The 250,211-nt window shown below is 39.9% G+C and overlaps 13 protein-coding genes and 2 long non-coding RNA genes across 30 annotated transcripts; 6 read left to right on the plus strand and 9 right to left on the minus strand.

Moving 5' to 3' along the window:
* Window positions 1-4,455: 4,455 nt before the first annotated feature.
* LOC148088724 (uncharacterized) lies at window positions 4,456-8,000 on the minus strand. The gene is made up of 4 exons (XR_015712841.1): window positions 7,939-8,000; window positions 7,639-7,862; window positions 5,317-5,526; window positions 4,456-4,581 (listed from the first exon to the last, which is right to left on the minus strand). It is a non-coding gene; the product is annotated as an uncharacterized LOC148088724 (long non-coding RNA).
* A 15,365-nt stretch (window positions 8,001-23,365) lies between these two features.
* fdx2 (ferredoxin 2) lies at window positions 23,366-105,123 on the plus strand. 2 transcript variants are annotated; one of them, XM_087799332.1, is made up of 6 exons: window positions 23,366-23,531; window positions 23,791-23,839; window positions 24,575-24,681; window positions 24,754-24,841; window positions 24,899-25,063; window positions 105,107-105,123. In XM_087799332.1, the coding sequence occupies exons 1-5, from the start codon at window positions 23,381-23,383 to the stop codon at window positions 25,053-25,055; spliced, it is 552 nt and encodes a 183-aa protein (XP_087655458.1). In that variant the 5' UTR covers window positions 23,366-23,380; the 3' UTR covers window positions 25,056-25,063; window positions 105,107-105,123. The 2 variants fall into 2 exon arrangements, with proteins under 2 accessions (XP_087655458.1, XP_087655450.1); XM_087799324.1 differs by lacking the exon at window positions 105,107-105,123 and having other exon boundaries at window positions 24,899-25,592.
* zglp1 (zinc finger GATA like protein 1) lies at window positions 25,939-31,458 on the plus strand. The gene is made up of 7 exons (XM_087802147.1): window positions 25,939-26,012; window positions 26,500-26,824; window positions 26,919-26,974; window positions 27,199-27,470; window positions 27,532-27,641; window positions 30,383-30,476; window positions 31,218-31,458. Exons 2-7 carry the CDS (start codon window positions 26,506-26,508, stop codon window positions 31,336-31,338), a joined length of 972 nt encoding a protein of 323 aa, XP_087658273.1. The 5' UTR covers window positions 25,939-26,012; window positions 26,500-26,505; the 3' UTR covers window positions 31,339-31,458.
* LOC148088727 (forkhead box protein D2-like) lies at window positions 32,359-33,068 on the plus strand. Its single transcript, XM_087803348.1, has one exon. It carries the CDS (start codon window positions 32,385-32,387, stop codon window positions 33,066-33,068), a length of 684 nt encoding a protein of 227 aa, XP_087659474.1. The 5' UTR covers window positions 32,359-32,384.
* lyl1 (LYL1 basic helix-loop-helix family member) lies at window positions 48,267-53,415 on the plus strand. Of its 2 annotated transcripts, none has more exons than XM_087799149.1 (4): window positions 48,267-48,683; window positions 49,811-50,711; window positions 51,598-51,713; window positions 52,196-53,415. In XM_087799149.1, exons 2-4 carry the CDS (start codon window positions 49,945-49,947, stop codon window positions 52,666-52,668), a joined length of 1,356 nt encoding a protein of 451 aa, XP_087655275.1. In that variant the 5' UTR covers window positions 48,267-48,683; window positions 49,811-49,944; the 3' UTR covers window positions 52,669-53,415. The 2 variants fall into 2 exon arrangements, with proteins under 2 accessions (XP_087655275.1, XP_087655283.1); XM_087799157.1 differs by having other exon boundaries at window positions 51,616-51,713.
* Window positions 56,636-62,668, minus strand: LOC148088729 (uncharacterized). 2 transcript variants are annotated; one of them, XM_087799167.1, is made up of 8 exons: window positions 62,508-62,668; window positions 61,433-61,767; window positions 61,098-61,208; window positions 60,278-60,400; window positions 59,602-59,929; window positions 58,860-58,919; window positions 58,475-58,791; window positions 56,636-58,372 (listed from the first exon to the last, which is right to left on the minus strand). In XM_087799167.1, exons 2-8 carry the CDS (start codon window positions 61,763-61,765, stop codon window positions 56,825-56,827), a joined length of 2,820 nt encoding a protein of 939 aa, XP_087655293.1. In that variant the 5' UTR covers window positions 61,766-61,767; window positions 62,508-62,668; the 3' UTR covers window positions 56,636-56,824. The 2 variants fall into 2 exon arrangements, with proteins under 2 accessions (XP_087655293.1, XP_087655300.1); XM_087799174.1 differs by lacking the exon at window positions 58,860-58,919.
* On the plus strand, window positions 67,651-70,420 carry hmox1b (heme oxygenase 1b). Of its 2 annotated transcripts, none has more exons than XM_087799194.1 (6): window positions 67,651-67,709; window positions 67,784-67,836; window positions 68,182-68,293; window positions 68,387-68,569; window positions 69,385-69,657; window positions 69,724-70,420. In XM_087799194.1, exons 2-6 carry the CDS (start codon window positions 67,790-67,792, stop codon window positions 69,901-69,903), a joined length of 795 nt encoding a protein of 264 aa, XP_087655320.1. In that variant the 5' UTR covers window positions 67,651-67,709; window positions 67,784-67,789; the 3' UTR covers window positions 69,904-70,420. The 2 variants fall into 2 exon arrangements, with proteins under 2 accessions (XP_087655320.1, XP_087655312.1); XM_087799186.1 differs by having other exon boundaries at window positions 67,653-67,709; window positions 68,354-68,569.
* rnf11a (ring finger protein 11a) lies at window positions 70,487-74,142 on the minus strand. Its single transcript, XM_087799206.1, has 3 exons — window positions 73,808-74,142; window positions 71,763-71,935; window positions 70,487-71,696 (listed from the first exon to the last, which is right to left on the minus strand). The coding sequence occupies exons 1-3, from the start codon at window positions 73,904-73,906 to the stop codon at window positions 71,504-71,506; spliced, it is 465 nt and encodes a 154-aa protein (XP_087655332.1). The 5' UTR covers window positions 73,907-74,142; the 3' UTR covers window positions 70,487-71,503.
* LOC148088732 (nuclear factor 1 X-type-like) lies at window positions 86,319-164,212 on the minus strand. 12 transcript variants are annotated; one of them, XM_087799232.1, is made up of 14 exons: window positions 163,998-164,149; window positions 157,263-157,346; window positions 136,318-136,849; window positions 106,335-106,394; window positions 106,021-106,095; window positions 105,533-105,656; window positions 105,176-105,211; window positions 104,841-104,968; window positions 104,500-104,574; window positions 98,216-98,344; window positions 95,395-95,564; window positions 93,817-93,964; window positions 92,236-92,324; window positions 86,319-88,255 (listed from the first exon to the last, which is right to left on the minus strand). In XM_087799232.1, the coding sequence occupies exons 1-14, from the start codon at window positions 163,998-164,000 to the stop codon at window positions 88,241-88,243; spliced, it is 1,668 nt and encodes a 555-aa protein (XP_087655358.1). In that variant the 5' UTR covers window positions 164,001-164,149; the 3' UTR covers window positions 86,319-88,240. The 12 variants fall into 12 exon arrangements, with proteins under 12 accessions (XP_087655358.1, XP_087655404.1, XP_087655384.1 ...); XM_087799278.1 differs by lacking the exon at window positions 98,216-98,344 and having other exon boundaries at window positions 163,998-164,212; XM_087799258.1 differs by lacking the exon at window positions 104,500-104,574 and having other exon boundaries at window positions 163,998-164,210.
* Window positions 164,213-190,876: 26,664 nt separating this feature from the next.
* Window positions 190,877-191,689, minus strand: dand5 (DAN domain family, member 5). The gene is made up of 2 exons (XM_087804468.1): window positions 191,225-191,689; window positions 190,877-191,146 (listed from the first exon to the last, which is right to left on the minus strand). Exons 1-2 carry the CDS (start codon window positions 191,687-191,689, stop codon window positions 190,877-190,879), a joined length of 735 nt encoding a protein of 244 aa, XP_087660594.1.
* A 17,523-nt stretch (window positions 191,690-209,212) lies between these two features.
* Window positions 209,213-213,117, minus strand: tspan34a (tetraspanin 34a). Its single transcript, XM_087778811.1, has 8 exons — window positions 213,051-213,117; window positions 211,837-211,919; window positions 211,011-211,226; window positions 210,627-210,701; window positions 210,434-210,547; window positions 210,229-210,363; window positions 210,053-210,145; window positions 209,213-209,535 (listed from the first exon to the last, which is right to left on the minus strand). The coding sequence occupies exons 2-8, from the start codon at window positions 211,891-211,893 to the stop codon at window positions 209,470-209,472; spliced, it is 756 nt and encodes a 251-aa protein (XP_087634937.1). The 5' UTR covers window positions 211,894-211,919; window positions 213,051-213,117; the 3' UTR covers window positions 209,213-209,469.
* A 4,413-nt stretch (window positions 213,118-217,530) lies between these two features.
* Window positions 217,531-223,793, minus strand: LOC148088735 (ras-related protein Rab-3D-like). Its single transcript, XM_087799346.1, has 5 exons — window positions 223,711-223,793; window positions 222,167-222,400; window positions 219,951-220,069; window positions 219,252-219,376; window positions 217,531-218,147 (listed from the first exon to the last, which is right to left on the minus strand). Exons 2-5 carry the CDS (start codon window positions 222,398-222,400, stop codon window positions 217,963-217,965), a joined length of 663 nt encoding a protein of 220 aa, XP_087655472.1. The 5' UTR covers window positions 223,711-223,793; the 3' UTR covers window positions 217,531-217,962.
* A 2,128-nt stretch (window positions 223,794-225,921) lies between these two features.
* pld6 (phospholipase D family, member 6) lies at window positions 225,922-228,556 on the minus strand. The gene is made up of 3 exons (XM_087778931.1): window positions 228,381-228,556; window positions 226,972-227,201; window positions 225,922-226,390 (listed from the first exon to the last, which is right to left on the minus strand). The coding sequence occupies exons 1-3, from the start codon at window positions 228,554-228,556 to the stop codon at window positions 226,122-226,124; spliced, it is 675 nt and encodes a 224-aa protein (XP_087635057.1). The 3' UTR covers window positions 225,922-226,121.
* Window positions 228,557-229,292: 736 nt separating this feature from the next.
* LOC148088737 (transcription elongation factor 1 homolog) lies at window positions 229,293-231,471 on the plus strand. The gene is made up of 4 exons (XM_087779045.1): window positions 229,293-229,358; window positions 229,622-229,739; window positions 229,807-229,877; window positions 230,440-231,471. The coding sequence occupies exons 2-4, from the start codon at window positions 229,624-229,626 to the stop codon at window positions 230,502-230,504; spliced, it is 252 nt and encodes an 83-aa protein (XP_087635171.1). The 5' UTR covers window positions 229,293-229,358; window positions 229,622-229,623; the 3' UTR covers window positions 230,505-231,471.
* Window positions 231,472-234,495: 3,024 nt separating this feature from the next.
* On the minus strand, window positions 234,496-237,127 carry LOC148088738 (uncharacterized). The gene is made up of 2 exons (XR_015709217.1): window positions 237,031-237,127; window positions 234,496-234,993 (listed from the first exon to the last, which is right to left on the minus strand). It is a non-coding gene; the product is annotated as an uncharacterized LOC148088738 (long non-coding RNA).
* Between the last annotated feature and the right edge of the window lie 13,084 nt (window positions 237,128-250,211).

A 250,211-nucleotide genomic window follows, 5' to 3' on the forward strand; every position in this document is an offset into this window, starting at 1 on the left:
TAGGTTGAAACTTTTAGAGTCAATATTGTTTATGTACATAAGTACTTCAATGTCAGTGTCATTCATCACTCTGGTACTGGAGAGGTCAGCAGGTCAAAGTTCGGCTCTTAGTTTTATACTTTGTTTTGGGACTTTTTAGGTTGGAAATGTATTTTTGTTTTTCCTGCCGTTGAGTGGTCTCACTCTTTCTGGTAGTTCAGTCAAAGAACATTCATGGCAGAAACACATCTCATGTCATCAGGAGTGAGAGCCCTGACTGAGGTATTTTAACATGTGTTATAGGAGCAGGGAAACGAGCCACTGGCAATGGATTTCACAAGCTTCCTGATGTGCCTCTGACATTCCCTCTGGGAATTGTCACAGACCGCCTTCCCCCTGCCCCCATTCCAAAGCCGCCGGCTGCAATGGTGACGATATATGTTTAAAAAGCATGGTAGATACACGTGTGGAGGAGAGAAACACACAGCACACAACAACAAAGCCATTAATGTTATCTGGTTGCGACACATAAAACAAGTTGATGAACACAAAAACATGGAGACCAGAGTGCACCTCCGAGTTCAGAGCCAAAAAAATACCGGCCCCTGAAGAGAAATGGTCCTCCTCTTTGAAGTTTGTTTGGAATAGATGGCAGACGACACCCCATAAGTCAACGTGTGATCCTTTAATGTCCTTTTAAACATACACACTCTCTGCATCCTTTCTTCTGACTCAGATTTGTGTACCATGTAGCACTTTATGCCTCTGCACTTGAAAAGGACATTTACAATGTTATGAAACATTCGTTTGAGAATCATAAACTTGGAGACCACTCATGCACAGACAACAGATCATCAAGATGATACATTCATCCAGGAAGCTTGTCATCCTTTGAGACTCTGAGTAGAGAGGCATTTGTTGGACATCAAAGGCAGCCCACCGAGCTGCCTCGGACCTCAGCAGCATTGTAATGTTTAGAAGAACATATTGAGATCCATCCGTACCCATGTTGAGTGTGAATTGTTAGACGAGTACCAAGGTTCTCTATTAGTCTTGTTCACCACTACAGCGAAATGTTATACCCAACTAATCACTGCAGTGTGTCTTTTTGTACAAATCTATATATCATTTGAAAATAATTTAGTGAGATATTATGTATATAAGTCACACCCATCTAAAAATGCATGGACTGGCTGGACTGACTTACAACCAGTTAATTAAATTATATCTGCTATCCTACTTAATTGGCAGTCCTTGCAGAGAACTGATCCAATCCATGCTAGACATACAGACAAGATCTAAGAACATGTCAAAAAGTTGTAAATATATTTGTATTTAGTAGAATAAAATTCAATAGAGCTGCAACAACCCAACACTCTACATTTACTTTAATGTGATAAAAACGGCATCAGTCAGACTTGGTACATTTTGTAGAATTATAGATCAACATTAAACACATGAGTATATAAGTAAGAAAAAAAACAAGATAGGGACCTTCAAGAATATTTCATTCACAACAAAGAGATCCCAATAAAACAAAAAACCTTCTCATAACCCCAGCATTTCAGAGTCCGATCTTAATACTTGGATGTAACTCCTTGGAATTTGAAACTCCTTTTACCCCTTAAGCCATACTCTTCCTCTCCAACACAGCTGACAATTTCACACTCATCTTAAGGCATGTCACATTGGAAAACTCTGTTAGTTCCCAGAAGCTGCTCATTTGCTGCTACATTTTCCAGATAGACAAATACAGAAATGAGGATGAAGTGCTTTATGAACCTGTTAATAGTCCAGGTTTTAAATCCACACAACTAATGAGATTAAAGGATCATAAATACTTGTAAAAGGTGATATTTCTTTCTTAAGATGATTCGTAATTTATTGGATTTAAATTCAATATCATTAAAAACCGAGAACAAGGAAAGTGTAAAAACTAATTTACCTTTAGAAGTTGCCATATTTAAGATTTAACAACTTTTTTTTTTCTACTTGCATAGATGTACAAAAATGGTATATAACATAATTTATTTATTCTTCTTCTGTATTATTAGTGTTTATTGTTTCGTGTGAGGACACGTTTGACAGTGAGTTAAATGGTTTCATAACTTCTTAAAAAATCAAATATACTTATGAAAATAACACTTTTTATATTTAAAATTCCTGTGTTTGAAAACTCAGTGAAAAAAAACAACAACATTTCAATGACTTTTTTGACAGTTGATCAGATTTGCTAAAAGTGGTTTATGAACTTTATATTTTACGGTTAGAGAAGCTGGAATGTCGCCCTGGGTCATGTAGACATTTACTTATTTTTAACTTCCAAAAGGCTTTTAAAAGTGAGCGACACTCTTAACTTATCTTCTTCTGTTTATCTCCATCACATGTATCCCAGATAATTTTTTAAACATGTGACCTTTTTACCATTGTTTTCCTCTGTGACAACCCCCCAGACTCTCGACCGCCTCTCAACATCACTTTTCCCGATTCAATTAGGAAGTGTGAAACGTTAGCACGTTGCACCTCGTGAGCCAAACACGTAAGTGAGCTACGAGCAGCTGTTCAGGGCAACATCATAACACATTACACATGATCTGTTAAGAGCCACAGCTCAGTGACTCCATCCAGATGTTATCTACTTCCTGGACATTAAGGAAGTTGTGATTCAATTGTTATATTTTATATCTGTATATCTTGTTATTTGCATGTTTGTACATCCAGTGTTGTAAACAAGGCTAATTACCACAAACTCCATTGTGGCGTTGGTACATTATTCCAGCTCTTCATCTAAACATTGGATCGACAAACATCACTCACTCTGACGTCAAGAAGATTTGTCCAAACTTGACAGCTGTGTCCTCCAGGGAAACGTGTTAGGATCGCTGATATTTGAGCGTGTGGGATCAAGCTTTTTTCCAAATTTCATTGGCAATCGTACTTCCGAACTGGAAAGAAACTGAAGAACTTTTGTGATATATTTATTTATTTATATTTTAATAAAAAATACTGTTGGTTAAACATTTTAAGTCTCAGTGGAAAAACGATATAATAATATAAAACAAAAACTTTTGTTACACTGCTCTCAAAAAATAGTAGACGATGTGTGACTAATTATATCTATGAATCTTGAGTCTTCTTAAAAAGTCTAGAGCACACTGTGATCTTCAACGTGCCGGCGGATCCCAGGATCATCAAACTGTCGTCTGAACGCTGACTCGTCAAAGTGACAGACAAGTGGTGGGAGTTCAGAAGTTCAACTTCAACAAGTCAGCAGAATCTTTGACGGACTGTTTCTAACAGGTACAGGATTTTTAAAAGCGGTTGTTCTAATTGAAATTGCAAAAATATTGCAAACAAGCATCATAAAAATAAACCAAAATGACCACCTGTATTTATTCCAACATCTGATCTTTGATCCTCATCAAGTTACCAAAACATGAGGTTATTCTTTATCTGAAGTTTTCAACATCACAGACTCAGCGATCATTAATTAGAAGAACTGGCATCTGAAGTCTTTTTTATTTTACTGTCGCAGTCGTCTCGGGGGCTGAGTTTAATGAAGGGGGTTCACACATCTGCTGCTCCCGAAACCTACTTCAATTTGATGTTGATCTGCACACAGCATGTTCCTTATAAACAAGTTAGGGTTGTTAGTTTCCACATGTAATCATCTATGAGAATCGCTTTTATCTTGTTGGCAACCAGATGACACTGTACAACTTTAAACAAAACTTTGAATATCTGCCGAAACGTTCAACTGATGCCCTGTAATGTTAACTGAAGCCAACTGAACAAATACAAAATATAAGCCTCATTCCAAGCGTTAAATCCCCCACTGCTCCCTCCGCCCAGTGTCACCGCGTCCTGACTGCGATAATGGCGGGTTTAAGATTAAACCTAAAAAAGTGCATTAGAGCTCAAGGCAAGCAGCTGATGTCACATCCATATTGTGAGTCATTTTGTCTTCATTACCATATGTTTGTGTCCTTGATTAAGAAAAAAAAAATGGTTCTATTTCCTTTTGGCATTTGAAATATTTGTCACACTACATGAAAGATATATTAACTTTAATAAATTAATAAATGTATTGAATGTAAATAATCAGCTTGAAATCTTGATCAGAATTGTAGGGTAGAATTTAAATAATAACTTCTCATGATGACTCGTTTCAAATGTATCCATTTGTTTTTTGTCATGCTGAGTTGTCTCAAATCTTTATTGGCACCATTTAATGGTAATAAGTCATAATTTCCTGGAAAAAAAACATTTGAGAAGAATAATTAAATCTTTTGTCTTATCTTAAAGTGTCAATGATTTATCTCGGCAGTCACTCATCACTAAATATCAAATATTTGATCCAATTTACTGCCCCATCTACATTGCTAATTCCGACCATGGTCTTCAGGAAGACATGGAAAGAAAGATCATTTGTCTTTGGAATCTTTCCAAGAAAGAAAGAGTGAGAGGCTCAGAATATTCGTTGTGAATACATCTAATTCATGACATCACCCTGATGCAATGTTCTGGTTGTGCCGAGGAGGTTCCGGAGCAAGTTGAAAAGGGTTACCTCTCAGAGCTCGTCTGGTAACACCTCGGCGTTCCCTGAGAGTTGGAAAAAATGAAAGGATGAATGGTTCACCAGCATGAAGTTAAAGCCTAGACTCAAATTTAAACACATTTTTAAGGGCTCCCTCCTATGTTAGAACTGTTTATTTTTTCAGCCCCACTGCCACGTTCACTGCCATGAAAACATGAATAAATAAACATCTCAAAATGTTAAATAGTGCTGCTTTATGGGGTTGGCAGATTAAAAACCTTCAACATGTTCACGTTTCCACCTTAGATTAAGATGATTTCCAAAGATTTTAACCATTATCTGACCTCTTCTATTAAGTGTTTTTTAAACATGTTCACTGACTCTACAACTTCAGTTTAGAACAAACCAACAATCCAAACTATTGTCTGCTGTAACAACAGATGCACAGTCTCCAGAGAGCTCTGACCCACATAGGGAATCTATGAGCAGATACACAAGTTCTATGTGGTTAATGGACGTCTGCCAAGTATGGTCAGAAGAGCCAATTCTCCATCTTCAGCGTGGAAGTTGATGATGCAAGCTACATAGCGGGCGAATGAGTGTAAACAAGCTCTGTTGTTCAGACAACTGGAGCTATTACCAGCCACATCAGAAACCCAAAGCTCTCTCCTTATTTAACATCCCCTTGATCTCCACTCATTTTCAAAAGCCCCTCTCCTCCATCCCTCCCACTAGCCCTCCCTCCCCTCCTCCATTCTCTAAGGGTTCGGCGCTTTTCCCTCTATAAACAAGGAACATACCTTTCTTCAAAAGTCCATGTCAAGCGTTGAACATCTTTCAGAACAGCAAAGTTTATTTTCAGCAAGAACACAGGAAGCCAAAACGTATGGACTCCAATGGAGCGGCACCTCAGCCAGAGTGTGAGCCAGCTTCAGCGGTTTGTGGGTGAGGCCCACTGGAGCTTCTAGCCAGGAAGAGCAATTTACCTCACACAGTCAGAACCTGCTGAACTGAGTAGAAAAACATTCCGTCAGACACTTTCCAGAACACACATTTCTGTCCATATTTACATTAGAAAATCTCTTCTCCATATTGATTTCAGACAGCCTGCTCATGTTCAAGTGTATGCATGTGTGTGTGTGAGGGACAGACTCACTAAAGGATGTCTACACGGACAACATTGAAGAGATTCTTCATCGGAGGCGACAGAAAGATTCTACATAGAGGCCTGCTACTCACTCAGGGCTTCCCAAGCAAATTCCTTTCAAGCGTGTATTACATCTGCACGGTTGAGGAGGGACTTTGATGATGATTATTTTTTCATTTTTAATTAGCATAACTTCACCAGTTACAAACAGTTAAGAAAGAAAAATAACAATCAAAGGGTATATTAGTCTTGTGTTCATCCTGTGGTGAGGTATCATTGTCCAACAACAGTATTTCATAAATAGCTAATTTAAGCTTAGTTCTTTTTGGGGTTCATTAAATATTGGACCTGGTAGAACCAGAGCTGCACAGCTATGTATTGATGTGCAGATGAAGCTTCATGAAGCATTGAAGCCTTTCATCCAATTGATTCACTCAAGGACAAAGCTTCTTGAAGCTTAATTTGCTCTAGCAGGACATCTACTGGACACACAAATATCAGTTGGCCTGAATTGGAAGTGTGTGGCACTTTGCAGAAAGCCTGTGAATAAAACTATCAGCAAAATAAAGAAGTATGCAAAACATGTAGTGATGGCAGTATTCTGTGTGTGTGTGTGTGTGTGTGTGTGTTTGTGTGTGTATATATATATGTATATAGAGATTGGTCTGGGGTATTGACGATGATTGTGCTTTTGGAACATTGAGGTTTGGCCAGTGCTTACGGTTTAGGGGACACATCATTGTTTTTTATTTAAAAACAACAATTTCTCCACTGTGGCAGGTCTTAGGCCATTTCTTTTTTCGGACAAAATTTCTCCTGCTTTCGAAAACACCCGCTCACAGGTGAGGCAGGCGTACACAAGAATGTCACTGCCAACTTATATAAATGGGGGTACACATGTTTCTGTCTTTGCCAGTATTGAAGGGGGTCCTCCAGCCTTCCAATATTTGGCTCCATTTATAGCGTTGGACCTCAATATTTGATTCTGCGATATCATTTTGTGTTTGTGTCTGCTTGATGCTGCCATCCTCAGCTCCTCCCCTGTATAAAGCAAGCATCGATAAGAAAGAAAATGAAATAGTTACTGAGGTGTTTATGATCCGAACTACAGACAGGTAGAATGAGTTATAGAAAGGGGAATATTCTAACATTTTTGTTATTTGAAAAGCAAATTATTTCGTAACTCGAATTTTTTTATTGCATTGTACTGTTGTTTGTTATTATTAGTAAAACAGCTTCAGTCAATCAGCGGCTTCGTCACATGTAGTGCGGACACTTCCGTTGGTCTCAAAGTCACATGTGACATGTTGACGAAGATCGTCTTTTTGTCAATATAAATGTTTTATGTGTGGTAAAAAGTATCATGTAAACATTCTGTTGACGTTTCTTTAACCCATAAAAAATATTTTTAAGAGACGTTTGCATATGCAGCGTGTGATGTCATCACGTAGGAAGTGGGGGGCCCGATATTGTAGGGGGGACCGAAATTGTACCTACACCGGTTTGGTTGTCTAAATAATCTACATCAAATTCTTTTAGTTTTCTCTCCAATCTTTTTCTCGTTGGTCCTCAGTCTTCTTATGCGAAGAGAAGGAGATTATTTTTTCACAAAGTACTGCTTTAGATGTTTCCCAGAGAAGGGAAGCAGAGATGTTTGGTGTGTCATTAGTTTCTAGAAAGAAGGACCATTGTTTCTTAAAATTATTATCAAATCTTTATCTTTTAGTAGAGATGTCTTTCTTATCCACCACCACGTATCGAGACTGGGGAGGAGACGGTTCCTCGAAACGAAAACCCTATAAACCTCCATGAAGTGGAAGACTTCAGTAGAGGTTAAATATTTAGACCAAGTGTGACTGGTGCGTGGTTGCTTACTAAATTATTATGGGCTGGATTTTTGTTTCTGATATGATTGATTGTATAGGCTTACTTGTAAAGAAGTCATCTATTCTAGATGAAGTGTGATGTACTGTACCTGTGAGAAGTATGTAAATCCTCTCTCATCCTGATGTTTCAGTCTCCAGCTATCAGCCAGTCCAAATTCCTCCATGTACTGTTTTAGAACTGCCGATGAAGGTCTAGTATTTGTGATTGAACTGGATCTGTCCTGGACTGGATCAAGCACAGTATTAAAGTCACCTCCTATAATGAACGAACTCTGTCCAGTAGGGAGCGCTGTCCTGGGGAAGCCTCGCCTCTCTGGTCGTGGGGGAGACACAGACACAGGAATTCACTTCTTTTGAGTCTCAGATGATCTTGGTTGGTTCTACAATACCTTTCTATTGTGTGTCAATCTACCGCCCGCCTGGTCCTGTGGCAGTGTTCTTGAAAGACTTCAGTGACTTCTTATCTTCCATTATTCAAATGGATTCTGTTGTTATTCTTGGAGACTTTAATCTTCATGTTGATGACGTCACATCTTGCTCTGCTAAAGAACTTTTAACTTTAACAGAAGCCTTTAATTTTGAGCAACATGTTTCTGAACCCACTCATCAAAAAGGCCACATTTTAGACTTAGTTTTTACTCCTGGCCAGGACATTTCTAATGTATCTGTACATGATGTCCATCTGAGTGATCATTCTCTTGTCTTGTTTAACCTGGACTTCATCCCTGAACACAAGCCTTTGAAAGTTAGGTCTCAGAGGCGTGTCATCTCAACTGATACTGCAGACAGTTTTTCTGCTATGTTTGACTTTCTTTCCTTTGATGACTGCCCAGACGTGGACAGTTTGATTCACTGTTTCACTACTCATTGTGTTGAAATACTGGATCAAGTGGCACCTGTTAAATCGAACTTGAAAATTCAGAAAAACTGTGCCCTTGGACAAATGAAGATCTCCTGAGTCTGAAGAGACTTTGTCGAAAGACTGAGCGTCTCTGGAAGTCCACTAAACTTGAGGTGCACAGACTTCACCTCAGGGATCTAATGTCTTCTTACAATGAGATGGTAGAAACTGCTAGATCTGATTACATCAGAAAACTGGTAGCAGCAAATAAGAAAAACCCCAAAGTGTTGTTTGACACGATTCATTCTCTCGTATCTGATTTGTACATGTACATGTACAGGATTTGTACTTTGTGGACTGGAGTAAGAGGAACCACTTGCAGCTGAACACCTCAAAGACCAAGGAGCTGGTCTTGGACTTCGGGAGGTCCAGGACAAAGCCACGTCCAGTGTCCATCAGAGGCGACGAGGTGGAGATAGTGGACAACTATAAGTACCTCGGTGTGTGGATGGACAGTAAACTGGACTGGTCCTGCAATACAGACCATGTATATAAGAAGGTTCAGAGTAGACTGTACTTTCTGAGGAGGCTTCGATCATTTAACATCTGCAAGAAGCTCCTCTGCATGTTCTACCAGTCTGTGGTGGCCAGTGTCATGTTCTTTGCTGTGGTGTGTTGGGGTGGAAATGTGTCCAAGGGGAGTGTCAACAGGTTGGACAGGTTGATCAGGAGGGCTGGCTCTGTGGTTGGAATGAAGCTGGACTCACTGGTGACAGTTGCTGAGAGGAGATCATTGAACAAACTACTGTCCATCATGGATGATGACAGTCATCCTCTGAACACTGTCATCAGTGAGCGGAGAAGCAGAATGAGTGCACGAATGCTCCTACCCAGGTGCAAAACAAATAGACTCAGGGACTCATTCATCCCTCGGGCTATTAAATTGTACAATTCTGAGTTCGGGGGCAGGAGTGGAGTGAGAGTATCTGGATGTTCTGTTCTATGTTAGTCTTTGTATCCTTTGTCTTTGTTGTTTTTCTTTGACCTATGTTCTTTGTCTTTATCTTTAGACTTAGATTGTGTCATCTTGTTCTTCCTCTTTATGTTCTTCTTCTTATTTAATTTTTTATGTATTATGTTTTTTATTGTTTATGAAAAATTGCTGGCTATTGGTAAAAAACAAAATCAATAAAGTTTTACCTTACCTTACCTTACCTTACCTTATCTCCTGCTCCTCAAATCACACCTGTCTTCTCTGAAGCTGACAGCAATGCATTGTTGAGATTTTTCATTGACAAAATTAAATTGATCAAAGAGAAAATCTCTCCCCCTTTGTTTGGAAGCCCTACTGTCTCTGAGCCCCTCTCCTCCTCTTGGTCCTCCTTCACTGCTGTATCTTTGGGTGATATTTCAGCACTAGTGAACAAGAAGAAACCCTCCTCTTATTCAGATGACGTCCTTCCTTGTAGGCTTTTTATCAAAGTATTTGATGTAATTGGCCCCTGGGTTACCAATATGATGAACCTCTCCCTTTCCACAAGGGGTTTTCCCCAATGCATTTAAACATGCCATTGTGGAGCCTCTGCTCAAAAAAACAGGCTTAGACTCAACTGACCTCAGTAATTTCAGGCCCATTTCTAAGCTCCCTTTCTTGTCCAAGATCTTAGAGATAGTGGTGTCTGAAATGAAGTCTTTGTTGCTGGATCAGAGCGACATCCATGAGAAGTTTCAGTCTGGCTTCCGTAAACATCACTCTACGGATACAGCTTTATTGAAAGTGTCCAGTGACATCATGATGTCGACTGACTCGGGTCAATACACTGTTCTGGTTCTCTTGGATCTGTCCTCAGCCTTTGACACAGATGATCACCAGATCCTGCTAAGAAGACTGAGAGATGAAGTGGGACTGTCTGGGTCTGTGTTAGAATGGTTCTCATCTTACCTTTCTGGGCGCAGTTTTAGTGTATCTGCCAATCAAATGAGGTCTGAATCGGCAGATCTGTTGTGTGGAGTCCCTCAAGGTTCTGTTCTGGGTCCTTTATTGTTATGTACTTGATTCCTCTCGGTAAAATCATTCAGAGATTTCCTGATGTTTCTTATCACTTTTTTGCTGATGACATCCAGCTCTACTGCTCTTTTGATCCAACTGAGCCTCAGAGGCTGAACAGCTTAGTCAATTGTTTGCTAGAAATCAAACAATGGCTGAGTGAAAACACTTTGCAGCTAAATGTGGACAAAACTGAAACTCTGGTGATTGCTCCTGATGATAAGGTTCCAGGGTTGAGTCAGTACTTGGGTGACTTAAGTCAGTCTGTCAAACTGAGCCTGAGAAACCTGGGTGTTGTATTTGATAAAGACATGTCTCTTGTTCAACACTGCAGGAAACTGACCAGAAACTGTTTCCTTCAACTGAGAAAAATCTCTAAACTAAGGAAAATGTTGTCACAACATGATCTGGAGCTTGTAATCCATGCGTTTGTGTCTTCTCGCCTGGACTATTGCAACAGTTTATTTTCATGTCTTAACAAGAAGGAGCTGTCTCCCCTCAGTTGATTAAGAACTCTGCAGCGGGAATTCTGACTGCTCCACTAGAACAACTCACATTTCTCCGATCCTTAAAACTCTTCACTGGCTTCCAGTTTCTTTCAGGATCAACTTTAAAATTCTGGTTCTTACTTTCAGAGCTATTCATGGTCAGGCTCCTCCTTACATCAGTGATCTGATCCAGCCTTACACCCCATCTCGGGCTCTGAGGTCTGTGGATCAAAATCTACTGATGGTTCCATGCACACGATTCAGGACCAGAGGAGAGAAATCCTTCCAGGCTGTTGATCCTAAGCTTTGGAACGATCTTCCTCTCTCTTTGGGCTTGATGGAGTCTACTGACTCTTTCAAGAAACAACTTAAGATGTTCTTATTTGTTCAGGCTTTACCTTGTTTTTTTGGAACTCCTGTTGTGTTATCAGTTTTATCTTGCCCTTTAAAGTATATACTTTATTGAGTATTGTTTTGATTGTTTAAGCGCTTTGTGACCCTGGTCTGGAAAAGCGCTGTAAATATAAAAATGACTTACTTACTTACTTACTATAATCAGATCAGAACTGAGTAAATCAATTAGATTTGAGAATAATGTGTGGAAGAAATCTGGGTCGTCCTTGTCTGGCCCATACACACTAACTATGGTCATATTTTCTTTGTTATCTAGGGAGATATTAATTATGACATATCAACCTTCTGGATCTGAGATGGAAGTTTTGAGTGTGAATTTAATTTTATTATTCATTGAGAATGCAGTCCTTCTTTGTCTAGAGTTGAAATTTGCTACAAAGATGTGCAGGAAGTTAGGAGATTTCTTGAATCAACCAGGTGAGTTTCCTGTAAAAGACATATGTCTGAGTGTGTTTTGTTAGTTGAATATTACATGTAATGACTTTTGCCTGATTACAAAATCCACAAACATTCCAGCTAGTAAACCTAAGCATGTCTATCAATCAGTAGGTCTAGGTGCTAAACGCGTTATGGTTTAACATAAGCGGTTGCATTAATTCAGAATAACCACGGGGTCAGATTTGTATTGCGGAACAGCTGACCTTCAATATAGAGTTGATCCTTCGCGATAACTGCCCTTATCTGTTTCTCCAGGTGAGTCAGTGATGTTGACTTAAATGATGCCTCCAAACTGCAGGGGTACTTCTCTCTGGTGAGTTTATGATTGATTGACATGCCACACAAACCTCTCTGTGCCGCTGATATTACACATTCCCAACGGACAGGAGATCAGCGGGAAATGTTCCAGGGGCAGCAGCATCAGGCGAAGCAGATGAATGATTTATGACGCCTCACAAGTTGGAGAAATCTGCTCCCACGGTATGTAAATATGGGGGCGAAAGGAAGTGTGGGAGATAGAAATAGAAGAACATCCACACTAACAGGTATTTGGCCCAAAGCTACACGCCTTCTGTTGGTGAGGTAAGGAAAGAAAAAAAATTACATGTGATGGATTCTTTCCATTGAGGGAATTTCCAGACTGCGGCAGGTTACAATTATACCTGTCTACTAGTTAAACTTTTTTAAACAGCAAAAATGTAATCAAAGTACAGCTGCTAACAACTTCCCGTCTTTCTGTACATCTTTTTTCCCCAGAACTTGAAAGGTTTTTGAAATAAAGTTTTGAAATAATGGCCATTCACATGTATCGCTGATAGCTTGAGGTTATTTATATATGTGTCATACGTCTGGATTACAACTCTGGGTTCTTCATGACCAATGTGTGTCGTCATGTTGTTTAAACTGATGACTCACCATCAGTGTGAGCTATTTATAAATTATTCGTTTTTTTTTTACATGTGGCTGCATGTGTATAGTTTTTTTTATTTGGGCTTCATGAGTAACACTGGGAGAGGTGGATGAAGCAAGAAAACCCCACAGGTAACCTTCATGAGGTCTACGTGTGGTATGAACTGCTGAAATGTAAATATTTGATATCAAATGTGTCCCTTCACAAAATTGCAGGTTTAAATGAAATATCAAACCCATTCAAACTTCCTCACAAACTCTTTCTCTGTGTTTCGCTGTTTAGACACATGAGTGTGTGTTCATGTCTTGGAATGTGTCCGAGTCACAAGACTGACTCACAAAGTGTCTTCTAACCCACCTGTTCTCCTCACTGTCTGGTTCTGGTGAGTCTGTTGATTTCAAGATGTCATATAGCTAATTCTTTTTTTTTTTTTAAAGTCTATGCAGGGAATATATGACTGACAGCAAACAGGCCACAGTGTGCTTGTGGCCGCATGAGCAGGAAACCCCAGAGTTGTAATTCAGTTCAGTGTCAGCAGTGGTGAAAATATGTCACAGATCTGGCCGAGCTGAACCTCTTAAGACATACCAAGACCGTTCAACTGCCACGTCTTTATCATCTTGATCCTGGTGTCTTGAGTGCACACATCTGTGTGGACCATATGGAAGAGGATGTCAGATAAGTGATGGAATGTGCTTTAAAAGGTACAAAGGTTACGAGAGTAGAGTCCAAAGTCTTTTTTTCTGCCATCAGCCTGTCAGTGGGTGGAATGAATACAACTTTTTATTTTTATTTTGTTTTATTTCTGCACATTGCTTCATTAAAAAGTTGAATTAAAGTTTTTTATTAGGCTCATATTAAATAGAAAATGATGTTAACCTGCTCAATATCGACTTATAATACTTCATTGAGTAAACAAAAAATTCAAGATCAGATTGTATAACTTTGTAGTTAATAGTTTCATGACAAATTAAAGTTCTTCCTGTCTTCATGGAATAATAATAATGTACCCTTGACTAAGCAAAGAGCTTTACAAGTCAGGGTTTCCCTACTAGTTGGATTCTTTGTCCATTCTCACACTCTTCTAAATCTGTCAAGTAATATCAGCTGTAAAAACATCACAAGTGAAAAGAAAGTACTCTTTGAGGCTCACTCTACTACCCCAACGAACACACACTAAGTGAGCTAAAGGAAGAAGATGAAGTGTGGTAGCTCATTTTCTGAATGTAAAAACAAAATAACAACTATTTTGTGTAAGAGCTGTATCAGCGATTGCATTAGCATTGACTAAAACAGCACATCTCAATATGACACATCCTGATTTTGTCCACACAACACTTTACATCATAAAAATGTATATTGGACTCATCTGCATTCAAACTATCTTCACTAGGAACTAAAACAAACTAACTAAACAACTAAGACACATTTAGCATCTGCACAAAAAGGTTGAAAACTTTGAAAAGCATGTGTTTTTACAACATGAAACAGTTGAAGCGTTGATCACTGCATGTTCTAACCTAGCAGAACATTGTCAATATGAGCTGTTGCAGGATGAAATGAGACATCATGGCTTTTCTGGAAAGCTACAAATGAAGAAAAAGCTGTCTGCAATAAGACAACTCAAAGAAATAAAGAAACAGCAACCAATTAGGACCAAATTCTCAACAACCATATTGGGCAAGTGTGGTCACATGGAAAACACCAGACAGGGAAGACACATGGAAAATGACAACAGGATTTTCACAAGGGACAGGAAAGCTGTGGTCAATGTGGAAAAGGACCAGCACACTCCCGCATACTGCGCTGCACTGGAAGCAGAATGCAGGTATTGTGGACGAAAGGGACACTTTGCAGAAGTTTGCAGGTTAAAAGAAGGAGGTGCAGTATTCAAGGAGTAAGACAATCTTTTCCGGGGAGTCGTTTCAACAGAACCAAACCTAAAACATGAATTAAGACATTGAAAGTTAATGTCAAATTTCAAAGGACTGGGTTTCCTGAAAGGGGAATACAGGATCAAGCTGATCAATGCATTGTCTCCAATGCGACGTGTAGGGCTCCCATTAATTAACAAAGTCAAAGCAGAGCCCCAGAGAATAAGGAGACAATTGAGGTAATATTGTCCATCGAAGAAGCTACAGATGGGTGTGCAGGCATGATGGTCGCTCCAAACCCTGCAGGAAAGATCAGAATCTGATTGACCGAGGGAATGCGGGAGAAGCCAAAAGTGTATCTAGTCCCGCCCCTATTGCTCATAGAATGAAATATTTTCTTTTGCTTATTACATTTTGACATAAACATTTTTTTTTCTTTTATTTATTTACATCAACATTTTGGGAGATACTGCTATAAAAGACTGCCGTTCATGCAAGAACTGGAACATTGTCAAAAAAGGTTGGAAGGGACATTGTGTCATGCCATCGACATCCTTGTCTCTGGGTTAACACGTGAACAGCATGACTAAAGGCTGCACAGAGTTTTGAAGCAGCTTCAGGAGGAGGGCCTCACATTCAACAAATAAAGTGCCATTTTGCAGTCTTGGGGTTATGTTCCTTGGAGATACTAACTCCCAAAAATGACTCTGTCAAAAGGTTTGTGGGCATCGTTGACTACGTAGGAAAATTCTTCTAGGAGATAGCTGAACTCACCCAACCTCACCCTAGGTGAGCTGTTGACAGGTGGCATAGTATGCAGACAATGTTTGAAAAAAGACTGAAAACAGCATAGCCTCTGAGCAGGAAAAGCTTTTCCAACTCTACTGCAGCTGTATTGGCAGTACCACCTGGACCTGCTTGTTGATGGACCTCGGACCGTCCGGCAGGAGACTGAAATTGATGCGGACAAAAGAATAATGGTTCGAGAACTCTTTCTATCCCTCTGCTGTCCGGATAATGAATATTATATAATTAAATGTTATTACATTTATTTTACCTTATTTTTCTTAATAATTAATTATTTATATGGTAAATATTTTGTGGTAATATCTATTGTTTAATTCTAATTTATTTTATTCATTAATAACTTTTTATTTCATTCATATTATTTGCTTCTTTCATTCTTTAATCTTTTTTGATCTCTCATTAACTCACTCAACTTTTCCTGAGCATAAAGCTTTTAACAGCCAACTTTGTGAAAAAACAAAACAACCCCATATGACTCGACATGTTGACCCCTGAAACAAATGTGAGTTAAAAAAGACATGTTTTGATAATGCAGTACTTATGGATGCTGATAAGTCAATCTAAAAAAAACAAAAAAAACAAACACAAACAAAGTGACTTTGAATGGGCTGCTAAAAATAATTATGAAATGTATTTTTGTGTTTAAATAATAAGAAGGATTTAAGTTGTAAAAAGGATTTTTAATATAAAGTTAGTGAACTTTGATCTGATGCACTTGAACAGTATTGATGTCACTAGGTGTTTCAGGTCTTACAACAGCCACCCTTTTCCAGGCGTACCAGTCCCTAGCCTGTGTCCAGGTAACATTCTACTGCCCCAACCCATTTCTCCAACTTACCCATACTCATCTGTTTTCTTTCTCAGCAGCCTCCGCATTTTTATTCATGGCTCTCTTTCTATTGGCCCCCGTTAAGCCTAGTGTGCCAAAGGTCGTTTTCAGAGACTGACTGAAAATGCCCTAGCTGCCCACCTCCACTGGCATGCATCTAGTCCTCTCACCGTTTTACCGACATCTCTCATCCAGCTCCTGGTACTTCTCCCTCTTTCTATCCTCTAACTCCAGGAAGACCAGCTACCATGTAGCCTAAGAGCCCAGGATGGTATCTGGTCTTAACTTTGACTGGGTAATGTATGGTGGTCTTTTCAGATGCCTCTCTAGATCAACTGTCATCACCCAGTCTCGGGCCGTGGAGAGCAAACCAACAGAGCAGATATGCCCTTGGCTCTAACTTGGAGGTTGCGACTGGCTTTTATCCCATCACTAATTGCCTCAGAAATTGATTTAGGGCCTTTGTCTTGTCTGTATTCACATTGTAGACCCCTTGGACCAAGAACCTGATCCTCCACTGCCATATGTTCCTACAGGTGATTTCCTGCTCCTTCACCTGCTCCTACTCAATCCATGCACTTTGCAGCTTCATGACCATTGCCCTGCTGGTGTGTTCTTCTCCAACTGAGGCACACACTTCCTCCTGTACCAGCCTCTTCCTCTCCCTCCCACTGGCAGAATCCTTGTTACATCTGTATCTCTAGGTAATATTAGTAAAAATTACAATTTTACAGACATCGCTTATCCCGTGTGAATGCATTTAAAATAACGCAGGGGAGGTCACTTACAAAACACCGAGGTCCCCAGGTAATACTTTGTTGAATAGGGCTTAAGAAGAGGCAGATCAACCACACCAGAACAGAGCGACTAACACACATAAAAACTAATATTTTATATAAATATCTATATTTTTTTATCTGCCATTCAACATTTATTTTAAATCTGACAGGAATGGGATTGCATAAATATCCTGGTGAATGCAAATCTTGTAGCGTTGATAGTGTAACTTAGAATCATTGCCTTCGAAGGGGGGCATTAGAAAGATTTTAACTTGTTTTTTTGTCTACCCACATTTGCACACAAGTGCTTTTCACAAAACGGAAGAAAAAAACAAATGAAACTTTTTGTACTAGGAAAAATCTATTCATCACAATTTAGCGCCTCTCTACAACGAAATGCCCTCTTAATGACTTTGAGGAAAATAAATAATAGAAGACTGTTGAAGGTCGGGACCAAATGTCGCCTCGTCGATTTTTTTGTAACCCTGCAGTCAGGTAAATGTGTCTGCGCAGCTGGGTGCCTGATTATTGGGACAGAGAGGGGTGACCTCACCCCCCAGCAAACACCCACTCTTTGTTCCACTAGCACGTGTGACATTTAAATAAACCCTATCTGGATACAATACATAAGTAGGTAAAGTAAAGTAAAGCTCATTTATTACTGCACGTTAGAAGACATCTGGATCATGTAGCCTGTAACTGACTCCAGTTAGTCACGGAGTTAACACCTCCTTGTCCCCCGAGAGACATTTATAACTAAATGTTTCACTGAGGCCGTGGCTGTATAAGAAAGAGTAAATAATAGTCATTGCTACAATCATTTTTCAAACTACTGCATGATAAACATGAAAATTACAGCAGAGGAAAAAATAAATGTCAGGGACGTTCGCTCCCTACATCTGTCCAACAAGAACAGAGATGAAAGTCAAATAAATCATGTAATAAGAACAACCAGTTGAACCATAATCTCATGAGATGCAGGAAGGTGTGCACATTACTGTTCGCTGTGTCACAAAGTTAGCTCAGAGTTTTCTTGTACCAGTTACATTTATTCTGATGAGCCAGAGTATAAATACGCTGTGGTGGTAAAGGACACAGACTCATTTAGTAAAATATGCAAAGTCATGGAAACAAAGATGCATGATCATGGGCCCATTGCAAGAGCAGAGATCTTTCGCAGCAACATCCTGAAGACAAAGTTCCAATGAAACGCCTCTGGTCCTTCCTGCATGTATCATTAGACAGCAACTCTAAACAATTGGCTTCCACGATGGCCGTGTAACATGGTCATTGTGGGAAGTTTAAAAAAAAAATCACTCTCAGAGAGAAGCTGTGTTGCTCAGCTTATGTGTCTTACGCAGATCCAAAACACCAACTGCAACCAAGTGCAACATGACCAATTGTGTCACATCTCCCTTCCGGGGAAGTTTACTTTGTATTGGTGTATCTGGTCCCTGCCCTTCTCTCTCTCTCTCTTGACAGTTCCCAGGGCTGCACTCCGCGAGGTCCATAGCTGCTGATAATCAGGCAATCAGCCACCAGGGATAAACTTCAGACATTCCTGATAGTCAGCGTCAACAGGTTACTCTAATACTCCAGTAAATCTTGCTCCTGACTGACCTTCTGGGTTTACTCTGTACCTGTTCCTTGATTGTTGTCTTGACCGCCTTTTGAGTCAGCGTTTTTTTTTTCTCCTTCGGTGAGTTGCTTATAATTTTTTTTCTCCTCTCCCCTAGAGGATCGCGCGCCCCCGCCCTGAACTGTCCTTCCTTTTCCTTTGGACATTTTGCTGGACTTCACGGACTTGTGTATGAACTGAGAAAACGGACTCTTGAGCACTATTGTTATTTTTGTGGACTTTAGTTGTTTGTTGCCTCCTATGGTTCCCTGTTGTAGGTGGGGTGGTTGCCTGGTGGCCGGGGGGTCTTCTGGGGCGGGGCACGGGCTTGCCATGATGCCCTGTCCTCTGACTGGATCGCTGGCTGTCCCTCGTCGATTGACCCTAAGGCCCCTCTGTCCCAGCGCCTGCTCCTGGTGCCTCTCCTCTTTACTTCCTTCGCCATCTCCTCACTGGTCATTACCTCTGTGCGCCTCCAGGGGCCTCTTGGGTGTGGTCCGCTTTTTCGTGTTTGGGGTCATGGCTGGCTCAAGTGGTTATCTTGCCTGCTGGGTCCGATACTCCCGCGGACTCCGGCCACTGTTGGGGCACTGCCGGGCTAGGAATGGGCCCATTGGCTTGGTTGGGGTCGGCGTGGCTTCTCTGTTTCACTGGGTCCCTCTTGCCCCTCCTGCAGATGTGTACAGCTGGCGCTTCTGGGTCTCTGCGCACACTCTTACACACACTCACACAGACACACATGCACACACACTCACACACACACCTCACCTTCTCTTTCCCCTCACTCTCCCCTGTATCTTCTTCCCTCACTTGAGTCTGTTAACCTGTGTATTATATACATTTGCAATCGGCCTGATCAGTTGTCCCTGCCGGCAGCCTAGTCCTTTCAAGGTTTTTCCTTGCCACAGTGATGTTATCATAAGCTCTTGGCAGGGAACTAGAGATGCACTGGTAGCATAGAGCAAGTTTAAACTAACAATGTAATTAATAAACCATGAATCCACAGACTAAATCTTTGTAAATAATACAAAGATTACTCACCTATACACATATAAATGTAGGCTGTGCAGCTCTGGTCCTATCAGGTCCAATATTTAATGAACCACAACAATAACTAAGCTTAAATTTGCTATCTTTGTAAAACTGTTGTTGCTCAATGGATAGTTCACCACAGGATGAACACAATACTATTATACCCTATGATTGTTATTTTTCTTTCTTGTCTTTTTGTAACTGGTGAAGGTATGCTAATAAAAGAAAAAGGAATGAACCTGCTCTTAAATCCGTGTTCATCTCCAGCCTTAGTGACAAAATTCGACTCAACTCTCGACCCGGGACAAGCCCAATTCCCTAGATGATCTTATTTCTCTCGGGGTGCTTATCAACAATCGGCTTAGGGAGCATAGACGTGACGACCAAGATTTACCCTTTGAGGTTCTACTTCCCTCCGAGTCCCCCTCTGTAAACAGAGGTTCTGCTGACCCGGAGCCCATGCAGGTTAACCACATCTGTCTTACTCCAGAGGAAAGAAGTCGCCACTTCAGTCAGGGTCTCTGTCTATATTGTGGTCACACTATCTCTCAGTGTGAGAAACCTGGGTGTTGTATTTGACAAAGATATGTCTCTAGTACAACACTCCAGAAAACTGACCAGAAACTGTTTCCTTCAACTGAGAAAAATCTCAAAATTCAGGAAAGTGATGTCACAACACAATCTGGAGTTTATAATCCATGCGTTTGTGTCTTCTCGCTTAGACTATTGTAACAGTTTATTTTCGCGTCTAAACAAGAAGGAACTGTCTCGCCTGCAGATAATACAATAACTCTGCAACAAGAATTCTGACCAGCTCTAGTAGAAGAACTCACATTTCTCCGATCCTTAAAACTCTTCACTGGCTGCCTGTTTCTTCAAGGATCAACTTTAAAATTCTGCTTCATGGTCAGGCTCCTCCTTACATCACTGATCTGATCCAGCCTTACACCCCAGCTCGGGCTCTGAGGTCTGTGGATCAGAATCTAATGATGGTTCCTCGCACACGGTTGCTCCTAAGCTTTGGAACGATCTTCCTCTCCCCCTGCGTTTGATGGAGTCTACTGACTCCTTCAAGAAACATATTAAGACATTTTTATTTGTGTAGGCTTCCCTGGCTTTCTGGGACTCCTGTGTCTGTTTTATGTGCCTTCTCTTTTATGGATATATTTTAAATGTGTATTGTCAACGACCGGCTTCTTAGTCACTGACGATGCGTCATTGGAGCAGATACCGTCGTAAAAGTCTTGAAAACAATAATTTTACCACAAAACAACAACAATAACACAATGAAAGTGTTTAGCAACAGTGTTTGATTTGAGACAGTACTATCTGTTGAAAATTTGTGCACTGGCCAACTATATGCATCTTAATGTGTACTATCAACCAGTTCAATCAGAGAAGTCCACAATTTGGGACACAGCCATGGCGTCATCTTTGTCACTGATATGGCGGCAGTTAAGGCTGAGAAGTGTCAATTGATCCACACTCAATTTTCTGGCTGTTTGAGTGCCCCACATTTGAGTGCACTACATTTTCACCAACTGCTCAGTGTGAACGCACTTGTGTACTCAAAATATTGAGTGTAAGTGCACAAGTGTGTGACACGCCACAGGTGTGACTGGAAACAGGCTGACACTATTGTGTAGAGTAGACGAAGCAGCGTTGACACAGGGCTAGGCAGATTGTCTGTTCGCTGACAGCCATCAAAACACATCAGTCCAACCCCGTCATTGGTCGACAACAGCCGAAGCAAAGGGCAAGCAGGAAGTCGGGGCAAAACAACACACAAAAAAGGATACTTAACAGAACTCTTTTTAAGCTACATGTTTAGTTAATGCAAAGTTGATCCTAAACACATTCCCACGTTGAGGAAGCAGGAAAGGTCAACTGGTACCTGTTTTTAATTAGCGTCTCTCAGAAGTTCATGCGAGGCAGCTGGAGAGAGAAACTCATGAATGGACTTGAACAACATCACACATGAATTAATGCATGACGGTACACACCCAGTTCTACACAGTCAGCTAAAACATCTGGGAACTGCTTAGTACTTCAGATATTTTTCTTCTTTTGGTAATTTGAAACTGCTTTCATCGGAATGATGCTCCTGGAAATGTTACACTCTCATAAAAGCCTCGATCTGACACCCATCGTGCTTTGAGCACACTTCCCAAAGGAGCTAGTTAAATCAACTATATGAAACAGCTGGTGTCACTTTATGTTTTAACACACACTGTGACCTGTTATAGTATTAGAGAGCCTCTGCAGGACAATGGCAACAAAAAGACTGGGTGACCACGGTCACATCACAGCTAAAAAATGTAGCTTTTTAATATGCATGTAAACACCTTTTTCTCATTATTGAGAGGTAAATTCATTGTACTTGCTTAGATAAGACTACCTACATGATGATACAGTCAGTACTTCAATTTAGCTGGTATCTAGCTGATTGTTTAAGAGTGCGGAGGATGATCTGCACCTGTGTTCTTGTGAGCTCTTTTTACGGTGCTTCAGAAGTAATGACAAATGCCACAACTCAACATGGTTTGCTCAAGAGGAACGAGGCACTCTGGTTTCCTTCCACAGACTAAATACCATCAGAGTATTCAGCAAAAGTGTTATGAATGTGAAGGAGTCCATTTTACGTCAGTCTTCATCAACACACGCTGCACTCACTCATGCAAGTCCTAAGAACACATTTCTACACACACCAGCACACAAGCGAACAAAACACACAGCAGCATATAAGCACATACAAGCAAACAACACACACATGGATGGTTATGAACATACACAGAAACTACTGAGCAATATTCAGTCAGTTCACTCCAAATATACCTGAACTCTCAGACACGCTCAGATTTATGTGTACAATCTTACATTAGCCGAGACAAATTATGAGCAAGTAAATGTCTAAAAATGTTTTTAGATTTTAGATGTGTATCAGCGAATGGGATCATTGGAAACTAGGATCTTTTAAGATTTCAGCAGCACTTGGAGTAACATTGTGGGGTTGAATTATTATTCTATTTTATATACCAGAAAGTTTCTGACAGAAACTTGCTGCCTTCACTCAGTCCATGTCTCGTTTACATTCAACGCTCTATGCAACCCGGTATCAGATTTCTTATCTATACATGTCTGCCTTGTCACACAGTACACCTTCATGGTCGTTACAAAAAACAGCTTTTGTTTTCATTCCTGTAACTTCCCAGTAAACTTCAGAGATTCAGGAAGCAAATAAGGACAAAATGGATTTGGAAACACATTTATTTTCAAAGTTTCAAAGTTTGACGTATAAAACAAAAAAATACACTGTTGAAACTGCCTTTAAATGAAAAATATGAATGTTAAGAATACGTGAAGTGTTTAAGGGTTAGTGTTGACTTGATGAATGTTTAACACCTGGTCTTTGACATGACCTCCAAGTCAGTCTAATTGTGTACATCTAAAATATCCTCCATGGTAAGGACAGAGGTATCTTGAAATAAGGCCAAAACAAGTTACATCGAGTCCTAATAAAGGAAGTCAAAGAACAGATAATTGAGGTACCAGAGCTCCTTTCTATTTCATGGGTGTCCAAGCTTCTTTTTAATGGGGACCAAATATGAGACATTTTGGATGCAGTAACATCTCCCCCTGCTGTCGAGTCTGTCGACCAACACTTCAACGCACAAGCCAAGTACGAGCCAACGCCATTGGCTCGACTCGATCACGTGATCAAAACATCATGGCGGCTGCAGTGGTCCGGTCGAGCATGAGCATGCCTTTGAAACTTACTCGAGCTCTGCCGTATTGTCACTTCTGTATCATTTCCAGATTGCGAACTCTGACCAATAGTCTAACAAATCCACACACCGTAGGCTCAACTGACAGGACGATCAACAGACATTTACGGACAGGCATAGGTGAGCTAACACTTTAGCATCACTTCTGAACATGTAGCCGGTGTCAGTGGATGCAGGTCAACGTTTCGATGAATGTGTTTGAATTAAAGTCGAGAAGTAACTCGTCAATATTATAACGTATTTATTTAAAAAACAAGGAAATGAGAAGTTATTTGTGTGTCCAGACGTGGTTATGAAAACTCGCCCTTGTCGCCACGAACTTGATCATTTCTGTGCTTTAAACTTGAATAACGTACTTAAACATGCTGTGTGTCCACAGGTCTTCACCACAATGAAGGAGCTGGTGACTCAGAAACACCTGGAGAAGTGTTAGTTAACTATTGATTTTATTGTGAAAGCGTGACTCTTGAATGTCATAACTTAATATTTACCCCATTTTTTTAAAGGGATGGTAAACTTGGTAGGCTTGCTAAACAAAAAAACTGGAGAAAAAAATAACTTATTTTTTAACAATTAATTATCATTAAATTGTAACATTTAGTTCTGAAAATATGCATATTAAAAGCAAACTGATAGCCCAGATTGAACAAACATGCCATAGGTTCATTACATAAACATAATTCCAAGTTAGATGTGTTTTATTGATTAAATTAGTGAAATTCCAGTAAACAAAGCTGGTCTGACTTTACTTGTGTGTCAGATTACAAGTATAATTATACAAGTATTATAATGTTTGAATTGATCAATTTAAAAAATATTTGACAGACTTGCAGATAAATGTATAATGTTTTTTATGATATGGATTCCAACAAATATTTTACTTGCCTTAGATGTTTTGTGAGGGAGTTTTGTACAGTGAAAACCTGAAAAATGTTGTCAGAGATTTGTGCCATGTGTACTTGATCAATCGTAAATCTTTAATATTCGGACAAACAAGAACATGACCGACTTTCTGACCACTGTTGATATCCAGCAAGTGGCAAATACACACATACCTACATTTTGACATTTGACTCAATGGAGTGTTTTAAAAATATATTTTTGTAAAAGGCTACCTCAGTAAATGAATGCATTACTAAAATCCCCTTTTTGTTGTTATTCAGGGTGAATGTGTTTTTTATAAACCGTTCTGGAGAACGGGTTCCTGTTAAAGCCAAAGTAGGAGACAATGTTCTGTACTTGGCCCACAAGCATGGAATTGAACTCGAAGGTTGGATCAAATCTGGTTCTGTTCTTGGACATTTAGAGCCTATTTTGAAAAACAATTCTCTTGTTTGTTTAGGAGCATGTGAGGCCTCACTTGCCTGCTCGACATGTCAAGTCTATGTCAGCGCTGCTCACTTCGACAAGCTGCCAGAACCCGACGAGAGGTATGTTCTTGTCTAGTCGCCTCCTTTTATTTTCTAATGTATGTTTTTGATTTTCAGGGAAGATGACATGCTGGACATGGCTCCCATGCTTCAGGAGAACTCCCGACTGGGATGTCAGATTATTCTCACCCCGGAGCTCGATGGCATGGAGCTGACTTTGCCCAAAGTTACGCGGAACTTTTATGTCGACGGACACGTGCCCAAACCTCACTGACGCTACACGTTAAGTTGAACGGGGAATAGAAGTGCCGCTTCACTCGGCTCATGTGCTGCTGGTGAAGTAAGGAGGCCGCCGTGATGCTGGCGGAGCCTCAACCATCACCTGGTTTATGTAGAAGATTTCCAGTTAAACACAGAGACAGCAGAGAAGAAGTGAGGTTGATCAAACCATCTAGTGACACGCTGGGTCTACGGGTATCAATGCATAGACATCAAGACATTCACATCAGGATTTCACGTTGGTAGATGACAAGAGTGAATAATTCCAAGTTCTGCTCAGTATATGCCTGCCAAATATATTATTCTTTTAAACTTCGTATCACTGAAAATATATGATCTGTTTTAGTTCTTGTATGAGGATGTCAAGCGGTGCAATTTTTGCAATAAATCCAGAACGGGACAGAAAATGATGGTAAAATGGAGGCTGACTGTTGCTTACTTTTACACTGTACTTTTTAAACAGTCCAGTGTCTCATCCATACACCTGGCATTTATTCCCTTTTTAAATGTGCAATAAAATGATTTTAAAAACGTTTTTGGTAAGTGTTTCTAATTCCACAAAACGATGTTCGTTATGGCGGAGGAATCAAATTATCAAACCACAAACACCTGTGTGGCTTTACCTGGATCACAACACGCGTCGGAACCATTTCTTGGATCAAGTTAACAAACATCCATCTGAGGGAAGGTAAGCAGTCGAATAACCGACCGATTACATGCGTCTCACGTTATGATTCGACCGTCTTTATGGGACTTTTCAAGCAAATATATGGTACTTTAGTACCGTACAGCTAACATCAATCACTAGTTTGTCGGGTGTCGGCGTCTTTGTAATCGAGGCGCTCGCGCCAGCTAGCATCAGGCTCGCGGCTGAGGTGGAGTCCATGTAGAGAGAATCGTTTTAAAACTATGTTGTTTTGGACCCAACAAGGCGTCTTCAAATCCACTCGTGGTAAGTTTATTTTTTTGTTGAAACTGATGATTTATTTTGAAAGTCCAGTATAATTGTGTGATAAACGATATTGTTATTTAACGTAACGATATCAACATTTGTATTATAATGATGCGTTTCGTTTATAATCGCTTTTTTTCTTCACGTCCTGACAGTTACAACTTTTCAACTACAGCAAAATTAATTTGTTTCCTCCATAAAAGAGACACTTTCCCATTAAATCAAACTTTGATTGAAATGATGTCACGGGTGGTTGGATCGTCACCTCCAATGATCAATGTTTCCTCACTCAGGACAAACATCAGAATCAGAAATCCTTTATTTGTCCCGCTACGCTAGGGGAAATTCGGTTTAAACATGGAGAATATTGTGATTTTTTTCTATGTACGCCTGATTCTCTGTTACTCTTATGTCTCTGAAATGTCTAAAAACAATCTACCTTTCTCGGGCATTAGCAATTGATACAACAACCTTTGTTTTCTTCCAGAGACAAATGGAACAAGAGCCCTCCAAATCCTCACTCCATTACCTTTTTCAGGAGGTTTCTAACCTGAGGCTTCAGTGCCATGAAAACCTTGACACTATTGACTCAAGCTTGATTTCCACTTGGCTCAACAACTCCAAAACAGGTAGTTTAACTGTCCCAAATCTCAGCGAGGGTCACAGTCAACAGTCTGGATTTATGATGCCTTGTCAAACTGCAAGTGAGGACATGGATTTGGATGAGCCCGGCCCAGAACGGAGCAGTCCCTGGCGAGTTCTGAGTCTTATCAACCTGCAGTGTGAGAGACTCATGCAGGACGGAGGAGAAGGTAGTGGCAGGTTTCACGATTCAAAGGTGAAATCCAAGAAAAATGACCGGATGGTGGAATCATCGTTTGAAACTTGTCACATTTCTGATCACAGTCAGAGGAGCTGTTGCGTTCCACCTCACACACAAGCTCCACAAGACCTACCAGAAGGTCATGTAGCATCTTCGAAAGACGCGTATTACATGTTGGACGACAGTCAAATGTTGTGTGATGCTATTATTGACAGCACAGCAGAAGAAAGTCAGTTGACTTCGCTCGAAAAGGTGCTGGACACTGCATGTACACTGGACTATAACGGCAACTTTGTTAGTGTGACTGAGGTGCCTTTTGTGTTTCATCTGCCACTGAATACATCATCCTCACCACTTGCACAGGAAGACATGCTCACAGCTCAGTCAAGATGTTCTCTACTCCAAACTCAGGAGAACAAGCAGAGTGCCTCAGATAAATCAACAATTGTTCCTTCTACTTCAAACAACTGTTCCTCTGAGGCAACGCACAGAACCAAGACTCTTAGAAAACAGTCCAACCCAACCCGCAGTGTTAACATCCATGACCAGAATGTCCAGGGAGTTTTCTTCAGGATGGACACAGAATTGGACGACAACAAGGATCAATACCGTCTCCTCATCACGTCAAAGTACAGGTGAGAATCCTGGCTCTCGTGAGCCTTTTTTGAAGTGTTTAAAAATGTGTCTTCTCGACAGTAAGAAGCTCTTGAGGAGTGCTCGGAGGACCCGGAGAAGGACTCGGACGTCCCTGACTCTGAAAACGAGTAGCTTTGATGAAGGGACAGACGTCACAAACAATGGAACTCGTAAGTAATCCAGCAAAACCATGGAACTGATAGCTCCAAAGTGTTCCGCATGTAGCAGGGAACGATTGAAGGCAGAGTAAATCTGTAACAATATCATTTTCTACTCACCCTTATGTTGACTAATGGTTGGATCATTTAAAGAGTAATCTTTCTTTTTAAAATGAAAGACAATCTTAATTTTATTGTAGCGACTAAATGGTCTTCATCCGTATCTTCGTCCAAAATGACACTCCTAAAAACATCCAAATACCTTTGTGGTGTTCATCTCTAATGTCCACCTTGTTTTGAACATGAGGAATTCTGAAAAACAAGTGAACAAATCTATTGATGTTTTTTAGCAGAAGCTGCTAGGCTATCAGCCTAAATCTTGCACGCCTGACCCTTGCAATGGGAGAGATTGATAACTTCAGCTTCAAACCAACTTAGACTATTTAGACGCATTTAAGTTTCTTCAAAACAATTCCTCATGTTCAGGCTTCAATACAAGATGGGCGTTAGAGACAAGCAAACCAGAGTTATTTGGATGTTTTCAGGTGTGTCTTTTTGAAGACTACCACCACTGAGTGATAGTCACTACAATAAACTTTTCTAGCGCCTTTTACACCATCTGTACACTCTTCTTTTACACTCTTTTACATCTTTTACACTCTGCTGCAGGACAAACTGACACACTGGTTTTGCAGTACAGGATCACCTCAGGGGACAGTACTGGTCCCTCTCCTCTTCACCATATACACTTCAGACCTCTACTAAAGTCAAAAAGCCAGGCTTAGAGCCGACTGAACTCATTAATTTCAGGCCTATAATTAAGCTCCCATCTTGTCCAAGATCTTGGAGAAGGTGGTGTCTGAGCAGCTGTCATTGTTCCTGGATCAGAGCAGCATCCATGAGAAGTTTCAGTCTGGCTTCCTAAAACATCACTCTACAGAGACAGCCTTACTGAAAGTGTCCAGTGACATCATGATGTCGGCTGATCCATGTAAATAAAATGTTCTGGTTCTCTTGGATCTGTCCTCAGCCTTTGACACAGTTGATCACCAGATCCTGCTGAGAAGACTGGGGGATGAAGTGGGACTCTCTGGGTCTGTGTTACAGTGGTTCTCGTCATACCTTTCTGGGCGCAGTTTTAGTGTATCTGCAAATCAAATAAGGTCTGAATCAGCGGATAAGTTGTGTAGAGTCCCTCAAGGTTCTGTTCTGGGTCCTTTATTTTTTTTGTTGTACTTGATTCCCCTTGGTAAAATCTTTCAGAGATTTCCTGATTCTTACCACATTTTTGCTGATGACATCTAGCTTTACTGCTCTTTTGATCCAACTGAGCCCCAGAGGCTGAACTGCTTAGTCAATTGTTTGCTAGAAATCAAACAGTGGCTGAGTGAAAACACTTTGCAGCTAAACGTGGACAAAACTGAAGCTCTGGTTATTGCTCCTGATGATAAGGTTCCAGGGTTGAGTCAATACTTGGGTGACTTGGGTCAGTCTGTCAAACTGAGCCTGAGAAACCTGGGTGTTGTATTTTACAAATTTATATCTCTAGTACAACAATGCAAAAAACTGACCAGAAACTGTTTTCTTTAACTGAGAAAAATCTCAAAATTGGGCTCTGAGGTCTGTGGATCAGAATCTACTGATGGTTCCACGCACATGGTTCAGGACCAGAGGAGAGAAATCCTGCTGTTGCTCCTAAGCTTTGGAATGATCTTCCTCTCTCTTTGCGCTTGATGGAGTCTACTGACTCCTTCAAGAAACATCTTAAGACACTTTTATTCGTGCAGGCTTTTCCTTGATTTTCTGGAATGTTCTCTGTGTTATCTTGACCCGTTTAGTATATATTTTATTGAGTATTGTTTCGATTGTTTAAGCGCTTTGTGACCCTGGTCTGGAAAAGCGCTCTATAAATATTAATTACTTACTTACTTACAACTCCGAGCTGAGTCTCATCCAGAAGTATGCTGACAAAACTTCCATTGTTGGATGCATCAATGACAACAAGGAGGACGAGTACAGGAGTCTTATACGTGACTTTGTGGACTGGAGTGAGAGGAACCACTTGCAGCTGAACACCTCAAAGACCAAGGAGGCTGGTCTTGGACTTTGGTAGGTCCAGGACAAAGCCTCGTCCAGAGTCCATCAGAGGCGACGAGGTGGAGATAGTTGACAACTATAAGTACCTCGGTGTGTGGCTGGACAGTAAACTGGACTGGTCCTGCAACACAGACCATGTGTATAAGAAAGTTCAGAGTAGACTGTACTTTCTGAGGAGGCTCCGATCATTTAACATCTGCAGGAAACTCCTTTGCATGTTCTACCAGTCTGTGGTGGCCAGTGTCCTGTTCTATGCTGTGGTGTGTTGTGGTGGGAATGTGTCCAAGAGGAGTGTCTCACAAGTTGAGAGTTACTGTATTTATGAAGGTGAATGAAACTGAAGTGCTTTCTTGCTCCAGTAGAGGGTGACAGATCACCATAATTAGTCTTAACGTTTGCAATAATTTGAATAGTTTATCTAATCAGAGCTTCTATTTTACAAAATATTTAAAGACATTTCAACACAAGTCTAGCAAAAAACACTATCCTGGTCATCATTTAGTGAAGGTATCTAAGTATAAAAGGCTGTTGATCCAAACTATTGCATGGCATGAGTGAAGTATTTGAATTGACTTGAAAAAAGAATGGGGCTTTGTAACCTCATCACTCATCACAAATTTTTTTTTTTGGCTATTCATTTTTCTGGTCTCTCGTAGGGCATAAAGTCTGTGCATCATGCTGCACCAAAAAGACCCCGATGTGGAGAGATGCTGATGATGGAACTCCACTCTGCAATGCATGTGGGATAAGGTAGCTGTGATAAGCAGAACACTTCATTTAATTTTAATATATTTGTTTGTGTCAAAGTCAGTCACTGAACTAAGAGCCATGTTAAACTTTCTTATACCTGTTAAATCATAAAAAAAGTAAAATGTACACATACAAATGCTTGAGTTTTAATTTAAATGTAAATGTTATAACGCCGACTCAATGCAAATTTAATTTAATTTTTTTTTTTTATGAACATTTATTAAGTACATGTGGTTGTCAACACATCTTAACTTTCTCAAATTAATGCATACTTATTTATTAACTTTAACAAGATTATACTTACAGTCATCTTTAGAAGTTAGTGTTGTTTAACATTTTATAAACATTCTCATTAACAAGCTTATCTTTTTCACTGTTTTTCTTCTTCATGAAACTTTGGTAAAAAGATTTGCATTTAGCAATTGGTAGTAAAACTTCATGCATTCTGAATCAAATCACATTGTGTTCTTTGATTCAAGTTTCAATTAATTTAAATATTTCTATGTAAGTAAGTAATAGTTATTTGTAAAGCACTTAAACAATCAAAAGCAATATACATTTAAAAATACCTACACATTAAAAAACTCTAAAAGGCCAAAACATAATACAATAGACAGGAGTCCCAGAAGATTAGGAAGATGAGGATATACTCATTGTATGTGCATAATGAATACACAATGTTAATTGTGTAAGATCATTACTGGACATATACCTGATTGGGTCTTTTACTTAATGTCTTAGGTACAAGAAGTACAGAGTGCGCTGTGGGAACTGCTGGCACATTCCTCGTAAAGAAAGCAACTCTAACGTGTGCTGCCTGAAGTGTGGAACGTCTGTGAGGTCCACGTCTCAGAGGAGATAAACACACGTATCTGAAGAGGTTTTTATCTCCACATGTGGAGGTGTCTAATTTGTCTGGTCCTCCTTGCTCAAGTGAACTTAAGACAACAAACAATTGTCCATTTTTGAGCAAAGTCTGTAATTTTCACTGCTTCTATGTCGATAAACAAGCGACAAACCTATATCCATGTTGTATTTATATAGCGATCTTTAAATTTCTGCTTTGGGTGTTTGCATGATCATTTTTGTTTGTTTGAAGGTGCACAATTTTGTTTGAAAGGGTGATCATTAAAAGAGTTTTTCCTACACGAGGATTCAGTTTGTGTGAATAAGGCGGTAAACAACATGTGGTGATTTAGACAAGTGTATAATGGCAGTCGAGTGATTCTCCCTGACACATAGTTTGTTCAGCCCAGCGTGCAGTCCAGAGTGTGTGGCCTCACACGGCAGAAATTGTTTGAAAACTGTTAATGGGGAAAAACTAGTACCAACCCATTAAGTGTCTATTTTACTTTGAGCTGGAACTAGAAATGGAGTAGTTTTCCATCAATTGTAGAATGTCAAGTTCTTCTCAACAGAAACCTCATCAAATGAATGTTAATATTAAACTAAAACGACTATATATCCAGAGGGATGAATAAAGCTAGTTTTATCGAACAATCAATGTTTAAATAATAAACGATATTCAAATCAATTACAATTTTTGAATCATGGTCATGCATCAGGTCTTAAGTCCTTTCAACCCTCCTCTACCCACCTTTAAAATTTGCATTCATCTTTTTGTTGACAAAAAAAAAGAAGTTTTTGGGTCATTCAGCAGAAGAAGCACAGAAGAAGGAAGATGTAGAGCTACATGATTCATGAGACATTAACAGACTCCACACATGTCACACTGGTGGAGTCAGTGGTGCTGGGCATCATCTGTCAGCTAAAGTGTTTCTACTGAGGAGGTGGGAGGGACAGAGGCGGAGGACTCCTAAAAAGTCCAAGAGGTTCAGTCACACTCGCAGTGAATCAAAGCGGAGAGGAGGGTCTGCGACCCTTCTGGAGCGAACTCTTGCTCCAAGCATGACCCTGGACGACAGAGCAGCGCAGAGCAGGGAAGGCTTGAAGGATGAAGGTCCACAGGAGACTGTTGACCACAGATCACAGCGGCAGGAGACCTCAGGCCAGACGGGGGTCTTGCTCAAGCCCCCCTTCTCCTACATCGCCCTCATCACGATGGCAATCCTTCAGAGCCCCAAGAAGAGACTGACCCTAAGCGAGATCTGCGACTTCATCAGCAGGCGCTTCAGGTACTACCGGGAGAAGTTCCCCGTCTGGCAGAACTCCATCCGACACAACCTCTCTCTCAACGACTGCTTCATCAAAACACCACGAGAGCCCGGGGATCCCGGGAAGGGGAACTTCTGGACTCTAGACCCCATGTCTGCAGGCATGTTTGAAAACGGGAGTTTTCTCCGCAGGAGGAAGCGCTTCAAGCGTCAGCAGGACCACCTAAGGATGGGGAGGGGGATGATGTCGGTCTTTCCTTTCTACGGATCTCATGGATACTCAGCTGGACCAGACTCGTGCCACGACTTGGACTTCATGCGAGCGCACAGCGGTTTTCCGACCCTTTCGTACGTCATCAAGAGTTTCCCGTCACCTTTCGGTGCTGCGGGCCACTGCCCGGGTACTAGGGTCTCACCCGTGGCCCCTCAGCCCCCCTTCTTCTCTCCGCTGGTCGTCCCTGCTGTCATTCGCAGATAACCTTTCAGTGGAGTTGATACATTTTAATCTAAATTAAAAGTTTTACTTCACTTCAACTCTTTGTTGATGATCATCTATTTTTTAAATAGAAATTAACCTCAGTATTTATTATACTTCAATCATTTCGACTGAGAAGTTTTGCGTGAAGAAAAAGTAGAGCTAAATTTAGTACTTTTTTTTTTTTTTTCTGTTAACACGTTTTTTTAATTAGTTATCTTTTATATACCATCTATCCATCCTTTTTTACCGCTTAACCCCTCATGGAGGTTGCGGGGGCTGTAGCTCATCCCAGTTAATCCGGGCGAGAGGCGTGGAACCATCCACACACACACTCATGCCTACGGAAAATTTCCAAAAGTTCCTAAACAACCTCTCTATGGCAACGAGCATTAAAAAGGTACTATCGACTTGTTTTCTGCTTTTATTTCCGCACGCACGCATGCACGCACGTACAATAATTTAAACACAATTTTTTTTTTTTAAATAGAGGCACAGGCTCACGGATGACATTTTGAATTGATTGTTTAACTATAGATTGAGTAAAAGGAATCTGACAATTTAAAGGCATGTATTTATTATGACGAGATATAAAACACAAAACTGAAGCAGGAGCGTTTGCTATTGTGTAAAAGTTGACCAGCATAAGAAAAAAAAAAAAAAAAGGGAATACAATCAGTAGTTATAGATGTTTGTAATATCAAAACTTCATCACTCAATTGGTTGTTTTTATGAATAAAATTGCCTTTTTTTCTATTTGATAGTTATTTTTAATATAAAATATGTATGCAGTGTTTTTAATAAGTTTAAAAAAATGAAGGTATAATAATTTAACCTGAAGCCATCAAGAAGCTATTTTGACAATATAATGCCCGGTTTTAATCTGAAGTATAGTATGAAACATTGTTCATGTAAGTAAACAATGTTTCCATTTAATTTCGTTTATTTTGTGTTGAGTTTTTAACAATAATTGTTCTATTCATGATCCAAGTGTATTTTTACTTAATAAAATAAAGTGATATAAATATGTAGAGAAAATAGTTTAAGAACAATATCAGTAAGAATCAGATATTTCAATCTAACCTTAGACAAAAACATCATTAATCTTGCACAAGGAATGAAGAAACAAACACAGAAAAATCTCAAGTATTCGAAAACTACAACACAATAAATAAAAGAGTAATACACAGTTTCCCTTTTTGTGAAAGAGAACATACAACAGCAAAATAACACTGACTTTGTCTGTTCATGTCTGAGTTTGTTTATATCACCGGTAATGTTGGTAGGAAATCCCAGCTGAGGTGGGAAATCTGCCGCTTAGCAGCTTCTCTGCTGTCGTCTCCTTCCTCAGTTATCACTCTTTGCTTTCTCTGGCACACTGGAGTGTATTTCATGTTGCAAAGACGTTAAAGAAGGATTTAGAGGAAAAGGACACAGATGATGACATGTGAAATGATGTGAAAAATAATTATTGAACTCATCAATAATGATGATTTAACAAAAAACTATGTATAAAAAGAAGAATAGTTGGAAATATATAAGACATTTTAAAAGTAATAAAATGCAAAAATTATGACTGTAATAACAGATCACAAATATGGCAATATTTGACACCCTAAAATATTGACCATGGATTTATTTCTGCTACATAAGAAAATGTAAAAATATAGTCCACTGCAAAAATATCACCAACATGTTTAAAATCTTAAAATGTTTTTGAATTTAGAAGTCCTTATTCAACATAATTTAATTGAACTACCGCACTGTGCTAGCATGTTTAATTACATCAATCCAACGTAGAAGCTTTATTCTTTATTCACCTACAAAACGAGTGACACATAAACATTTCAACATTGAAGCTCTACAAGCACTTCCTGCAGGTCCTTTTTGTTTGAGGGATTCAGTTCATCTGAGGATTAAAAAACACATATTAATAATTACAATCATTTAAAGCTGTCCCTGAGAGGTTAAGTTCCCAGAACATATTGTCAGTGTGAGAGTATGACTTCACACTGTTTAACAAGAACGATGAATGAATCCGTTATTAAATTCAATCACTGTTTGTTTTGTTCTGCACATGAAGAGATGTGGGTGGAGTGTAAAAGCACTTAAATAGAACGTTTTGCACCTGAAATAAACATTTAAATCTGAAGCCCATAAACATCACAAATATCCCTCTATTTTCTTCACCTCCCATTTCCCTTCTCCTCTTTCCAAATCACTTCTTCTGCACTCGGCATGTCCTCCTGTGCTCAGCGCTCGTAAAGCTCAGACCTGACAGGTGCTGTGGAGTCGAGCCAGAGATCCCTAATGAGCTCCTGATGATTCTTTCATTATTTATGTTTCCTTCACCAGCTGCAGAAACACTCCCTGAATCAGCTGAACAAACATCTGGAAGAGTTTTTTTTTTTTTTTTTCCAAAAGAGCCCATTTTGAGTAATATTATAAAAGAGGACAGGACAGAGTTGAAAGTAGATTTGTCAGCTGTAGATTCCGGCTCAGCTCATGTGGGTCAAATGACTTTGTATTTACTCCTTTTATACCTGTTATAAGCCGCGGCCTTTAAAGTAGAGGTGCTGAATCTCATTGCTTTCGCAAAACCTGGAATCAACATGTTGTTAACAAGTCCTGGGAAGAGTTGTTGGGTATTATACTGGTATGATGAGTCACAGTTATTGGAAGATGGTGGGTTGCAAAACAAAAGAAAACACAAAACATAAACAGAAAAGTGTCAGAGGACCAATCCTCTAGGTCAGTGATTCCCAACCTGTGGGCCACGAAGGTATTGCAAGTGGGCCGCAAAATCGTTTCCAAAATGGTATCAATTTTTTGTGGGTGGATGTAATTATATGAAAATAAAAATACACATAATAATGTTTTAAATGTTAAGTATATTCAAAAGATCCCGCTCTGCGCGCCTGTCAGTGACGGGGCGTCGTCAGTGACGTCATCGGTGCTGAATGTGGGACTTCTTAATGTTCGCTCCATTACTAATAAATCCTTTATTCTTAATGATCTTTTCACAAGAGTTAATTTGGATTTATTATGTCTTTCTGAGACTTGGCAGAGAGAGGAAGAGTTTATTCATCTGAACGAATTCTTTCCAGTAGGGAGCGCTGTTCTGGGGAAGCCTCGCCTCTCTGGTCGTGGGGGAGGTCTTGCTACTGTTTTTAGGGAGAGTTGTTCTTGCAAAGTGATTCAGACACAGGAATTCACTTCTTTTGAATCTCAGATGATCTTGGTTGGTTCTACAAGACCTTTCTATTGTGTGTCAATCTACCGCCCGCCTGGTCCTGCGGCGATGTTCTTGAAAGACTTTAGTGACTTCTTATCTTCCATTATTCAAATGGAATCTGTTCTTATTCTTGGAGACTTTAATCTTCATGTTGATGACGTCACATCTTGTTCTGCTAAAGAACTTTTAACTTTAACTGAAGCCTTTAATTTTGAGCAACATGTTTCTGAACCCACTCATCAAAAAGGCCACATTTTAGACTTAGTTTTTACTCTTGGCCTGGCCATTTCTAATGTATCTGTACATGATGTCCATTTAGTGATCATTCTCTTGTCTTGTTTAACCTGGACTTCATCCCTGAACCTAAGCCTTTGAAAGTTAAGTCTCAGAGGCGTGTCATCTCAGCCGATACTGCAGACAGTTTTTCTGCTATGTTTGACGCTCTTTCCTTTGATGACTGCCCAGACGTGGACAGTTTGATTCACTGTTTCACTGGTCATTGTGTTGAAATACTGGATCAAGTGGCACCTGTTAAATCGAACTTGAAAATTCAGAAAAAACGGTGCCCTTGGACAAATGAAGATCTCCTGAGTCTGAAGAGACTTTGTCGAAAGACTGAGCGTCTCTGGAAGTCCACTAAACTTGAGGTGCACAGACATCACCTCAGGGATCTGTTGACTTCTTACAATGAGATGGTAGAAACTGCTAGATCTGATTACATCAGAAAACTGGTAGCAGCAAATAGGAAAAACCCCAAAGTTTTGTTTGACACGATTAATTCTCTTGTGTCTCCTGCTCCTCAAATCACGCCTGTCTTCTTTGAAGCTGACAGCAATGCATTGTTGAGATTTTTCATTGCCAAAATTAAATTGATCAAAGAGAAAATCTCTCCCCCTTTGTTTGGAACCCCTACTGTCTCTGAGCCCATCTCCTCCTCTTGGTCCTCCTTCACTGCTGTATCTTCGGGTGATATTTCAGCACTAGTGAACAAGATGAAACCATCCTCTTGCTCAGATGACGTCCTTCCTTGTAGGCTTTTTATCAAAGTATTTGATGTAATTGGCCCCTGGGTTACCAATATGGTGAACCTCTCCCTTTCCACAGGGGTTTTTCCCAATGCATTTAAACATGCCATTGTGGAGCCTCTGCTCAAAAAACCAGGCTTAGACCCAACTGACCTCAGTAATTTCAGGCCTATTTCTAAGCTCCCTTTCTTGTCCAAGATCTTGGAGAAGGTGGTGTCTGAGCAGCTGTCTTTGTTCCTGGATCAGAGCGACATTCATGAGAAGTTTCAGTCTGGCTTCCGTAAACATCACTCTACGGAGACAGCTTTATTGAAAGTGTCCAGTGACATCATGATGTCGGCTGACTTGGGTAAATTCACTGTTCTGGTGCTCTTGGATCTGTCCTCAGCCTTTGACACAGTTGATCACCAGATCCTGCTGAGAAGACTAAGGGATGAAGTGGGACTGTCTGGGTCTGTGTTAGAATGGTTCTCATCTTACCTTTCTGGGCGCAGTTTTAGTGTATCTGCCGATCAAATGAGGTCTCAATCGGCAGATCTGTTGTGTGGAGTCCCTCAAGGTTCTGTTCTGGTTCCTTTATTGTTTTTGCTGTACTTGATTCCCCTCGGTAAAATCATTCAGAGATTTCCAGATGTTTCTTATCACATTTTTGCTGATGACATCCAGCTCTACTGCTCTTTTGACCCAACTGAGCCCCAAAGGCTGAACAGCTTAGTCAATTGTTTGCTAGAAATCAAACAATGGCTGAGTGAAAACACTTTACAGCTAAATGTGGACAAAACTGAAACTCTGGTGATTGCTCCTGATGATAAGATTCCAGGGTTGAGTCAGTACTTGGGTGACTTAGGTCAGTCTGTCAAACTGAGCCTGAAAAACCTGGGTGTTGTATTTGATAAAGACATGTCTCTTGTTCGACACTGCAGAAAACTGACCAGAAACTGTTTCCTTCAACTGAGAAAAATCTCTAAACTTAGGAAAATGTTGTCGGAACATGATCTGGAGCTTGTAATCCATGCGTTTGTTTCTTCTCGTCTGGACTATTGTAACAGTTTGTTTTCATGTCTTAACAAGAAGGAGCTGTCTCGCCTGCAGTTGATTCAGAACTCTGCAGCGAGAATTCTGACCTGCTCAAGTAGGAGAACTCACATTTCTCCGATCCTTAAAACTCTTCACTGGCTTCCAGTTTCTTTCAGGATCAACTTTAAAATTCTGGTTCTTACTTTCAGAGCTATTCATGGTCAGGCTCCTCCTTACATCACTGATCTGATCCAGCCTTACACCCCAGCTCGGGCTCTGAGGTCTGTGGATCAGAATCTACTTATGGTTCCACGCACACGGCTCAGGACCAGAGGAGAGAAATCTTTTCAGGCTGTTGCTCCTAAGCTTTGGAACGATCTTCCTCTCTCTTTGCGCTTGATGGAGTCTACTGACTCCTTTAAGAAACACCTTAAGACGTTTCTATTTGTTCAGGCTTTTCCTTGAATTTCTCGAACTCCTGTGTTGTTCTCAGTATTATCTTGATCTTTAAAGTATATACTTTTTTGAGTATTGTTTTGATTGTCTAAGCGCTTTGTGACGAAAAGCGCTATATAAATAAATATTACTTACTTACTTACTATATTAAACATTTTCAAATATTCTTTTCATTATATATTTTTTCCTTCAAGTATTATACATGTGAAGAGGAAATGAGAACGCATTATATTACCTTTGTATTTATGGGGTGGCAGGTGGGACGCAAAGGTTTTTGAGACTTAAAAGTGTGGCCTGAGTTGGAAAAGGTTGGGGACCACTGCTCTAGGTTGATTAACAGTTTTCCTGACTCAAAAATATAGTGTTTTAACTCCAACAAAAAACACATCAACACAAACTGTCACAACAGTCACATGTCATTTGCTAAACTTTAGTGATTGAATCGAATGATGTGTTTTTTTAAACTAATGTTTTCCTCTCTATATGCTAGTCTTCCTACAATTATTAACACATAGCCAGAGGGGATTGAAAACAGACAACATCTAGTGCTGTTATACAGCACATTATAATGACCTGATATAACCTGCAGGACTAAAGTTTTCTTGCATTATTAAGAGTCACACACTGATGAAGCGGCCCACAGCAGAATGGAAACCAGGTTACGGCTATGAAACTTAATAGATGTGATAACAAACAACAAATTGATCTACTAAACTTTTATTGATTTGGCACCAGCCTAGTTCTTAGTTTATATGTCTGTACACAAACTCACTCGTGTTCTTCCTCCCGATTGTTTCTTGCCATCGTACCCATACATGGTAGTTTTTAAATTTAATTTTAAGAAATGTTGTCATCAAGTGGAGGGAGTTAGAGAAAGCTGTGAGGAGCACCTCAGGGAAGTGATAAAGAGGAGACCGAGGAGGACCGATGGAGGCGAGATCGTTCACAGGTTGTTCAGGAGATTTACAAAAGTGATAGCAGTTCTGATAATGAAGAAGTTCAGTCTACTACTAGCTACTATTGTCAAAACCACCAATGTGTTCCTTTAAATTTCCGTCTTATTTATTTTTTCCAAGTTGTCTTTCCAATTAGAAAAATCCTGTTCTCAGCTTTTCTAGATTTTCAAGAGTTTATTTTTATGTACAGATTCAAAACAAATGAAATTCTAAAGTCTGGGGAATCATCATCCTTCTGGAAACACACGAACAGTAACCGGACATGTTTTGACAGGTGGTCTACACTAGTTAATACTGTATCATAGGACACCGCAAGAGTTCCTGGAGGGATGGAAGAAGTGAACAAATGTGCGTGTGAGGAGATTTGTTTGTGTTTTGTCAAAGTGGGAATGACAGACGTCAAGGCCAAACATGCACATCCACACCCACACACACACACACAGACAGACAGACACACACACACTCAGGGAGAAGCAAAGTGCTTCATGAAACATGACAGTTATTTTTGTCACAGATCATCAAGTGGTCTTCAGTCTCTCTCAGTTTTCACAAACTACTGAAGACTTGGTCGAAACATCTGGTGGACAGATGTGTATCCCTCTTGCCATTTCTCTTTCTTTAAGGCGGATTTGGTGTTAATCCCTCTCTCCTCCACCTGGTCTGGACCACCCAGATCCTGAGTGGTGCAGCAGTGGCCCACCAGCAGAGCACATGTCTGCGTATGCAAGTGTGCATTTTCCAACATTTGGTTAACAACACTGGGACTCAGCATCCGTGGGACCAACAGCAGGTATTTAAATATACGTGGGTTCAATGTGTTTAAATATCAACATACTATCTATAAAATAAATACATTAAAACATGTAATGACCATACCTAGGTTTCTATACATAACCATTTAGATTTGCCACATTACAGGATGCATTTCGTTTTTCCTGCACCTATTTTCTTCCCCTTCTTTCAATCTTTTCAACTTTTTTCCTCCCAAAAGTAATTGACAAAACTTACATTTAAAACATCATGTTTTATATTTATTCCGATTTTTCATGTATTCTGTCCATCATTTAATCCCTCATACTAATGATTGGTTGGCTTTTAAATTGTATACATTGAACAGATCTTGATTATCTTTTGTTATTGTTATTGTTTTATATTGTTTTTAATGCATTTCTGATCTGTCAGTAGATGTAAGGCGATGAATAAATGTATTTAAAAAAATGAATCCCACCTTACTTACAATTATGTCTTTAATGTTTAAGACAAGTTCCATCTGACAGTTACAGTAATTGACATTTTTAACTTACCTGACAATCGTTTTTTTTGTTATAGCTAAACAGTTTTAGTTTTATGAGTAGATTTGCCATTTTTGTGAAGGATAAATCTTCCAAACCCAGTTTTCTGAACTCGGTGGAAATGATGACGTACTTCAGGACCCAGACATGATGCAGGACTGGGTGATGTTTTGTCGCCATCTAGTGAGAAAAGACGAACAATATAAACGATACAATTTCTCCATTAATGTCAGTGACCAGAGCTACAATATGAATTAAGGTGTAGGAAGGTGTTGCATTTAGGCAACACCGCTTTCTATTTGCCTCTATTTGCAATGACACTTCATGATTTAACTTTGTAAAAAAGCATTACCACTTAATAAACCATTAATGTATCGCTGTAACTAATCAACTATCAACCAGGGCTGGAAGTACAAAGATAGTTAAGCATCTTTCATGTAATGTTTTGTCCTCAGTTGCTAGTGATCAAATGATACTCACACATAAATAGTTTTCCAAAGTCAGGTCAATACATACACTGTGTGCACAATCATTAGGCAAGTGAGTATTTACATCATATCATCATTTCATATATATATTTTCACCTTCAAACTGTGTAATCTCGAGTGCTTATGGGATTAAATATGAGATGATGTGTATTTGTGGCCTAAGGATATCAGGTCGTGAATAATCGTTAGGCGCCTTATATTCCTCAAGTAAATTAGGCCAAAAATATTAAACAGGTCAAAAATTGTGGAAAAGTATTTCAGATAAGAAAAGTATTTCAGCTATTGGGTGTTACCACAGAACCATCAAACCTTTATTATACATAGCAATCAAGGCCACAAGAACCGCATTGAGGACAATAGACGCATAATAACAGCCAAAGATTTGAGAAACCAACATGAAGCTCATAGGAACCGTTTATCCTCCAGTGCTGTCATATTTCAGAACTTCAACCTACCCAGAGTGCTCAGGAACACAAGATGTGCTTACAGACATGGCCAAGGTAAAGAAGGCTAAAACCAGACCACAACTGAACTAAACACACAAGTTGAAAGTTTAAAAATTGGGCCACAGAACTTCCTAGGATAGATGTTTCAAAGGTTTCATGAACTGATGAGATAAGAGTGACTCTTGATGGACCAGACAGATGATACAGGTCAGTAACGGACACATAGCTCCACCACCACTCCGACCAAGAGCAGTGTAGTTGTTTAATAATAAAATGAATGACTTGTCTAACTTGTCTAATGATTGTGACTGAGCAACATGTTATTCACTGCGTCCTTGTGTTCCAAACCAGCGAGCAGGTTCAGAGGAAGTGTGTATTTTGAATAAACTCTGAAAAGTGAAGACTGTGGAGATTTAGTGGAAAAGTGATACACATTTTCCTATTATTGCACGACGGGGGTCAGGCAGGTGATCGGGTCCCCCACAACGATGCAATATCACAGTGGAAATTGGCTCTGACGGCAGAGCTGAAATTTCAGATGAATTGTTGCCTACCATGACCCTGTGTCGAAAAAAACTGTATTTGTACTATAAATCACATATATTTATATCAACATTTTTTAATTGAATTCTTATCTGGATACTTGTGATACTTTTTTGTACACGTCTGAACACAGCAGCTTTCAACGATGTGGCTGATCTATGGATTTATGGACCAGAAGTTCAATAGCAGGAAGCACAAGAAGTAACAGAGGAGCAAAAGAGATAGTTTGTGGAAGAAAAGGTAATGGTAAAAAAAAAAAAAAAATCAGCTTGCTAATAGCCGTGACAAGAAGAAGATAATGCCAATTTGTCTTTGTCAGGTGATGGAAAACACATAATCTACACTCTATATATATTTTTGTGTACCATCTGTTTGTTTTATTCATGTGTGCACTATAGTCTGGAAATTATATGAAATTACTTCAATTTTCCATGTGCTCACCACCTGTTAGAGCAGCTGAAGTGGCCATGGTGTGACGTGACCCGGGTGATGGCCAAAGGCAAGAACGTTGGTGTCCTGATTGTCCACTGAAAAAGCTAGAACTAGGGACATGGAACGGAGTGTTCAAGTGAACAATGTGTAGAAGTATTTTTCAAATGTGGTCTTAGGATCTGATTCTCATCTGTTATTCTGGGTAACACTCTGTCTCCAGCTGAGAAAGTCAAACCTGAGACACGACACAATAAAGGAAATCTCTTCCTGGATCTCTTTGATCCGTGCTTTTTCTTCTGGACCGTCCATGTGGGAGCGTGGCGCTGCTGCCTTTACACCTGCGACCGTGGCAGATACATCCTGAGGAAAACCTCACCACCAGAAACCATACAAACCCCCCCCCCCCCCCCCCCCCCCGCACTAGACTGCCCTGCTCAACCAGGAAGTGTGCACAGGAAACAGCTGTCCCTCACGTCCGCTGGTTTGGTCTGAGCCAGGTGCATCCTGGGAATGGAGTGATGTGTGACCGTCCACATGGAGCTGATGCGCTTCGAGAGTAACTCTGGGTAACATGATGCTCTTCAGAAAAATCAAGCAATTATATCAAGAATTATAAAAATAATTGGAAAGTATTTTCAATCATGTCATTCTCTATATGGATTTACTTTTAAGGACTCTAACCGACATTTTAATTAATATCTTTTTTCTAACAATTCAATTCAATTCAATTCAATTTTATTTAAAGTGTCTTATCATAACAAAGTAATCTCAGGACACTATACAGTTGAAATAAGACTACAGTTGATTAAGGAAAAATAGATCCCAGCAATTCAACAAAGAGCAAGAAACAAAACACTGTACAGTGAGCTATACAGTGAGCTATGGCGAGGAAAAACGTCCTTTTAGAAGGCAGAAACCTCGAGCGGAACCAGACTCATTGTTGACGGCCTGCCGCTTTGACCGGCTGGGAGGAAGGATGGGGGGGTAGACAGATGGATAAGGAGAGGAGTGAGGGAGGATATAGTGAGCGAAAAGAGGAGAGTGTAGGTGAGTCCATGGAGGTGCTGGAGAGAACTCGGGATCTGATGACGTGGTGAAGATCCTGGATCAGCAGCAGCTCTGGAGGTGGATCCCTGGGGCTCCGGGAGAGAAATAAAAAGGTGTGGGTTTGGGACAAATGTATGCAATACACAGGTATACAGACTCCGGTGACGGGTGAAGATATATAGACGGGAGAGGGGGGGGGGGGGGAGGTTGAAATGTTAGAGTGTGGTTTTGTGTGTGTGTGTGTGTGGTTTTGTGTGTGTGTGTGAGTGTGGTATACACTGTGTGAATGTTTGTGTTTAAAAGGCAACTAAAGTCAAAAGTTCAAAACCCAACTCACCTGACTTGAAATGTTCAAGTCTTCCTCTACACATGCAGTAAGTACTTTATTATGATAATATTTTGAAGTTATTACTTTATATAGTTCTACCCCTTCTAAAATGTTGGCGAACAAAAGGTTACGAGAAGGAAGTCCATAATGGTGACCCATAATGACCTAATAATGGTCTTCACACCTCCTCCATCCAGCTGTAATCGGGCTCTGCTTTGTTTATACAACGCGTCCCTTGGAGGTGGAGAATTCTGGGATTGATGATGTGCGATATCCGGTGAAAACCGGGAAAACAAAGTAATTCTTTGTTAATAAAGAAAAAAAAAAGATAAAACTTCTGAAAACCAAGTGCATGTCTTTTTCAAACCCTTTTGTTTTTAGCATGTGTATTTATGGAAGCCAGGGAGGTTTTTCACCTTGACCCAGAGAAAGCACAAAGGATACCACAAACACATTTATTTTTGAGCCTTGACACTGAGATAACCCAAGGTTTAAGCCATAATCTGTAACAGTAATGAAAGCTACGCCTGGTTTTTCACTTTAACGTTAGAGATCTAAATGGCCATGTTAGGATGGGATTTCCACAGAATATGTCCTTAGTTATGATATTTTTACAGGTTATTTGGTTGAATATCTGCTTAGAATTATCTCATCTAACATGTAAGCTACAGAAATAACATTGCATCACATTGCCAAGCATAACAGTACAAATCATATACATTAGCAAAGAAGCTCCTAAAAAACTTTAATTTGTGGCTTGTGAATATTACGAAGATACTGCTGCTCTAGTGAGGAAGCATTGTTTCCTGAAAATTTATACTAAATATTTGTAAATGTAAATTTACAATTGTAATTGTATATTTTGTAAATGTAGGCTTTATTTTCTTTTAATTTTATTTGGGTACACTACATATCCAAATGCATAGTGTTCACTGATGTACATAGCCAGTTTTTATTTTATATAATGTCTTATTTGTTTCATTAAGTATTCTGTTCTGTCCTTGTTACATGTTTGCTACTGCACAAGTGAATTTCCCCGCTGTGAGATCAATAAAGTACAATCTAATCTAATCAAAATCATTTCTTGTTATTATACAGGCTTTTTATCAAAGAAGCTGGCCTGGATATTGCCTTTTTTCAATTGAAACCTTTTATTCTTTCTCTCCCTCTTCTCCTGTCTTTTTCTCTTCTAACCCTAACCCTAATCTCATCATGCATGCTCTCGCATTCGAGAGACGATCACATCCGCCAACGCCAGGCGCTTGAAGTATTGTTGGTCACTTTCTCTCCAAACTATTAGGTTCCAGTGATCCCTATCGCTCGGCACACAATAGTGTTTACATGCCAATGAGGAAACGTGGCCATGAAGTGGCTTTAAGGAGTGTGTGTTTTCTTGACTTAAAATAGGGCATGTGAGTTTGTCCTCAGTTAATGTTCGTTTTATTTTAATTCACAAGGTTCTGACGTATACAAATCTCTATGTCAATATTAACCCCTTCTGCATCGATGTTCTTATCCAGAGAACAAGACTCGAGCTTTCACTGAGAATCACTTTTTGAAGCAAGAGAAACCAGGTGACATGGCCGGATATTGTTTAACTGGGAGGAAAATCCAGGGCAGACCTAGAAAGATTACCATATTTTACGTACTATTAGGCGCAGCGGATTATAAGGCGCACCTTCAATAAAATGCCTATTTTAGAACTTTTTAAATAAATAGGGCGCATCGGATCATGAGGCGTATATAATAAAAGATACAGTCAAAAGTTTGACTGGGGTTGCGTTGTGCATCCACTAGATAAAGTTGTGCTAAAGCGAATGTCAACAAAATAGTCAGATAAAGACAAACTTTATTAAGCGTTCTGACAACTCCGTTCACTTCCAAGGTAACGATGTTCAAATGATGTTCAAAAGGCTTCAAACAGCTGCGTGAGTATGGTGTTGTGAGCAGACAAATGTTAAGCGAACAGCAGTGAAGTTGAGCGCATGTATGACAGCTAGAGCGCGCGTGAATGACATGTTGAACGCACGTGTATGACAGGTTGAGCGCAGCAGAGTGATTTTGAGCGTACAACAATCAAGACACAATCACTCAAAACGGTGGCAGTAATCTTACTCCATAGACCTTCGCCATGATGTGATGATGCAATGACATCACGCCTAACGCGTGTCGGCTCAGTCGGCGCAGAGTCATGAAAGTGTTTGTAAACAAGTCACCCACCAAGTAATGTTCATAAAAAAGGTGCTCCGGATTATAAGGCGCACTGTCGTTTTTTGAGAAATATAAAAGCTCTCAAGTGTGCCTTATACTGTGGAAAATACGGTAGTCTCATAGTTGAATTAGCCCTGAAGGACATTTCTGAAGAACGACAAAGGTCTGAAATCCCACCTGCACCTGAGGGAAGAGAAAAAGAATCTCAATATTTGTTGCACTGTTACTGAGTCAGACTGGTTTGTTTATTATTGCACATGATATAATTGTATTTTTACTGCAAGAACCAGTGATGCCTGACTGGAACCACAGCTGCTGAATGCAAAGTAACTCTATTGTAGTGATGATGATGATGATGATGATTTCTGTTACCATGGCGATGAAAAAAAGAATGAGCAGAAGAAAACAATGAAGATGACGGTGATGACACATTTGTTGCTCAGCACTCTGCCGTTCCCAGGACCTCAGAGGTCACCTGACTCAGTGGCTCTTCTACTGGGTCTTAGTCCCTATGAAGTAGATATGAAATGTTAAAAAAAAAACGGAGTGACCCTTAGCTGCAGAGTTTGGAATGAAATTGTGCAAGTGCAAAAGATGGTAATGCTGTAAGAGAGATATTCAGGAAGTTGGTGAATATTTTGAGAAGAAACTTACAATAACTGTAATTCTGGCTCTTCTGTCAAGTGTTCGTATGGTAGTATGTTGTTGTATTATTTAAGAAATACTCATGGAATAGAGAAATAATGCTTAAACAACTGTCAGTAACCAATTACATGGCAGGAAACCAGAGAGGGTTAAAAACATGAAGATGAAGGTGTTAAGAGGAATAATGATCGTTGCTGAAGCCTATTTTAAAGCATCACATGTCTAATCTGGGGAATAAAGATCTTCTCTAAAAGACCATCTTGAACACATGAAGCCTTCAGAGGAGTGTGACACTTTGAAGTTGGCCATGGGGAATTGTTCCATTTTCCCTGTTTCTTTCGGTTACCTCTTCCTCTGTGTGAGTGTGTGTGTGTGTCTGTGTGTGTGTGTGTGTTCGTGTGTGTGTGTGCGCGTGTGTGTATGCTTGGCCTTGATGTTTGTTGATCTATAAAATGTGATTACTTTTGTATTATTATTATTATTATTATTATCGAGAATCTTTAAGTATTACTTTATACTGAAATAATCTGTTTCATCTGTTCATTTAAAACAGTCATATAGTCAAACTGTTTTTCTGTCAATGTGCTTGGGTCATGATCAACTTTTTATTTGATAATTATTATTATTTTTATTACTACCTGCACGTTTGACTGTAACTTCACTACCTCTGCCTTAACTTTTTAATTTTGTTGATATTCTGTTTATTAGTTCATTGTTTAAGTATTGTTCATTATTTATTTCATTTTGTTGATTTAAAAAAATATATATATATACAGTATATATATATTATTATTATTTGAATGTCTTATTTAATGTCCTTTCAACTACTTCATGTTTTGCATGGTGGGTCTGAGAGGACTACAATTTCATCTCTGCTGCACGCTTGCATACATGAATATTTGACAGTAAAAGACGGTTAAAGTATGCTTGGTAATTCCCTAAATACTTCTTCTTTGACTCGATTTGTTTGTTATGTGCACAGCATTGTCCCTTAATTTGCTCATTGATATCTAAAGAGATGTCTCGTGTGTGTGTGTGTGTGTTGTTATGAATTGTGTATTGGTATTACTAGTGGGGGTGTGGTGAAGGTTCCTTATCTGCAGACCACAGGCAGCTTTTGAGTCTCTTATCAGCCGCCACCATATTGTACGAGCACATCCTCTTGTCCAGGAGGGAGCGGAAAACTCTCCATGCAACATGGCACCCTCTCCCTCGCTCGCTCCCACCTCACCAGCCGGAGCCAGAGCTCCACTGCTGAAAACCACCGTGAGCCAGAAGCATTGTGGGCCATGAAGAAGACAAGATGACATATGGAGCGCGACAGAGACAAACCATTTATCTGACCTCCCTCATCTGTTTAACAGCCAAAGACATTTTTATTTCACGCATCGCTTTGGTTCTGCCACGAAATATTTGACACTTGAGAGTTGTTCTGAGAGTGACTCATAAGGAACGTGGCTTTGAAGCAAACGGACGGTCAAGACGCAACAATGTAGCGTGAGTATGATCTTAAAACCTAAATATTTCTTTCTTTTCCATTTTATTTTGATAAGAATATCCAATATTTTGCTTTTTAGTTGATCATTTATTTTCTCTTACATGCAAGGTTGATGTAATATTGACAAAATAACATTGACACATAGATTCTTGATGAATATTTTATTAAAAATACTGAATAAAAGACACTAAGGGAGAGATATTTAATGTATATAATTGTATTATTTGATTTAATACACAAGAAATATTAACTTAACAATGTATTTTACATCAAAGATATACATTAATATTATTATAAATATTATAATCAGTTATATATCAGTTTATATTTCCAAAATGATCAATTTACGCTTAAAATAAATATTAATTGTAATAATATCCACATTATTTAATTTTTAATTTTTTTTAATTTCAGGATTCTTATCAACATTGCATCATGAAATGATTCGTTTTTTAATAAAAAATCCCTCATTTAATTAAACGTTTGTTATTTTGTTCAATTAGAGCCAACTGTATATTGAGATTTAAATAGTTATCCATGAGGCTAAGATAACATTTCCACGCGCTTTGTGACCCTGGTCTCGAAAAGCGCTATATAAATAAATATTACTTACTTACTTACTTACATGACATAAAAAAAGGCACAGTGAAATAATAAAATAAAATAATTACTTTGAAGACTCTGCTTGAAGAAAAACAATCGTATTCATGTTCAATGACTATCATTTCATTTTAAAAACTCAATGACTCACTGTGTAACAAGAAGCACCCGAAATAAGGTCAGTCGACTTCAGAAAAGAGGAAGAGTAAAAAAAAAAACTACACCACATTGTTCAGAAATGTAGAATTTAAAAAATCCCTTTCATTAAACAAACATTATTTTTAATTTTGATGGAGGATAATGTTAACAGGACTGGTAGAGATTACACACAGTTTTGCTTCATATTGGTTTGATTCTAGCGGAGAAGTGTAAAGAGTTGACTTCTGCCCTGGATTCAAAACTGACTTAAATACAAAACGTGAAAGCTTTAACTTTAACTTTAGCTTGCCAGGTGTGTCCCAGACAGCTATGGTGAGACGTTGTAGCCACAGTTAGTCCATTAATGTTCATCTTTTCTGCTCCACAGACAACTAATAGCCTGTAAGAGGATTAAGTACAGATTAACTCGGATGGTTTTTGGACGGTCAGCATGTACATTTTTTTTTAAATTGTGACGTGTGACAATCATCTGTCAGCACTTGAAACACGGTCAGCAGCTGGATGGTGAGGACATGGAAGTCTACCTGGACCCGTTGTCATGACAGAGAGCGAGAGCTTGATGATATGAAAGGACCAAACGTAAACATCCATCTGCTGCAAAAGGAAACAAGTAGAAATCTAACACGCTTGAGCCCAACAGCTGCCATGCAGAAGCATAAACCATCTGACCTGCCTCCTTTTCCATCTTCTTTCTCCTCTTCCTCACCCACCTCGTGCACGTCCATGGAGAAGCTGCGCCCCGTTAAGAGCCAACAGGTGGACAAACCCTCCAGTCCCTCCGCTAGAAAAGCCAAGAAAAGACACAAAAATGTTCTCTCATCCAAGTCCAAGCAGAGCGATCACGAGGCAGGTCTGGACTCTGCTCAGGAGCCGGTCACAAAGGTGACCCAGGATTTCAAGCAGGACCAGAAAACACCTGGACCTGTTTACACTCCACCTCCACTCCTCCCTGCATCCGCCGAGTCCTCTCCCGGTCCACTCCAACCTTCACCGGCCACCACGGCTTCCCCCTCCTCTTCATCTCCTCTCCCTGCTCACATCCCAGTCATTCATCTGGGACACAGCAAACGACCGCTTCCTCTGAACACCCAGTTGACCACCCTGCACCCCATCCCTGCCCTCCACAGTCCTCATGTGGACCTGTACTGCAGCCCGCTGCCCCTCATGCCTCTGGGGAGCAACTCTGCTCCTCGAGGAAGTCAACCATCAACCTCCAATGGACCAATGTTGTCTCAGCAGTACCTGCCGGCAAATAGCTTATACACCAGGTGAGGCCTGTTTGTCTTGAAAATTATTTATTATTATTATTTTTTTATATTTATATACTCGGTTTTTAATGAAATCCAAGTGGTTCCAAAGCGGGTTACAGACGTCTTCACCAGAAATCCAACAAAGACTGATGTGACATGAAAATAGGGGTAAATAAACACACAAAAGAAACACTTCTGTCGCAGGAGCAGTGATCTCACATTCCAAAATATCACCTGCTGACGAGAACATCATTCGCATTACTGAGGAAACCTCTCTGTCAGGAAATATACCTTATTACCTTAATATTATTTACTTTTATAAACATTCATCATGGTGAAATAATGTGTAATCTATTGAGTCGATCGAATCATGTTAAGTTAATTTAAGTAAATCAGTTAATTTACACACAAATTCGTTCTGCTCATGTTTCATGAATGAGAATTATTGATCTCAACTCCTCTGTATCGTTCTCTGTCCTGCAACAAGCACAATATAAAGTGGCTCCTCACAGCAGCTCACTTAAATAAAGAAACTTCTTAGATGAGTTGAACATCCTTGCAGAACTCTACACAGTCCAGTTGACTCGCTTTGGAAGCACTTGGATATCATTCTATCTTAAATTATGGATATACAGATGAATCATGTCAGTAATGTTTAATTGTTATGTTATTGTATTATATTGCCACATACATTGTCACATAAAATACATTTTTAAATGACACATGTATATGACAGAGAACATAGAAGCCTTTAAAATGACAAAAATATTGAACATTAGACAAAGGGTCATTAAGTCCCTACAGGGTTCAGAGTTTCACAACCCTCCCTGTCCTCAATCACATTCTGAAAGTGTCAAATCATAACAGAGTTTTCTAAAGACACACTTTAAATAACACTTTACAGACATATGTCTCATTGCAGCACCTTTCTGGGCCCCTTTGAGAGAAACTATTGCGTCATCCCAAACAGTCGGATTAAGAGAAGACCCTCAACCCACTTTGAGATGGAGATCAGCGACTGTGAGTGTTTTTGTTTCAGCCTAATCTGTAAAGTTGAATTATAATTATATTATTGTTACTTTAATGGTTTGTGTCTGTTTTTTTTCCAGTTTTTAAAAATAATGAACCTTATAACAAAATAATTATAATAACCTGTTCAGGGCTAAGTGAATTGATGAACATACATTTGAACATACATTTTTAATATTTTTTTAAATTATATATCACTTTTTTTTAAACTTAAATGGCAAATGGCAAAAAAAAAGATATTCGAGAAGGTGAATATGAAAAGAAAACAGGAAAGTCAGGATTATGAAAAAGGAAAAATTACATGAAAATATTAGGATATTTAATATTGGGGTATTTAAAAACAATTACACAGTAATTTTACATTTCCATTAGATTGCTTATTTTTCTTAAACAGTTTAAAAGTCCACTCTTAATACCTGGATGTGACGTTTAATGTGGCAATAAGGACTGAAAGAGTTTTATATTTGGGACAGGTCCTCCTCAGAAACTCGCCCGGCGGGTGTTCACCAACAGCCGGGAACGCTGGCGGCAGCAGAACGTCAACGGAGCGTTCTCGGAGCTGCGGAAGTTGATCCCGACACATCCAACCGACAAGAAGCTGAGCAAGAACGAAATCCTCAGACTGGCCGTGAAGTACATCAACTTCCTGGTCAGCCTGCTCAACGACCAGGACAATGGCGGCGACTCGGCCGGCGAGGAGGTCGACAGCAACATGTCCGATAAACTCTTTGAGAGCGAGTCTCCTCCTCAGGCTGACCCACCACACACGGTACGTCATGGCTTGGCCTCGGCCCGTCGTGGAAGAGACTCCAGCGACTCCGCCATCACACTGGTCACCTCTCCGGCGACTTCCAGTTGCTATGGCGACACGGACAGCGAGGAATGTTTTGGGATGAAGTCGTCAGTGGAGACCAGAGGGATTCTGGGGAAAGTAAAGGTCAGATAAGGACCAGAAGCTCAAGATGATGAAGACCTTTAAACAACTGACTGTTGAGTTTCTCACACCAATGCACATTTTGAATATTTATTTATTGTTTTATGGTTTGATTTGTCAAATGTCTTGGATTCACATTCAGTTAGCCAAGTGTCTATCTTTGAATCAAGTCTTCAGTGTTACCTTCAACATCTTACTTATTTCAATATCACAGCTTTCTCTTCAACACTTTGTAAAAAAGAAAAGTAAAATTAAAGGATATTTTTCATATTTTTTATTTAAATTGGTTGGTGAAGGTTACCTGTACATGATAGAAATAATAAATATATACTGTGAAAGCACTGAGCCAGCACATAAGTAAGAAGCAACTTCACATGTATTTCTAAAACACGAGAAACAAACTCAGGGTAAATGAGCACTGAGCTCATCCAACCCAAGACCACCTGCGTCCAAGACACTGCCAGGACTAGAGCGGAGACCAAGTTAAGAAATATTTTAGTTGAAAAATAAGTGCATCAGCGTAGTGCTGAGCTCAGCTTTTAGATATATGACACGTGTTATTATAGTACTTCTCAGCTACATTTAAAGTACATCTTACATTGGTGGAGTATGATGTAATCAAACAAAACCAAGGCTATAGACCAGGGGTCGTCAACCTTAACAGCTCAAAGAGCCATTTGGACCCATTTCCTACATGAAAGAAAACCATGGGAGCCGCGAAACCCCTTTAACTTTAAAAATAAAAACAATTCCATAATGTTCACTTTCTCTGTTTGCCTTCATGCTATATATAAATAAACTGTTAACTTCACTCGTTTACTACTCTCATGTCGACTAAGGGTTGGGATTATTTTCAGAGTAATTGTTCTTTCAAAAATGTTTGTTCATATTAATGTAGCGACTGTAGCTCAGTTGTCTTCGTCTTCGTCCAAAAGGACCTCTTTTGTGCTCATCTGTAACGTCCCTCTTGTATTGAAGCCTCGACATGAGAAGAATTGATCAGAGAAATAAACAAGTCTATATTTTAGGCTTGTTTTGAGTGGATGTTACCAGACCGTCAGCCTAAATCTCTTATGTCGAGGCTTCAATACAAAAGGGACGTTAGAGGCGTGCAGTATGGAAGCATTTGGATGTTTTACGTGTCTTTTTGGACGAAGATGAAGACAAAGACAAATGAGCTCCAGTCGCTACATTAAAATTAACATTTGTCTTTAACTCTAAAAAGAACCCGTTACTCTGAAAATAATCTTAACCCTTAGTTGACATGAGGGTGAGTGGAAAATATGTTCCATTTGAATAATGGGTGAACTATCACTTTAAGCATTGATAATTATCGTAAGAATGTTTTGTACTGTATATTTACTGCAGTTGTTTAACTGAGTCATGGCTGTTTTTCCCCTTTCTGTTATGTTTAACGATGCTGAACCCAAGAGCAGACAGAGGCGATGTTCCAGAGAATACAAAAAGGTGTTTATTGAATAAAGGGGAAGCAGGTAGTGGAAGAGTAAGACGGAGGGAGAGCGAGGTCGGCGAGCTGGAGTGAGTGATCCGGGTTACTGCAGGCAGAGGAACAAAAGTTAGATGAGGTCCAAAAAACAACAAGAGACTTGAGTACGAGAGCGAGGTAGCAAGTACACTGAGCCAGTCACGTATAGTTACCACGGTTGAGTGAAGTACGATCTGGCGCCGACCGCGGGGAATCCAAGGGTTGATGAAGGGGGTTGATTGGGGATCAGGAACAGGTGAGCGTGATTGATGATGGGGACCAGGTGTGAGGTGAGACAACAGGAGGAGTGGCAGACCAGGGGGAGGAGAACACAGCAGACTGCTGTGACCACAACACTTTCTTATGTAAAGCACTATGTGACTCTGAAGGTTATTTATATATACATTAATATTCATCATAATCTTCATCTTTATTATAATAATATTATTATTTCCATCATTTCAACAATGCAGAATACAAAATAAAAGGACATTAAAAACAAAACTATTCTGGAAAAGCGCTATATAAATACAAATTACTTACTTACTTACTAATTTATAATAATGTACACGTTTGTAACTGATTTCCTGAAAAAATGTAAATATTTTCTATGTAGGCTACAAGAAATGATAGTTTACCAGATCTTAGTTGTTTTTAGGTCTGCACAAATTTGAAAACTAAAGTAAATTACTATAACGCTCATTGTTTTGCGTGTCACTGTTCCTTAAAGAGTGAGACAGGTGAGGGAGGGGGAAGCGAGGAGTCAGAGTACTGATGATCGTGAAGAACTAATGTTGTCCTTACACCAGCAAAGTTACGTCTTACACTAACAGTTTTGGTTAATTAAAAGGTAAAGTGAAGGAGAGGTTTGCTCGTTTTTCAAGTATTATTGGAAAAACGCTATGAAACATTTAAATTAAATTCCCAAATTTATACTTACTTTCAAAAAACGTAGTGACCAACATCATAGGGTTAAGACCAGGACAAAGTGGCCTCAAGAACTACAAGTCCATGAAAAACACATTTTGTCACTGCAGCCACATGTTGCTTTAATTTGGTTTATTTGAAAGAATCGATTGAATGCGGTGTGTTATATGGTCAACCAAATAAAACCATACAAATAAATAATCATATCATCAAAAGAAAAAACAGAACTTCCAATTACCATCCAAATTCAAATTCAGCAGGCCCACCTAATAGTTGTGACACATGTAGGAAACTAAAGTAAAGTTATTTCTCTTCCTCATTTGACATCCTCTTATTTCGCTCACACAAACCTGTGTCAGCCTTTTTGTAACAGTTGGTCACACACGGGCCACATTTGTGAATATATAATTTTTCCTGATGTATAGGAAATGTGAAGGTAGTATTTAGGCTTTGATAAAAAAAAGTTAATAAGGACCAGTAGGCATGTGTAAGTAAAAAAAAAAGAAGGATTTAACACGGAATCCAGACATTGAAGCAGGATGTGTCACTGCAAATAACAAAAAGCTAGATTCACAACTATTGTGATAAAGGTTTAAGCTAATGATTTCAGCTCATAGGATTCTCTTCAGGAGTACAAACACAATAAGAAATAGATATATTCTGTGTTTTTTTTGTTGTTTTTTTTCTTGAAAACTACAGCTATACTGTATTTAAACATATTTAAGTAAGTAAGTAAGTGAGAGTAATATTTATTTATATAGCGCTTTTCGAGCAACACAAACTCGCTGCCACATGGTGAGTTCAGTGCAATGATGGATTCAAATCAGCCAGAGAAGTCAGCAGACACTTGCAGAAGAGAAAGAAAAGGAAGAAGTTAGAAGTTTATTCATAGTCAGCAGAAACATTTGGCAGTAAGAGGAGCTTGTTGTCGAAGCATCGTAGATAGGAAGTTGAGCTGCAGTTGTACGAATCACAGAGAGAAAATAAACAATTGTTTTTTAACAAGGTGATGACGAGGTGCTCGAGGTAATTATCAACGTTCCATGCACAATGAAAGGACTTGTTGAGTAAGCTACACATCAACTTGTCAGCACCCATTATCCAGGATGAATGAATGAATGAGAAAGATCAACCGTGACAAGGGAGCAGTAAAAATCCCAAACTATGTGACCCAGTAAACTGTAAGCTCACATGCAGAGAAGTGTGTGTGTGAGCGTGTGTGTGTGTTGTGGTGAAGAACTAGAAGATTTATGTAACAGAAGCAGCATCTGCGGTGTGTAACTGTACATGTGTGAGGCAGGTCGGGGGGATGTGGTTCTGTCAGGACTGGAAGTGATGAACAGGTTACTGGTAAAAGTTGCAGCTGTGGTTGGTATCTCCGCGAGCCTGTTTGACCTTCTCTTACTCAACACATCCAGGAAACACACATGGCAAATGATACACTCTTGTAATACACACGCCTTGCTCACACTGTTGGTAAGGTTTACCTTCCTGTACAGTTCTATACAATATCATCAACATATTTTGAGACATTGGTAAGAAGACAACACTCACATCCACCTCATGCTCTTTCGTAATCTTTTATTTGTACATACACAACACAAGAAAATAGTGCTAGAATACATGTAATATGAACGCTCCTCACACAACCTCAAAACATTCTTACCAATTTTAGACATGATTCAGTAGAATGATAGGCATTGTTCTCATGATCAAGCAGTGTAAATGTGTAGCAGGAAGAGAGTAGAGATTCCTTCACTCCCTTTTCAACAGCTTGTCTCCCTCTCTGGATGCAGCATTTGCTCCGTCACTCATGGCCTTTTGGACTTTGTTAATGACTTCATCTGTGTCTTTTTTGGTCAACTTCCTTCGACCCACTTCGGTGACCGCAGACCCAGCAGCAGTTCCGATGGCTCCACCCAATATACCCCCTAAAAACACTCCCAGAATCAATCCCAGCAGAGCCCCAACGATAACCACCTTGGGCACTTTCTTGGCCGCAGTAGCCATCTTCTCCCATATTGGACTATCTGCCACCATTTTGACTCCTGCTTTAGCTCCAGATTTGGCTCCAGAACCCATTTTGCCCCACATGGGACTCTGTGCCACCTTCTTTGCCCCGGCACCGATTCCTGCTCCGACTTTCATGGAACCATCAGCCATCAGTTTGGCACCTGTTTTAGCTCCAGATCCTACAGTTCCCCAAACAGGACTCTTAGCCAAGTTCTTAGCTCCCACCCCAAGTCCTGCTCCAACCCGCTTAGAACTGCCTGCTACTAATTTGGCACCAGAGCCAACTTTGGACCACACTGGACTCCCTGCAGCAGCCTTTGCTCCAGACCCCACCCAATTTGAGCTGTCCACCACTACTTTAGGAACTCTATCACCTACTAACTTGGACACATGTCCGGCAGTAGACCCAACTTTCCCCCAGACAGAACTATCAACCACCATCTTCTTGGCGTCCTGGGCTCTACTGCCAACTGACCCCCAAACTGGACTGCTGTACACCTTCTTGGCCCCGTCCCCGACCCACACCGACCCGTCTGCCAAGAGCTTGGGCATCGTCTTCATCAGACCTTCAAGTCTCTCTCTGGTGGACTGAAGAAGCGAAGGTGACAGACTGGACATTGAAATCTGAGGAAGACTTTCGATCTGCATGTTGCTCACACTCATCTCTGCCTCGTCTCTCACCATTTCAATCTCCTTTTCCCGCATTTCCTCCTCAGCCACCGTCTCCATGTATGGGTACGAGACTTGTCCGAACCTTTCCACTCTTTCTTCCTCCTGCTTACTCCTCCTTCGTTCCCGTGTGATCTCTGCCTGTCTCTGTCTCACTCTGTCCTCTGCTTCCTGGAAAGCAGGACTTGAATAACACTCTCCTTTAGCCTCCTTCACTGTTTGCTCCACCTTTTCCAACAGCTCTTCCAAATTCTTTCTCCCTCTCCAACCTGGTCTGGAGTCCAGGATGTGATACCTGTCCCCACATTTCTCCACAATCTTCAAGAGATCTGGCCGCTTGGCCGCGATATAGGCCTCCACCCCGTCACTTGCGTTCTCCTGAATCAGATCTGCATGAGTGAAGAGGACCAGTGTGTGTCTCTGAACAGCCTCTGGACCGAAAACCACCTCCATTGCCCTAAGAGACTGCAATTCAGTTTTAGCCGGCTGGTCCAGCGGGACACACAGGAAGAAGGCGTGGGGACCAGGACTGGACAAGGCCACGCAGGAAGAGATCTGAGCCCGGACCTCATCTGGAGGGCGCTCTGAGTTGAACCAGTCTGGAGTGTCTATTACTGCCACCTACAGGAGCAAAATATGATTACAGTTTACACGTGTCATCGACTCCTGAGGTACGTCCATGTATATAAAATGACTAAACGGCTGTCACGGTGACAAACTCACCTTCATTTCTGCCACCATTGACTTCTGCTTAACACACTCCTGGGTGATGGGGGTAAAACTATTTGGGAATGACTTAAATGCATCATGACCCAGCAGGAAATTGCCAGCCGAGCTTTTTCCTGAGCCGGACCGGCCCAGAAGCACCAGCCGCAGCTCTGGAGCACCCGGGGAAGGAGCTGGAGACACTTTATCAGTGGTGGGTGCTGAGGTGGCCGTGGGTGAGGAGGGGTTTGAGGAGAAGAACACTGATGAATTTGAAGGTGACACAGGCGAGAATTCCTCCGGCTTTCCTTCTGAGCTGTTTATCCTGTGATGAACTGTAAATGAGGGGTTCGATTAGAGAACGTGCTGAAGTAAGTCTTAAAAACAACTACCAGAAACTTACAGGTGGAAACATATTTTTTAGCTGGTTTGTCCTCAGACATTTGTGAGAGAAGGGCTCCCTCTAGAGAGAAAAAATGGAAGAACAAGTGATTCCCACAATCATTTTCAAAAGTGATTAGAGAGAAGACAGTGTGATTGGGAAAAAAATAAATTAATAAATAATTACCATGAATAAGGCAATTAACAAGACAATTGGAAAGAAATATATTCAGGGTTCAAATATTATTTATAACTAAAAGTGTCAACACGAAGTAATGGTTAGGGCGGAATCTATGTATGTACCACCAGAGGCCTGCGATCACCCAGTGACAGGAGTAGGGGCAAACTATCGCTTACATCTATAGACAGTTAAGTGCTTTAGCGGTTCATTTTGAGGTCATAAATGAAATTAATCCTGAATTTTTAATTAAAATAACATTTTGAGTGTACCAGAGGTACAGTCAAGTCTCATTGTTTTGACACCCGAGTTAACTAAATTGAGTAGTTATGTTGATGAACCGGCCTTCTCCCCAGATCCCGATCTGCGCTGTAAACAACCTTGAGGAAAGGTACGCTTCTCCAAGCTGTGCCACTTTAAAATTGTCGTTACTGCAACATTCTAGAACATTTTGAAAATAGGCTTGCATAAAGGTAGAGTTGGGAAGAAGCAAAGAGGAAACGTGGTTTAGGGTCATTTGAGCGACAGTCATGTGAAGGACAGAATGTTTTCTCTCTTCTAGAGGAAATATGTTCTTGGACCCTACCTGCATTCAGTGTGTAAGATGGGATCCTCTGCAGTGGCCGCGGGTCATGTCGCTCAAGTTCTGGAGACGAATTAAGTCCATGAGAACTCTGGCGGCTGTAAGGTTTCTCCTCGTTCCTCATCCTTTCGAATCCTTGAATGTATCTACTTTGATTTTGGGATTCTTTGGTGACGTTTGTCAAAAAGCCAGACTCCTGCATTTTTGCATTTTCTTCCCTTCTTGCACTAAAACTTTCCACACTTTCCTGCTGCTCCTGTTTCCCTTCACGCCCGCCCTGCTGCCTTGCCGTCTTCGTGAACACTCCATGTGTCTGGATCATTCTATCCACCTGTAGCAGATGCACATTATAGCCATTATATTCAGACTCGCAGCAGCAGAAGAGCTGACCCGCCTTGTCAAGGTGGAGCAAGTGAAAACCGGTCCTGACTACACATGGGTGTGATTATGAGGGTGAAACTAGGAGCAGTTATAACATGACAGTGTACCAGTAAACTCTTAAACTACCAGAGGAACATATATATTCATATAAATCAGCTATTATGACCGGCCTGTTGCTAAAATATTTTCTAAACACAGCATACTCTTTTGCTCAGACATGTAATTACAGAGTAAAATACATTTGAATACAATAACAATAGAGGCTTTGTTAGTCCATTTTATCCACTGGAGCTCTGACCTTCTCAAATAGCGCTTGGACCTGCTCTCGGTCCTGCGTCTGACGATTGTTGATGACATGATGTCGCCCTTCACAGAGGTCGATGATCTGCTTCAGACCTTGATGCTCTATCTGCAGATATTGCTGAAAAAAAGAGTTTCACAATGAGAACACTTATCTTAAAAAACACAACAAGAAGCTTAGGAGAGAACATGCTGGTGTTCATGATCTTTAAAGACATCAACAAGTTTAATGTCAAACGTCTGACGCATTCAGACTTCTGGGGTCTGGTACAGATTCCTCTTTGCCATGATTCCCAATTATATTCCACTGGAAAAAGTGTGGTGCATTATGGTAACACAGCCTCAGGATTGTAGCGATCCTCTATGTGTACTCAATCTTGCATGGGTTTCCTTCTGGCACTCTGGTTTCCTCCCCAAAATATTCAAATTAATTGGTGATTCTAAATCAATTACTTTTTTCATACTGGGTCCCATAAAGTAAACAGTGACATCGTACCAAGAAAATTCAGATTCATAACTAAATAAAAATTACTCATTATAAATAAAAATAAACACACCTATATTGTTAACTAGTTGCACACAAAGTTGAGAATTATTTCACTTTTTCAGCATTTTGGAACTAGCATTTACGTCTGACAGGTTCACTTTATAATGTTTAATATGACTCACAATCTATAAAAAAGGAGTCAAAGCCTGCATCACTAAACCATGCTCACTCTTTTTCTCCGATCATTAACAGCATAAAAAAGAATCCGTAGTTGGCAGTTTAAAGTTGGCATCTTTGTAAGGCACATAGTCGTCATGAACATTGAAGATACCTCAACGGTCCGTCCCATTAAGTAGTCTCCACATGTCAGCAGAACCAGGGTGTGATCCAGGACATCCTCACCAAAAAGCTCTTGCAGTTCTCCGGGGACACGACACTCCATCTGGACAGGTCCAAGACTTTCATTAATGCTTTCAATACTGACAGTTTTATCAAGTTACTTTATCATCATCCAGTTGTTCACCATTGAAATCTTAACTGAAACTCCCACTTAAAACAAGCCCAGTCCTCGTGGTGTTACTAAGAAACGTTCAAACAAGTCATATACTGGATGTTTTTCTTGGCTTTGTCCAGTCGGAACTTTTCGTTGACGTTATATATGCTCACCTCAGTGAACTGGCTGACCGGGATCAGCAACAGGAAGGCATGCGGACTTGGTTCCAGGAGACTTAATGCCGATTGTGTTTCCTTCTTGACGCTGTCCTCCATATTCCCTCCGCTCCAGAACCATCTGGGTGCCTCCACTATCGTCACATTCCTGCCCTCGGTGAAGCCCTGGCGCAGTTGGCAGCTCCTTGATGTGGCTGGAGTGTCAGCAGCCGCCTGACCCAGGATGGTGTCCGCTGCGGAGGTCTTGCCACAACCAATGTTCCCTAGCAGGACCAGTCTCAGGTCCTGGGATGATGAGCTGTAAAAGCTCCGTCTCAGGTGTTCACTCATCACTAAGGAGACATGTCGGACGGTTCAATAATTCATTCAAAAGTTTCAAGTATTTTTCAATGATTTTAAGGTTTACATATGGTTGATACGTTAATAAATTGACAAACAATAGACCTGGTTAGGTTAACAAACAGGAATAAAAATTAATAGAATAATGTGGAACTAAACATGCGTAACCATAAATATACAATTGGCTTTACCATCTGTCAGTCATTATAATTACATTTTGTCATGATGAGTTTGACATCTTTTGAGTCTAGGAGAATTTAAAATGAACTTTTACCGGTTTTCTGTTGCTATGTGCTTATTAACATATCCTTGCTGAATAAACTTGATTTTGTAAGGCGGAAGTATGCAGAAATATTCAAGCTTGTGAGGGACAAGAAATGCTTTTCCTGATGAAAACTCCTCAGTCCTGTTCCACAGCATTCTATTGTAGGTCAAGAGGATCCATTTAAATGATTAGATGTTTAAATTAAACATTAAATTAAATTAAAATTAAAGCTTAAACCATGTCTTCAGTTTGAATATATGGATACATTGACTTAAAGAGATAGTTGGTAGAACTCAGGCAAAATGTAGATTATAATTTCTACAAACAGGTTTTTGCCTCCTTGTGTAAAAGTTCAAAGACAAAACTGGCAATACACAAAAGCTTCACATATAAACAATAGACACAATTGAGAGAAAATAATTGATTTAGATAGATTGAAATATTAATAGGGGGGTAAACATGACTTACCTGGCTGGGTGAGGCGCTCAAGGTGTGTTCACATAAATTGTTCTCTTGAGTTCACATAAATAAGTCCGGACCTAAATCTTTCTCAACGCGTCTCAACTCAGTCTGCGGAACTATGCATCTGCTCAATTGAGATCCGTAAAAGCTATCCGTCTTACCACTCCCAACTTAGAAGACATTTTATCATCCACATCTCTGCGCAGACCGGTTCGCATTCCTATTGTAGGTGGAGAGTTTCTCCTCAGGCTCCAGTGAATTGTTTTGGTTGATGTTTTTACCGCACCCTTCACACGTCACACGAGTGACAGGTAGTTGAGGTGTGAAGCTGCTCGAATATGTGAATCGGGTCATATGTCTGGTCGATATTTTTGACCCAAGAACAATTAATGAACATTTCTGTCTAGTGTCTTCTGTATAGTGTTGTGTACTTTTAAGTTATACAGTACTGTGCAAAAGTTTTAGGCAGGTTCTGAAAAAATGCTGTAAACTAAGAATGCTTTCAAAAATATAAATAAGAATTATTTATTTTTATCAATTTACAAAATGCAAACCGAGCGACCAAAAGAGAAATCTAAATCAAATCAATATTTGTTGTTACTACCCTTCAAACCAGCATCAATTATTATACATTACATTTGCACAAAGTTGGTGGTTTTGTTGGTTTATCGTGAGGTGTATGATCAACTTATTATACCAAGCAGGTGCTAATGATCTTCAATTTCACAAGTAGGTTGACAAACAGTCATCAAGTGAAAAAGATACAACTGTGTAGGAGCTTAAAACTGTGATGAACAAACTCTGCTACCAAGCTAAGGTTGTGGAAGACAGTTTCATGTCACAGGTCAGCAACAAGACACAAGGTAGTTCTACTACATCAGCAAGGTTCCTCCCAGACAAAGATTTCAAAGCAGACTGGGGTTTCAAGATGTTCAAGCTCTTTTGAAGAAGCACAAAGAAACAACGTTGAGGAACGTAGACGCAGTGGTCGGCCAAGGAAACTTAGTGCAGCAGATGAAAGATACATCAAGCTTATTTCCCTTTGAAATCGAAAGATGTCCAGGCGTGCCATCACCTCAGAACTGGCAGAAACCAGTGGGACCCAGGTACATGTGCTGTCCTGAGAAGTCTGGCCAGAAGTGTCTTCATGGAAAAGTTGCAGCCTAAAAGCCATTCTTCCGAAACAAGGCCAAGCGACTCAACTATGCAAGGAACTGAGGTTCAGAAAAATGGCAGCAGGTGCTCTGGACTGATGAATCAAAATGTGAAATATTTGGCTGTAGCAGTTTGTTCGCAGAAGGGCTCGAGAGCGGTACAATAATAAATGTCTACGGGCAACAGTGAAACATGCTGCAGGTTCTTGCAAGTTTGGGGCTGCATTTCTGCAAATGTATTTGGAGATTTGGTCAGGATTAATGGTTTTCTCAATGCTGAGAAATACAGTCAGAAACTTATCCATCATGCAATACCATCAGGGAGGCGGATGATTGGCCCAAAATGTATTCTGCAGCAGGACTACTACCCCAAACATACAGCCAATGTCATGAAGAAATATCTTCAGCGTAAAGAAGAAGAAGTCCTGGAAGTGATGGTATGGCCCCCACAGAGCCCTGATCTCAACACCATCATGAAGAGACAGAAGGATTTGAGAAAAATCTACAGAAGATCTGTGGTTAGTTCTCCAAGATGTTTGGAACAATCAACAAAATAGACTTCATAATCTGCAAACTAAAGAGTAAACTATTACTTAAGGATTCCCGCACATACGGAGGAAACGAGAACAGTACAAGAAAATCCTGCATAAAAGAAAAAGCCAACATAAGCTTTGAACAAAATCCCAACAAAGCATTAGACTCGTTACAACAATGCATTTAGCAGTCAGCTACCAGCACGCTAGGAGGGCAAAAAAGCAACAGGTGCAGGAAACATACAGAAGACCCTTTAGTGATGGAACTATCAGAGATGCAAAAGGCACTGAGACTACACATCTATCAAAAAGACCACAGCAATAACAATCTTTGCAAAGAACGCAATAACTTCCTTAGTGAAATAAACAAGCGCCTCAAGGAACTCTCTAGAGCGGATGCTCTGGCAGATGAGATCGCGTCCACAGAGGAAAGTCGAAAGATGTTCAAAGCTGCTCGTGCCCTCAATTTTGGACTACCTCAACCAACATTGTCAGTGCACAACACAGAAGGGCAGTTCATCGCAATGGACATGGGAAAGGCAGAAGCAATCAGGGAATGGTTTCAAAAACAGTTCTCAGACCCAGACGGCGAAGAACTAGAACCGTTCCTAGGAGAACCGAGACCCCTGGAAGCAAAGATCACACAGATGGAAGTGAGAAATGCCATAAAGACCTTAACAACGGACGCTCAGCGGGGCCGGACGGAATTAGTAATGAACTATATGAGTATGGGAGTGATGTCATATCACCAATCATTGCCTCCATCATTAACTATGCCTTTGAACATCACCATTCAATCAAATCCATTGGTCAAGGCACTTTGATCGCCCTGCCCAAACCCAAAATAACACCTGGTCCACATGCAAACCTTCGCCCTACTGTCCTCCTCAGCAGCATACTGAAAAATCCTGTCTACTGTTGCTCTCCATCGCACCAGGGACAAAATAGAACATTTCACAGGACCCTATCAAAGTGGGTTCAAGAGGGGACGCAACTGTGCAGATATAGTGTGGGCCCAACGTATGCCAGTTTCTGTGGTCATGATCGAGCACTGGGACTGCTACAAGATGGGTGTAGACATGTCTCGACCTTTGACACCATTGAAATGTCCAAAGTCCTGGAAGTGATAGATCAGGCAGGGTGCAACGATGATAAAATCCGACTGGTTAGACTACTACTGTCAGGAACCAAGCTGAAAGTCGGATGACGTGGCCTTTTTTGATGAAGAAAAGGACACATTACAAAGACTCCTTCCAATAGCTGCCAAAAACCTGAAAGAGTCAAACCTGTTTGTCAACAAGGGCTAGACAGAATTCCCACACATCTACCTGGCTGACACTCAGGAAACAGGAGAGAATGACAAATCTCTCCAAGGAGTGGAGAGTTGGAGGAAGTAGAAGATCTTGGGATCGCTACTATGCCGCTCCTCAGACATAGAGGCACGCTGCATCATGGCAAACATCGCCTTCCAATCGTTTTGGAAACTGTGGATCCGTAGATCAAAGATTCCTCTAGCAAAAAAGCTGCAAATATACAATGCAACTTGTGTCTCCATAATGCTATACAACTGCAACAGCTGGGCAGTGCCAAAGGCAGCATTGGACGAACTTGATGCATGTCATCGGAAACACCTGCGCCAAATCACAGGGTACCAATGGCCCCACAATATTTCTAATAAAGCACTATATAAGATGTGCAACATCACCCCACTGTCAACAAAAGTTAACCACCTAAGGTGGTGCATGTTTGGGCACATCCTCTGTATGCCCGAAGACACACCAGCACAAAAGGCACTAGAATTAGCCATAGTGGGGTGCAACAATTACAAGGCCAGGAAAGGAAGACATTGCACAAACCTGTGTCCTGAGAAAAGACCTCAAAACAAAGGAATGGGAAAACTAAAAACTGCAAAGAAACTCAGAGAGCTATGGCAGCTTGCAGGAAAAAAGACACAATAAAATGAAGAAGGACTGAATGCAGCCAGAGGTGGTTTCCACAACTACCTTAGCCGCAGAATACAGTGAATCATCATCATCTAGGACGTTTGGGAACTTTAATATTTTTGTACTAAAATATTTTCATAAAACTTGTGATGATACAGTGTTTTGTGTGATTTTTATTTTCACTGTAAAAGTTCTTGGGGATGGTGTGAACATGCTACAAATGGTGCTGGTTGTGGTGGTGGAGGGGGGATTACGGTACAAAAACGAAGTTGAAGTTAAGTTATTTACAAAGCCGTCATAACGCACATCATATTTCATTATCCACAATCTGATTCATTACCTCATCGATATCCATCCTTCATTCAGACAATGGAAGTCTGGAAACAGAAAATTCATCCAACTGCTGCAAACCAGGCAACTTTTGCGACGTTTAGCGAGTGCTCATGGGAAATGTGGTCTCCCATCGCGCTAAACACTACCACATGACTTCAAATCTCATAGAATCGCTTTAATGGAAAAATAAAACTTATCTACTGAAATAAAAAAAAATAAAAAAAATTGATGCTTTTATCTTTATCGATTCTGACGCCTTGAAAACATCAGGCCAGAGAGAGACGTTTAACCTGAATCACGAGCCGAATCTCTGCTGCCACCTAGTGTACAGACATACAGAAGGCTTATTGTAAGCGAAGACCTTAAAAATAATAAAAATCATCAATCATTTGGGCAATTCTTAATTGCATTTTCTAATGCGAATATTTCAATTAAAAGAGCGTTTTGTACAAACAGACAAATGTTAAAGGGGACAATAGAGGTCGAATATCTATTTAAGAGACACTCAAATAATAAATTGCCTGTTAATATTTACCAGATCTTGTGTTTCTGTCCCATTTTCTTGAGGTTTTCCACAGCTTCTGAATTATATATGTGTAAAAAGACTTCTGTACAAAGACTATATTATTGGACTATTTATAAACATGTAATGTATTTGTCCTTATCATTCAAGTATTATATTTTTGTTAATCTATATATTTCTGTTAACTTTTGTTTAATTTCATTGCAGCTTATAGATATTTTCATCTCAAGCATGTGTCTTGTTCGGCATAGAAACACATCATAAACTGAACTAAAACAAATGTTTCCCTTGGTTTTTGGCTTTGGCCGTTACTGTTTACATTTTAAAGTAGATTTTTCTGGACAATCTGTTCCATTTGAAGTCCACGGTCTGGTTTGATCAATGTTTACCGTCTCTGAAGAGATAGGACAGCTGAATCAGCTGTTCTGAACACCATAAAAGTGCTGCTTCATGTTTCACAGACTCCCTTCCTGTCTGGTGACCAAGTTACTGCCGCTGAACTTCCACATTCCTCTGAAGTTGCAGCCTCATGGTAACTCCAAGTCCCTCCCAGCAGGTCTGCTGAGCTCATGTTTACAGGATTTCTCAGCAGTCTCTTGTTTTCGCTGGAGCTGGTGGGAGGGAACACTGGAAAGTATAAAACGTCAGCATGGATAAACACACACTCACAGAACTGAGCCGTGGAGGAGAAAGCTGCTACTGCCGAGACATCATAGGAACAGGTCAATTGAAACTTTTCATTTTTTATATCAAATTGATTTGTTCATCAATAACTTATTTCAATGAATTGATTTAGGATATAATGGAGTCCACTAAAAAGACCACCAGCACAGGGGAGATGACTGACAGGTGAGAGCATCATGAATTTGACCTCCCATAAATCATAGTAACATACAAAATATTTAAAGAAAAAACGAAAATAATCAATAGTTTTTATTGGGTTAGGGTTGTATCAGATTTATAATATTTTTATATTCTAGAACAATAAATTGACTTACCTGTGTTGAATCTGGAGCATAAAGAAATGTAAAATGTGTGTTTTACCAATGATGCAAGAAATGCATTGAGGCTCCAAGAGGCCTGTGGACCATCCTATTGATTCTAACATATATGACGCAGAACTAACCGTTGCCATGAAAACGGTCAGCGCTGTGTAGTCAACAACTCACCCTGTCACCTGACTCTCACCTGCAGAGATCTCTCAGAGGAGATTAAGCATGTGACGAAGGAGAGTCACGTCCGTGCGGAGAACACGGAGATGATGCTGAGCTTCCAGAAGGGAAAGGTGTCTCTGCCACAGTACAAGGTAAACGTGTGTGTTACACAACGTGAGGGTGATAGATGTCCAACTGTTCTTCTCTATCAGCTCCTCCTCAGCTCCTTGTTTGATATCTACCAGGCGCTGGAGGAAGAGATGGACAGAAACGCCGACCATCCCAGTGTGGCGCCGATTTACTTTCCAACTGAACTGGCCAGACTGGAGTCCATCAAGAAAGATCTGGAGTTCTTCTACGGCTGTGACTGGAGGGAGAAAATCGTTGTGCCAGCAGCCACCAAGAGATACTGTCACAGACTGAGACAGGTGATTTGTCATGAAGACACCTTCAACCGGGGGGGGGGGCAGCTACATTTTCTGGGCTATTTAAAGGGCTGTTAAAAAACAAATGACGAAGCTTTGACACAATAGGAAAAAGTTGCTCAAGCACATACATTTACGATGTATGTATGATTACAATATACAAGTCAGACTTTCTATTTAAGTGGTTGAGTCATTTGGAAAAAATGACACAAGTAAAATAAAGGAATTCATTATTGTCATACAATTTAAAAGTTATAACTTATAAAGCAACAGAAATGGCCATTATTTATATTTCTGAGCTTCACTCTTAACTTCATTCATTCCTCTGACTAATAGATTGTAAAATTCTGAGTTTGGGGGCAGGAGTGGAGTAAAAGTATCAGGATATTCTGTTCTATGTTAATCTTTGTTTCCTTTGTCTTTGTTTTTTTTCTTTGATCTATGTCCTTTATCTTTAGACTTAGATTGTATCATCTTGTTCTTTCTCTTTGTTCTTGTTCTTATTTTATTTTTATTTATTTTTATTAATAATTGCTGTATTGCTGTGGCTAATGGGAAAAAAAAACAATTTCTGAGACCTCCTGAGGGATCAATAAAGTTCTACCTAACCTAACCTAACCTAACTTCATGAGAAACGCATATATGGAAACAAAGGGGAGTTTACCTTGGATTAAACTGATGCATTAAGACATGTTATTTCCTTCTAAGACCCTTTCAGGAGCTGTGAGGGATAAAAGAAGTTGACTTATAAAATATTAACAGTAAAGAATAACAGGTAGGCAGAAGGAGATATATAATAACATATAATTCTTTTTCAGATTGGGAAAGACAACCCAGAGCTGCTCCTAGCTCACGCTTACACTCGTTACCTCGGTGACCTGTCCGGGGGTCAGGTGTTGGGTCGGATAGCTCAGAAGTCCATGGGTCTGACGGGCAGTGACGGCCTGTCGTTCTTCACCTTCCCCGGCGTCTCCAGCCCAAACCTCTTCAAGCAGCTGTACCGCAGTCGCATGAACGGTGTGGAACTGAGTCCTGCTGAGAGGAGGGGGGTTCTGGAGGAGGCGGTCCGAGCCTTCGAGCTCAACATCCAGGTGAGAAGATGCAGCCGAGACAAGACATCATCCACAGGCAGCTGAATTCCGGGTTCTCTTTTACAGGTGTTTGACGATTTACAGAAGCTGCTGAGTGTCAGTCAGGACCAGCTGAGGCACAGCTCGACACGCCGGGAAACATATAAAATTCCTCAAGGCATGATTGACAGCTCACCACTTTTTAGGCTGATCATGGGACTGTTTGTGGCACTGGCCACCGTCAGTGTGGGAATCTACGTCCTCTAGTGAAGACAGAACTGCACTGGCGTAAAGACTGAACGTAGTGATTGTGTCGGGATGACGGTTATTTTCAAACTTAATTGACAGTGAAGAAAATGTACGAATCACTTTGACTGCAGGACAGTTCAATATTACTGACTGTTAAAGATCGACTGAACCAGTTTTTCAACCTACATTCATTGATTAAGTAACTAATGTTAATTTTTTTAATTGTCAGTGTGTCTAAAAACTAACACTGATCTAGACAAACTAATATGAAAGTGTTATTTTAAATTGTATTTTGTTATTGTAAAAATCTAACTGTTGACAGTTGTTATGTTTCTGGCGCCCCCACATGTAAGAAAAGTGTAACTGCAATGTCTCTTATCTTCTCTCACACGGCCTGCAGATTTGTTACAGGTCATGACTGTTTAAAATGTAAACAATTATTACAGACAATATGATTAAAAAAATACTGTTTGTACATATGTACAATTGTACATATTGTTGTTGAAGTCAAATAAAAACACTTTTTGTTTTTGTACATTTTTGTTTTCAGTTTGTGTTAAATGCTGCGCCACTGAATTAAAGTACAAATGTAACACACTGGTACAATCTCCTCGTTTTTATTTCTGGTTTGAACACCTTCGTCTACATCACGCAGCCTGTGATCACAGCAGCCAGGAATCCACGAGCACTTGGAGGGTGCCATAGTCCAGTACAGTGAAGAGAAAGGTGAAAAAATGATTGTACTTCACAGGAAATATTATTCCTATATCGAACAAGGCACAGCTGCCGGAGTGATTCTCACATGTGAAAATTTTTAGATAGATCATCATCTATTGCTTCAGCAGCCATTCTGCTCTCTACATCTTTCAGTCAGCCACGAACCAGGGAGGTGCATCAATGACCATGTTCAAAAACATCACAACAACGGTTCCGAACACACAACGTCGTAACCACAATCTTTTTTTGAAATGCTTGATAACGAACAGACACTATGTCAGAATTTTTTTCTAGTTGTCTTCTGCTGATCCAGGCTCAGGCCGCGTCAGAAAGCACAATGAAGAAGTAGCAAAGGAATCTAATTAAGTGACAACAGAAGCAGGTCAACTTGACTTCAGAAAATGAGAGCATCCTCAGATCAGGCCTTAGGACTCATCAACAATTCAAACCACATTTATTTTCCTGTTAATGGGAAAAGGATTTGGCATTTTGCTATAATTCTGATCTGAAGGAAGCTCCAACTCATATATTGTGGCATGAGTTTACTGGTGTCATGAACAGGTGCTTCACAACTAGAAATATGAGCCTTTTGGCTGCAACGAGTCATATTTGGGGAGTGAAAAATACACAATCGTGTGGTTCCAGAGCGAAATACACTTCTCCTGGTTTGAGAATCATGAAATTAAAAGGATGTGAGAGGATTGTCAGCCCTGAACTGGTGAAAACATAAAGACACAACAAGTTGTGTAAGGTTACTTTTGAAGCACCGTTTTGGCTACATTTGCTTCATTGTGCTTGATTTGGCACATTGTCCCAATGTAAACATCCCACAACACTTAAAGCATCTGCATAGTTCCAGGTTACCTTGGCTACCAGTGTGAACAGTGGGATCAGTGGCACCTCACAAGGTGCCGCTACTGACCGAGTTGGTTTCATACGACGACAGCAGAGCGGCGTCGACGGGCTCCATACAGGACGGGCAGGTGAAGGAGCGCATGAGCCAGGGATCGATGCAGTCGGCGTGGTAGATGTGCAGGCAGGGCAGGAACCTGACCGGGTCTCCATATTCGAAGTCCATCATGCAGATGACACACCTGAATGAAAGAAACATGTTGTTGTTTCCAAAGAGACAACTTCTCAATCCTTGGATCAAAACTTACTCTCTAACTTTCAGGTCATTGGAGTCAGAACCAGGGTCAAAGATGCCTTTGGGCAGGTGCTGGATGAGGCCCAGGCGCTGTGCGATGCAAATCTGCTCCTCTTCCGTCATCTGGTGGGCCAGACGACTGTCACTCGGGGTGAGGTGGTAAACTGGTCCCTGCTGGGCCCGCTCCTGTTGAGCAGAACAGTTGAAGGTCTCAAGTGCTTCACGTCTCAAATGCCTGGATGGTAGTCCGTGGACCGATACCGGTCTGGGACATGTGTGACCAGTCGCAAATAAAGAACAACAAATAATGTGTTATATTGATTATTACTGCCTGGAAGGTTTTTTTTATTTTGAAAAAACACAAGCTTTTATCTCTTAAATTACATCAGCATGACTCTTGAATAGTGAAGATGAGTCACAAAATATTTAGAAACAACTTCAGTTTAAGAGTCAATGTCCCATATAAATAATGCTAGAATACAAACGTATACATTGGCACAAAGTATCTTAAAGCTAGGAGACATACACATACAGAACACCATTGTCAGCATATAATCAAATATACATATTGTCGAGGAAATGAACATTTTACTGTAATCAATAATCTAGATTTAACAGTCAAAAAAGAATCACTTGATTAACTGGTTATGTTTCATATTTAATTAAGATTAAATAATCATTGCCTTGCATTAAAATCAACATGCTCAGCTGTTCTTCAGGTCAGGTCAAGTCTACACTGAGAAAGACAAAGCAATCTGTCGATTGTGCCAGCCAGACTCCTGTACAAGGACAGACATCTGCGTAAGTCAAATCATACAAGCGGAAATGACCAGAGGCGTTCACCTGAATATTCATACTATAAAAGATCTGCCATTGTGTTAGAACTTTGTGCCTGGCACTCGAAGACATCTCTGCGATAGATCTCTGCTTTGCCAAGGCCAATGATCATGTAAGTTGTGTCTCTTACTTTTGCATATTTCACTAAACGAGCATTTTCCCTTAAAATCATTCCTGTGTCTGTGTCCTTCTTTACCACCACCACGTATCGATCGATGCCGGTGAGGGGTTGGTTCATCGGAACAAAACTCCCGCAATAGATTCGTCAATCAAGTTTTATCTATCTATCTATTACACAAACATCTTGTTGTAACCAGTCCAGAGCTCATGCTGATTCAGTGTTATGGTTAAAGGTACTTGTCATGCACCTATGCATCTATTTTCTATCTGAACGTCAGGCCATGAAAATAATTCTGAAATTTAACAGGTCCACCGTACAAAAAAGTTGGGGACACCTGTTCTAAAGCATGTATCAGAAGTTCCTTGAAAATTAAAAAAAAATAAACACATGGATGCAGCCAGATGCATACAGTTTTTTAAAGGTTGATAACAGTATTTTGTTTTAGGTGGACTACCCTCTGCAGAGTGGGATGAGGGCTGAGGTCCTGTTGAAGAACAAGATACTGAAAACTTAAATGAGTAAAAATAAAGTTGGACATGTTTCCCTGTCGCCCCACTTGTCTTGTGTTGTGTTGTATGCTTACAAACTGGAGTGTGTTTTTTTTCTCCATTTATTTACACATTGTTGGGTACATTAGTAGGTCGAGGTATCGATTGATCGTGGCACTGAACTTTGATGTAGACATGTGTTAATACAAACAATGTGAACAAATACTTTTCACCGCCGCAGGAATATGTCCTGTCATCTTCTGTTACACAAGCAAATCAATATATTTATATATATTATATATAAATGATCTTGTGATGAACATAGTATCTCACAATCACTGGGTCAGGATACTATAGTTATCATGTACATAATTGTGTACTAGACGTTGTAACCCTACGTTAACTAGAAAAATATATAAAAATGTTGCCTCACAACCGTGTTTCATGTATATCTCAACTCTCGTTTCTCATTATATCATTATATATATATTATAATATATATAAATGATCTTGTGATGAACATAGTATCTCACAATCACTGGGTCAGGATACTATAGTATCGTGGTCAGCAGCTAATAGCTCACTTGAATACCGCTGCCCGAGCCTGGTTACCTCGTATGGCGGCGGTGGTTCCCCGGGAAGGTTGCTTCCTTCGGACTCGTTCAGCAGCGACAGATCATCCGAGCCGTGGGCGAATAAACAGTTCCCCATCGAGGAGGAACCACCATGAGAACGTGCTGTCGTTTCGCGGGACCTAGCTTTAGCTCAACTAGCCGTCGGAGTCAGTTTCGCTTTCGCTGCTACTATCTGGAGGTCGCTGTCTCTCAGGACAACATTAAAGGGTTCGGGTGTAAAGTCGCTGCTTAAATGACCAGTGCGACCACTTTAAAGCTCGACACCGAACCGAGCACGTTTGTTCTCTGCCCTGTTCCCAGTGTTTACAAATAGACCCGATGACGTCACTGAACGACGTGGGCTATTTCACAATAAAGCAATGAAATGGTGTGCCTTTATCCACACATGTTGACTTTTTAGCGCGGGTATATTCAGAAACAATAAGGGGAATAATTTCAAGACAAACTGAAATTTGAAATAAGTCGATATTTGGCGACGTAAGTCGCAGTTTTAAGAATAAATGTAAATAAACCGCGCACGCTATTATTAATATGATAAATATTTCTACCGCTAATTCTTAATTATTCTCTTTTTGCTTAGTGACCTGTGTGTTATCTAGAGACAAAAATGAAGAATAACGGTCCCATTAAGACTCTTAGTTTGAAGGGAAGACAATAAGTAAGTAAGTAAGTAATTTTTATTTGTATAGCGCTTTTCCAGACCAGGGTCACAAAGCGCTTAACAATCAAAACAATATTCAATAAAGTATATATTTTACAGATCAAGATAAAACTGATAACACAACAGGAGTTCCAGAAAATCAAGAAAAAGCCTGAACAAATAGAAACGTCTTAAGATGTTTCTTAAAGGAAACTATACTACATAACAACTTTGAGCAACGCTGGCTCGATATTGGCAGATTATATTCGTTTTTATACGAACAATAAAATGATTATACCCTCATTTAAAAAAAAAAATGTCTCCATTGCACTTGAGCAGCAAAGATTGTGTCACAGACCTACCTGCAGAGATAAAATATGAGACAGTCTATAAAATAAATACTACTAAAAATGTAATACTGAAAAATATTGACTGATTTTAATTGTACGAATATAATTGTATTGATTTATTTTACTAGTAAAAAAATGGCCCTTTTGTTACTTACTACACTCGTTAGTTGTCTACACAGAAAGTGATCGCAATGTCTGCCTGTTGAGCATGTTATCATGCTACACAAGAGTTTAAAATATAAGTTAGTAAGTAATGTATATTTCTATAGCGCTTTTCCAGACCAGGGTCACAAAGCGCTTAAACCAGGGGTGGGCAATAAGTCGATCGCGATCGCGAAGCTGTTGCGAGTTGATCGCCTGATTTAATAAAATATGATATAAGAAAATAGTAAAGAGAGCTCAGATTGTCTGCTGTGCATGTCAATCAAATGGTAATGGCGCCGATTGGTTGACAATTTGATTGACATCCACAGCAGCCAATCTGAGCTCCCGCCTTTTCCAGTGAACGCACGGCAAAGTTCATATGAATCGAGAATAAAAAGAGCAAAACGTGCAGACTTCCCGACAGTCATTTTACGCAGTTCCGAAAAACGATATAGAATTATAAGCTTGTTTTTTAAAAACAATATATCGAACGAAATAATGCGCGTTTGATCTCTTCAGGTCTTCTCAACGAGAGTCACAGAAACCCCTGAGTTATCTTCATAATCTCAGGTTCTACGAATTGGTGGGAAGCCCTCTAACCGCTTCGCTATTGGTTTATCCTCGAGGCCCCGCCTCGTCTCTGAGAAAGTAAGTAAGTAAGTAATTTTTCTCGCTGAAAACTCAGCGAGAAAAGGCGGCTGCTGGGCGATGAGGTTAGAGGGCTTCGCACCAATTCGTAGAACCTGAGATTATGAAGATTACTCAGGGGTTCTACTTCATATTGGTGCTCCGCCCTCTAACCGCTTAGCTATTGGTTTAAACCCAAGGGGAAGCCCGACGGGATCAATGTACCCCCAGCTAGACACAGCTCCTGACAGCAGCATCACTAGGGCCCTGCTGGCCGTGGATCCAAATCCATTGGGGCAGCGGGCCTTGGGGGAATTGAATCGCTCAAAAACAGTATGAGTACTACTGATCCTGTCGCGATGTCATGACGGGAAAGCCAACCTGGTCTGGAGACGCAATACTACTCTATTCTTCCGGGTAGAGACGCTCCTTTTCGATGGGAAGAACCTGCCACTCAATCATCCCCAGCCGCACAAAAATAAAAAATAAAACAGGATGAACATAAACATGACACCACAATGGCTGAAGCAGGAGAAGAGATTAACTTGGTTGCAGAGTTAATATCAAAGCCATTTTCCAGAAGGACTTTTCAAAATAAGCTAGACATAGTTAAGAAAGTTATTGCAATTCCAAGGAGAGTCTGTCACACGGTCAAAGGATTTGTCCACCACTTTTAGTCCATCAACTAAGTGAGAAAATGCAATTTCCTAAATAATGTTGCGCTTTTATGAGGTTATTAGCTGTAGTTGTGACACGCAACACTGAGGTTGTTTGCTTTAGCCATAGCGGTGAGGCACATCAGGTTCGAGGGTTTCTCTGCCCCTGGTGGCTCGATTTTTGCAGGGGGCCTGCAGACTTCGATCTCCTGTGAGGCCCTTCAGCCCTCAGTGGTACCGTCAGCTGGTGCTGGACGGTCTCTCAGGCCAGAGGTTTGAGTCTCTTGTCCAGGTGTGCACCTAGATGAGGGGAACCAAAATCATCAAGTTCGCGGACATCACCACCGTAGTGGGCCTCATCCACGGAAGGAAGGAGGATAAGTACAGGGACGAAGTTCAACACCTGGAGGGCTGGTGTAGGGAGAACAATCTGCTGCTGAACGTGGATAAAACGAAGGAGATGATCATCGACTTCCGGAGATCACAACCCGAGCATGTCCGCCTCAGTATCTGCAGCCAAACAGTGGAGAGAGTGGAGAGCATAAAATTCCTCGGAGTGCAGATCTTGCAGGACCTGATCTGGAATAAGAACACAGGCTACATCACAAAACGGGCTGTTAGATTAAAAATTATTTTACACTATACATATACGCCATACTTAAATGAATGCTAAAAGATAATCAAAATATAAAGTATAAATTACTTGCTTCATCTAAGAGCTTAAACGTTTGAATACACATTCACAATTCACAAACATTTCACTCCAGATTGACACACTGTTTCAAGACAAGCTTGGAACAGAATTAGAGATACGACACCGTTTATTTAAAAACATCTGTTTATCTGCCAAGCACACCATAAATCGTAGATCAAAGAACGAAGCAAGACACATTCGGGAAGAGGGGCTTAAGAGATAGAAATCCCCACCGAGAACATTTGAATGATTAGAAAAGGAAACAAATTAGGAAGTACTCTCCACAGGGGATCATATCACAGGGAACTTGAAAGAACCCTTTGACCCGGAAAAGACGGCGGGAAGTTTCCCTTAAATATAGCGATGTTTCTACAGAGCGAGACCTTTCCTCTCCGGGGCTATTGACCTGTACAGTCGCCGGGAGAAAGTGTGTCCGATCGATCGTAAAGCTTGTATTTTGACTTGAAACGGCGAATAAACAACCCGTGACACACTCTGAATTGACCATCTTTCTCCACAAAGCAAAGCATTGAAAACCGGAACGGGAAGTGACGGCGTGTTGGAGCGACCGGAACGGACTCCGTGTTTTGACCGTTTTAGGGCCCAGCAGAGACTGTACTTCCTAAGGAAGCTTAAACAAGCCGCTCTTCCGACCAGCATCCTCAGGACCTTCTACCGAGGTGTAGTTGAGAGCGTCCTGACATACTGAATCTCCACATGGTACTCCAGCTGCAGTATGTCTGACCAAAAAGCCCTGCAGAGGATCGTTAGGGGAGCTGAGAGTGTCATTGTAGTTTCCCTCCTCTCTATTGAAGAACTGTTCCAAAGCCTCTGCAAGTAGAGGGCACTGAACATCGTCAGGGACCTCTCACAACATCTCAACAAACTTTTTGTACTGCTGCCGTCAGGCAAACGCTTCTGGAGCATAAAATGCAGAACTACCAGACTGATCGACAGCTTCATTCCACAGGCTGTCAGAATGTTAAACTGCTGATCACTACCATCACTTTTGCACTTTAAAAAATAAGCTTTGCTTTGAAGCAAACTCAAATCTCTTTCCTGTCTACTGAGTTCTGCGCATTCGTTTGATCCAAGGAAGAGTAAAATTTTCAGAATTAAAACAGTCAATTTATTATTAGTAAAGTATGATTACAAAAGTAGGCCTTACAAGACCTTAAATACAACAGTTAAACAAAGAAATGCAAATTATTCAAATTGTTCAGAAATACCACAAGTTCCAGCGCTCGGTCCAGTCTCTGTCAGACATCCTGGCGCACCCCCCAGATCCTTCCAGAGAGTGGCAACTAATCTTTAGGTCGTCCCTTATTTTATAGCCCTCGAGACACTCCCAGAATTTGTTAAGTAAGTTCCCCAAATCTGACTCCAAAATGAACAACAGATGTTGTTCGACCTGATCACTAACCTAAATAAAGAATCTCCAGACTTCCTTCACACCTGTTATCTCAAACCAGGTTCGTGGACCATAAATTCTGTGTCTTGATACTTTAAGAGTCGGGAACGTCCTTGTCTAAATAAGGACAGCATTTCCATTCTGCTACCTCCTTCCTTTCCCAATACATATGTTATTTTCACAGTCAGCACTTTTAAGCCATGGCACCAAGGCCCACAAATGGCCAGACACAAATGGCCAGAGCCCCGAGCCCTGGACATTCGACCCCTGCTGTGGGAAGGGAGCGGTCGTAAAACACAATACAGGAAGCTTAAGATCTGAACAAGAGATGACATTATCAATGCTTAACAATTGAATACAAAAAAGATGACATACATTCAACTCATCAATGGATACACATATGGGGAAGTAATTTAGAATATGTCTTCAGCTTTTAGCCAAAAGGGAAAGGTGCAGTTTTTATACCATTTAGTTTTATTGTCCCAGTTTTTAGTTATATATCATTCCACTTTGCACTTTTACACTTTTATGTCAAATTTGCTGCTATTGTTGCAGGGAATGTATCCGAAGTCTGTGCTGCCTAGCTGTGTATGATTGTTGAGTGACCAAGTCCTGGATCCCTGAAAAACGCTCTCTCTTTTTGTTGCAATAATTATGTATGTACAACCAAATGACAATAAAAGTGATTTGAAATTAAGTTGATCAAAGAGAAAATCCCTCCCCTTTTGTAAGTAAGTAAGTAAGTAATATTTATTTATATAGCGCTTTTCGAGACCAGGGTCACAAAGCGCTTTAACAATCAAAACAATACTCAAAACAGTAAATACTTCAAAGATCAAGACAACACCGAGAACAACACAGGAGTTCGAGAAATTCAAGGAAAAGCCTGAACAAATAGAAACGTCTTAAGATGTTTCTTAAAGGAGTCAGTAGACTCCATCAAGCGCAAAGAGAGAGGAAGATTGTTCCAAAGCTTAGGAGCAACAGCCTGAAAAGATTTCTCTCCTCTGGTCCTGAGCCGTGTGCGTGGAACCATCAGTAGATTCTGATCCACAGACCTCAGAGACCGAGCTGGGGTGTAAGGCTGGATCAGATCAGTGATGTAAGGAGGAGCCTGACCATGAATAGCTCTGAAAGTAAGAACCAGAATTTTAAAGTTGATCCTGAAAGAAACTGGAAGCCAGTGAAGAGTTTTAAGGATCGGAGAAATGTGAGTTCTCCTACTTGAGCGGGTCAGAATTCTCGCTGCAGAGTTCTGAATCAACTACAGACGAGACAGATCCTTCTTGTTAAGACATGAAAACAAACTGTTACAATAGTCCAGACGAGAAGAAACAAACGCATGGATTACAAGCTCCAGATCATGTTGTGACAACATTTTCCTAAGTTTAGAGATTTTTCTCAGTTGAAGGAAACAGTTTCTGGTCAGTTTTCTGCAGTGTTGAACAAGAGACATGTCTTTATCAAATACAACACCCAGGTTTCTCAGGCTCAGTTTGACAGACTGACCTAAGTCACCCAAGTACTGACTCAACCCTGGAATCTTATCATCAGGAGCAATCACCAGAGTTTCAGTTTTGTCCACATTTAGCTGTAGAGTGTTTTCACTCAGCCATTGTTTGATTTCTAGCAAACAATTGACTAAGCTGTTCAGCCTTTGGGGCTCAGTTGGGTCAAAAGAGCAGTAGAGCTGGATGTCATCAGCAAAAATGTGATAAGAAACATCTGGAAATCTCTGAATGATTTTACCAAGGGGAATCAAGTACAGCAAAAACAATAAAGGACCCAGAACAGAACCTTGAGGGACTCCACACAACAGATCTGCCGATTCAGACCTCATTTGATTGGCAGATACACTAAAACTGCGCCCAGAAAGGTAAGATGAGAACCATTCTAACACAGACCCAGACAGTCCCACTTCATCCCTTAGTCTTCTCAGCAGGATCTGGTGATCAACTGTGTCAAAGGCTGACGACAGATCCAAGAGAACCAGAACAGTGAATTTACCAGAGTCAGCCGACATCATGATGTCACTGGACACTTTCAATAAAGCCGTCTCCGTAGAGTGATGTTTACGGAAGCCAGACTGAAACTTCTCATGGATGTCGCTCTGATCCAGGAACAAAGACAGCTGCTCGGACACCACCTTCTCCAAGATCAGGACAAGGCCTGAAATTACTGAGGTCAGTTGGGTCTAAGCCTGGTTTTTTGAGCAGAGGCTCCACAATGGCATGTTTAAATGCATTGGGAAAAACCCCTGTGGAAAGGGAGAGGTTCACCATATTGGTAACCCAGGGGCCAATTACATCAAATACTTTGATAAAAAGCCTACAAGGAAGGACGTCATCTGAGCAAGAGGAGGGTTTCATCTTGTTCACTAGTGCTGAAATATCACCCAAAGATACAGCAGTGAAGGATGACCAAGAGGAGGAGATTGGCTCAGAGACAGTAGGGGTTCCCAACAAAGGGGGAGAGATTTTCTCTTTGATCAATTTAATTTTGTCAATGAAAAATCTCAACAATGCATTGCTGTCAGCTTCACAGAAGACCGGCGTGATTTGAGGAGCAGGAGACACGAGAGAATTAATCGTGTCAAACAAAACTTTGGGGTTTTTCCTATTTGCTGCTACCAGTTTTCTGATGTAATCTAGCAGTTTCTACCATCTCATTGTAAGAAGTCAACAGATCCCTGAGGTGAAGCCTATGCACCTCAAGTTTAATAGACTTCCAGAGACGCTCAGTCTTTCGACAAAGTCTCTTCAGACTCAGGAGATCTTCATTTGTCCAAGGGCACCGTTTTTTATGAATTTTCAAGTTCGATTTAACAGGTGTGGAACCCCTGCTGTCACTGAGCCTGTCTCTATCTTGTTGGCCTTCTTTAAACCTATAACTCTGGCTGATATTTCAGCACTGGTTAGCAAGATGAAACCATCCTGTTGCTCTTCCGAAGTCCTTCCGTGTAGGCTCCTACATCTGTCCTCCAATGTAATTTGCCCCTGGGTTACCAAAATGGTAAACCTTTCCATTACCACAGGGGTTTTTCCCAATGCATTTGAGCATGCCATTGTGGAGCCTTTACTCAAAAAGCCAGGCTTAGACTTGACTAACCTCAGTAATTTCAGGCCTATTTCTAAGCTTCCATTCTTGTCCAAGATCTTAGAGAAGAGGGTGTCTGAGCAGCTGTCTTTGTTCCTGGATCAGAGCGACATCAATGAGAAGTTTCAGTCTGGCTTCTGCAAACCTGCTAAGAAGACTGAGGGTTGAAGTGGGACTGTCTGGGTCTGTGTAACAGTGGTTCTCGTCTAAGTCGTCATACCTTTCTGGGCACAGTTTCAGTGTATCTGCCAATCAAATGACTCCTGAATCAGCGGATCTGTGTGGAGTCCCTCAAGATTCTGTTCTGGGTCCTTTATTGTTTTTGCTGTAATTGATTCCCCTGGGTAAAATCATTCAGAGATTTCCTGATGTTCTTCCCACATTTTTGGTGATGACATCCAGCTCTACTGCTCATTTTATCCTACTGAGCCCCAGAGGCTGAACAGCTTAGTCAATTGTTTGCTAGAAATCAAACAGTGGGAAAGTGAAAACATTTTGCAGCTAAATGTGGACTAAGCTGAAACTCTGGTTATTGCTCCTGATGATAAGGATCCAGGGTTGACTCAGTACTTGGATGACTTAGGTCAGTCTGTCAAATTGAGCATGAGAAACCTGGGTGTTGTATTTGATAAAGACATGTCTCTTGTTCAACACTACAGAAAACTGACCAGAAACTGTTTCCTTCAACTGAGAAAAATCTCTAAACTTAGGAAAATGTTGTCACAACATGATCTGGAGCTTGTTATCCATGCGTTTGTCTCTTCTCGCCTGGAATATTGCAACAGTTTATTTTCAAGAAGGAGCTGTCTCGCCAGAATCTACTGATGGTTCCTCGCACACGGTTCAGGACCAGGAGGAGAGAAATCCTTCCAAGCTGTTGCTCCTAAGCCTTGGAACGATCTTCCTCTCTCTTTGCGCTTGATGGATTCTACTGACTCCTTTAAGAAACAACTTAAGACGTTTTTATTTGTTCAGGCTTTTCCTTGATTTTCTGGAACTCCTGTTGTGTTACTAGTTTTATCTTGACCTTTAAATATATATACCTATATACTTTTTTGAATATTGTTTTGATTGTTTAAGCGCTTTGTGACGGTGGTCTAGAAAAGCGCTATATAAATAAAAATTACTTACTTACTTACTTTGTGACCCTGGTCTAGAGAGGCGCTTTACAATTAACTATTACTTACTTACCTACTTTTAAAGTGTCCCTCTTGCTAGCCCTAACTTAATCGAAGAGGGTGAGTGAGTTTTGTGCCCTCTTTAAAAGACTTGAGTGTCTTTTCTTTGGAGTCGAGGAGTCGTCTGTTTCATTACGCCCAAACCCAGTGTTCTGCCCAAAGGTTTTTCTGCCCTCACGTTGTGGGCGTTCCACCCACCTCCTAATGCAGACCAGAACAGGAACGCCCCCCCCCCAGTGAGGTCGGACATTTTCGGGTCAAACATTGAGGTTTGTCAGTGCAGCGAGGTTTTCTATTCATTTATTTGAAATAAATGCGTTTTTTTGAACAAATGTGTTCCTGTGTGTGTGTTTGTTTAATTGTCATTATAAGAGGAATGGTAATGGTTTGACAATAAGCATTACGAGTACGAGTCATTCCTGAACCTCACTGCACGTCATTAAATACTTAAAATGTTATTATAAAGCTACTGGTTCAGTAAATATTCGTCATATCTCCCAAATGTTCTTTTTATTCTTATCTTAAATTGAAATACTCAATTATTAATAAAAAAAAACCCTGCAGTAGTATGACTCCATATGTATTAATGTTATAGATAAAACATTCATGAACTGCATGCAACTTATCTCTTTTATTCTTGACATACATATATGCTGTATTTAAATTAATAAAACAGGTTAAAACCAAATAACTGCGGAAATATCTCTCCCTATTGTGCCATGTGATAGATATGATTTTTATCTTTAATGATATTAATGATTAATGATATTATTGTCTTTTGAAGGTGACAAATTTCAGTTGATATCATACTGTATTTTATTCAACATAACACTGACAGATGTTGAATCAAAACACTTTTACATTTCTCTAAATTCAGTCATAATAGATAAAGTCAGCACAACCTTTATGATTATATGGTGTTTATTTTGACAAATCCATCTTAACAATTATTGTATTAAGAATTTCAATAAGCTTTGACCGAAGTTACCAAGATATTCAATTCACTTGTCCAAAAGAATAACTTCTATGAATAATGAATCGACACGAGAGAAGATGTTTTAATTTGCAGAAAACATGAATAAAGGATCTATTATTTTTCTTTTGTTCCAGTTGTGATCTACCAGAAAGTTTTTTCAAGCCAGTTCACTGCGACCATAATTCAGTCATTATGCGCAGCCTATTTTTAGCGTCAGATGGCTTTACTCCAGTGTTTTTACTGGTCATAATTATAAGTCAAGACTGTGACAAATATTCATGGCCTTGCCTTGTGTAATGGATTTCTTTGTTCAGAGATCCTTAAAATCGAATTCTCATTCTTTAACACCGTTTTATTGGTTCACAAAAAGAGCATTTTCACACCAGAGAAGAAAGGAGTGGACGACAGGCAGGTACAGTCAAGAACATCTTTTATTCAATCGAAGCTGCTCTTTTAAAACTGTGTTTTTTCTTCGTATGGAAAAGAAACTGTATTTAACACATGCATTTCACCGGGACTCTGGGTGTCACACACGAGTGCCGCTGAGGGCGTGGCGGGAGAAGAGCTAGGAGTCAGGGGGCGCTGCTTTTATACCACCAACATACGTGGTTCAGAATAGAAAACAAAAAATGAACAACAGACCTGGAGTGGTCGTGCACGAGGTCGCTGGAGGAAGATCGATAGAGTGATGGATGAATGAATGCTGGTCGGGCGTGGCTCTCAGCCACTGTTGCTGAAAGGTTGCACTATGTGGGGGAACCAAATGTTGTTCATAAACTGGATCAACTCCTCCTTAGCCTCATGCAGGACAAGTCCAGTTATAAGGTGCTTATAGGTTCATTTACAGTCCAACATCATCCCCTGATTGCAAATATCCAAATCATGTTGAGGAAAAAGGGCTAAGAAAGGCTAAATAAATACCAACAGAGCAAGCAGCCCCTCCTGACCTCCCAAAGGTACGTCTTCTTCGCTATTGCCAATCCAGAACTCTCGTGACTCACCCAAAGACACCCCGGAAGCCCGTCAGCATAACTTGTTCACTTACATTAGCGGTTGAATGGAGAAGCTGAACAGATGGGTATGGTAATACAACGTGAAGCATATAGACAAGAATAATGTGAGCGTACTGCATTCTGCTCAGACCATAGACCTTTGTCATTTTTCACACTCCAGCATACACAGAGAGAGAGGAGGAAGAGAAAGAGGGGGAGCGAGGGAGGAGATGTGTACTTGAAGCAACAGACAGGTACAGACTACTCCAGGGTCTACGAGGGAGCCGACACTGGAGACGTGAAGAGAAAGCTTTTTTTTTTTTTGCCTTTTTTAACATTGCTCCTTGATAAAAAGTAAATAAGTGATTCACAATGGTCTTCTGGTGTACCATCTACATATATATAAATATACATTATATACTTATATATATATAAATATACATATGATTGGCTTGGTGACAGGAGGGGGGGAGGTCTAAGGTGAGGAAAGAGTCCTCTGAGCGCTGCAGCGCTCTGGAACTTCCTGCTACCTGGAGCTATTTTTTGAGGAAAAAAAAAGCAATCTGGATTACAAAAACAGAGATCGTGAACAAAAGGCACTTTCATGGGACGACCTTTAACTGCTGGGAACTACACTACAGTACGAGCACTAGAAGAATCATTTACAAAAGAGGGGGGGGAGAGGCTCGACTCAGGAGTCTGAGTATTTACAGTTTCCTGTCTGCAGATGTCAATCATGTGAGTGGGACTAAATACTGATTTGAGAACATGTAGCCATAAAACTGTTCTGTGACTTTCTTTTTTTTCATTTTTCTATATTTTTAATCTCTGTTGGTTTCTTTATTATTTCATTTTCTGCTCATTCCATTTTAAGTAATTGTTCATTTAAAAAAGACATTTTCCTTACTTCTATTTCTTTGTTCCTTTTTTTAAAATTAAAAATCGTTAAAGTTTAAATTAAACACTGATTTATAGGCGTGGAAATGTCGCTTTACTCTGACCTCCGACCTAATATCCTTTATTAATTTCTTAGTAAAGATCTTTTTTCTGTTTGACTAAAATTTTGAGTAAGACTTCCTCAACTCCATGATGGTAGATGCTGCAGGTTATTTAGAAACTAATATTGTGACATTCTTACAAATACTTATCCTAGTAAACAATAAATATATTTCATAAAGGATGGATGTATTTAAGGCTGCTTTTGGCTTTTGTACTTTTTTAATCATTTAACTGAAAAAAGAAATGTTTGAATTATTTAAAAAACTAAATCGTTTTTAAAAATTAATTTAAATAACATGTAGCCAAAGGATTCCTTGAATGGTGTTCCAATTTTTCTAATTCAAGCGTTAATGTAAAATAAAATATTTTATCTCTCTGAATTGTTTAGAAGACGCGTCCATCAAAAGCAATTTAATATGGTTGACTGGCATGTAGGACTACAACTCACTGGGATTTGAACCTACAACTCCCTGCTCAGGTTGACAGAGATGTGGAATGATTGAGTGGATGTGTGTTGACTGAAGTGCTGAGGAGCAACAGCAGGTGAAGAGTTGAACCTCTGCCCCCCGGCCAGACATTTAGAAGAAGAATACAAGCACAGAGAGGAATAATGCTGTTTGCTGCTATTTGTGTTAATTTATCATCAACATGGATGTACTTTAGAAAGCACCAGTTTTCTATATAGAATTTGTAGTTGCGTAGATTTTCCTTCAACCCTGCCACAGTTTTATAAACAAATGATTACACATAAAACATTAAAAAAGAAACAAAAGGAGAAAAATAACCCCTACTTACAAAGACTAGGATTTTCATGGCCCTCTAGTTTAGAGTCCCGGAGCTTCTGGACTTGAAACAAATACCTTTTTTTTTTAGCTTTTCTCTCGGCTTTCTTAAAAATCTCCAACAAACAAACACAATGAGCTACCCAATGCATTGCACGTGGCTCAATCGACACATATTTTCAATAATAATACTTTCTATCATCAAAACAAAACACTTTTCATTTCACCTACTCAAATTGTGTTGATCTAAAGATTAGGATGCCGCGTGTGTGTTTGATTCTAACGGTGATGTGATGTTAGCCTGTGTAATTGTACTAAAGAGGCACTTGGCTTCATCGTCCCCTGCTGTCCAGTTACTCTGAGAGTTTTTTTTTTTTTATCATGACATAACTATTATGGCAATCTGGACTTTTCAACAAAGTATCTGACGTTAAAGACTGTTTCTTAAATATAAAGGACTCCCTTTGTTGCTTTAGTTTGTGCTGGTTGAATTCCTCTGGTTACCATGGCGACTGGGTATTAGGACAAAGCGATACAAGGGGACTGTGCAATGACCTCCACTCTGAAGGGGGTTGGGCTGTCACTACTGATGCTGTTCTGCTAAGATTCAGGCACGGTATACTGCAAGTATACGAGTAATACTTAAACCAAACCAAAAACTGTTAAGTCATGCAGGAGAAGTTAAAACCATGTAGGACTTTGTTTACATTGCTGGTCTCACTTGTGGATTCGATAGAAGAAAGATTAAAGATTAAAAAAATTATAATTATTAAAGTTGATGAAATTATTTGGACATTTTGGAGATTGAGCTTTGCTTAACGTTACTTTTCCATGAACTAGGTTGCACTTTATTCTCCCCATAGACGCCTCTATTGACACACTTGTGTCCGACATATGAGTGAATGCAAACTCTACACAAAGACGATCCAGCTGTGTCAGGATGCTGACTGACTGAAACTGTTGATATTTAGTTGACCATTTAAAAAAATGTTTTCTCCATCTCTAAATCCTTTTATTCAGTTTGAATTTCTTTGATGACACACTCGACTGCAAGAGTCCCGGCAATGCAAACTTAGCCCTAAAATGAGAAACATTAACTGTCAAATAAAGAGGACACCACAAAAAAAACAAAAAACGATGTGAAAGCCAAAAATGTATTTTTTTGGTGTGAAGTTAAAACACGTCTGCTCAAGTCCATAAACAAGGAGGTGGGTGACACGGATGGTTTTTTTTATGCATATATTGGGGTTCAGCGTCTGGTGGTTGTTGTGCACTTCTGATCATCCCTCTTTCAAATAGTGCATAGGTGAGCGGATGGAAGTGCATGTGTAGTGTTGTGACTCACAGGTTCACCTCAGGTTCCTGGACAGGTAAACAAAGACCAGCCACGTAGTGCATACACGCCACACCATCTGATGGTGTCACTGTTGTCGGCCAATCACGAGAGAAGAGTCAGAGCTGAGACACCCAACTAGGATCGAGTCGGCGTTGTGGAATAATCACGTTTGGCTGCGAGGAATACACAATGTGGAGAATTTGGGATGGATGTCATCACTGAACCGTGTGGTTTGACGTAGCTGGTGTGGAGACGACAGCGTAACACTTGGTAATCATGATAATAATTGGTCATTCGTTTCCTGTGGCACATGGGCGGATCAGACAGTTCTTCCTTCTTGCTCCCAGCCCGTATGTGTTACCTAAGTGAAGGGAAGAAATTTCTCGTTCGGATTAGGATGTTCAGGAGAGGGTGGTAGTCTTTCACGTCCTGTGGTCATTGAATAGTGTGGAAGGGTCGTGACCCTTGAGTGTCAGCAGTCTCTTCTTGAAGTGTTTCCAACTGGAGCTGATGAGTCGCTGTGGTAACATCAGAGGAACCAAGACTGTGGAGGAGAAAAGGAGGCAGAGGATGAATGCCTGAGCTGGTTTACTTAGAGCAACTACCATGACCTTTTCTAACATATATTACATTGTTTTTCTTTTTAAATGATTCATATATTTTAATAACAGAATGATTGGATATAATCATTATTTTAGCAATTTGAAAATATTTTATTATATAAGATACTGAAGTATCCCACGTTGATTGGGGTTATTTAAGATAAAAAAAATGTGAAAAGTATTTTGACTGAAAAAATGCAAAGACCATGTAATTCAGTTAAAAATATCGAACATTTTTTTTAGCAGATCATGACAGATTCCAAAACATGATGCTACTAGGGGCTAAAGAACGCCAAACATGTCGGAGGACTTGCCACTTTGAAAAGGAAGTTCCTTGCTATAATAATTTAAATATAAATGTTCCTTGGAATGGGAGGGCCAAAGGTGTAGCACACGGTACACATGCGAGCACGTACACACCAGGTGACACGTTTTCTCAGAAAACCAGTGTTTCTATCTACAAAAGCACAGAGACTGTTTCCAGTTTAAATGCAGTTTATCCTTATCCAGCGGCAGCTGGTGAAAGATATTTTAGGTGGGTCTCTTTTCCACTACATTTCCCCCCCTATCCTATATAGTACATGTAAAAATGAACACACTAATAGTAATTAAGTAAAGTAATTTGTAGCACCTTTATTCTAATTACTTTAAGTTAACGATGGATAATAATGTTAATTATGCTCCTTGTTTCATTCCAAATGAAAACACATTTGAATTATACTCTTATATACATCATACAGAATAAACTAAATTATTTAAAAAAAAACTAAAAAAAACAACCTGTCGTCTGCGCAAGAACAATAGAGATACTTTCTACCAAATTATCACAAACACATACAAATAAACTGCAAAGAAAAAAATATAAATAATAAAAACACTAGTATTACTAAACTAATAAACGGATATGACTAATAACGACCTAGACCAAGATTATAATCAGAACGTGAATCAACGAAATACAGTTTATCAATGATAAGAATTCTAAAAATATACAAAATGATCAATGTTGATGATTGAAACGATGTTAATTTAAAACTAAAAAACTAAAATAAATTAAAGATAAAACGATAAATAAAGTAAAAAACAACAACATCCAAATCAGTGTGAGTGCGGCGCCCCCTATGGGCCAGCCGCCATTGTCCTATTTTAACATTTTCTACTCACTACTGACTTTCTCCAAAACTCAACAAATTCCATTTCATCCTTTCACTGCAGAGCTCTATGATAGTTGCTATGGTTCATAATAAACTAAAACATATCTCACATTAAGGTCTAAAGAAAACAAACACATTCACAACTAAAGATTATTGATGACTCGGCATTTGGTCTGGTCACCATTAGCCCAAATTGACAAAATCAAAATGTAGCTTTTTCCAAACATGACGTTTCAATTTGAACACGGAAAGCACTGTGTGTCAGGGGAAAAGAAGATTATTATTATTTGTTTCAGTAAAAAAAAAGTTTGTTTGTATTTACTTAACTTTAGCCACTCATTTATGTGTGTATATTTTATATCCATCCATCTATATTTTATATCTATGTGTGAGGTGTGTATGGTGTCATGACTGAGTATAAGAATTGTGAAATGTACAATCCTAAACATGTTTTACTAACAAATAAGGTTGTAAGTATGAGCAGAAACATTGTTGATTAAGAGTGTAACCACTGTGGGGCAATATTGTACTTTCATTGAATCTCTCACATCACAGCTTCCTGTAAATGCAAATCCAGCCTTGTGAGGACTGCTGACATGTGGGTGTACCCCGGGTATTCTACTGAAGCCCCCATGACTCACTGGCTTTCCAGGACATGCAGTCAAAAGTGGTTTCTGCTTTAGCAACTATTGCACAGCAGTGTGACTTCACGTCCTGAGCAGAACCATTGTGAGAGCAGCTCCTTTGTCATGTTCACTTACTCGACATGTAAAACGACGCTGCAACAGTCCTTGTGTGTGAGCAGGTGCTCTCAGGCTAGACTGACCAACTCTGGAGGATCTGGTTTCTCACTTTGATGGGCAGAGAGGAAGCGTTGGCAGAGGCTGCTTCTGGCTGCGGGACACTAACACAGCGCGCCCAGCGGGCCACTGGGTTTTGACAGCATCTGATTCACTGAAAACCAGTGTGAATGTTCCTCTACTCTTTCTGTCTTAAACACTTCTCTTATTCTCTTCACGTTTACTCTCCCAAGATCAACCCTGGCAGTCCAGAGTGACCCACCCACTTGTTACCAAGCCGTCAAGTCCAAGTTCAACTCCCTATGACATCATGTCTGGTTGCTGCGGGCAACGAGACAGCCGGGACCGTGGAGTGCAGTGAGTTCCATCCAACTCCTTTTCCTCTCTCCTTTTTTGTGAGCCTTGGTTCTTCACCTGCACTGACGCCATCTCAGCAGCAGAGGGACTCTCGCTCCACCTTTTCCAGATCAGCCCTGCAGCGCTTCAGACGCTCCTTCTGTCATGGCTTGTTGGCTGGTCTGGACCTCTACCTGTGCCACAGAACAGCAGGATGGAGAGACACCTCCTCCGGGCTGGGATTGAAACTGACCTATCAAGCTTCACAACAAGTCGAGCCTCATTTGACGAACCCACAAACAAGCGAACGTGTAGAAAAGCTGGTGCTGTGAGCTGTAGTCGGAACACCGAGTGCACGACCAGGCCGACTCTGCCAAATACCATAAGAGTGATGTATAATTCATTCATTTTCTACTACTTATTCCCTACTTATGGGAGTCGCTCCGGGGCTGGAGCCTATCCCAGCTTCTTCGGGCGAGAGGCAGAGGGGACACCCTGAACACGCCACAATAAACCATTCCCACACACATTCATACCTATGGACAATCAACCTCTCTATGCTTTTGGACTGTGGGAGGAAATACATTGATTTATTCCTTGATCACGCATGTACAAACATATTTCAAGTTAAAAGGGGGGGTCAAAATATCTGCACTGCCAGGCTACATCTGTGACGGCGGAGGCAGGTGGGGGTCAGGCATGGGCACCAGGCGGAGCGAGGCGAGGGAACGGGAGATGTGTCGGGGGTGGAAAGGGGGAGGCACCGGCCCAGGGAATTCAGATTGTTTCCATGTGTGGGGAGAACAGGGGGAGAAAAGTTGGCTGCAAGCAGGTGCGGTTAGACCCTAATGAGGAAAGTTTTGTTGGTGATGGAGAAGACCCAAGACACCGCAGGCCAGCGGCAGAGCGCAGCCAAAGCTGAAACCACAATGTAGTGCACGGCTGGCCTCGGGCACTGCACTAACACGTGTTTTTGGGGCTGACAGCAGATAAATCTACAATGCTGAGCGCCATCAGGCTTCTTTCTCTCGCTGACAAAAGTAAGGTGTTGAAAAAACAAGTCAAAGCCTTTGATATATTACCTTTATATACTGATCTGAAGTATATCCATCTTGACAACTTCCGCATTAAAGCAGCACTGTTTCTTTATTTTGACCTCCTCATGTTTGCTGTGACGATCATTCATTAGAAAAGTTTTAGAGATCTCTACTGACAACCATGTGACCACAAGCGCTATAAGTCAGTTGGTTGGAGACGGCAGCTGCATTCATTTCCATCAATTACTGAGAGGACTCTTGCGTTTCAATAAGAGAACGCAACCAGAGCTTGTTTGGTATACACATGAACACATAGATTAGTGAAGTGAATAATGAAGGGAGAGCAGTTTTAACAAAAGAAAAATGACATCGAACAAAAATATACGAGTCAAGCCTGAACATTTTTAGGAGGAGATTTGAACATTTTCTTCCCCATTTTGTACTTTTGTGCCCTTGCACTTGAGTGCATTATTGTCTTCTTCCTGAACATCATCCTGGGATCAGTTGAAAATGACGTGATAAATGAATAAAAGAAGTAATATAATGCAAGATAGATGGGTGGATGTTAAGTAAAAGAGGGAGGCTGGCAGGGTACCTGAGTCTGCTGTGGGATATTCAGAAAGTTGTCCCGTGTTCCGAGGCCGACAAACCGGTTGGGAGCTGTGGAGCCTGGCGTTGAGTATGCTACAAACAGAGAGAGGTAAGTGTGTACATGTTTTTTTTTGTTTACAAACACACACATACACACTTGAGTTTAGGTCTATATCGGGTTTTGTTGATATCAAATTACTTGAAGGGGTTTAATAATCAGCAAAAGTGATTCTGAACCCCTTTTTTTGTGAGATTATTGGGGGGGGGGGGGGGTTCAGGTTCTTGATTATCTCAATTATTTCTGCATAAAAGACGTTTTAAGAGTTGAACATTTCCTCAGCAGCCCCTTCTTGAGTAACATGCCGCTGCTACAGCTGTGTACTGAGGACTGAGGGCCACAATTTAGGGCAGTTGTGCTCACTGGACTCCAATGACTGAGGTTCATAATAGAGATTGTGGGAGGGGGGTGGGGGGTTTTAAACTGTGGAACTGCATGAGAAGAAATCAGGAATGGAAAAAAATGTTTTAATATAAAAAAAAAAATCATTCATTTACATCTTGGTATTTGTAAATAAAAAATAAAATATAAAAAAATATATATAAAAGTAAAGATGACATGTTTTTTTGGAGGAGCAGAAGAAGAAAAGGCGAAAGGACAGGAAGTGGATAAATCATTTAAACAAAGAGAGAAAGTGCCTCCGGTGGCTCCGTCCAGCACCCACTCTAGGTGTTCCACACCCAAGCCCGACTCTATGTCCGCACCTGTCTGGATGGAATCAACCAAACTCAGCCCTCCTTACGACACTCCTCTCTCCCACTTTCCCACTTTTCTTTGACTCTTTAATTAGCTTCCTCTTTTTGCATTTGAATTGTGTTGTTTTTCAGTTTAATTGTTGGGAGATTTGTGTGGAGGTGGAGGGGGAATTAGGCTGCTAAAGTGGGGCGAGTTGTTTATTTGGAGTCCACGCCAACTGCCCTAATTTTGTTCCCGTAGTGCAAAACAATGAAGAAAGGAGGAAAAGAAATACATGAGAATATATACCAAATGCAGAAAGCAAAAAAAAAGCAGAAAAAAAGGAGGAAGGGTGAGATTGGCCTTTTTGAAGACATGCATCTAATTGAATGGAGATCTTAAGTTCAATTGAGAACTGGGCCACTCCTTTCATCCAGAGTATGCTTCCCCTCATGGTGGTAGCAGCAAAGACCAGAGAATGAAAGAAGTATGCATTCGCAAAAAAGAGCAAAATTCAAAGATTTTAGGGAAACCAAAAAGCCTAAAAACACCAGTTGGCAAAGGCGTGGCTTCTGCCCCAATGAACCTTAATATTTTGTGGACAGGACAATACTCTAGTGTTACGTGTGGAGCTACAGAAGCTTCCGGGGCTGCTGAGTTGGACAACTGCAACCTTGTGCAAATAGATGGTAGAACGTTTAGGTATACTGCACATGTAGATATTGTGTCATGTGACATTCCGGAAGCACTAAAGCTTCCAAAAGGAACTACGGGATAGACTTGTAACTTGGCTTCTATGAGAGATCTGTAGGTAGTTCGGGTCATTATGGGGTTTGTGGGGGAGTGACTTACACGGAGGTGTGGGTGAGTTGATTCCACCTTCAGTGGGCGTGCTGATGGATTTAGAGTCGGGCATTGGGATGGGCACTGGGCGTGCCACGGGGGGTGGTGGGGGAAGCAGAAAGGAGCCTGGCATTTTGCTCTGGCCACTTCCATTAGGCTGCAGATGGACCATATAAACAGAGTAAGCAGGACACACCCCAGAGCACAACAAGAGGCAGTCAAAACCACAGGCAGGCACACACGTCAGGGTCTCTCAGGCTCAGACAAGCGATTCTGTGAGATGATTTGTCCACAAGTTAAAGTTACTCAGTAGTAAGGGCGACTCAAGAGGGAATGTCAGAGAAGCGAAAAGAACCAAACCAGCCAGAAAACATAAACCAACTACAAGGAAAAACAAGGGGTTTCAGTATTAGATATGACTTGAAAGTATTTGATGTATAACTTTCTAACCAATATAAAAAGTAAAAAAAGGATATACTATTTATCTAAAATGTTTACGTAATGTGTCTTTGTGGTTTACCTTGAAATCTATAATTATATCAGACAAAAACAAGTGCCATGTGTAAGCCATCTTTAAGAGAACGCTACGCCAATTCCAACAGCCTGTCTGAGAGGTCTACACTCTGTGTAGGTACTATCTCTGATCATGTTCGCATGTCAACAGTAATTCATTATTACTTTAATCTGAAAACATTTGAACATACAGGCTACTGAATGTAAGCCCTGGTTCATTTAACTCAACATGTATTGATCAAACCATAACACAAAAACACAACCATCTTAAAACTCTAGTTTATGATCACAGTATCATTCCACACATAATACGTCTTTAAATATGTTACTAGTTCAAATTGAAAAGCAATTCATGTCCTTGTTAACAGAAGTAGTTCTGTCAATGTAACTCATAAAGGTTTTTCAAATACCTTGAGATATGCTGTGGCTCTGCTTTGTTCTTAAGGTATCATTAAATTAAACGTGACATGTGTGATTCCAAGATAGCCAAACTAGCCAAAGTTATCATTTAAAGATCACTGATGAGGCTCTTTTACCGAGTATGTTTGTTATCAAAAGCCAGATGTAAGGAGCAGTGCAGACGTATAAGAAGACGTTTGTAATAATATCCACATGAAAAAGGTATCAAATGCCGTATGAGAAATTCCACGGACTCATCTCTTACTACAGTTAATAGATTAAGCACATCTTGACCCTCAGACACATAAGAAAAGGAAAGGGTTTTGTTTAGGTTCTGGTTCCAAATCCGTACTTTGAAACAGTGTCCCTGCGTAAATGTCCCTGTAATTTAAGTAATAGAAAACACCAAAAACGTCATCATTTTTCTTTCTTAATAAAATAGATATTTTAAACATCACGACAAACACAAGTTTTGTAATATTTTGTGATTTTTGGGCTGAAGTGTGTGTGTGTTGACAGACCGGGCTTTGTTAGGTGATGTTGGACTAAATCGTCAATCCACACCACGTCCTTGTATATTTCAATTAAATGATTGAACTTGGTAACATTATGCTGTGACCTAAGAATTCGATGTGCATTTAGTCAACAAGCATGAAAACAATAGCGGAGTCTTACCTGTGCACTCGCCTGTCCTGAACCGTCAGTACACACAAACTGGACAAACTCCTTCAGCGGGTCCTGATGGGGATGGTAGCGGATGGTGGGATGGGTGAAATAAGGGCTCGACTGCTGAATGATGGAGGAAGAGGGGAAGTGTAGGGCTGAGGCTGAGGCTCGAGGACTCCCTGAGGGGATAAAGATACAAGACGTATTACTCCGGTCCTTACTTTCTCTGTTTTTTTCACCAGTATGTTCATCGTCACACTCAACTCAACAAAGTCCCTTAAAGTGTCAACAATAACGTTTGTATGTTTTTGAAAATGTGAATTACTGTCAACTAACATTAGAAACACATATCAAAATACAAACACATAACACAAATCTTTGAACACAGGCTGTAACCTCATTGTTGTTAGAGATGAATCAGCAGCTTTAACCTTCTACACACAATATTGATATTATCAATTCCAAGGCTGTGTCAATGAGACACACATAGACAGAGGCAGATCTGCTAGGGAAGCAGTCTGGTAAAGTACACATCTGCTTGCAACACACTGCAGCGTGAAATTGTTCTGAGTCCCCTCAAGTGATTTTAGGTCAACTACCAGGTTTTTCGGAAAGAGCTCCAATGACCAACTCTGAAGTCTGGCATGGATTAACCGGCACATCCAATAGGGACATTTTGTTGAGCCATGTTGACCTTCAGTACAGTTACAATGGTTTGTCTGTGATGGCTTTATAGGAATATTTTCCACTCAGTTTGTAAAAGCTTTATGCTAGCATATGTCTCCGGCTAACATTTAATTCATATTTACATAAAAAAAAGAATATTTCGTATGACAGATAATAAGTCCTGGGCCAATCATACATTATGAATCACGGTCCACATGTTTATTATAATTTAAGATGAAGACAATTTTGTCACGGACACATCATTGAAACTGTAATTTTATTTTCCTAAAAATAAATGTATAGCTCTCATACTACACGTGAGATGTCTTCCTGTCTTTATGGCTTCTTCTGTAAACATCACATTTGTTGGTTTGCTGCCACGGTGACCGACTCTCCGGATGAGAATAATCAGACAATAGTTCATCTGGCATCTCTCCGCCTCAGTCCAGTGCCAACAGCCTGGTATAAACCATTTAGCGCTTGCCTCCCCCGAACACTTTCTCGACCTACACAACGAGAGCAGTTTCATCCGAGAGGGATCGTCGCTACTAACTGCATCTGTCTATGCACAGCTCTCTTTTTATCGCTCTCTCCTGTCTTCCTTCAGCCTCTTTATAGAACTAAAGGCTTGAAGGGACATTTCATTTGGATAGCAGCCATTTTAGCTAAGAGAGCCTACAAGAGTGTAGTCACACTTGTGTGCACGTCTGCATGTCAATGGCCCATACACACTATACACACTCTCTCGCTGGCTTCAACAACAGAAATACACACATACACATTATAGTTAACGTGCCGCAAATAAACCATAAACTCATTTTGATGGCAGGTACACACTACGAAGCTAGATGGAACGACGTAGCGTTGTATTTAACACGTTCAAGCACTTAATAGGTTTTAAATTAAAAGGGCAATGAGTGGACATGACCTTTGCATGGTACACTAGATCTGGCAGAGGACCAGCCTATACAATTCAGCGAAAATGGAATGGAACAGAAACTGGGACACAGTCATTCTTAGGAGAAGTGACGTAAAACTCTGGAGATTTGTTGTCCAGGAGACAAGGAATTCCTTCTCTTAAAAGTGACAAACCATGGTAGATGTCCTTGACAGAATCAGCCTCACAGGGAGGTCTAAGGTTCCTAACAAGGAAGAACTTGAAATCTTCAAATGGCACTCAAACATGAGTGGATTCATCGTCATGATGTTATGTGATGACAAAAAAAAAGAAGAAACATTCATTTTCTTCTACATCTATAACATCACTCTGATGCAGTTAAATCTGTGTCGAGCTACCTGATGTAAACTCAAATAAGGATTAAAGGAAACTATAAAAAAAAAAGTTTTTTACATATATACACAGCTTCTGTCCTCTGCTTTTCTAAGACATTGATGGTTTTGGCCACAGTTTTGCAGTGGTCTGCCAATGAATGAAAAGCTGTAACATTAAAAGAAAATGTATACAGTTGGTGTAACCTTTTTTTTTACCACAAATAAAATGCAAAAAAATACAAAACATTTTATAGTATCTGATTGACATATATATATGCAACTATGGTAATCACATTTAAGATAAGTTTGATTAGATATTTCCTCTGAAAGTGAACTTTGTTGTACCATAAACCTTTATAAAAGAACTCAATAGGAATCTAAGCAGAGCCAAGTCAGATGGATCCGACCACAAAGTTGACTTTGCTGCCACCTACACAACCAAAACATCATCAGGTGCACGTGTCAATTAAATGTACACCTGCCGATCACAGTTTTCTTGAAAAGAAGAGACAAACACGGTTAATTTGTACAATGAACCGAACATCTGTCAATGTTAGTGAATGAAGTAAACAGATGCAAAATAGTTACTGTGCAAAGAAATCATTAAAAACACAAAAAAGCACAGACATGGTAAAAACGTGGAGATGAAAAGAGGCTGAAAGAGAGAGAGAGAGAAGTTCAGGCCATGACGGTTCCTCAGCAGGATCAAATCAGCTGCACCTTGAGGTTACGAGGTTTTATTCTGCCTTTTCAGCAAAGTCAAACAAGCTCCTTGCATGAACCGGGCACATGAACGTGTCGAGATTCATTATGGACACTCCCTTTCCTTCTCTCTCTTTTTCAGATTGTTCAAAAAGGAGTGGGGTTGTTGGGTTCATGGCAGGACTCTCACCTGGTCTCACTCCTGCCAGCACAGGGAGCGGGTGGTGTGTGAACGCCATGCGGGGGGACCTCGTCTGGGAAGTCAGGGCGTTGAAATCAAACTTCCCCGGCTTCTTATGTGAACCAGGCGAGGAAAGTCCTGACGGAAAAAAAAATTGAATGAACAAAAAAAGTGGAGGGTAAAGAGGGAGGAAAAGAGTTTTCAATGACAAATGTTTTTGATGTCCTATAGGGGGTTTCAGATTAGAGTTCTATCTGATCAGGTACCGGCAGATATGGAACATAAAGCATTGCTCTTCCATGTGTGACTCAGTCAATCAGGACCATTAATTGTGTCGCCAAGGAATATAAAAAAAGGCTTTATTCATCATTTTGACATTACTATTCCCAACTGCTCGCTTCATAAGGCCTTCAGTAGAGTAATGGGATCACAAAAACCAAAGCAGAATTCTCCTCTTTGTTTTAGAGCCAAAGCACAATGCAACTAACATATATTGTATGTTTCTCCCTCTGATCTCAAAGTCTTTGTTTCTCTCTCTCTCTCTTCCAGGTGCCAACTTCAGACTCATCGGTTTCAAGACCAACATGCAGCCGACATCGACCCAAAGCGATCCCGCTTATGCGATACTGAACGGGAGGGCAGCTTTATTCAAAAATAGCGCGCTGTACAGTATGGATACAGCAGCTGCTGGGTGCCAAAGACAAGCAGACGGACAGAAAAGGGAGACGGAGGGAGAGAGAGGAGAGGTGAGAAGAATGTGGGAGACGTAAAAATATGTGAGGGAGTGAGAGAGCAAAGGATAACCTGTAAAAAGAATGCAGCAGCTCTGAGGACATGTATGAAATTGGAATGTCATAAGATGTTAAATACGGTTATCATCTCTCACACACTCACACTTGCTCAGCAGCTGAACACGATACAAGTAGAAGCACATGCTCCGACACAAAAGCCAAATATAACTTGTGAAACAAAATAACAGTGTTATTTTTACATAAGCTTCTCTCTCATCTAAACACCAACTGGAAATGTGTTAATATTCTTAAAACTTGTTTTTAGAATTGTGTTTGTGTGCAACCAACGTGGTATTTAACATAATTCTTCCACATTTCTCCAGCTGGAGAGGTGTGAAGTACAGACTCCACATAAACCTCCTCCTGTGTAGAGGAGATTCTGATTCAGGTGCGGATTGAATGTGTGAACCACAGATATGTCCGCGACGCCCTCCTTCACTCTGCACCTTATGTCTTTGACACAGATTATAGTCTACAGTCAGTCGACTTCTGCCACCATGTGACGGTTAAGATCATGATTCACAGACTCAGTGTCATTACAACGCAATATCCTGTTAATACCCACTTTGTATTCTCATTTTCGAGAAAGAGTATTTATAATACAAAAATGTTCTTATATCTTCAAATATAACTTCAGACACAAAAGGAAAACTTAAGATAAAAAAAAAGATTTGTTTGTGATATTACTCAACATCGACTGATGCCAATTGAAATATTGGCTTCTTTTTGTAACAGCAGCCTCAGAGTCATGCTTTTGAAGCCAGACAGTAGCTTCAAGACAGTGTTGTGTGTAATAATTAGTTCTCAGTTGACCTAAGGCTTTCATTAAGGTTTTATGACCTGATTATTTTGCCGTTTTGTTATCAGTACGTGGTTAGTCTATGAAACATGTAAACATCTCAATGTAGCACCTTCTTAGTAAGTCTTCTTTTCCTTTCGCTGCTCCCTTCAGTGGTCGCCTCCTCCATCTAACCCTGTTCTCTGTATCCCCCTCTCTCAAACCAACCAACCTCTTTCACTACATCCATAAACCTTCTCCTTGGTCTTCCCCCAGACCTCCTGCCTGGCAGTTCCAACCCCAGCATCCTTCTACCAATATACTCACTTCACTGATCCTATCCATCTTCGTCACTCCCAAAGTGAACCATAACATCTTCATCTCTGCTACCTCCAGCTCTGCTTCCTGCCTTTTCCTTCAGTGCCACTGTCTCTAGACCATACAGCCTCGATGGTCTCACCACTGTCTTGTGTATCTTTCCTTTCATTCTGGCTGATACTCTTTTATCATTACTCTTGACACTTTTTCCACACATCCATTCAGCTTGAACACGTTTCTTCACCTCTTTTCCACAATCTCCATTGCTCTGGACTGTTGACCCTAAATACTTAAAATCCTCCACCTTCTTTATCTCCACTCCCTGTAGGCTCATGGCTCCACTTGAGTTCCTCTCATTCAAAGATATATTCTGTCTTGCTGCGGTTAACATTCATTCCTCTCTTTTCTAGAGCATATCTCCACCTCTCCAGCTTTTCCTCTACCTGGTCTCTCCTCTCACCACGGATCACAATGTCATCTGCAAACATCATAGTCCATGTAGATTCCTGTTGAACCTCATCTAGCAGTCTGTTCATCACCACCGCAAACAAGAAGGGACTCATGGGCCAATGTACCCATGTAGTCCCACCTCAACCTTGAACTACTCTGACACACCTACAGCACACCTCAGCGCTGTCTCACAGTTGGCATACATGAACCGGTCTAACATACTTCTGTGCTACTCCCATATACAGGACCATAGTTCCTCTCTCGGCACCCTGTCATAGGCTTTTCCCGATCTACAAAAGCACAAGGCCTTACGGACCTCCTCGGTATGACTCGTTTCTGGACACTTCGCCAATTGTCCCACAGGATGTTTCCCAATATCTCAGTGTGTGTGTAGCTTCTCCAGTTGGACCAGAATCTAGGATGGCAGTGATCCTGGACCAAATAACACCACCACACTCCCTTTGACCTTCTCTGTATTTTTCTACCAAGAATCTTAAAGCAAATACTACTTTTGTAGTAGTCTTTCTAGGCATGAAACCATACTGCTCACAAATGCTGACTTCTGTCTAGTTTTCACTACTCTTTACCATAACTTCATTTTATGGCTCATCAACTTTATTCATCTATAGTTACTGCAATTTTGAACATCTCCCTTATTCTTAAAGAAAGGCACCATCACACTTGTTCTCCATTCCACAGGCATCTCCTCACTCTCTAAGATCTTGTTGAATCGTCTCACCAGAAACTCTACTGCTTCCTAGACGCTTCCATACCTCCACAGGTACATCATATAACCAACTGCGTTTCCATTCTTCATCCTCTCCAACGCCTCCCTCACTTAACATTTTATCGACATGCCGATTCCCCAAAAAAAACAATTCATAAAGTGTGTTTGGTCTGCGGCACATACGACGAGCTCATAAAACAGCGGTCTCTAAATGAAATCCTAAAAGCACCATCTAACCAGGGTGGTGTGACAGACTGCATTTCTCAACTCGTTTGACTTCCCCGTGTGTCTGTGCATGTGTTTGTGTGTCACAACTGCAATGTTCCTCTTCTGGCAAGCATCGGCGCTCTACTGGCAACCAATCAAGCGCTCCCAAGATGACCCTTCTGTCAATGTGCACAAACAGGCCTACCACCAGATGCACTTTAAGCACACACACATACACACAATAATACAGGGACAAAAATGTTTAATAAGTAAGAGAAGGCTAATTTCCTCTATAATCTAAAAGCACACAAGAGTGATCCTATATCCTGTATATGTAGAGAACATCCACTGTGCAAGAGGCAGGGCCACCAACATGAATCTCTGCAGTCTCACAATCATTTGGAACTAATATGAAATCTTGGATATTTCATTTGCCTCTACTAACTTCACCCACCCCTTCTCCAGCCCCTCTGGAGCAGATGTCTCCGGCATCCTCACAGATCCCAAGGCAACACACACATGGAATCACCATCTGGGACTAGCTTCAGCTGTGTGTATTTGTGTGGGTGTGCATGTGAGTCTGAGGTGTGGGTCTGTGTACTAAAAAAAAAACGCTCGTGTATCTGAATTCATACATGTCTGATGAATGTGTGCAAATGCAAATGTACAAACTGCAGGGCTGCTGGTATTGCTACAGACACACTCACTCCTCTAACTCAGACTTTACTCTCTTTCTTGCCTGGAAGGAAATCCCGAATGAGATTTCCTTTTGATGTTTAGGGAAATTAAAAAAAAAAAAAAAAAGCTTCTTTTTGTCAATCTTTTTAAAGGAATAAAATAGACAGACATCGAGTCTCGTAATTAAAAGCAACTCGACTTTGAACTCCTGGGGTTGTGATGAAATTATTAGGACTTTCATTTCACCAATCTTTGCCAAGCTCATTAGTGGTAGCGCACGTTGAAAATCTGCTCGTGCACGGCGGAGGCGTGCGGCGCAGACAAGTTGCAGAAACACTGAGTGTGACGGGAGAAGATGGTAGAGGTGAAGCTCTGGTGCGCACAGGCATTTAGCAGCTTCTGTCTTGGCTCTGATTCGCAGCTTCTTAATTACATTTACAGCTAAGTTGAGCAGTGAAGCGGCGACTGAGCTCGGTCGATGTATGCAACACTACAAAGCTCTCATTGTCCTTTAGCTTCTATTTGGACATTGGATTCACATGCTCAGGAAAACCCTTTTCCTCTGGCATCACTCGGCCTTTCCAGAGTTTCTCTGTCGGTTAATGTTTTCAATTAGACAGAAGGGAGACGAGGACGGAGGGCAGAGCCCAGAGCAGGAGGAAGGTTTTTACACCTCGGATCCATGACGGTATGAGTCTTGATGAGGGATTTGAAGCTTGGGAGGGCTGCAGCAACAGAGGGATAGAGGCGAGGCAGACACCTGCACACCTGCAGGGGAGGGGAGCACGATAAGCATGATAAGCATGTGTTTGGATGTGTGAATGTCTGCCGGGGAGGGATGCTGGCGATGTGTGAGCCGTGTGTGTCTAGATGTGTGGGGGATAAGAGAAGGACTGTATGCCTCAGCATTACAAGTGTGTCACCGGGTGTGGAAAATTAAAACGCAGCGCACAAACATGACTGCTGGTGTTAATCGGTGACTGCCTGCTGGCATCTGTCAGTAAAACACACCACTGGGAGAAGTGACACAACTCCCAGACAACAGCCAGAGCCACTTGTCGCTGCATTTCTCTTGCATTTCTAATCCTTCACCAAAACTTATCAACCACTTTGAAAGTATTAGTTGGAAAATGTTTTACTGACACAGTTATTTTTCCAAATGCATGGGTCTCATGGTGTGTAACATGTGTCATGTGATGGAGCATGAACTGCAAAGTACTGATCAGTCTGTTGGAAGGAAAGATCATGAATTTCTACTTTTCTAGCAGAGCTTGGTAAAGATAAGATTATTGATTCAGTGAATTGTGATCTCTTGGACCTTTCACCAACTTTTTTAGTTTAGTTTAGTTTAGTTGATAAACAAAGAAGTGCTCTCTATATACTCATTTATTTATTATATTTATTTATTATCATTCTGATTTTTTTCCGGAAAAAAAGTTTTCATTTCACTGCAGATATACAACTTTTTCCTCTTGATCCTTGTACATTTTGTCCATTTTCTTATTTTTGTTTCTAGTTTGTTGTTATGTTTTTCCACCTTGAACGTCTGAGCTGATTATTTGCCGTCTCTCAACTTAAAGGAGCTCGAAAATAGGGAGAGATCACCAGTTGATTGCATCTCCCGACCAGGTTCAAGACTTTAGACTTTCTTTTATTGTCATTGCACAGAAAATACAGCATTGAAACTGGCAACGAAATGTCGTTCCTTGGCAAATGTTAAAAATACAGCAGAATTAATGTATATATAAAAAGTATATATATAAATATAAATAAGTTAATATAGTGCAATATAGTATAAACAGAATAAATAAATAACATTTTAAATATTGCATATAATAATTAATGTATATAAAAGTATAATATATATATATATATATATTTTTTTTAATTTGTTTTGCTCTACTCTGTTCATTCAGAGAACTTGACTTTTGGATATTGAGACTGTTGCTGATGTTTTCAGTTTCAATTTTTCTCCTGTCCTGGATTTTGGTTTGTTTTTTTGTTTTTTTTCCCAAATTGGAGCCCATTTTGGATTTACTGTCCGTGGATTATCTTCAATAAAGACAGCTACTTTTGGATACTCTATAGTGTTTGAGATTGTTTCACTTTTTGGGTCCTCTGACCCTCCACTCCTGACACTTTTAATATAGCAGTAAGGCTCGAAAACATCTCATTATACATGAAGAAGATTATATTTTAGGTCAATAAGACAGTTAATATGAATGGAGAAAAAAACACATGTATCAAATATTTCAAATTGTTCTGCATCACAATATCAGCAATAAATGCACTATAGGTCAAATGAAATGAAATATGAGTGTCATGTAATCAATGTTTTTCTAACCATGGTAGGGAAACTGCACGCCATCGTTCTCATGTTTTATCTTCCTCTCCTGCACACTCGCCAAATGGTGCTGCACTGAAAGTGGAGAAGGATAGTATTAACACCAAGAAAGTGTGGAAGAGACAAATGAGCCAGAGAGGTGATTTTGCATTTGAAATATTTTCATCTGTTCAACTATTGAAATACCTATTGTGGGATGAATTATTATCTAAAGCAGTACGAGTATAACTAAATTATATTTATATTTTTACTGCATCTTTGTAGAGGATGAGGCTGGATTTAAATACTAGAATTGTCAAGAGCGACCTGTGGTAGAGGTGTGAGAAGAAACAGTATAGTACCTGCATCCATGTCGTTGGTCCATGCGCTGGACTGAGAGGAGCTGGCAGCTGGTGAACGTCCAGGATAGAACACATCATCTGTGGGGCTCTCCAGCTCACTGTCGTCTAAAGACTTTCTCTTCGTGGAACTGAGGGCATGGAGAGATAATTCAGTGACTGGAGGAAAGCAGGACGGTTTTCAATGACTTGAATTGATCAAACATAAAAAGATGAGACTGAATGATATCTAAATCAATTTATATAATGGAAAAATAAGGTGAAAGAAGGAGAAATAAAACAGGAGGACAAGGAGATTTTTGCTTCTGGGAACATGCAAATTTGAAGATTTCAACTACCTCCGTGGAAGATTGGCATACAACTCCACCTCAGACCTAAACGAAAGCAGGTGAAGGAATTGAAAGGAGAGAAGTTGCTTTAGAAAAACACAAAAGACGAGCCAAGAGAGCAAAAACAGTGGAAATAAAGACAGCAAAGAGACAAGCGGCTACGAGAGTCAAAGAGATGGATGCATTAATGGATATTAAGTTGAAGTTAAATTAAATATTTTGGCTTAATTGCCAAAACCGCTTGGATATTGATTTATTTAACCCTGGCATACATTAGTGATCTCACACATTCCTGCACTCCAGTGTGTTTCTACATCTTCCGGCTACTTTACATCACCATTGAGCTTCATTTTGGCAGTTTTCTACCTGGTGGAAGGAGGAGAAGTGAGGGAGCGCCGCCCCAGAGCCACCTGGTTGATGTTGTAGTAGCTTGGACTGCTGTCCAGGTCAGCAAGTGAGAAATTGGGACCCGACGCTGTGGCAACAGGAGCTAACAAGGAGGACAGAATTAGTTTTTTTACTCAAATGACTTAGACCCAACAGTGACATTAAAATATCAACAGAAAACATTTAAAAACAATTGGGTTCAAGATAGTAAGAAGGTAACTTGTCAGCCACTGATATGACACTCTAGTCCAGGCAAATTTGACAAATAAATATAATTATAGTATATGTTATATATATATATATTATATATATATATATTAAAAAAAAGTCAACTCCATTTATAAAATCATTGTTTTATGTCCCTTATTTTATGGAAAAAACAAACGTGAAGTTGACGATCGGGTCAGCAGGCACGTGTAATGTACATACAAGCAAATATGTCACCATTGGATTGTTTGTTTACTTACTCTGTGAAACTCTCACTAGCTCCGCCACGTTCCACACTCCCGAGGTTACAAAGCAGTCCTGGAAACTCAAATGTCCTTCAAAAATCAAAGAAATATATTTTACACTTTGATATTAAAAACGAAAGGGAATCAATCAAAAATATATGTTATGAGTTCAGCAACACCTGTGTACCCTGCGGACGAAGTGACACATCATGATCTGGTGTTTCAAGGTAAGTTAAGTAGGGTGACACTGCTATGACGTGTGCGTGAGCGTGCACGTATGTGCGTGCATGTATGTGCGTGCATGTATGTGCCTGCGTGCTTAAACTTACCATTCGGTGGTGGCTTGATGTCTGTATCTCCTTGACTGGAGTTATCTGATTGTCCAGATTCTGCATGAAAACAAAAAGAAGAAGAAGTTAATGAATTGGATACAGTGTAGGCAGAGTAGTTTCAGTTACATTTTCTCACAAATCTCCTTTCACTCCTGACTCAAGGTGGGATGATTAACAAGGTGCTGCAGTACTATTAAGTCTCTATCCATGCAATCCCATCCAGCACTCTAATCTTATTTAATACCTCCTCGCTGGAGGAGATTTACTTTGAATAAACAGAGCACCTTACACATATGCACCGGCGCATCAACACACTCCCACACAACCATGCTCGCTCAAGCTGTTCCTCCAGTTTTTTAAGGTTTAACACTTTTAGGAATGTCTTTCATTGGATGGGTGTTTTACACGTCGACGAGATATTAGGTCGATCTCAGTCCACCTAGTAGATGTTTCTTTTCAAGAGGTACATGCTACAAATCATGAATGTGCAGAGCGGGAGGTGCCGTGTCGGGGCCTTCATTCAAGGGGTCCACGTGTCTGAGATGCTCCAGAAGCACCATTTGAGAAACTGGCTTTTGCCGGAACGACGATCGCTCGTTCATTCAGGCTCTTGTGTCGTAGCTTGCTAACATGCAAGTCAAAGGATGTGTTTATCCACAGTCTGTAGGTGATAACGGAGCACAAAGATTGTTGCCAGCAGCACTTGCCTTGCAGCCACGCTAAGCCACAGATTACTGAGACGAAACAATAACAGACCTGTCTTGCTGCCTATGAAGCACCACATATCCATGGAGAGAGAGACAACAGCCTGAATAAAAGAAAGAATGAAATTGATCTCCCCTCTCTTCTCCATGCTGCACGTCTCACCCTTTTTTCTGTCTCTCGATCACTGCCGGGGTGAATTTCTGGCAGCCATCTTAGAACTTGGCAGCCATCTTAGCATTGGCGGTAGCGCCGCATTCCAGCTAACTGACGGTACTCACTCCAAAACATACAAAGCTCGACTACCGCTACACATTTAGACACCTTACAAAATGTACAGAGACACAGGAGTAAACACCGAGGTACTCATTCAAACAAATTATCTATCGTGGAAGATGAAACACAAGACTTTATCTTCAGTTCATCATTACAAATCTATAAAGACTCAAAGACAAAGTAACTGCTATTTTGTAGTTGCTAGAGAAATGAAGGAGGTTGCAGATGAAAAGGTAGAATGGAGGAGTTTGGGAAGCAGATTTCACCTCTTTGTCCGCTGCAGCCTCAAACTGCAGCCTAAACCAGGACATACCCTCCCCAGCCACGCAGCAAACCAAACATGCACGCTCTTATCTTGCCACCACAGCCTTCAAAAGCCCTCTATTGAGCAATGCCAGTTTTAGCCCTATGGCCCCAAGATGCCATGACACCATCGTCTCACAGAACTTTCCAACCTTTCACCCTGGAGGAAAAGTCACACGACTACACGGGAAAAACAAGCAGTTTTGATTAAATAACATTCGATTTCTGCTGCAAATATTTTGAATTGAAAGAAGACTTGAATGTTTTTTACATTATTAGTATTGTGTAGCTACACGCAACTGACTTTGCCTTGGGTGATCACAGCAGTCTCACTTTGAAACATGGAATTATTACATTTGAAAAAATGGGGCAATCATTTGACTCCATTTAACTCTTAATCAAACTGTATTCTCGAGTTTACAAGGAAATCCATTTTGGATCTGCAACTCCTTTGACAGGGCTACAGTCAAGTTTGGGCTATTCACCTTTTGCTAACCTAGGTCAATTGGCTACATTGCCACTGCCAACAATGTGCGTTTGATCCCTAACAAATTAGACGTTGGCTCAGCGATCTGTTTGTTTGTATTGACCTGACACCATGAGAGATCAGACGGGCGTCTGAGTCTGTCAGCCTTCCCTGGTAATATGATCCGAGGACATTAAATATATATTTTTAAATGAAGTTACTGTTATGGTCCTCGTGATAACCTTTTAATTTACAATGATTAAACTTGCTGTACATGGGTTTCCGGTTGAGTGTATCCTAATGTATGTGTGCAGCATCGACGCAGAGGCTTCTTGATCTTCTCCTTCTTTGTTGGAACAAATGTCAACTCTGTGCTCCCCCGCCCCTTTTTCCTCCCCAAAACACAGGATAACGCTTTTATAGCTCCCCAATTGGGTTATGCTTAAGAGGTTTATCTGCATGGTGCTAAACATTCTGACCTTTTTTTAATCCCTAATGCGCTTAAAATGTAGCAAACCATCATAATCCCCCTGGATATCCCACACAGACGTTCATTATGCTATTATATTTATTTATGATACAAGTAGAAGAATATATTTGAGCTACATTTATTAAACTGGATATATAACATTAAAATGGTAGTAAAAGGAACACACTCTGATGCACATGGATGTGCGGAGGTAAATAGAAGGCATACTATTTGTGTTTCTGCCCCTGAATCACTATGTCACTGTGCCAGGGAGGCAGTGATGAGATGTGTGTGTGTGTGTGTGTGTGTGTGTGTGTGTGTGTGTGTGTGTGTACGTGGAGCAGGTGGGTCTGCCTGCTCTGCACAGCTTGCTGCCCATCTGTGCGCCCGTCTGTGTGCCGCCTGCGCCCACACTCTGCCAGCCCCACAGCACCACAGCAAGAAGACCCAGGATAGAGAGATGCTGAGAAATACTTTGTTCCGGTGATGGTCGCGAGATATAAAGGAGTTTTTAAATAGGAATGAATGAAGACTGTCACAGTGATGCTTGGATTCATCTACCTCTTGCCTTCACCTCCGTTAACCTCAGTGTGGTCTCTTTCTTCTCACAACACATTCGACATCTCACACACATTTGACTGACAAGTCAACCATAATCTGATTGTTTAAGAGCTGTGACAATTTTCTCACGAGAAAACCAACTCTGGGGAAAAAAAAAACCTGCCTGATGATCTCTAATAATCAATTTGAAGGTTTGGCACCTTCACTCGGTACATATTCTCTAAACACTTGATGCACTTAAAGCAAATATTGTAGCTCGGGTGCCAACCTTCTCCACACAGCAATTACAGCTTGGAAATCTTGCTCAAGGACACTTTAACACTTTCTCCTGAGACGGCGTCAACATTAATCTTGGAGAAAAACCTACAAACACACTTTCAGCATGAAAAGAACCGAGTTCCAAACAAATGATGTGTGATCTTATCTGTAGTTTCCTGGGACCATGTTCATGTATTACCTTTATCTTATATATTATATATTATCAGCACTAGAAAGAACTGAGTGCATACCTTTGCCAAGTACTTCAAGTACTTTGTAAAAACACAAATGACAATCACATCGATCATTATTCCTTCTTTCAATGATATTTTAATAACAATAATAATGATAATGCTAATTGACAACAAATAACAAGTAACTATTTTCACACCTTTAGAGTCTTCCTTATGTTAAACATATTCTAAATAAACAATAAGAAATTACCTCTATGTCGGTAATAAAAGTGTCTAGTGAATTGGCTAAATGTAGTTATAGGTTCATTACAGTGGTGCATTCTTCTTTTCTTTTGTGTGTCTTTGTGTAAATGTGTGTGTGCATGAGTGTGTCTGACTCTGCCCCTACAGAGTTCGCGACCCTACCTAACAGAGTGTGAACATCCCCCTGCCAAGCTGATACTGATATAACTGTGCAGTAAGTGGTGTTGACACCGGGATAATTACCCTGACAACTTTCATCTCCCTTTTCTGAGTCATCTGTGGGGGGGACCTCAATGTATCAAGGACCAGTGTCTCTGCTGAGCTGCTGCCGTCCAAAAGAAATACAGCTGCACAAAGGCCGGAAAGGGAAAGAGAAGGAGAAGGCGGGGGCAGGAGAAGGAAGGAGCAACAGTGGGGGCTGCAGCGTTACATTTACTTTTTGCCGCTACCTACACAGCTCCAGTTTGATCCAAACATCAGTGTCACACGTTGAGTCAAGAGGCAGCTGCAGTGGAGAAACTAACCGCCAGGAGGCTTTTTTTTTGGCAGAGTAGGATAATGATGAAATGCAAATAAAGCTTTGAGGCCTTGGGCCAAGAGTCTGGTGCAGACTTCGCTCTAGACTGTGGAGAGAAGCAGGCCTCGAACAGAAATAATGGGAGACAAAGAGATAAAAAGACAGAGACGTGACGTAAATTAAATCAAACGGAAATGTGTAGATGAGAATAATATGCAGATGTGGGTTTGAGCTTATCCCTGCCTCAGATTCCGTGATCCCACAAAGCAAATACTCATGTATGATCAAAGAAAGTGTTTCCCATGACTTTCATCTCAATGTTAGGAGCCAAGTGTTGATTGACAAAGCCTAGGAATCATTCAGAAACCCCCCAAAAATTGTAAAAGAAAAGTAACTCAAAATCATGCCTGACTGTATATTACCAGAAATCATTGGATGTGCTAGGATGGAGAGTTGAACGTTTGTATTTTCGGGTCCAAGGCCATGGTTCTGAATGTACCAGATAAGCTTTAGAAGTTTTTTTTCAATTCAACTGATTGACCTTTAATATCTAAGCTGCAACCTTTACAAATGTCATACACGATAATTAGTAGGTAATAAGAAGGAACTCAGAGATTCTTAATGAGAAAAACTAACTAAGAAAAGAAAGAAAGCCTACATCTTTTATGAAAGAAATATATGGCAGTAGGATTTTAAAATGTCTTTTGCTAAGCTGATTTATTCCTGTGGTTAACTTTCACTGCAACGCTTGTTACAAGCAAATGGGGTGTTTACTGAAGTCAGGACTGTTATGATGCATTTAAGAGCTTAGGATATATGACAAAATGCAAAAAACTCTATAGCTGTATATTGGTATTCATTTAACAAATGCTTATTTAAGCACTGCTCAGCTTATCTTCAGCAGTTGCACTTGTTTGCAATCATACACATACATTTCAAAATACACTGTACATACAAAATGTACTTTTATCAGATAAGTCATTTAACAATAAAAAAATATATATATATATTTTATATTTTTTACTTTGGAAATGTTAGTGTCAAATAATTATTTCCAAATCTTGTAATTGAATATTTCTTTGAAAATTTGAACCAATTGCAGTGCCTTGATTTCAATGAGATAAGCCAACAGTAATGGCCATAAATAGAACCATAATCAGCATTATAATGTTATATTAGCTGAAGTACCCCTGCGTTATACTTTTCCTAAGATACAAAATCGCGAAAAATCTCAAAGATTTTGCAAAAGTTGCTAAGGGCTAAAAGAAGGGGAAAATACTGCTATATTTTAAAGGCTGTCATTTTCTGTAATTTAGTATAGAACCTTCCTTTGAATGAGACGAATACAATTAACCTATTGTTTTAATAAGGAAAGCGCACAACCTTTCAGACTTTGCGGACATATAGATGAGTACGAAATGAATCAAATAATGCAAATTACACAGGTAAATAGATAATGGCGATAAACTTCTTCTTCTCCAGAGGTACGCTGAACTAAAACTTACTCCAGAGATATACATTTAAGACACCGATGAAAGTAATTCAACAGATTTAGGGTCAAAATTACAATGTGGATCAATATTAATTTAAAGACATTTGAACAAGAGCCAAAATAATAGTTTTCTATTGAGTTTAATATATGTAAGTTCTACACAATACAGTTTTAGACATCTGTTGATAAAGATTGTCGCTGAGCTCGACAAGAGCACATAATGTCTCACAGGAAGCAGAAAGAGTTCAAGTGAGTCATTCATCCACGTTGTGCCAAGCATACACAAGGGTACGGCAGGGGGGTGGAATACAGGGTAGACAGGCAGGGGGTAAAACTAGAAAAATAATAACTTGATGTTGAGAGAGAGTAACCCCACCACAAACTTGATCAAAGAGTTCATTCTCTGACGTTGGCAACCTACACAAGCACAATACAGACACAGCAGTGCAAGGACGTCAGGCATAAGCTGAGCAGCCAGGTCACCTTTGACCTCTTGGCACTGTTACTGAGAATGATGCCAACCAGGACTGCACAGGAGGTAGAGGAAATGGTCTGTGTCTCTGTGTGTGTTTATACACAAAGGGGTGTGAACACAACTTTCCAATCACAGCCACGATGACTGTATTGTGAGTCAGACTGACTGATGAAGGGTTTGTCGCTCACACGTCTGATAATACATTCAGTTAAGAGAGAAGTTAGTTGGAAATATATTTAACAGCAAGAGGGCTGAAAAAAGTCATGATGGTTTGGAATGTTCGCGGTGCAATAAATAAACAAACGGACACACTTGAGACAGTCTTTGTCCTTTGTATGGTCTGTTGAGGGCAAATGTAGCGAGGACGGCATGAAGGGTGATGTCATGTGGGGAAGCTGGAGACAGGCGCGATGGCCAGCATGAAGCCCATGCAGAAATATTCTACTCACCCTCATGTTGACTGAGGGTTGGGATTATTATATATTTAATACGTTCCTTTTTTAGAGTTATAGGCAAAAATGCACATCCATTTTAATGATTGATTCTCAGGTGTTCGTCCACTTAAAAAGATTCAAATACCACCGTGGTGCTCGTCTGTAACGTCCATCTTGTATTGAAGCCTCAACATCAGAAATAGTACTAAAACAAGTATTTGTTTTAAGATGTTTTTTAGCGGAATCTGCTAGTCCATCAGCCAACATCTTGCACATCCACACTTTAACTTGCAATGTGTTTGAATAAGGAAAGATGTCCGGAAGCAGCTGAGAGACTAATAACTTCCACTTCAATCGAAAAAATATATATATATACACACTTATTGTATATAATATGTCTGTTATATACTCATCATATTATCATAGTATTCATAACAATTCCTCTTGAAGAGGCTTTAATACAATATGCATATTACAGACGAGGTATTTTGATGTTTTTTTGTTCTATACATTTACAATACAAAGGGCAGATATACATTTTTCCTATGACTTTAAAAAGGAACAGTTTACTCTTAAGGATAATCCCAGCCCTTTTTTTGACATGAGGCTGAGTAGAAAATGAGTGAAAAAGTGGAATTTTGGGTGAAAATGCAACGTAAGACCAATTGGGTGTGTGTTGATGGACAGAAGGGTTTGACGGAAATGAGAACTTTATCATGCATTGCTTACATGACTAATGGTAAAAAAAAAACAGGATTTCCTAAAACCTGATTTATCAAGAAAGTATAAAATATTTCTCCACGGCTTTTTACTAAAAGTCACTTTTCCTGCAAATCTCTTTATATCTAATAACCATTGACTATGACTTGAAACGGGATCTAGCATCTTATACCACGCACAACTCAAGACAATCTCCCTGAAGATAGGTAGCAGTAACATTTTTTTTTAAATGTACATTTCAGTCTTGTTATCCATAATAAATGCTTGAACCTCTATGACATTTTCTGGCTTATCTCTTAAAAATTAAGTTTTCATAGCTTTTAATAACCCTTCTGAATGAAAAAAAACTAAATCGCTAAAAAATTAAATAATGCACAGCAGAGAGTTTGTTAAGAGAAAAGACAGCAAGTAAAATTCAAATCAGTGAATTAAGCAAATGCTCGCTGTAATCCCAGTAACTAGTAGTTAAGAGCTTTTCTTGATGAAAAAAACAGCACAGCATATGTGGATAAAATCTGTTGATTGTTTTGTTTAAAATGTTAAAATATAAACACACTTTTTGGAACATACATTCTTTAGTTACATACATTTTGTTAATAATTGTGTTTTTTTTATTTGAAAGTCCCCATTTTGAAATGCTATTTTGACATTTGAACATGAGAGTGATTTTCACCAACAACTTGTTTTCGATTGCTCAAGTTTATATAAGGGCACCCCCTACCATTAACTCTCGGTGCTAAGCTTGTAAGCCCATCCTGCTTAATGTCTCCCTAAATCTAAATCTCAATCACCTCCTTACCACAGTCACTCAGCACATCATCCTGTTCTTTGCTCGAGCTCAGCGACACACAAAATATCTAACGGCACATATGGCCGGTCGACCGTAGTATTCCGTTCCTCTGTTGGGCTCATCAAATAAATCCACATTGGTTTATTCTAAATATGATGTCATAATGAACGGTACTCATTATAGGAAACATAATAGGTAAAAGAACAGAAATATATCAGGAATCCTGGTTAACATTCAGCCCTACTGACGAAAGGATCAAACCGTGTTTTGTTTTTGATTGTTAAGTGCTTTGTGACCCTGGTCTAGAAGGCGCTTTACAAATTAAAAAACATACTTAAATACTTAATTATTTACGTGGCGATTATGTGAAGCTCATGGCAACCATAAGAATGTAACATAGTAACATAGATATACTGTATATACCAGTGGGTTCACAGGGTTCATCTCAGCCTTGAAATCCTTTTTTTGGCGGAGCCCAGATGTGAAATAAGTCATAAGACAATACTTTGGCTTCTTAACCTGAAAACTCACTACAACAACAAACAAACCCTGTACTGTACGTGTAACGTAAAAGATAAACGAACAGAGCGCTGAATATATTTGTGTCAAGAACCATTTGCGGCTCTGCAGTGAAGCAGACCTGATATAGAGATGTTGCTTTACAGAGGTTGATCAGATGCAGAGCAGACACACTGGCACAAATGGCAACATTCAACACCAAAAATGGCTTCAGTCAAATCAGTTTTAACATTCCTACTCGTGGCATACCTCCGCGGCCCCCAACTGTTCTGCGCTCGGAGGGAAAGCTTTTGATTTGGTTGTGACTGGCAGCTCATGTAAACACTGCATCAGCAAGTGAACGATGGTGGAGACCGGGAGGGAGTTGAACGCCGGCCAAAAGCTGCAAAGCCAAGTTTGGCTCTACAGTATAGTGCTCCTTGCACGTGCATGTGTGTGTGTGCGTGTGCATGAGTGTGTGTGGTGAAAGGAAGGTTTGTATGTGCAGCCATCAGAGTGTGTACATACAGTATATGAGCACATGTGTGGCTGTGTTTAACCCATTTACGTAACAAGCGAGGTCCTTGGGTTCAAGCAAATTTGAAAGAGCGGAGAGCGAGTTAGGAAAGCCAAAAAGCTATAGGAGGAAGATGAATGGGGGCAGGCGAGGAACCTCTGCCAAACACTAAAAACTCAGGGATGAGGTAGGCTGAACTCTGATAGGGAAGACAGAGAAGGAGGGGAAAAAAGATTAAATTGCTACAAAGGAAGATTCAGAATCAACAGTTCTAGAACATGAATATGGAAAGAAGATTTTTAATGTCATAAAGATTGAACATTCCTCTTTGGCCAGACAGTTTTTTGGCTGGAAGACAACGTGTAAAAAGATTAGGACTGAAGGAGATTTATCACTTGGCGATGACGACGAGCCACGGACCAAAGACAACTGTGAGAAAGTGTCAAAAGAACCAGACAGGGAAGATAGAGAAGGCACAGAGGTGACAAAAAGTATAAATTAGAGGAGAGGGGAAGAGAAAAGAAATAGGCAGAAAGCTTATTTCTGGTGGGACTCCAAGAGCAAGCATCTGTTTGGCTGGGGCTCAGAAAAGTCTAATGTTTCACCCTGCAGTGCCCGGGGGAATGCTATTCCAGGCTGCATGGACTTCTATGAAAAACAGCTTTATGTGGAAAAGGGGAGATGAAGGCAACTAAAGAAAGACAGAAAACGAGGGAAGGAAGGAGAGCTGGAGTGATATGAAGGGAGAAGGGGAAAAGTAAAAAAAAAAAAAGGAAACAGAAGATGAATCAAGATTGTGAGCGGGAGAAAAAAGGGAATGTCTTGATGATGCTGTAAACAATTAAAGAGCGAATCATATTATTTTATACAACCAAGTATCATAATCAAGATACAAATCTCTTTTTGATTAAAATTGATGTTTACATTGATGTACATCCTGCTGCCCCTAAAGAATCCATACATTGATGTTTTAACAAATTCCCAGTGCATCGTGGGTAAATTTGCACCTGCACCTCTCAGCCAATTTAAACACTCTCGGACAGACAGCGAGAGCAACAATCACACACACACACACTCTTACGTGTTCCCTGTCTGTACTATACATGTCAGCGAGGCCAGCTGTGTTGTGGCTCTCAGCCACGGGCCCTCACCTGTCACTTAGACATCTGAAACACCCCCGGGGACAACAAACAGCTGGCAGACAGGTGTCTTTGCCCTCTATCTCGAATACATTCACCTGAGTGCATGTCTGGCTGTATTTATTTGTGTGTGTGCGCCGATAATTAGGTGGCGCTATATATTTTAGAGAGTTCAGTATTTGGACCAACACAAAAATTGGCATCGTGCTGCAACTGAGGGGGTTTCTACTCGGGAAAACATGGGGTCAATAAGTGTAGACTTTTACAAGCCAAAAAAATGCTACAATTGATGATGGTGGTACAGAGTGTGTCGGGAGGGGGGGCGTTATGGTATTAAAGTGGGGGCCACGGTTTAATCAAAACAGAACCTCTTTTCGCTGGAAAAACAATCCAAGAAAGCAGAGTTTATATGAGCTAATTGACGGAATAATAGACACAGATGAGATGGATGAAAGAGAGGGATCGGTTAGAAGGGAAGAAAATAAATAGACTCTTGCAGTGAGAGCATGAAGATTAATTTTTTGGCTAAAAGAATGAAACAAGAAAAGTGGAAGTTTTTATCAGAATATAACATTCCAAGTCCAGTTCAACAGTGAGTCCGTCCTCGAGAAATTGAATTCAAAGTGTAGGGCTGTCATTTCAAATGCATTTCCTTTAAAGGGCAACTGATGTCCAAACCCAACACTCCTGACTCACTCACATGTTTTAAATGTTGAATTCTTCCTCTCCCAGATACAGTAAGTGCCTTATCATGACGATGCTTTAAAGTTTTTCAGTAAGTACAGTAAGTTGTCCCCTATCTCAAATTTAAAAATAACATTTTTATTTAAGAATCTACCTGTGGAGCCTGTAGCAGCATAATATTTGAACAAGATGATAAAAACAATTTCAACAGAAATTGTTGTCAACATGTCACTATCATCGGATTCAGCTGATCACGATGATGTCATAACGCCAATAGCCTCTTCGCTGCCAAATTAATGACGGATAAGCTTCTACTGTGCTTTGTATGATCAGCTTTTCAGGGATTTTATTCATTTTAAGGCTGGACAGATCTGGATGGATGTTGAGCAAAGCAGCTCCCTTAAACAGCAGAATCACATGAAAGCTGCCCAGGTTCGAGGATGGAGCAGATGAGTAGTCCTAAAAGACACTTTTTATATGTCAACATAATATATCGTTTCGCAATTAAACTATGTCTTCCTCACCCCTACATCCTCTAATTCTTGCCTTTTTCGTCTTTAATTTTTTGTTTTCGGTGCCTCTGGATCTCCTTCAGTCTGGACTCATTTCATGCTACTGTTTCTTGTTTGGGCAAGTCGACACTCTTATGGGAAGGGGTCCCACTTTACATTTTTTTCGGGCTGTGCCCGGCCGAGCCCCATTGGTGTAGGCCCGGCCACCAGGCGCTCACTATCGAGCCCCCCCCTCAATCAAACAAATCATCAAAAATTAAATTCAGCAACAGCCTCAAGGACATCCCAATATCTCTTAATATGCAAATCATTTTTCTCTCATCACTCCCTCTTTTTGAAAAATCTTTCAGTCAATTTCCATAAGCATGTCACAAAAACAAAACAAAATATTTAAAAAAAAGAATACTGACACTAACAAGTTACTACTAAATCATTTTAAGATGAAATTTATTTTTTCATTTAATGTTTTTTACAGCGTTTTAGCAAATTGATCTGCATGTTACAAACCACGTTTAATTTGATCATGACTATAAAACATTTATTGCCCAAGATGAATAGTTTAACTACGTAATAAAGTTTGTTAAGGTTTTGCTGAAGTCAAATGATTAGTTGAAGGATGTAACAGTTTGTTACTGCTGAAATATTTGATCAGAAATTTCTCATTTCTACAAGAAGAGAAAAGATAAAACCATTTGTTTAAGTAATGGTTAACAAGTATGTTGTTTTCTGAGAATGATTTGAGTTCAAAACTTTTTTTCCACTAACTAAAAAATACAAGAGCATCTTTTTAATTTGACTGCAACTAGCACTAAATCAAAGAGAAATGATCAGATGGAGCCGGGAAGAAGAATAAACACAAGAGAAATTCAAATCTGATTCTAACATCAACCACAAAAAGAATGTTATTTAACTAAGCTCACCGTACAGATACTTATGAAAACTGACTCTAGTCAAGAGTTGTATGGTCAACTTGCAGAAAAAGGTAACATCATGGTAGGATTTCTTAACTGACACCAGAACAGCAGACCATTCACTTAAACATGTTTATGAGAGGACAGAAAATCTTCAACAAAGACAAACCATATGGTCCCATAGTATAAGTGAGTTGGATGTTTTAATGAGCCCACTAGAATAAATATTCAAAACCATCTGCATTCTTCAAAAGTCTTCTTACGAGAGATGATGAGCACCGTCATATGACTTCACTCATCCCCAGTCTTAGTCTGAGGATAGTGACAAACTAATAATCTTTCCTCTCCTGCAATTATCCACCTCCCTGTGCACACAAGAGCTCGCTCGAGTCTCACGTTTCTTCACTTTGTTTTCCACCTGTTTGGTCAGATTTGTGTGAACATTCAATTCCAGTGGCATCAATCTGGCAGCAGCTCTGGCATCAGTGTGTCATCGATAAACCTCTGAACAGTTTATGCTCTGGGATCCAGCTCATGTACAGGAACAAATGCTCCACATCCTCCTGCTTTGGCTGACTAAGAGAAGATGATGATTACTGTGGCTTATTGACAGGCAAATACTGAACCTGAGCTGTGAGAAATTGTGGATAGAACAAGCCAGGATTAGAGAATTGGGCCAACACAATAGTGCATGTGACATGCAAAGTGAAATATTAGAAGCTTGAAAATACACCAAGAGGGAAGGTTTGTGCATTATTTACAATATATTTGGTATAGGCAGACATGATCACTTAGTAAATTACTTTAAATATAAAGTTGACATTAAACCCATTTTGACCTAAAAGCTTGTTCATCTGCATTAAAAAAAAAAAGAAGCAGCCTTTGATTTAGGCAAATCTGCAAATAAATATCTTGTCAATGATTCAGGTCACATGACAGACAAGCTGTTAATGTACGGATGAGGATTTTCTGATATTTTAGAGTAGAATACTAAATGTTACTTTATTGCATATCCATTACCACTATGATCTCCAACTACCATGGTCAGTTTTATGTTGAGATTTAATATACAGTGTTTTTATCTGACACACCTTGTGATCATGCCTGTGGTGCAAGAACGTTTGGGATCCCCCATTACACACCCTTGTTTGTATGTTTCTTAATGTGGCAAAATGAAGAACTCAACTCATGGCCAATTCATTCTTAAAGTCCAAAGTCTTATTTTCCCTAAACATATTTGTTTGTCTTTAAGGTCTTTAAGTTCATGGTGTATTCCTTGACCTGGTTTGGCACGAGTGATAAGTGAGAGCCGTCTTCAAATTAATTCTTCTTTTCCTGCAAACGTCACACACACACAAATGTATATTGATCCTCTCGCACACTTTCGCACGTACTCGGCTTACGCTACCTTTGTCACCTCCCACACAGTGGTTATCTCTAAGAACACAAAACCCACTAGATCCATGCCCAATTTCCATGCATGGAGCCTAAATAGAGCTGTAAGTAGGCATTAAGCCTGATGGGAAGAAAGGGAACATGGAAAAAGAGATAGCAACATCATAGGAAAGGATGATGGCGAGTAACGGGAGTGGGAGGGAAAAGGGGGGAAGGTGGAGGATGATCCAGGAGGAGGATTTCTATTTAGTACAGTGACTTTCATCTCTTCTCAACAACATATTCAGGCACTTTTTTAGGAAAGTATACATACTCTGTCTCCATGCACAGGAGCACACCCCCTACTAGTAGAGACTGGAAAAGACACAATGAATCCTCTGTACTTTTCGCACAAGGGACCAGCATAAAAAAAATAAAAAAAACCTGCAATCCCAGTTTAAGACCATTTTGAATTTGAGCCAAGGAATCTGAAATAATACTCTGCGGCTCACAATAGTTTGTGTAACTTTTTTTTTCTCTTCAGAGATTAGCTGCGATCTCCTTTCACTGTTAATGCTCCCACCAGTCGGACGGGTCTGGAGTTTAGACTGGATGCTGTCCAGGAAGTGAGCCAAGGGCAGCACTTGGCAACAGTCCAGACAGAATAGATAACTCAGAAAGACACACCTGATGTAGCGTCTTTCAATTCCTTCCTCAGAGGATACTCTTTTCAGCTTTCTCAATATCAGATATTACTGATCAGGTGCTTCAAATTCAAAGAGGCCAAATGCTGACTGAAAACAACAAGTGTTTATTCTTATAATTATGATTATTATTATGATGAATAACAAACCACTAGTGCACAACAAGAAGGTCATGTCAACCCAACCTGAGTCTTATAATTATTAAACTGGAATTGAACATCTAGCATGACAATTTGTTTTATTGTTGCAATAAACTTTACAAAGTGTTCAGTTTGAAACCAGGGTATTTCTGTACTGTTTGCATGAATCTAAGTACTAGCATTGCACTTATAATATCTCTAATAAATATAGAAAGTGTCATTGTTTGGACAAACAAGGGGCTTTTTTTGCATTTGTTATTATGTCCACCCTAAAGAAAGAGATGATTCCTTAACTTTTTTTTGAAGATAAATCATCATCACTTCAGGATACATTTCGAGCGAAGTGATTTAAAAGTGGAAAAAAATCCCGTCACAGACCAAAGGCAGCGACCAGACCATTTAAACACAGCTCACCAAGCACAAACACCCTCACATCATCACTGATGCATTCTCACTCTAATGAGTCCAAACAGTGGGCTGCCTGTACGTCAGCTGCCTTGAGTCCGGCCCAGTCCCTCACCCTGAGGAAGGGGAGATCGGCAGGACTGTAGCTGCAGAAGCCCACCTGCTCTGGCTCAATAGGAGCCCTCATACAGCAAACTCTGTAGAGTCAAGCGAATATTAATCAGACATACAAAGGCAGACAAAGACATATGTAGACACGCAGTGAATACCCCATTAAACTCCCACACTCCCTCACTAACTCTTTCATCCAGGCAAAGAGATAGAAAGCGGAAGGAGGTAAAACTGTGATAAAAGCCCAGACAGAATTAAAGGAGGGTGAAATGGGAGGAGGAAGGAAGGGAGGAGGAACGTTTCCTGGATAGACAGGGAAGGCAGGATATATAAGAGGACAAGGAAAACACAGTGGTGGCTTGTTTCAAACAATGGTGGCCCCCAATAAAAAGCTACAGTGCACGGTAACAAGAACGTTGAGCTGCCGTTTCACTGCCTTAAGATGTTATTTCAAGAATATATAGCAAGAAGTTCACTTGTAATCTTATTAATGAAAACTTAATTGTATGTTGATGGCTATTGAAAAGTTAACCTGGTAGTAGGTTATGGGAGATAAACTGGTTTTGCAGTAACTGCAGCTCAAGTAATATTGCTTCAAGAGTCAAATTAATTTCATTAAGTTGATGAGATTGATATTGAATAAATGATTGTGTAGTGTCTTCATCGAGTTTTTTTTTGCATAATCATGCATTTACAGTATTAGTTATATTATTAGTCGTAGTGAAAGTAGTCGTAATATTCAGAAATTATTTTAAAAAAAACAATACAGTAAAATGGGGCTATTTTTGTTGCTAAAGCTATGGAAACTTGTGAAAGGTTTTTAAAAGATATACGTGTATCTGTACCGTCCAAAAATGCACAGCTCAATTTACCAATGTGTAACTCCCTTTGTTAATGTGTAATTCAGAAGTTTTAAGAAGTTTGTGATGCTTAATCAGTTTTTGTTGATTTGTGCATACGTATTCTGAAATACACATTTACAAATCGAGTTACACATTCGTAAATTGGGTTAGCCGTTTGGGGATCACTGCACAGATACATGTTTATTATTCAAACCCTTTCACACATTTACAAAGCTTTTGCATCATCAAAAGCCTCATACAATAACTCTTTTTTTCACCTTTCGTAAGCTTTGTCTTCTTTTGACATTGAGTCAGGTCCTGTCTTTTCTAACTCGGGTATGTGAGAACATGTTCTCCTTCTTCCTGTTAAATGGCTGTTTTCATCCAGCTTTTGTTGTCTAACTGCCACATCTTGTTCCAGGAACTATTGTCGCCACATCTCTTCCACTTGTTAGTCTGGCTCTTGCACATCCTTCAAGAGCACCTCCTGGAGGCCACTGACCGTGAAAATCTGAAGATGATGTTTCAGCTGTGTTTCCCTACAACTTGCCTTTTCTTCAAATTCATTTTTTTTTCTTTTTTTCATTGGTGGTAATAATGTTTCCATTGTTCAAAGCAGCGTAAACTGTATCGCTAAGTCTGCTCTATCAATTCCCTTTGAGCACAGACGTCATGAAGGAGCCAGGAAGGTGTGTTTTACTATGTTTGCTGATGTATGTGATGCAACATCCACAAGTCTAATGCCTGAATTACTGAGTAAGCATGCAAGTGCTATGGTTGAAGTGTAAGAAGGCAGGCCATAAGGCTTTGTGGGGAAGAAGGGACTTCTCTCTTATGGCAAAGAATGCCCCCCTGAAGCTTCAAAAGTGACCCCCAGTACTTACTACAAGCAGCAATTTAACACTTTCATGAAAAAAAACGAAAAAAACTTGACTTCAAACATGCTTCTCTCACCCTCAATGTAACATTTGCTTCTTCTTTCCCTCTAATACCACCATGACAAATCTATAAATTCCACCATCTCAAGTTGCGAACCACTCAGAAGCCAGTGAGGGCGACTGGAAATCAAGTTTGAGGTCAATTTTCAGAATGGGCCTATGCAAAGACAACTGTAGTGTTCATTTGTGTACCTCATTTCATCCTTACATTTTGTCACAGATACATATTTGTATTATTTTCTTTTGGCATTTGTTTGTGATTGACATGGTAGGTGTTTACCATTTTACCTTCATAATCAAAAATATTTTTTAATCTTTGGTGGGTTTAAAAAAATAATGTATCTTACATGCAAGACCCCTTGAATGGCACCTACCAGGTGTGTTTGTGCATGTTTGTCTCACATACATGTGAAAGCAAGTTGGAACGTGAAAGCGGGTCCAGTGATCTGACATATCACTTATGTTATTACAGCTTGTCCACGTTTCATCTGGGATTTTTTTTAGACTTCATGTGGGAAAATGACGTGATGAAGAGTCAAAGAAGGCGGGGGTCTCAAAGTGAAGGAACAGGAAAAAGGGAGGTGAGGTGGAATCTGCTTGACTTATTTTCACCTCACATGCTCTTCAACCATTCATTCTCTCCCTTCTTTCAAGAAGGGGAAGAAAAATGACATTACTCATCAGACAAAGGAAAACATCCAAACCACATAAATCCCCTCACAACCCCCTCCTGACACTTGTTTTCTTATCTGAGGCAGTGCATGTGTGGATGCGTGCGCTAGAGTTATATGCTGAGCGTTTCTTTTTTTTCACAGGCCTCTGCTATCACACAGAGAAGAAGCCAGTGTCTCTGCCAGGTTCCTTCACACTGAGAGATATTGAGGCGTCTCACACTCGCAGACCGACAGTCTCAGGTTTGTACACATGAAAGACTGATGCCTAGAATCTCATGCACACATCTGATACATACATGCAACATATGCAGCACCAGAGAGCACCAAAACACCACAGACTCCTCTGACAAATGCAAGTTAATAGCTGCAAACAAGGGATTATTTTTGGCAGAGCACGCCGCAGTCCAGTCCAAGAAGTGATGGTCCAAGGAGGACAGAGGAAGAGTTGAAATCAAATAAACAGATGTTGTTAAGTCAACATCATATGTATCATTTAGACAGTGGATCCTCTCACTAGTCCCAGCATATATATCAAATATACCATGGAATCCATAAATCACTTGTTCTTTTCTTATATCATTTTCCTTATTTAAGACAGTTAAACTTCACTGATGCTCATCATTCATAACCCAACAGTGCATCAAGTGCTAAAAGAAAGGTCTAGAATGTACGTGAGAAATGGCTGAGTGCAGCACATTAAAGCCTATAGGCGCATACTGTGGCCCTCTAACACATGAGCCTAAACATAGCAGCAAATTACTTGGGGAATTCATCATGTTCATATCAGATGTAACAAGACGCGACGAGGAAAGACAGCAAGATCAGCACTGGCTCTGCAGCTGGCATAAATTGACCCCACATAAGTGGATTTGTAATCCCGAGCGCAGATTTGAACTGTGTCGCCTGTCAAAACTGTGTGTTTGTGTGGTGTGTATATATGTGTGCACTTCTTTTGGTCCGTCTGTACAGCTGTATTATTTTCATGCTGTCACGACAGTTGTTTTAATTTATCTTTTAATCTAATTCCAGAAACATTTTGCAGCCATGCAAAGTTACATTAGAAAAAAAATGTTAAATTGGAGAATCTAAACTTCAAGTTGTGATGATTAATGCTGAAACTAAAAACATTTTCTAACTTATTTCCAGTGATACATCTGGACCACAGGATGGTGCAAACCTTACTTGAACATACATGCAGCTAAATCTTGAGTTTCCCAGGTCACCAGGGGATTAGTCTTCTGCTGGAGCTGGAAAGGCCATGACTCCTCCAGTTTGATCTGAGAGTCAACTTAGATTTATCAAATCAAATTACACTTGAGGACATTGGAACCGAGGTTCACTGAGGCACACACATGCAAGGTCTTGAGGTCACAACAGGTCATGAGATAAGAGGACATATTTAACAAATTACATGAGACAGATCAAACTTGACAGAAGTTTGTTTTTGTGAAGTTTGTTTGTACAAAAACAATAACATTCTGTCCGTATTTTTTTGTAAATTGGAGATTAAAAGCTTAAACTAACAATGATGAATTGAGGTTGTCTTTCTTTGGCTGCTCAAAACCTAAACCTTTGTCTCAGAAGTGTTTTCAAAATCAACCTCCAGCAGATGTGACAGTAGTTTTATTGCTGCCAGAAACCACCAACCATTGGGGTGCATTGGTCAGTTTGATGAGGCGAAAAATGGGTGGTTGTTTGCGTAGAAATTGAAAAACCTACTTCATATGTATTGGTTTCATTTTACAATCCATGTCAGTGAGTAAGAAACACAAGGGAGTGGATGTATGAGACGTGATGAAGGGTTTAATGTTTAATGGTGTCATTGTTACTAGCTTTACCGCTGCAGGAAAAACATTTTCTGACCTGTTCTTACACCTTTAAGGATGTGCAACAGCATGTGGGCAGGCAGGCAGGCAGGCAGGCAGGCGTGTGACCAAAAACAGAAAGAGGTTGGAGGGGGGGGGCAAATGTATTGGCCCCCTGCTGCTACCTCTGGGAGTAGCCATAGCGCTGAGTGACAGACGCTGCTTAGTTTCTTAATGGGGGAAAGGGAAGGCCAGCCAAACCACAGCCTTCAGACTGGGATCACACAGCCTGTAATTATGGAGATGTTAAAGTTATGCGTGTGTGTGTGTGTGTGTGTGTGTGTGTGTGTGTCTGCTCACAAGAAAAAAGCTTGAGCAGAGAAGCCTGTCACTGTCCTCATATAGCAATGCTCTAAGAGACACAAGTGTATATATTATCTGAAAGGGACAACAGGCGCTGGAGAGTGTTTAGCTACAGCTGTGGCCATTGTCTCAACCACCAAATGTTACTGTAACTGCGCTCGATTATTCTAACCACATATTTACAAACACTGGGGTAGAGCTGCCTCTCTGTGACTTATTAGCCCAGTGGAACACACTTGCACTTTTGACTCGTCTTTCTTCCCAGCTATGAGCCATATGAAGGGATGAAGGGGGCGACAGGGTGTGAACAGAATGAATAACACGCATGCAAAGTTGGCTGGTATTAGCATGTGCATAAAGAAATGCATGTGTGCATAAAAGTACCTCTGCTCTCAGAGCCAGAAGGCTTACAGAGCTGACGTGGAAAAAGTTAAATAAATAAGTACAGCAGGAGGAACTTTGAGGTCATGCATGCAAAGTTGAGTCGGTAATGTAAACAGAATTGGGAAAAAAAAGTTATATAAATTACAAACCAGTTAATCAATGTCTGATGACAAAATAATCTTTTTTTCATCCTACACGTATGAAGAGATATGTGTTTGGTGACACTCAAGCTGACGGACTGACACGGTAACTGTGTGCACGTACAAAGTGTGCGCGGTGAACCGCATCAAAGAGCAGGGGGTTGCTCAGTTGTTATGACCCCTGACCTCGGCTTGCTCCGAGTCACAGGGAGGGTGAAAGCAGAGGATGAAGCCGCAGTAAAACATGACCTCCTTCCCATTTCACAGACACAAGGATGTCAAAGGAACACGTGTTCGAAGGCTCAGATTTACAGCAGAGAAAACCATACTTGGACAGAAAAGTAGCAATTTGTGCAGTTAGCAGACACACAAGTGACTCTTTTTGGTGCAGATGCTATCTTAGTAACATGGTCTTTACTGCAACTCTGTACGTTTTCTTTTGTCAACTGATGAGCTATATATATTGTATACATATATATTATAGCTGATTGACAAATGCAAAAGGCGTTTTTAGCTGGAATGGAGGAAGGTTCCTAAACAGTTAATAAACATAAAGGAAACTATTGCTTTGTAGGGTTTTGAGAAATATAAACAACACTGCCAACTAGCCCTGTACCTTAATTAAGCATCACTTTTTGAACTTGTGTTATTAACTTGTTTTCTCTTCGTCTTGCTCCCTCTTAGTGAAAACGTCAACTGTATTAAGCATTATTATTATTTTTCTGCTGTTGTGCACATCCCATACGCAGCATTAGAAAGTTTATTTATGCTTTGAGATGTGAGTTTGGTTTGAATAATCAAAACCATTTGAATTAGTTACAGTACTTGTGGATGTCCAAAGGATCATAAACTAACGTTAAGGTAAGAAAAAAGCAGTTTAACTTGCAAACCCAATACATTATGAACGTAATGATTCTGTTTGCATAAATAATTCCAAAATTCTTTCCAAGTGAATGCAATTGTGGCTCACATGAGTCCAGAGAACCTAGCGAGTATCTGTTCATTATCAAAACATCAAAACTGGTTTGTCATGCCTCCAGAAAGCATGAGTCACTCTGTATGCATATTACTTTTTTGACATGTATATGCAAAATATTTGCCTTTGTGTGTGCATGTCTGTACATGTTTCAAGTGAGTAACAGCTGAAATAACTTAAACCCTGAACTGCACTGTAGTCACAATATATTGTGAAAATATTAGTTTTTGCAATGATACATTTTGCGTGTGATTTACTGTTGTTTTCTGAAGAACATAGAGCCGACAGCTACGTTAACAGAAGACACACCTGCTGCTGACAGACTGTTTGCACAAGTAAAAATATGTCTGTGCTTGAACCAGCCCACATCTGATTTTATTTGCATCATGTTTTTATTCCAAGTGCTTCTGGGTCACACTGTAAATCCCCAGAGGCTGCAGCACAAACACAGTGTGATAACATGTATGTGATTCTTTGTGTGTATATGAAGCAGCCCTTGACAGCAACTGGGGGGGGTGCGGCGGGGCGGACGGTGTGTTTGCATTGGCACCGGTTCAGCATTCCACATTCTTCTGTGATATTCAGTCCTGTGACCTCAGGAAACTCGCCCTACAGAGAAGCTTCGTCTCTTACAAATGCTCCCTTTCTTTCTGCAGCAACTTCACGCTCCTGCTTTCTTGCACTTCAACCCGCGTAAACTCTTTTACAATTAATGTCAACTCGTCAAATATTGACTCGTTTATCATCAACTTATTTTTGCCCTGCATTCATTGGACGGGACTTTACAGTTGGTTAAGTCACTCGAGGACATCTCAACTGACAAATACATCAGGTTAGCGACAAACTGTAGATGTGAACTGACACACCTCTACTCTGACTCCTCCCAAATACCCAGAGAGAGGTTTCACCTAAGATGACCCTGCGACTGGAGGCCAAGAGGCTCTGCCTCTTCCTCCCTCTCTCCTGAAAGCCAACCTCCATTCTCACTCTCACTACTTGGGCTGCAAAAAACACTTGCAACACATGGGTACCCGACGAATGAGAAGTGCAAGACCGAGGGGAGCTTTGCTAAAATAAATGAATGCCCTTTGATGGCTCAATAAGTGAGCAACATGCATTTTATTTTGCAAGCCATCTTTCAAAGTAAGCAGTAGTGACTGGCTGTTATTGTAGGGAGCCTCCAGTCAAATTGTTTTGTACAGTAGACCCCAATGGTACTGGGGCACTGAGGGTCATCTTAGGTGAAGGGTGGAGCAGTGAGTCTGCGCTCTTATCTCTTCACACCCACTTCTTTCAAAAGACAAACTTTATAAGGCGTTAATGTCTCACAGAAACATGACAGAGGAATTGCTCACACCAAACAATTACTAATTGAACCATCAACTTAAAAAATACTTTTTCATTGCCTTTAAAATATATTTAGCGAGAAATAATTCTAGAAAAACTGCCTTGTTTTGTTCTCTATATTAGGATTATAAATGTATATAAATATCCCCAAAAATATGCGCAACTGTTGCCATTTTTAATTCCCTTTTTTTTCCAGTGATCTTGAGGTGCCGCAGCTTTAACCTAAAATATATTTATGCTTTCGATGTGGTAGAATTATTTATTGTAGATAACAAATAAGTCAGTATTCGAGATGATTATTTTGATCAATATTTTAGCCTTGTTTTTGTTTATAACTTTTGTTGCTTACAAAGTAAGTATCGAACTAGTTTGTAGAACTAAAAGTCACAAAAAGCCTCAGTTTCATAGACTAGAGTACACAAGAAGTTCTTTGTCCTAGATGTTTATTTTATCAGCTTTATTGTTAGGTAAATAAATATATAAAAAAAACAAGAGGTTCAAATTCACTGTATAATATTCATCAGTGTTTCAACAGTACATTACTTTTTGTATTCGTGGTGTGTATGTGTGAGCATTTGAAAGAAGACAAGTGAGCGTATGTGTGGCATGGATTTAAAGCTTTACCCCCTGGACCTCAAAATTAGATAGGGGATTATCGGAACACATCCACCACCTGGCATTCTAAGCTGCGCAATTACTACAACAACTTTTAATCAACAACAGCCACACATGTGTCACATCTAGTCAGGAACCAGCCGTCTCACTCTTTCAGAATCTGACTAATAGTACAGTTAAAGCTACAGGCCACATTGTGAGCTGGATTCAGGACTTGCATCCAGGGTTACTTCAAAAATATTATGACAAAATAGTCTGCACTAATCTCACTAATTTAACAAATTCACAGAGCAAAACACAAAATTGCTGAAAAAATGAATACATGAACGGAACAAAACACACAATCGCTGAACAAAACTAAATAAAATGGACTACAAGTGGGATGGACCCTGACCCTGATATTTATGAAGTATCATCAGTATCATCTAAAAGGTCTTAGTAAAAACGATTCCAGTGATAAAAAGTATAATTTTCCTGTGATAAATATTAAGAAAGTTATGGACTATTATAACCCGTGAAAATGCACTAACTTGTAGTCAAACTTCTCAATACTCAGTCAGGACTAAGACTGTAAAACGGGGAAATATTCAAAGTTTTAAGTCACGTTTGAAGTGAGTGTTTAAGTCTCTCAAGAAGCTACATAACGTTGTCACTAGGAAGTGAAGGATCAGTGAAACATCGCACGTAAATTAAGCTCTAGACAGATGCATATGAACTGACGTGTATATTCTGGTGGTGGACCTGACACATAGATGTTAACAAATGTGATCTTAAACTAAAACACATGCTGAAATGATTACTTAAGTTAAGCAAGTTTTATTTCCTCATTAAATGTTTTCTGTTCGACTAATACAAAATGAAGTGCAAACTCAACTCCCAAGTTGTAACAATCTTTTTCATTTTATTGTTTTCGGAACAAAGGCTTTAACATTTTATTGGATAGTTTGTTTATATGTTCATAATATTCGCTCTAAAATGCCTACATGAGCTTTATTATATTCCTGCTTAAAGATCGACTCACACAAATCAGTTGCATCTGCGTCCGCTGCATTTATGAAGATGACACGGTCAAGTGAAGACATTCTGGAGAGACCAGGGTTACCGTACCAACCTCATTCTAATGGCAGTAGTACGAAAGTCTGGCAGCATGCACAGCTGCATACGTGTCGCTGGACTGACGCTGCAGGATTCGTTTCTCATATGTGTCACAGAGACGCTCGCCAACATCTTGACCAAAGTATTTAGATTTCGCCGCATCCAATTCAAAGATTACTGTTTGGACCAGTGTTGGTTAGCATCAACAAAATGAGCAATTATTCCAATCAATGTAATGACCTGATTTAGTAGAACATTTTGAAATAATAAATAATGAAAAAAAAAAGAGATACCTAGATTTGTTTGCAGACTTAAGTTGTTTGCATTAAAAAAAAGTTGTTAAAGAACATTGACATGTCAAGAGACAAAGTGGATCTGCTCACTGGAGGACAATGATAACATTGTTCATTGCAGGTAATCATTTTTAGTAAGCTGTGATGTGATGGTATGATATCATATGTGAAAGTGTTTCTCTGCGAAAGGTTTTGAATTTAGAAATCTAAATACACCAGAGTTTGTCTAAACTACTGAAAAAGAACAAGTAAGAATCTTTAACCTCTTATCAACCACTTGCCTCGAGAATCCATCGGCTTATCCTCTGGCCGGCGAGGTTCTGCCAAACATTACCACCACACACACACCAATGCCACACCAAACGCGTCCTGTTATCTAAACAAGCCTTGCATTCTCGTCAGTGGAATCGATTTACTGTCTGGAAGAAAAGAGAGACTCTCCTGCTCACAGATAAATGCAAACAGAGTCTTTTGATGGAGCGCCCAGCCTTGTTTACCGCCGCTCAATTTATTTAGCGACGAACCTACACCAAACACACCAACTACCCCCTGCATCTCATCCTCCTCTCAACTGCAACCGCCCCCATCTGCAAGAACACATACATTTACACACACAGACACACACCACACCCCCCCACTCTCTCCACAAACCCATGTCATTCCCTATCCTGTTTCATCCTGCTTTCTTCTCCACGTCTAGTGTCCTAGATCTGCGTCCAAACTGATTTGAAGCTTACTCGCTTACACAGACGCATGCCAAATATGATTCTTTGCATTCTGTTGTGCTTCTCAGCGGGCTCAAAAATTCATCACCACCCCACACCCCACTCTCAATCTTTCTTCTCACGGTGTAATGAACACCAAACGATGCCCTCATGAAGGTTGTCTCATAATGGGAACGAGTGCAAAACTTTTTCCTCCACTAATAATTCATCTGAGAATGGACAAAAATGTTCAGTAGTTGCAGCTAAAGAATGAGATAGTTGTTTTAATTGGACAAGAGGGGGGGGAGGGTACTGTAGTGTAAAAAGTAACACTATATCAAATCAAAGTTTTCCATTTGAATGAGATATGCGGAGATACAGCAAAACCCCTAATCGAGATATCTCAAACAACCGACTGGTGACAAAGCATCTTTGTATAGGCAATGAAAGACAGATCAGAGTGAAAGAAAAAACCAGCCACAAGCTGGTGATCGCCTGTTTTCATGAGAAAGCAAAGATAATGGTCCTATTGAGCGCGAAAATGTTTCTGCTTACAAATTATTATACATTTTTCAGTGGCTACAAACGGGACACCCGGGTGCTAATGAGGCTCGGGGAGGGCATTCATTTGAACCCTAAAGAGGTTTGAAAGAAAAACTGGAACAAGGAAAAGAAAGAAAAGACGAGGGAAGAAAGCAAGGATCAGAGGGAGGAGGTTGGCAGCAACTGTGTATGAAAATTTGGCGTCTTCAATACAGAAAGATAGCTTTGTGCCAAAAACAACCGCCGACTCAACTCCTCTCACTTTCTGAACATCAGACTCTGCATTAAACTCACCCACACGACCATTAACTACTTTTTTTCACTGCTGCGAAAATGTTTTTGATTTTCTAATGACCTGATGTTAACTTGAAAATCAAAAGAAAGAAGGAATAATTAGATTTACACGAGGCAAAAAATCTCATCGGCAGGACGGCAAATGTGTCTCGCTCAAAGCTGGAGTGAGCCAGAGTGAGCTGGCGATGCCAAGGCCGCGCTGTGAGAGGTAAATGAACCGGCATCCCTTCCTTTTTGGCGGACCTGCTAGAAATAAGTATTGCTCACTATGCTTCTCCTCCTTTTCTATTCCACAGCAAGGTTGGAACACCAGAGGCTGAGAGTCCCCAAAACAACAACAACACCGCCTGTCGGCTTTTAATTGCTTTCTGCATGCATTTGCCGTTTTCAATGAAAAAACTTTTTTTTTATGTACATTATTTACGAATTTATTACAAGAAATTAAACTATTTATTTGAATTTGAATATATTTTTAATTCTTATTGGAAGAAGAAGCATCATATTTCACAAATAACTCGTATAATTGATGAGTTTAAATGTTTTTTTGTGGTTAAAAGTATAAGAACTAACCACACATTTTTTTATTTTTACATAGACATAGTAATTCATATTCTGTATAAAAAGCTTGAATTAATTTGTAACGATAAAAACCCAAATTTAAAAAGAAGAAATTAAAAAGAAGAAAGAGATGAGCCATGATAATCTCAATAATCAATATGTTGTATATGTGAAACAGGAATAGCATTTGAGGGGGAAAAAAAAGGTTTTATATCATGGAGCGTTCAAGTTTCACATATGATTTCACTCGGATTATATGTCTTTCCTTGTATAATTTATTAGCTGTCAGGGTAGAAATATACCCTGGGATTTTCTTAGTAATTTCTGACTGTTGTGATCCTCAAAAGAAAAGCTCATCCAGCATGTTTTGGACAGAACAATGAGTCTTTGGCAAGCTCAGTGCTAGCCACACTTTTTATCAAAGCCAAAAATATTGAAAGAACACTTATACTCACTTTTTTCTTAATGCAACTATTTCAATAATCCCACAGTGTGTTTTACAACTTTCCCTGCTGCATGCTAGCAAAGGAGAAGTTAAAAAAAAAACAATACTAGTTCACAATGACTGTCGTTATGTCACGAGAGTCATAACGAGAGAAATATTAGAACGGAAAAGACGTTGTTTTTTTTTTTAAACACTTCTGGTCCTATCTGTCACTTTCACTCTTTCTGCATTCTTCCAACTAGTCCTCAATATTCTGCACAGTGCTAAACTCAAGAGGGACTTCTTTTCAAAGATTTTTCAATCTTTCCTGTGGTCAGCGAGTTGGCCCGAGATTGCGCCGAGTTTTCTCTTGGCTTTCTCACAGTGGCGTCCAAGATATGACTACTGCTCGAGCAGAGGAGAGCGAGGGAGAGGAGGGATCTGGCAGCAACAAGCATGGAAAGTGGAGTGTTTTGCGGTCATGGCAAAATGGCACGGTGAGCACATTTCACACCTCCCTCAGAGTAACTGCAAATTTCCTGTACTGCACTTTAGATTGGAAACACATTTGGAACATCTTTTCATGATCACACTTTCACTGCACGTAATAAATTATACATTCATAAAAATACTCAACTGTGAATGAAGAACGAACTGATCAAAATCTTGATCATTCCATTATTATTATATAAGTTGGAAATAAACATTTAATTAGAACAGATCAGTCAGATTTTGAGACGGTCCAAATAATATTCCATCAAAAACGTTGAACGTGAAGAACAGTTCTATGGGCCACCTTTGCTCGTCCCTCCTATAAATATTCTCATCAGCGACTTCTGGTTTGTCGGAACAACAAATGAAAAGGTGGCGAGCTGTGGTTGTGTGGTTGGTTCTGCTTCAGCTGCGGTGTGTCACGGCCCGTAACAGATCTGAAAGACTGTCTGGCTTCTGAGCAGCCTGACGGCAAGCCCAGAGATTCCCTATGGCAGCTTTTGCCACTCTGTCATAAACAAAACACAAGACGTCTTTCTCCTCTTCCCACAACCAACCGGGCTCAGGCGGTGCCAAACAGAACAATCACTTTCGCGGTTTCTTCTCCTTTCCAACACACACTCTTTCCCTCTCTCTCCTCGTCTACCGCTCGCTCAGGCTTCTATGTAAACAAAAGAGATCGTCAGAGACTTTACCTCTGTGAGAGTGACAATGAGGATCATGTTTAAGGAGACAAAACGGGATCAAAGAGGTGCCGGAAAGACAGAAAATGCTAAACCTTGACAAAAGGCAAATCAAACAAAAAAACAAACAAATAGCAACAACTTGTCATTAATTGCATAATTTGAGGGGAACATATTGTGGTGAGACAAACAAATGACAGACATCACAGGAATTAAAAACTTAGGATGAACTTTGGACAGTTAATTATTATATATTTTATGGTTCTGCTTTTTAAATGATATCAGATCGGTTCTAGCGTTACTGGATATTTTATAGTAACACAGTATTAGGCACAGTGAGAGCGAGTTATTCAATTGAAAGCCACTCCATGCAGCTGCTACATGATTTACAGCTGCTGACTAACTTACTGAAATAATCATTGCTGCACATTTAGCAATTGAAGAAGTATTTTATTATCTGTAAATTATGATATGAAAATATATATATATAATGTTAAATTATGATATAAATATATATATATATATATGTAAATTGTGATATAAAATATATATATTTAAATTATGATAAAATATATATATATATATATATATACACACACATATATATATATACACACGTCTGATTCAGAGAAAAATCTGTTGAAAAAAATTGTTTTCAAAACAATGTTGCCAGGCTGACGGTTGTGTGTATAGTGTGTGTCTACTTGGGTCACGTCAGAACAATGTGTGTGGAAATCTACATTTGTAAAGCACAATATTGTTGCCCTGAAACGGATTTGTGTGTGTGATAATGTGGCTGCTACATGATACAAAAATGAGGAGCACATTCCAGTTGATAAATTTGGGCCATCGGCATGTTTGTGTTGGTAGCCAGCACATGACAGTGTGTGTGTGTGTGTGTTTGATTGTGTGCGCGTGTGTGTATGATTAGATGTGTGATTAGGTGTATGTATGGTGTGGTTGTGTGTATTGTTTTAAAATGGAAGAAAATAACAGCGTCTGCCGTTTGTGTTTGTAATGTACGCACACAAGAGTGTTGTGTAAAATGTTTGGCCTGATGCAAGCATGCGTGTGTCCGGGATAGTGGCTGTTTGTGATACCAGACCATGCGCCAAAATGTATCTATGGCACTCCTTGGCTCAATGTCCACACCGTGGGTGTGTATGTGGGTGTGTGTGCGATTGTGACAAAAAAAGCTGTTGGTGTGAAAGTATGCCTTTAAGATGACTGATAATTTTCCATCTTGCTTTTTAACATTTTTGTTTTTAAATGTCTTTATTATTTTATGGGTAACAAAAGCTTTAATTATGGCTGAAAATAAAGTGTGTAACTGGGTTGGAACGGCGCGAGGGTTCCTAAACACCAAAAACATGCCAGTGGTTTCAGACACACACACACTGGCCTGGACTTCAATGCTGACATTATTCTCACAAAGTATACATATGTATAATCTTAAAGAAAAGAAACATGCACGCAGATCTAAACATAAAACACACACATGCAAATGATACGAAGCCACAAAAAGCTTTGTGTTAGAACAGATTATATGTAGAACACTCTCAGGTGCCTTTGACACACACTCGCATATTCTTTTTCTCTTTTTTGATAATGTTGGACGATGTAAGCCATGACAATAATGTACATATTAATGAATAGAATGGATTCTACTTTGGAATTAAATGTATAAATCAAATATAATTAAAAAAATATATATATTGTATAAGATAATGATTTACAAGTAAAACAGGATAATATAACTAAACAACTATTTTATTATAATTAATCTCAAGTGTGTATTATTTATGTCTTATGTGAATTTTAACAAGCTTAAAAGTTTTTGTCAGTGACATACACAGGCAGTGTCATTTGAGCTGTTCGTCATTTCCCTTCAAATAATCAAGATTTTGTCACGTACCTGGCGTGTGGACGAAGTAGGCCAGGTAGAGGTCCAGCTCCTTGACAGACACTCCAATGTGGTGCGGCTGAACGCAGAGGCCCGGATTGGTGCACTGAGGCGACTTGACCAGTCGCTCGCCATCCGTGCTCTCCAGGGGGCTGCCCTTGAACAGGATGACCATCACCAGGTCGAGCCGCCACACCTTGTCGGCCTGGCGCAGGCAGTCGATGCGACGGATCTTGCCCTTCTGGTCGGGGTTGGACAGTACACAGCAGGGGGGCTTTTTCCCAGTGATACTGAGCACAAAGTCCTCGCGGAACTCTGGCCGGATGTCCTTCCGGAGCTTGGCCAGCAGGCGCGAGGCCCACTTCTGTTTTATCTCTGGCTTCTCTCCCAACAGTTCGTCCTTCACCGCACGTTCCTCCTCCTTGGACATACGCTTCTCGTGCTTCTTGAAGTATTTGCGCTTGCGGGCCTGCAAGTTAAACCAGGTGTAGGCGAAGGCTCGGACGTGGGGCAGGAGGGCCTCGATGAAGGGGTGGAATTCATCCTGGATGAGAGAAGAGGACGGGGGGAGGGTGGAGGATGAGAGGGAGGGTGGGGGGAAACAGGACGAGGCGTTGGAGAGAGACGGCGAGAATGGGGGAGAGAAAGACGGGGAGAGTGGGAGCAGGGGTGAGGTGGGATAAAGAGAGGAGAGGCAGTTAGCACCAGCACGCATCATGGTATAACGGCGCCCTCTCTGTATGAGTGTAGAAAGAGAATGAGCAAGAGGTGATAAGAAAGAGAGAGGAAGGAAGAGAGAGAGAGAGAGAGAGAGAGAGAGAGAGAGAGAGAGAGAGAGAGAGTGTTTGACAGGCGCATCTCAATGAAGGATGCATTTCACGTCAAAAGACTTATGTGATAATAATCCGAATAATACCCTTGATTTTTTTTTTCTCTTATACAACATTCTGTGGTTTTAAAATATGTTCACATTTTGGAAATAATTACATTTTGAAAAATACCGCCTTTGTAAATTATATAAAAGTGAAAAGAACCATAGTTGTTATACATTTAAATAACAGATCAACAATTATAAAATGCCATTTACCATATTTCTTTCTCATCATAAGTTCCCTCAGACGACAGACACTTAAAATCACCAAAGCAAAACAAAAAATATCATAAAATTCTCTTTTTTATAAATTTAACAAAACTGAAGCAGAGAGGTCCAGTGAAAGCAGCGGGAGGTCAAATTCTGTAAAAAACAGTTTGAATAGATTCAGAGTAAAAGCAACACAGGAGACAAAGTTGAGGTGCTGCTCACAGGCGCAACCAACGGAAAAGATCTGGGAGCGTTTAAAGAATGTATCTGAATGAAACAATGTCAAAAGCAGAAAAAAATTATCAGATAATTCAGCAAAAGTGTTAAAAATGAAAAAAGAAAACTGCGTAAAAACATCTCGAAGAAGCCTAGGAAAAGGCTTGGCAATGCGAGGCGTGATATTGGATGGATCCTGGGGTACACAAGATCACAGATTAGGGAGATGGAAAAGGGGGGTGCAAAAAGAGAAGAAGAAAAAAAAACAAAAAAAAAACAAGAGGACCAAATCAACGTTGGAAGAGTGTGCGCGACCACTGGCAAGCCCAAGTGCTGCTTCTTTTTCCCCCTCTTTCTCTCCAACTCGGTCTCTGTCTTTCTCTTCCTCTCTACTTTCCTTCTCTAACCATTGACTGAGTCCCTGCCAACATGCAGAGGGCCCACCTATTTGGCACTAAGACTCAATGAGCCCAGCCAATACAGACGCTTCCAGCACAGAGAGGGAGGGATGAGAGTGATGGCTGAGGGAGACGCAGCAGAAGCAGGGGGGTGAATGGCTGGTGGTTGGTGGCTGTTGGTAGGAAGAGAGTTAAAGTGACTGATGGAGAGAGCGATGTCTGTGTGTTCGGTGCCAGCCGAGGGCTCGTCATTATCCCAACGAAACTTCCATTCTATTACAAAAAGACAATTTATATGTCGAAAAAAAAACGGTGAAAATGTTGTTCTCTATTTCCTTGCAATGCAACCATCACTAAACATCGTGGAACCGGCTGGTTCTGGATACCACCTTCCACTGTGTCTCCTGCCCCCCTCCTACAAGAGCCCTCTCTCCCTCCCTGCTCGCGTTACACCACCTTGGCATGGGATGGCATGAGAAAACACAGGCCCAAAATCCCACCAGACCCTGGGACCAGCAGCTGCTCCTGGATTTACCACACAAACAAAGAGAGGAGGGGAATGAAAATGCCCATTAACCTCCAACAAAAAAGTAGCGTGCTCTCCTGTTTCAAAATGCATCCTCGTATCCAAGCTGGCTCCTTCCTTCCACTCGCCTGTTCCTCCCAACGTCAACACATTAAACCAGATTAAAAGTTTGTCAGTAAACTAGCACGTAGCTATTGGATACACAAAAAACACTCAGTATGTGGAGTTGACTCATTCACTACTCTTCTGAAAGAAATCCCCAAAATATTTTGGTACAAATTTTTATATTTGACAGATGACAGTATCTGTGGGGAACCCTGATCAAGTCAATCAAAGCGGGTTTTTTTTTTTTTAATTCTTCAGTGTCATACAGCCAAATATTCAGAAGGATACATATGGCTAGCAATGTTTCCCAAAAAAGCTAATTTGTCCGGAGGCAAAGTTGGTAGTCCTGCCATTTCATTGTGGGTGAAGCTCCCCGCTATGCAGAGGGAGAGGACGTCTGTGAGAACACCCAACAAAAGCCAGAGCACTCTGGTTGGCGACCAGGACCAACAGACTGAGCCTGGCCTGCTCCCTCTGTCATCATCTGACAGAGAACCCGCAGCCTGGCCTGAGAGCTCTTGCACTGACTGGCTGGCAAACCGGCCGGGAGGTTGGCTGACATGCCGGGCGGGTGAATGGCGGCTTGGCTAGAAGGGAAGGTAGCTCGCTGGCTCAATGGATTTGCTCGTCTAATACTCCTGCACGGATGGGAAGGGAGGTGCAGGCCCTGTCTGGACGGGGCCTAGCTTGGATTTCAATGGATGACTGCCTTAATAAAAACACATGTACACCAAGATAAAAAAAAAAAGACTTGTTATTAATCACAGCAAATTAATTTAGTCCTATCTATCAATCATCTCTCAATAATCAATCCATCCTACAATACTATGTGACATAATACTTTTTCATTTTAAATCAACTATGAGGTACCTTGCATCAACGAACATGCCATAGACAGGCGCCACAACTATAGAGACAAATATATTTGATTATGTATGTATTTATTTGTGCAACGGATCAGAAAAACAACTGCTGAGAGAGGCGTAGTACAGGCAGCGTGTCTCTCAGTCCAAACTCATCTTATCTTTTAGAAACACTCTTTCTAAACGACACGCGTCTACGTGACTCCTTTAAAGGAGCAGCGACAAGAGGAGTGTATCAGCACGTACGCGCGCGCGCTCACACACACACACACACACACAGATCGAGCCGCGAGCGAGATATAAACATGCGCGCGCACACACACACACACACACAGTGAATTTTCGCTCTTTCGAAAATATTAATGGAAAGTAAAATATATCTGATTTAAAACACGTAAATACTACGTAAATTCGTTCGCACGTTATTTAATAAAGATCACGAAAGCTGCCATGTCAGCACAAACTCCCATTCATGTCATCCTTTTTTTTTAAACTGTCAAATAGAAAGACAAAATATAATACTTTCCCGCTATATTTCATTTTGTGCACGGATCCATTTTCACACGAGCAGCCGCAGGTTTCTGACGTTTATTGACCGACAAGCGCAATATTCGTTCCGCTGTAGGGTTTATTTGTCTTCCAGAGAATGAATCCTCGTTTCGTTTGATATGGAAGAGTTAAGTTATAGTCAAATTGAAATGCATATTTGCATGAAATATGAAAAGGAGAAACAATGCTTGACTTGTTTGCTTCATTTGGCTGCGGGCCTGCAGCACTAGCGTGCAGGGTCACAGCACTGACTAGTCAGAAAGTGCGTCAAGACATTTAGAAGAAAGTAAACCTTGCCCTCGGGAAAAAATATTAAATTAAACTTGAGAATTTCACCGATAGTAATGGGAACATACTCTTTACAGGAGCTTTTCAATGAATTGAGAAAACCCTTCACCTAGTTTTCCTGAATTCTGATTAACCCGATAAATTCAGGATATAATTTCAATTTCCTTTTTTAACGCAATCAAATGTAATTCCAAATGGTTAAAATCAAATAATTTAAAGGATTAAAACAGAAAAGGAGAGGACACATGATAACAACAATCATCTAAAATCCGAACATGTATTTAGAGTAATAGTATTAACTTGTCCCTCTCTAAGTTAATGCTGGGCTTTCATGCAAACGTGGTGTTTCTTGTATGACTTCCAAACATTTATACTTTCACTTCAATATCTTAACATTATAAAATTAATAGTTAAAAGAAGGTGTGATACAACTTTCTAATCTTTAAATAAAACAGAGGAATAACTTTTCAATATTGACTTATAGGGACTATTCGATTTTTTCCACATTGTGTCATATCCCTTTAACACTTTAGCATGCATGTATAAAATAACTAAATTAACAAAGTAAAAGTAAACAAACCGTTTTATTTAGTGCTGAAACCTTCCATTTAAACGAGCCATACAAAATAAGTCATTTACAGGATATAAAATAAGTGAAAGCTAATGAAAGAAGCGTGTAAGGACATGCCACGGATGGAATTCGTCTCCGAAATCTGCTGCATAAGATCATCATTTTACCAGTGCATCGGATCATCACGCGCACTTGCTTCCAGTGGCCCCGCAGTGAAGAGAATTTCCTGAAGCTGTTTGTCCAGCATGTGGTGATTAAATAAAACAAGCCTTTGGTTTCATCAAAATGCAGCTCAGGCTTGGTTATGGTTTAGAAGAAGAAAGACAGGTTTGTTTGGGGCTAGTTTTCCTGGCTTTTCACCAAGTGAAAGTCCTGTTGTGAGGAACTCTAACTCAAATCAGTCGAATATGATCCATCTAGAAAAGATTGCAGGTTTTTAAATCCACATAAATTATGTTTATCTTCATATTTCAATGACTTGTTCTCCCATTAGACCCGTGTACATCCACTTACAAGTTCCAAACCGTCAAACAAAGAGCATTGCCAATTCTTCCATTTCTATCCTCCAACTATTCTCCCACTTGCATGATGGAAAAAAAGTTTCTCACTCTGTCTCTCTTTGGCACAGATTGATGTTAAAAATGTGTCTGTGCATCGTTTGTAATTACGCCTGTTTACACACTGAAGCATTACTATGTGTGAAAGTCTGGAAGCCATTTGTGGCATGAGGCTAGTTTAAACAGCTCCAGAGACAGGACAGATAGAGCTGTTACGCTTCTGACATCACTGCTGACTTGAGTCATTTATACAGAAATATATTTCCATGTTTACACTATGGGTCTGTCTGGGCAGACAGTCACAGCCTGGGATTAAAGATAAGATCGAAGACCAATTTCTTCACTCCGCTTTAGCGCTCACTCGTCCTTCTAAACATTCCACAGTTGTTCACTATTGTTTATAACAAAATATCTTCTACGCACATTTCAACAAGAGACACAAAGGGGGTTTCACTGAATCAACTCTTCAAGGGAATGACAGAGGTAGATATCTGTGACTCATGAACACTTGATCTTGATAACAGGATTGTCAATCAGAAACAACGTGCCCAGCAGGGAAGATGTTTGCGATTCTAGTGAAAGTGTAGGAGTCTTATAGTATACAAATTCATTCAATGCAGACAGTTGTTTGGCCTGAATTGCATGTGATGATAAAGTAAAACTAAGTCCTTTAGTCCAACATACGTAAACAGGCGCAGACAAAGAATTGCTCAAGGATCTAAAAGGACAATAGACCTTCCTGATGACGACAATATGTCAGCATGTTTGGGCTTCAACTGCGCTTGGAAGCGGCCGACTACTATTTTCTGACTCACTCACCTTAGTTGCCACTTGCCAATGACACGCACCAGCGGGCGGAGGCCTCACCGTGAGCAAACACGGCAAACTAGATCCACTCTGGCCTTCATGACCCACTCGTGAGCGCTCCATCTCTGTCTTACTTCTGCTTTCTGCCAGTGAAGGAAAGGTGCCAGCCTTTTCCCTACGGCGGGCACTGCGCCCTCACACTTTTATTAGAAAGCAGCGCCATTACTCCAACTCAGGCACTCACCTTCCACTCATCAACGACTTGATTTGCTTCATTCGCCAAAAATTGAAACGCCATCTCCTTATATTTAAATAATTGAGTGTTTTTTCGGCTGCAGCCGGACAGATGGACAGGTTCCGTTTCCCACTCCACACTCTGCCGGTGAAAGACTTGCAGAAATATTTCTGTTCAAACTTATTGTTGTGGTATCACAGGTTTTATTCCACTATTGGGAAAGTATTTTCAAAACATCATATGATAATCTCATAAGTAAATATGAATTAGCAATGATACAAAACTAGTCTGTAATTTGCAATGTCAACTCATTCATGATCCTCTACAGGGTCGTTCGGGGTAAAAGCCAAACTCAGGGAAACCGGAATAATGGTTTGCTCACATGGGGGTTCTTGGGATTCACATGCATGTTTACCTTTAAGAACTGGAAGACTGAAAATGTCAGCAGCATGCTTGCCGGAAGATGACAAAGCAACACTGACACTCAAGCGAGCGTGTCTATGAGTGCCTCCTAAAAGACACATTGAAGCTTGAAGATTTAACTCGGCTTATCTTTCAAGCAGCCGCCTGCGCTGTTTGGCACTGACGGAGTGAAATAGTGCCCACTCCCTGTGGCATGATATGAGCTGGGTCTCTGCCTGTGCCCCAGTGAGTCAGCGGTGTCGAGGGTTAAGGGTGAATAGCTTCTCCGAGCGACATGGATCCCACTTGGGTGACCGCTGACGGGTCTTAGACTTCGCCACGCTTGACATTTTCAGACTGGGGGGGTAAAAATGCTTGAAGTGACGGCAAGTCAACCTTGACTGGCAGTGAGTTGGCAGCAGAAGGGTTAAAGGTCTCCCTGCCCATTTTGAGTGGCATTCGCTTCAGGCCAAACACCCCGCTGAGCTGGAAGAAAGCGGCCGAGGACACAAACATGCAACGAAACAAAGAGCTCTCACACAAAGACTTGCATTAACACATTTATAGCGGGAGCAACATTCATCGTTCTCCTTCGATGAAGACCACCTTTTTAACGTGCGTCCATCTTTGAGACCGCAGGTGTAAACCTTAGGCAGATTTACCAATAAAAAGTTTCAAAGCGGCAAACATTGGAAAAGGTTTTACTTCTTCTCTTTTAACTTCACTATAGAGGCAGCGTATACTTAAAACCCAACGACTTCCAAATTAAATTACAGCTTAACTTTCCTGCCATCAGGTCTCGTGTTTTCATGAATACAGTGGATGTCTTTTCCATGTACAGTCTGGCTTTGCACTGAACACAGCAATGTTTATCAAATGTAAGCAAGACTATGAAACACAAGTCAGTCTACATTTGCAAAACTGCGATTGTATGAAAGATACTATCATGGGAAAGTGAGCCAGAAGTAGAGAGTTGGACTGAAAGTAGAGAGAGCTGCCACGTCAGATGTTGCCGAGACATCTTGGCTTTCAGGATTGAAGCACACATATGATGCACTCCACACACACACACACACACACACACACACACACACACACACACACACACACACACACACACACACACACACACACACACACACACACACACGCACACAGACACGCACACACAAACGCACACGCACCCACACACACACACACACACAAACACACTATGAACTTTAAACCTCACATAGACGTACTTGACGTAGGCAGCATATATTCACTCCTTACACTTGTTGACTACAATTATATTCATATAACAATTACGATGCACAAATGTTTTCCATTTTAAATAGTAAACTCAGCTTTAGTTGACGCTTTTAATTATTATTTATTTATTACAAACATGATATATCATTCAACCAGATTATGAGGACAGCAGTATGTCCTAGAAAAAGCTTTATAGAGATAAGAGAAAAATATACACTTCCATCTTAATTACTTATTCTCTCTTAGTACTATCAATTTAATTTTGTATATTTTCATTTGTTGTCTTCCTTTCACACAACGATCGCATGCAGTAACCTTAGAACTCAACTACCAAGAACTTTTTTTTTTAAGGTCAAAAAGGAACTTGAACAAGTACCCCAAAAGCATATGCAATATATAAAAAAAGGTCTGAATATATACCAACCAAATATGTTTGAAACACAAACAATCTTTCTTGTATTCTTTTAACACAAAAACATGTGACAGAAACATTTTTAAAACCAGCTTTTCCCTCACATTACATTAGAAACCTAATACCTTAAGTATTCCAGACTGTGAAGGAGGAGAGGAGGAGTCTGAGGAAGAAAAGGCCATGAGAATAAAACAGTCAGGTAATGGATTAGCATTAGGATAGAGAGAGTTTGCCAAATGAGCAGCTTTCCACCAGACAAAACCTGGCGAACAGTGAAACTGTTTTAGAAAAGTGTGAGCTGTTCTCAGGGGAGCCAGTGAGGGAGTAAGTAGAGTGGCTTTTAAGCTCACTAAATCCAACATATCCCAGATAAGACTGAGGCTCTTCCTACTGAAATAAAAGAGAAGAGGCTAGTGGCGGCGGTTGGTGTCTATAAAAGTAAGAGGAACATTTTAGAACGTGATGGAATTAAGAGCAAACCAGAAGATCTAAAATGGCGAGTGTCAGGTCATATAGTGATAAAGTGTAAATCATAACACAAAAATAATTTCCCTTCATGAGATTTTCAGCTTCACAACAGAGATAGTCATTTTGTTTGCTACGGTGATTAAAACACATGATGTATATCAAATAAATGACAATGTATCATGTTAATGTGTGCTAGTTAGTATCAGTGCTAACATTCCTGGACATGTAATATGTGACAAACACACATGTATATATCATAATTACTAATGTGTGTATATTTTTTGGTTCATTATTTTTACCAACTTTGACCAAAATTGTGGAGAATATGAGACAGTAAGTGAACAAACATCATCTTGGTTTATTTAGCATCTAACTGCCTGTCTCCCCGTCCATCCATCCATCCATCCATCCATCCATCCATCCATCCATCCATCCATCCATCCATCCATCCATCCATCCATCCATCCATCCATCCATCCATCCATCCATCCATCCATCCATCCATCCATCCATCCATCCACCCACCCACCCATCATCCATCCATCCATCCATCCATCCATCCATCCATCCATCCATCCATCCATCCATCCATCCATCCATCCATCCATCCATCCATCCATCCATCCATCCATCCATCCATCCATCTATCCATCCAGAGAAATTCATAACATCTAAATATAAAAATAAATATGCAGAACCTGTTTGACCCAAAACAAAGGGGGGGAAACCTTTTGGCTGGTTTGACGGCAAGTGTTTCAGGTCAGTCTCGTGTGCTGCTGATGTGTTCCCCAGTGTTTCAACTCACTTCTTGTCTTCTTAAGCTTTATTTAGCATAATATACACTCTTTTTTCCCTCTTTTTCTCTCGCTTTCTATCACTCCCCGCTGGACGCCCCCAGTGCCAGTTAGCTCACCACAAGCCATAGGGAGGACCACAAGAATGCTTAAATCAGCATAATTAGGACTGTGTGTACTTTAAACACACACTTTCCCCCAAAGCCTGGACCCCTGCCACCCTCGCACCGCTGTGTGCGCGGCCGCGGCACGTCTCATTAAGTCAATAAACACAAACATATCAGCAGTTGGCCTCGCACACTCGCATTCTGATAAAACATGACACAGTTTGATCTTTTTGGACGTGCGGCTAAATGAGTTTAAAATGGAAACACTCCACTGTAAAGTTGCCTGTTTGGTTTAAAAAATGTCCGTAAGCGAGAGCGTTAAAATGTAGGCGTGAGCATTCTCTACAATAACAGCAGTCATCGAAATTGAGTTCAAGGTTTTAAACACACAAACATGTATGTGGCAGTCATTACAGGTCATAACAATCACACAGCTGAGATGATGACGCTCAACTAGTGTATACAATTTCCCATTTTAACAGAAAATATATAAAATGTTTTTTTTTCATTATTTATTATAATAATATGTATTTGTTTCTTTGAGGGACTAATACAAGTGGAATAGTTGTAAGCTAGTGCCTGTAGATTCTTTATTTGCAACACGTCGCAATATTCACTCCTGCTGGCCACTTCTGAGTGATTTGAAAAACAACAACTAAAACATGTTGAGAAAGAGAGAACATGACAATCCTTTTAGAATATAAAAGTAATTTTTTGAATACTACTGCTCACTTTCCCCCACAATTGTGTGTGTGTGTGTGTGTGTGTGTGTGTGTGTGTGTGTGTGTGTGTGTGTGTGTGTGTGTGTGTGTGTGTGTGTGTGTGTGCGTCTCTCACACAGTGGAGAGCAACTCTAGAGCTGACACCCATGAACTTCAAAACACAACACAGCAATGTGGAAGTGAGGAACCGAGGCCAACAATGAAGCCATCCAATAAAAACAATGCAGTCCCTCAAACTCTCAGCTCCTGAAGAAGCTCCTACTGCAAAGAGAGCCAGCTCCTGTACAAACACACACTAAACTCACTGACACTGCTGCCGAATGTTCCTCCTGAAAGTTCCCTTCACATGATCCGGGCAACACTGAGGCCTGCACTGACGGCAGCCACGGATTATAATTCAAATTATTATGAACCATATTTATGTCATGAAGTATTCACATAAAATAGAAAACAACATGATGACAACTCAATATGTTGTCGTGTTGACCTTGTGTGTTACTGTTTATGTGGGTGCACACTTGACAAGCTTGACACACAGGCCGCTCGCTGTCTAACTCTGTCTGTGTTGCACACACTCATAAAAACACCCTCCTCTGTTTGTGAGCGCACACAGCTGTGGATCTTGCACCGGGTTCACCAGAGGTAAAGATATGATATGTTACGCAATAGGCTATAGATTTTTCCAGCGCTGGCCACCGGCCAATGATCGCAACCACATGGAGAAAAGGGAAGAGCGCAGTGAGTGAGAGTGGGATCACAGAGTAGCACACACTGTTCTACAAAAACACATTCACTCGCTGGACTGCAGGACTTTGGCTAAGAGCAGGTTATTGTTAGATTGCATGCGGTTTTACTATCTGATGCATTCCACACACACTGATTCAGAAACCTTCTCCACCATCATTATTTATGGATTTTTACCTCATTCATCACCACGTTTGAATTAGACTAGTAAATAAATATTTGATTTTTCTTCAGAAAAAGATTCTAAACTATAAACTTATTACGGTGTAACACACTTTATAACATGTTTACATTATCATTGGAAAACAACAGTATATTATTTCCCTTCAACGGGAAAGAATATACTGTTGACCCACAACTATGACCCACAACTCAAATAAACTGTATTTGTCTGTGAATAAAATTGTCGTTGTATTTTGCTACTGCCGTTGATATTTCAATGAAGTACATGAATGATTGGTTCTCTCTCAAATCTGCATCAAGTTATTGATTGCTACAGCATGTAAAATATATTTTGTGGTATTTTGGAGGTTGCATTTGTATTTGTTACTTGTTTATTTAGCACCGAGCATTACTACTCGAAGCTACCATTCATTTTTGGTTGTAGTATTATAGTTATAACAAATATAAAGTTTTCTACGAGGGAGAAAATTATGTCCCAAATTATAAAAAAAAAAATGCTGTGCAAGCCAGCTCTGCCAAAATGTGCTTTCCATGCTTTAAGCACCGTTTCAAAGTGGGCACTGGTATGGTAAATCCTCAATAATACCATTTACAGTCGTCCCTTTCCATATCGCGGTTCACCTTAGCTTGTCTCTTTGCATACAGTACTTAACATATTGTAGAGCTCCTTTGTAGTTTTTATAACTTGAAATACTAACTGATGCACAAACCAAAGCAAACACCAAACCTGAACTTACCCAACATTACGGTAAACCCCACTGTTAAAATATTTAAATTCCGAGTCGTTGATTCTATGTCTAAATGCTACTGTATGAACCCGCTAACTGTGAATGAATCTTTAGTTTAGGATGAAAATAGAAGGAAAACAACGTTACAGACGAGGGTGGCGAATCAGAGGAGCTGTTATATATTTCACACGAAAAGAATACGATTTTCTCAAGAGTGCAAAGAGGGATTATGAGTCCTCTACATGCATATATGTTGTTTATTGCATGAGGTTTAAAACAAGGGACCACCCTTATTCCAAGGTGCAAAAGTACAAGCTACATGGGCTGACTCTGAAAAACACCAGATTTTTATTTCAAAGGTACACAACGTAGCTTGCCCAAGACATGGCAAACTGTAATAAGCAACAATGATTGGGACGAACATCTTCAACATCTCTAATGTGCTCATACGACAGATATTTCGTCTGAGACGGCTTCCAAAAGAAGACTTGGAAGAGTCAGCAAGAGCAGGCCAATCTGTTACTCATCAGCCTGTCAAGATGTTCCGCCGAACGGTTTGGTTATTTACTCGCTGTGTATGTACTGTGCATATGTTAATAGAACTTGGTGCATTCCTTGTTTAAGCCATGTCCACATTCTCGCGTCTGGATAAAGACGGCAGACATGCTGTTCACACGCTAGTCAGAGAAAGGTTTTCACAGTGCCCTAGATGGTGCTCATAGAGTTTCTCTTTTAATTGGGCCCTTGATGCTGAACATAGGGTGTACTTCCTCTAATTAGCCATATCTATAGCGTATGTGAGAGTGTATGAATGCATGCATGTGTAAAATCCTCTTTTCAGCAACTCTAAACTAACTAAGAGCTTTAATTTCACGCTAGGCTGCATTGTTACACTCTGTGGGGTTACCCTACCACAGAAAGCCTCTGGGAAAAATGAAAAAAAATTAAAATAAACAAAACACAGTAATTCCTGGCGGCGGCGGGGAGGGGAGCGAAGCAGTGGGTGACGATCAACAACAACAAGAAATGCAGCTCATCCTTCAACAATGCCCATCTCTTTCTAACCGTCACGTCTCTTTTTCGGGAGCTAATGAAGAAGGCCGAGGAGGAAGAGGAGGAGGAAGGGTAATGTGACCTCTCAGACGGCTGCAGAATGAGAAAAACCTGCTTTTTTCCCCAAACTGAAAGAAAAGTTAGGGATATAATGATCGACGGATTATTCATTGAGCTGCTCCTGAGCACTAGATAAAGAAGGACGAGGCATCATAAGTGTATCGAATGTGAAGGTACTTCCTCCACTGACATAGATACTCTCACTATTGGCAGGGAAAGATTTGAACGCTTTTTTTCCATCAGTGTGTAACACTCACGCATGTTGTGTCTGATTGTGTAGTGCATGTGTGACTGTATCACAGCTACAGGGGCTTTCTGCTTCTCCTGGCCACAGATCAGCCTAAACCTAATCCACACTGGGAGGACCACGGGCATGAAGGCGATATCCACATGGATACCCACAAGTATCTCCCCATGCAGACGGCCATCCATCCGAGGGACAACCACCTATTACCCTGTTGTGCCAACTGCTGGGGTTAAGCTTGATAAATCCATTTTCTATGGGCAGTCAGGAAGACTGCGCAAATAAGAGATAAGCAACGGGCAGGATTTAATACACCTCCAAGACGAACTCACAGACTCACAAACTACACAAGCTACCCCTTGTTACCGGGTCTCGTGCGGCCTTAACATAAAGCATTCTTGTTATGCCGTGATGTATTCTAACGTGGAGTTGTTGTGCTCGCCACATCTCTGCCCACCGATCCTGACTGCGGGCCAAGCAGTGCATGGTGGACCTGGTCTTTCTCCAAAAGTGAGGATGAATAAGTAAAAGGAACACAATGTACCCCTGGGTCCCGCCTGCAACCCACCGCCTGCCTGCCTGGCGTCCTGGCACCAGCACCCGGCCATTTTTTATCCCTTCAAAATTTACGAACCTTGTGAAGTACTTTTTCCTTCCAAACAGACAAAAAAAATGTGTGCGAGAGTCAAAGTTAAGCCGAGAATGCCGTCCCACCTAAGTTTACATCACTGTACAGCCAAAGTGAAGCCAGAACCGAAGCAGACACTAGAGAGTTAGCGGGCCCCAAAAGCAAAAAAAAACGCCAATGAATAGCTTTTACAAAGGAAATACATTTTTTAAATATCATGAGTGATTTATGAATTAATATGTAATCATAACTGTAACTACATTTTAATGATGATTCTACTTAAATAATAATTAGTCAAAGCAGTTTTTATTTTTTCATCTTTTGATACAGAATTTATATTTGTTATATCAAAAACAAAAATATATTCTTCACAAAATAAGAAAGTAATTCAAAGGATTGCAATGAGCCAAGCAGTCGGATTTGTATTTTCTTTAAAAAAAAAAGCTGACTGAGTTAAAATGAAGGTGCTTCCAATACACACCAGCATTCGTCTCATTCAAAAGAAATGTTTTAAGGTTAGGAATCTAAAATATTTTATATGTAGTAATGTATATATTCAATGGTTTTTCAATAAAAAAAAAACAATAGTTCAAATTAAAACAATAAAAATAAGCTAAATCACCACTTTAAAAACACTAAATTAAATAAAATAAAAAAATTGTGATTTGTAGTCTTTCACTGAGTCATTTCATGAATGAAGTCACTCGCTATTGTCAAAATGTATAAGACATATATCATTCATTTCAATCGAAAGGATTTTAACAAAAGGGAATTTAGGAATGAACTCTCACAGTACGATCTTCACAATAAAGATTAATTTGCACACAGAAATTGAAACGGAGTATTCCCTTTATTTTTCCCGCTCGAGTTCTAATCTCCTTCGCGTCGCTCCTGCAGGAAAAAAAGGCTTTAAAAGTTGGCAGGAGCCCTGAGATGTTTTCAGGACAAGCGGGACTTAAGTAACTCGAGTGTGAAATTATTGATGAATTTCAACTTAAAGACGCATTAAAACGTCATGCTATTGCACCACGTTTCTTTTTTTGTTTTTTTTTCAATATTGCACCTCGTATTTTTCTGGCAACAGTGTGCGGCAGATGTGTCCACCTGGCAGGTTTCTTCAATAAAGTACAATAAGTTGGTTTGCTCTTGTTCTTGCGAGAGATTTAGGCAGACTTTGGAGCAAGTGCGGACGCCAGGATCCACAGTGATCGACACAACTATACATGAAGTAAAACATCACGTGGATCTTCTGCCAATTAATTTTAATGAACGGAAACTTAGAGAAACTCGACATGAGTTTGTATTTTTACAGTCGAACACATCGTCTCCAGTTGCACTGTTTTCTGGCAAAAGGACGAAGGAGAAGAAAATAGATTTGCACACATTTAAATCTTGCCTTGAATTCTAAAATAACAGCAATATTAAGGTGTGATGAAACGTGTTTGTGTGTCTTGTGAGTGACAGGAACACACACACACACTGAGGCCTGAAATAACACTGAGAGAGAATCCACGTTTTTTTCCACGGAGGTTCGACCAGCGGCACCAGGTTCTGGTGTTGCGCGTGTAATCCAACATTACACACACACTAGGTCCTCGTGTAAATGTGCTTTTTTTAAAAACTCAGGCCTTTACCTGAAAGCATCACTGAACCTTAAGCAGTCCAGGAATGGGAATTGCACGAAAGAGAATGAATTCATGTAAACATTTCATTATTGAGATAAGTTAATGCAACATATGTGATGTATTTTAATAATAGTGAATATCGCGCGACACGGGAAGAGCTTTTACTTTAAACGTTATATTATAAATGCGTGTTTAATTTAGTGACAAGCAGGTGATGAAATGTAACTCATTTTAAATGCGGAGTTGTGAGCTATTTTTTTTATACAGATGTACATTAAAAACAAAAGAATACACTAAAAGGTCAAGTTGAGTTTATTTAATAATGATTTTTTCCTTTTTATTTTTTCAGCAGATTCCGTTAATTTCATATTTGCAATGCGCCAATCATTGCACAGCAACAGATTATAAAAAAAAGCTTTAAAATTAGTTTTAGATCGTAGACATTTATTAATAGAAGTAGAGGAGATTATTATTGGAAATAAAATATTATTTCCCGAACATATTCCTGTTGTGACTCGGGCACCGTTCTTTTGCGAACAGGATCCGCACTTTGTTCACTTTAATTTCCACGACTGTCAACATTAAACGGATGATAAAAAAAAACGTTTTTATGAGGGCGACTTAATCGCTTTAAATCTTCCGATACATTCACGTTGACGGCTGGTAACAGGAGCTGACCCGGACGGCACACGCCCACTTTCTCCGGATCGAACTCTCCGGTAATAATCGCGAAATTAAAAATTCCGAATCTGACTTTCAAAGTGAAACGTGGATTGAGTGACAGGTCAGGGGGATCCGCTGAACCCACGGCGCGAAACACCCGGTCCACCCGAACCAGCGCGCGCAGAGAAACACGAGCGCCATTAGAAGAACCCGCACGAGTGGAAAACACACTAAAAACATGGGAGCGATTGAGGGAGACCCCGGGACCACTGCCACGAGAGGAAAAAGAAGAAGCGGGAGAAAGAAAGAGTGAATGCAGAGTGGAGAAAAAAAGGCAAGAATCCTGGTCCTTCAGAGGAACACATGAGCAGAGACGAGAGAGTCGGACAAGAACCTTCGACCGGCACCGGATCGCAGCACCGTCGCCTCAAAAGCCGGGACGTACCTGTGTCAGGCAGTACGGGGAGTACATGGCGGAGTCTACCGGTCAAATGTTGGAGTCGCTTGTAAAGTTGGATGAAGGTTCGCTGTGGCGCCGCATCGCAAAGCCGCTGTGGCTCCGTCCGCACTGTAACCCCGCCTCACTCACAGTTGGAGCGCAACTTTACTGCGAAGTTTCCTCGCTCGCTCCCTCCCTCCCTCCAGGACTCACACGGCAGAGAGGAATCCTTGCATCAAGTCCACGACATGAAGCGTCTTCAACCTCAACACACATCACTTTTGAATAAAATCCCTTCAAAGATGACGGCATTTACTTTTGCACATTTCTATCTTTGCATTTACCCCTTTGTATAATTCATTATTTAGTTATGATAATGCATGCGTAAATATACTTATATATCTTTTATAAATCGAACGTTAAAATAGGAAAATTAATGTACTATTTGTATTAGCGTTACAAGGAATTAAATAAATATATAAGGGTGGGACGTTCAAGTATCATAAAGAAAATCCCAGATCTTAACTTTGAAAAATAAAATATATTATACATGCATTTGTAACATATTTGAAATGTGGAAAATGAACAATACATTATATACATATTACATTCATGACGTTATTTTTGAAATATTGAAAATGAAAACAGAAAAGTAGAAATTCTATAATATATTTTTTGGCAACGTTTCAGAGATCATAAATAAACTCTATTACAGTAGTTTCAGTTTTTTTTATTAATGAGAATCATATCTGCTCTCATGATAATGATCATAACATTTGAATCATGATTTAAAAAATGGAAAACGTCAAACAAGTTGTTTTTCAAATAACCATAAAGGTATTTTCGTTGTATTCTAGTACTAGACAAGCGTTGTTATTAAAACTAACTCTGCTTTAGATCTACTTAACTAGTTAATAAGTCTAATAATGAAGCATGAAATGGGCTGTAGATCATATTCTACTCAAACTAATCCACACATAGTCGCTGCAAATTAAAAAAAAATAAGGATAATTTCTGATGCATTTTATTGACAGAGTGATGTGTATATTAAAAGGTAACCTAAACGTTAACCAAGGCGACGTGAATGTGTAATAAATGATGAAGTATGGTTAAGGTTTCTTTAGGCAGTGACAGGAGAATATACACGGCACAGCCGAGGACGCTTCCTGCTGTGATGCTCATAACAACAATAAATCGTATTCGAAACAGAACAAAAACCCTCTTGACCAGGACCTTATTTTAATAATCCAAATAAATCCGTGAGGATACGAGGAGTTCTGAATTTTCTGGTTGAGCGAGTGTCATTTCTTTCTGCTTCCAATCATGTCCAAGTCATATCCCAGTGTTCTGTGAGTGCAGCAGTAGACAGATGATACCTCGAATTGCACAACCAAGTCTAAGCCAGTTTCATTTAGCTTCCATTGTATGGAAGCGATCCTCTGTTTCTAATCAGGCCAGGCTTTATCCTCACCCGCTCCTGCTCCTCGGCCTAATCAAACTCATATATGCAGGCAAAGTGCTGGCAATTACATTTAAGCCTGCTGCGTGTGTGTGTGTGTGTGTGAATACAATTCTATATGTACATGTGTTGCTGTTTTCAAGTGAATGTGTGTGTGTGTGTGTGTGTGTGTGTGTGTGTGTGTGTGTGTGTGTGTGTGTGTGTGTGTGTGTGTGTGTGTGTGTGTGTGTGTGTGTGTGTGTGTGTGTGTGTGTGTGTGCACTAGGGTGCGGTTTTTGGGGTTGAAGTCACTCTAGTGCTTGGATGCCAAGTTTTTTTTTTTTTCTGGAGGATATGAAGCTGTGCAGCTTTATGAGACTTCAGCCTGTGTAGGATACTCGTCACAGACACATGTTCGCGTAATGTGCAGCACATGCACATCCAAACACAAACAACGCGATCCTCGGGCTCCACAACAACTGAAATAAAAGCGAGATGGTGTAGATACCAACTCCAAGAGCCAGTCAAGTCATCTTTCCAAACCACACCCGACAAGTCCACAAAACCCCCCAAAGGCTCAATATTTTCCCTCATTTTCCCTCTTACTCTCTTGTTTTTATGAAGCGCTCGGTCATGGCAACCCTTTTTTTTCACACTCTTTACTTCCTGACAGCATATTTACTACTATGTTACTACTATGTGTACTAGTTATATAAAGTACTAACAGCAGAAAAGGTAGTACTTGTAATTATGGTTAGATTAATAGATTGTATAAATATCTTATTAGTATATGGAATTCAGATTAGTAGCAAATGTAGTAGCATAGAAAGTAGGAGATACTACAGATGATAGTAGCAAGAGAACTTTCCATTGGAAAAGTAGTATCAACAACGGTATCAGAAACAGTCATCATCTAGTAGAGGTACAAGTGGAGGTGGATGTAGTAGAGGTAGCAGGAGTAGAACTAGTACAGTAGTATTTGGTGAACTAGCACTTTGTAAACACAGTAGTTGTGTGAGTTGAGTCAGGTGAAGTTGTGTATCGTCTCTGATAAGGCAGCATAATGTCCTGCTAGACCAATATTGCATTTCATTTAGCTACCAAAATATTTCAGTTTATTCACAGTTAAATATACTTATTTCAGTTGTATTTGATGTGTATCAACATAAACCTTTTTTGTAATAATGGTAAATTATAAACGAATTCCCTAGAACAAAAATGTCATGATTCTGCATGACTGTAATCCACAAAACATTAGTTGTTGATTTACTAACTTAATTGAACTAATATAAGCATACACTAAACAGAGAGCTTTGTATTAAGTGTGAAACAGGGGAAAATGTAACTTGTTTGAAAAGATACAAGAAGCTAACTTTACTGTACTTAACTAACATAGGTATTAGACCTTGGTTCTCAACAACGTGATTATTGAATTGTTTCATTGGTATTTTATAAAAAATTGAAAGTAATTAAACAATTGAAGTGCTTTATTTTAGAGAAATCTCAATGAATCGATAATCAATCCTCACAACATCTGTCAATGTCAACAAAAACATCACTGGCCAACTCTCCAGTGATCGACCTTCATGTTGTTTCAGTGTCAGCACTTTCTCACTTGTCATTAGAATCACTGAGGTCCTGTGTGCACAGTCAAGTAAAAAGAGTTAAATAACTCAGCAACTTGTGCAGGATTTACCATTTATCACATTCTGGTGATGAACATTATTTTTAACCGAAAGAAAGAAACATAGTGTGCTCTATGATTAATGTTGATTTTAGCATTTTAAATGTGTGCAGAGAAAACCAAAATCAGCTAAATATTGCACATACACAAAATTTACACATTTCTGTTCTGCTTTTTAATCCTAATTTGAGCCACAATATTTAAATTTCAAGTCTTTGTATCACCGTGTCATAACTATTTGGGCGTATACAGTGTTTATATATATACATACATACATACATACATAGGCACATAGGCTGAACGTACATTGGAGCTTTAAGTGGTGTGTAATTACTGACTGTATAATGTGAAGGAGAATGTTTACATTTATTTAGCTAATCTGATGTCATCGTTCTTTCACAGCAAAGCCAGATTACAACAATCCAGCACAAGGAAGGGATTTGCAGACGTTTTGGCCAGTCTTCTATAAACTCATAGTGGCCGCATTTCCCAGGTTTGTTTAGAAGCTACTATCTTCTTAGGAGCACTCTTAAGAACGCTGAGAAGGAAGGACGTGTTTCTCAGAGTTGCTCTTAGCTTGAGTAGAACCTTCCCCGAGAAGAAAGTGTAAGATCGAGCTGACAGCCTTCTTAGAAACCAAATGCTCAGTGATCACGCCCCATCAGGGACATTTATATCCTCCACTTTTCAAAACGATGGAAAAAAATGTTTAATTGCTTAATTTCTGCAGACAACAGGCACAAGAAAAAACTATATTTTATTCAATAACACAAAAAAGCTAAGAGTCAGCTTCTCTCAAGAGTTAATAAATGTTAGTTCTGCTGTACACTCTTTTGTAGAAGTGTTTCAGTTTCATTTTCCTGGTAAAAAATTGTTTTACCAAAGAGCTGCCGCCTGTGTAGAAGGAACACATGAGTGTGACTCATTTATATTTATACATAGTTGCAAATTAGTTCATTTCCAAGATTTTCATCAATATGCGTCATAAACTGGCAACATGAGGATATAATCATAAATGGTTAGATACATTCACGTAGAGTGGTAATTGAGTATTTGAATGGGTGTGGTGCTGATGAGACATGCACATTCAGTTGTTGTGTGTGTGGATGTATGTACCCTGTAGGAGTCGGACACGAGGAAACACTCGGGCATCCCTGGGCCTCTTGCTGGATCGTCGTTGACCAGGTAGGTGTCGGTGGCCTGAAAAGAGAAAAAAAAGTGAGTTTTTTCTTCATGCAACTATTCATTGTCCTCACTTTTTACTGTCTATTTCAAGGATTCTCGCATCAGAACCGCGTGGAAGATCTTGGTGAGTTAAAGTTACCCAGCAGAGCATCAGTCCAAACAAATGGCATCTTGCACTTTCCTTCCCAAGCCAAAGTGTCTGCAAGTACAAGTGTGTACACAGACATTTGTGCATTCAGGGAACTTCATCTGTATTCTGAGTCAGGCGAGCCAGGTTCTGGCAAAGCCCAGAGCTGTGAAATGGGCTCTTCTTGCAGTTCTGCCATTGATTGGATCAACCTATCCCGCTCGCCTCATCCAAAGGGAGTCCAAATCCCAGAACCACTGCGCCGTTCCGTGAAATCCCATTTCATTTCACAACTTTAGCAGATAAAGCAGCGTGCACACCCTCTCGCATCGTGCCAGCTTCAAACCCTGCCCCACATTTGTGCTGCTGGAAACACAGGGAAGAACGTTGACGTACGGCGATGTTAAACCTTCTCAAATGTATGGTCACAGCCTCCTGGAAATATAATCACCTGCATTTACTTTACTGTGTGAGTGCTCCCTGCTGTATACAGCAGCACGCACACGTGCATGCCACTGACGGAGACACACAGACACAAACCCCATAATAAGAGCCAGACGTTGGCAGACCACACAGCCATGAGTTGTGGTGAAAACAAAGGCTATTCATATCCTTCGCAATGAGAGGTCTGTACAACTCCCCCATCTCCCCTCCGAGCGTTTTATGACAGATTATCTGCTTCTGCAAACATTCCATTTCCCTGCAATTGTGCAACTTCCAATCAACTTTATTAGCATACAAACATATTTTTATTTCTCTTTAAAGAGGAGGGCTTAGCAGAGGGGAGGATTGTCCATTGTTGAGTCCACAAGATGAGCCAGTGGGCTCGGCCTGCAGATTAGACGTAAGACGGCGGCAGTACAAATCATAGAGTGCCAGACACAATGTGCCCCGACAACAAGACATAGAATGATGGCCTGGATCCACCACACCTGCGAGGAGGCTACGAACAACCAGCAGCCAGACAACACAGCATCAGGTGCGCTGCAGCGTCTGTCATTGGCCGCCACGGCCGGTAACAAGGTCAGCTGCTCCAAGAAGTCTCTTTTCATTGGATTAAATGATTCCAAATACTGCAGCTTGAAACTTCTCATAGGCCGAGAACAACCGGCTTTTTTTTTTTAACACACCTGCCTTTTAAAATGATTAGGATAAAGAAATAATTCATCACAAAGGCGAGGCTACGCTAATAGAAACGTTTACTTAAACCCACTGTTGTAAGACTCTATTAATCAGACAAAAGTCAGAAAAGTAGCCAGTGTAGGAACAAACATATAAAAGTTTCAAGATAAAGCTCCATATGAAAAAGATGTATGCGACAGAAAATATAAATGTTAAAAACAAAAGATTTATGGTGATAGCAAATAAAAAATATGAATAGTTTGCCATGCAGTTTTGAAGAAAATCAAAATGAATTAAGTTACATGCTCAACTTGAAACCTGATCTTAAGAAAAGAAAAGATAAAGCTTTTTAAAATATACTTTCCCCCTCAAATCGTGGGTGGTTCTATTATTACAGGTAATGTAATAATAATGTATTATTACAATAATGAAATGTCATTTTGTAATGTAATGTAATGTAATAATAATGGCCTGAAATGAGATCTATTAATATTATTAAAGCGTTGAATATTTATACTGATGTGACCGTATTAATTTACATGTATACTGTATGTATGTTTTGCAAATATTAAAGAGATATGTTTTTGAGTGCGTCTTTTTGGACGACAATCATTGAAATAAATATATATTTTGAAATTGGATTTTTTGGGTAACTAACCCTTAAAATTAGGATTTTCCTGAGGCAAATGAAAAGTAAAATTAAAATGTGTTAGTCTGTTAGGTTACCACTGTTTTTGTCAGAACTAGTGTGATTATGGCTCATCGAAGCTGTGGCCGTTTAAATAATCAGAAATCACAGATTTACGTCAGCAACTATTATTTGACCTCATCAAATTCACACTCTGTGTGTTTTATCTCCACCACAACATTTGGCTGGTGTTGCAGATATCCCTGAAAAACATCCTTTGAGTATATCCGTTATATTTTCTCTTGTGCACTATCCAATAATTGTCCACGGGCGGGATCAATACAGTGTTAGAATCGGGACCGAGACACCGATGTAAACATTCCTATATTGTTTAACCTCTATCAGTTTGCTCATTGTATATGAACCAGCCAAAACTGGATATTTAATTGCCCCTTTAATTTCCTCACCCACAGAAACAGGTGTTGTTGAAAATCAATCCGATTGTGCAACACAACTTACACAAAGCTAATGAACAGACTAAGCTCTGTACCTGCCACTGGGGAGGCCGGAACATTCTGCCTCTTTGTAGTAAACCCCAGAAAAACTCCAGACCCCCAAACACTATTCTCCAGCACAAGTGTATGAATTATATATCATGCTATATATACGGAGCATATGCCTGGCCCATATGGCCACCCCGGAGCGTAGAAATTCTCAAAGCCCTCCTTAATTAACATTTTAGGAGGAAGATTCGGAGGCGGGACATCGTGTCAGTGACCTATTTGGAGTCCATCATTGCCCGATGCAAATGTGCTAATTGGGACAGATTTCTCCGCTCCAGAATAGTAGAGGAAATACGGCCGAGGATTCTCTGCCTGTGTGACAAAGAAGACTTTCTCCCTCACTGTGTCACCATCTTTTCTTGGCTCTCTGAATATCTGTCTGCTGGTGTGTATCTGTGTTTTGATGACCATATGGCCAAATTCTTTAGAGGTGAGATCCCTGAAATCCTGCAAACAGACACACAATCGCACCCCCCCCCCCACCCCCACGGAGCTTTGTGCAAAAAGTCCCTGATGGTGGAATTTGTCATCAGATGGCTTCATTTTAAAGCACATGGCATCAAATCAATGATCTGGCCAGTTCACGTCTGCCTCTGCATCGTATGTATGGGCGTCATAAACACACATCAGTTCAATGGAAGCTAGAAATCCTCCATTGATTACAAACCTTTAGCAGATTTGACAAATAGAATCAGGGAAAGTGTTTTTTACAATCGAAAGAATAATACGTTGGGTGAAAATGGGGGGATGGGAAAGAGATGAGAGTCCAGGCAACCTGTGAGATGGCAACCACTTCAAAGCAAGCAGGCGTCACTGGCGATCTGTTCCACTGCGTGTGAGGGGTGTATGAAAGGCGGAAATGGCCGCCGTGTGAGCTACTGCCAAAGACACCTCAGGGGGAAACGTTTGGAAAAATATGATTTTTTTTTTTTTCTTCACACAGCGATCTCAAGGGGGTGATGAGAAAACCAGGAGAGTAAGAAAGAAGACGAGGAAACGTTGAAAACAAAGGCTGGGTGGATAAGAGCAGAGCGAGGATGATTATTTCTCTTAATACAAGGGTCCTCAAGGTTTTTTTTGGGTCAGAAGTGAAGCCAAGAAGCATTGTTTACCACTCTGTTGGCGTCAGTCCTCCACATTTTTACTACATTACGTATATGCTGGAGAATGAATGACACTGACGTGTAATGGTTTGATTGTAAGGAACACATCGCTGATAATTAAAGAGAACAGGTGCGGTGGATGTCAGAAGAGAAGTATTCCAACTATCAACACCTGTCCGTCCACCAAGATGTTAGCGGGAACTGGTTTGAACCGAACTCAAACAGAGACACACCCAGCACTCCACTTCTGGACTGTGGCCGCCAGATAAACTTGTGCCAATTGTGCCAGTGGACTTTGCTGCCGCCACCATTCATTTTCTCAGAGCAGCAACTCTCAGTAAAGGCACTGCTACGCCGTGAGAGTACTTTTTAACAATGGTGGACGCCATAATCAGCCCTTTTGTGTGGCACTAGGACTGATCTACAGAGAGAATTTCTTCTGATTCTCTGACACACATGAACTGGTTACTAAGAGCTAACGTGATAAAGTTAAAGTTACATTTAATTCCAAAGGTCTCCACGAGTTAAAAATGCATCTAATGAGGCACTGGCTTCTTCACCATCAACACACTTGGCCTCCAGACAATCCGCTCCTCAGCAGTTGGCATGTTTTCTTAAGAAAACAAGGGCAGTGAAACCAGGTGTAAGATTGTAGAGCAGGATAATAATAGCTCAGTCAAAAATCATTTTTTGTTTGGTGGTTGAGTTATACTAAGTAGACGAAAAGATACAATAGATGATTGACAGCGCGCCTCATAGGTATGTCAGGTAGACATACATCTGCCTTATTAACAAATGTGGCTTTTCACTTCCTGTTCTTACAAAAACTCACATTTTTTCTTAGCCTATAACACCAAATAAATAAAAAAACACACTCAAGTAGTTTTATGTAAGTAAGTAAGTAAGTAAGTGATATTTATTTGTATAGCGCTTTTCCAGACCAGGGTCACAAAGCGCTTAAACAATCAAAACAATATTCAATAAAGTATATACTTTGGACTGTTGCAAATCAAGTCATTCATGCAGTTGCAAAGTGATATTTTTTAACATAACTATGCACATAATTGTATGCTATCATTTGCAATACAATGACAATAAATCTTTACAATGCTCCTATTTATTTTTTACGCGTCCATTCAGAGCAGCGTGGATTGTTCGATCAGGGAGTAAGATGAATTGGATCTGTTACGTCAAAGTAAAATAATAGGATTCAAAACCAAATGCTAATAATTTCCATAATATCAGAACAAACTAAGAATCACTTTATCACAAAAATATAAAGTAATAAAATATAAATAAATAAATAAAATATATTTTACCTAAAGGTTTATAACCTGGACCTAAATGCTATAACACCAATTTCATTTAAATATTGATTCATAAGGATATATTTTTAAATTCCATATGAACTATTCCTGACAACTGATCACTTTTTAACATAACATATTTAATTAGGTAGAAAAAACACCAGCTGTACAGGTACTATAATGAATTACAACTGCTATAATGCAATAAATACTGGCCCTGTAGAAACATACAGCAGTTGGATTAAATAAAAAAGCTCCTCTTGCATTGTCTCACAATGTGAATACAGTAAAACATTGATGGTGAAAATGTAGCAAAATGAATAATAAAACTGAATAAATGTGGAGTTAAAACAGTATTATGTTCACATTGTAACATGCAGCATTAACATTTACATTAACACGCAGCATTGTATTCTTCTGCGATCCGTGTTATTTAAGACAGACAATTTCAGTGCTGTTGTGTCAACAATATATTTTAAGATCATAAAATAGGACAGTCTACAAATTCGCATACTGTTTTCATTGTGTTGGATTAAGGCTTTAACAGTCCATTTGTATTATGTTTTAGTAAAAGGTGGCACAGGTTTGGTGTGTGCTATTTTGCCCAAAAGGTGATTTGAGGACAAAAGGCAAAAACATGTAAACGGAATCATTTCTACTTGAACTACAAACCACACAAGCGTGTTCCTATAGGCATAACAACTAGAACCTACTCTTGATGAAAATCTGTTGGGGTTTTTTTTTTCAAACTTTTCTTCGACCCACTTCTCTGAGTGCAGCTCATTGAGACGAGAGATGCTGGAGGAGGAGCAGTGGCCACAAAGACTTACTGATGTTTGCAGAACACCACCATGATGATTAAAGCTCCCCCTCCTCCTGCTCACTGTACACAACACACTGTCACAGCAGCATCCAGCAAAGGTGTGTTTTATTCTGTTTGATGTGAGCAGAACAGAACCATCAACTTTGTTAACTCAAGCGCTTCAGCACTCGCATGTGGCCACTACATAAATAAAAGTCTCCTGATATAACATTGTTTATAGATGACGAGGAATACAAATACCTGCTGCTTTATTTGTTTTGTTTTTATTTTCTCCAAGGGAGAAGGGGAAACTCATTTGTAAAATGTCCAAATCACAATAATTATTATAAGCAGTGGTTTCAATAAACATAGCCTTTTCCCTACGGTGCACTTTAAACTTAAACATCTTTCCTACCATGTTAAAAACAGCACTGTCCATAAAATCAGATTCCTTGATGAGAAAATTAAAAAATTGTATGTCATATTTGAATAAGAGAAATGAGTGTCGTGTTCTGACAGTCACACAACAGGACACAAATACATTGAATGTAAGATTAAGGATATTTTTGATAATCAAAATCAAATTAAAAAAGGCTTGGTGGGAGGAAATGCACAATTATAATAATAATAATAAAAATAATGATAATGATAATGATAATGATACTAATAATACTAATAATAATAATAATAATAATAATAATAATAATAATAATAATAATAATAATAATAATAACAACAACAATAATAACAATAACAATTGCAAGTTATAAATACAAAAACTAAGTATAATTTACGTTTGAATTTGAAAGGACATCATTTAAGATGGTTAGTCAAGCTCTTCACTTCAAGATAGCATATTAAGTCGGGCAGTCAACACACAAGCGCGCACATACGCACACACACACGCACAGGTGAACAGGCCTGCGTGGAAAACAGAAGGGTGAATGCATGGAACACATTGGCGGGTTCGTTCTATACGGCCCGGTCTCAACAGAACCATTGACTCACACGTACCATTATAGCGGAGGGAGATCTGCCAAAGCGCTCAATGCCCCATTTCCTCTAAAGTTCGGCTTCCAAAAAAAAAACGGTGAGAGAGAGAGAGGAGAGCTGAAGGAGACACACTTTGGTTCTTCGCTGTTGCCGGAAGCGAAAAAAAAAGGGGGAACTGAGTCAGTCCAACATAGAAAAACAGACGGTTTCAGAACCGGGTCCAGTCGGAAGGAGAGAGCGCTGAGCGGACAGAACTTCAGCGCGGGCGGACCGAGTCCATGTCCAGAGAGCCTCGTCCAAACTTCACGCCCTAAACGCAACACCGCCCGCGCGCTAACGGACGCCCGGATTTGGTCTTGGAAGTAAGTTCTGTTCTGGTTCCGTTTGTAGCTTTTAAAGTCTGACAGCTCGTGTCTCCCCCCAAAAAAAGCGGCTGAATCCTGCGAGTCGGATCCGTTTTAGCTTCGTGTCTCTCTCTCTCCCTCTCTCTCTCCCTCTCTCTACCACTGCTACACACAGACACCTTCACACGCGCAGTGTCTCACAAAACACACACTCACACACACACACACATTCGGGGGGCACCCCATCTCCTCCCCAAAGCTGACGAGATGAAAGAGACGCTTCTTCGCTGACGCGTCGTCCGTGCGTCGAGACGCTCCCCCGCAGCACGGCGCTCCTCCGCCGCGTCGACGCGATGGATTGTGGGGGAATTATTGTTGAATTATTGGGTGAATAATTCATAACAGAGCAGCTGCGACTCCAGGAGCATGAGGGGAACCGGAGGCTGGATTAGACAGACCTGTTTGCATCTGTCCTTGCACCGGGCAGGTCAACACCAGAGTCCCGGCTGGACGGCACGACTCGTGCTACGAGACATAATAATGAGAATAATATCAGACTTTTACTCTTTCAGTAATACATGCCAAACGGACGGGGGCAATAAAATAAATTCCAATAAAATCTAAATATAACATTATTAAACGATTTTTTAAAAATAAATATATAATTGATTTTTCACTGACAAAAATCGTTGATATTCCAATGTTATACTTATTTGTGAATCTACTTTAAAATCATGTATAAAAATGTCCAACAAATTTAAAGAATAAGAAAAAGTTATTTTAACTCAGAAAAGGGTAAGAATAATAAATAATGCGTATAAATATTTTCAGGGGATAAAAGTGACTGCTTGCGTGTGTGTGCTTGTGCTTGTGTGTGTGTGTGTGTGTGTGTGCTTGTGTGTGTATGAGCTGTGCCAAAATGACGGTAACTTTTACAACAAGTTCGGACTTTGGCACGCTTGTCTGTGTATGTCATTAACCTAACATCATTTGGAATTAAGACATTTCAGCTGTTTAAAACAGTTGACTGAATGAAATATATTTTATTAACAAACCCCGTCCATGTCTATTTTATCACGTTCAAATTAGAAATTATTGTATTACCATTAGTATAACAATAGATAATAATAATTTGATAATTAGTCCATTATTAAACACTTTAAGAATTCTTAAGGTGAAAGTCAAATTCAAAGGAAATTAAAACAGACAATTTCAGCTACATCGAGGAAATAAAAAACAATCTAAGTTTATTTTATTTAATAGCTTATTTGTTTAAATGCATAAACAAGATTATATTTATTTCATAAATACTAATAATGCCCTGTATAGAGGGTATTTTAACGTAAATCCTATTTAGGATTAAAATATTTTATTTTAAAAAATAAATAAAAAGTATAATAAAAAAATTATATTGTAATAATAATATACTCGATGTGCGTGATCCGTGTGTCGCCATCTATCGTGCTCCACATCTGATAACATTCCTGTAATACGACTGCGCATCAATAATTCAGCTGTGACCTCCTCACACATTTGGCCTCATCAATATTTCACATTTTTTTAATTACTCGTGTTTCCTCCCCATTAATCGAACACGATCACGAATGTGTTTAATATATATAAAATTGTGTGTGTGTGGTGTGTGTGGGTGGTGAGAGGTGCGTGAAGGTCCACATTAGGCCTTTCTTAAGAAAAAAATGTATGTTATATTTTTAAGGTGATTAAAGACGTAAATTTAAAAAAAGGTTTTGAGGGAAATATCTTTACATTATTATTTCATGTTTAATTCCGTTAAAAATAAATATACATGAACAAAATTACTGATAACAAATGTAATATTCGTTAGACAAGGCCTCAAATTTACACAACATAATATATAAAAACTAAATAATACAAGGATAGTACAAAAACGACGTTAAGTTATACATATATTCTAAAATATTTTGAAATTGCGTGATTAAAAGTGTATTTCTTTAAAATTGTATTTCGTATTCGAACATCTTTTTTGTCATCATTTTAAATTATGTCAAGCTAACTATTATTTCAGATGGTAAGCAACCAGGTGAAGCACGGTCATCCAAAATGCCTTTTTATTTGATTTATTTGAGATATATATATATATATATATATATATTTGAGATATATATCAATATATATATATATATATTGATATTGATATTGATATTGATATATTTTGACATCAAAACGAATATAAAAACGAAATTGAATAAAATGCAACAATTCAAACAAAATAATGTTAAAAAAGCATATATGTATATGTTATGTGTGTGTGTGTGTGCGCGCGTGTGTGTGAAATATGAATTCACTTTTATGATTTAAAAGGCCTCAAATGAACGAAGTTCAAACGAAATACTCTTGTATTGCTTATAATATCGTTTTTTTTTCTTACCTTTTTTTTAACGATATATAATTATAATTATATAATTGAATGAAATATTTTACACTTTTAACATCATATGCTCATGCTACTCCAATTATGGAAAACAGCTGCTGACGACGAAATAAGATAAACAATGAAACATATTGTTCCTAAATTATAGATATAAATATTATTATTCATCTTGTTTGTCGATTTAAATGGCTGAAAACGTAATTCGAACCCGTAAAACACCATATGTTAATTTGACCTAATTTATAAATCCCACGTTTTCTTCTGCTCCTAAACTAAAACTTATTTTTATTTTACTCTACTGACAAAAAACCCCACATTATTATTATTATTATCATTATCATTATTATTATTATTATCGTTATTATTAAGAACAATAATGAAACAAAAATAAAATAGCAAATTTGGTAGCAGAGTATATTTCACTTAAAGATGACTCAAAGTTAAAATTGAAATGTTCTCAAAAAAAGCCTTCACATAATTTACGAGAAATGGTTCAATTTAGTCTCTGGTGCCAATAAATGATATAACCTCCACAAAAAATAAATATATTTTCTAGTTTCAAAATATACACTTATTATTTGAAATAATGCCACATGGAGTCTCATAGCTTGTGTGTTGTCACGTGAGATAAATAGGAATATCTTTAAATCACAGTTTTCTAATTTAATATTCATAAGTAACTATCTTGACACATGTTAAAATCTTGTTCATTTACTAAACCTAACCATTTGAGTTTTAACTTCATTTTCTGCTTCAACTATTTCCTATATAAAAATATATATGGTAGGCTATGTTCACTTGAAAAATAAATGATGAATAAAATAGTAATAATTAGTTTAGCTGAAGAAAAAATAAATAACTATCGAAAAATAGAAACCAATATATTAAAACAAAATGATGAAGCCATACATGCCCCCACCGATAGTCAACCAAGTCTATATATATATATATATTTATTTATATTCTCGGAAAAAATACAAAATATTTATTTGATAATAAAGTAGAGTAAATAGAGTAAAAAAAAATGTGTTTAGTTTGAAAAGGCAAAAAGTAACAAATGTGAAAAACCTTAATAGATTCAAGACAAAATTAAGAAGAAAATGTCTAAAAGCTTTAAAAAAAAAAGAAAAAGAAAAAAGGTAAAGTCCTGCTGTCTGTTATCACTCTGAGCAGAAAAATACAAAGTAGTCAAAACTTTGTGAACTTAGGAGAAAGTTTGTGTGCCCTCGCTCAAATGTCCACAGCAACATATCAGTTGCGGTCTTCTCCTGCTTCTGGAAAATTCTCCAAAAAGCAAAATTGGAAATAAACAAGGCTCTTTTTGTCTGTAGGCACCCAGGTCTTTTTCCTCTTCTGGGAGGACTGCAGTGTTGTCTAGCATTACAAATCTCCAGCCCAGGCTGGATGGACACAGAAGGGTTCAGCTGGCCCGGCTCACAGTGTCTGCATCCTTTATGCTCTGCCACGCAAACAAACCAGAACCAGAGAAAAGCCCACACAGACGAAGGGCTGGTGCAGAGAGAGCAAACACAGGAGCCGCGGCCATGTATGTGCGGAGAATAAAAGTCAATTATAGGTCTGTTGTGTTGCTCAGAAAAGAAAGAGTCCGGAACTCTGTCCTGGCACCACCGACAGGGTCGACTGTGCTGCATCCGCGTCTGACGACAGAAAGCGTGGAGGAGGTTTGAAACCCGAAGAGTTTTCTCTGAAGACACTTCACAACATCTGAGAGTCATGTCAGTTCAGTTTGTCCAATGTTCTCGCTCCATCCCAGCCAGAGAATACTCTGGAGCAAACCTGTGTCCTTCTACATCTGTTTGTTCTCCCCAGGCTTCCTCCCACAGTACGAAGGTTCAAAAAATGACTTACGTGTAAGTTGTATACAGTGCTGTCCAGGGTGTCCCCTCTGTTCCACCAACAGTGAGTCATAGCGTTGACTTAACTTAGTTTATGTCCTTAAGAGGTTGTTTAAACATTTGTTCATTCAAATATATCCAATGCAATGTGACAATGTGACTGAAAGATACAGCCCTAAGGACGGTCATTTTTAATCTGATATCTGTGCAAACTTATTAGCATTTGATCCTAAAAAAAAGGAATTTCTATTTGAATCTTGTAAAAAGGACAAAACTGACCACATTTTATTCTGTCAGTATTATTTGGGGTCTCAACTATTTTATGATTTTTTTTCCAGGTAAGATTATTACAATCTTTTCTTCAGGACCCGACGCTCAAATTATTCACACCTCTTTTTCATGACTCTCGCCGAGGGCCGAATGCTTTATTATTTCAGGGGTGGTGCTCAATGGTCAGGGGGCGCAGAAGACCCTCCCTGACATGCTTCCTCATTGTGCCCTAAACTGTCGGCAAACGTGACCTTGCCGCGGGGTCACCCTGCCGCGGCCCCCGCGACTGCACCGATTGTCTGCGTGGATTAGCGGTGGGCCGGGCAGGTCAGCGGAGAAGTTAGTTTTTGTTGAGGATAGTGGATGCTGGAGTGTGTGTGCGTGTGTGTTGGTGAGTGTGCACCCCCAGGAGAACAGAGGACTCCTAATCTGCTTTCCTGGCTCTCCTTTAAAGGAAGAGCAAGACACACCAGAGGCTCTCTCTGATCCGCTGCCCCATCCATCCCTCGCTTTCTCTCTCCACACAGCCAACATCATCTGTCTCTCTCCACTTTTTAGGCCTGCTTTTTCTGGGCCCCCCATCCCTATGCTCTCTCATCTGTCGTGTTGGCCCGTCTCGGTCTTTGTACGGCGACAGCCTCCATCACCAGATAGCGCCTAAGAGCCCTGATTCCACTTAATCACTCGGTTTTTTATTAGTTTTCAGTCACATGGTATTTTGTGTTCTGTATTGCGTTTATCTATTATGCTGTTTCAGATTTATCGCTTTAGGAGGCAGACTCTGTGGCATGTTCGCCGCCAACATGCGACACGATGCAGTGAGCTCTCTACGTCTGCCCCTACTGATGCCTGTCTGCTTTCATCCTCTTGTAATTAAATGAACAAACACACAGAGCCCAGTCTTGCTCGCAACTCTCCAGTACTTACGCAGCCACGTTTTTTTTTAAATGAGTTTTTATTTAACTGGCGTCTCAAGATCTCAATTCGGTTTATTTAGGGTGGACCGGGGCCACAGGGGAAGCGAAAGTGGCATCAGTTTCTCGCTCGCATCCATCTGTCCTGGCAGCCTTTCTGCCTTGGGTTCTCCAGTTTTAAAGTAAAACTGAAAGTCACAGGTATGGCTTTGTGTGCGTCGCAGATGTCTTTCTTTGAATTAATTTAAAGCAATTTGCACAACATTTAGGAAGGCTTACGGGCGCCCACGAGCCGCGCCACATGCAGACAGAAATACAGTGGGTTTTATTAATTCCTTTTGTTTTTTTTGTGCTAATTAAGTTAAAGAGTTGTCTTCCAAACATAACGAAAACCAACAATCTTGTCGAAAAATACAGAATTTGTGAGAGAAGAAATATAGGAATGTCAGAAAGGTTTCAATAATTTCTTTAAAGTAACACCAGGTTGATATTTTGAGCAAATACCTTATTAGGTTCTAAATAAATAAGGACAGTAAATAGGACAAATATAATATAATAGATGTTTCTCTTTATTTCTCATTTTCTTGAAAAAATTACTTTCTGATGTGTCATTATACAATTACTCAGTTATTCAAAGATTCAAACAAACAATTCACGTTCATGTCAAGATTTCTGATTTATCAAACTGAAGCTAACATTTCACAGATAAATTAATTATAACAATCAGATGCTTAACTTATCATAATACGTGAGTAGTTATTCAAATGGTCAGTAATTTAACTTAACTTACTAATCTTTGAGTGAAGAATAAACGTTATAATAAAACATCAAACTATTTTACACCAGCTACTTGAGCATATTTATATGTATATTAAGCAAAGTGTTACGCTTTGAGTGTGACGGTCCCGCACTTTGACCCATTCTCATGTCACACATTTGACCTTTTAAGAATATATTTTATTGAATATTGTTTTGATTGTTTAAGTGCTTTGTGACCCTGGTCTGGAAAAGCGCGATATAAATATACATTACTTACTTAAACGACCGACTTGACATTTATCACTCTTTTATTTACCCATTCAATGCTCTTTATATTTACTTTAAATGATTATAAGTCCAGCCAACCGCGCAAGGCATGACGCAATATCAACCAACCAGAAGCAACATAGGCGGGTCATGATGTCTGTCACTCAACACCGATCGAGTGACAAGAAACGTTAAAACATTTTAACAAAACAGCGCCGAAATAATACGCACTTTAACGCTGAGGCAGACAAATGTTCGCTTAATTTTGCGATCATTTCCCCAAACCCCAATGGGAAAATAAACTTCCGGCTTTCAAAATAAGAGCATTGAATCAGCTGCGTCTGCCTTGAGAACCGTCATTATTACTGACCATAATAATGACGATATAATTAATTAACCAAATTTAGATTTAGAGTTTCACCCAGTTCGATTTCAGGTTATTTAAAATGGCAAGTTTAAGATGCAAAAAAAATACCATATCACCACATTTAATGTAGAATTTTAAAGAAACTGAAAATTAAAACACAATATATGTCATTGTCAAAGATGACCGGTTTGTGGTGTGAAGGTTAAAAAATGATCCCAAGTTACGATCAACGACTGCCGTAGATCTCTTCTAGAAGATGTCGATTTTTAAAACACAAAATATCATAACATTTCAAAGTAGAATCTTGGAGAAAACAATTATTTACTCATCATATCTGAACCATCAAATATGAATAGTTTATAATACTATAGCTGGTATTGGTAGGTAAGGAAATCAGTCTTATTAATCATATAAATCAACATTAAAATAAAAGTAGAATACATGCTTATGAGAGTATTTTCACTCAGTTAGGTGTTAAGAATATTGAACTTGACAAGTCAGCGGTCAATTTCTAAATTTCTCCCACTAAAATGGCGGAAACCACGCCCGGCCTCCATTTTGTTCTGTATCTGGATCCTGCACTTGAGGTTTTGGACCTGCACGTGAATTTGAAAGAGCCCCCCTCCACATCCCACTGTTACCATGCTTCTCGCATCCTGTTATTGGTCACCGAATGTGTCGCTGACCCGCCGCACCAATAGACGTCCTGGGTGAGATTTTGGCTTTCAGGTTTTATTGGCTTCCCGAGCCTGGATGCAGGAGGGGTAGGTGGGTCTGGCTATCACCGCAAGCACATCCTAAACAAAATTGGGAGTGACAGATACATTGATGCGGATCCTGACTGGGTGGATTTGAAATCACAATCACACCTTGAGTTTAAACACAGAGCGGCGTTTGTGCCTCATAGAACATTTCTTAAAAAATAATGAAACAAAAAGCCTGACATGAATATGCATGATTCTATCTCTTCCAAATACCCCCCCCCTCCCTCTGAACCCTAAATCCTCCCACACACCCCTCTCACTTCCTTTCCCCTCCATTGGGTGGCAACACTTGGTCGGGCACATGGTGAGACAGCTGTTGCAGGGTGACATGGGCATCTGTGATGCGACCAGGAAAAGAGAAGATAATGTGGGGTTGTGGGGGTGTTTGTTGGGGGATCAAGAGAAGGGAACGCTGTGCCCCCTTCTTGCGTAATACCTTCAACAAAGTTCTGACCAAAAAAAACGGTGTACAATCCTCAAATTCTCACTTTCTGATCAGAAGTGTGTGTCTCGCCAATGCCATCTCTTGTGGGTTTTTTTTTGTCAAAAACAACAATCAGTCAAATATATACAAACTGTGTGCACAAGAGTCTCTATAAAGGAAATCATAAATTCACCTGAAATAAAAGGGGAAATTGACTACGTCCTGCAAAGCTTTTTGTGTAAATGTACACACTAGGTGAGCCATCAACATTCTTACATGACATTGCACGTCCTTCATTCTCTTCTGAGCTACATAGACACTGAACTCTATGTTGGTGTCACAGCGACACTAACTCTGATCACACTAGAGCTGAATAAAGCACATGAATAAAGCACACTTAAGACATTTTTATTTGTTCAGGCTTTTCCTTTATTTTCTGGAACTCCTGTGTTTTTCTCAGTGTTATCTTGATCTTTTAAGTATATATTTTGTTGAGTATTGTTTTGATTGTTTAGGCACTTTGTGACCCTGGTCTGGAAAAGTGCTATATAAATACAAATTACTTACTAACTTACACTCAAGCAGTAGCTCAAAGTTTTGATGCTAAATTTCTGTACGACTAATCATTCAGATAGAAATACAAAACACACACAGCAAGTTCCAAAAACGTGCACCTGTTTTGACTACGGAACATCTCAGTCTTCTTACAAAAGGCGTGTACTGAGGGAAATTGGTGATTTTTTTTTTTTTTAAATGAACGTAACGTGAAAAGAACGTAAGAAACTATTCTCTGCTTAATTAATCAAAACGTATATTTGTATGGATAAATAAATAGAGATACTACTCTGATGAGAACCCGAGGATACGTAAATGCTCTTCTTCGATGTTGCTGCTTTTTCGGTTTTCTTCAGGTACATTGACAAATAAAAACATTAAGTCTCCTTCATGTAACGTGAGTGAGACTAGGTTCAGACAGACGTCTATAGCTAAAGAGGATTTGGGAATTTGGAGCTAAGTTTGTGCAGTTAGTGAAAGAACAGCTGATTTCAGGGCAAATACATAATATCAAACTAACTTTACCACAAAGCAATAATATTCATATAAATGTACACTTATAATAGCCAGAAGCTTGATTTAAGTTCATTCTTACAGAAACTACACATGGTCAGGAGCAGGTGTTGATTTTCTTAGTAGCTACAAACAAATGAGCTACGAACATTTGGATGAAAGCCAAACTCCTGTGAACTACCCACTGCTCACATCTTACACACAATTTCATTCTGCTTGTGAAGAGCGTCATTAAAAAATAGCTAGTGAGTTCTGTTTATTATTATTAATAATAATAATAAAAAAAGAAATAATAACAATACATCATATTTATTTTTCGCTTTCTGGGACACCCAAAACACTTTACAACAAAGGATGAAAAACATGTAAGTAAAATTTTAAACAAGTAAAGAAAAGACAATCACGAGTGAGTGTTTTTGAAAAAGGTGGGTGTTAAGGAGTGATTTAAAAGTCACCCTTATGGCTGCTCATTCATGAATGGTCGACATTATACTAGCGTTACAGACTTCATTAATAATATAAATGTGTCAAAATGTTGCTTTGAAGTCTCAAACAAATGACGGGATTTCCTGATCTATAAGTTTGGCTAGTTTGTCATTTGATTTTATGTCGAGGCCTCTCTTGCTCAATCTCTAACCGAATAAAAGCGAAAAGTGACAAGACATTACAGAGTGTTTTGAGGGAAGGTAGTGACTAAGATATATCTAGCCTGACATGTAGCACGGTCCCCTCATTAGCATAAAAATGACATCTTAAACCCCACATACCTTTCATTCTGTTCTCACACCACCCCCTTTTCCCTGCTCAATGTGTTTTCCCAGGGATATTATCACACGCCAGGTGCCCCCCGTTCTACATACTCTTATGGAGATATAAGGCATCCCTCCCCTCTCCCACTCCCACTCCTGCCATTTCTCCCTCAAAGCGCCAGTGCAGCCTCCACCTCGCGGTGCCAAGGTGGGCAGCCTCTGCCTTGGCATTACAGAGGCCTTCTGGTGCCCCAGATAGCTGTGTGTGTGTGTGTGTGTGTGAGGAAGTGTGTATGTGTGAGCCCTGGCCTGGTTCAGAGCGGACATGGCCAGCCCTTTAAACTGTGTCGAGGCTCCAGATGCTGGGAGAAAGTGGGATTAACACGAGCTCTTGTATGCAGACACATGAGCACAAACAGAAACACACACATGCTGTGTGCAGCGTGTTTTCACCAGAGAATTTATTTGCACTCACAGCGATGTACTAAAATCACGAACCAGACACATGCTGCATTTATGTTCGCGGCAATATCAGCTTCATTTTATACAAACAAACCTTTCATGACAGGAAGAGCGTTTGCATCACACATTCATGCGGCGACAGGAAACAAACGATGGATCCAACACCTCAGATGGTGGACATGGATTAAAGGGAATAGAGGAAGGACCTCGGAGACCTGACATACACACACACACCGGGTTCTTTAGAGACATGCCCACTACCCTCAGGGCATGAACACACAGAGAGACCAACAGTGACCAAGTGTCCACTAAAGACACGAGTCTTTAGTGGTCTGCCACGGCCTCGAGGTCATTCAGATGCGAGCACATGGACGCTCGCGCACACACATTCCTCCAGTGATTCTGACATCATGGAAAGGAAGGCCTGCTCATCAACAACCGCTAATAACAAGAGTGGTGTGTGTGCAAGAGTGTGAAAAGCATGTGTTCCTCTCCTGTCACACAAGTTAGTGTGCCAGTTCTGGAGACTTTGCCGTAGCAAGCTTGGCATTACGCCCTAATTTAGTGGAATTAAAAAGCACTAGACAGGCCCCTTTGTGGCACTGTGCACCCGCTTTAATCTCTCTACGCCTCAGCGGGCACCCTCATCACCAAGAGTGGGCTCCGTGCCCATTTGACCCCAGGCAATATGGAAATTGCCACCAAAATCCTAACTAAGCAGCGGGTCCTCTGCACCGGTGCAGAGTACACACAGACAGTGATTCTCACGATGGTGCTGCACACGCTGAACTCACAACGTGACAATAAAGTATGTGTGTTCACATGTTTGTTAAGATTCACATTTATTCCACCCCTCCAAACATTCCTGGCTACAACTGCTTAAAATACAGTTTGTCAGTATGTCTTACATGTATCACAAGTTCAACGCCAGTCGGGACCAAACCCACACTGTCCAGTCTTCAGAGCCAATTAGAGCTCCTGAGTGACAGCTAAGAATGCTGGGTACTCCAGACCTCTTGACAACAGCAACTACTCCCTTGATCATGTCCACAGTTTCAAGCTTTGTTGTTTGAAAGGTCATTTTCTAGCAGATGTAGATTATAAATGTCAACAAGTTATTTGGAATATCGAAATCAAAATGGAAGGATTTTGGTGAATGCTGGACAGGAATTAATAAAGTTTATCCATCCATCCATCCGTCCGTCCGTCCGTCCGTCCGTCCGTCCGTCCGTCCGTCCGTCCGTCCGTCCGTCCGTCCGTCCGTCCGTCCGTCCGTCCGTCCGTCCGTCCGTCCGTCCGTCCATCCATCCATCCATCCATCCATCCATCCATCCATCCATCCATCCATCCATCCATCCATCCATCCATCCATCCATCCATCCATCCATCCATCCATCCATCCATCCATCCAAATAACCACAAACATATTCAACATATGTCTCAGTTATCTTATTTAATCAATCCTTTATAGGGCAAATCTTCTGGTCTTCTGTCCTAGCTTCTTATACTGATGACACATCAGGTGGTTAGTTATTAGTTAGTTGTCGTCACCTAACTGCTCCATCTCTGGATGGAGTCTTCATCTGTGTCTCCTCCTGATCTCTCTTCCATTCCATCAGAGTATCATGACTAAGAAAGGATAATGCTCTCGTCACCCACACCATCCTTGTGCCATTGATCTCACCCCGGCTGCTACCTATCCTTCAGCCGCCTCTTCAATCTAGCTCGCTATGAGAGGGAGGCTATGAAACGCCCTTATTGATGACTTGCTTCGTGGCTTTATTAATATCTTGTTCACATAACTTGACGATATTCTTACCTTCTCAAGGAACACTCAGCCAACTAGAAACAGACTTTTTGTTATGGCTTAAAGGTGCGAGTTCAATGTCCTAAGCAACTCCAGCAGTTCCTTGGCTTTGCCAATTTTTATAGAAGATTTATTGGAGGATACATTTGCTGCTCTCTTCACTCAACTAACCTCTACCAAGCGATCATTCATCTGGACACCTGAAGCTGACTCGACCACCTACAATCACTCTTCTCTTCTGCTCCAGTTCTCCGTCATCACGGCGCCTCACTACGATTTATCATGGACCTCACCTCAGACTCCATCTCCCAAAGATGTCCTGATGACAACAAAGTACAGCCTTGTGCCTTCTACCCCTGCAAGCTGACATCAGTGGAGCACAACTACAACGTTGGCAACAGAGAATTCCTGGCGGTGGTGGCTGCTCTCCAGGGACTGGAGACACTGGCTGATGGGATCAGAAGTTCTGTTTCGGATCATAAGAACTTGACATACTTAAAGGACACTCGTTGCTTGAACTCTCGTCAGGCCCATTGTGCCCAGTTCAATTTCTCCCTCTCCATAGGCACACAAAATTGGTTTAAATCTTACCTAAGTGGACGACGTCACTTAAAGCATGCTTCCTGGGAGTGCCACAAGGGTCAATTTTAGGGCCGCTAATTTTCAATCTTCCATCTGTGTGTACTGGTGTTGGTGGTAAAGTAACTAATGAAATTCAGACAGTTGCTGGATGGCTAGACGGCTCCTGTCTGACTTTAAACATTGAAAAGACTGTAACCATGTTCTTTACAAACAGGAGCAAACTTAAAGATTTTCCTGAAATCTTAGTAAATGGACAACAAATTAAAAATGTAGATGAATTCAAACACTTAGGTGTTACCCTTGATCAAACTCTTAATTTTAAAAATCATGTTAAAAAGCTGACAACATAAGAAATTCTCTTTCTTTTGAAGCATCACGTACATATTTAAATGCAGTGATTCTCTCACATTTTCTCTATTGCATGACAAGTTGGCCTCAGGCATGTAAAACAGCCTTAGAACCACTTGAATCATTATATAAAAGTGCCCTTAAGATTTATGACAAGAAAACACGTCAGTACCACCACTGTCATATATTCTGACCAAACGTAGTATTTTAAATCTTTAAAATCTGATAATGTATACAAATGTATGATCCCTAATTCCCTGATTCCTAAACGCAGGACTTAATTTGGTAAATCATCTTTTTATTTTGGTGCCACAAATCAATGGAACACACGTCCAACAGAGCTGATTTTAAGTGCGGATTGTGTGTGTGTGTGTGTGTGTGTGTAATTGACGGTGTTTGTGTGTGTAATGTAATGATGTGGGAATGTGTGTATTTTTAACCTTGTAACTGAAATGCATTTTGTAACTGTTTCTAATTTATTGTATGTACCATCTACCTGCCCAGGGACTACGGGTGGAAAATAACAATTTGCTAGAACCTGGTGAAATACATTTCCCCTTGTTCATTCAGGATTAATGTTTTATTGTGCGCAGTCCCTGTTCAAATAAATAAATAATAATAATAATACAGACCCAGCAGCAAAATCATTAGACTGGACGCCCTGTCTCAACAATTCGAACTTCCCCAAGTTGACCAAATGACCAAAACCTGCTTCGTCCGAGCAGCCGTATGACACATCAAACGGCTGCTGTAGGAGGCCTGGAATGAACATCCGGCACTCAAGAACACGCCACCTTACCTTCTCTTCGTCCCGGAGGCTGCATGTTCCTCCACTGGGGCCATGTTTGCAGGGAGGTTTTTTCAAGAGATGGCCAAAGATGCTCCTTCAGCCCCTCCCTGTTCACATTCTGTTGTTGTTCTGTTCTTATGGTTTTATTTTGATGTACATTTTGTTTGTTTTGACAAGTTGGGGTGCACGGGTTTCAACATTTGAGATTCTGAGCAGTTGCTGAATTCCGTGCAAGTAAATCACTTCAGACTGCATTCTCCTCTGTTCTTCTTTTTTTTTTTGATTTGTCTTTAGATTGTATTTATCAGTTCTACAACATTCCTGTTTGGACATTTCTTAATTTGGATTATCATGTGTAATTTATTTTTGGGACTATTACATTAAAGACTTAAAGACTTTTCTTAACACTCTCTTCCTCATTCTGCTTACACATCTAAACCAACTTGAGAAATTCTATCTAAGTAGATCTAAGATTTAAAAGTTTATTTTAACACAAGCTGTTATTGTACATGTTACAGACATCCGCTCTACATTCAGCAAAATATGGTATATCAATGAGCCCCTTAAAAAATGGTTTATTTATATTTCTATTTTAAATACAGTACGTCATTCCATAATTCTAAACTTCACACAATTGTGGGATCGGTCAAATAAAAATTGCTGACCTGTCTCTTTAAAGTCCAGGAGAGCCTCCAGCTGTCGTGAGGTCAAGCATTACGTCATGGATTGGGCCAAATCAAACCTGCAGGATTGTCTTACTGGGCATTCGTGTTGGCACGGTGAGCTTAACTGAGGGAAACGAGCGACATATTTGAAAAAGCAAGGGTGAACTCTGAAACAAGTTGTGACTCAAACACTCGCTCATTGTCGTGATCATCTGTAATTTCAACTGAAAACGAGTCATCAGGGAAGCACTAGAAGATTTCACTTGACTAGGGAGTTTCATCTGGTCACTGCAGGTTCACAGTGTTCCCTAAAACAAAGAACCACTTTGGCCCAGAAACGAAAGCTCTCCTCTCTCCCTCTGTGCTCTCGCCTTCTCCTACTGGTTCCACTAAACATGCCTGAAAGGTCTCTAGGCAACGTGAGTCTGAAGAAAAAAGTTACCATGGCATTTATTTGGCACATGGCATCTTGTCCTCTGGGTAAAGATACGGGGTTGCCATGACACCAGAGGAAACTCCAGAAAGCATACAGATCTCTCTCTGTGTACTTTGTGTGATGAGCTGTGCCAGCCTCAGCGAGAAGCTTTGACTACCACCCAGGACGTTGGCAACAGCAGAGTTCAAAGTTCACGCACTGATAGCGGTTGATACTTTGTTCACACTCAGAGTTGAGTTCTGCTCTGATGTTTTTGTGGAACACACGTATGTTGCTGACTCTACACAAATGAATAAAAGCAGCTTCTTATCTGATTTGCACGTTTTCTTTATTTATCGACTGTAAATCAATAATGTAATAATTAAGTTTGATTTTAAATTATTTGTTACATTTCAAATTAATTAAATGAAGGACTATTCCATGTCCCTTAAGTCTGTTTTTGTTATTTAGTCATTTATTGTAAATGATGCCTTAATTTCTCCTGATTTCTTCGGCTAAAGTTAGATCAATAGTTGAGGATGACTATGACAAGCTACACAGCATCACAGGAAAAACGTTTCAATACAAAGTTAATCAGCAACAAGAAGTATCCACAATGATGACAATCGGACAAGGTTTAGGATTTGTTTGCACAAGATTTATTTCACAAGACTGTGTGCCTCCAACAAGTATTTTGGACGCACACACGACCATCCACATGCACACGCACAGTGTCTGTTAATGTGAATTATCAAATGATTTATGATTATTCCACATCTTGTCATGACAAAAGTACATATAGGGCTAGAAATGTTACATTCATGTATTAATTAATTTACCTTTGTTGGGTGTAAGATATGTATTTAGAAGCAAATGTTTTTTTGTATTATTATCTATATTTTTTGGCATCTATGTCTAAAAAAATATAACTTGTCCCGTATCATTTTACAGAAAAAAAAAAGAAATATAACCGTTGTGGATTTTCTTTTCAATTTTAAAAGTTTGGCATCGTAAGTTAAAAAAATGTTTCTGTGAAAGAAATGAAATTAAAGCAGCCAAAAATGTGTAATATAACCAAACAAAAATCAATCCAAAAGCATTTGGAAAGACAAAAACCATTAATGCAGGAAGAGAACAGCAGATGTTTATTCGAAGATTGTGGACAGAGGCTTTACGGACCTCTAGTGGATTTTATACGATACTGCAACTACATCATTTATTTTACTGAGAATATAAAATGATAACATTTTTCTATTAATTCATTAAATAAAACAACAGATTCTTCACAACCGACAGTCAAGTACACAAAAGATCCAAACAGCATTTTTTTTTAAATGACTTGCACAGAGATCTGCAGTACGGTGGAAGTTACCTAATAAAGATAAAAAAATTATATATTTAGTTTACTTCTGAAATTCTTTAATAAGCAGTCAAAACAATATAATGTATTGCAAAAGTAAAACAAACTGTGTTGTTTATATAACAATGATCATGTTCTGCGTGGTTTTATTTTGAGGTACAATTTGTGTTTGTTTTGACAGTATGGGTGCACCGATCTCAACATTTGAAGTCATAATAAATCTTATATATATATATATACATATACAGTATATATATAATTAATTTTATTGCAATGATGGATGCTTATTTGAGAATGTAACGCTGCAAGATGGAAACGGAAAATGTTCATCTTGTAGCCAGATTTCTTTCATTACTGTTGACAGATTTCTTATCATTTTTGGTCAAACATATAAACTATCTGCAGTGTATCAAGAAATAAAAGCCGTTCAAATAAACATTATCCTTTTCTCCTTCTCGTAACATTCAACAAGAAACTAAAAGTCTTAATCCTTTGGTGTCTCACTCACACACTTTTTCTCACTTACATGGCTAACTAAAGGTTCATGATAAATAAAGGAAAATGAGGAAAATCATATACATATATATAAATGTTATATTTATTCCCTCAAGGAAAAGGTGGTTTAATGCGGCATGAAATGTATAAACTAGCAACGTCTCACACTATTGTGTAATTGAAAAACCTACTCTCATTTTCATCTTCATATTTATTATCTAGATTGAATTAAATAGCAATGAAATACTACTAAAAATGGCTCATTTACAATCATTAAATCTTAACTACCACATTAAGACATTAATAAAAGTCAAAAGAAAAGGATCTGGAATGGTACGAGACATTCATCATGTGGACGTGTGAATGTCTGACCAAGTATATGCTTTATTCTTTGCCCAAATTTGAAGTTTTTTTTGTGTGGTGGATGATGCCCTTGTGTTGTTGACGCCACTGTTAAACAATGGCGAGCAAATCTTGTAATCAACTTATTGGTGGCTAATCTTCCAGGAGCGACAGGAATATTCAGCAGCGTGTATGGCCTTTTAGATTAGACATAGAGCTATTTCAACAGAGCGGATAAAGCATGTGAGAAAAGGAAAAAATAATAATAAAGAAAAAAGATTTTCTCTGTTGCTTTCAATCCTGTTCTGTCTTGTAATAAAGCCTTTGACTATCGTGGCCTCACTCACACACAAACTCACGCACATACACGCACGCACACACACACACACACACACACACACACACACACACACACACACACACACCCCCACACACACACACACACACACACACACACACACACACACACACACACACACACACACACACACACACACACACACACACACACACACACACACACACACACACAGTGGTCTCATTACTTCCACCAGGCTCCCGTGACAGGTGTAGCTCCCACATACAAACACTCACAGATAAACATTTGACAAACGCACAGACTCTCTTCTCACACAGACTCGACCCTACAGAGCATTTGACTGAGATTTTACAATGAACACTTTGTACAGGCCCACACGCCCCCCAACACCTCCCGCCTCCTTTAAATGGGAGATTATGCAAATGCACTGACACCACAGCAGCAGCTACATAGATATCACTAACATGCTCCAGCCAAGAGAAAAGCACGGCAGTCACATGAGGTATGCCTTAGTGTTTATCATCACAGGTGTTCAACCCAGTCACAGAGCTGCACTTTCTTGTTCCCATTGTAGACTTTTTTGAGCCGATAGCCTTTGTTCAATTGCTATGGTTTGAGGCGAGAGCTTTAACTGATGTGAACATCTTATCATTATCTTCTTGCATCTTGACAACCACAAGCTTTTTCTTTCAATGAAAAGCCACCAGGTCTCACTTCAATAAAGTTGCCTGAACGAGAAAAAGCTTAAATAGTTGTGTAAATAAAGTTTTAAATTCATGGAAATGTGGTTGAGGTTAGTGTGTAAGAATGACAATCGAAGAAGACTCCACTTTTAAATCACTTGGGTGGCATATTAAGCCTGGAGTAAAAACAATAAACGGTAGTCATGCCCAGATTTCTCCTAAAAGCAGGGGTTCCAGTTTCAGTTTATTTATTTAAAAGGACAATCCTTTTTTCCTCTAAAAAAAAAAAACTGACATGCAACTGTGCCTCAAAATCAAACCACAAGCCGTTAAAATTGCCAAAATGAGTCAATAAAAAAACTCATACTGTAGAGTACGGAATGCAAAAAATCCATTAGACCTGAATTCTATTTTTCTTGATCGGAACTTCTGGAGCTTTGCACCAATGAAGGTGTTTGAAGTAGTGATCTGTGAGAGAACTTAGGTGTATTACTGAGTTCTACACGGACAGCTGAGACATGGACACAGACTCATGCAGCCCTCAGGTTTGGGGTCACACCAGGACACAGGTTAGTACAGGGTTAAAGCCTCATGCACATAAGAAAAACAGCAGAAACAGATTTAAAAGAGAGGTGGATGCCAAGACTGCCATCTGTTTGAGCGCCCCCCTCCCAACTCTACCCCCTTCCCAGTATCCTCACTGTGTTCCTCCATCCCTCCCTGTACTTGTCCATCTCCTTCCCTCGCAACATTCCCATGTCCCAGTAGAGACGCTTGCATTTTTGCTCCCTCAAAAGTGAAATAAATAACCTTTTTTTTTTTTTTTTTCTAAACACTGCTCCGCCGCTGATAATAAACTAAGAAGCAGCCGATAGAAGAGAGAGTGTGAGAGTGGGGGCCGGGGGTATACAATAAATCCAAATTTGGCAACCGTCTCAAGTGTAATGACACTTCTATCTCTATGGAAAACCATCCCTTTTTGTCTTCACTTGCATGGGACTTCTTTCTTTTTTCTGTTTTGTTCCCAGAAAAGCCATGGAACATTTGCCAACATTTTAAGAGCTGCGAAAAAGCAGGATCTTTTTATTTATTTTTTTTATATTCCTCCTCGCAGGTGTTTCTTTTTAAGGCATGCTTGACAATGCCAAGCTGGTCTTGGCTCATCTTGAATGCGACCGTCCTCGGGGGGGGGGGGGGGGGGGAGAGAAATACGAGGTTTGAGAACATCTTATTGATTAGCCTTCCTATTTCTTGATCTCTACTTTTTATGGCCTCAATCACTTGACAGAATTGATCTCCGTAAGTGACTTAAAAAAACAGATGTCTATCATGCAGCAATGAGGGACAAATATAATATAATAATATAATAAAACTTGATTTAAATGCAACTCACTCATTTAATTCAAACACAAAAGGATGTTTTAACTAACCCTTTAATATGACAACAAAAAGTCTCAAATCTTTGTGATGAATGTTAAATGTTTGCTTTAATTTACGTCCACTCATCCTTGATCTGTCCTTCCACAAACAAATGAATAGTCCTGTTACTCAGTTATTTACAAAAGAAGTGTCATATTTAATCACACATTTCTTATTTCAATTGAATCTTATTCTTAACATTGGGTCAGTTTATCTGTGGATGTAATACAATTGTACACTTTAACATATACACATTTGTTGTTTTGAATAGATACACACAGAAGCGTAGGATTTTCTTAACGGGCCATTTTAGAGAAAAATCAGGAGCAAATAAATTAACAATTCTTCTTATTTCTGCCCATTATTACCTTTTTTTTCATTTTTAATACTGTCTTTGGTATCATGTGATTATTTAGATAATTTTGATGTTACTTCTATTCATCAGAATCAGAATCAAAAACTCTATTCAAAAGATTAAATGAGATAATAAACCAAACAAACGATAGAAAAGCAGGACCACGCACCAAGCCAGCTATTCTGCGGTGCCTATGTCATGTGATCTGTAATGGTATCCATGTTAGGTATTATATGACCATATTGATTTATTATGTAATTCGTTTTTCCTCCTATTTATGACGTTATAACTTTTATTAGGTGTTTTACTAAAACAGTTTTTTGTTCTAATGGACTTGATTCAAGAATCAAAACTGCCAACAATGTTTTAGCTGGGCCTTGCATTTTAAGTAAGTAAGTAACAATACACAGTTAAAATACATGCTTTAAAAGTCCAAGATAACATAGAGACAAACACAGCAGCAGAAAATCACAGATAGCTTTTTAGTCATTCAACCCTGAATCGTTTGACTGGCTGCTGTTGAACGGTAAAAAAAAAAAAAGTTAATAATTATTTCGGAATCCTGAAATCCCAAGATCTTGAGATAGGTTGCTTGCCCATAAATTAAACTTTTATTGTTCAAAACACGCGATTTCTGTGATTGTGTCCTCAAATCTGTGCGAGCAATTATATAATGATCACTCAAATCATTTAATTACCGTGTTAATGTTTTTTAAAATGCAATTTATCTGTTGAAAGGAACACACACAAAAATAACAGATCAAATAAACTACACGTATACAAGTATATACTTGGCTGCTGGCAAGGAAAATGTATTGTAGTTTACTTCATATAATACCTTTAAGCATTTCAATAATTAAATGTCTAGAGATATTTAAAGATTTATTTTTCCTTGATTGCTTAAAGATAAAAATAATAAAGAATAAGAACAATGCAAAGATTAGTTTACAAATTTTATGCACATTTAATATATATGTAATATTATGAAATATAATATAGTATAACATAATTCTATAACATTGTACTATAGGATAGATGAGAGTATTATTTCTGGCAATAATGTCCACTTTGATGTAGCACTCTCTTCTAAAGTCAAAATCTTATTTCAAATAAATAATGTTTTTTTTTTCTTTGATAATGTGCCTGTAACATAGTGGGGTTGTTTTGCCACCTAGTGGTAAATATCAGGAAAATGCTTCTTGTGCATTCCAGGGAAAGTGGCATGTGATATATAGAGAATAGCATGCCGTGAGAGTTGAGCCTCATAATAAAAGTCGCTACATCGGTGGTTCTTCTTGAAAAGTCCCAATATATCACGTTTTCCTAAATCAACGTAAAAATCAACCGAGCTCTTCGTCCTTGATCGTGCTGACGATCGCCAGCTACTTCACGTATCAACATAAATAGACATGAGAACTGGATCTGGGGATTTCAAGATCTCAGGATCCTTAATGTCTCCAGAGGGGCTCGGTAAGTGACCCCCCTGCGTTTACTAACGTGAACAGCAGCCGTACTCGAGAGGTGATTGTTCAATCGAAAATACCTCCGTGAAGTTCATTTGCCTTAATGACACATTATTATTGCCAGTGAAAATGACTGATACCCCGAAACTCAGGGACAAAAGAAGAGAGCCCAGTGAGAGCGATGAAAGGAGGGAGTCGGAAGTAGTACAGACGGACCATCTGCTTCTGCGGGAAAGATAAAAACGAGAGTGGAGAGCTCAGATGGAAAATGTTAGCCGACTAAGGGTGTGAGGACTCTACGTATAGGGGTGCCTGAGGAGGTTTGGGGGTGGGGTGTGGGGGCGGAGGAGCGCGAACGAGAGCGAGGTGGACAGATGGAGGACAGGAGGATGTGTGGGAGAGTGGGAGAGAGAAAGAGGCTGAGTGAAAAGCCGAGAGTGGGCCTGGCAGTGTTGTGATTGCGCTGGGCACGCTGGCATCAGGTGGGGACATGACTAGACACGCAGGCTCAGCCCAGCTGGGTCAACGCTCGCCGCTGCCATGTTGTTTTGGCTCGGAGGTTTTATAAGCACATGCACAGCCGGACGGACCCACAAACAAATACAGCCTTGCTCACTCCGTCTCATGTCAGGACACACTCGTTCGCAGGCAAACACACACAATCACACCCAAAATGCCACGGTTTTGGCCAAAGCCGGGGAGGCAGACGAAGGCCCGGGAATAATGGAAACGCCAAACTCGTTACTCTAACGTTGGGTGACAAGGGCACCTTGGGCTGCAGATGTTCCTGCTGATGACAGATGGAGCCTGGCACTGCCAGGGGACAGTGAGCCAGGCCTATGCCAGCGCAGTTCCACCTGCACCCCTCTTCTGTACCCAACCACAGAACTCTGCCACACACCGCCTCACTTTCTCTCCCGGCCTATCTCTCTTGAACACTGGCAAATATTAACCCCAAACCTCCATCACTGCCTCGCGCTGGCACACCGCTGGTCCTCCTCTGCCCACCTCCAGGACGACTGTTTGCGGACAGATATATATGACACTGGCAGAATGTGTTGTATGAATGCCATCACCATCGGTATTGATCCTTCTTACACTTTCATTATACCAGATGACCTAAAATGACAAACTGCTCATCAGACATTCGTCGTGGGAAAATGTGGTTTGTCGCACATTTAGATGGATCCAGAGATGTTTCGCGGAGTGTATTCCAGTTCAGTTAGTGCCTGATAGGCTGTTTAATGATGCCATTTATCTTCATGGATCTCCTGACAGACTTCTGGATGGGATTCTCGCGCTGGCTCTCAGAAGCAGTCCACCAGGATGATTCGCTCCATGCTGTTTGTGGCTAGATTACCAAAGTGTGCTAAACTGTAATTTTCATGATCCTCTCCTTTTTTGCAACTCATCACGAGAAAACTGTCCCACATGTCATTGTTAATGCTCTGACAAGACTAACTGGAATATTTTACCTTTAAGCGCTGCTTGCCAGAGACAAATCGCCAGTCACTTCGTTCCAAATTCGGAGAGATCACGGGAATATCAGCATTTTAATATCGTTGAGATCCCGTGTTAGAAACATGCTGCAGATTTGGTACTCTCCCGGAAAATCCCATAGCTCCTCCCCCTGTTCCCCTTCATCCAAAAACCATGCGTGTTGTGTCATTTGAACTCCCTCCTGCTGAAATATGGTCCCTAACAAAACAAAACAATTATCTCTTCCCTCGTTAGGACACGGCTGGCATCCCCTCCACCTCTCTAATGCCCTTCAGTCTCACACCGGAGCCATCGACATGCTCCTCAATCAGTAGCCGTCAGTCAAGCTGAGGGTCTCTGAAGTGCATTTTAAGTGGAGTGTTTAGATGACTTCAAAAGTTTTTCAAAAAAGTCAGACGTTCTGGACCAGGGAAAGGGTGCGTATCACAATGGCATGTTCAGAAGGTGGAGGGGTCATTGGTGGGATCTATATGCCAGCTCTTAATGACCTTAATGGAAGTCATTAGGCAGGAGAAAGTGCAAGATATCACCTGCAGGCACACAGCACCTGCTAGACCATCATCAGCATCTCACAAACAATGTGTTTACTGACGGATGGACGACCATCAGCAACATAACACGACTAAAATACATCTCACTATATCAAATACTGAGACTCAAATTTTACCTCCTGCTTTTCCAAACCTGGATGAGACCAAAAATATTTTGAGCCGATGAAGATCTTTTGCATTAGCAACTAGGGAGAAAAGGGTTATAATGTAATTTATTCCTCTAATTGTTTTAAATTGTTTTAAAACATCTCATGTAATGATATTTAAAGATGTTCATGACATGCTTGTGCACCCTGACCTTAACAAAAGCTACCACTATATTCATCCTAGAATGACCTCTTGAATTTCGTCGGCCTGTAAAATCCTTTTTAATCAGAAAGACAGAACCAGTTGAGTGCCGGTGATCAAGATAATCACTGTCCTATCAGCAGTCTGCACCATTCACTGTTCTCCTCAGAACCTCGCCACAGATCAGCCGCCAGGCAGAATGGCGGCGTGACGAGCCAGCTCCGACCAGCTGCTCCAGGCTAACACCCCTTTCTGGGCATCATCCCCAGTATCAATATGACGAAGTATGCTAGCACCCGTCTAACTTTGGTGTGTGACACAGTGATGCTTGCGTGACGGTCTATATGTCACTTTGATTAAATATCAGATTTTATTGAAGCTTTTCTACAGGAACTTGGCTGTGGTTTGCTGGTCGTGCTGGTGCCAACATATGGAGGCTGATCCGCTCACCAGCTCAAGCTAACATGACTGTTGAGCAGCACGGTCCTGAAGCACTGGTGGAAATAGAGTTATTTCAAAGCCGCATGTTCAGTGCCACGTGTAGTCAGAGAATATCTTCATCTGGAGAAATATTTACGGAGATGATGAGGATGTTCCCACCCTGACAGAATTCCATCAGCTATTCCAGGAGTAGGTGAGGTGTTCCTAGGACAACCTAAAGAAATCATGGGTCAGTCAAGATGTATTACGGCATTATGACCATTATCTTATTCTTCCAGTTACAGGAACCGAGTTGAACTGATAAATAGACCGACCCTTTCGGCTCAGCTCTTTCTTCGATAGACAGATATTGACTTCTTATTTAGATCTGCGGTCGCGATTACATGAGGTAAACGAAATCTACACAACACACGGCGATAAATGAACTTCCGCCTCGTCTTTGCTTTTGCACCTAACATCTTTTTTTCTATGTCAAACAGTAAAAAGGCGTACACGCAAAGAGACGGAGCAGGCAGCTCATTGTGTGGTTTAAAGCGCTAACTAGGCCACTTAGCACCGCGTGACGCTGATCTGATCCCTGAGGCACCCAACTTGGCACTGCGCCCTCCTCCTTTCGCTCCTTCCTTTTCCCTCGCCATGGGAACCAGGCCATCCTTAATGACGCAGGAGTGCTCTGCCGGATCCCACAATGTGAAGAGGGCTGACATCTGTCTTGCTAAGTGGTCCACTCTCTTGTGCATCTTGTTTGGTCAAACAACAACCACCCCCCCAACCCTTCCTCCTTCCATTCACCGTGTATGTTTAATTTTTTTATCGGCTCTTCCTGAGAGTAGATAAGAGATTAAGTAGCTCTAAATGCAGAAACAATAGACACACAGATAGATCGTCAGCTGTAAACAAATGTGCTCGAAGCGGTGACGTATTTGGGCAAAATTCTACAGACAATTTTCAAGTTTCATTTGCTTTAGAGTCCACGGGGTGTTCAACTTCTTTACCCCATACAATTTTGAAAAATATGGCCATCATCAAGCAAAGAAGTTAATGAAATGCTAATGGTATCTGAAGTTTTTCAATGCTCCCCAGGAGTAAAATGAAGGCTTTCACTTGTTCAGAGCACCCATGTGAATGCAAATGGCCATCTAAGCAGTCATTTTGACGGCATGCCAAGGCAACGTAAAGAGCCTCCTTCTTTATGCTCCTTTGGGAATGTACTCTGCGATGTGTGGGATGAGTTCACTTTACCAGGCCCAGGTGCCAGAGTATAAATGAATAATGGGTTTTATGGGCCTTGACAGAAAAAAGCACACATGCCCACTGGTTCAAGTGCATTTGTACTGAATGATGTTCACATTCCAGCAACCACACTAAAAGGAGACTGGGCATGAGAAGCTGCTTCCTATACATAATTCATGGTTACATGCTCAAAAGTATTTTGTTTGCTTACAGCTAAGTACCCCTGCTTAAAAGTTTGTTCCCTGCTTTAACATGTAAACGCTTTGTGCTGCAAGTCTAAACAAGAGCTTTTATAAATAAAATATAGACCTGATACTTGAATGTCACATGCATGAGTAGATGGGGAAAAAAACACACTTCTGACACATATTTTCAGTGAATTTAGGAAAGAGCTTCATATAATCATGTAATTTAGTGATGGATACAAACTGGACAAGGAAAACATGGAGACAATGTATATGTATATGTATGTATGTATGTATGTATGTGTGTGTGCGTGCGTGTGTGTGTGTGTTTAATGTCAGTCCAGACATGAAAATCGCAGCATAAAAACAAATGGGATGAATAAAAAACAAAAACATTTAACCACTTCAACAAGATTCTAACATTTGGGGTTTCCATGAGTAGCACCTGGGCCACATGTCTTTACAGAAACATGGAACTGATCAATATTATACAGCAACCTATTTAATTTTGTTCATTACTAGTTCATTTTTTTTATAAATAACTTGTTTAATATTTTCTATGGTATTATTTTTCTCATTTTCCTCTTTTTATTTGTGTTCTGCATACCTTGTCTGAATCAAAATCTATTTATATTATATTTACATTTACCAGTAGTCGCATTATGTTTATTATTTGTTTGTAAAATTAAGTGATTTACAACTAAATTTCACTTTAAGGTCATTTTTATGACATAAGGTCACATCACCATGTGTGACAGTGTGATCACGAGGAGGACAACGAGTGAATCCGACCAGAAGGGTTAAGAGCAGATTTATTAGCAGTATATTAAAATACACTTTGTCAAGTTTAGGTCAATCCAAACAACATTTAGTCCAGTGTGGACTGCTTGAAGATAAGTGCATGACTCACAGTCATCTCGTCGATAATCAGTAACTCTGAACAACAAATTCAGACAGGTCAGATTAAAAAAACAGACATTTCAACAGTAGTTGACAAGACTTCTAAGAATGTGCAGTAATCTTGTTTTCTACTCTTCCCGTCTCACATTTACACCCATCCACCACCGTCACTTTCATGGAGCGAATGGCTGAGCCACATTTCAGAGGAATGGACACGGTGTGAGCTTTGTATGGGGCACATCGAGAGCAAGGGGCTCGCCGGTTGGCGCCCAAAACAAACTCGCCTTCAGCCGGGACGAAGAGGGAACTGCATTGGCCGAAGCACAAATTGTTGTGCACCCTCACTGCGTCACAGCCGGGCGCTGTCACGTGCTGTGAGGAAGATACATGACATTATTATTAAGCTCAGTAAATAAGAGAAAATCAACTCTTCATTTAAAGCAGCATTACCTGAGTGAAGGGAACAGTCACACATGTCTGTTTCATGTCTTTTAGTTGGACCGGTAAAGAAGAGCTGATCTTATCTTCTTCATCAATTGCTCGCTGCCACATCTGAAGGCCCTGCTTCTTCTTCAGCTCCGGCTCGGAGTGAACTTTGGGTTGGAGGTGCCGCAGAGGATGGGACAAACCTCTGAAGGCAGGTCCGGGACTGCCTCGAGACAAAAAAGCCGGAAAGGTCGTCCTGGAGCCGACAGATGAAGCTCTTTTGGAACTTGGTCTTCTAAAGAACCTGGAGTGGGCTGTGTTGTTGGGGTCCAGCTGCACAACCTTCACCACTCCGTGCAGAGGCTCAACTGGACCACTGGCTGAGGACTCAAATTCCCTTCTTGAGCCTTTCAGGAATTTGTCAAGAGAAAAGGAAGTTGCAAATGTAGTCCAGAAACAGAGAAAAAGGATATTGAAGAGGAGAGACATTTTAAAAATCTAAAAAAAAAAAGCAAGTTGGAAAAAACTTTGTGGTTCAAGGTCTAGAAAGAAGACCTTGCTGTCGGTGCTCTCACAAGGCCACATCTAAAGTCTACTTATATAGCCCGCAGACGCATCCTAGCAGTTTAATGTGAGGAAGGTGTCGCAATTCCCACACCACACCAGAAGTCACACCAAAGCTACACATTCAGGTGCCAGACAGACAGCATGCTAATATAAATTATAAGTATTGATATTACAGCACAGCAACACTTGCAAAGGCATATAAGTTAAAATACACACACACATATATATATATACACACACACCCTTTCATGATGAAATAATACATGTGGAATTATGTACTCAACAAACACATTTAAAATAACTGAAAACATGTCTTATAGTTGTGTCCTTTTTCTTCTCATGGTTTTCATTTGACATGTGTGTCTTGTTAGTTTTTTTTTAAACTTTTATTGTTACTTTGAATGAGCCTGTTAGGTGTGTTCAAACTTTGGCCTGTACTATATACATGACAATGAATGATGATAAAAGTGCCACAATAACTTTATGTTAAAATATATATTTTACAAAAAAAAATTAAGACATAAGATAAATGAACACCTTTTTAAGGAATATATGCACTTTTATTGGGACAAGATTTTGAAAAAACATTTCTTTAATAAACAAAAACATACAGATGTCAATAAATGTGGGAGTGTGTGGCTGTGTGTGTGTGTGTGTGTGTGTGTGTGTGTGTGTGTGTGTGTGTGGGGGGGGGTGTGTGTGTGTGTGTGTGTGTGTGTGTGTGTGTGTGTATGAGTCAAATATCAAATTACTCTGAACCTCAATGGTTCAACAGTAAAATAGTAGGTGAGATAATTGGGAATAGACGGGACTACATTCCAAAACATCTAAAGCAATAAAGCAGTCATGTCTTTATGTCTCAATTCCCACCAACAGCTCTAGAGTGTAACCGGTGATCATAGCATCATCAGACTTCAGGGAGCTTGTTCGGCCGTGACCAGATCACTCATTGTTTGTAACCCGCCCATTAAAGTTGTGGAGCGTTTATATCACTTTCTCATAGAGGCCTGGGTGTAAACTGCATTGCTCTTCCTTTACTGGCCCTGTCTGTTCCCAGACCAGAGCGAGACGTTTCACAATAACACAACCTCTCAGAGTTGATTGCATCACTGTGCTATGAAGAAGTACAACCACTAGAGGGCATGGACGACAAATAAATTATATGGTTACATATTTTTTAACGTGAGATATGGGGAGAGATTCATTGAAGAACATTCAAAAACTTAAATGTTGACTTACATCAGTAACTCTACACTGTAAGGTTACACACTATCACACCAAATGTGTAGCACTGCAGAAAACTGACCAGAAACTGTTTCCTTCAACTGAGAAAAATCTCTAAACTTAGGAAAATGTTGTCGGAACATGATCTGGAGCTTGTAATCCATGCGTTTGTTTCTTCTCATCTGGACTATTGTAACAGTTTGTTTTCATGTCTTAACAAGAAGGAGCTGTCTCGCCTGCAGTTGATTCAGAACTCTGCAGCGAGAATTCTAACCCGCTCAAGTAGAAGAACTCACATTTCTCCGATCCTTAAAACTCTTCACTGGCTTCCAGTTTCTTTCAGGATCAACTTTAAAATTCTGGTTCTTACTTTCAGAGCTATTCATGGTCAGGCTCCTCCTTACATCACTGATCTGATCCAGCCTTACACCCCAGCTCGGGCTCTGAGGTCTGTGGATCAGAATCTACTTATGGTTCCTCGCACACGGTTCAGGACCAGAGGAGACAAATCTTTTCAGGCTGTTGCTCCTAAGCTTTGGAACGATCTTCCTCTCTCTTTGCGCTTGATGGAGTCTACTGACTCCTTTAAGAAACATCTTAAGACGTTTCTATTTGTTCAGGCTTTTCCTTGATTTTCTGGAACTCCTGTTGTGTTATCAGTTTTATCTTGATCTTTAAAATATATACTTTATTGAATATTGTTTTGATTTTTTAAGCGCTTTGTGACCCTGGTCTGGAAAAGCGCTATATAAATAAAAATTACTTACTTACTTACTTACTATTAAAGAACAAGTTAAACAAAAAGTTGAAGCCTTGCTTGAATTTTTAAAAAAAGTTCATTTATATATTAAATCGAAAAGTTGATGAGTAAATATATTTTCACATGTTATAGTTTAAACATATGTGCCTATGTGAATCCGATTTTTTCTATTGCTAATTCTGACTCCTTAAGTTTGGATAAGGTCTTTGATCCTCTGAGGAGAAGATAATTGCTCAGTTGAAAAAAAAATACAGTAGGCCTTTACTTTCTTTCGTGATATAAAGTTAATTTTAAATAAAGAATCTTAAACAGGAAGCAACAATAGCTTCAAGAATGAGGATAATTGCTCTTTTCAACTGCAACAGAAATGTATACTTTTCTCAATTTAAAAATACATATAGAAGTTTTATGAAATTCATTCAGCTGCAGCCAGTCATTTCAGACCAGAAAGGGTTTTAAACTCTTCGGTCACACATCAGAAATAGAAACATACTTTTTATTTTCATTTCGTACGAGAGAATTTCATGCAATTAAATAAAAAGGGTGATGCATCCGGTTTTGTTGTAACTAAACAACACAATATTTAATTAAAGATAGAGATGCACTTTTAAGATATTTCATGCAGATAAGTAATAATGCCAAGTCTTAAGGGGGCAACTTAAGTCTACCATAATAAATATGTTGAGAAAAATAATCTTGCAATGTTTTTTATCATGTGTATCTTTGAATTGGCAATCAGGACATGTTAACTTGTTTGACACAATCAGAAACCAAAACCTGTATTGTCTTTAATTTTTCGCTAAAATGTTCAACAAATTCATTATCGCGGTGATTCTCTGAAATTAAATGTTTTAAATGCACGTTTGTTAATCTTCATCTTCATCCATTAGTTCATTCATTTTTGCCATATATATTGATTGATTTAACCAATCTAAGATTGTCTCCCAATAAATAGGATTTCAATTTTGCGTGATCTCTCAATTACCCAGACTTCCCACCTTTCCTACACTACCGTAGTACCGCTGCATCATTCACCAGCATGCAAAATGCATGGGAAGTGACCGGGTTTGACCATGTAATGACGCCTAATGTAAAAATAATCAATAGTTGTATAATTCAAAATAAATAAAATAATTCAAGGTGCTTTTGGAGGAGCTGTCTGCAGAGTATGGAGACTTGTTGCCGCATACAGAAAGCAGAAGGATCAGCAGAGGGTGGATTTTGAAACTTTTTTTTGGCACTTTTGGGTGAAATAAAGGAGTTCATGTAGAGCAGAGAATATGACACCTCCCTCTTGCAAAACATTGACTGGTTGCTTGATCTTGCCTTTTTATAAGATGTCACAGAGAAAATGAACAATTTGTGAGCTGCAAAGCACAGGTAAGACTGTCACTAACACGATCAGTGCTATAAAAGCTTTTAACGCTTAAATGAACATTTTCTCTGCACATTTGCAAAGAAAACAAGTTGTGCACTTGCCCTCTGTGCGAAAGGTTTTTAATGTCCAAGTTTCTAAATCTGTGGCCTTTGATAAAGTTGTTGAAATATACTGCCCAGTGATTAGCAGACTGATGCAAGAGTTTGAGAACAGATTTTGTGACTTTGATCAAATTGCGCCATGTGTGTAATTCATTTCAAATCCCTTTATGTCAGTGGACATTACAGGTACAGCTGAGAACATAAGCACAACCTTCACCTTGGATGTAGGGCAGGTGGAAATGGAAATAATATAATAATAACTTTAGCAAAATGACCTGCACCTTAAAGCACATCTTAATAGCCCAAACTTTTGGAACTTAGTGGACAAAGAAAAGTAAAAAGCGATCTGCACCGCAGCTATGTAGGTTGCTTGTCTCTTCTGATCCACTTATCTCTGTGAATCAGCCTTTTCAAATATGAACTTTATAAAAAAGCAGCACCGAACCAACTAACTGATTCACATGTACAGGAGTCACTAAGAGTAAGTAAGTAAGTAAGTCATTTTTATTTGTATAGCGCTTTTCTAGACCATGGTCACAAAGCGGCAGTGTCAAACTAAAATGTTTTTAAATGTGTTAAGGTGACTTGAGGTCGATTAACTAACGTTAAAGGTGAGTGTTTTATCAAAGGACATCACTCATTTGACTATCGCTCAACACAAACACACAACTAAGTTACACATTATTATTCGTGTTCACACTCACCTAAAATATACAGTTTGAGTCAGGCATGGCAAGGCACACCAGGCAGATGTGATGAGATTTAGGGCCTATTGACTGAAGTCAGGCTCTGATCTTTTCCAACAGCCCTCTATTTATTGTTTAAGCTGCATAGTCAATGTAAAGAGGATTACATTTTGTGACTCTCAAATAATTAAGTTTCCCTAGTTTATAAGGTAAAGAATTGAGTCACAGCGTACATCTTGACAAATGCCCTGCTCCATTTTGGATGTTGATAAATGTGACAGTTTGTTTTGCTTTAGTACTGTTTGATGCATCAATTTCCCACACTGATCACGTCTATATCAGTCTCAAATATTAAAACCTGATGACGTCTGTTTAACAGCCACATTTCTCCACTTATTCTACAAGGTGCAGTCTAAAGATGTGGCAATGTTGCTCAAGTTAAAGTACCAGAATACCAATAAGTACATCCGATTACTGTCAGTGTTCACCTTTTTTGATTTCATTTCTCAAGGTGAGTGGCCATTTCAAAGTTGCCTTCACAAAAAATGAAACAAGGATTTATGCATTTAGTTTGGCTATTTTGGTTTACAATTTGGGTATCAATTTTAGATCTGTTTTCATGGTTATTTTACAGTCAAATACAAGTTTGGGCTTCCTGATGCTACTGAACTTGATGCTTTTGATGAAACTAACACAGTAGTCGAGGAAGACTTTTCTAAACTGATCGAGGCCAGTCCGAAATTTATGCCTGACAGTACGTAACAGAATTCGTAAATATCATTTGAGATGTCATGTCTCTGCTTTGGCTACTACACTGAAGTAGATTATTAAAAATATATATTTAAAAGAAAGAACTGAATCTCATTGCAAATTTCAAACTAAGCTGTTAGTTTGACCAGTGTCTGTGAAACTATTAAATGCTAGATTTCAGGCATGACACAGTTATGTTGTTTCTTTTAGACCTTTCTCCTTTAGATCATTCCACAATCAACCTCCCTCACAAATACCAACACATCACTTTTTTTCTAGCAACAATGACCACTCCAGTCAATTAGAATATGGATTCCCATAGGCAGACGTACATCCAGCCAATTCATACCCAGGCCAACAACAAAGGTTTCTGAGTCAGAGGCTGCAAAAGAGGTACTGAAGGGCAGCAGATGTAACTTACATTGTTGTTCATCATACTAAATCAGTGTCTCATCAGAGTATTTGTGACATTTTAAATGATTATGTTTTGCTAGTAACTCTGTACTCTGATAAGAAACAAGATTGCTTCTTCACAAATAATGTGCCTGCATAATCAGCTAAAGAATTGGTTTAGATTTTTTTTTTTTGCTGAAATTGCTGATCCATTTTTGTGATCCAGTGATTTTAACTTTTACTCTTAATCGTGTGGTATATTGTTAAAATGATGTTATCCTGAAATACTGATTGTTACACTGAATACTTTCACACAAATAGATGGTAAAAAATGCCTTGCTCTGCAAACCTTGGGGTGAGGATGTCATCAAAGCCAGTGTGAATTCTGTAACAATCTGATGATGTTGAGAGTGTAAGCTTGTACGGATTGCTTGTGAATTACCTGCTGGGCTTCGACCCACAGTTAATAAAATCCATCATCCCGTTGACCTGGTCTGGGTTCACTCATTTCCAGTCGACAACCTCTTGGTTCCTTCTTCTATAAGTACAAGGAAGAAACGTCACTCACTCACCGCAGCCGGAGACAGCTTGTACATATTGGCTAACCGTATGACTGAGAGCCATGGGCGATTGCAAAGTGAAGTGTTAGATTATAAAAATTATATTAAGAAAGATTATAATTGATTTTCAAAATACATTGCATTGAATTAACATAGCAAGTAGGTGACTGATTTAGAATGTTGTTTCTAAAGGAGGATGCCTTCAAGGAAACATACACCCAAATCACTTTAATGTGTCATAAAATGACACTGTGCATAGTAAAAATGACACTCAGACTGAACGGGAATAACACAATTTTAAGATAAAATTGCGCTTATGTGGTGTCAAAAAACACCAAGGATGTCAAATTTTGAGTGTTATTTTAACTCAAAATCCGGGGGAACTATATAAACTCAGATTTTTTTTTAATTTAACGCTGTGGGAGTTGAATTAACACCCCAGATTTTGCTCTGTACATGTGAAAGCTTGTTGGAAAGAAGCCTTTGCTACCACCTACTGGTGACTGTTGAGAGCTGCTTGAAAATGTGTCGTGCCTCGATGATGTCATCAGTGAGGGCCCTCAGCGAAAACCAAATTTATGATCGGAGCGGCGGCATTTGTTCTGTTCATGGTGAAGTGGGTCTGCCACGGCATTGTCGCCATGTTTTCACTCGGCAATATCCTGTGTAATACAGTGTGTTTATTGCTGTTGTTATTAAGTGCTCATGAAGGCATTGTATTTTACTTTCAGTTGTACTCGACTCCATTTGACAGTAAAGAGAGTATACCTTCAACCCTCTTGTCACGTCGTCCTTTGGAGGAGTTTATTATGACTGTCCACTCTAGCAAGGCATTAGAGGCAGCGGACAGTTCAGTAAAACAACAGCCCTCCAGTCCTCAACATTTAGAGGACTGAACAGCACTATAGGACAGCCATTCTTCGGAAGCAAGCCGAACACAGTTGAAGAAGTAAGGAAGTATTTCACCTAACGACACAATTTCAGGGAAATCATCACTGAGGACCTGTTCAAGTACCTCATGCTCATCTCGGCATTCTAAATGCTCATTAGCCAGCAGAGCAGCCGCTGCACAAGCAGGGCAGAAGCCGAAAAGGAGAGTCTTTTGAAACTGCAAAAGGCCGAAAGAAGCTACATCACAATTACAGAAAACACGCTTGGAAGTGTCGTTGGACATGCTGCGTATTGAAAAAAAAGTCTGCTGCTGCGACAGCGAAAGCAGAGGTTTTAGAGGCGGCAATAATTCAAGATGGTGGTGGTGATACTCACAGCCAATGGAATGTTCCAGCAAAAGCTGATGATTTGAAAACACGCACAAAGGAATATGAAACGGCTCAGTGTGCAAACACATCACCTCCCATTGCCTCTCATCATGGAATCTCGAAAACTCGTGAAGGTTAAGATCCCCAAAACAGAACCAAGTCCTTGTTACACAGAGCAGCAGCCAATACATGATTATTGTGGTGTTGCCCCAAGTCGAATGTTTTATAACACACCACACAGTGTCACACGCAACCAAATGAGCCATAAATCAAATCAAAGTGTTTCTGACTTCGTTAGGTTCATTGCTCGTCGCGATTTTGTCCCAACAGGAGAGCATCCTTCATAAATGTGACTAAAGGACTCGACCTCTCGACTTGTGAGAAGCTTGATCTTCTTGTTAAGTGGTTGGGAAAAGAATCATCTGAGCATGCCAAATGAAAAAGAACTGTGCATGTGAATTATCCTGAACGTGGTCTTAGAGCAGTGTAGAACCGGCTTAACGAGTATTATGGTACACCAGAGGTAGTCGAAAACCCCTTGTTCAAAAGACTGGAAAGTTTTGCCAAAACCCAAAATAAAGAGGTCCGTAAACTGAGAGAACTGTGAGACCTACTGATGTAGATTCAAGCTGCAATAGAAGATGGAGACTTAGTCGGCCTAAGTAACCTCGACACACCTCGCGGTGTTAATCCTGTGATACAGAAACTACCATTCTACTTGCAGGAGAGTTACCGTGGGGTTCAAGTAAAAAGAGGAGTATGGGGTCCATTATCTACCAATCTGTTTCCTTGTGGACTTAGAGTGTCAACAGGCCTAAATGCGAAATTACCCTGGCTTCACACCTACAACCCTTAGTAATGAAACTCTGTCCTATCAAAGAAATATGAACAGACTTGATGGCCAAAGAGCTGTTGCTGTGCTTAAAACAAGAGTTTCAGCTGAATCGTCATCAAGCCCCTATGATGCGCCACCTTTGTTTGTTAAAAGCTCTGGATCACACAAGTTCACTATTACAGAGAATCTAGCCAAACATTGCCCACTGCACGATAAGCCCCACCCTCTACAAAAATGTTGTGGGCTTAGAGAGAAACCAATTGAAGAAAGAAAAGGGTTCTTAAAGAAACAAGGGATTTGCCACAAGTAGCTGCAACGCTGTACACCTGGCAAAGAACTGTACGGAAGAAATCAACAGCACAGAGTGTGGAAGCATGAAACATGTTTCTCTACTACACCCGGCCCTGCACCATGGTTGCCACAACCACAAACCCCTGCTTCAGAGAACGGCAAGAAAAGAGACAGTGTTCAAGGGGAGCCTGCAGTTTCAATCACGTGCACAGAGGTCTGTGGAAAGGACGACCCAGGACGCTTTTGCTCTAAAATATCCCTTGTTAAGGTGGTCATCCCTGCAGTCAGAATGTACACGGATCAAAGCAACAGGTCACTTGCACAAGGTTTTTAACACATCACATTTCAGGCCGTCCAACTCCATAATCTCTAAAGTCGTGTGCAGATACAGTGGAAACAGAAGGCAACACTTGAACGCAATGAGGTACCAGATAACCGCTCAGAAATACCAATACCAATGTTGGATTAAACCATGCCCACCTGAAACACATCGAAAAGCATATTTCTTCGCTCGATCCACAAGCCATGGTTTTATGCTCTTATTAGGGAGAGACATCTTCAGAGCTCAAAAGAGCCGGAGGCAGGTCAACGGCTCACATGATGCACCCTACGCACAAAAGTTGGATCTGGGCTGGGTGATTGTCGGAAATGTGTGTATAAGAGATGCTCACAAACCAACTTTGGCTAGCTCTTACTACACTAACATACTGAGAAATAGAAGGTCCTCTTTCTTCTAACCATGCCCCAAATATCTCACCGTGAAAGAAAGATATGGCAAAGAGGAGTCTACACCACGTTGTCTCAGCACGACATGTAACATCGTGGACGGTGATGTGTTTCAGGCAACATACGAAGATGACACAGAGGCCCCTTCAATACAGGACATGCTGTTCATGAATGTTATGGACAAAGAGGTTTACATGGATGAAGGGAACAGCTGGGGGGCAAAAGGACCAAACTCTGCTCCACCCGACCAACTGTTCGTCCCCAAGGCAGACCCGGCTCAAGTTCTACAATTGGGACACATCCACCGCCGCCACTCTTGATCGACGACCACCCGGCATACAGAAGGAACAAGATTCTGGACATTCGACGCAGAGGTCGAGGGTACCAATACCTAGTTGACTGGGAGGGTTATGGACTGGAGGAAGGCTCATGGATCTCCCGGTCACTTAACCTCGACACTTCCCGGCTAAGGGACTTCTACCAGGAGCCCCCAGAGAAACCAGGTAGAGCGGTTTTCGGCGATTTGATTGATGGGTTCGTCCCATTCTTAAGGAGCGCATTTCCTCTCCTGACATAGTTTTGGCTCCTTAGTTGTTTCTGAATCGCTCTATTGAGATTGACGGACTGTTCTATTCTGACGTTGTCAGCATCCTTAGTGCTAACGTGAGTTGAGTTAACTGAGTTTCTTGATCTTTTTTTAGTTGTCGGTCAACCGTGCCCCTGCCTTTGTTCTGAGTTCCTGTTTACCTGTTTGGAGTGTGGATACGTTTTTGTTTTTTGACACCTATTCTTGGGCACGTTTTGAAGATGTATTTTTGTGATTACGTTCTGTGTTTTTATGGACTGTGATTAAACTGCTTTGGGATTATTACCTGGATCTCTGAACCGTTTCCGCATCTGGGTCTCTTGATTTTGAGTTCCTGACACACCAATAAAATATTTACAATAATCTGTGGAGCCTTTTTCATTTGCTCTGGCTGACAAATAAAAAAAGTTTATGTCTGGAAAAGAGTTTTCAATTTTAAGACCTTTCATGTTTTTTGTTTCTTTAAAAAAATTCTTGAACATAGTTGTGCTGTACATTTAATTTTCTTGACTCACTGTGAGAGGGGATAAAACGTCGCTGCTGTCAGACACACAGTCACCCTCATCACTGCTGTCTGACAAGTCTACACTTGAACTGGTTTCTTATTTATTTAATCTACTACTAGTAGTTTATGTGATGGTTTACTTATTTTTGCCCTCGCTGCATTGTTTGTTTTTGTCCCTCTTTTTCATTTCATGACTTCTGCTTTATCTCCTCCTCCTCACTCTCAGCTGTCTGTGTCTTTGCTGCTTCACTTTCTACCTTCTGAGCTGACATCACCGCTCTCTCCTGTCAGCAGCATGTCCGCAGCTCCAGCCTGCTCGACTCCTGCGCTCCTGGTCTGTCTCGTCCTGCGGGTGTTTACTGCTCACCAGACACGGATGGACCGGGGTCCGGGGTAGCGGAGCGCTGTCCGTCAGAATCTTTGAGGGCCTAGTCGAGTTGACACGGACACGCTCTGACCAGGTAACCCTCCTCACCACAACCAAAGCACCTCATTGTTAAAGACTAGGAGAACAGCAGGTAGTCAAAGTTGTCAACTTTGACAACAAAGCTGATGTCGAGATCCTCATTTTTCTTATTGAGGATCATAAAAACCTTTCGTCTGTGCGACACAACATGTTTCAAAAGCAGAGACTTACATCCAGAAGCAATCTTTTTTACGGGAAAACTACCTTCTGTCGGAAATCTCTAGGACTAGAACCTTGTCGGTGATAAAGGGAGGGACATTTGGCAGGCTGCACCAGTCGTAGAACCTGCTCCAGGGCCCCTCTGCTCACGACCCCCTCCCCTGAGTTATTTATTTCATAATCTCAGGTTCTACAATTGGTCCGAAGCCCTCTAACAGCTTCACTATTGGTTTATCCTCAAGGCCCTGCCTCATCTCTCAATAAACTCGTCACCCAGTTGGGTGCAGCCCGCTTCCTTTATGAGGTGGGGAATACCCACCACACTTCCTCCAATGTAAAACTCAGCTGGGCGACAAGGTTAGAGGGTTCGCACCAATAGTAGAACCTGAGATTATGAAATATATTACTCAGGGGTTCTGCTTATTTCGGTGCTACGGCCTCTAACAGCTTCGCTATTGGTTTAAACCAAGGAGATCAAGGTGCCCCCAGCTGGACGCCGCTCCGATCAGCAGCATCGCTAGGGCAGCTCTTAAAACAGTGTGAGATACTGATCCTGTCGCCACGTAGAGGAGATAGGCTCAAGAAAAGGTTGAGGTGGACGCCCCTCAGTCCGGTAGGAGCAGATCTACCTGCTGCCTGGTAGGCCCGGATAATGGCCGATCTCACCCAATATGAAAACCTCTGAGGGGAGACCGCCTCACCCAGCCGACATCTACCATGGCAGATGAATCAGTGCGCCTGAAAACAGCCACCCGCCGCATGTAACAGGCCAAACCCCCACTGGACACAACAGGTGGAGACGTTCCTGACCCGGGTCCAAGTGGGCAACGGAAAGGTCTGCAGTGTAAGAGTCGTCACCCCCAGAAAGAGGAGCTTAGAACCTTCGGACGAAACGCTGGGTTCAGGCGCAATGACACTGAAGACTCCTTGTCCCCATAGGAAAGACACTCAGGGCTAATGGAGAGAGCATAAAGCTCACTAGCTCTCTTTGTGGACGTCAATATAGTACCTATGGACAATTTCCCAAAGTTCTCAATTAACCTCTGTATGTTTTTGGACTTTGGGAGGAAACTGGAGTGCCCCAAGTAAACCCACGCAACATGGGGAGAACATACAAACTCCACACAAAAAGGTTGCCTCGGCCTGGAATTCGAACCAGCAACCTTCTTGCGCCAAATCTGGCGCTTTGATGTGCGCGGGGGTGGGTGAAAAGATTGGGCAACTTTCTACCACGGCAGAACATTATGTTCAGTGCACCTAATGCAAAGGTTGAACATCAAAGGAAGGACACATTTCCTTTTACACACCATGGGCCACTCATGCTTTGAATGGTTTGGAGATGGCTGGTCTTGATAGAAACCATTTTTATTCTTCCAGAAGTTATCACACAAAGAAAAATGCCTGTTACCACTAAAAATATTGTCACACAGGAAGATTAGGCAAAGTGGCTTTACCTTTCTGACGTCCAGATCCCCTGCATAGATGCCAATGTTGACATGTTGATTTGTACCCTAACGACCCTAAGGTAATGGAATCCTGGGAAGTTGTCAACAGGATGGCACGTATGCAGTGAGAACTGTACTTGATTGGGTTGTTCAACATTCCGCTTCTGGTAAGCCTTTGATCGGCTGCTAGAACGTGAGCTCTTGCAATAATTGCCAAAAACAGTCGTTTTATCGACTACTTGTCCGGATATTATGCTCATATCACTAAAGATATTTCTCAAGCATCACGGATCTATGTTGAGATTTTTCATTGACAAAATTAAATTGATCAAAGAGAAAATATCTCCCACTTTGTTTGGAACCCCTACTGTCTCTGAGCCCCTCTCCTCTTCCTTCACTGCTGTATCTTTGGGTGATATTTCGGCGCTAGTGAACAAGATGAAACCCTCCTCTTGCTCAGATGACGTCCTTCCTTGTAGGTTTTTTAGTATTTGATGTAATTGGCCCCTAGGTTACCAATATGGTGAACCTCTCCCTTTCCACGGGGGTTTTTCCCAATGCATTTAAACATGCCATTGTGGAGCCACTGCTCAAAAAGCCAGACTTAGACCCAACTGACCTCAGTAATTTCAGGCCTATTTCTAAGCTCCCTTTCTTGTCCAAGATCTTGGAGAAGGTGGTGTCTGAGCAGCTGTCTTTGTTCCTGGATCAGAGCGACATCCATGAGAAGTTTCAGTCTGGCTTCCGTAAACATTACTCTATGGAGACAGCTTTATTGAAAGTGTCCAGTGACATCATGATGTCGTTTGACTCGGGTAAATTCAATGTTGTGGTTCTCTTGGATCTGTTCTCAGCCTTTGACAAAGTCGACCACCAGATCCTGCTGAGAAGAATGAGGTATGAAGTGGGACTGTCTGGGTCTGTGTTAGAATGGTTCTCATCATACCTTTCTGAGCGCAGTTTTAGTGTATCTGCCAATCAAATGAGGTCTGAATCGGCAGATCTGTTGTGTGGAGTCCCTCAAGGTTCTGTTCTGGGTCCTTTATTGTTTATGCTGTACTTGATTCCCCTCTGTAAAATCATTCAGAGATTTCCTGATGTTTCTTATCTCATTTTTGCTGATGACAGCCAGCTCTACTGCTCTTTTGATCAAACTGAGCCCCAGAGGCTGAACAGCTTAGTCAATTGTTTGCTAGAAATCAAACAATGAGTGAAAACACTTTGCAGCTAAATGTGGACAAAACTGAAACTCTGGTGATTTCTCCTGATGATAAGATTCCAGGGGGGAGTCAGTACTTGGGTGACTTAGGTCAGTCTGTCAAACTGAGCCTGAGAAACCTGGGTGTTGTATTATATAAAGACATGTCTCTTGTTCAACACTGCAGAAAACTGACCCGAAACTGTTTCCTTCAACTGAGAAAAATCTCTAAACTTAGGAAAATGTTGTCACAACATGATCTGGAGCTTGTAATCCATGCGTTTGTGTCTTCTTGCCTGGACTATTGTAACAGTTAATTTTCATGTCTTAACAAGAAGGAGCTGTCTCGCCTGCAGTTGATTCAGAACTCTGCAGCGAGAATTCTGACCGGCTCAAGTAGAAGAACTCACATTTCTCCGACAAATCTCTTCACTGACTTCCAGTTTCTTTCAGGATCAACTTTAAAATTCTTGTTCTTACTTTCAGAGCTATTAATGGTCAGGCTCCTCCTTGCATCACTGATCTGATCCAGCCTTACACCCCAGCTCCGGCTCTGAGGTCTGTTGATCAGAATCTACTGGTTTCCTAACCTAACCTAACCTAACCTAACAAGGAAAGGCTACACAGAGAAAGTGCCTTAACATCAAGTGGATGGAGAAAATAGAAAATTTTTGGTGTATTCCCCATCATGGTTTGCAACATCCCAGAAAGGGTACAATGCAAGTTGATAAGACGTTGAGAGCAGAATTGGAGCTGCCATTGGATCAGTCAACTTTCTGGATGGATAGTACTTCAGTGCTCAAGTACAGATGTCTCCACACTGGTTTTAGTGTGGCTTGTTCGTCTTATACTGATGATGTTGAAGTTTTAGTAAAAGATCAGCACGATGTAAATGCACTTGCCACTATATCAGAGAGATTCTCGACCACGTCTGCTGTTGGGGCGAACTGGGGATAAAAGTGAGGAGGTGTGTTTGAATGGACAGATGGCCCCCCAGTTTTACCCCAAAAACCTCACGTGGAAGAACAGCGGTTTTAAATACCTGGGTGTGTTTTTAAGAAATGAAGACTTGAAGAAAAAAAAACTGGGAGTGTGAATTAGAAAAGGTGGAAGAAAAAATAAAAAGATGAGAATGGATACAAAAATAAATTTTAGATAACCTTTTTAAATAACCTTGTAGCGTCACTGCTGTGGCACCAACTCACCCCCCGGCCTGCTCGCTCAAATATTGGCATAAATGATCAACTTCTTTTGGGATGGGTTTCATTGGGTACCAGAGTCAGTCTTGTTTTTACCTCATGAAGAAGGGGGCCAGGGCCTAATCCACCTGGCCAGTAGAACTGCCACTTTTAGACAGTTTGTACAGAAGTACTTTACCCTGGTGTGGAGGGATGTGAGCAGCTGTATTTTAAAGTGTGATCTGGGGCCGGAAACAGCTCTGTTTTTTACAGATTTTAATCTTTTAAATCTCAACAATTTACCTTCTTTTTATTGGGTGTTTTTAAGGCATGTGCGCTTTTTAAAGGGAGCCACAATCATGAACTAACTCTAAAACAGCCTCTGATCAATGGAGCAAGGTTGGAAATCAGCAGCAGAACTTTACCTGGGCTGACAGGGCGCCCCAGGCTGCTGGGACATTACTCTGGATACACTCTGTGAGGTTCGCTGGGAGATCTTTGGATGAGTGAAAAAAGAGACTAATGGGCTCCAGAAATACATCAATGGCGGGGCGGAGCCAAACCCAGCGTAACCTCCTCCCGGACCTGCACCTGAGCCCTGAGGTCCTGGACAGCAACAGCCCACTCCTGACCACCACAGACAAAGACTTTTTAACAGTACACAAGGCCACAAAAATAACTGTTTATTTTAACTGTGTAAAGATTTGAAACCACAAAACCACCCTCTTAACACCGAACGACCACAGCATGGACAAGCAGACTTGGGGACTGGGGCCCACAGTGGAGGTCACTTTACAAACCCCCATTAAAAAAAAGAACCAGTGATCTCCAGTGGAGGATTTTACACGGGGCAATAGCAAGTAATTCCTTTTTAGCGAGTTTTAAATCTGGGGTTTTAAACTAGTGTTCATTTTGCAGCCAACCGGAGAACACACTTTCAGATTTTTAAATTGTGGGAGGCTTGCAGGGATTTTAAATGGTTTAAATGTTGTTTCGAAAGTCAAACATCTCTCTCTCTCTCTAAGATCAAACAGCAGTAGGCCTGGAGGGAAAAAAAGCATGACAGAAATTGATGCGTATACCTACTTACTTTACTCACTTACAGTGACCAGACCATTTTAAAACAGCATCACTGATTATTTGAATGTCATTATATTTATCTGTCATTATTTACAGCTCTCTCTGAATAAATCAACAGAAACAGACATGAAGCTTGGCAAGGAGGTGGTAAATACTGAGGTGACAAAAGATACGTTCTGCTTATGATATGTTATAGATACTGTGTAAGCAGTGGTTCACCAGTTGATCCTGCTCGCAGCCTCTGGCATCGCTGTCTCATCATGTCCACCAAGAGAGCAAAGAGGGGAGTAGTGTAGAAGAAGGATCATTTTTATTTATGAATTAATGTTTTCAATTACATCTGGCCGTAAACGCATATTTGGAGTCATGTGCCAGGAATGACTGGCCAAATCCAAAATAAAGTGCCTAACAGTAATCCAGCCGGGTTGTAAAAAGGACATGGATTAATGTGCTGTTGTGACAGAAAGTGCTTAACCTTTACCAGCCGCATCAGGTAAAAAAGATGGACTTCACAACTGCTTCAATTTACCTGTCCAACTTAAAGTTAAATACTCGTCCATCTTAAAACCAAGGTTAGAAATGGTAGGCTTCATATTATGAGCCAATGGGCCAAGGTCAACAATGGGGAGTTCAGCAGAGACATAGGGTCAAAACACACTTTTTCTTTAATTGAAATGTATAAATACAAGGGTCATTCCAGCTTTGATATCTTCGAAATACAGCCAAAGATGTTTGAGCCTGAAAGCCTGTTTTTTTCTTAAGCAGCCCATATGTGCGTGTCATCAGATGGTGCCCAACGGCAATAAATAAAAAGAAAACAGCAGGGGCCCTAACGTTGACAACTGTGGAACCCTATGTGACCCAAAGTGAGCAGGGCAGGACTTAAAAGCAGATTTTTTTTTTTAATGACACAATGCTCACCTACAAATAGCTTTAACTGAGCGTTAAAAAAGCTTTCTCCAGTAGTTTTGACATAAAAGGCAACTTAGAAATGGGCCTGAAGTTTGCCAACACAGCTTTATCTAGGCCAGGTTTATCTGTTTTTTTTCAGCAGTGGTTGTATTGAGGCATGTTCAAAACTCTGTTGGACAATACCAGAACACAGGCTGCTGTTAATTATGACCAAAAAAGAAGACTTTTTTTTTATTAGGAGGTACAGTAATACCTGGAGAACCTGAAGGCTTGCTATGTCCAACAAGGTCATTTATTTACTCTATATATTTACATGCAGGAAGTGCAGGAAGCAATTACATCTGTTGGAGGATGCTTAGGTCTGATCTTTAGGGCCGTTGCCTTTCCTGCGGCGACGTAGCCAACAGGGTAGTGCCGGATTTCATAACAGGGGAGCCGGACCCCCACAGGAACAGCAACCATGAACAAACAGAGCTAGAGTTAATGTTAAATTGTAGATTGACGAGGAACTGGCGATCATAAATCAGCAGAGACTGGATCTGTAAAGTGCCAAAGTCTGATTTGACCCGAACACTAAACGAAAGAGGAGCAGCAGAGGGGCAGCCATCTTCAGCACTAATAAGCCCAATGAAAATATATCATACACCTCTTTGTTTCCCACACAGCGTTAGGGAAAGAGTGTCACAAGCACAACATAGATAATAGTGTGTTTCTTGACTGGCACTAATATTTCTCAGTGGCGGGGCAGAGCCCCAGGGTATAAGCCAGCAGCGAAGCTTTGTTGGAGCATGCTAAGGCATGCATAAAGTAGAACTGTAACCAAGTTATTAAACTACTATAATACTTTATAAAGGAATAATTTAGAAATGAAGCATTATCATAATGAGGTACTTCATGCATCTTGGAGAGGAAGACGTAACATTTAAAACATTAGATGAGTCAGGAAAGTTGACTTTTGACATTAGTTGACCTTTATTTAATCAAAAGCTATTAATAAGATGTGCAAATAACATAAAATTACAAAAACATTTCTCAATTATTTGTAGATTTTATAACACAATATGTATATCACAAAGAAATACTCTGCAGTTCCTTTTTATCATGTCATTCCACAGTCTGACATAATTTATGTTCATATTTGCTCAAACACAAAAGTAAAAATAATTTACAAACAGAAAACATTTAGAAATGACTCCTAATCAGTTTTTTCTCATTTTCTTCTTGACTCATAACCGATGTCCTTGTAGAGAATCATCGACACAACCATGGCAGCGATCTGAAACGACAGGAGTTGAGATGAATTTTGTTGCAGACAAATTAACTTTTGTGGAGCTTTTCATTAAACTTTTCTTAATGTTAACAGGACACCAAAAAACTGGCAAGCACTTTCAAATCAAAAAATTCAAAAGTCAAAAGAAATATCCTGCTGTGTTGTGAGGAAGACTTCATTAAATGTTAAATAGTCTAGTGCAGTGGTCTCGAACATTTTTGGAAATTAACACACGTGAAATTAAATGAATGAAACAAGAGGGAGTGACAAATGACCATTCACCTTATCATACCTAGAATTTCTGGGTCAGGAGTTGAAAATATATATTTTTTTCTGACTCATGGAAATCTTGAAAGAAAGATTCGAAGTTGTATTCTTTGTTTGAGTATTACAGTTATTGTTCGAGACCGGGGGACAAATGAATTTGGCTCAAAAGCTGGAAATGGCCCCAGGGCAAGGATTTAAAAAAGGCTTATCTATAGTGTGTGATTACGGTGGCTAGTGAGGCTGATGTTTGTCCTACCTCTAGAGCAGCAATGCCCAGAGCCACACCTGCAACGATTGGGGTGTTTTGCTCTATCAAAGCCACTAGTCGGTCCAAGCAGCCCATGACATCCTGAAAAAAAGGATAATGAATATTGTGCACATTACTGATTTTTAATAATCTATAATTCCATCATGAGGAAAATACATTCTTACAGATTCTTTAGCGTTGATCCGACGACATGAGGAGTTAAAATTCTGCGTGCAGCACATCTCCGGATAGAAGCCCATTGGAACTGTAAACGGGGATCCATCAAAATCTGTGAAGTTTCGGTACCCACAGCAAACAAGCTAGGGGTAGGAGTCAAAGAGACAAGTGAGCTTCCCTCTGATTTATTGACCATGAGCAGATGTGTCATACCTGGTTCATGGTGGTGTCCCAGAAGTTGGTCAGATCTACGTTTTCTTTGTTTCCATAATCGTTTCTAATTTTGCCCACCACATCTGTTTCCACATCTGCAAGAACGTCACTCACCTGATACAACAGAAAGGTTGAAGTTCATGTGACAAAACATATGAGATGGTTCTTTCCAATGTCTTAATTTATGACTTACCACATCATCAAACACAAGGATGACTACTGCTCCTGCCACCTCTGCTAGGAAGACGATCAGCACCAGACAGAAAAACTGAGATGGCAACAAACATAAAATGAACCTCTAGGCATGTATCTAATGAGGCATTTTATAACTCTTGCACATTTAATCTGCAAATCATCATTCCTAAAAAAAGAAATCACTGAAATAAATAACTTTAAAACAGAGTTGTGTTTTGTGCCAAGTTAAAATTCAAAACAACATTTGTTTTGTTGTAGTTAATATTTAAGCAAAATGTAATTTTTATTTTTATTCTTAGCGACTCAGAAAACCAGACCCAGAGAAGATAGGGTTATATAATGAAAACCTTTTTGACAAGGGACATTTAAGTTTGTTGCACACCGTCAGTAACATGCAGCGACTCTCCTTCACTGCTCCACAACAGCCGAGGAAGCCAATGATCAACAGGAAGGCACCCACTCCGATCAGCAGGTAGCTGACGCTGGCAAGGATGGACAACTCGGATGGAGCGCCTTCTATGTTATTCACAATGCCCAGAAAGGACTCACTGTCCACCTTTAACCAAATCCCCAAAGCCAGAACGACGGCTCCAGCCAGCTGATAGAGGGAAGAAGAAGTTAAAATGTTAGCTTAAAACAAAAATATTCTGACAGAGGAAAAGAGAGTGTCTGCTATTTACAAACGAGATATTTTTTCACAAGATTTCATGTCGTGTCAAGTGTTTAATCATGAGATCATTGATTTAAGAGTGTTTTCATAAAATTGTGAAGTCTCGCACACTTGATTCTCTGAGACTCCTGTGTTGGTCTCGGTGTTGTCTTGATCTATTGTATTGATTTTTTTAAGCGCTTTGTAACCCTGGTCTAGCTATCAAAGCTACTGCAGTGCAGAGTGGAAGAATTTAGAAGTATTCTCATGTTTTCCACATTCAAAATATATTTTACATGTAGATGCTCCTACTTGTCACAGTGATTTTCTCAGCACTCACACACATCTTCCTCCTGCTCCTCCTAACCTCCTGGCCATGTAACCAGATATACAGCCCTAAACTTATAAGGTAAAATCACGTAGCATCTATCAACTATCTAAATTTTAAAACCTAATTCAACCACATCAATAGACACACCAAACAGACTAGTTTCCAATACATTTACAGTGTCATCGAAGTATAAAGGAGGATTTGTAATGATTCAAAAATATTACTCACAAAAATGACGCCGTTGAAGATAAACATGATGGTCTTGAGTAAGGCAGTGCAACACATCTTGGCTGATAAATATGTTGCTCACACTGGTTGGGAAATGAAAAAAAAAGTTCTGTCACACACTGTCCTTGTATCACAGAGTTAGAATGGAGTGGTGGGTTTCTTCGCAACAGCAGACACTGGTTACAGATTAACTACGGCAACTGCAGCTTCTAATCTTGTTCTGAGCTGAGTGGCCGTTCACGAGAGGCCAGTGGTTTTAGGTCAACTTCCAGTCTTTTATTTAATCCATGTCTGTCTTTATTAGCGACAATATGATGATAATAAAATGTTATCATGAATTCTGACCCACTTCTCAAGACAAATAATATAACCATGACTAATGATAAAATTCAGATTAATCATTAATCACTGTAACTGTTGCATGTTCCTTGCTTGATCATTGAGCTCAGTTTTATGGAATAGATTTTTTATTTTTATTTCTTTCTTTATTGTCGCACTAGGTGTCATTGTCAGGTGACACAGTGGCAGCTGTGTTTCCAGGAGACAATTTAAGATTTTATAGTCTGGACCCGTCAATAAAAGCACCTAGCAGACTGGAAAGGAGAGCTGATATTGCTATTATTTTTCTCTTTGAATGGCAGAGGGACAAACTGAGTTTTTTTGGTCAAATATTGATATCTCTGGTTGGGCTCTCTGGTCGCATTAATCTGAGTAACTGTTAAAGTCAATGAGAAAAATTATATTTATCTTATACTATACCTTTTGCTCCTTCCTTGATCACTTGACCAAACTTTTGTGATTATTTTCACACTGTCATCAAGAGTTGACCAACCTTAAATTACTACATTGTAAATCTTAAAAAAAATCCCTTTTCCCCCCGTTATCCTTATTTTTAGGATGTAAAAATCTACCATTCATTAACATTTTTTGTTGAAATAAAATCTGTCAAAAAAAAGTCTAGGTCCATCATTCTTAATAAACACCTGGAGAAGCAACTTATTTTTTTTATTTTATTTTAACTATTAATATTATTTATTTAAAATATTGTCATAATTAAAAACCTTGTTATAGAGCCCTATGCACCTTTTCTTTATATCCACTTTTGTATGAATGTTTCTTCAAATATTTGAAACCAGCTCGTAATACATATCAATACATTCATTTGTTGATCTCTACAATAGTTTAAATCACAAGAGTTCACAGAGACATAATACCTGGTGCTGCGTTGGTTGATCTTTCAGGAGTGTTTGCCCAAAATGCTATCACATGAGCCTTTATAGTAGCTCTATTTCCTCCTCCCTGTCTCAAGCACAAAAAAAAGCTCATGAACTTAACATCACTGGCATTATTTACGGGAAAGGGCTCCTCGTGGACAAAGTCCACATTGATAGCAGAGCTGTTAGAAACCACATGTTTAGTCACTCCTTTAAAAAACGTCAGGTTTAGATAATTCACTGTAAAGTGAAGGTTCCTGTGAGTTCCGGGAATGAGGCAGACCCAAATGCGGAGTGGAATCACCGATCAACAGGCAAAGAACGGAGTTTAAACACAGGTTAAACCATCTTCTCGAAGAGATTTATGGCAGTCATTGATCGTAACCTGGGATAATTATTGATCTAGCACATCACGTCGTCTTTAACAATGGCATAAATGACTCACAGCTAAAATATTATATTTTGATGATCAATTCCTCTAAAATTCTACATTCAGTTGTTGTGATATTATATTAATACAAATCTATGATGCTCCAGAGGCGACATTTATGCCTTTTTTTTCAAATATCATTCACATTCCCCTAAATTTGATTCAAACAATCAATAGATGTGACACAAAAACAGCGTAGGTCTGTCTTTTTTGACCACTGTGTTTACATTGTGATGAACAGTAGCTTCACCAATGACGTAGGGCCCCTCACTCTAGACGAGTAACAAGATACACCATGTACCAATTTTTAAACACATTATAGATAAGCTGTCAGCCGCCAGTTTAAGTAAGTAACAAAACATCAAAACAATACCCAATAAAATATATACTTAAAAGGTCAAGATAACACCGAGAACAACACAGGAGTCTCAGAAAACCAAGGAAAAGCCTGAAAAAATAAAAATGTCTTAAGATGTTTCTTAAAGGAGTCAGTAGATCCATCAAACACATAGAGAGGAAGATCGTTCCAAAGCTTAGGAGCAACAGCCTGGAAGTGTAGCATGATTCTAATATAATGGGGTTGATGTGGCCATGAAAATGTCACGGAAACATAGTGCTCCGTCTACTCTAGTTAAATATTCTTTGTGTGCAAAGAAACCAAGCCTAGGAAGCTAGCCAAGTTATCTCCGAGCAGTTCTTGGGCGTGACTTCATGGTTTGCATGTTGACACTACATGCACGGGGACTTTCCAGGTCTGGCATGTTTTGAAGCTTGGTGCAGGTAAAGGTTACTTAAACCATCTTCATGTCCAGTCTCTGAGATCCATGGGTCATGCAGCATCTACACTAGATTTTGTTTTGTTTCGTTTTGGCTTGGCCAAGAGGGATTTGGTCGTGGGGGGCCAGGAGTCACCCTTTGGTAAAGCGCTTTGTCCTGGGTGCTCTTAGGCTTAGAACTCCTACTGGTCAGGTGGTACCAATGTGGGACCTTCAAAAGGTTTTTCATGGTCTAGCTTGAGATCGTTGGCGAGCAATTACAGTGCAGGCCAAAGGTTAGGACACACCTAATTCAAAGGTTTTGCGATTTTCCTGTCTGGCTGACCTTCGTTTCTTAATGTAATGATGATGTTTCTCTAATTAAGCTTATTGGGTCTTGTCATAATTCTAACAGTTGTCCAATAATGCTGCCAGCTGTGTTTTAGCCTGATTTCTGAAAGTAACCGAGAGAGGACACACGTTTGAAGTAAAAACCATGTCAGGTGACTTTTTAATTCATAATGAAAAAGTCAACATTTTTCTTTTTATTTACTTAGTGATAACTAACAGTCTAAATAGTTAACTAAAGAATGAAAGGGTATTGTATAACATTTAAATGTAGAATTTTACAGTAATTGATAATATTAATAACAATAATACTACTAATAATAACATCCAATATTCTAGCTGACTTATATATGTCAATATCAAAGATAACAGGTTTATGATGCTACACAGTAAATCAATAGTTATCCGAAGTTACAATCAATGACTTCCATAAATCTATTCTAAAAGATGTAGACTACTATCCCACAAAATATCAAAACATTTCAATTTAGACTTTTGGAGGAATTATTATTTAGTCGTCATATTTTAAAGTGACAGTTCAGCCAAAATTCCAACTTCACTCATGTCGACTAAGGGTCGGGATTATTCTCAGAGTAATTTGTCCATTATACAGTCTCATTTTTCTCTCAAAAAAGTCATTTTTGGATGAAGATGATGACGAAGACACCTGTGCTCCAGTTGCTACATTCAAATGGGCATAAACTCCTGCCTACAACTATAAAAAGAAATGGATTAGTCTGAAAATAATCCCAACTCTTACTCCTGGTGACACTTGCACAAAGACTTTTGTTCTACTAACTGTATAGAAAACCTTTTTGAGGTTAGGTCATATTTTCTGCAATAAATTAAAAAGAGGTTGTCAGAACAAATTTAATTTAGACCATCACTACCTTCATGGAACTGCAGCCTGACAAGATGCAGCTTACTCCAGGTGAACACTGCTCCTCACAGCATTATCACATGGACACAGGTCAACTGATTCTGCGGGCCTCGGGCATGGACAGTAGTGTTGTGTCGTTTGCGAATGATTTGTTCGAAAGAACGAATCTTTTGAGTGAACGTACTGAACCGAATCACTTCATGAAGTGATTCGTTACTTTCTCAGTTCAGTTGAACTCACTCAGTGGGGGTGGGGGGAGGGACTGAGGAGGGAGAGAGGGACTTCTCTACAGAACATTTAGTTTTTAAGGATTTCTTATTTTAATATTTGTTTTTACTTAAACGAGGCCTTTTTAATTTATTGTTGATTGCATTTAAGTTTATATTACATTTTAGTATTATTGTTATTTTATTTTAGTGCAATAAAATATTTCACAACAAAGACATGTAGTCACACTTTATTTGTTTATTAGACAGGCTGGAAACACACACACAGTGTTTTTAAAAGAATCAGAATCTCTACTACATCTGCAATGTTTGTTTGTGAAGAGTTTGTCACGTTAGGCTGCTACTGAACGAGGATTCTCTTCCGGTGATTCTCGCGACAGGGATTCGTTCAGTGACGATGATTCTCATCCGGGGATTCGCAAAAGATTCGGTCAGTGAGTGAACGAGGATTCTCATGCGGGGATTCACGCGACAGGGATTCAGTGACGATGATTCTCATCCGGGGATTCGCAAAAGATTCGGTCAGTGAGTGAACGAGGATTCTCATCCGGGGATTCGCAAAAGATTCGATCAGTGAAAAGGATTCTCTTCCGGTGATTCGCGCGTCAGTTCGGCTGTGAACCCACCTCAAGATCTTCTCTACTTGCAAATTCCTCATGAATGTCACTGGTCCTTGTCCGTGAACGCACCGGAGTCCTTTTTTTTTTTTTGCATTGTCGCTCAAGTGCAATGAATGTTAACTTCGGGTCTGAATCATTAAACCTAGTAACGGATTGTTTGGCTGCGTTCAGGAAGTAGAAGAAATTGCAGTCAGGGCTCCATAAGCACAGAGTTAGTGATTTGGTGAATGAACGAACTGAACAAATCTTTTGAACGAATCATTTTAATGAACTGATTCTAGTGATTCAGTACAGTCAAAAGAACTGTCGATCCCATCACTAATGGACAGCATCTAACAGAGAGTGGGCTACTGACCCCACTGTCACTTCCAGGAGGTGTGATCTACAATGTTGCGCTGGGACCCCGGGCGCAGACGCGCAGATTTAATCTTGCGCAACAACCCGCACCTGGATCCTTAAGTGTAAGACCAGTAGCCTGGAAGTAGGAGTGGAGAACCATCAGATGTAATGCTGGAATTAGGCACAGAGACACAGACGACTCCTCGGCACTGAAACAGAGAGGGTACAAGCTTACATGCTCTCTTTTGAGGACGTCAGGGCCAGCAAGAGTGAAACTTATATAATAATATAGAGCTCTGAATTCATGTTCACTCAATCCCCACGTCCTCAAGGGGGAATTTTATGAGTTCATTTGAGCTGTTCTGAGAATTGGAAACGATCTATAAGATGGTGGCAGGTATAGCCCTTGTGGTCTAAATTTCAAACATGTTAAACATAAATGGTAAACCAGTGATGATTTAAATGGAAATCAATTTCAAGCCCATATTTTTCAAACGTCAAGATGCAGTAAGACTCTCAACATGATGCGCTGTTTTGAACCCATTACTTTATAAAGCTTTCCCTCTTCTGGAATCTCAGTGAACAAGTTTACGGGACCGGAAACCATTATGACATCATAATGGGCTCCTCCAGCATGCTGTCATCACATCAGAGTGGGTGTGGTTGGGATAAACACCATCTCATCTCCAGAAAAACAAAGTGTGGTCAGAGGTCAGTGCTTAAGCGCATATTCTAATGTTTATATTTGAATTCGAAGTTTTCTGCAAACAGACACATACTGATCGAGTCGAGTTGAGGATAATTTTAAGATGCACTTACGTCAACACATTAGTTGCCCTTTAATGAGTCTTTATTCATAACCATGAATAAAAGGTACATGATACGTTTTAATAATTTAATTAACATTCAAACAGACTGCAGACATAACTTTGACAAACATAATATAGTTGCTTATAAACATTTGTCCGTAAGAAAAAAAAAGGAGACAGGTGCATTGATGCAGTTTTCAGCAATAGAGTCAAGCACATTTAACCGACTGAAGTCACAGTGATGCATTGTAAGAGTTCATCCACAAGGGGGAGCTACATTGCAAGCAGATGGCAGGCTTTACGTGGCCTTATCCTCCTGCTACAGGTGCCTTTCGCCCTCTGACCAATGAGTAAACAGGATGTGTGTTGAAGTCACAGCAGCTCTGAGCAGCCCTTTGGCAGTTTCGTGCACAGTCACATTAGATTCTCAGCAGCTTTCGAGGGCTGCTGCCGAGGTGCAGGGATTCAAGCACTTTACATTCAGAGCAAAGTTTAGCTACAAAGTCAGCACAAACAGCCCCCCTGGCTGTTCTGAGGCAATTCACTGAAAGCTTTTCCTCTGTGATTGGCTGGACTAGCATCCATGTGGTCCATGTCGTTCATCTTGTCACAGATGACGTCCACCAATTTATCAAAGACCTGCTTCACGTTGATGTTGTCTTTGGCGCTCGCCTCAAAGAACGCAAACCCTGGACACAGAATAACAAGGTTTGCATAGTGAGGCATGGGAGAGACAAACAAGGGACATTTCCATTAAACCCTCTTGGTCACATGACCTCGTCGTTTTAAATGTATTATTATTGTTACAAGCTATGTCTCACATGAGGACATGAGGGTCCTCAAGGGCCAAACTGAGAGAGGCTTGAAATGTTAACAATGAGAACATGAGCGCTCCAAGATCAGCATTATTCCCAATAGGGAGGTACGATTGTGTGTCGTCTATAAAGCTGCGAAGAGAAACGGTCTGGCCCTGGAGATCTAAAAAACCAGGGTCACAAAGTGCTTAAACAATCAAAGCAATACTCAATAAAATATATATTTAAAAGATCAAGATAACAACACAGGAGTTCCAGAAAATCAAGGAAAAGCCTGAACAAATAAAAATGTCTTAAGATGTGTCTATCTTTAAGGAGTCAGTAGATCCATCAAACACAGAGGGAGAGGAAGATCATTCCAAAGCATAGGAGCAACAGCCTGGAAGGATTTCTCTCCTCTGGTCCTGAACCTTGTGCGAGGAACCATCAGTAGATTCTGATCCACAGACCTCAGAGCCCGAGCTGGGGTGTAAGGCTGGATCAGATCACTGATGTAAGGAGGAGCCTGACCATGAATAGCTCTGAAAGTAAGAACCAGAATTTTATGTTGATCCTGAAAGAAACTGGAAGCCATTGAAGAGTTTTAAGAATTGGAGAAATGTAAGTTCTTCTACTTGAGCAGGTCAAAATCAACTGCAGGCGAGACAGCTCCTTCTAAATATGTTATATTTGATGATCTATTTCCTAACTGGAACCTTTTTTTGAAATCCATGAAATCCAAACTTTGCGAAGTCACTGCTTTTTAAATGACCTTGGCTAGGTGTTATGCCTTTTACGGGTTAGCAATCTTTCCATCTGCAAGTCAAACACTCGTATACAAACCCTTCTGGACATATTCATATGTTTATCTACATTCTAAATCTGTATAAAGGTTTTTGTTTCAAGGCGGGCGTTTCCCGAGCAATCTCAGACTGATGACTAAGCTGAAGCTTAGATGACACATGTCATCCTCGTGTTGATTTCCAAGTGTTCTCTGACCTAGCTCTTTGGCAAGTTTCTCTGCGTCTTCCGTGGGAACCTGACGGTCTTCTTTCAAGTCCAGTTTGTTGCCAACCAGTACCACCTGAGCATTGTCCCATGAATATGTCTTGATCTGTGTCGCCCTGGGAAAACAAATCACAAAGAAATCAATTCCCTGTCTTTTAATATTGCCAGCACAGCACCTGAGGAGGCTGCAGAAACCCCTGCAAACACTGATGACTGATCAGCTTTGACTCCTTCTTTTTAATGTAATAAAGAAATGCTTTATCCGTTTTAAAGGCTCAACCAGCTTTAATGTCGTTGAGCGTGTGCGCTTTAGCGCATTATGAATTATCTTCTAATTATGTTTAAGTTTCCACCTGGTGAAAGCATTGGAAGTGAACAGGTGGGAGGGAAGAAGGAAAAATATATTTAGACAAACTGGTGTGTCCCAATAATGACGAAAAAACTAATGCTATTCCAATTACTAAGCTAGGTTTGCATTCATACATAGTGATGTTTTTCAACCTGTTGATAAGAAACTGATGCCAGCACCATTAAAATGAGGAATAAAAAGCATGAAAAGATTTGTGATCACTCGACACAGCTCCTTTTCCCGAGTTTGAGCAGAGGACTGCAAGCGCTGGAAAAACCTTGATATTTATACACTTTAATCAATAACAAAATGTTGACAAAGCAGAAAAGACGCCGCAGTACCAGTCTTGTATGGTGCAAAAAGACTCCTGGCTCGTGATGTCATACATGAGCAGGAACCCCATGGCTCCTCTGTAGTAGGCGGTCGTTATTGTTCGGTACCGCTCCTGACCCGCCGTGTCCTGGAATCGTAGGAGTATCACAACATTGAAGAATGCAATTGTGACATGTATGGTTGCCCAGACAGAATGGAGGAGTGAAGAACAGCATTCAAATAAAAGATCTGCGGCACCAATGAAAGATTTAGTTTGATGTAAAAAGTTCTGCTTTTTTTTGCTACATTTCAAAGTCAGCTTGTTTAGTTTATTAAGCGATTGCAGAACTTTAATATTGAGGTACTTGGTACACATTGTTGATACAATAGATGTCCTTGTTCCATGTCTGACCTGCATCTGTGGAAACTGACTCTCAACGTCATTCTCAGAGATGAAAAATCAAGCAGGACCAAAAAAGGTACCAAATGTGCCCTAGAAGAATATTACATGATCCGGTTATCATGATAAGCAAGGACCTCCCTCGTGGCCTGTTTATCAGCCATCAAAAACAATTCTCATTAGGTGTTCAACGGGCTTGTGTTTCGCTCTGAAGGACACTTCATAAGACGCAGGTTTACATTTTAAACTTGTTGGACGTAAATAGTAAACCAGCCTTTATATGAAGTCATTTCACACTTGGTCATGTGCTGCTGCTTGTGTACCAGGAGGAGGAGGAGGCATGAAGAATCAGAGACTTCATGATCTGTTTCTTTGGAACAAATACACAGCAGTGTCAGTGATGGCTTCAATGGAAACCAATTTCAAGGCCATTTATAAGTGTTATAACAATTAGGATGAACCACAGCGGCTAGAGAGATACTATAACTTGTTTTTGACAATGTCCAGGTTTTAAAGTTTGCATCTGAATATCTGTTCCAACCGAGCAGAGAGGAAATCTAATATGTGTGAAAGATGCATATTCTGTCCGTGTCAACACATTTTTAACATTTTATTAAACAATTGCTGAATAAGAGACAATGTTAAACATTAACTGTCATTAAGTTTGGAGCACTAGAAACTAGTTTACGCCATATATCCATAGCAACACGCAGGAGTCAGTGTTGAGCAACAATCGTTTCTAAAGAGCGTTTTGCTTGGAACTCATCAGAGGAATATAAACCTGACGGTAAAATAGTAAACTTAACAGCCTAGCAAGTGACTGGCATTTTTATTACCTCAATATCACATTTTTATTACCTCAGCCAAAGAGATCATGTTATTGTCTACTCAGGATTTGAGTTGGATTTGGCTGACTCATGATCCAACAAGACAATATTCTTGGAATTTAAGATTTGACAAAATGTACTGTATACAGTACACAGAAAATCCTACAAATTGGGATATTAAAATTTTGAGAAACTGAATGTCTTTTAAATTAATCATATTATTTTACATTACATAGAATTATCTTTTCTTTAAAATAATTGATAAACTAAAAATAAAAAGGCAATTTTTCCCTGCATCACAACAGCCACTGCCAGCTTAGCAATGCACTTGTTTAGTTTAGTTTTCTCTGATAAAATGTGTTGTTGACTATACAAAAAATTCAGCATGCATATAAACAGGGGTCTCAAACCCATAGAGAAAAGAGCCGAGATGGCACACATTAGTTAATGAATCAGGCGTCAGCTTAAACAAGACTTACCATTAACTGATTACTGTCTCCAGACACAAAACCTGCTCCATCTCGTTCCTTATCATATTACTTTTTTTTTATTATTTTAAATAACCTAATGGACTTTTTGTCTTTACATTTTAAACACTTTGTTTGAAAAGTACCAGTTGGACTATAGTCGATAAAAAATACACAAAATCTCATCATGAACACACAATCTATTGAGTAGAGTGTGGGGTGTCTCCACACGACATGAGAAAGACCGACACGTATGAAGAGGAGCACATCATCAAGTCAATGTGATCTCACCTCCTCGGAATGTCTTCAGAGTTCAAATCAACAGCCTCTCTCTGTGGCGACTGTTGGATAGTGCAGCTCAGTGCAACCCGGGACAAGCTCAGACAGAGGCTTGCCCTCGTGAAAGGTAGAGTGTCATCGACAACATCAACCTCCACATTGTTCAACACAAGTGCCACTAGGAAGTATTCGGAGGTGAGAAGACTATAGGAACAGTTATCACAAGATTCAAGTGTATGAAATACAGTTCAAACACCTCGAAACGCACTCACCCAAATCTGAAGCTTCACACGCTTGTTGTTCCTGTGGATGGTTTTCACTTTGAAGTCGATGCCGACGGTGCTGACAAAAGCCGACGTGAAGGAGTCGTCTGCGAAGCGGAACAAGAAGGACGTCTTTCCCACACTGCTGTTCCCGATGATCAGCAGTTTGAACATGTAGTCAAAGTTCTGATCGGCGGCGTCCTGCGGCTCCGAACTGCCCTGTGGATCCTTAGCGGACGCCATCTTTAGAAACGACACAGAAAGTAAGTAAGTAAGTAAGTAAGTAATTTTTATTTGTATAGCGCTTTTCCAGACCAGGGTCACAAAGCGCTTAAACAATCAAAACATATTCAATAAAGTATATATTTTAAAGATCAAGATAAAACTGATAACACAACAGGAGTTCCAGAAAATCTAGGAAAAGCCTGAACAAATAAAAACGTCTTAAGATGGTTCTTGAAGGAGTCAGTAGATCCATCAAGCGCAAAGAGAGAGGAAGATCGTTCCAAAGCTTAGGAGCAACAGCCTGAAAAGATTTCTCTCCTCTGGTCCTGAACCGTGTGCGAGGAACCATAAGTAGATTCTGATCCACAGACCTCAGAGCCCGAGCTGGGGTGTAAGGCTGGATCAGATCAGTGATGTAAGGAGGAGCCTGACCATGAATAGATCTGAAAGTAAGAACCAGAATTTTAAAGTTGATCCTGAAAGAAACTGGAAGCCAGTGAAGAGTTTTAAGGATCGGAGGAATGTGAGTTCTTCTACTAGAGCGGGTTAGAATTCTCGCTGCAGAGTTCTGAATCAACTGCAGGCGAGACAGATCCTTCTTGTTAAGAGCTTTTCAATAAAAGACAAATCATCCAGAAGCCACGGGATATGGCAGGTCTTTATGGTAGGTAATCTGGGTGGAGGGTGTTGTTCCTGGCATGATGCAACACAACAACATAACTATTTCTCATCTTTCTCAGTTGTTTGAATGCATCATCAGAAATGTTGTGGCTGCATAGGTCGCCTGACATGTAAGGGATGTCTGTCACACACTGACATTTATTAACACTAATAATAGCACCAAAAGCTTGTGGTTAGCAGATGAGTGAATTCATAAGTGGTCCATCCATCTCCATGGCTCCTGGCTGTCATCGCTGGAATATGAATCACAGCAAGGCCATGCTGCGTTCACGGCCCCTCCCTCCATCACTAAAAGCCACAACTCTTGTGTCCACTACAGCGATTCCCACTGAAATAAATAATGTAAAACCATTAAGATACACTGTCAAACTCAACCATCTCCACAACCTCTTCTTCTCCACCATGAAAGAACAGACAGAGTTGAAAAACACATCATCATGAGATGTCAACGACCTTTATTTAATTAATTATTTATTTAGAAATTATTCGTAAATACTACTGTAACCTCAACATATGTTGTGATGGTCAAAGCGAAGTCTAGGTCAGAAACGAATGAACGTGTTGGTTATTAAAGTCTAAATGAGTTACAGCTTCGCCAACATACGACAACTTTGAAAAAGAAGAAGAAAACTTGTTCTCTGTGTTACCTCGGAAACAGCAGCTCGTGACGACCCCTGGTCTTCCTGCTCAACCTCGCAGATCCGTGCGTCGGACGCTGTTGCTCGCGGATCCAAGGATCTCCAGACTTCTGTGCTCGCGTCCGGGACGTCAAGCGCGCGCCGGCAAGTGGGAGATGGAACACAATACTTCCTGTTTGGACTTCAAAATAAGACGTGTGGTCTAACGGAAAATCCCCGCTTCGAAAGCAAAACACTTTTCTTTCTTTTTTTCAAACGACTTTTTCAATGTTAACGTTAAAGTGTTTGTTATTATATAACATTTGAAGTTTTAGACAAAAATTACATTTTGTTAAGACTTCCTGCATGTTCTGATGTCAAGTTCAAAACGGTGTAAATAAGAAATAATATATTTAAGTGTCCTTTAAATCTCCTACAAGTAAGTAAGCAATTTATATAGCGTTATAAGTGCTTAAACATTTTTTTTTTTAATACTCTAAACATATATACTAAAAAGATTAAATTAACACCGAGAAAAACACAGGAAAATCCTGCACAAATAAGAAAGTCTTAAGATGTCTCTTGAAGGAGCCAGTAGACTCCAACAAGCGCAATGAGTAATTTGTATCCATTCAATCGGTTTTCTTTGTCCAAGAGGATCTGTGACCCTATCTCTGTGTGGCTGTGCGTGTGTGTCCATGTGGAAACAGAGGACTCAGTTGCAGACCAGGCTTTTGTGATTTATAAAAGTGTTTTAATCAAGTGGGTTTTTTTTCGATGCATGGAGAGATTCAGGTCGGAGTGCAGGAGGTCGGAGGTCGTGCTAGGGTGCAGATGGAGTTGAGAGACAGATTGTCCTGAAGTAAGAGAAGGCAAGGCATTCATGGCTAGGCTGACAAATAGAGAGACAGATACAGTAAAGATAATCTCAAGGAACCAGGCTGACAACAAACCATAATTGTTTGACGGTCAGGCGCAGACTTCTTGTTCCCGGTCTGAGATTGCCAGCAGGTGGTGTTGCTGGACTCCCAGGGTCGGGAGGAGGAGTCACCATGTTGAGGAGCTACGCCCAAGCCGATGAGGAGTTGGAGGTGCTGACCGCAACTGTGCAAATGTCCTCTGCTGCAACAACCCACATAGTTGCCACAGTAGCCGCATCAGTGGGAGAACCACCTGCCCCTGGTAGGCCTGTAAAAAGGCAGATCTCACCCAGTGATTACCCCTTTGGGGAGAGAACCTCACCCAGCCGACATCCGTTGTAACAGATCAGAAACACATAAGAGAATCTAAAGATTGATGTCAAGTCAGTCTGAGAAAGGGTTGAATGCACATGACATGATACACATCTCTCCTCCATGTTCTGCAGCATCCTTTGGTACACAACGGTTGATCTGAAGTCAAACCGCTCTTGATTGGGTTGATTGTCCCAAAGTGGCAAGTTTCAACCCTTTCTGCGCAGTACTGACTGACTTCTGAGTGACGTTCAATGGCATCACCCAGTTCATTGAACTTTTTCAAAGACAAGACTAGGCCTCTGGATTAAACGATAGCAAAGCTTATTAGCACCATTAAGTAGTACTTTAAAATGATTTACTGGCTGTTATACTATATTCTAAGTGTGCTGATTTTCTCATGTTGCTGTCAATCAAAAAGTGATTTAGCCTCAGACTTTTAGATTATCCAATCATCACGAGCTTGCACCCAGACACTTGTGCGTCCGGTGGGTGGGACAAACCCCAGCATTTATCACTGTCTAACACTGTGATGCTGCACGGGTACATAAGAAGTTGTGTCAGTTGCCTGTGATAATCCTGAACAAATGATAAATGCTTTCTATCTCATATTTAGTCAATTAAATGACCTTGTATGACCACTTAAAAAAAACATTTTAGGGGAAGTCAGGCTTTCCTTCCTTGCAGTCTTAGAGCAGCCACCATTAAACTTTTGACTCGACAATACACAAGTTTATTTGACCGTTCATGCTTTTAGTTTGAAAGTTGACATATAAAGATCCACTTTTACTGGATCTATAAATGTACAACACCGTTATGCTCCTAAACACATGATCACTCATTGAAATCAGTGACATTTTCACCGTGGATAAAGTGTAGCAGCTGATTCACAATTCACCACAGCAACTTCTTTTATGTTCGACTGTTTCAAGCGTTTAGTGGAGACACTATCTTTAAGACACATGTTTAATTGTGAAACTAGGTGTTTCAGTGAGTGTGAAAGACTTGATTGAAAGAAGAACGTTTAATGGTCGATGAGAGCGCAGCGCATGACAAGAAGAACAGACCTTCATCAACTAGATCTACGTCACATTGTAAAAAGGCAAAAGCAACATAACAGTGTGATAAACTGAAACAGCTGAAAATGACCAGAACTGAATTTTTTTTTCATCTCAACTGTTTATATGTCGACTATGTTGTCAAGGGTGATCAGTGAAGGGTCTTCGTGAGAGTCTTGTCATGGTCTTCCAGTGCCGAGGGGTAGGAATGAGCCGGATCGTTGCGTTCCCATAACCTCTGGAACTCTTTGATAAAGGGCTGGACCAAATCTGGTTCTTCTGTGATCAGGACGTTCTCCATGTTGCATTGCACTGCTGTCAGTGTCCAGTTGAGAGAGCCAGTGATAAGCTGCCGGCCGTCTATGACCGCAAATTTGTGATGCATGTAAACTGACGCATTATCGTTGCGTACCCTGATACCTACAGGGAACAGACAGAACATCAGCAGACTGCCAAAGACCAGTAAAGTCAACACCTGCTCTTTGCCCTCAGCAATTTAAATATTCATAAATGTAAGTATTCTGAAGGACAGAGACAAAATGTCAGACAGTATTAGGGTAAAGGGGGCCAGGTTTCCTGAGCCTTGGTGTATTGAAGCAAACAGACGCGCGCACACACACACACACACTTAATTAAATCAGCAGTATTTCTTGCCAATCTCTTACTTAATTCTTAATTAACAATTTAGCAGATGGAGAAGACTGAGGCAGAAACTAAAAGATTGGAACAGAAATTGATTTCGCAGCACATTGGGGTGGATGTTCCTATCTGTCATGACAGCAGGCACATTACATTTAAAACTCCATTGATTGTTATCCTCATCTATGGATGAAACACTGTTAGATGGTGAAACACACTCAACATAAAACGTGTTCAACTCAGCAAGAGATTAGCTTACTTTAAGCATGTGTTGATCACTCATCTGACCTTTAATTGGATACAACTTTGTGACACTTTACAATAGTTTTTCTACCATTAAAGTACAGTCATTGTTGTCTTACCTGCTTTATAAAGCAACCCAATCTGGGAGCCTGTGATGGCAGCGTAATCCTTGTCAGTGACAACTCTGATGGCTACTTTCCTTCTGTGCAGTGCCAGCACAGCTCTGCTCAGGTCCATGTTGGAAAAGGCAAAAACACACAAGTCCAAAGAGGAAGATGCAGAAAGGATGTGGCGAAGAAGTTGAGAGAAGGAAGTCTCTATACCGTGAGGTAATGAACACAAGCAAGATCTGGGAGGAAAACAAGAAGCAAGACGCAATAGTTGGTCATTAAGTTCAGTATGACGTTGTTATGATGTCTCTTCACATGGTTGTCATGTTTGTTGAGCTTTAGTATAGCATGTGTCCCAGGTCTACCACACCAGTAAAACGATCAAAACACGGAGTCCGTTCCGTCGCTCCAACACGACGTCACGTCCGCCCCAGGTCTTATACTTCGCTTCGTGGAGAAAGATGGACAATCAAGAGTGTCACGGGCCGCTCAGTCAAACAAAATACAAGCTTTACGATCGCGACCAGACACACTTTGTCCCGGCGACTGTATAGGTCAATATTTGTTTTGATAAGACACTTTAAATAACATTGAATTGAATTAAATAGTCCCGGGAGAAAAGGCCCCGATCTGTAGAAACATCGCTATATTTAAGGCAAATTTCCCACCCAGGGGGTCGTCCTTTCCGGCCAAATGGTCCTTTCAAGTTACCTGTGTCCCGATCCCCCGCAGAGAGACATCCTAATTTATTTTCTTGTAATCTAATTCAAATGTTCTCGGGTGGGGGTTTCCGTCTTTTAGCCCCCCTTTCATTTATGCCTTGCTTCTTTCTTTGATCTAAGATTTAAGGTGTGATTTGCAGATAAACAGATGTTTTAAATTACCGGTGTCGTATCTCTAATTCTGATCCAAGCTTGCCTCGAACCAGTGTGAATCAGTCTGAGTGGAATGTTGATTGTGAATGTGTAGTCAAACGTTTAAGCTCTTAGATCAAGCGAGTAATTTATACTTTATATTTTGATTATCTTTTAGCATTAATTTAAGTATGGTGTATAAGTATAGTGTAAAATAGTTTTAATCTAACACCAGCTAAAACACTGGACACTCTAATTGAAACATTAATAGAAACAAGTTAAATAGTAAAAGTCCAGGATTGATTTTTTTTTATACAGTAAAGATCGAATAGTTTAAATAATAAATCATTATTTATTATGCAGTTGTAAAAGCTTCCCCCCCATATAACAACAACATAACTAAACCATACACACTAAGCTAATGATTAATTTAAAAATAAAAATGTTCATGATGAAAACTCTACGTATGTACACCACGACATGTTTATTGAAATGGATGTAAAAAAAAAAAAAAGAACGCATCTATATGATTGGAGGAGCACGCTTTATCCATGTTTTACTTACTGCTGTAAATCTGGACTAAAGATGTGCTCCACGCAGGCCAACTCCGAGGGGAAAAAGATAACTTTGTTACAAACTTTTTTGGTCCACCGACGGCGAATCCACACAAGTAACTCCACACTTGCTGAGACGACCACGACACTGAGCCCTAACACCTTTACCTTCCACATTGCTGCCATCTCTGAATAAATATATAGGGAAACAGAAGACAATACATTTTTGAACTTGAGAAAGTACTGTCAAGTGAAAAATATGAGCTGTATTTAGTCGGGAAAACATTAAGATGGATGAGTGGTTTCATTTATTTACTAAAATAGTCCTATTTATATCAACTGATGTAAATTTGTGACAACAAATATATGACTAAAGGGCACTAACTAATGTTAAAATTAAACTTCCCTGACTCAACTACATTACATTACAAATGTTGAAGTCTTCCTCTCTAAGATGTAGTAAGTCCCTCACCCTGACGATGATTCATTTTGTTAAACATTTAAGATACACTAAAATATACACATTAGTTTTAAATATATCAAAAAACTTAGCCAAGAAAAAAATCTAAACATACGACTTGACTCAGCATTCATTTATTTGTTATCCTTGCATTTAAATAGTTTACCAGTAATGCAATAACAATCACGTTCTCCAAATAAAATTTATGTTTTCATATCTACGCTCATATTCAAGTTTACAGCGAAACGAAGGCGCTACACGATCAACTGAGTTGTATTTTCAACTATTTGAAAATTATTTGTAAAAAGGAAGCTGATCTTATATTAGCCAACCTGTGTCGCTTCTGTCGCCACCACGCGGGAGTGATGCTGCGTCACAATTAATCCTTTGGATCGACGTAGGACTCAACCAATGGATTTCTTTGTGACGTCTTGAACTGACCAATCATCAAGTCGGCATTGACTCTTGACAGGGCTCAGCAGAAGCCACTTCCGTATTGCTGAAACGTGTCGGTCGTCACAACCAAAGGTAAACAGAACTTTTGTTTTACTTTTAAGAACTATCTTACATGCTGTTCGAATACCGAACCACTTTTGTGTAAGTCAAGAACCTCCGTGTAACTCAGTATAACCTTTATACAATTGTGAATGTTTCAACGTAAAGACGTAAACGCATGCTAACAATAAGCAGCTAACCCACAATAGTTTACCACCGAAGCAGTTGTGTTTAAAAATTTAAAAGAAAGAATGTGGTCTTTGACGGATTCGACTGTTTCTTCGACGGCTCTTTAGAAATGGGTCGCCGAAAGTCCAAAAGAAAGCCTCCACCGAAGAAGAAGATGACTGGAGACCTGGACTCTCAGTTCACGTGTCCATTCTGCAACCACGAGAAGTCCTGCGACGTTAAAATGTAATCCATCCTAGAATCACAATTTTTAACTCTGTGTATGTAACTGTTGTCTTTCTCATTTTGTCAGGGAGAGGAGCAGAAACACCGGTATAATCTCCTGCACTGTTTGTTTGGAGGAGTTCCAGACCCCCATCACATGTATCCTTTGTTTTCATTGGTGCTATAGCGAGCTTCGTTTCACCACCTTGTTGGAAGGTAACGTTCTATCTGAAAGAACGCTGCCATGAAGCATTGAAAAAGAAAATCTTAAATATTTAAGGCACCTGTTGCGAGTTCTTTAAATATGTGTTGTATAAAACAAACTATACATTTATAAACAATATATGCTTGCAAAAATCTTCTACACAAAAGTCGGGGTAAATTCAGCAGCATGAACTACCATGCCTTTATTTATTTATTTCATTTTCAATTAATATTCAAATAAATAATTGATTTAAGTGAAAACCGTTCATATCTGGGAGGCACAACTATATGAGGTTGTTTTGTCATTGTAACTGCTTATAGAGATTTACATTAAAAGTAATTCAAACGTTCCAAATAATTTGTACTTTCATATGTAAGACCAAGATCTTGCGAACTTGGTGTGGACTCATTCTGGCTTTTTAAGTTTTCACTTTTATTAGACCTAATGAAGGAAACTGTGATTGTTACTATTAATATACATTTGATCCTGTCATTTCCTTAATCTATTGATCAACAGACCTGTCGGAGCCTGTGGATGTCTACAGTGATTGGATAGATGCCTGTGAATCAGCCAATAAATAGCTTGCATTGGTGGGAATGTGTTACGAGAAGATGGCACGTGACCACAAGGTTGAAGTGAGACATGAAAAGCCACCTCTGGAGAGGACATCTACTAAACTACTTGGTCTGCGAAGACGAAGAGTAGGATTGTCGACATGATGTCTGTGAAGTAAAAGTGCTGAAGTGTTATCCACGAGATGTTATCTGATCAGCTGAACAGCTGTATTGCATAAACCGACATGTAATGGATTGCGCACAAGCGTCAAAGTTTTTTTTCTTAGTGGATCATTTAGATAAAGATTCTTTTAAATTTTTAATGAGATTGTGTAACCAATAATGTTCATACATGGGCTGTATTGTCTGACAAAGATGAACTTTGTTCAGTGCAACTCAATCTGATGAATTTACTTTATTATTTCATGTTTGCTGAATACAAAACAAGCATCACACTTCAAATGTGTGTTTGCTCCTGTGTTGTATATTGTAGTAATAATGTGATTGAGTCCTGGTTTTTGACGCCTCTGTAACTGGAAATTAATACATTTGGGAATATGATGTCTGAGCTTTATTTATTCAAAATATTGTTTTGAGTTTAAATTTAGTGTTTTTGCCATCAGTTATTGCTGTGGAACCAAAATAGAGATTTGACTGGTCGACTTCAACAGTTAAAATCGTTAAAAGTCCTTCCACATTAAGTCAGATACTAAAGAGATGGTATATGTTTTCACAATTAAGAAATTAACGTTAATTTAATTAAGATGCAGGTGTCATTTTTCTTTGCTGAAAATGTCTTTTCCCCCAAAGTTAAATGTCTATTTGTTTTAAAAATGTTTTTCACTGAACAAGATATTTAACATTATGGTCTTCAAAATAAATGATGTCATTTTGGTCTTCCAAATGTGCAGTTTTTTATCTATTCATTAGATCCATTAGTTGTTTAAACTTTTTTGGTGCAATTCGTTTTCAAGATTAAATCTTTGAGTTTAAAGTGTTATTACTCATCTTGTTACATACACTATACCAGAGGTCACCAACCATTTGATAAAGCAAGCTACCCCAGGGGCACTAAGTGATCCAAAGGGCTATTAAAGGTTTGCTAATCCTTTTGGAATAAGTAATATATATATAGATTTATACTTTATTGATCCCCTGGAGGATAAATGATTTGTCCAGCAGTCCAATTTAGTTAAATATATTTTAATTGCATGTAAAAAAAACAACACATTTAAAGTCAAATGTTCAAGTTTCAAGGATGCATAGCTTTAGACATCCTAGGCAAGTGAAGTCAATTTTCAGTTGCCACCACAGCACATGTTTTGCTGAGTCCGGTTTCCACCGAGCACAGGATGTAGCTGATCACAAATTAAAGAGGACGCAGCAGGCAGAGTGATAATGAATGAGATGTGAAGTGGCTGCTGTGACTCCCCAACTTCTGGAGTGTGTGTGCAAGCAGCAATGAACACTGTGTTGTTTGATGATGGACACCAGCTGGAGCGGTATTGACGAAACCTTATGAAACGCAGTAGGATGATTGCAGTGGAGAATGATTACTACTTCATCCTCCTGCCACCACTCTCTCTTCCACTATTCCTTCTCCCCTATTCAGAACGTGAGGTCAAGTGGCATTGTGTCTCTGTTGTCAAGGCTGCCAATCATCCACTCTGTGAGTGCATGGCAACTGTTGCCATAGAAACAGCCATTTGGTTGCTAGGCACCTGGACCTGCACTCCCAATAGTCATTATGTAGCTTTGCACACGCACAAATACACAAAACAAAGTCATCTTTAGGTTCAACAGGTTGAATGTGTCAAATGGCTTCAGATCACAGCTTCACCACACATAAAGCCCCGGTGGCTACTCACAATAGACAACATTAAAATGTGAAAAATGTTCAAATTAGATGAGGTCATTGCGAGAGATGTGTATGTCTTTATCAGTCCAGCATTTGTTGGGGTTAAACATTTTGGATGATCAGTGGAAATATATGATAGATGAACAAAATACTGTTGCCAATAAGAGATGAAGATATAATCGCTTGGTCAGCTGGATATTAGCCTTGGGCTTTTAAAAAGTACATTTGATAAATGGAGCCTGCATTATTTATCGTCTCTGGGATTGTGCCACTGCCTGAGCAATTTTACTTTTCTTTCTGCTCCCGTTGACAAGAAAATACAGATTGAGCTTATGTTTATTCAAACAGCAAGACTTTATAGTCATGAGTGTTTCTTGTTTGTACCTCAATGAAACATGGATGCAGTGTAAATGAATATAGAAGCAGATTAATTAAAAGTGTAACCTAGATAAGTCCTATAATGTTTGACATATATTTTACTAATATTAAGTATCTTTAGTGAGACACAAGTCTTTTTTAATTTTGGCTGAACCTTTTTAGAGCGCAGAGGTTCAATATAATCTTATCTATAATGAGTATCTATGTTTCCATGCTGTGAATGCTGCATTTCTGAGAAGATAAACTCATGCAATGTAAATATGTAGGTCACTTTTTGGGGTTTCTCAATTTAAAAAGTGTGGGAACTACTGTAATACAATGATTGTTCGATACTTAATGGATTTATTTGGGCTCTTTCTTAGATGGTAGTTTATGTATCAAATGACAGTCTGTTGCTACTAAGCTGCTACTGTTCTTCTGGATAATCTTTTCATTATATAGAACCATTTTGTTTAAGCCTCTGATAAAAATGTGTATTATAGTTTTACTTTAATTAGTGTCAATTAGTATTGAATTAGTACCAACTTTCTTCAGGTAACTCTGTAATGTTTAGGCATTTATCTGAAAAAAGCAAAAACATTACATGTTTTTTTAATGGTGCTGGTTATTACTAGTCTACTGGCTATCAGCACCGAAACCGCTTCACACGGATTCTCCGGCAGGCGCGATGGAACTAGCGGCACACAGAAAGGAAGATCCAGTCCTGAAGATAAAGCTTCCACTCGTCTACGCGTATTCTTAAGCAATAACAGCCACATCTGTATTATCAACCCAAGAATACCCGTGGTCGAGATTAGAGCAAAGGCGCCCAACTCGTGCCCTCGTAATCATTCTCTCTTTTTCCTCGTATCTCTCCAGCTCCAGCCTGTGGATTGCAGCTCATAAGGAGCAGGGAAGTGTTAAAGGACAACACCTGAGATGAGAGAGAGACAAAAGAGAACGTTCATCCTCCGGGATCCACACTCGTCAAGCATTAAACTACACATTGCATGCAACCTAGAAATGACTGCAAGCCTCACAAGACCGACACGTGCTCTCCCTCTCCAAACATCTATAACTTCCCCTTAAGCTTGAGTCAAAGATTGAACTGCCAGTGCTCAGTCACTAACAGTATCAGGAAACCATTGAGTCCATCGCAGAAGGACAGCAAAGCCATTCAAAAAAGGAGTTTGTTAGACGACGTCAAGGGGAATCAGATTTTTGCTCATTTTACTTTGACTCAGACTCTGTTGCCATGTTTAAAGGCTATCCTCACTCCTCCTCAGTGGATGATAAATCCTCGCTGCCCACATGGCCAATTAACGTCAGGGCTGTCAATCAGCAGCAGGGAGTGAAGAGACAGGGTCGTACTGGGGTTTGGTAAAGGAGCACATTACAGAGCTTCTTCTTGTAGCACAAACATTATCGTGTCACCTCCTGATGGCCGTTTTTTAATGTTCCCTTTATTATAATTAATCATAATTTGTTAAGGCTACTATGTTCTGGTTGTTGTGAGTCAAGGTGCAGCAACAAACCATCCGTGAAATCTGTGCATCACTCACTGTAGTCACTCACACACCAGAACTAAAGATTCCTGACCTTCTTCCACATGTAAAAAAAGATCTGATTTCTAATTCGACCAAAAAAACATCATTATCATTGGGGGATCTACATTTGACATTATACAACCAAACACACACACACACGCTACAAGCACACAATCATACGCACACGCACATATGAAAGTGAATTTTTCTATTTCTCCTTATATATTTCCCAATTAAGGCACCTGTGATATTCCATTCATTCACTCAATCAAATCTTTTATTGTATTTGTGGTCTTTCATCACATTGACTTCACTTTTTGTGATTGTGGTCATGGGGACATAATTTGTCTCCACGTTTCACCCAACGTACTGTATCTTCAAGGGTTTAAAGGAGATTAGTGTATCTAACTTGACGAGTTAAGTCCTGATGTCAATTCTCAGCGTTATCTTGACAACGGTCACAGAAGCAAACAAGATGGTGGCTTGGTGTTGGAATTTGAGCTTAGAATTCCTCATGTGGTCCTTGTTCAGGGACGTTGGTCCTCTCACCTCAGTCACATCTGCTGTCTGCACCACAGTCTTGCCTGCTGGCTTTGTGAGCAAGTGCAGATAGAATCCATCACGTTAAGATGACTTCGACACTCGCTCCATATTTCCTTCCCTCCTCTAGTGCTCTTGTGAGGCGTCCATATCTGGGCTTGTTGATGAGGATGATGACAACTCAAGAGGGTTTGTGTTGTGCTCTTGCTGGGAGCTGTGAAAACAAGAAATGTCACAGAAGTAAAGTAAAAGAAAACCTCTTTGTTCATCTCTGTGTATATCGCTTTAGCATTAGCTTGTTTCCATACTGGAAGACACGTCGAATGTCATGTCAGATGTCAAATGGAATGCTAGCTAATGCCTCCAGTGCAGTGTTTATAAACAATTTTCTTTAATTTAAGTTAGTTTAATTCAATATTTACTGCTGTTGGTGTGTATTTGTGTAACTTCTTTCCTTCCCTATTATAGTAATGTGCTGGAATTAAAGCTGGTGGTCCTAGATTGTGTTGCAAAAAAATAAACACCTTTTTGAAAAAGGCAAATTTGATTTCTAAGCTTTCAAGATTGTACAATTGATTATACTGAACAATCACACCAGTACTGATACTGGTACTGATAGTGTCGACATCATCACATGACACCCACTTATTTTGTATCACCGCCATACTGCTCCTCACAGTACATATATTTGTATTACATATATATTATATTGTGATAGAAATAATGTATGGCAAAGTAAATTTCAACCAAATAATTATTTTGTGAACTATATATATTTTTTATATTTACACACAAATATATTTACTGTCAGGAGCAGTATGGCGATGAAGAGTAACCACAGCAACAGGCTCCTCTCCATGCACTGCAGAACGAAACGTTTCAAGACAGCTTTTGTTCCTTCTGCCGTACGGTGCCACAACACTTCTCTCCCTCAAGCTTAACATGCACTTTTTCATTTTTGTTTGAATTATTTATTTCTTTTTTTCTTTTCTTTTTTTTTGTATGTATTTATTTGATTATATCCATCTATCCATCCATGTTTATCAAGTGGGATGATCACATAATTAGCGATGGCTTACTCATCATTCTGCTGCACGTAAATAGATGGCAAATAAAAAGTATTAGATGAGCAAAGTAAATCTGAATTTAGCTAACTCAAAACTGAAACAACAAATCAAATTTATTGAATAACATAAATTTTAAAAAGCTTGTTTAAAGGACGTTAAATTTACTTTTAATCTGAGTTCTTGTTGTTTCAGTTGATTGATCTTGTCAGAAAATATTTAAATTAGTAATTTGAGTTCATATGAACCAATCAAATGATCTTCTCGCAGAGATATGGGTCTTTATGGGTCTTTACAGCTTTAAAGTCTTTATAACATGTATCACAATTATAACATGATGTCTGTCATGGTTCATAAGGGTTGATGTAGTGAAGACATATATCCGGTAAACAAAAATAAATGTCGAAACACACAAGTGACTAAGACGAGAGTTAGCAAGAATAGTTCTTCTAAAGTGGTAAAAATGGTGCCACAAGTGACGGCTGTAAAAGCACAGGTGGACGGAGTTATAGCTGTTTGTGGTAGTAATTTTGCCCCTGTTGCTTAACGCATTTTCTAGAACACATGGTTCAGTTTTATCCTTCAGCCTTAAAAATCCACTGTTTTCATTTTTGACACTTGTAACATTCACTTTCTTCTTACGTGTCTCCTTCGTGTCCCTCACACTTGCGATTCAAACATGTTTGTGCTTGAAGTTAATTTCATGTTTACATAAGCTCGAGATGAAACTTGGACAGAGCTGAAGGTCCGTGCCTGATGACTGGATGTTAGTTTGTAAGGTCTAAAGCTCCACTGAGGGGGCGGACAGAAGATCAAGCGTCTGCTGCCGGCACATTAAGGCTTAATTGCTCAGAACTGAAAGGAGCACAATGTAAATGTGGAAATACTCCAAGTCGTTCTGGCTTTACCAGACTCACAATGACACCAGTCGCAGTTGGGAAAACTTTCTGTGGATCTTTGGCATCACAGCATTTTTAGATGTGCCGTAAATACAGGACAGCTGATGAGGAGTGACACTGAGCCTAGCATCAGAGATATGAGCTGTCAATCATCTGCTGTGCTGATGCCAGTTACCTGTTCACTGAGGAAGAATGGCAGCTTCAACCTCTAACTTCTCTCATCATGGTTGAAATCATTGACACAAGCGGCTTTTTCTATTGACATGAATGACTAAACAGAGAACTCACCGCGATGTCCGGCAGCAGCAGCAGCAGCAGCAGCAGCAGCAGCAGCAGCAGCAGCAGCAGCAGCAGCAGCTGCAGCAGCAGCAGCAGCAGCAGCAGCAGCAGCTCAGTATGGATCGACGCTGGAAAGAGAGAATAGACGACACTGAGCAGAGAAACGCCCCCACCTCTCTTTTCCTCTCCCCTTCCTCCCCCTCTCTCTTGTGTGCTTCTCCTCCTGCCAGTCAAACAACCACTCCTTGTTTTTCCTTCTCGTCCAACTGGAGGAGTGATGGAGTTGATGCAGCATCAGCATCTCGTGCAGCTCTTCTGCAGTTTCCTATCATCATCTTCTTTTTAACGTGTTTCTTTTCTCAATCCTTCTCCTTATTCCTTATTCAAATCAATAATGTACTCCCCTGTTTCTTTCCCACACTCTCTTGTTTCCTTTAGCAATCTTTTCTTTTTCATGTATTGATTTCCTTCCGTCCTCCACTTGCTTTCTTTCTCAAACTTTCAATTGAATTTTTTTTCCTTTTTACTTTAATAATCTCTTTTTCATTTGTCTATTTTTCTCTAAATATTTGCCTTATACTCTGCTTTCCATTTCTTTCATTGTGTTTATAGCTGTTGTTAAATTTGTTACTTCTTTTGAATAACATTTGAAACCTTTCTATCGTTTTTCTTATCTGTTTTCCTTTGTTTTCCCCTTACTCTTCACTATTTTCTTCCCCTCCCCCTTCATCTCCACTTTACCTTCCACAAATCATACATTTTATTTTGTACTCTTTTGTATCTACTTTCAATCCTTCCACCTGTCTACATAAAATGTTGTATTCATTATTTTCTTATCTGTTTCACCTTTTCAACAGTTGTGAATTCAACAAAAATAATAGATAAACACGATAAAACGTTAAGTTAAGTCATTTTCTTTTCAGCAATAGAAATCACCCGCTCTCTTAAAACAACAGTAACAACAAAAATGAAACGCCATTAAATTGATAACTTAACATAAATGACCAAATAAAACAAATAACTGAAATATACATTTTCCACTCATTTTCTAAATGTGAAATCCAATATTAATTATCAATTTAAATTAAATGCAAATTTTCATTTAGCTATACGTGACAAACAAGTAAGACTTAATGAATAGTGTTTTGATTGTTTAAGCGCTTGGTGTCCCTGGTCTGGAAAAACGCTCTATAAATACAAATTACTTACATACTTACTTACTTGTTGTAGATTGTCTGGAAGCAATGTTTATGTTGCCTTCATCGTTGAAATAAAATAAATAAATAATGAGTGTGTGTTTTATACTCACTAAATTGGGCTGAGACCGCTCAGTCTGTGTGCGCACTCTGCTTAAACCAAGTTACTTCACAGTAATCTAAACTGAATAATACTCAAAGAACATGACACAAATTTAGTTTAGGTCATAACAATTTGAAACACTTTACTAACTGAATTTAAATCATGTTGATCACTTGATCAGACATGATGATTTTAGGAACGCGACAGAAAACTCTCATTGGCAATCAAATAAACTCATTACAGAGTGTACCATGTATAAAAATAAACTTAAAACTAGAATTTATTAAATATTTAGCTCCTTCTATTCCTTATTTTACAAATCAGAGTCTCCGCACAATACAGACGATATGAACTCTTATAAATTATTTGTATTTTCCAGTAATCCCCTCTTGGTAAAATAAATCCTATTAGCTATAACTAGTATGCAAAATAATAAAGCACCAGGCCCTGACGGCCTTCTAGTAGAATTCTTTAAAAAGTTTCAAGTACAGCCGGCTTCAAATGTACATTCTGTCTATACTTAATCCTTAAAATTAGGTAATCTCCGCCCTACGTTAAGACGTACTTCAATCCAACTTCTTGTTGAAAAAAAAGGCAGGGCTCCAGATCTTTGTCCTTCGTATTAATTTTATTAATTAATGTAGATTCTGAGATTTTATCCAAATCCAATTAGAACTCACTTAAAAGCCTTTAAATTTCTCAAAAAACGACCTTTTTATCCGGAGTGCCTTATATATGAACTTTCAGCCAACACGCCGTGGGCAGGATTACGTCATTGCGTCACCACAGTGTGGGATTTAATAAACGTGCATTCAACATGTCATACACCCGCGCTCTAGCTGTCATACACGAGGTTAACTTCACTGCTGCGCACTCAACATTTGTATGCTCACAACACCAGTCTCACACGCTGCTGCTTGAAGCCTTTTAAACATAATTTAAACATCATTACAATGGGAGTGAATTGAGTTGTCATAACGCTTAATAAAGTTTGACTTTACTGACCGTTTTTTTGGCATTCCCTTTAGCACAGCTTGATCCAGTGGATGCATAACGCAACCCCAGTCAAATGTTTGACTGAATCTTTTATTCTATGCGCCTAATAATCCGGTTGCTATAGGCTCCCCCTCTGTCACTGCAGAGACATTATCTTCTTTAATGCAGCTGTTATCTGAACTGAAATACAAAGAAATCATTTTGGTGGGCGATTTTAATTGGGACCGGTCTTCCCCAGTGTCTGGTCCTTTTAAGGCCCAGTGCTTGACTCTTTACCTAACCCAAATCTTTGAAAGCACCACACGCCCTAACACTAAGCCCGCTATTGTTTTTAAAAGAAGCCTTAAGCCCTATGTTGAGCAAGGTTAGAATAAAAACAATGAATTTATTTAAGGTAGAAATGATAACGATAATAGGCCATGCAAGACCTCAAGTACAATTACAAAAATCAAGATACAAAGTTAACAAAAATGCAGATTATTCAGAAATATAGAAACTATTCAAAAATGTAGAACATTTTCAAGAATGCCAAAGTCCGAGCGCTCGGTCCACTCCCCGCCAAATCCTGGTGCACCGACCAGTTTCTTCCAAAGAGTTCTTCAGACTCTACCTTTCATTCACCTCCATTGGCCCCCACCTTCAGGTGATTTATTACCATTACCCCATACTATAGATGATCAGATTAGTCCCCTTTGACACATCTTCTGTGTTTGTCACTTTAAACCTGTAATGGTTAGCAGACAGACAAATGATTTCTCTTGAAATGTTGGAAAAGAAAAACATTCAGGGTCACAGAGTTCACACACTTTCAATGCACACACGACCACACACATTCATGCAGGATGTTAAAAGTAAAATAGTTCAACCTTAGTTTGTGAATTATAAAATCAAATATCTTGAAGGTGAATAGCATAGAATAGAAGAATGTATTTGAATATATTATTTCTAATACAAAAGGTCATATTGTTGATTTTAGCTTGTACGTAAACATCAGTACATATCTGTGGGTAAATCTGAGGATATATCTTCAATCCCTCTTATTTTGCATCAGAACGTATCATGATCCTCCAACAACACCATCTTGTAAGGGGAGGCACAGATTTCACTCCAATAGCAGATACAATAACACGGTAGCATAATGAGCAGAAACAAGGGATAAAACAGCACCCGCAGATCACAATAATTGCCGAAAAACAGTAGCAGGCATAAAGAGAGATGCTGCTTGAGATTTCCATTTTCCAAACCACTTCATAATATCACCTTAACATTATCATATCCATCACAATTATATTTCAAAACGCCATAAGTGAAGTGGCAGATAGTTGTTAGAAGAACAGTCAGATATTTCTATTTAGCTAGTTTGAATTCATTTGGAATCTTTCTTGGTTTTTGCGATACCATTAACATACAGTGGGGCAAAAAAGTATTTAGTCAGCCACCGATTGTGCAAGTTCTCCCACTTAAAATGATGACAGAGGTCTGTAATTTTCATCATAGGTACACTTCAACTGTGAGAGACAGAATGTGACTGAGTCTAATTTACAAATAAATTCTTTAAAAATCCTACAATGTGAATTCCTGGATTTTTTTCACATTCTGTCTCTCACATTTGAAGTGTACCTATGATGAAAATAAAATTCATAATAAAATAAATTAAACTTGCAAGTCTATGTTTTCAACCAATTTACAGCTCAACTTGTTTTTCTTTCCATCAATCTCTCGTTCTAGTCCTTTTTTGAGCAAATTTAATTTAAGGTAGATTAATTTTAAATCAAAGTAATTTAGAGACTGATATAGTTCTGTAGTTTATAAATATATAATTCACTATTTTCTTTCCTGAAGGCGTAATTTATTTCTGATGGGTCTTACATTTTTCTAAGTCAATTCTTTTCCCTGCTTTATATTTTGTTCATAAAATGTTTATAGTTGGCTTAGAACGTTAGAAGCAGACACATATTTCCATTTTTTATTTAACTTTTTAATTCGAAGTTTCACTTTTCGTATTGTATATTGTATGGTTGGCTGCCACTGATGTAGAGAACTTCCCAGATTAATTCTCTCGTGTCTCCTGCTCCTCAAATCACGCCTGTCTTCTGTGAAGCTGACAGCAATGCATTGTTGAGATTTTTCATTGACAAAATTAAATTGATCAAAGAGAAAATCTCTCCCCCTTTGTTTGGAACCCCTACTGTCTCTGAGCCCCTCTCCTCCTCTTGGTCCTCCTTCACTGCTGTATCTTTGGGTGATATTTTGGCACTAGTGAACAAGATGAAACCCTCCTCTTGCTCAGATGACGTCCTTCCTTGTAGGCTTTTTATCAAAGTATTTGATGTAATTGGCCCCTGGGTTACCAATATGGTGAACCTGAGCTATCCCAAAACTTGACAATCAATTCACATTCATGATATTAAATTTATGGTTTCTGCTATTAAAGATGAGTTTAAACCATTTGTTTAATTTATCTACCCAAGGCAGAAATACAGAATCTATCTTAGATTAATCTTTTGCTTATTCTTAACAATTTTCTTTGATTAATATTTACTTCAAGGAGATTTCTTCTTGGTAGGTGTTTTTTTGTTTTTTTTTAAATAGAGAAGGTCATATTTATTTTTCTTATTTCATAGATGTTGCAGTTGTGGCTCCTTAGGTTCAGGCGGTGAGATACAGACACACATCTTAAATCTTTTTTTTTTTTTTTGATATGTCTCAGTGTTTCTTTTAATGTATCTCCTAATGTATTATTTTTCTTTGACCTTCCCTCTTACATTATTTTAGTCTCTATTTTTTACTATTTTCACCATTTTAGTCTAATTCCCAAACAACAACATCATCAATTTCACTCACAACAAGATGAAATGGTTTAGTATAGGATAGTCTAGTCTCTATAGTATAGTCTGGAGGTGACAAGTCAGCAGCTCTACACAGATTCAGTTTTAATTGGTTAAGATAAAATTCTGCATCAGTTGTCCACACAGGTTTTTGTTTAGTATCTTATGGCTGCTTTCATCATAGCTTAGTGTAGCAATCAGAATATGTTATTCTGGGAATAACTGTTTACTGTTATAATTTAGCAGCCACAACATCCTGACCCACCAAGAGAATGTCACGTCTAGTTCATAATTTGTGACCAGATCATGCCATTTGTCGTCAGAAACAGGGTCATCATCATCCCAGATATAGTTCATTGTGCAGTGTGGGGGTCCACGGGTGGATCATAGGAATGAATTCTCAAAAGTCTGTTCAAGTTCAGAGAAACCATCAGATGGTTCAATCATGTTAAACCAATACACAGCTGCCTCCCTCTCTGGGGCAAAAGTCTATTCTTGGTGGAGAGTTGGGCGAGGTTTAGGTCTTGTTTGTACAGTTCAGGGTAATCACTGTAGAAATCACCATTTGGGAACTGTAACATAGTTCCTGGACTAAAAGCCAAAGAAGCGCCTTTGTTGACCAAAATTCTTTGTGTTTTTCCATACCCTCGTCCTATACTCCTGCCACACCCATGCACTCCAGCCAGTGGCCAATAGGGAGCTATGATAGGAAATCAGAAAATCATTCAGAGTAACCAACTCATAATAAGAATAACCATTAAAAACAGAATCAAGGTTCTTATTTTCTTCCCTGTCAAGAACTTTAACTTTAAAAGTTACTTTTCTCTTGAAAAGAGGAGGTCAATAAATTAATATAACAAATGAATAATAATAATAGTAATAATAATAGTAATAATAATAATATAAATAGTAATCATAATAATAATAATGCTAAAAATAAAAGGCAAAGAAGCAAGACAAAAAAAAGAAAAGAAAAAGAAAAATCTAAATCAAAGAATGAAAACTTTAATTAACTAATTAAAATCCATTATAAAGATCAAGAGATCAATAAAACAAAATAGCAAATAAAGTTATTAATAATTAAAATAATAAAAATAAAATTAAATGGAATAACTTGAAAATCAAAAGTAATGGTAATAAACAAGTCAGATAAATCCAATTAGATCTAATGAATTAAACATTTTCAAGTCAAAACAATAGTCAAGGAAGAACATATTATTATTATTATTATTTAATTTCCTAATTAGTTTCATACATACATAAATAGCACACATTGACAAAGAGGAATAAGAGTGACTGTAATAATTAACAACAAAAATATTCTGATCTATTAGTTATACCACAAATCTCTAAATGTGGATTTAGAGCCAGGGCCTTCAGTTTTCAAGTCCCTCTGCTGTGGAACCAACTAACGTCTTCAGTCCGGAGGGCAGACACTCTAAGTTTAAAAATAATCTTAAAACCTTACTTTTCGATAAAGCCTATAATTAGGACTGACTCGGGCTCTGTCTGAATTGGCTTACCGAAAAAGTATGTCTACTTTAATCAACCAGAGACCAACGTATCCTAACTATCTTAGTTAAGAATCTAGAAATATCTCAGATGCCCTGCAGGGGGAGCCACTTTGCTTCCACCCCTAATTCGAATTCCAGGAGATACCCAGTAGTATAACTCCTTGTCTAGTAATACAACCAGAATTCTCACTGAACCTTCTCAACAGCTCCTTGAGCTAAAATGTCAACCAGGGGAAAAATATTGTTGTCTACACTTAAACAACAACATTCAACAACTGACTATGCAATACCCAAAAAAATGAGCACTAGAGCTTAAATGGGCACCATTAAAAATATAATCTAGATTTGTGACAAAACCAGAGACTTACTTCATTCTTCCACGCAACCAAAACTAAAATATTATATGTAAGCTTTGTTCAGGCTTTTCCTTGATTTTCTGGAACTCCTATTGTGTTATCAGTTTTATCTTGCCCTTTAAAGTATATACTGTACTTTATTGAATATTGTTTTGATTGTTTAAGCGCTTTGTGACCCTGGTCTGGAAAAGCGCTATACAAATAAAAATTACTTACCTACTAATGAAAAAATACAAACTAAAAAATATATATAATGGCAGGATGCAGGAACGAGACGTTTGTTGAGTGAACTGTTTTTTCAGAAGTCCAGGATCAGAGAGAGAGTGTATAATGGAGCACGGATATTTATACTCTCTTGCCAGACTACCCATGATCCACTGGGTGAGAGAACACACCCCCATGTACCCGCTACACAGCCCGCTAGAACCTCCTTAGGAGCTGAGCGCACCCCAGGCATAACCCTTGGCAAACAATCCACCCAGTTAACATCCGTGAGTGCCGCATGCAACAAAGCTTTAAGTGACTGGTGGAAACGTTCACACATGCCATTAGCCTGAGGATGGAACGCCGTGGTATGAATGAAGCTGCACACCTAGAGACCAGACCAGAGCTCGGAAACAGGCACCTCAATCGGATGTTTTGTCGGACGGGGAACCGAAACGTGTGACCAAGGTGGAAACACATGCCCGTGCCATGTCTGCAGAAGCTGTTGAGTACACCTTGTGGTCCAACCCACCATCGTGAGCAAATGTGTGAAACCCTGGGAATGAGGCAGCAGATCTCCCAGAACAATTTGCACATGATCAAAGCGTCTGTCAGAACCGAAAATGGCTTCAGAGGTGCCCTGGTGTGTTGGTGCACTTTAGCACGCTGACATGCCACGCATGAGGCTACCCATCCCTTTACATCCTTACAAAGGCCCTGCCAGACAAACTTAACTCCGACAAGCTTAAACGACGCCCGGACACCCGGGTGAGTGTGTACCATGTCGAAAATGTGACATTGTCGAGCAACAGGCACCAATGGCCATGTGCGGCCAGTGGAAACATCGCACAGGAGTGCGGGACTGCCATCCTGCAGCGCTGTTTCCTGCAGCTTGTGACCAGTACCGCTTGACCTAAGAGCAAGAATGCCAGGGTCCCCTGACTGGTCTAAATCAATCCAGAGGTGAACAGGACAAACCAGCACCCGCGATAGGCAATGAGCAGTGACGAGCCCTCTCACTGAAACGCTGATGGAAGAAGAAGAATCCACCTTGCCGTCATCGGGTCGAGACGCCCGGCCTCTGCCGGCTCCGATGTCATCGCCGGCTCTTCCATCACGTTCTGCACGCAGGCGCGTCTGGATGTCATCACCCGCGATGTGGACTTCTGGTCAAGAGCAGCGACCACAAAGTAATATTTCGACTCATCCGTCATTCTTTAAGATGGAAAAGCGCCTCGACGTGCTTGAACCACAGAGCAGGATTGCTGTGCCAAAACTCTAGTTTGACTGAGTCAATGAAGTTGGGCGGTCGCGAGAATTGGGGCGTTGCAGATGAGGCACCTCCATCGGCTGCAGGTGAGGAGACATAATCTTCCTCCACCTTGAACAAATGTTCAAATAGGGATCACCAATGTGGCAGGATGTAGGAACGAGACGAAAGTTGAGTCAACTGTTTATTCACAAGTCCGAAACAGAGAGAGCATGTCACATGGAGCACAGATATTTATAATATTCTGTGCTAGATTACCATTCCACTGGGTGAGAGGACACACCCCTATGTACCCCCTACACTACTTGAAAAAAAAAATTGTATGTTAGCTAACCATCCAGACAATAAACTCTAGCTAGTGCAGCAGCTAACACGTCATCGCTCACGGAGACACATGTAAAGTAAACAAACACGTCTTACCAACGACAAAGTTATGTTTGGTCACTTTGACTAAAGGCTCACATTATTTCATGATGGTAAAGATTAACAATGTGAATTTTACCACAAAATTATCGCGTACTGTTCATCCGCTCGAAAATTGTGTCATTTCTGGGTCATAAATGAGAAAACACACTTTTTACGAAAACACCTCTGAAACCTGCAGACTTTTCGCTGGACACCCCAGATGGTGAGGTAGAATGTATCGGACTAATCCAAAGAGCATTAACATATAAAAAGAAGACTCACTCACTAACAGCATACAGCTATGTTCAAAATAATAGCAGTGTTTTTAAAAAAGTGAATAAAGTTCAAAATCCTTATAATATTTTTTATTTTCTTTCATTAGGAACGCTGCACATGGTATTTCACAACAAATCATGAAGAAAAAAGTATCAATATTTAATTACTTTACAGAATATGAAGGAAAAGGTGATATTTCAGTGTTCAAAAAAATAGGAGTGTCGGCATTTCTCATTATAAACTCAAATATTTACTAAATAAACTGAAAAAATATTAACATTTAGCAATCCTGACAATTAGTTAACTAATATTTGGTTGAATAACCCCTGTTTTTGATAACTGCTGCACATCTGTGCTGCATGGCGTCAACCCACCTCTGGCACCTCTGAACAGTTATGCCAGCCCAGGAAGATTGGACAACCTTCCACAATTGCTCTGCATTTTTGGGTTTTGCCTCAGAAACAGCAAATGTTATGTCACACCACAAGTGCTCAATTGAATTAAGATCTGGGGATTGGGCTGGCCACTCCATAACCTCAATTTTGTTGGTCTGGAACCAAGATTTGGCTCGCTAACTGGTATGTTTGGGGTCATTGTCCTGTTGAAATACCCATTTCAGGGGGATTTCCCATTCGGCATAAGGCAGCATGACCTCCTCAAGTATTGTGATGTATCCAAATTGATCCATGATCCCAGGTATGCGATATAAAGGCCCGACACCATGGTCAGAGAAAATGCCCCATATCATGATGCTTGCACCACCATGCTTCACGGTCTTCAGAGTGTGCTCTGGCTTGTATTCAGTGTTTGGGGGTCGTCTGACAAACTGTCTGCGGCCCTTGGATCCAAAAAGAACAAGCTTACTTTCATCAGTCCACAAAATGTTTCTCCATTTTTCCAGAGGCCAGTCCACATGATGTTTGGCAAATGCAATCCTCTTCAGCACATGTCTTTCTTGCAACAATGGGACTTTGGGGGGGGCTTCTTGCTGGTAGATTAGCCTCACATAAGCGTCTTCTAATTGTCACAGCACTCACAGGTACCTTCAGACCGCCTCTGATCTCCCTGGAGCAGACCCTTGGCTTAGTCTTTGCCATTCTGACTATCCTTCCGTCCATTCGAATGGTATTCTTACGTTTTCTTCCACGTCCTTCTGGTTTGTTTTTCCATTTTAAAGCGTTGGAGATCATTTTAGCTGAGCAGCCAATAATTTCCTGCACTATTTTAGACGTTTTCCCCTCTCCAATCAACTTTTTAATCAAAGCACGCATTTATTCTGAACAATGTTTGGCACGACCCATCTTTCATCAGTTTTCACAGAGAATTGCATGCACAACTTGTGCTGGCTTCATCCTTAAATAAGGGCCACCTGATCGAAACCTGTTTCTTTCACATAATGAATGATCTCACTGATTGAACTCCACACTGCTATTTTTCTGAACACGCCCCTTTTACTTAATAAGTCAATTACACAGACCCAGGAGTATTCATATCATTAAAGTTGGGTCTGTTGGTTCCTCTGACTTTACTACACCTGCTGGTAAATTATTTTCCATTTATTATTATGTTTTATACCAAAAACAGTGATTTATCTGGTTAGTCATGTTGGACTGCTATTATTCTGAACATAGCTGTATTTTGTAAAAGGACAAACTATTAACAACCTGCTCAGCAGACCGTTGTCAGTGGAAATTAATCTTGTGATAAGATTGAATGAGACAGAGCTAAGCAGGGGACACGTTGCTATGTATGGTGAGCATGGGACACTGAACACTGAACCAGTGAGAATAAGACTGAAGGAAAATGCTCTGCCATATGCAGTACACACAGCACGCCGTGTCCCTCTCCCCATGCTGCAGAAAGTTAAAGAGGAGCTTCAGAGGTCGGAACATCATGGAATTATTGAAGGTGACGCAGCCGACAGACTGGCGTGCGCCCATGGTTCCTGTGCTAAAGAAAGCGTAAGATAAAGCACGGATCTGTGTGGACCTAAATAAGTTGAATGAAGCAGTGAAAAGAGAGAAGTACATGCTACCTACAGTGGAGGAGATGCTGCAAGTGGTTTCTTCCAGATTCCACTCCACCCTGAACTTACTACCTTCATCACTCCTTTCGGTAGATATCACTTCCAGCGGCTTAACGAGTGCACCAGAGATCTTTCAGAGAAAGATGATGGAGACTCTGCAAGGTGGTCTTCATGGACGACATCCTGTTGTACGGAGACCCTAAGGAAAAGCACAACAGCCGTTTGGAGAGAGTGATAGAAAGAATCGAGGCAGCAGGATTAAAGCTAAAAAAAGAAAACTGCTCAATCAGAAACGTCTCAGATTCTTGGGACACTTGATTGACAGCTCCGGAGTGCAGCCAGATCCAGGGAAAGTGGAGGCAAGACAACAGCTTCCACCACCTACAGACCTGCACAAGCTGAAGAGGACCATAGGTATGATCAACTACCTTGGGAAGTACATCCCTAATCTGTCAACAGTCGGACAACCACTGTACGAACTGTTGAGGAAAACAACCATGTAGACATGGAGTCATGTACAACAGACAGCGTTCGAGCAAACCAAGGCATTAATGTAAACAGCACCCGTATCACATTTTCATTAAAAAGAAACACCATAAAAATAAATTAGTTTAACAACTTCCATGGCTAAAGAACTCTCTTGGCTCACATAAAAACACAAACCGTTGAAATCTGTTATTCTTATGATGTTATTCAAAAGTCAGCATTTGAATTCTAATATCTGTCCCAACAAACATATTTATGATTACTTTATTAATAGTAATTACTATTATGTAATAATCTAATTTTATTATCGAGTCTACAGCAATTATAAGTATTGTTTAGAATAATGGTTGTAGTTATACTAAAAGTCCTCTAGGTAGTAGCAGGGTGTATTTATTAACTGGGAGACAAAGCCAGATAATATCACGCAGAGATCCACAAAGAACATCAACAGTACAATGATCTCACTTTTATACATGATACAATGTGGGCTGTCTCAATAGCCCCTCCTAAGACGTGACTCATTTCTAGAAAGTTCCCTGATTCTCAATAACACAGGTTGTTACACCTTATCTCTACCGTATTTAGCCTACCTGTCTTCTGCTCTATCCACTTCTTGGCCGGACTCCTGGATGTCTGCTCTGAGTTAAACTTTTTTTTTTTAAATAATTATTGCTACTTTAGAAATCACTAAATACAAATATAGTTCTAAAGACATCCTACAGTTGGCCAAAGTCAATATTTTGGAATATTATTCTTGTTTTGTTTTATTTGTTAGGGTCTTTTCTTTTTTTTATGACCATAACTTCAGTGACGAAAAGACATTAAATACAGGCACAGTTTAATGGCCTTCGACGAGATTACTCCCCCAAAGGGCAGTGTTATGTTGTGGAGCACATCCTCAAGAGTGAAGGTAATAGCTCTCACCACCCACCACAGAGACTTTGATCATTCTCTGGTAAGGTTCCACGGCCACAGGATGAGAAAGATTATGATACATGGCGTTCCAGTATTGAGATGCTGTTGCAAGATCCATCTGTTTCTGACCTTCACCGCTCAAGGAGAATTTTTGAAAGTTTGCTGCCCCCTGCTGCAGACATGATCAAGCACCTACGACCATACACAGCTCCATCTACCTATCTGCAAACACTAGATTCTGCTTATGGAACAGTGCAAAACAGAGATGAAATTTATGCCAAATTCATTTACACAATTCAAAACACTGGCGAGAAACTATCTATGTACCTTCATAGACTTCAAGTTGCGCTGAACATGGTGGTGAATGGAGGACGAATCCTTGAGGCTGAGGTCAGTGAGCATCTTCTCAGTAAGTTTCGCAGAGGCTGCTGGAACGACCCTCTATTCGCTCAGCTGCAACTCAAGCAGCGGAAATTGAACCCACCTTCCTTCTCAGAACTGCCGCTCTTGCTACGTACTGAGGTAGACGGAGTAGCTGCTAAAGCACTGAGGATGAAGCAACATCTGGGCCCCAGCAAGCCAAGAGTCAGTGCCCAAGCCCACTATGCTGTGACC

Source organism: Callionymus lyra, chromosome 1 (genome assembly GCF_982586985.1).
Source record: "Callionymus lyra chromosome 1, fCalLyr1.hap1.1, whole genome shotgun sequence".
Classification (NCBI taxonomy): domain Eukaryota; kingdom Metazoa; phylum Chordata; class Actinopteri; order Syngnathiformes; family Callionymidae; genus Callionymus; species Callionymus lyra.

Excerpts from the sequence above, each read along its gene's own strand:
- hmox1b (XM_087799186.1), top strand. The coding sequence starts at position 67,790 with ATGGAGTCCACTAAAAAGACCACCAGCACAGGGGAGATGACTGACAG. Across the intron at positions 68,294-68,353 it reads TGTCTCTGCCACAGTACAAG|CTCCTCCTCAGCTCCTTGTT; the intron begins GTAAACGTGTGT and ends CTTCTCTATCAG. Across the intron at positions 69,658-69,723 it reads CCTTCGAGCTCAACATCCAG|GTGTTTGACGATTTACAGAA; the intron begins GTGAGAAGATGC and ends TCTCTTTTACAG.
- LOC148088735 (XM_087799346.1), bottom strand. The coding sequence starts at position 222,400 with ATGGCGTCCGCTAAGGATCCACAGGGCAGTTCGGAGCCGCAGGACGCC. Across the intron at positions 220,070-222,166 it reads GTGTGAAGCTTCAGATTTGG|GACACGGCGGGTCAGGAGCG; the intron begins GTGAGTGCGTTT and ends CTACGATTCCAG. Across the intron at positions 219,377-219,950 it reads TTTTGCACCATACAAGACTG|GGCGACACAGATCAAGACAT; the intron begins GTACTGCGGCGT and ends TTGTTTTCCCAG.
- LOC148088732 (XM_087799225.1), bottom strand. The coding sequence starts at position 137,023 with ATGATGCGTGCTGGTGCTAACTGCCTCTCCTCTCTTTATCCCACCTCA. Across the intron at positions 106,096-106,334 it reads CATCAAGCCACCACCGAATG|GACATTTGAGTTTCCAGGAC; the intron begins GTAAGTTTAAGC and ends TGATTTTTGAAG. Across the intron at positions 105,212-105,532 it reads ACTTCTCCTCCTTCCACCAG|GTCTGAGGTGGAGTTGTATG; the intron begins GTAGAAAACTGC and ends GCTTTCGTTTAG.
- LOC148088727 (XM_087803348.1), top strand. The coding sequence starts at position 32,385 with ATGACCCTGGACGACAGAGCAGCGCAGAGCAGGGAAGGCTTGAAGGAT.
- LOC148088729 (XM_087799167.1), bottom strand. The coding sequence starts at position 61,765 with ATGAGTGAACACCTGAGACGGAGCTTTTACAGCTCATCATCCCAGGAC. Across the intron at positions 61,209-61,432 it reads CGGTCAGCCAGTTCACTGAG|ATGGAGTGTCGTGTCCCCGG; the intron begins GTGAGCATATAT and ends GGACCTGTCCAG. Across the intron at positions 60,401-61,097 it reads TAATGGGACGGACCGTTGAG|CAATATCTGCAGATAGAGCA; the intron begins GTATCTTCAATG and ends TCTTTTTTTCAG.
- tspan34a (XM_087778811.1), bottom strand. The coding sequence starts at position 211,893 with ATGTGTTGCACTGCCTTACTCAAGACCATCATGTTTATCTTCAACGGC. Across the intron at positions 210,702-211,010 it reads GTCGCTGCATGTTACTGACG|TTTTTCTGTCTGGTGCTGAT; the intron begins GTGTGCAACAAA and ends TTGCCATCTCAG. Across the intron at positions 210,548-210,626 it reads TCCTTGTGTTTGATGATGTG|GTGAGTGACGTTCTTGCAGA; the intron begins GTAAGTCATAAA and ends CTGTTGTATCAG.
- zglp1 (XM_087802147.1), top strand. The coding sequence starts at position 26,506 with ATGGAACAAGAGCCCTCCAAATCCTCACTCCATTACCTTTTTCAGGAG. Across the intron at positions 26,825-26,918 it reads CATGCAGGACGGAGGAGAAG|TCAGAGGAGCTGTTGCGTTC; the intron begins GTAGTGGCAGGT and ends TTCTGATCACAG. Across the intron at positions 30,477-31,217 it reads TGCAATGCATGTGGGATAAG|GTACAAGAAGTACAGAGTGC; the intron begins GTAGCTGTGATA and ends TTAATGTCTTAG.
- fdx2 (XM_087799332.1), top strand. The coding sequence starts at position 23,381 with ATGAGCATGCCTTTGAAACTTACTCGAGCTCTGCCGTATTGTCACTTC. Across the intron at positions 23,532-23,790 it reads ACATTTACGGACAGGCATAG|GTCTTCACCACAATGAAGGA; the intron begins GTGAGCTAACAC and ends GTGTGTCCACAG. Across the intron at positions 23,840-24,574 it reads TCAGAAACACCTGGAGAAGT|GGTGAATGTGTTTTTTATAA; the intron begins GTTAGTTAACTA and ends GTTGTTATTCAG.
- lyl1 (XM_087799149.1), top strand. The coding sequence starts at position 49,945 with ATGGTGAGGACATGGAAGTCTACCTGGACCCGTTGTCATGACAGAGAG. Across the intron at positions 50,712-51,597 it reads GCAAATAGCTTATACACCAG|ACATATGTCTCATTGCAGCA; the intron begins GTGAGGCCTGTT and ends AACACTTTACAG. Across the intron at positions 51,714-52,195 it reads TGAGATGGAGATCAGCGACT|GTCCTCCTCAGAAACTCGCC; the intron begins GTGAGTGTTTTT and ends TATTTGGGACAG.
- rnf11a (XM_087799206.1), bottom strand. The coding sequence starts at position 73,906 with ATGGGGAACTGTTTATTCGCCCACGGCTCGGATGATCTGTCGCTGCTG. Across the intron at positions 71,936-73,807 it reads AACCACCGCCGCCATACGAG|GAGCGGGCCCAGCAGGGACC; the intron begins GTAACCAGGCTC and ends TCTGCTCAACAG. Across the intron at positions 71,697-71,762 it reads AATGACCTGAAAGTTAGAGA|GTGTGTCATCTGCATGATGG; the intron begins GTAAGTTTTGAT and ends TCTTTCATTCAG.
- LOC148088737 (XM_087779045.1), top strand. The coding sequence starts at position 229,624 with ATGGGTCGCCGAAAGTCCAAAAGAAAGCCTCCACCGAAGAAGAAGATG. Across the intron at positions 229,740-229,806 it reads AAGTCCTGCGACGTTAAAAT|GGAGAGGAGCAGAAACACCG; the intron begins GTAATCCATCCT and ends TCATTTTGTCAG. Across the intron at positions 229,878-230,439 it reads GTTCCAGACCCCCATCACAT|ACCTGTCGGAGCCTGTGGAT; the intron begins GTATCCTTTGTT and ends ATTGATCAACAG.
- dand5 (XM_087804468.1), bottom strand. The coding sequence starts at position 191,689 with ATGTCTCTCCTCTTCAATATCCTTTTTCTCTGTTTCTGGACTACATTT. Across the intron at positions 191,147-191,224 it reads TGACTGTTCCCTTCACTCAG|CACGTGACAGCGCCCGGCTG; the intron begins GTAATGCTGCTT and ends TCTTCCTCACAG.
- pld6 (XM_087778931.1), bottom strand. The coding sequence starts at position 228,556 with ATGGCAGCAATGTGGAAGGTAAAGGTGTTAGGGCTCAGTGTCGTGGTC. Across the intron at positions 227,202-228,380 it reads TTTAGTCCAGATTTACAGCA|ATCTTGCTTGTGTTCATTAC; the intron begins GTAAGTAAAACA and ends TTTTCCTCCCAG. Across the intron at positions 226,391-226,971 it reads TGGGTTGCTTTATAAAGCAG|GTATCAGGGTACGCAACGAT; the intron begins GTAAGACAACAA and ends TGTTCCCTGTAG.